Raw genomic sequence first — 254,056 nt, 5'->3', positions numbered from 1 at the left:
CATTTGATGAATGCTGAGTGTCGTGGTGTGGAATGTTTATCGAATCTACCGTAGAAGCATGACTGCTATTTTCAGTTTCTAAAATAATGTAAGTAAAACTTATAACAATTTATGAAACATAAGTAATTCACAGTAATTTCTAAAAATGTAATTTCTAAATTGATCTTTTATCTCGCGCTTTTGACTCAAGAAATGAGAAGGCACCCTTACAATCCTGAAAACGAGAGTCTACCCCCTTAAGCACTACCTTATACATTAATCTGTATAATTTTACCTAGTGTTTCGGTTGATGCAATCCGATGCATGCGTTCAATGACAGAATCTGTTGCAGTATCGTCCGGGTATATTACTACACCTGGAATTTCCTCGACTTCGAGTGATTTGCATCGCTCCGTTGCTAGTCTAGCATTGTTGCTTAATATTCTTAACTTTTCAACATGTGATTCCCATTCCGTTCTATCTATAAATCCTTTTTAAATCAAATAAAGTATATCATTACGTTACTGACAAAACGAATTTCCGATTTGATAAATAAAAAATGAATTAAAAAATGCATTCCTTTTAAGTAAGCGGCACTCTAATGTACGTACTACAACATTATATTTGCTTATTTGTATAAAATCATTATTTACGTAAAATTTGTTCTTACTTTTAGCTGGCGGTGCATTCAGTATATCGTTGTTGTAAAAACAAGGCTTTCCTGATACCAGAACAGCTGAAAATACAGAAAACTACTTTAAACCGAAAATTATGATTATCATATTCGAAGTCCGTACTTACTCTGTATACGCTTCAGCAACAAGCCGTTATTAATATAACATTGTCCTTCCATAGATGCGATAAAGAATTTTACAAGAGTATCTAAATCTGTCTCTATAATTAAATCGATATTTTTATTTGCCGTCCATGTAATAATTAAACCATATTCTTCAACCTAGAATTAATTTAATGATTTATCTAATGACTATATTTCCATATAGATTCTTATGTACGCATATCAAATACCTGTCAGTTATTATTTCACTAGACTTACAATATAAGTGTTAATAAGCTAGAGAACAATTAATACAGTTGGGTTATATCTATGGTTAGTATAGATCAGAGATTTTGTTACATGTAAATTAATGTGTGTACATGCGTACTTAAGCCTTCGAAATCTTATTAACATATGCATCGACAGACTGACTGCTAAAAGAGTCGTCGGTGACCAACACGCAACTTCCTGATACCAGAGGTGGGCATTATTTGGCGAAACAAATATTTCAAATACTATTTAATATTTTAGATTTTATTTTGCACAAAGAAAATAGTACATATTCTAAATAAGATATACAATTTCGAAAATTAAAAAATATTTCTATCTCAACCATTTGATCCGCAAAATAAAATATTTCTATTTTAACAGTCTGAAAAACGAAATAAAATATTTCACTTTTTGCATTGTTATAATACTCTGAGAGACCGCATAAACGTACAGTCTATCTTATCGTTAAGAAACAATTTACGCTCATAAATGTATTGAATTCGAACCGTTATTTTCAGCAATAATATTTTAAATTGAAATTGAAAATTCAAATAAAATACTGTTTTCAAAAATTACTGCCTCAAATAAATTATTTTATTTTCAAAGTTGTACGCGTACTTTTAAATAAATAGGACTATTTATTATTTACTACTTAAAATACTATTTTCCCCAGCTCTGCCTGATACACCTCATATGCCGATTTGCGAAATATTATATACGCAATTGAAAAAGGAACGATGGTAATTACTTACAAAGAGAAACACCAAGTCAATTTCGATGGCCTTGACATACATACATTATCATAGTTAACGTTCGTTCGACAGTAATGGTGTTTCAGAGTTATTTAAATTGAAATATCTCCTGAACTACTAACTTTTCGACATACATGGGTTAGTACTTTTCCATAACGAATGTCCAGCTGCATCGATTGATGTATTAAAAAATACCTCATTCCATTAAAAAAAATATCAATGACCTTGAAATCGTGTAAAAAAAATGACCTTGAAAATTTTTTCCCTTACACCGTTACATGTGGCCCTTCAAACAGTGTAACTTTATCCTAAGAAGTTTTCTTGTGCAACGAAAAGTAACGGAGATATTTAGGTGTTCTGTTTCTTCGGACTCACCCTGTATACATAGAATAATACCCAGAATGCACAATAGCTTCGTTTATATTTCTTAACCCAATATCACGCAGTGATTATACGATAAGCATAGTTACTTCGAACGTTGACCTTGACAATATATCTGAAGGTCGTCGAAATCGTTGAGGTGTGTCTCCTTGTAAACTATTAAAGAAATTTATAAATACCGATAATGAAATATAAGTACAGCACGCATAACTTTATACATATATTATTACTCAATATTTTATCATTACCTGTTCACGATAATAAAGAGTTAAATCAAAAACTAATTTTCCACTGTGCAATTTTATGTTTGTGTATCGGTTCTGTACCATTCCTAAAAATATATCTGTGTTAGATTAGTCGAGCATAGAGAACTATTTATAAATAAGAAACTAGCACGAAAAGGTGAACATTCGTTTTTACACTTCGTTTCGTGCAGAAATGATCGGAGAAGAGAACGATTCTCGTAGCAGTTCTGACAACTGAAAGAGCAACGTGATACATATGTATGTAAGCTGCTTTCAATCCCTGGCTTCAGGAGTTTACTACAACGCGTGTCTCATAAGCGGTGATTCAGAACGAAGGGCGGTCACTCTATATGAGAAAAATAAGTCAAAAGTAATTAGGTTTATTCGTCACTCATTTCTGTTATAAGGGAATTGAGTTTATAATCTGATCGAATGTGCTTGTATGTGAAAGGTACGCTAAAGTCAACAAAATGTCTATCAGTGACATCAACGCGTGTCTGCGGCAAACAAACAGCAAGAATTTTTCAACGAAGTCGTTAAAAAAGAGTTGAAAACATAAAGTAGTCACTTTTTTTAATTATATATGTATAAAGCTGGAGGACTTACGATTAACTTCTACAGCCTTCGCAAGAAGCTGTGACTGAGAAGAGTAATAAGGTTTGAACTTATTGTTAACAGTAAAACTACTGCGAATAATGTATGTATGAACGTGAAAGTGATTGGTTTGCATTTATTTTGAATATGTTTAAACAAATTTTGGAATTCTTTGTGCAGAATCCCGTAGATTTTGACGAGAAAATTCTGGAAATCCAAGTTTCAATCCTAGGAGTTCAGTCGTTCAAAAGTTATGCGTGTTTAAAGTTCAGCGATTTTTATCAGCGCGTGCTTGTAATACCACCTAGCGGCTGCACTGGGCTGTACTCGTTGAATGACGCACGACGCTCACTACATACTAACATGGCGGTGCCCTTTTATCTGTCGAAAACTGTGGAAATCGCTGAACTGTAAACACGCATAACTTTTGAACTACTGAATTCCTAGAATTGAAACCTCAATTTTGGCGTTTTCTCGTCAAAATCCATAGGATTATAATAACAAAAAGTTCAAAATTTGTGGTCCTCTAAACCGAACATTAACCCAACATATGTGTAAAACCCATCACTATGGCGGGTTTAGCAGTTCTAGTGTTAACTATTCTTGCACTAGCACCTGTTTGTGAGATCTGCTATCACAAAACCAAACCCTGAAAGGGAGTATGTCGTGTTCATGAATAACTAGATATACAGAATGTTCGAATAGATAAGATTAACAGATGGTTTTCCATGGTGAATGAATTTGATGGATCCTAAAATTACGATAAAGCACAAGGGAAACATGAGATTTCTATTTTTTTTTTAAATTTCTTCCCTATTCTGCTATTTTATTTCATGCAAATTGTAATGGTCCTTCGTTTATTACAGGGCGAGGCACCTAAGACTCTTTCACCGAAAATATGTCCTTCGTTTTTAGTAATACAAAAAAATTGTTTCAGGCAGAAAATATGTTTGGTTCAGTGGGGCAATTATTCTGGCGGAGAAGTTCTTTTCCTCTCGGTCATATTTTCCGATATTTCAAGGTCATCGTCGTTTTTTAAATTGAACGACGAGTTGTTCTTCAAAAAGCATAACTTAATGTTGTTCCATTAAAAAAAAAACTGACGATGACCTTGAAATATCGGAAAATATGACCAAGAGAAAAAGAAGCTACACCCAACCAAACATTTTCTGCCTGAAACATTTTTTTGTATGCATATTACTAGAAACAATGGAGATATTTTCGATGAAAGTCGTAGGTGCCTCATGCTTATTTTTATTATTATTATTGTATATAATCTTTAACAAAGCCACAAAGAACATTTTGGCAAAGGAAAAAGTTACTTGAAAAAGCCTTGGGAATCACCCCTATCAAGCAAGTGCAACATTTTTGGGACACTCTATGTATATATAAATTAATTTAGTTATAAAGTTTTAGGTGATTTCATGGACACATATAGAAAGTTTAATGAAATAACACGAGCAATGAAATAGTGCATTTGAATAATACGGTAATAATATACCAGAGAATATCAATATGAATAAAGTACCCCTGCCATTTTAATCTCCTTAACAATGAAAACACATTTACAGTATTTATATGTAAAACAGTTTACAGGAATACAGATTACAATAATATGTATATATTGGTAAAATTACAATATGAACTATTATTACCTTTGTAGCCTTTGTTGTAGAAGTAGGTTTAAAACTATCAAGGTCGGCTTCAACAAGGATATATAATTTGTACTCTGGTTGAAATGAACTCCCAGTAGCGTTGGTTGTATGTAAAGGGAAGAATGTTCTTCCATACTGATACGTTAACCAACTTGAGATATCAACTTTTTGCTGGTAAAATAGTAATTCGTTAACCACATAAATGATGATATTAAATGTAGAATACAGGCAATATCTTTGTGTTACTATTTAGTAGTTAATGCATACTTGAGGATATATAGTGCATAACCTCATATCACCGTGATACCACAACAAATCCTCGAGTTTAGCATTGCTTTTATTCGAACATACAGATGAAGTCATAAACTCTTCACACTCACGATCATCGATCGGGGATTTTGATTCTTAAAATAACAAAGAAAATTTTATTATGATTTGCACAGAAAAAGATAAACTGAATATCTAGGTGCACGATATTTAATTTTTAATGAATTACATGGAGGGCTAAATTATTGAAACTTGGCCGCTACCTAACACCTTTTATGGCCATTGGTTTAAAAAGTAACGGCCAAGTTTCAATAATTTAGCACTCCATGTAATTCATTTAAAATTAAATAGCGTTCTTTTAAACTAATTTTTAGAAACGTTTTTTTCAGTATTGCAACAGGTATTTCTAAACTAACGGACTTGGGCGTATTTTGTTCGATCTCGCAACTTTTTACGGCCATAGCAACTTGGCTCCTGTTTACAGGATGTTTTTGTTGAGATCTGTTTTTCCCCTAACCATATGAATATTAAATATGTGTGTAACATTAACGACGATTTAAAATGTGAAACAAAGATAAACACCTGAAATCTTCGTCTGACCTTTCTCTAGAAGCATTAGTGTTAATTCACTTTAGAAAGTGCTTAACGAGTTTAACTACCAAAGTGTGAAACTGTTGAAATATGTTTAAAAATATTACCTTTACAGGAATCAATTACAAGCGGTTTATTATAAAACATGATCGACGGATAAGTGGTTGCATTTCCTTGAAATAGATTACGTATATGAGCCTTTAAAAACAAGATCCGTCTGGATTGAATCGAGGTGGCTATCGCGTACAAGAATGTTAAAATCATTTTGGGAAGAGTGTGCTCTTTTTAGTGATTGCAATATCACTCTGTCATAAATATCTGGAACAGAAAATATTTCATACTTAGTATATATTCTATCTTAGATATTATATTTAGGGGAAGCAGCTCGGATGACCTTGACCTTGACATATGTTGTAACCAACTTGTTTTTGGACACTGTGATACATAATAACACTGCGAAGACAATTGCAGAAAAGTCGTAACATTTACTGCTGTTTTGGCTAGTTTAGCTTCCACATTTGTGAAAAATAAGTTTTATTTTGATTTACAGAGGTGTGTTCTCAGCCCTTTGCACTTGAATGGTGACTATGTCAGGCACCAGCCAAAATTGCTGTATCATTATTTGAAACAGTTCTTAAATTATTCAATTCTTTTGTATTCTATAAATTGCCAAAAATTCAAATGTATGAGAAAACAAGTTCAATTTCATGTGCACAGTATGAAACAGATTAGATAGAATAATATAATCTTTTAGGTTGAAAGATATGTCATGATTTCGAAATTAAAATTGCTTCGAGTCCAAAGGGTTAAAGTGTTATCAAGGTTCGACTGTATTAATTATAAATATGAATAACCAAATTTTTAAAATTATTTTTAAAAATTGTAGCAATATACCATATCAATACATGTATGTATATAATCATAAACATTTCGATTTTATAGAGAAAATAAACTACTTAACTTAATTAACTGGAATTATAGAAATTTTGGACATCCTTTTATCAGAAATACATATTTGTTAAATTAATTACTTAAAAGAATAAACATTTTATTTCGAAACTATATGGATATGTTTGTTGAAATTGAATTAAAATTACAAAGAAATTACATACGAAACTATGGATGTAATAATATGGAGATTATGTCATGTACTTAATATAAACTTTTATAAAAATATGTAATACCAAATTTATTGGAATTTAAGTACAATAACTCTTTACCATCGCACTTAATAAGCAATAACATTGATCATATCGAAACAATTATGTTTAATTACGAACGAACTAATTACAACAATGTTTCATAAATAAATATGCAGATTTGCAACAATCAAATTGACTGTATTTACATACTTAAATATGGAAGAATAACTTGTATTATTATCTAATACTAAATAAATGCTGCAAAAATCCAGTCAGTGAAATTATTATAAACCTTTCTACTTCACCTACATTTTAACTGTCTACAAATAATATTAACTTAAGGATGTAGATGTAAAAGCTAAGTTATTACGTATAAATAGCTACTTCATTTTGAAATTTTTCACCATAAAATACTTACTCAGCGAGTGAAAAACAATTTGAAAAATTATATACATATTGTGTATTTGAAACAAGACTATATGTAAATATATTATGTATGATCTTGTGTGAAATTAAATCTTTTTTCGATGTTTTACACTCTACGAGCAATGTTATGAAGAATGTCTATGAGGAATGTTAGGAATATATACATATATGTAAGTACATCATTTCTCTCGAGCAGAATACTGTGGGAATATTATATATGCATATCGACGTTTATGTCATTAATTATTAGTTAATGTCAAATATGTATTTCACAAAAAATGTGTCAGAGAGAAATAAGATAAATATCCGACGGCTTTGTAGCGCTTATTGCACATCACTGACAATTCAATTTTTGTCTTATTGTTACGTAGAAAACATCCAAATTTTAAATGAGAATAAATTGTCACATACCTACGTTCAAATAGGGACTACACTTTACACTTTACATACGAAGCTAAACACGAAATAATGCACTATCAGTCAATGTTGTTGCCATTTGACACTGTTTGACACCGATAAACTATGACCATTGATGCCATTGATTCAACCATACATCATAGAAAATTTATGCAGAGACGAAACTCCGGTGCTTTTAGAAAATTCAATTCCATTGGGCATACGTATGAAAGAGTGGTGCCGTTGCCCATATATGGTCTAACAATAAGATTACAACCGTTACAACATTCGTGGAGCTAATTTTCAGTAAATTCTTGCCAGAAATTATTTGGATATTATTTATTCCCTGACACATTATATTTACATTTATTGATGAAAAATCAAGAGTATTGGATATTCATTAGAACAGCAAATGATTCGTGCTGCTTTCCCCGTAAGACGTAATGCAAATTCCGGCACGAATTATTTGCTCTTCCTAAACGTCTGTACAGCGCCATTTCATGCAGCGGCAAAACGCTTAAACTGTTAGCCAAATGTTACCGACAGAGAAGTTCTGGCGTCGGTAACAGACGCCATTTAGCGGTAGATTCGGAACTAAATTTGGCTAACAGTTTAAGCGTTTTGCCACTGCATGGAATGGCGCTGTACGGACGTTTAGGAAGAGCAAATAATTCGTGCCGGAATTAACATGTGACCGTGATCCGTTCGTCAGTTTGACATATTGCATATTTTCAAGCTTCTCGAAAAGCTCTATTAAGTCTTATCAATTCCGCAGAATGCCAGCAAATTGATTTTAATTTTATCCAATCGATACCAGTCTTTTATTATTAATGCAGGCGGTAAAGCGTTCGTCTCTCGCGGACTTGCAGATTTTTATGCAAATTCCAATCTGCATAGATGAATTTATCAAATCTATAATGTATGAAGTAGGAATCGTTATCGTCGATGGGAAAACACGCAGTCGGACTCGAATCAAAATACCTTTCATTTTTGTGAATATGCACGCGTCCTTGCATTTTGCAAATTTGTAATAATGTGAGTCGCTTGACATCGCGCGAGCACTATGTTGGTAAACGTAAACGTGGGAAGCACGAATATGTACACGTCGCGTTTGTTCCGCTTTAAAAGTGAGTTTCTCCGCTGATATTTCGAGTGCATCGAAATTCCGTTCTCATCAGCAGGATGCGATCTTGATCATCTAATTTTTGTTTTGTTAAATATTTAGTTAGTCTAGTCAATGAGTGCTCATAAGGGGGGCGTAGAGGGAAATGGAAGGAACACAATTTTTAACTTTGAGACTTTGTTTGGACTAGTTCGGAGGTAAACATACTAAAAGTCCCTACTCCTAGGAGGTGAGCAGGCTACAGGGGGGCACGGAGAAGTCACCTTCTTCGGTTTTCCGCTTATATCTCGAAAACTATGTGTCCTAGCGATAATACCATTCCATATAAAATTAAAGCTGACAAAATGTGCCACAGAATTGTTTCCATTCACTAATTGTGAAAAATAAATTTTTACTTCACGTTTTTTGCTTTACTTGACTAGCTAACTTTTCAGCATAATTAGTGAACTTTGAGCGCGGATATCTCGGAAACTATGCGAGATAGCAAAAAACTGAATGCAGTCAATATTATGGCACATTTTGTCAGCTTTGATTTTGTATGGAGTGGTCTTATCGCTAGGACACATAGTTTCCGAGATATCAGAGCTCAAAGTTCACGAATTGTGAAAAATAAATTTTTGCCTTATTTGACTAGGTAACTCTTCAGCACAATTAGTGAACTTTGAGCGCGGATATCTCGGAAACTATGCGAGATAGCAAAAAACTGAATCCAGTCAATCTTATGTCACATTTTGTCACCTTTAATTTTGTATAGAATGGTCTTATCGCTAGGACGCATAATTTCCGAGATATAAACGGAAAACCGAAAAGGGGGACCTTCTAGATATGTGCATTTGAAGTTGAAATTGAAAAATTGAAGTTGAATTTGAGATATTGATATTGAAACTGAAAAATTGATGTTAGAATTGAAGTTGAAATTGAGAAATTGATGCTGAAACTGAAAAATTGAAGTTGAAATTGAAAAATTGATGTTGGAATTGAAGTTGAAATTAAGAAATTGATGTTGAAACTGAAAAATTGAAGTTGAAATGGAAAAATTGATGTTGGAATATACGTTGAAATTGTAAAATTGATGTTGAAATTGAAAAATTGATGTTGAAATTGAAAAATGGCAGTGGAAACTGAAAAAGTGAAGTTGAGAATGGAGTGTTGAAATTGAAGTTGAAATTGGAGTGTGAAATTGAAGAGTTGAAATTGAAAATGAACTAGAAATTGAAGTGTTGAAATTGAAATTGAAGCAAAAACACTGACTCGAACAAATAATACCAAAGTAAACTTTGAACGCGGATATCTCGGAAAGTATGGGAGTGGTGCTGGGTAATGTGCTTGTGGCACATTTTGTCAGCTTTAATTTTGTATGGAATGATCTTATCGCTAGGACGCATAGTTTCCGAGATATACGCGGGAAAACGGAAAAAGGGCTTTTAGTATGTTTACCTACTCACTACTCTAAACCAGGCGTGGGCACGGGTGGAGCCCCTCAAACGCCTGCTCAATTGAGGCAAAATTGCCCACGCCTGCTCTAAACAAAGACCCAAAGTTAAAAATTGTGTTCCTTCCATTTCCCTCTACAACTATACGTTGACTGGACTAAGTCGATTCGATGCCAATTTGATCTACACTATTAAAGTTTTGTTTAATTAAATATTCAGTCGGATCAATTCGAGCCAATTTGATCTACAGAGAATTTCAGAAAGTTTTAGTAGCTGACACAAGACGTCAATCATCGAACTGAAGAATCAGGATGTTAGCACAGGGGTCTCTCGGATTGCCCTAAATTCGGTTGATCGGAGCAGTTGGATCAGATTCCGGACACAGCGCATAAATATTCCATTCGCATTTCTTTTCTCGGGCAGAGTGCGAAGGTCAGCGTCCCTTTTAGTCTCGGCAGGTGTTCGGATGTTGGCTGTCGAGTAGGGCGACGGTGGGCGTCGACGTCGACGTTGTTTCGACGACAGCGCATCATCATTGAAGCGCGAGACACCGTCGGGTAAGCGTCGAGGGCGCGAGCTTCGAATTTCAAGACTGTCGTGAATTGCACGACAAAACGTGATCACCTTTGCACGCGCTGCATTGCGATCGAGCATCCAGACGCGTCTGCCTCGCTCGTGAACAATCTAGACCGCGACGTAACGCACCTTGATGCATCCACGAAAACGCGGTGAAAAGTTTCGATTTTTCCGCGATTCGATCGCTTTCGATTCTCCGATCGGGACACAGCATTTTTCCATCTGGAGCGTACGTGCAGGATTCGTGCAAAATGTTGGCAGTTTTAACGAAGTGCAGCTGTCCTAATTGACAGATGGATCATTCGCAGTTTCATTTGAAACCGATGCATCAATTCTCCGTGATCGAGTGTTTGCAAATGAAGAATTTCTGTCCGTAGGATTGACGGATACTTTTAATCTCTCTTTTATTTATCGATGTATCCGGGAATCGTTTGCACACGCTGTCAGTGCACGTGGTAACGTGTCCGCATTCGTGTGCAGCTGGTGATCCTTTGCTAAAAGTGTTTCCCCCATGGCCAATCGATTCGAGTGATAGAATTTTCTTGAATTGTTTAACAACCGTGATGCACGGCACGGTAACCGTTTCGAACGACCGTTTCGACGATCGATGGAAGAGAAGTGTCGAATGTTCTTCGGCGGCAGTGCTCGTTGCAAGTGCTGTGAATCCAGTGAACGCGCTATGGGTCGGTTATAATGAACGGTTGTGATGGTGTCCGGAGCAACACGTCGCGTCGGCGACCGTGCTCGAATTTCGTGCGGGGGATTAGCTTGCGGAAATGTGGACTAAGTAAGTGAATTATTGCCATGTACTATTCTGAATCATTTCAAAATAATACTTGACCCTCATCTGTCCCTCATTTCCCGAACTGAACCTGTCCCTCGGCGTGATACCGACACGGTACGGTGGTAAACTTATTTTTCGATGTTTTTTTCAATGAAATTACAATGTTAAGGTTTCACAAAAATCGATACTTCGATGTGCTTCGATCGTACGGAAGAGATTATGAAAAATAGACGAAAGAGATTCAAGTGGTATACGTAACGCCATTATTACGCCTCCGCGCGCTCCGCAGAGAATGTTCCAGGAATTTTAATGCAAACGAGAACGGAATACATATTATGTATCGGCTTCTTCTTCCTTTCTTCGATTCGATTAAGCATTTATACAGGAACGATGATCATTAAACTTCAAAGACCACTGTCCCATTACTTGTCGTAATGCAACCGATAAGAATAACGTTGAGACGCCCTGCTGTTTTAGTAATTCAGGCTTGTTTTCGAAATTTATGTGACGACGGGAGAGTATGGTGTACACTGTGTACAACGTTAATCGTATCGCTAGCTCTCCGATAATATCTGTGTGTAAGAACACACTTTTACGGAACAGTAGAGATATGCTGTAGCTAAAGTAGTATACCTTTAGCGTTGAACCTCCAGCAAACGTGCTTCTTTTCATAAAACAAACAGACGTCGCGTCGTGCAATCCAGAAATTAAATGATTACTTCAAGTTGTTTATGAAACAGCTACAGAATACTGATTTCGACTTTTAAATTGAATATTGTGAAAGACCTGAACGCTTTTTATATTTTCTATAAGGTGACAGGGCTAAATGGGCCAAGCCCCGGGGCGCAAGCCTCTTGCGGGCGGCAATTTTTATTGGTGTTATATTTTTTTGTTATTATTAGTTATTTAGTTATTAGTTATTTTTATTCGAGATCTTTCCACGACAAAAATAACCAAATGAAATAGAAAATATTAATATCTTTTTCAGCACTGAAAAGGGAAAAAAAATAATTTACGGTCTTCTTTGGGACAGAGCAAATTAAATTATTTGAGTATTTTATCCATAGAGTGTGTGTGTGTGACTTATTTAACAACTTAAACACGTGTGATATTATTAATCAATTTGCAAAAGAAACAGCTAGGAAAATAAATATGTAAGTTACTGTTGTTTTTTGTTTGCTATAAAGTCTGTTTTTGTTCATACAGGTTTTTTTATGTTTTTGTTTAGTGTAATGGTAATAAATTGACTTTTTCTAGTTCTGACACTTTTGTATAACTTTGCTGGTCACCTTGCTACCGCTAGCTATCCCGTGTATTTTCTTATGAAGAGGGGCGCATTATTTTTAGTAGCCCACGAGCGCCGAATATCTTACGACGGCCCTGTAAGGTGATCCGTAAAACATCGCATTAAGATGATCCAGATATTACAAGTGGAATATAAGGGCAGTCTGTTGGAATTCGAGCGATTTATAAAATAGATTCTATGGTCGATAAAGCAGGGGGTGTTTCCCATGGTTAGATAAGTGGAGGCGGAATGATATATGGTCAAAGAAGTATCATGAGGCCGGCTTATGGTCAAGTAAGGAAGCAAATAGATAGAAATTCCAGACAAGTGGAAATACGATGGTCTGTAGTCGGCAAGTAGAAAGGGACGATCTGTAGCCAGACAAGTGGAATAGAGATAGCCTCTCTCAGAGACGCGGCGCACAGTGGGACCTTTCGTCCAAATCAGAGACAAAATCAAAGAACTTTCAATAGAAATGAGGTAGAGTGATGAAAATTTTTTTAAACTAAAGCTGAAACATTGCAGAATATAGGAAAAATAGGGAGATTATGGTAAGAACGTTTTTTAACGTTGAGAAAATTCGTTAAACTTGCACAATTCCGAGAAAATTGTGGTTTTTTTCAATACCACGCGCGGAAAAAATTTCTTTTTGAACATGCTGTACTTCATTTCCCGTAGATTTTTTCACGCTGATTTCAAATCTGGTCTCAAAATTTTTCTACGACCTCAGGATATTGCAAAATCGATTTCTTGAAATTCTACACGTTTAACGAATTTTCTCAACGTTAAAAAACGTTCTTACTATAATCTCCCTATTTTTCCCATATTCTGCAAAGTTTCAGCTTTAATTTAAAAAAATATCATCGCTCTACCTCATTTCTATCGAAAGTTCTTTGATTTTGTCTCCGATTTGCGGCGCACAGTGGTCCGATAGCTCGCCAAAACTATTGTAGAGGTTTAATGTTATATTATTATAGGTCGTTGGATTCGTCTTGATACCAGTTAGAATATTACGAAGTAAAAAATATATGTTAATATTTAAAATATTGAGGTGACCTTCATTTTTTATAAAAAAAAGAGATTTTTCTTCAACTTTTTGTATTGAAGTTTGTAGAGAAGTGAATACTGATTAACTTTCGTTGGAAACATTTTTTTTGTCAGATCATCGGAAATATTTGAAAAATCTTGTTAACAATTCTCACAATGCATACTATTGTCTAGAAATCGCGAAAAAGTAACTAAGATTGAATACTTCATAGGAATTATACGAAATCTAGTAATGAGAGGTTTTCGGGGTCTCTGACTGGCGTAGAGAAAACATATACATATGTATATTGTAATTCCAAGCTGCTATGTAAGATTCAAGTGGAACTGCGTATCCAGGCGTCGAATAACCGCGGGCCCGTATTTGTTAATATCCGTCTATAGTTCAAGATTGCGGGAGATTGCAGTTAAAATTTACATGATCTTCTTAGCAAATGTTCAAGCTTTCATATAAAACAAGTCCGATGCTTAGCGGTCTTAAGCGTTTTTCTATAATTCTTTTCAAAGTTTCAAATGCTATTACTAATTTACGCTATTCGTGTATGGACTAAACAATGTTTAAAAATGGTTTAAATATTTGAAATGCGCTTACTAACATATACATATAAAACCATCATTAAAATCTACATATTCTGATATTCGATGATTGAAATCTAAAACGTTTTATTTTACTTTGAATTTTCTAACTTTGTCTTTAGAACGTTGTATCTCATCACAGAATTATCTAAAATGAATAATATTTTGGATTTGGGAGCTTTGAAGGGTTGTTACTTTATAGGAAAAAAATTTGTTTTGTTTTTGGCCACGAAAACAGGGTCTCCAGACCACTGTGCGGCGTGGCAAGCGAAGTGGCAGAGCTCAACGATCAGATAAGTTGTTTTATTCGTGACTGAACATTCTCCGTAAGAGCCTGGCTTGTTCGATTAAAAGAATGTTGTATGTGCAATTAAGACAGAGAAACGATACAGTTATATCATTTTATATGTACATATATGTGTTCCACGTCTTGTAATTCGAAAGGAGCACTGCTGAAGCAGCAATCATGCTCGTCGGAAATGCGCCGGATGTTCAACCGATTATCACGAGTCATTAAAGGGCGGAAAACTTGTAATAATGTTAATATTCGAGCTTCACCGCCCACGCAAATGGCCTCTGGTTATGCCATGGATCGAATGTCTGCTTCTAATCGAGTAATTAGCAGGTTCTATTTCCGCTCGGTTGTTGCGGTAAGCTAAGACGAATAACCTGAAACACAATACACGTGTAATCTTCGTGACGCGAGTCGGTTGAACGGTATCGAAACTCCGTGTCTACGACATGGTACATTCGAAATCCGTAGATTCCCTTCAGTTTGTTACTTCTCGTTGCTATTAGGTCGTTCGGAAAGTCATTTAGTTTTAGCCAAAGGGAAACGGAAAAAAGTTTGCTCGTAGAATTTCGGTTCTTTATTAGCAAAATAATTGAGTTGCACGGCTTCTGACGACTGTATTTCAAATAATATTTACACCGCATAGAAAATGTTGACAAGAACGAACGACCTAATAAATTAGAGATCGATGAAAAATCTGAAGAGAAGAAAGTTGGAATTTGTCGAACAGTGTGATCGATGATTTCGAATAACTTTCTGTTGCAGATCGTGACACGACGAACGCGTAGAAGCGACGGAAGAAGGAGCCGTGGCTCTGGTCAGTGTTCTTTATCGTGGTATCATCGAGAAATTCGATGGTACCATCGAAAACACAGCCTCCGCCATGAACGAGCCAGACCCCTGCCTGCCACTTCTTCTGCCCCCCAGATATCGTCTCCGCGATCTGATTTTGGGCGATTATGCCTTCAACGATGACGGTGAACGGTAAGTGAATGTTTCGTTGGATGATAACTAACAATAAGCCACTGTGGAAGATAGATAGATTGATTTATGGAAGTGACGACATCCCAGAGGACGACACAGTAAATATCTAATAAGATCCTTCGCTGTGTGTAGTCGAGACGACGCGACATTGAGACGTCTTTAGCGAATCTTTAGCGGGGGAGGCGTTCAATGAATTATTCGCAGGGTCGCCGAGAATTGCACAACCACCACTTAAATGGTGGCGTAATCAGATCTCTCAATTGTACAATAATATCTGGATATTACAGAACGCCGCAATCGCTTCACGTTCTATTATTTTGTACTCGTCAAAATGATTCAGGGAAAGAATGAACGTCTACAGTCTACATTATACAGGGTGAGTCCGAAGAAACAGAACACCTAAATATCTCCGTTACTTTTCGCTGTACAAAAAAACTTCTTAGGACAAAGTTACACTGTTTGAAGGGCCACATGTAACGGTGTAAGGGAAAAAATTTTCGGGGTCATTTTTTAATGAGATTTCGTGGTCATCGATATTTTTTTAAATGGAATGAGGTACTTTGTAATACGCCAATCGATGCAACTGGACATTCGTTATAAAAAAGTACTAACCCATGCATGTCGAAAAGTTAGTAGTTCAGGAGATATTTCAATTTAAATAACTCTAAAACACCATTACTGTCGTACTAAGACGTTAGCGTTTACTTACTATGTAGTGTAAATTGAAGAGTTGAAATTGAAATTGAAAAATTGACGTTGAAATTGTAAGATTGAAATTGAAGAGCTGAAAATGAAGTTGAAGAGTTGATATTGAAATTGAGAATTTGATGTTGAAATTGAAATTGAAGAGCTGAAATTAACGAACTGAAATTGAAAAATTGAGGTTGAAATGGAAAAGTAGAAATTGAAGTTAAAATAGAAGAGTTGAAATTGTTGTTGAAATTGAAAAATTGAAGTTGAAAATGAAGTTGAAGAGTTGATGGTGTCTTAGAGTTATTTAAATTGAAATATCTCATGAACTACTAACTTTTCGACATACATAGGTTAGTACTTTTTTATAACGAATGTCCAGCTGCATCGATTGATGTATTAAAAAATACCTCATTCCATTAAAAAAATATCAATGACCTTGAAACCTCGTAAAAAAGATTACCTCGAAAGTTTTTTCCCTTACACCGTTACATGTGGCCCTTCAAACAGTGTAACTTTGTCCGAAGCAGTTTTTTTGTACAACGAAAAGTAACGGAGATATTTAAGTGTTCTGTTTCTTCCACTAGCTGTTATTACAGTTAGTCAATTTTCTCCGCGCACTTTTTCGTAGCTGATAAATTAATTCGTTACACGAACTCATTAAATAATAGTGTAGCGTGTAACATCAGCATCGTAATTCATTAACTGTAATTTTTTTTGCCTACTGCAAACTTTTTCACTAGTCCGTTACATGACTCGTGCTTTCAGAAGATATTATAGCGACACAGTTTTCGCCTGTATTAAGTTGTTAGTAATTCTGCGCCTTTTGCGTGTTGGACAGTTGTGGCAACCCCTATAACGCTAATGCAGAAATTGCACAATGGCTTTCAGGGTGCGGTCATGTGTGTACAATGGAACGTAAGAAGGAAAGGTAGCTCAAGGGTGACTAATTAATCTGCCAATTTCTTTTTACTCTGATTATTGAAAAATAATACATATAGTAACACATATAGGTGGCATCGTTTGTTTAGGTCTATCGACATTTAAAGTCGCATAATTATACAGCTCATGGCGTGTCACGCTTCGACGTTACGTCGCTATAGTCTTCTAGGGGTGGAAGACTGTTCCATTGTTTACTTGCTTGAAAAGGTTCCGCTCCCGGATACGTTTAATCGGCTTATTCCTAGACGCTTCAATTATGCTAAAGTGTGCGCAATCCTGTGATAGAGAATTTAATCACTCCCTTAAAGTGTCGATTGAAAGCTGATTAATTAACAGTTATTGTGCGTCGTCAATCTCGACTCTATATATGTACTAGGTTACCGAATCGATAATCCTAACTTCCTGTCTCCTAAGCAAATCTCACAAGCAATTCCTGAAAATCTGCAAACGAGAACGAGTCGTTAGTACTCGGAGACGTTAAACGTTTAGGGGATCAGCGGTGTTGTAACGGGGATGGTGCTGAATCGTTTTCTTTGAGTGCAGAGTCGCTTGTTTTACGCTCTAATACCTCGCCAGCCTTTGCAAGAAAGAATTGTCTACGTTCTACGCAAATGTACACGCGTTATCTCACGTACGATCTTCCCCAGTTTGTCAGTGAAATATTCGCAATTAGGCGTGTCACAAAGTACGACGACTTCGTGATGCTGCATCGGTTCACATGTGTTCACTGCACTTGGTAATATCATCAGAAATTCATTGATGCAAATGTATGCAAGACCCGTTGTGCGTCGCGTCGCGTCGGTATCCCCGTTCCTGATAAGTAGGCAACGGATTTGATGCATTTATGAGAGAGATCAGTAGTTGCAATACGAAACAGTGGAGATATTAGGAGAACTTGAAAATATTTTCGACTGCTCTTTCGACTGGACCGAAATTCTCAAATGCAATTTGCAGGTAAATTCGTGATTAAATATCTGTGAAGCGTTTTACACGTGGCCAACGCGACCACGTCGAGTCGAGAACGTGTTCGGATTAAAAAACTGACATAGAAAGGCATTGTCTTATTTCGCGCAGAAGCCGAGGGCCACACTTGACACAATTAGTATCGACCAACGTTTCTATTTTTGCTATTTTCTGCTGTTCGACTATTTTTCTGTCAACCTGACAAAATCTTGTACGAGTTGGCAAAGGAGAAGAACTACTTCGATTCCTCAGCTCGGTTCGTCCCGCGATTCTCCGAGAATAATATTTCGAATATAATGTGTATTCTTCGAGGTTTCATTTGGCCTCTTTTGCAGCCTTCACACCAGTATGCTTCTCAATGTTAGTCCAGTCAACGAAAACTTGTAGAGGGAAATGGAAGGGACACAATTTTTAACTTTGCGTCTTTGTTTGGACTAGTGAGGAGATTTGACTAGCTTCAGCACAATTAGTGAACTTTGAGCGCGGATATCTCGGAAACTATGCGAGATAGCGAAAAACTGAATTGAATCAATCTTGTAGCACATGTTCTCAGTTTTAATTTTGTATGGAATGGTCTTACCGCTAGGACGCATAGTTTCCGCAATATACGCGGAAAACCGAAAAAGAGGACCTTCTACGTGCCCCCCTGCACTCCGCCCACCTTCTAGGAGTGGGGACTTTTAGTATGTTTACTTCCTAACTAGTCCAAACAAAGTCCTAAATTAAAAAATTGTGTTCCTCCATTTCTATCTACACCCCCCTTACGAGCATTCATTGACTAGACTATGTCCACTGGGAATTCCGATGCTCCTATTGAATTTTTCTTCTACCGCAATCTAATGGTGTCAGTGTTCCGTAACATTTGAAATATGTGAATAATTTCATCGGACAATAATTAGTTCAGTTAAATCTCGAACGTAAGGTGGATTTCTGTGCGACAAAAGAATGGAAAATGGATTCAGGTCTCTGACCTCTTTATCGATCTCTTTTGCGCGGACTGCGAGATTTTTAGCTAAATGAAAGAAAACGTGGAAGCGCATTCCGTCACAGTATTCGCATCGGTATAAATTGCACATTCCGTTTTATACTGATTCGTACAGAATAATTTCGTAAATGTTAATTGTTGTAAATGAAAAAGCCAGCAGGTCACCAGCTTAATTCTTTGATTAAATCTCAGTGATGTCCTTTGATATACCCGTCAGCCTTCTAGAAATATAATTTTACTTGTTCTTTTAATCTCGACTCTTTCATATCTACGCCTTTATGATCAAGCATATAACGCGGATATTGACTAAAGTGAAATTCATTTATGAACACCCCGTGCACAGAATTAGTGCATAAAATCGCTAAACACACGGCTTGCGATCGAGTGCCGATAATTAGGGGTTGCTGCGATCATGCGCCACCGCTCGAATGGGAATTTTGGTCTCGAGAACACGATATCGATAAGATAAGTTTCTTCCGTTCAATTAGTATTGCCGACAAATATTTCAGAAATATCGAGTACATTTCTGTGAGGCATTACTGCACAAGTTCTTCGCATCGTGTCATTAAAGAAGATAGCTGGAGCTGGAGCTGAAGCTGAAGCAACTTCCTCTCCACGGTTAGTTGCGTTCGCGTCTTTGGCAGGCAGGAAATATAAGTCGGAGGCTTTATATTCATCAACGTATTACCGAAAGGGAGTAACAAACCGAGAACGAGCAGAAATGGTCGCCGGGATTCCGTATCAGCATTGAAATCTTCTGAATAATACATTTGCTTCACGAACATTTTAATATTTCTGGTCATTATCAAGACTTACCCCTTGCACCAAAGGTAAGTCTCTTGAAAAAAATTTTTTACGAGTTACCTCGATGACGGTATAGTGGTAGGGGTGTCTTTCTGTTTTATCGACAATCAACTGCACCCTCTTTCGCGAAGCTTGCAAGCTCATTCGTCAGGAATTCTCGTGCAATGCTACAACAGTTTTCTTCATTTCGGATGCACGTTTTCTAATGTCGCTAGATGTCGTTTCAGGATGATTACTAATTTGTTGCTTATTTGGTGGTATGAACAAAGAGAAACTATATACAAACAAGTTTACTTTATACGCTATCGCGTTATTTATGTGTTACACTTGGTAATTTAATTTATTAAAATGTTTGAAATGTTGCTATGATTAACAGCACCTTTTCCAGTAAAGCAATGCACATAATGGGGCTATACCTGTAATTACGAAGGAAGTTCGTCTGAGATTTATCGGTGACTCGTGACACCGAGTATAAATGAGCTAGCGTGTCTGACCATAAACCACCGCTTCTACTTGCAGGCTGTACGGTTAAACGCATTAATATTTAGAATAGAACGTTTTCTCGCAGCGAAGTTTATTATTTTATTACTACTTCTGCAAATGAATGATCGCGGTATATTTTTCGCGAAACAAGATCCGTCATAGTCGGACAGACAATAATTTTGCTGTTCCACTTGGTACGTTTGAGTGTGATTAATCTTGAAGGAGGCAACGGTGGAACTAAGATTCTTGCTTTATAGTGTTCTATTCCACTCGCTCGAGACAATCGTGTACGTGCTACCCATTGGCTGCTAGTCGCAGTACAGTATCTAACTAACCGTGAATGATTGTATCGTTTAACCTTCTCAGCTTGATTAACGATGCCGTATGACCAAGAGCATTTTGGGTGCTATCAATTTCTTTTCTTAAAGCAGGAGAACCGTTTGTCTCTCTCGTTCTCCCGCAATACCAACTGAAACATTCTCGTCTTGTTGCTAGATGAAAACAATTCACTTAGATACATGTATTCGCGTGATTAATACCCAATTACGTCGGATTTCCTTGTATGCCATGAAATATTTGACCCACGCAACTACACCACCGCAATCATTCCCCATTTACGCAAATAGTACCTCCATTCTATATTGACGCACGCGGCAGCAGGCTAATCCCCCATCGTATGGGGCACACCACGTGGCTTATTGAAACTTCGAGGTTCCCAAAGCGCAAGCTCGTCACGCAAGTTTGGGTTGCGAATCGATGTTGTACTCCAGCTATTCATTCATCCCTGTCCGAAATAACTTCGCATTGCCACGGAATGACATCCTCGTGTAACTTCGGCTCTGGATTCACCGTCTATGTAACACCTCCCAAATATAATATAAAATGAACGAAACGAAACAGCCCCTAAGGGAACTTCTAAATATTCTCTAAAAAAACCATCGGAAACTGAACAACACAAAGCCTCGATCCTCTGATGGAGATCCTCTGTCTGGAGAGCTCTCGATAGACACTCGGGGAAGAAGCTCTCGACGAAGAGCCCTCGGACCGAGAAGACGAGGGTCCAGGAGGCAGCTATGGACCGCCAGGACGAGTCTCCAGGATCCCAGGACCGCCAGGAAGAATCTGACAGGATCCAGCTCTCGAAACACAAGAAGCAATCCTCAGCGCAGCCGCCTTAACAACAGCGGCGCCACGTGCATGTGTGCGCCGCTTTTGCACGGATCCGCTGTCGGCAGAAGCGAGAGAGGAGCCGTGTTAGAGGAATAGGGAGAACTGTCGCGTTGACAGCACAGGAGCGAGAGAAAGAGTGTGGTAGAGGGAGAACGGCGCGGCGAGGGGGAGGGTTAGGGTAGCGCGAGAGAAAGTTGGTACGATGTGCCGCAGTACGGGGTGGCCAGCTGCGAGATAGCTCCTCGCCAGAGTGCAAAACACCAGGACCAGTTACAACCAACGACCAGTTAGGCGACACGTTACACCGAGACCCCCGTTGTTCTCCGCCATTTCCGTCGGCTGGAATACACACGGTCGATTGTCAAACCGTTCGACAGCTGACAGTGCAGTTCAAGGACAGTTCGGTTCCTCGGATTTTCGGGAACGATCGCACCTCGTTCGACATCGTTGTTTGCGTGTGATAGAGTGCGTGGGACGACCACCATACGTGGTTGCACCTGGTGGTGTCAAGGTCTCGGTGAATATTGATTGGTTCATCGGTTTAACCCCTCGGACACCTGAATGACCCTGAGAAACATTTCGAAATTCGGTACAAAAAATCGGATTATCGAGGATACAGAATCTCGAAGGCAGCTGGGGGAAAATCGTCCATCGTAAACCCCGAATACTGAATTGTTTTTTGTTAGATCGACGGTGCTGTTCAGCGAAGAATCGAGTGCTCTGGTAGGGGTGCTTGCCAAGGTGATCAGCCGATTTTGACGTTCGCAGAGATTGAGGATAGCGTCGATGGTTTGGTGTTCGGTGTTCGGTGATAAAGAAGTCGCTATTGTTGACAGAGAAAGTTTGGCAGGAACGATGACAGTTCGATTGTCAGCACTGTCGAAGCCCGCATGATCTCCCGTGCAAGTGGCTGCTCAACTCATCGAGGATAACCAGTAATGTTTCATAGTTATCGACTGTACTGGTCGTTCATTGTTTACACGAGAGTCTACCACGTCGCTTGAAGTGCTCCCCCTTGCCAGACCGCTATCAGGCATCTGATATTTGCCGTGCATGCTTTTTATTGCGAAATCGCGACTCGACATTGACGTCGGCCTTCAGACACGTTTTTAGCTTGCCGCGAGAAAAAGAAAAATTATATGAGCAGATACAATCGGTCGGGAGGATTCGCTGGGATCGATCGCTTTGATGACTGTCACAACGTTCCCAGCAAGCGAAACCGGAGTGCTGGAAGGTTTATTGAGATCGAACGAGGACGATTCGAGTAATCCTTCAACGATCGTGACCTTCGCCGCTTGGTCACCGTGACCTAACCTGGCGTGCTCGGACGCCTGCCGTGACGGGGAACAGTTAGGATTGCTGACAGGAAAAGGTGCTTAAGGCTGCGAGAATTTTAATCGAGGTACTTCGGGAGCTGTGGTTCATCTGTGTATCAACTGGCGACGTTCCCGAAGAATCGTTCTCGACGACGTTCCGGAAGCGTCTCGAAGGAATTAGCTCGAGCATCATGCGTATCGAAGAAAGCGTCGATGAAGAGCAATGAAATTAGTCCGAACAATCATGTGCCTCGAAGATATCAACAATTTCAGCCACGATCATCACGATCCACTTCAATTAGCGCGAGCGAGACACGTCCCTGACGCAATGAACACCGCCGTGAAATAGTGTGTCGATCCCAGAGTGACCTCTCGCTGATACTATGTCTCTATTCGTGAAACTGGTCACCTGACAGTGACATCTAATCAAGCTCCGACCGTTTTTTCCCCAAGTTGAATTTTTGATAAATCGATTCTAGCTTGTACAGCCGAAGTTGTTGAAACCACTGCTGTTCGCTTGGTAGCCGTTTCATTGTTACGTCGATATAAGACTGTTGACTCGTGCGTAATTTTTCAACAGAGAAATAGTTGAATTTTCGAGACATCTTCGTTGTTAGAGGAAGACACCTCAGAGAGGTTTAGACTTGTTCCTGATATACTATATATAGTTTATAGCTGTTGAACGCGATGAGATCGATCTGTACCGGGGGTTTACACGTTCCAGTGCGAAAGAACATTTCGAGGCTCGTCGGCTCTTCACGGTGCATTAGCAAAGCGGACTCGGAAGTCGGTGGTTATTGATTTCACACGCTTCATCGTGTTTCTTTGATTCCTGGTTAACGCTCCGTTGTTGCGCAATGCGATACAAACGCGCGATGCCATGAGAAATACGCTAATTATCCGATCGGATCACTCGAAACGTTGGACCGCTGGATGTTGAATCCTTCAAGGTAGTAAATTGCTGCTACCACGATGCGGAATCCTTCAGAGGTGAATCCTTCCGAGTGAAGAGAGTATAATACCCTGTTACTCGAGGCGACATGTATTAAATTGATGCCTGGAGTGTATCGATTGGAAATTGCATTAGCCTTCGGAGGCAGAAGCAGCAGCTGTCTCGCTACTGATCAGGCTAATCCGAAAAGATCGACGCGATCCGATAAACGTCGCTCTCTTGTAGATCCTGATCGCCTACGGACGACGTTGATCGTCCCATAGTGTAGAAAGAAGAACCAAGTTAATAATTCCCAGGCACGATGGAGCAAAATTGCACAGCGAATCGTCAGTGTGATCGTAAAGGAATGACCAGTGAGACATTTCAGTGTGATGACTGGACGCACCGTGTACCAACGAGGTAATTCGCGATGTGACTCAGCTCGTAGGTCGACGACCTTCGTTGCGCGTGGGTTGAAAGACTCACCTCGGGATAGGACGATTAGAGGATCGGAAGACAACAAAGTGAAGTTTCCACCGAGAAAAAGAGAAGACCGGGCGAACGAGTCGGCGTTTCGTCAGCTGTTCGCCCTGTTCCATCAGCGGAAGCCTCGGGATCCGCAGCAACGGCAAAACGCTGCCTCGTCGGTGCCCTTGCTCGAGATGGGCGCCAGAGCTTGGGACTACGAGGCACTGCCGGAGCTGCACAGTTCGACGGCTGTGACACCGACTTGTACGCCCCCGAATGCCCAACAGAAGGTTCACTCGCCTAGGGTCTACTTCCAGGCGGAGAATATCGCCAGCACTAGGAGGAGGAGCAGCTCTAGGTTGCTGGCTCCGCAATCCTCTTGCAGGAGGCGGAGCAGAAGTATGAGCGCGTGGAGCGACCTGTCCAGGTCGTCCTTCAAACTCGATGAAAGGTAGGTTGTTATTCTTCGTTTGATCCAGCTGGAATGTGCATCCGAGAAGATAGGCTGCATTTTTTCAGGGAACCTACAATGGTCGAAATTTCCATAGTTCCATACTTATTTGTTGGCAATTTTGGTTCACTTATAAAAAGATAAATAGCCTCTAAGTATGTATGTTATATTAAGATGATTACAAAGACATCTGAATAGTTTCAAAATAGAATATCTTCTCATTCAAGTGATAAAGTTAAAAAGTATGATATGTATTTTTTGATGAAGGTTGTGCGAAATTTCTATAGTTCCACTCAATATAATACTTTATTTATCTTACAAAACCTACTCGTTTTATTTAATAATTGCATGTTAATATTGTATATTCCTACCATTTTTCAAAGTAACTTGAAAAACTTGGTTAGTCATGCTCCTAATTAAGGTTTGTAACGTCGATACATCTATACTACTCTACGCTTGTCTTATACTACATTTAAGTTCTGCAACGGTAGCAAATTGTTTTCCATTTGCGTACACCTTGCGAGATAGTATTCCCCAAAGGTTCTCTATGGGGTTAAGGTCCGTAGATCGGGCGGGTCACTGCATTAATTAAATATTTTTCTTTTCAAACCATTCCTTGCTGACTCTTGAAGTATTGACGGCTGTATTACCTTGTTGGAATACATAGTCATCCAAACCCGTTTCTTCCACGAACGGAATGAGAGCGACTTGCAAAAGTTCTGTGTATTTTTCAGAATTCATTTTCATCGATATCCAACACATCGGGGTCTTTGCGGAAAAGCTAAATGCAACCCAAACCATGACACTTCCACCACCAAAATTTCGACTCATGCCAATGTCATGTGGTCTACTCAAATCGTGCCAATAGTACTTAAAACCATCTGGTCCGTCTAAATTAAACTTTTTCTCATCCGAAAAAATTACTTTTTCCCATTCTTCATTCCAAGACATATGAGTTCTAGCAAAAGCGAGTCTTGCTTGTTTATGACAATGCGCTAAAGGCGGTTTTGAATCCTTTTTCGTCCATACGAAGCGCTTACTTTTCTTTAGGATTTGTTGAACGCGTCTTTGAGATACTGAGAGATCGAAATCCGTTTTTATCTGCCGTGCTGTTACATTTTGATTTGATGCAGCACGTGAAATTAACGAAGTTTGCCTTCGACTCAACTTTTTATTTCCACCCTTCGGATGATTTGTGCCTTATAAATCACCAAACTTACAAAATTATTTATAGACATGATGGAATTTGTTTATTTTTAAGGCAATTTGCCTGTTAGAAAGCCCTCCATCTTTATAAGCCTTTATTTTAATCTGCTCCTTCACATTTAATAATTTATTCCGTGGCATGTTAAGAAAAATCGATATAAAAATCGATATAACTTAAAAATATATTTTAACAGTACTCAGTACACAGTTTTGTACACAGTACTCACACTGCTAAAGATAAAGGAATATATCAGCTGGAACTATGGTAATTTCGCTGGAATTTGCAATAAAATATCAAATATAACTGTAATAATCGAAACTAATCGCAACAATCGAAATACCAGTCAAGAAATTTATTGTAACCGAAGAAGTAATCACGCTCAGTCGATAACAATGAAAAGCTCAGTCGATAACGATCAACAACAGGAACATTTATAGTGGACCTACGGAAATTTCGGCCACTGTATCAATGAATTTTCGAGTGAATTTTTTTTAAAATAGATAGGTCAATCAGTTTGGTAATTACCTAGCTCGTTAGCGAATCTCGCGTTTAAAGTTTCCCCCAAGAAGTTTCAGGACACTTGCAAGTGGAGGGTCGATGTAAGAAGTCAATTTGTTATTCCGAGATCACAATGCAAGCTCTGAAAGCTCGAGATAGGCGACTTTCTGCATTTTTTCATTTTCTCTCCAGTCACCGCTAAACTATACAATGCGCCCGGCTTTCAGCAGACGCTCCTCATTACGGAGTCGGTGAATATTTCGTATTGTTGTTCACTGACAATGCCCATCGTCGCCATTATTTTAAAAACGGAATAAAACGTTGCATATTGCAGTCAGTAGATAAGGCAGCAGAGACGATTAATGAAATGATTCTCCACGTTTTGCAACCAACTGAATTTTCATAAATGGATTAATAAATCTCGTAACGCATTTCGCGATAATCTACTTATCTTCAGCGAGATCATTCACCTTGTTTAACGTCCGTTTCCATGTCTAATTGCATCAGACCCTCGGACGCTTCATCTCTCGGCAGACTCGCGAGCTTAACAAATTATGAAACTTCATACTCGGCTCTCTCCATTGGATTATCTCTCTCCGGTGCGGCGCGGCGCGTCTCTGCTGGATTCCTCGAAACAGGAAATCTCGATCTTCGAAGTCGAGAAGTTTGCAACTCTCAAATGTTAAACTGACTTTCTGCGAGTTGATATTGTTCGTCCCTACCGGGAATTCGAAGCGAAATCTGTGGAAATTTTTGGGCCTAGGAAACCATCTTCCAATCGTACAATAAATTAATTATTAGACTTCTTGAGAAAGTTGCTGTTTATAACAATGTTTACCAAGTGCTTCGTGAGTTAGCGACACACAATAACTGCAAGAAGACAAAGTAGAAAACTTATTCGAGTTTTCAAAGGTGCCAACTTCACTGATAAGAATAGCAGTAGACTTCGTGGTAAAAGACCTAAAAGAAAGGAAGATACGATCGTGAATATAAAATTGTAGGTACAATCTAATAACGTTTTAAAAGCTGAAAGTAAAAACAGCTCATTTACACGAGAGCCTGTTTAACAATGTAATATCAGTCGTGGCTGTTTAACCCAGTTTCAAAGTACGTATACGGATATATTGTGTTCCTGAAAATATGTACTTTGCTGTAATTATCTAACGAGATATATTAATATAGTGCCACTAAAAGTGAAGTTACACGAAGATGCGGACGATACAACGTTGTAAACGAAAACTGCTGAACCTAGAGATATGAAATTCTTCAAGGGGAGAAAATGCTATGTCGATTTTTCTTTTTTTCTCGCGGTGCAGGTAGGAAAAGCCGGAAGCTAGATTAATGTGTCGGATAATCAACGCCGCAGGCGAACATGTTACGCATAATGAACATTAACGAGAAAAAATCGGCTCGTGTTCGTACGCGTTCTCCGACTACTGGCGGTTTTTCAAACTCGCGACTTCACTATCGATATATGTACACGAGGTGAATACGAGGGAAAGTGAACTACGACCTGATCAAAAATGCAATTACGTGGAGAGGAATATATAAATAAATTAACACGTCGTTGTTGAACTTGAAAAGTTCTATATGTATGTATACACAATATACACGGTGAGTCCGAAGAAACAGAACACTTAAATATCTCCGTTACTTTTCGTTGTACAAAAAAACTTCTTAGGACAAAGTTACACTGTTTGAAGGACCACATGTAACGGTGTAAGGGAAAAAATTTTCAAGGTCATTTTTTTACAAGATTTCAAGGTCATTGATATTTTTTCAAATGGAATGAGGTATTTTTTAATACATCAATCGATGCAACTGGACATTCGTTATAAAAAAGTACTAACCCATGTATGTCGAAAAGTTAGTAGTTCAGGAGATATTTCTATTTAAATAACTCTAAAACACCATTACTGTCGTACTAAGACGTTACACAAGTAAGTAAACGCTAACATCAATTTCAATTTCAATATCACTTCTTCAACTTCATTTTCAACTTCAATTTTTATATTTCAACTTCAATTTCAACTCTTCAATTTACACCAGCAATTAAACGCTAACGTCTTAGTACTAACTATAATGGTGTTTTAGAGTTATTTAAATTGAAATATCTCCTGAATTACTAACTTTTCGACATACATGGGTTAGTACTTTTTTATAACGAATGTCCATCTGCATCGATTGATATATTAAAAAATACCTCATTCCGTTTAAAAAATATCAATGACCTTGAAATCTCATTAAAAAAAATGACCTCGAAAATTTTTTCCCTTACACCGTTACATGTGGTCCTTCAAACAGTGTAACTTTGTCCTAAGAAGTTTTTTTGTACAACGAAAAGTAACGGAGATATTTAAGTGTTCTGTTTTTCGGACTCACCGTGTATATTTATATGAAACTGGAGCTTATTGGACGGAAAGTCTGATCCCTTGTAGAACCATCCTTCTGAAGTAAGTTTCTGTCAGTTATTTGTTGAGCAACATATAAATATTTCCTCGCAAGTGGCGACCTACATACATGCGCAGTTATAGTACAGTTGGTTGGAAAGAAGTCGTCAAAGTAATGTTGTACTATCGATTAAATCTTGTGGCAAGTAGAAGTCATTGACAGTGCTGCGAGAGTCCTCAACTCCACAAAAAATTAAAAAAAATGAAAAATTTCAATTCCGGACGTGTTACAACTTCTCTTTAACATTTCAATACATGTACGTTCTCAATTTTTGCTGGACCTTGGCATGTTTATTTTTGCAACGCTGTCAGCAATTCTTGTTTAATAGCACATGTCGTCGGCAAACCCTCTGCTTACAAACATTGATAAGAAGCTTACGCGTGTATGTACCTGTCAGATCAGCGGCGGATGCAGGATTAATATTTTCAGTCGAATGCCAAAATCGATGGATGAGGGATGATATTCCAACGGGTAGTACGTTATCTCGCATGATCTTATCTGTAGCACGGCCAACCTGCTGTTGCCGAATTTATGACGAAGATGGAGCCAGGTCAATCGTGATTTTGTCCCTCGATAAGCTCCCGGACAAATTAAACGCTCACGATGATTATATGGGGCTTAACGAGCTCTACCAAAATATTAGAACATCTACGGTAGACTAATTGAACATTAGTGGTGGTTTTGAATGGTGCAGTGGCGCACCCAGGGCCCAGAGGTGGGGCCAGGAGGCCAGGTACTTCCCAAGAAAAAAATGTTTAACTTCCAAAATTCAAATCGCGGAATAGCCCTTGACATATATGTTGGCTAAAAAAGAAGGTCATCACGCAAAACCTAGCGCTGGGTTCAACTCGGCCCCCTCCCCTCCCAAGATTGCATCCTAGGTGCGCCACTGTAATGGTGAATTTAGTCATTTTAAGTATCCAGTATTTCAAAGACTTTGTTCGGTGTAACAGTCAACGCTTTGGCCCTTTCAAGCTTAAACATCGGATTTCCCACAAGGCAGACGGACACAAGTGCTCCCTGTCATGTACGCCGAGCGACAAGACATTAGAGATGCTTTTTCCCGACTGGCCTGGTTGCCCATTTTGTCTCTTGCGTTTCATTGATGTCGATCTGGTAGAAAAGCATTACTCGAGACAGTCGACCACGCGATCTAGTTTTCCAAAAGTGTTTCTCGAAATAGTTTGATTCGCCTCGGACCGTTTTCTAGGATAACGTTGCTACATTACTTCGCCAGGTATTTAATATTATATAAGCTGTCACTATTATTAGGGAAATTTTCCGTAGCATGGAAAGGAGAATAAAAGGGTAAGGTTGAAACGAAAGTGTGCTTATGGGATATAATTTTAGCGTAAAGTTGCCAGGCAAAGAACTTCATTATATACATTAAAGGTGCGCTCTCTTTCTAACTGGAGCAAGATCTCCATAATATATTTATCGATGCTGGCGCAATAGCCTTTTCGATTGCAAGTTCCACAACCAATTGAACTTGTTCAGTAAATCCAACGTGATACATATTAAACTTGCATTACTGGGGACAATTTTTATTTTCCAAGAAAATCCCACAGTCGTACTCACATTAGTGCTTACGTTTGTTTAACGTTGTTACCGTTGAAGAGATGATCGCACTTGCAAGTGCGAATTGCATCATTGTAATTTCCTCGAAACGATTCCCATCATTTTTCCGAGACGCGAGAGGATCCATGTAAAAGGGTACTGTTTACTTTCGCATTAGCCTACTTCGCTTTACTTTAGCTAGCTCCAGCTTGGCCACCGGTTGTGGCGTACAAATTCAACAGGACGATGGTTCAATTTGCTTTCTAACCGAATACAAAGACGCGTCTGTCCCAGTTCGCCCATTTCGCCGATTCATATATCCTTGTCATTCTATTCCGCGGCTTTCGAAACCCGGAAAGATGAACGTGATTACGTTTAATTCGTGACTCCTGTTTCGATTTGTAAATTTTGAAATGCCATGCTGATAGCAGAGAAAACGTTTAATTAGTACCTAAAGTTGAAAAATAATCTTGAAGAAGATCCACATCAGGTTCGAAACGTAGAGTTTCTAATTCATTTGCAAAATTGCTGTGTTTCATCACTGATCGAACCTGTGCGCCGAGATCATCACAATTTGTTTACAAAAATTACGATCGATATGTAATCACATTTAATTTATACCTAAAGTTGAGCTCGGTATTCCAATGTTTGCAAAAAAACTCTATTTTTGTTCATCTGGTCGCGTTGACAGACCATCGAATCGGACGGTCTTTTTAATTGACTTTCTTGTGTTCCTCAGTTTGCAGAGCCGCTGTCGTTATTGGAAAATTGGAAATCGTCTATCTCTTTCCAGGGCCCAGCCAATTAGACTTTAGAAATTACGAAAACGGCGCAGTTCGGAACTCGCTAATTAAACGGTGCCTTTGGCGATCATTCGACAACAATACAGTCGCTTTGCAATTATTCGAAAACTCTCGGCCAGGCAATTATACAATCTATTAACGAACAGCGTGCAGAAACACCTGTAAAAAACGTTAAAAAAAACATCTTCTCACGACTAGATTCACACAGAGATTTCACGTTGACAGTATCGACCATTGTGTAGCACGATCCGTCCAATAATGTATGCCGAGCATCCAGATAAGTCTCGATTAGGAAGGAAATTAATGAGACGAGTCATCGATTAGATTTAACCCGTATTGTCAGTACGTAATTATGCGAGCATCATCGCTGATGAATCGCTGCAGCTATCCACGAAGTACCGAAGCTGATGTCGTTATGTTTCTCGAGCCAACTTTGTGGAAGGTCTATCCAAAAGTTTCATCCGAATTTTTGCGTTTCAGCTTGGTTTGACAATGAGTAGCTGCCCATAAATCAGCCTCGGCCATTAAACGTTGACTGTTCTCTTTAATCTTTTTGTTTACACAGCAGAGTCCCACAATGTAGTGCAGTATACATAATCCTGTCTGTGCATGTCCCGAATAGTAGTTAACGCTGGTGGCTTCGTGCCAAACTTGGCTACAACCCTTTACACATTAATCCACCCACACATGTACATATAATAATTACAAACGCTTCGAATTGTTCGATGTACAGTCACTTGAAAATTCCGACACCGTAGCACCCGCTGCAATTTAACGAAGGAAATAACGAGATTGCTGATCTTTGTGTCAAATAAAAATTTCCTTTATGCTCGATAACGGAAGATTGATTTAACGTGATAATAATAGTCCAGTCAACGAAAAGTTGTAGAGGAAAATGGAAGGAACACAATTTTTAACTTTGGGTCTTTGTTTGGACTAGTTAGGAGGTAAACATATTAAAAGTTCCCACTCCTAGCAGGTGAGCGGGCTGCAGGGGGCACGTAGAAGGTCCCCTTTTTCGGTTTTCCGCTTATATCTCGGAAACTATGTGTCCTAGCGATAAGACCGTTCTATACAAAATTAAAGCTGATAAAATGTGCCACAAGATTGATTCGATTCAGTTTTTCGCTATCTCGCATAGTTTCCGAGATATCCGCGCTCAAAGTTCACTTTGGTATTATTTGTTCGAGTTAGTGTTTTTGCTACAATTTCAATTTCAACTTCAATTTCAACTTCACTTTTTCAGGGTTCCCACTCCCATTTTCCAGTTTCAACATCAATTTCCCAATTCAATTCCAACATCAATTTTTCAAATTCCACTTCCATTTTTCAGTTTCAACATCAATTTTACAATTTCAACTTCACTTTTTCAGTTTCAACATCAATTTTACAATTTCAACTTCACTTTTTCAGTTTCAACATCAATTTCTCAATTTCAACTTCAATTCCAACATCAATTTTTCAGTTTCAACATCAATTTTTCAGTTTCAACATCAATTTGTCAATTTTTCAATTTCAACTTCAATTCCAACATCAATTTTTCAGTTTCAACATCAATTTCTCAATTTCAACTACAATTCCAACATCAATTTTTCAGTTTCAACATCAATTTCTCAATTTTAACATCAATTTTTCAATTTCAACTACACTTTTTCAGTTTCAACATCAATTTCTCAATTTCAACTTCAATTATTCAATTTCAACTTCAATTTTTCAGTTTCAACGTCAATTTCTCAATTTCAACTTTAATTTCTCAATTACAACTTCAATTTTTCAAGTTCAACTTTAATTTTCCAATTTCATCCTCAATTTTCCGATTTTACCTTCAATTTCAAAACTTCATTTTCAACTTCAATTTCAACATTCAAATTTCAACTTCAATTTCAATTTCAACTGTAATTTCAATGTCACTTTTTCAGATTCCACTCCCATTTTCCAGTTTCAACATCAGTTTCTCAATTTCAACTTTAATTTCAACATCACTTCTTCAAGTTCCACTTCGCTTTTTCAATTTCTACTTCAATTCCAACATCAATTTTTCAATTTCAACTTCAATTTTTGAGTTTCAACGTCAATTTCAAGTTTAATTTTTCAATTTCAACTTCAATTTTTCAGTTTCAACACCAATTTCTGAAATTCAACTTCAATTTTTCAATTTCAACTTCAAATGCACGTAGAAGGTCCCCCTTTTCGGTTTTCCGCTTATATCTCGGAAACTATGTATCCTAGCGATAAGACCACTCTATACAAAAGTAAAGCTGACAAAATGTGCCACAAGATTGATTCTAGTCAGTTTTTCGCTATCTCGCATAGTTTCCGAGATATCCGCGCTCAAAGTTCACTAATTGTGCTGAAGAGTTAGCTAGTCAAATAAGGCAAAAAACGTGAGGCAAAAATTTCTTTTTCACAATTAGTGAACTTTGAGCGCGGATATCTCGGAAACTATGCGAGGTAGTGAAAAACTGAATACAATCAATCTTATGGCACGTTTTGCCAGCCTCAATTTTGTGTAGAATAGTCTTATCGCTAGGACGCATAGTTTCCGAGATATAAGCGGAAAACCGAAAAAGGGGTCCTTCTAGGTGCCCCCCTGCACCCCGCTCACCTCTTAGGAGTGGTGACTTTTAGTATGTTTACTTCATAACTAGTCCAAACAAAGTCCCAAAATTAAAAATTGTGTTCCCTCCATTTCCCTCTACTCCCCTCTTACGAGCATTCATTGACTGGACTAATAAGGTTTTTCGTTAACCGCGAGATGCCCGTAAATGTTCGTTGCTCAGAATCGTAGAAGTCGATTTACGAGCTCATAAATAATTTATTATCCACTGCGCCGAACGGCATGTAACAATTACGAGATAGCAATTACGTAACAGGTTTTCTTGGGTCGTTCTCGTTACCCTCGATCCCGTTTTTGTTCCGTTAAGTGCAAGGTCAGGATATGCAGAAGAGAGTTGATCCCTAGCTATTTCGCTTGGACGGACGGCCACCGCGGCGCCGCGTCTCATTCTGGAGGTTCTTTCGTTTTAATCCTCGATTTCAAGTCTGTCAGCCGAATGTGCCCTGAGTTTTTATGCGCCATTCACCGGGGCTTCAATGCGCTTTATTAAGATTAACGACCGCTGTCGTTATGCTGCCGTTGTTTGCACGATTACGCGATTCCCATTCACATTGCCGCGCAACGTTTGTTTAACTATAACGCCACACATACAGGGTGTCCCAAAATTCGTGAACTTCCTGAAAGAGGGTGGTTCCTGAGTCCATTTCAAGCAACATTTTCCTTTGCAAAAATGTTATCCGCGGCTTTGTTTAGGAGTTATGTATTAACGAAAAACACGGACCAATCAGAGCGCGACCTAGACACGAGTTGCCACAGTCGGCCAATAGACAGTTGGCGCGCCGGGCCGACTGTGGCAACTCGCGTCTAGGTCGCGCTCTGATTGGTCCGTGTTTTTCGTTAATACATAACTCCTAAACAAAGCCGCGGATAACATTTTTGCAAAGGAAAATGTTGCTTGAAATGGACTCAGGAACTACCCCTTTCGGGATGTTCACGAATTTTGGGACACTCTGTATTTCTAATTGCAAGACTTTTTTGAACTCTGCTAGAATCATTCAAGAGAAGAAACTGAATGTATAAACAAGACGATTGAAGTTGTTCTAGATTAATGTGTTTTTATTTATGTGTTCCAGGTAAGTGGCAGTCTATCCAAGGGGTAACAACTAATGAGTAAGTGGTTAACTATCGATTAACTGATGGGGATAATAATTTGTCGCTGTGATACAGCAGTGTCTTTACTATGATAACAACCTGTGACGCGCGTATGATCGCAGCAATTACCTGGTGTAGATAGGATCGATTAGATAGGTTCTGTTGTATAATTTTGCTGTGTAAAGTCCATAGTCGATGGTATAAGATTGGCTAAACGGCAAGCTAAGCAACTCTCGATTAATCTTACGCCAGGCATCTATCAATACACGAAGCTATATATAGCGATCTATTTTTTTCGCGAGTGCGTATATTTTCCATTTATTTTATACACACAGATTTTATCCCACGTGTAAAGGAGAGTACGGTGTGACCTAGAAAATGCTACGGTAAACACAAGTGGAAAGAGTATTGATCGCGATGATACAAAGAACAAGTTAAAGGGTTACGTTTTTCGAGAGTGGGACACGTGTTGAAGGAACGTTCGAGAAGACAGGATCTTTCAGACATTTACTATTGGCAATTTGTTCTATGACACCCCGGGCGATAGGATTGTTATTTTCTACCGAGAACTAGGAACAAGGTTCTCCCTTGGAAACGGGAAGCGATTTATCAGCTGATGGAGGTAGCCTTCCCGTTTCCTGCTTTCAAGTTTACTATGCTAACAAAGAAATGATGCTAGAGACGAAGTACCAGAGCTGACTTAACGTTCTTATGTACTTTCTTATACCATTAAGGCTGTGTTATCGATTTAGAGATTGAAGAGGTATTAGAGTGTTTCCTTTTCTTGAATGATAATGACTGAAGGTGGAGAAGATTTCGAAGAAAAATGTGTATCGTATTGAAAAAGATATTCCTGAATTTGAGAATATGTCCTTGCGTCTTGGAGAATGTTATGGAAGGTTTGAAAGATTTTAAATAATTATAGATATTCATTTACAAGACCTAGCATGTGTTAGTGCAGCTATTAGCTCGATATTATCCGCTACTTGTAAGATACTAGAAGTTCTTACAAATATAGAGGATAACACCGATTGCCCAGGTCTCACCACGAGGAGGTTACTGCACGAGAGACCCGGTAAGGGAGTCGGGACACGAATGCAATATTCTTTCTGGCTCCCTTTCTTAAAACGGCGGATTTATACTAAGCTAAGCGGTATGTCGAGTAATTATTGCGGAGCAAAAGGTACAAATCGGAGAAGGAGTCTCCGACCCACGGGGGACCAAAGATGAAGCAGGCATTGGTGACGCAGCCCGACTCCAGCCAGCACCGATACCCGACGTGTCCTCACCAAGAGCGATGGCCAGGAGAAGTGTTCAAACAATATATCCCATTTCTCCACCAACTACTGCCATTAGACAACGCAAAGCGTTGAGGTGAACTCGGGTGCCTGCCCGTAGCATGGCTACACGAGTTAACAGGTCTCAATGAACCACACCCCTCTCTGTATCGACGCCGAATACTCTCTGTCCACCTCTGGTTAGTCCCGGGTCCTCCTGGTCCCGGAGCACGACCGCTTCTGCCGGCCCCCCCGGCCCGACTGACTGACTGAGCGCTCTCGCCGAACTCGGGCGCGCTGCCCGACTCTCCCCACTCCATCGAATATTGATCGATATCGATTGCCGCGCCGCACAGTGGGGTATTTGCCCGATTTCAGCGGTCAAAATTCAATTTTAAAAATTTTACATAAATTGTAAAATTTTTGTGGCTTGAGAGTTAGTTGAAATCTCCCATCATTCATTTTCCCATTCATGTATCCATTAAGCACTGAAATTTGTCGGAAGAAATTATGCGGATTCACCTAAACTTTGGGTCTTTGGTTGGACTAGTGAGGAGGTAAACATACTAAAAGTCCCCATTTCTAGAAAGTGAGCGGGGTGCAGGGGGCTCGTAGAAGGTCCCCTTCTTCGGTTTTCCGCTTATATCTCGGAAACTATGCGTCCTAGCGATAAGATCATTCAATACAATATTAAAGCTGACAAAATGTGCCACAAGATAGATTCGATTCAGTTTTTCGCTATCTCGCATAGTTACCGAGATATCCGCGCTCAAAGTTCACTAATTGTGCTGAAGCTAGTCAAATAAGGCAAAACACGCGAGGCAAAAATTTCTTTTTCACAATTAGTGAACTTTGAGCGCGGATATCTCGGAAACTACGCGAGATAGCGAAAAACTGAATTGAATCAATCTTGTGGCACATTTTGTCAGCTTTAATTTTGTATGAAATGGTATTCTCGCTAGGACACATAGTTTCCGAGATATAAGCGGAAAACCGAATAAGGTGACTTCTACGTGCCCCCCTATAGCCCGCTCACCTCCTAGGAGCAGGGACTTTTAGTATGTTTACCTCCTAACTAGTCCAAACAAAGTCCCAAAGTTAAAAATTGTGTTCCTTCCATTTCCCTCTCCGCCCCTCTTATGAGCATTCATTGACTGGACTACAACAATTATTGATGAATTGATTTATTCTGGTTGTTTAATTTTTATAACAATCCCTTTTGCCAACGATGTCAACAACCCTTGACCATTTGACCGTCTAATTTTTTTAGTAAAAATAGCTAATAGAACTCGAGATACAGGACAACTTTTAAGGTAACTTTTACGCACGATACATTACTTGGAGTATGTAAGATACTCGATTCTCACTAACGTTCCCGTCTCATGGGTTACGTTGCTGTGCTGTGATCTAGTTCGCCAGTTGGTTGTTCTGTTTGTGGGTAGAGTCGGTATTTCAGATTGTCCGACACGAAACAGCATGGGGTGACTGGTCTGCTCCAACATCTCGTCTGCGATACCGCGAACGAGGAGTTCCCAATTGCAAAATGTAACCTTGTCAGCGTTGGTAAAGCAGATACCTGGAGAACGGAAGGAAAAAAGCTTGTTTCGCTTCCCATTGGAGGAACAGCTGGCACTAATCGACTCGCCTTACCGATGGTTGCAGAGTAGGGAGTTGAACGAGAAACTTCCAGCCACCTGGCGCTGCGTGTCCGGTAGAATTTAACGCAGATTCAACTGGCTGCGGATAAAGAAAAACGGAAAGTAACAATTGCCTATTACAACTTTCCGAAAATTTTTTTACAAGAGAATGATTTTTCTCTGAAATGGTTCCAATTCGGTTTTACAAAACCAAATCGATACTCGTACCCCCGCAGCATTACTACTAACGATACCAGGCTTTATTAAAATCGGAAACACACTTTTGTACGGACTCCTTTGAATACGTCGAGTGAAACAAATATTCACAAATTGATTGTTCATTAAGCCGAGTGTTTACACGGAGTCGACTCGACGTAAACGTTAATAATCCCGTATGAAAGTTAATATCCGATATTATTGTGCATCTTCAGCAAATATGCCGAATTTACAACCGTTATTGTGGGGAATAAAGTTACATTTCCAAGCTGTTCTCAAGTTGTTTACGCGCACCGCATATGGGAAATTCTTAACGGATGGATTATACTGTCCAGTTCGGTGTTCGATAATCACGCGGAGACGTTTTATCCACAGTGAAGTAGATCGATCATGGATGCGACAAGAATACACGTAGAATCTTGGAGTTCGTCTTCAAGTACCCTGCACCAGGATATAACCAGGGAAATGAGAAAACCATGAACCGTGTTCTTTCTTCTTGCATAATTTCTTCCTTTTGACTTTGATGGTTCCTCGAACGTTTTACGCCAGAGTGGCTTTTAGTTCAAACATTTCATCGCTATTTATCGATGGAGATGAAAAGAATGCTGATTTTCCATTTTTATTTTAAACGACTATTTTTTCGAGATAAGAAGCCTCTAACAGGACGATAACATAATATGAACCCATAACCCACGGTACCTTGGAACAGAATCATGATATTTGTAATAAATTGCGAAAGAACGTCGTCGAACTGAATTTTATCGCGTTTCTCGTGCTCGATGCTATTTGCCAATCGTTGTCGATGGTGCTCGAGATCATGGCCGTAAAAGCTAACAGGGATTTAATAAATAATCAATAACTGCAACGCTATACAATTCGATACAACGTGACAGTAAAGGAGAAATAAAACGAGAGAGTGCGTGAGGAAATAAAAAGAAGACGGTGGTTAAACGATGTGGCACTCCAGAACCACTGAATATAATTATGCAGTACGAGGAGCTCCTACGAGATGCATTCTTCGCGTACTCTTTTTTATCAGGTGTACAATACATTACAAGAGCCTTTGTAATTATTAGGACTTCCGATTCGCTGAATTTCGCAGACAGCGTTCTTCTATTATCCGATAAAGTCTGCCGTGCAGTTTGAATAACACAATTTAGCTTATCCCCTGAACGCAACAATTCTGGAACGCGGGAAAACAGGTCTAGGAAATTGTATTGAATGAAACGCGCGTTTCTTGGCACTTTGCAAGAACCAGGTGAATCGAAGTAAAATAGCATTGCGGTTTATATTTCATGAAGGATGAAACGCGAGGAAATCAGTCTCGCGTGAATATTATTTATCGCGTACATCGTATCGATATGAAATAACATCGACCGATGTTCGAAAATGAATCACAGACGCCTACAAACAATTTTGTATCAACGCTGAATTCCATTCGTCGGGAGTCATTAAAACCGACTTGCAAGAATCGCGCGTGACGCATGGATTGTGTAAAACAATGAAGACGATCCCTAAATCTTCTAAGCTCGTCCATCCGAGGAAAAACTTTTGGTCAGCACGTAATGGCCCCACCCGGAACCAAACAACTTTTGTTTCGGGTAACTATGTACCTTGGGTCGCACTACCACCAAGTAAATCAAGTTTTATGTACCGTCGATGTCGATACATTAGGTGATTTTGTTGATTCTCTAGCTCAGTGATTATTTTGAAACAAGGTGTGTAGTTTTATAGAATGTTGCGAGATTTTTTAACCGCGAAAGTCATGTGTTTTTTTTTTCATTCTATGTGTGCTACCATATCCGACACAGTTGTCTAAAATTCATTCAGAAGACAATCCTTGAAATTAGTCGCACGGTAGGACAATCGTGGCCGGAATTTGCATTCACTGTCAGACTGAAACGTCAATTTACGTTGCTTTCATTCGCTCACGTTCGCTTGTTGTTGTAGTCCAGTCAACGAAACGTTGTAGAGGGAAATAGAAGGAACACAATTTTTAACTTTAGGTCTTTGTTTGGACTAGTGAGGAGGTAAACATATTAAAAATCCTAGAAGGTGAGCGGGGTGCAGCGGGGCACGTAGAAAGTCCACTTTTTCGGTTTTCCGTGTATATCTTGGAAACTATGCGTCCTAGCGATAAGACTATTCCATACAAAATTAAAGCCGACAAAATTTGCCACAGGATTGATTCGATTCAGTTTTTCGCCATCTCGCATAGTTTCCGAGATATCCGCGCTCAAAGTTCACGAATTGTAAAAAGAAATATTTGTCTTATTTGACTAGCTAACTCTTCAGCACAAATAGTGAACTTTGAGCGCGGATATCTCGGAAACTATGCGAGATAGCGAAAAACTGAATCGAATCTATCTTGTGGCACATTTTGTCAGCTTTAATTTTGTATGAAATGGTATTCTAGCTAGGACACATAGTTTCCGAGATGTAAACGGAAAACCGAAAAAGGTGACTTCTACGTGCCTCCCTGTAGCCCGCTCACCTCCTAGGAATAGGGACTTTTAGTATGTTTACCTCCTAACTAGTCCAAACAAAGTCCCAAAGTTAAAAATTGTGTTCCCTCCATTTCTCCCTCTACTCCCCCCTTATAAGCATTCATTGACTGGACTATTGGTCTTTCACGCAGTGTCAGTATAATCTTCGGTGGGAATGAAACTGAGCTCGTTGCTAACTTTTGCATCATTGTTTTCGATTATTCAAGTAAAATATTTTGTTCTCGAAAATGTTAAGTGTGTTTAAAGCGAAAGGAAAAACAAGGGACGACGACGACGGTGTTTCGAAAGCGACGCAGAAAGTTTGCCGGATGGAAGATCAACGTGGAACGCTCGTGAAAGTAACTTCTGCTAATTCGGGGCTATCGGATTACCACAGAGACGAAGGCTTAGCGTGCATCGATCATATCAAGTAGTCTAGAGCCTGCCTGGGGAATAGAATCACGTGCTTCTCGGGGCAGATGGAACTCTTCTTTCCCGATATACCCGGCGTGGCATCAGAAACGCAATGCTTAAATCGAAAGCGATGGGAATTCCGGTAACTACGTCCGGTGCGAATGCAAAAACTGACCGTGAAAAGTAGTCGACGAGGGAAATTCACGTACTCGGAATCGAATGATAAAAGTTGAACGGCGAGAGACACGCGGTTACACGGAATTGATTCTCGATTACCACCAATTCGAGGTCACTCGGGATGGACTTATCAAGAAGTAACGTTGACTTTCGGGGTGGATCAAATATTCAGGCGGATAGTATCTAAGTATGTAGTCTTTTTTATGTTTGAAAAACCATGAGAAATAATTGTTTCGATATTCCATGCTCTTGAACTCATTCTACAATGTGGAAACATAATCGAATATTCATTAGGGTCACGTACTATTAAATTGAAATCAGCTGACTTTGATACCGGCCGTAGGCTGTCTGACCATTAGATACTAGATACTGATTCTACTTATCTCGAGCGCAAATGCGTGCACATTAGGGTGGACCTTATTTGGTGACCAAAAGGTTTTTTTGGGGCCGCCCCCAGAAATGTGACAAATGTTGAGAAAATGATCTGGAAAAAATTTGGGGCCGATTGGACCATGGGGAAATAGCGCGCAGCGAAATTAAAAATTTTGAATTTTTTAAATCTTGACATAAATAGACGTTATGATATATCGTTGAATTTGTTTTCTTTTTCTCTTTAAAAATCCATAAATAGCATAAACAGTTGTCAATAGAAAAAACATCCCAGACCGTGAAAACTTGAAAAAATGACCTTGAAAAAATTTTTGTTTCTCTGATATTATACTCACCTCCTTACATACTACAACTTTTGTTTGAAGAGTTTTTCCATATATACATAACTGACAGAGATATTAAGGGGCGTAATGTGCATTATTCGGAAGCATACAACTGCGCTATTTCATAGCTATATGCTGCCGAATAATACAAATTACGTCTGGTAAACGAAAAACTAGGATTTTTGAAGCAGATAGCGCCCTAGATCGATTTTTTATCAAGCGTTTTTGACTATTGAAAAACCCCGTATTTGTATTATCGAGAAATGGGAAGGCGAATCCCGCGACCTTAAATTTCGCAAAATAATTTTCGTCAAGTATAACTAAGGTCCACCCTAGTGCACGTCGGATCAACTTACAAACTCCATTCCGAACTGTGGGCGAAAATAAATGATAATAATAAATTTAAGGAACATTGTAGAAAGAACCGAGTGTGTTACATTGTCAAAGCTTGGAAACCGACACTGCAATACCTTTTAAAGTATTGAGGTACAAAGGCACACATTTTTGTAACCGAATCTCAAATAGAATTACATAGAGCAAGCATGGTGGTGCATTGTTAAAATATGTTTCGTCATTTATGCACGAACAGTATGTTGTATGCGAGTAAGAAAAATTAATTTATTTTTATAATATATTCTTATAAAAAATTATATTGTCATTATACATACATATAGAGAAGATAGATTATTGGAATTTTGTTTAAATATATTGTTTAAATAAAATAATTCGCTTTGCAACGTAGGTTATTCACCGCATCAAACATAATGTTAATACTGCCATCAAATGTGATAATCGTGGTTAAAAGTAGATATTGGATTGTAACATTATTATTAGTTATGTACCTTTACACATTATTGCAAACGATATTCCTAGATTAACTATTTACCCTGTAGAGTATTTACTTACCGTGATATCGATATTTCGCAAATGAATCTAAAACTGTTGAATAATTTCTACGTTACTCTAATTGTACATATTTCATTATTTCATAAAACGCGAAGAGTATTTGACGACGGCGGTTTGCAGATTCCCGGAACAAATATATAACAACGCGCAGAAAATTAATTTGATGGTCTTCATGCGAAACCATGGTCGTCGTATGTGCGGGCACGTGTTGATATTCGTCACGTGTTCGTGTCATTTAATAGGTCGCTCTACCTACCGTGAGCGCCGTATAAAACGGGAGCCTAACTTCCCAATTAATTCCGAAAAATTACGTGAGCAACTAATCCCCTGGCGATTTCCACAGACGTTATGAACTTTAATCGATATTGGTAGTGAACGCAAACGTTCAACTTCGATGACGTGTCTCGCGCATCAAATGGTGATAATTAAACTGCGTATCTTTACATTAATCGAGAAGACCAGAAAATAGGAAACTCTTATTAGTACAGTCATTTGGTTCGAAAAGAAGAGGTTACCTGGAAAGTTTTCAAATCTATAAAATTACACATTTTTAAAACTCCCGGAAAACTTTCCAGATAAAACTACCAAATGACTGTACTATACATTTATCTGAATACATTGAAATATCTCGAGAACTATGCATCGGATCAAACAAGTTTGTTTGACCAACCCCCGGGGGTAGGGGTGGGGGAAGATAAAAAACTTAAATGGAAACCCCCATTTTTCATTGCAGATTTGGATTCTCCAGAAAAAAATACACAAATTTGATCTAGGAGTTTTTGCATTTTGGTTCACAGATGGCGCTGTAATGGACAAAAATCAAAATGGAAAAAGTCGTTGAAAATTGGGCAATTGATTTTGAAATAGTTCCCTCTCCCACCCTCAGGAGGTGGGGGTGGGGGGTCAATTATGGTGTTATTGAATAGCATTCATAAAAATATCAAATACGTCTACTTTTATTTTTCTGATCGGATGTGTATTTCTCGAGATATGCCCAATTTTCAACGACTTTTTCCATTTTGATTTTTGTCCATTACAGCGCCATCTGTGAACCAAAATGCAAAAACTCCTAGATCAAATTTGTGTATTTTCTTCTGGAGAATCCAAATCTGCAATGAAAAATGGGAGTTTCCATTTAAGTTTTTTATCTTCCCCCACCCCGACCCCCAGGGGGTGGGGGTGCGGTGTCGAGTTTGGTATCATTGGATGTCCCCCTTCGCGACGAACAACTTTCATTACAAACTTGTTTGATCCGATGCATAGTTCTCGAGATATTTCAATGTCTTCAGATAAAATGGACACTTGGACACCCTGTATTGCATTGTGAGAAAGAGTAGCGACGCGTTGTTGGAGGGGCGGGCTGCGACTGATGCAGAGCGTTCTCGTCGCGAAGCGGAGAGGTGCGACACCGTAGGGCCAGCAGCAGCGTCGCAATCAAGGGAATCGAGACAGGTGGATGAGCATGGCTGACAAATAAGGGACAAAGAAAGAGAAACAGATTGTGGCCGGCAATTGTTTTGGGGCGTCTGCGCCTGGTAGAGAGGACTGCCGAGCGTCGACCAGCAGGAGGCGTCGAAGTCCTCTGGATGCCAGTCGACTCCGAGCCGCGGCGCGGTTGAGATGCGAGCTGTCGTGCTCCTAACACCTCCTTATCACCACGACCTCGTGCACTTTTTATCATTGTTGAACCACCCGATCTACTCGCGACACCCTCATCCATCCTCGTCGTCACGCAGCTCGCCGTTCGCGACCGTAACCGCCCAACCCCTCGAAACCCATCGATCCACCCCGCGTCGATCGAGACCAAAAGAATCCCGACAAATAGAAAATAGTGAAAGTGCTCATCGCCCCCTTTCCTAACCGTCCATTGAATCCTGGATGATTTTCCGAAGGGTCTCCTTGGTGTCAGTGACAAGTTCGAAAGTTTCCATTCGTAAAATAGAAGAAACAAAGATATAGAAGGAACAAAAACGGCAGAAGAGTCGCGCAAGTTTCGATGGCCCCGAGCTGCTCGATCGGCTTGTTCTCTTTGCACCGAAGAGGAGTCTTCGGGATAGGCCTTCGCTGGTTCCAAGGTACCCCGAGGAGTTTCGAGTAGAGAACCCGAAGAACTGCGAGAGGCACCCACGGCTCACCGAGAAACAGATCGACTCTGTTTGTTCGTTATCGGTTGTTGGTTTAGGATTAGCGACCTGCCGAAAGCGGTCTCTTCGAGGATCTCTTCGAGGATCTCTTCGAGGATCGCATCGAGGGTGTCTCCCCCCCATTGAATCGCGGGGAAGAGGTCCCCGGCGTCGCGTACAGAAAAACAGAACTCACGAGAGCAGTGTTTCGAGTCTGTTGCACGATCGGCGCCACCCGTCCACCCTTATATACACCAACGGCTCTATGTACACCGCAGTCCTATGTACAAGGGAGCCTGTGCGTCGCACTATTTCTCAAGAGACTCGCCGAGGACTCGTTCTCTTTATTTTTCTGTTCTCCTTTTTTCAACGAAACTGCGTCAAGAGAAGTTTCGGCGGACAGAGCTTTTCGGACGGTGGACGGCCGACTGGCGGGACACTAATTCACTTATGGTAGTTCGTGTCTTCTAATTGACCCCGGCGAAGGATTCTCCGATAATATCGGCCGGCCCACGGCCCTCTGGGAAATGAAATCGACCGTGGACGCAATCCGATCATCCGCTGGACGTTGCGCGACTACAAATCGCGAAATTATCGAGGATACGTTTACCCGGGGTCATATATACGTATATGTATGTTATATACACGTATGTTTACATACACGTGGCCGTGAAAGTATAGTTTTCTATGTGTCGTTCGGATAGTGCGAATAAGGTCCTTCGTAGAGGAGTCGATTTAGCTAATTCCGCGAGAGAAACGTCTCTCGGCGATGCTTATGGTAGGAAAGCTTTAATTGAAAGTAACACTCCCGAGGAGTATCGCAGGCAGGAATCAATTAAGGGATGACCAGTGATTGATTTCCGTGTCAGTGAACCGAAACATAACGGCGATTTCGTTCCCTGACGACATCATTGACTTCGGATGCTGCCAATCCCGAATGCATCCGCTTAAGATGAGTCCGGCTCGATGCTGTCTCACGTGGTAATTGATTTAATCTCTCTCCCCCACTCTGCCCTACCCCCTCTACTCCCTACCCCTTTAGCCTTTAGCCCTTAGCCCGTCTCTCTCTCTCTTTCTCTCTATTGCACCTGAAAACAACGGGTCTACGGATTTTGATCGAGGACACTTTCGACAGCCGTGAATTGGAACGTTTATTAGCCGGACTGTGTGAAACGTGCGCACCGAACGTAATTACCTTCCTCTTTGTTGGTCGACGTTTTTCGAGGTTATGACGAATATGTTGGCGTTCGTGATGACGTTGACGAAGGGCGGCTAGCGCAATAATTTACAATCCGTGGATTTCATGTAAATTATGTAGATTATTTATTAATCTTTAACACTTTACCCACTGGAAGCCTATTAACAGGATATTCAATAATTGTGCTTCACCAAAAGAAAGCATAGAAATTTTCTTTTACATTGCAATCTTAAATGAAACTATTCGATGACGTTATTGTGGATGATTTGTTAGCTTACAATGAAAATTGCTGTTACTATTGAAAAGGTTCCATTAAAAAGTGTTCAGCCATGTACCATAGATTTTTCAAATTTTTCAAATAATCACCGGTCGATAATGTGTTAACTACTATTGTATAAGGATATGTGTGAAATTACGTCCAACAATTTCGCCGTAAAATTTGATGAAAGTTGAATGCGTGCACACCGCGTGCGATGCTAAAAACAGCCCCCTCGAGGTCGCCTAAAAAAATTCAGCCCAAGGTTATCAATATTTTGTTGGTTATACACACACACACACACACACACACGCGCATTTTAGGTGACATTAAACGCAGTTGAATTTGACATTTTGACATTAACGTGTCCTTGCATCATAAAATATTCTCCACACAATTTTTCGAATTTTCCACGCGTAGAATTTGCAGTTTGCATGTTAGCAATACGTTTGTCGTAGGAAACGGTTACCGTGGAGAACCAGTTACTTTTCACGTGAGAAGTAACGGGGGGAAGAAGGGCACCCTCCAATAGGTTTTTCCGCAATCAATTTCGTAAACAAGATTATGAATTTCATTTCCTTCGAATTGCTCGGGGAAATGGGCCACAGTCCCATAAGCAATTCACGACCGACCGATTCGCATGCATTCGCAACACGCAACACGTAGAGCTCTACGCTGTAAGTTCGCGCGTACCCCATAATTAATACGGCGCAAACTTGCCGTCGAACTTGTTTTATAATTGCCGTTAATTCATTAGGGAAGTTCCGAAGTTAAACAACCCTCACCGATATGTCCTTATTAACGGAGAGGTCAATTTCTTATTAAAATGCTCAGCTTTCCTCTGCAATTTCTGTTATTTTTATTCAGCTTTCCTATTTTGTTTCGAATTGCTTCTCGAGACACATTTTTCCAACGAGACGAATGCAGGATCTTTTTACACCCCGGGACAAAAAGATAGCACACTTTAAAATTAACGTAATAGTTATTTAATATTCAACACCAAGGTTTTATTTTTACACATTCTTGCAAAATATCGCTATAAACAGACACAAATGAAATTGAATTGAATTTCGATAGCACACTTAACTTAAAATTATGTATAACAGTAAATCAACGAATGATAATTAATGCTTACTATTTTGTGGCTCCTCCTTTACATTTAATAACAGCCATCATTCTCTTTGGCAAAGATTTATAGAGTTTTTAATGGTTTTTTGCTCTAATTGCTCCCACTCATCTTGAATACATTTTTTTAATTCGGCAATATCTCCAAATTGTTTGCCATTTCTATATGTATACAGCTCGGGCAAGATTTCCCCAACAATTTTCAATAATGTTGAGGTCGGATGATCTTGCTGGCCAATCTAAAACGCGAATTTTTTCTCGAGAAAAGTACTCTTTTACTACTTTTGCTGTGTGTACTGCGGCATTATCCTGCTGAAAAGTATACTTCTCTCCAGCAATTCTGGTCGCGTACGTGTTTATTTGTTCCTTAATCATTTCCAAATACATTTTGTTATTCATTTTTCCTGTTATAAATTTGATTTCCATTTTACCATAGTACCCGATACCGCACCAAATCATCACACTACCACCTTCCATTTTCCGACGACTAAAAAACTGTTCCTCTTTTCGCATATCGTGAAAATAGTAACTCAGACCATCAGGTCCATCCAAGTTAAACCTCTTTTCATCCGTAAATATTATTCTTCGCCATTTCTTTCGCATATGAATATTCTTTTCCGCAAAGTGTAACCGATTGTTCTTATGTTGCACAGAGTTAACCAAGGCTTTTTCTTTAATTTTCTTCGTTGTATGTATTTGCATTTTTGTAAAATACGTCTCACATTCCTTATATTAGTGTCCACACCAACACTTTGTGCAATTTGCCTTGCAGTCATCTTAGAAATCGACGCTGCTCTTAGTATTGCACGACGTTCCCGGGCGCTTAGACTTTGCGGACGTCCAGAACTCTTCTTTTTACCATAGTTTTCCGGATTTTTCAAGAAATTCATTTTTACTTTTCGACTTCTATTCATAATTTTTGCTGTTTTTGTCACTGAATATTGTTCTTCTTCCAATTTTATTATAGTGTGAATCTCTTTCCGCGACCCATTTTTTATAATATTTCGCCTTTTTTAAACAAATATACAACACGAGATAATATCACGGACTTTATTAACTATATTCCGAGGTTGTTGTTCGCAATTCGCGAGCTTCGGTGTAACTGGAAAGCGTAGATTTACTACACGTGCTATCATTTTGTCCCACTTGCGAACCACAATATTTACGTTTTCATTTCTAGAATTCTGTTGAAGTAAATATTGTCGATGATATTCAGTACATTACATATAGAGGCATGTCAGAATATGTTGACATATTAAAATACTAATTTTCTTCAGTTTATTCTACCATATGAGAAAAAATAGACGATGTGCTATCTTTTTGTCGGGGAGTGTAGGGTCAAATTTCCCAGTTGGAGCAGCCTATTTTTGCCTGCCAACTGAACATAATCAGATTAAAGTGCACTTTACACTCGCGCACTTTTCCATCCGCGTTTTCATCCACAGTCCCGTGATAATTTTCGCGCGTGATAAGTACTCCGAATTAATAATTAAGAATGTTTACGACTCCGTAGAGTTGTTATTCTTCAGCCATGGCTTATTTATATTACCTTGCTTCAATTCACCATTTCCCGCAGAAAGTATTTAGTTTGGACTTCGCGTAATATTCTACAAGAGCAGCTGCAGCTCGAATATACATTTTTCCTTTGCATTTAAGTCACTCTCAGAGTCGTACGGAATTCTTTACCGAGGAATATTCTTCTCCTGCCGCTTGTTAAAATGTCAAAGATTTTTTTGCATATTCTGGAATTTGCAAATCAGTCTGTCCCCGCGAAAGGAAGCGCGTGGCGCGGCACTCTGAGCATCATAGATTTCCATGGAAACGAGGAATTGTTCGTTTAGCTTTTTTCTCTTTATAAATATACAATGTATATCACGCCATCGTATCGAACAGTTCAATTTCTCCATCATTTTTAATTTCGCTTTGCTTCCGAACTCTTCTTCGCGATGAAGAATAACGGAAAGTTCTCCCGTTATGAACTTCAAGATCGAACAAATAAATGATCATTTTGCTCAACTATTTTCACCAAGTTTTGACACTGTGCAAACTGAGGTACTGTATTTTCATGGTTTTCCGAGGTTGCTTAGCTTATTTGGTAAATCGAAGTTCGCCCTCCTCATCGATTTTAATGACGAGGGGTGTCCTGCCATGGGCGTCATTGTGTCAAACTTTTTCTTACCTGCGTTACTTAGCTTTCTGTTCGAATAAGCTGTGCAATTTATTTATTTAATAATCGGACGAAATAACACGGACAGTTTCGTTCAGTTCGCTTCATAAATTTATACTTACGTTTAAGTGGAATTATATTCGAGTATAAATATTATATGCTGCTCGGGTGAGAAAACTCGTCCATTTCGAATCCTGCAAAATGTTTCCTAATTCGACAGATTCATTTCGAATGGTACACACGAGGTTATGAACGAAACGTAGTTTGTCCAATTGAAATATAAAACGAAAGTATCTTTATGCAATTGCGGCTTTCAAAAATTTTCAAAAAATACCTCAGATATATAATCATGAGAATTATTTAGTAGCCTAGCAGACTAAGATTGGTCCAGCGGCCCTACCCACAATTTTTATTGACATATTATGTGGAAAACAATGGTTTTAGGTTGAAAGATAACCGCCTAAAATTTTAAGTCGCTAACCCTTCGTATAACGATGATATGAGGGTAAATAGCTGTATCATTTTTTTCTCGGTTGTTAATTAAGATATTCAGATAAAAAAAAAACGAAAATACTCGAACTTACCTCCTTCATATCATACATTTTTTTCACCATCGTGATCAAATTATTAAGGGTAGAAAAAAATCATTTAATTTTTTAGGGGTGGGAATTGCAAGCAACCCTTCGAGTGACCACTTCCAAAAAATTCAAGAACAATGTTCTGTTGCTTATCTAACATATAAAAAAGTTTCAACATGGTCGGATTGGTGGAACGTAGTTAAATATTGAAAAACAAATAAAATTACGTCATTGTAATGGTATAATGTACAGTGCAGTGTTTCTTATCAGGATATTAAGTCCCTTCTTGATCAAGTATTTCTTTTTAAACGCGACGCATAACATTACATAAGTAGTATATAGTTTTTATATGGGGTTATATTATTTATAATCTAGAAAATAGGTTATTATCGAAAATTCAAAGTGTTTCGTTTATAAAACAGATGCGCTGTATCAAATGGTGATATTTTTAACTTCCGGTCTCGGCCGGAAATATGTGATTGAGACCGGAAGTTACATTTTTCAAAAATGGAACATGGTATTATTTATTACGGATTCGGATTCTATGCGAAAAAACATGAAACTTTTGTCGGAAACATTTTTTCAGGCAATGTCATTTTATGTCCTTTATGTAACCTTCAAAATGAGTCTTGGCGAAATAGTGTTTTCACTTGTTTTCACTTCATTTTCACATGTTTTCAAGAATCAAAGAATCAAGTGATGTAGTGAAAAATTAATGCGAAATAATGGCATCTCGATATTTATGGGGCCGATAGAATGCTTCATCGTGGGAGCAAACATCCTACGAAAAATATCGCCAGCATCGTCTCTCTGTCGGCCGGAGGGAGAGAGAGTCAATTTCTACAACAGCCAATATTTCACGCGATTTATCAGCGTCGAATCTGCTCGAACCGAGGCGACCGATGAAAATTGACGTGAAGTCTGGTTTCTTCTTTTCAGTGGAATAATTCCCGCGTCACTCCGGATTGATGAAACGCGCGAAATACCCCGGGTGACAAATTGAAACACGTCGTTGGGGGTTAATCACCGATCGACAGACAGCTTTCTATAATTAATTCGCCCCGAGCCGACAGTAATTCGAGCCATTCTTCTGGATTGCGTCAAAGATGAACGTTCGTTCACCTTCATCCTCCATCGAGAACGGGATCAGCAATTACTAATGACTAGACAGCGGATTTTATGCATTCACGACAAAAAGGAGTAGGTGTAATTTAAGACAGTGATCTATTTCATTCGAGTTCGTTGCAATTCTTTCAGCTAATGACTGTCAGCGCCATAGAAATCTCACTAGATCAGATTGATCTTCGAAATTTGTAGAAATGAAAGCCAATAAATGTGCGTTTGAAAGTCAGGAGAGATGCATCGAGCTGTTCCATCATAGTTGACCGAGTCAGCTGATTTCTGACGTAATTCGAGTCGCAAGAAATACGAGAGGGAAATATCATGGAAGAGAAATGTGGCAAATATTTCTGCAATTTCATTCCACAAAAAAGTATTAAATTCCTAGGCATTTGTACTCTGTTCCGCCGACACACACGCCCATACATCGTTTATTTTTTTTTTAATCTTCGGGTTATTTATATGTTCGTCCTCTCATCGACGAGTGAACACGATTCACATTGAATTAACAATAGCTATTTAATATTATTACGCAAATCATGGTCAAGGCGTTACGACGATGTCTGCCATTAAACGATTTGATTAATTAATGAATCCGACAGAGGAGGAAATGAATGGCTTGGTCGAAGGACAGCTCGCTATTAATCGTATTTGTTAAATCCGGTTGTGGCGGAGGTTCTGCTTCAATATCGTTTCTGCATGACTCCGTAATTAAAGTTGTCCGAGTTATCCACTTCCATGAATTTTTAATTAACCACCGGGATCAAACGTTGCCATTAATGCATTGTTAAATACAGCGGCGAACGAACATTATTCGCATTATGTGTTTCTTTTTGATTCTGACAGTGTCGAGTTTTTGTTTTCCGATGCGAAGATGCAGATTATTCTCACGCCTACGCGAAAGCATGATCGGAAGGTCCTAATGATTCCCAAAGTAGGCTACAGTAATAATTACACACTGTTAAGTGACTCGTGCACGGAATACTAACGACAGGATTAATGTCTCGTTGGCACAATTAACGAGCACCGACGCGACGCGACGCGGCCTACGGAGCCGGGTCATTTTGACCCACCGTGGAAGTTTCTTCAAAATTTGTCTTCCCAGCGATCCTAAGGACAGTTATTAATTTACACAAATTTTTTGGCACTTCGTGCATCATTTGGTCAACCGTTGACCCACTTTTCCAATGACCACGTGTTTATATTATGCGACGCGACTAAAATATAGCGAGCTGCTAAATATTCTTGCTCAATGCGAGGCGAGATATGGTCAAAGGGTTTTCGAGTTTCTCAAACGGACGAGAAAGAAATTAAAGAGCGCATGAAGTAGGCCATTCGAACGGTATGTCTTGTTGCTCGGGAACACACAGGGACTACTAATTAGATGGATGATCGATAGGACGCCTAATTAACAACTCGAACCGCATAAGGACGCTTTAATTAAATTGCACAAGAAGACAGACAGCTACAACGGAAGCTCGGATTTCCATTTCCGCGTGCTGCCATTACCCGACACTACGAAACGAAACAGATTAAAGAGAACAATGGTCGAGTTACTTTTCACTCGACTCCTGCTTTTACCAAAATGCTGTAACAAAAGAACAGCCAGTGAAGTATTAAACGCAATCCGTCATACTTCACTTCATTCTTTGTGCGAACGTGATACGTGAACTTCTAATTATGGAATTCGAACGCGCTCTTTCTATTTTCCATTCATTATTCTCGAACGGAATACGAAGAAAATAATAATAAAAGCTTTTTTCTCGCTCATCGATGCATCCAGTGAAATTGAATGCAATTTTTTGCCTGAAAGTTAAAACGAAAATTAAAGAAATCAGCGAAGGGTGTTTAATACAGTCAATGAATGCTTATAAGGGGGGCGTAGAGGGAAATGGAAGGAACACAATTTTTAACTTTGGGACTTTGTTTGGACTAGTTAGTAGGTAAACATACTAAAAGTCCCTACTCCTAGCTGAGAGGGCTACAGGGGAGCACCTAGAAGTCACCTTTTTCGGTTTTCCGCTTATATCTCGGAAACTATGTGTCCTAGCGATAATACCGTTCCCTACCAAATTAAAGCTGACAAAATGTGCCACAAGATTGATTCGATTCAGTTTTTCGCTATCTCGCATAGTTTCCGAGATATCAATAGTCAAGTAAGGCAAAAGCCGCGAGGCAAAAATTTCTTTTTCACAATTAGTCAACTTTGAGCACGGATATCTCGAAAACTATGCGTCCTAGCGATAAGACCATTCTATACAATATTAGAGCTGACAAAATGTGCCACAACATTGATTCAATTCAGTTTTTCGCTATCTCGCACAGTTTCCGAGATATCCGCGCTCAAAGTTCACTAATTTTGAAAAAGAAATTTTTGCTTTATTTGAGTAGCTAACTCTTCAGCCCAATTGGAGAACTTTGAGCGCGGATATCTCGGAAACTAAGCGAGATAGAGAAAAACTGAATTCAATCAATGTTGTGGCACATTTTGTCAGCTCTAATATTGTATAGAATGGTCTTATCGCTAGGACGCATAGCTTCCGAGATATCCACGCTCAATGTTCACGAATTGTGCAAAAGAACTCCACAGCACAATTAGAGAGCTTTGAGCGCGGATATCTCGGAAACTATGCGAGATAGCGAAAAACTGAATAGAATCAATCTTATGGTACATATTGTCAGCTTTAATTTTGTATAGAATGGTCTTACCGCTAGGACGCATAGTTTTGAAGATATCCGCGCTTAAAGTTCACGAATTGTGAAAAAGAACTCCACAGCACGATTTGTGAACTTTGAGCGTGGATATCTCGGAAGCTATGCGTCCTAGCGATAAGACCATTCCCTACTAAATTAAAGCTGACAAAATGTGCCACAAGATTGTTTCGATTCAGTTTTTCGCTATCTCGCATAGTTTCCGAGATATCCGCGCTCAAAGTTCACGAATTGTAAAAAGAAATTTTTGCCTTATTTGACTAGCTAACTCTTCAGCACAAATAGTGAACTTTGAGCGCGGATATCTCGGAAACTAAGCGAGATAGCGAAAAACTGAATTCAATCAATCTTGTGGCACATTTGGTCAGCTTTAATTTTGTACTGAATAGTCTTATCGCTAGGACGCATAGTTTCCGAGATATACGCGGGAAACTGAAAAAGGGGATCTTCTACGTGCCCCCTTGCACCCCGCTCACCTTCTAAGAGTGGTGACTTTTAATATGTTTACCTCCTCACTAATACAAACAAAGACTCAAAGTTAAAAATTGTGTTCCTTCCATTTCCCTCTACAACTTTTTGTTGACTGTACTAGTTATTCAAATTCTAGCAAAAGTATGTTGGAATTTTTGCGTCTTCTGCTACCAGTCAGCTAGTATTTTTGATAATAAACCACTGGCTCGCTGCGTTGGACAAGGCAAAAAGGACTTTCAGAAAATCCAGTGCAGCGAATTCACGGTGTCGAGCATTATAGCACACGTTTATGCGTCCTCGAATTTGTGAATTCCTCTAGAACAAAGTTGTTCCGTCTCAGTGACTTAGTCGCCTCCTCTTTGTTCTATTTCGCACGTGCTGACCCGTGTGTTAGCAATAAGTTTATCGTTCGCAAATCGTAATGATGAATTTTCTCAGCCATTGTAAATATTTCACGTAGAAAATCCCCGGGACTAACAAACTTATGGTTAAAATTGTAAAAGCAGTTACGGTGAGCGATCTACGGTATGTTAACTTAAACGCATTTCTCTCGCGACAGTTTTTCGAGTTCGTCGGTGCGATCACTCTTCAATATTCTTTTACGTAACTTGGATAGATTAGAATTGAAAAATGATCAGATTTTCCCGGTGGTCCTTTTTCCATATCGATGGAGAAACTCTTTACAGTTATAAATGAATACAGTTCGAGATGAAACGAGCAAGATTTAAAAACTGATGGAAATACTACATACTTTAAGCTAGCGTTTGGAATGTGTGGAGTAGGATTAAGAGGGATTAAAGTCACAGAAATCTGAACGTTTCAACATGATCTTATCGCAGTGTGTACTTTACGACGCTCGGAACTCGACTTCTTATTTAAACGCAATCGATTGAACCCAACTTTCTGCGAATACCGTTTTTCTCGTTTCATTCTCTGCGTGGATTCCGATCATTTTTCGGTCGCCAGAATGCCATTCTAACTTCAAAACATTACTCAGACATCCAGGATTAACCTCGACAAGCTCGGACTCGCTTCGCGAACGAAGCTAAAGACGAAGCTCGACGAATAAGGTTCTGGAATTATACCGCGTCTGTGGACTTTCAAAAATAAAATCTATATTTTTCATAAAATTCTAATAATAATGTTCACGTCGGGTCGTGCCGTGCCGATGACGAATACGATTCTCTGGAAGACGAAGGAAAAAGCCGTGGCCGCTGGTTCAGGCGTAATCCTTTTTCACTCTGGTTGGTTTCGTAATCGCGTCAGCGGGTACATTAAATAAACTCTTCCCGGGAAGCGTAAGCAAGTCTGTCCTTGATCATACTGGAAGATTGAAATTCTTCTCGTCCCGCAAACTTTCAGGGCCACGCGGCTCGGACATTTAATTTAAGCCGCGGTTCCACTTCGGCTCGTCGTTCCCTCGAAAAAGAAATAAAAATACCACGGCATCTTCTTTTTTACTTCTGTTCCATTTCACAGCCGTTTTACACCTCGGACGCGCGTCCCATCAATCTTCTCCGGCGCGAGTCGAATCTAGGTGAAAATTTTCCAATTTTTCCGCGCGACATACAACAGATCGAACTGGACGTTCGATAACGAGAAGCAGTTTATTACCGACCGGTAATCCGCAGCTTTTAATCGAAGAATAATTCTTCTTCTTCTTCTTTTTCTTTCTTTCTTTCTCTCGCTATCCCATTTTACGATTTCGTTCCGCGCGCGTAAACAGCCGGTGATTGAAAATTTGATTTCGAAACGCGATTAAACATATAGTGGATCCGACCGATCGCTTCCACGTTTAAACAATCCCCTCGCCGCGAATAAATTCGCGGTACGTTCCATAAATTTACCCGCTGTTTTCATTTATGATTTGACGGTCAATTTCATTCGTGGTCGGATTCTGTCTACGCATTCCCCATTTTCGCTTGGGAATAACGCTGTTATAAAAAATTGCAGACATTAAGAAGCAATCGATTCGCTCGTCACTCGCAGGGATCGATCGAACGGGGAAACGATCCATCATAGATTCTGATTTTACGAAACATTTGCAATCCATCAATTTAATCAAACAGCGACCGGCGACCTCGCGAGAACCGGCAACAACAATTTCTTTGCGCAAATTGTTCCTAGTGTTTTTCTCGGAGCGAGTTCGATTAAACGTGGCAAACTGGAATCTAGAAGATAAGGGAGAAGCTCCTCTCCGTTTCTTCGTCCATTGTAGCGGTAGACAGGTTCGTTAAAGATCAAGTTGTAACCGTCGACGACGACGACGACGACAGTCGAGCTTTAATTTAATCTAACACTTTCAAGCCGTCTTCGCTGTGTAGAAGAGAGTCTCGGAAGGAAAGCTCTGCAATTAATGGGATATTCTCTATCTGTACTGTGTCCGATGCGAAATTAGTAAGCAGGTGTCGTTCGCGGCGGTTGCGGAGTAATTACACGAAAGGAGCAGTCCGGGTAGAAGCTGCAAAACAGATCGAATGTCGTAATTACAGCACTATTTGAACTGGATTCTCTGATTGCCTTCTTCCACGGTGGAAACGCCGCGTATCGGGATTTCGAACGATTCTTGAGACCGCGAATGGGATCGCTGCAGCTGTTGCTATCGTTTGTCCCATTATCGTACAGGATAGTGCACCGGAAAAAATTCTTTACTGCCTGCAGGATTACGTTGCAAATTACACTCCGGGACAAAAAGATAGCACACTTTAAAATTAACGTAATATTTATTTATTTAACATTACAACCAAGGTTTTATTTTTACACATTCTTGCAAAATATCGCTATAAACAGACACGAATGAAATTGAATTGAATTTCGCCAGTGTATACAATTTTATTTAAAAAAAAAAGAATTTTTAAGGAAATATGGTGTGACAAAATGATAGCACATTTAACTGAAAATTATGTGTAACAGTAAATCAACGAATGATAATTAATGCTTAATATTTTGTGGCTCCTCCTTTACATGTAACAACAACCATCATTCTCTTTGGCAAAGATTTATAGAGTTTTTAATGGTTTTTTGCTCTAATTGCTCCCACTCATCTTGAATACATTTTTTTAATTTGGCAATATCTCCAAATTGTCTGCCATTTCTATGTATATGTATACAGCTCGGGCAAGATTTCCCCAACAATTTTCAATAATGTTGAGGTCGGATGATCTTGCTGGCCAATCTAAAACGCGAATTTTTTCTCGAGAAAAGTACTCTTTTACTACTTTTGCTGTGTGTACTGCGGCATTATAATGCTGAAAAGTATACTTCTCTCCAGCAATTCTGGTCGCGTACGTGTTTATTTGTTCCTTAATCATTTCCAAATACATTTTGCTATTCATTTTTCCTGTTATAAATTTGATTTCCATTTTACCATAGTACCCGATACCGCACCAAATCATCACACTACCACCTCCCATTTTCCGACGACTCAAAAACTGTTCCTCTTTTCGCATATCGTGAAAATAGTAACTCAGACCATCAGGTCCATCTAAGTTAAACCTCTTTTCATCCGTAAATATTATTCTTCACCATATCTTTCGCATATGAATGTTCTTTTCCACAAAGTTTAACCGATTGTTCTTATGTTGCACAGTTAACCAAGGCTTTTTCTTTAATTTTCTTCGTTGTATGTATTTGCATTTTTGTAAAACACCTCTCACATTCCTTATGTATTAGTGTCTACACCACCACTTTGTGCAATTTGCCCTGCAGTTATCTTAGAAATCGATGCTGCTCTTAGTATTGCACGACGTTCCCGGGCGCTTAGACTTTGCGGACGTCCAGAACTCTTCTTTTTACCATAGTTTTCCGGATTTTTCAAGAAATTCATTATTACTTTTCGACTTCTATTCATAATTTTTGCTGTTTTTGTCACTGAATATTGTTCTTCTTCCAATTTTATTATAGTGTGAATCTCACACGCATTCAATCTCTTTCCGCGACCCATTTTTCATAATATCTCGCCTTTTTTAAACAAATATACAACACGAGATAATATCACGGACTTTATTAACTATGTTCCGAGGTTGTTGTTCGCAATTCGCGAGCTTCGGTGTAACTGGAAAGCGTCGATTTACTACACGTGCTATCATTTTGTCCCACTTGCGAACCACAATATTTACGTTTTCATTTCTAGAGTTCTGTTGAAGTAAATATTGTCGATGATATTCAGTACATTACATATAGAGGCATGTCAGAATATGTTGACATATTAAAATACTAATTTTCTTCGGTTTATTCTACCAAATGAGAAAAAATAGACGATGTGCTATCTTTTTGTCCGGGAGTGTAACTACTGGCAAATTAGAGTTTAGATGGAAGTCAAAATTGCGTGTTGCAGAATGGGCTCTTACAATTTCATTCTCGTCAGCCACGCGAGTGACTGGTCGGCTCCATTACCTTATTGCACAGATCATGGAGTAACATGTCCGCTATTCTAGTTCTCGTCTAAGAGTCTTTATAATCCGAGTGTCGCCTGCAATCCTAGTTCATAGCCAGAGGCACGAGAGAAATGAGACGTTGGATGGAAGCGTGCATAGCCATCCGTCTCCATGATGAGGTATCGGATAACCTGGCAGGTTGGTTCCGGGTTCTAGCAGGCTCTCTTCCATTTTCAAGTCGGAGAAGATATCTCCGAGTGACCTTTTTTTCTCTTAATTGCTCGTCATACGCTAAACAAGAAGATCGATGAGACTTTGATTCCATCTATCTTCTTCGTTCCTCGCGTCGGAAGTAATCTGAACGATGATAAGATTTCTCGATCATGCCGAAATCATTCCAGATTCTTGGAAGAAGGCGTTTTCTTGTTACATAAGTGGCTTTGTGCGTTCAACGATTCAGTTGATTACGGAATCGTCCGGATCATTTCATGTCTGAATGGTTGTTGCTATTGTGGTTCGCCAAGCCAATCAATCAAATGTAATTGCCGTGGTAACGTCGTGATTGTCAATACATTAAATTAGAACTACATACATGTATAGATACACATCATCGCTCGTGGAAGCATGTACAGATATTGCTACAGTGGTCGAAATTTCCATAGTTCCATACTTATTTGTTGGCAATTTTGGTTCACTTATAAAAAGATAAATAGCCTCTAAGTATGTATGTTATATTAAGATGATTACAAAGACATCTGAATAGTTTCAAAATAGAATATCTTCTCATTCAAGTGATAAAGTTAAAAAGTATGATATGTATTTTTTGATGAAGGTTGTGCGAAATTTCTATAGTTCCACTCAATATAATACTTTATTTATCTTACAAAACCTACTCGTTTTATTTAATAATTGTATGTTAATATTGTATATTCCTAGCATTTTTCAAAGTAACTTGAAAAACTCGGTTAGTCATGCTTCTAATTAAGGTTTGCAACGTCGATACATCTATACTAGCCCACGCTTGTGTTATACTACTTGTAAGTTCTGCAACAGTAGCAAATTGTTTTCCATTTGCGTACATCTTTGCGAGATAGTATTTCCCAAAGGTTCTCTATGGGGTTAAGGTCCGTAGATCGGGCGGGCCACTGCATTAATTGAATATTTTTCTTTTCAAACCATTCCTTGCTGACTCTTGAAGTGTTGACGGCTGTATTACCTTGTTCGAATACATAGTCATCCGAACCCATTTCTTCCATGAACGGAATTAGAGCGTCTTCCAAAAGTTCTGTGTATTTTTCAGAATTCTTTTTCAGCGATATCCAACACATCGGGGTCTTTGCGGAGAAGCTAAATGCAACCCAAACCATGACACTTCCACCAGCAAAATTTCGACTCATGGCAATGTCATGTGGTCTCCTCAAATCGTGCCAATAGTACATAAAACCATCTGGTCCGTCTAAATTAAACTTTTTCTCATCCGAAAAAATTACTTTTTCCCATTCTGCATTCCACGACATACGAGTTCTAGCAAAAGCGAGTCTTGCTTGTTTATGACAATGCGTTAAAGGTGGTTTTGAATCCTTTTTCGTCCATACGAAGCGCTTACTTTTCTTTAGGATTTGTTGAACGCGTCTTTGAGGTACTGGGAGATCGAAATCCGTTTTTATCTGCCGTGCTGTTACATTTTGATTTGATGCAGCACGTGAAATTAACGAAGTTTGCCTTCGACTCAACTTTTTATTTCCACCCTTCGGATGATTTGTGCCGTATAAATCACCTAACTTAACAAAATTATTTATAGACATGATGGAATTTGTTTATTTTTAAGGCAATTTGCCTGTTAGAAAGCCCTCCATCTTTATAAGCCTTTATTTTAATCTGTTCTTCCCCACATTTAATAATTTATTCCGTGGCGTGTTAAGAAAAATTGATATAAAAATCGATATAACCTAAAAATATGTTTTAACAGTACTCAGTACACAGTTTTGTACACAGCACTCACACTGCTAAAGATAAAGGAATATATCAGCTGGAACTATGGTAATTTCGCTGGAATTTTCAATAAAATATCAAATATAACTGTAATAATCGAAACTAATCGCAACAATCGAAATACCAATGAAGAAATTTATTGTAACCGAAGAAGTAATCACGCTCAGTCAGTAATAATGGAAAGCTCGGTCGACAACGATCAAAAACAGGAAAATTTTTTCGTGGAACTATGGGAACTTCGACCACTGTGTATGCAGACAATCTCATTTTCTTTCTCATCAGTTTTTCTCTTCTCTTCTCTTCTCGTGTCTTTGATAATTGGAATACGCGTAGTTCGCAGCCGGATTAAGATAAGAGACCACATCGGAAATATTTATTTTGTCAGCAGTGTTGGCATTCCACACGAGAACACAGAATTCGAGGTGTAACAGCGACACGGTGCAAACCCACGATACAAATCAATATGCGCGAAATGCAATTTGAGTTTGTTAAATTTCCACATTTCCTGCAATATTGAAAGTTTCGCGAATTACACGGCATTTCCATTGGCGTAGTCTCCTATCACACAATAATGTTTTGTATTTCAATGAAAATATCACGTGTACACAGCGAGCAAACAGTACAGACTGAATCGTGTGCAATATTCGCGTATCAAGCTTAGCTTATGCGCGGGTGAATAATACAGTCACAAAGAAAAATACCATTATTATTCGAATCCGAAATGAACATTGTGTGCATTCATTTCAAGCTACTTTTTGTTAATATTCTTCAAATCTGTATTAAATTTTCTCTACGTATTATATTGTACGCATATACACTTGATAAAGTGCAAATTACATTTCATAGTTCTGGCGACAGTTCGATGCAGGCATTATGCGATATTGATCTATTCATACTTCGAAAACCGTCTCGAGTACGGCACAAAGGAACATGGTTCGATGCAGCACGAAAAGGAAAATCTACTGGTTCATATACAAGGTGTTCACGAACTTACTATCTACCCATTCTCCTCATAAATGTTTTTTATCATTCGGCCGTGGATCATTGCGCGAGATGAAATTTTTCTAATTCATGATATCTTTATAATAAATAATATCACTTTTACGTTTTCTTCGTACGAGAGAGTGCTGTTCAGTAACTGCACGATTGCTCGGTATGTATGCACCTAGGTGCACGATATGAATGCACAACGTGAATAGATCATCCGTTTCGCCACAATGCGTTGCCATTTGGTGCATTCACTGCATTAAATGTTGTATATTAAACTGGATAGAAATGATACAGTGATACGTTACAAATTATATATATTAGGTGAATCGGAAAGTTCCGTCCGTTTTTTTTTTTACAAAAAGTAGGGCTTTATTTAAGAAACAAAATGAAAAAGTACATTAATCAAAATATTGACGACAGTGCTGACGAAATTGGTTTGAAACGTAATCATTTTATGTTCTAATAAGGATCATTTGCTTTTAACGTTCATACATACGTATTTCGAGAAACGAGCGTCGCTCTCTTTTCCGAAAGAATATACATACGTCGATATAATTTCGAGCATTTCGCGAGCGAAGCATGCCGGTTTCTTTGATCAGAGATTTCCAGATTGGTTTCTGAAATAGGAATTTTGATTGATTCGTACGCCGCCGGTAGACCAACATTTACTTTATTGAAACGTTTGCGGAAAACCGACGAGATATTAGTTGTTAATACAAGCGAAATGCAAATATTTAAATTATCGGAGAATGTCATCTTTCTCTAAATCGTTTAAAAATATCTGACTAACTAAAACATTTTTTTTCTCAATAATTCACACACATCGTTTTTCATTAAGTTTGTAAAGATACAGAAAGAGTTGTGTGTTGTCTTTGTTAACGCTTTACCTACCGGAAACCTATTATGTAATAGGAATTTCAATAATTTTGCTGTATCAAAAGAGAGCATAGAAATTTTCTTTTACATTGCAATCTTAAATGAAACTATTAGATGACGTTATTGAGGGTGTCTTGTTAGTTCATAATGAAAATTGCTGTTACTGTCGATGGTTCCGTTGAAAAGTGTTTAGCCATGAACCATGGATTTTTCCAAATTAAGCAATAATCACCGGTCGGTAATGTGTTAATTTGATGGTTCTCAGGTAATTCAGAACAGATGTTCTCTATGCAAACCGTAAACCTAAGAAACACGACCAGTTTTTCCGGAGAAATGCACCAGTGGAAACGGCAATGCGACTATCTGGTGCGTAGATTCGTCACGATTGCGACTTCATTAACCGAAAAACGAACGCCGCAGACCTCGCTAAATACCACGGTGCTGGTTGTCAGCATCCCTTTGTTACGTTCAAGTGTGCACCTACTTTGACCCAGTCTGCAATTCTCGAACGATCGTCCTCGTGTCGGCGCGCGGCGGCAGCACGAACCCGTTTCCATGCGTCCGACCGTAATTGTGCGTCCACCGATAACACTGTCCAATAAATTTCAACTTTTTTTATGTTTCCTAATTACTGTTGGGTCCTTCTTATAGAGTTATCCGCGCTGATTCCGAATCTGCTTTGAATTTCTTTCCTATACGCACACTTTTTGAGGAACGGCTTCGAAAGAAAACATATTTTTCAACATTAAACAAATATTTTGATGTTATTATAAAAGATGTTGAATTGTTCTTTGCAGCAAAAGATTCTGTAGACTTTCCCGAATACAGTGATATGCAATATTAATACATTATGAATGTTTAAACATGTTTAGACAATGATTCAAGACGGAGAGACACCACTTTTGCACCAATTTTTCAGGATATTTTCCAGTTTATCTCAAAAAATAAGGGTCAACGGAAAATCGAACTATACCACGCGATAGAGCAGACTTTTATCTTGAGAAACCGCCCTTTCAAGTTTACATGGACGACGTTTCTTTTCGAACCAGAAAGCAAAATATCGTCGCCCGACATGAGTTGCCGCCAGTGGCGTTCACCACTACAACGGTCGTTCGCTCGTAACTCGGTTCAAAATCAAAGAACTTTCTATAGAAATTAGGTACAGCGATGAATGTTTTTAAAAATTGAAACTGAAACATTGCAGAATATAGGAAAATAGGGAAATTACGGTACGAACGGTTTTTAACCTTGAGAAAATTCGTTAAACTTGCACAATTTCAAGAAAATTTGGTTTCTCCGTTACCACGGGCGGAAAATTTTTTTTTTAACATGCTATATATCATTTCCCGTAGATTTTTTCACACTGATTTCAAATCTAATCTCAAAATTTGTCTGCCACCTCTGGTCTTTTCAAGAAATCGATTTCTGTGACAAGAAATCATTTCAACGAAAACATTATTTCATTAATTTCTTGTCACAAAAATCGATTTCTTGAAAAACCAGAGATCGTAGACACGTTTTGAGACCAGATTTGAAATTAGCGTGAAAAAATCTACGGGAAATGATATATAGCATGCTGAAAGAAAATTTTTCCGCCCGTGGTAACGGAGAAACCAAATTTTCTTAAAATTGTGCAAGTTTAACGAATTTTCTCAAGGTTAAAAACCGTTCGTACCGTAATATCCCTATTTTTCCCATGTTCTGCAAAGTTTCAGCTTTAATTTAAAAAAAAATTCATCGCACTATCTCATTTTTATCGAAAGTTCTTTGATTTTGAATCGAGTTACGAGCGAGCGACCGTTGTAGTGGTGAACGCCACTGGCGGCAACTCATGTCGGGCGAAGATATTTTGCTTTCTGGTTCGAAAAAAGACGTCGTCCATGTAAACTTGAAAGGGTGGTTTCTCAAGATAAAAGTTTGCTCTATCCCGTGGTATAGTTCGATATTCCGCTGGACCCTTATTTTTTGAGATAAACTGAAAAATATCCTGAAAAATTGGTGCAAAAGTGGTGTCTCTCCGTCTTGAATCATTGTCTGAACATGTTTAAACATTCATAATGTGTTAATATTGGATATCACTGTATTCGGGAAAGTCTACAGAATCTTTTGTTGCAAAGAACAATTCAATCTCTTTTATAATAACATCACAATATTTGTTTAATGTTGAAAAATATGTTTTCTTTCGAAGCCGTTCCTCAAAAAGTGTGCGTATAGGAAAAAAATTAAAAACATATTCGGAATCAGCGCGAAAAACTCTATAAGAAGTACCCAACAGTGGTGTTGGACAGTTTAATCATACCAGCATTACCCCTACCGAAAGGATAGAGTTACCCACCCTTGCCATTACTACGTAATGCCCCTTTCTTAATCTACAAACCCGACGGAACCACCATTAAAGACGAAACATTTTGTCACCAGCCCGCGGATTTTGCTGCACTTAAAAATTCAGTAGATGAGGTTTCTCCCAGTGACCCATTGAATGGGTCTACGAAGAGAGAATCGATAACGGAACTATCCTCCATCGAGTCTAACGAGAGAACATCGACGGAATCTCTGTTCCAGCCAAGCGAAACAGCCGAGGCTGTTTAAATTAAAGAAGAGTCATCATCGTCATCGATCACCGTACCTAGAAACGTTTGCCGAATGCGCAACGCGCGTGGACCAACACGAAGAACATACATATATCACCAAGGGAAACAATGATTAAGAATTTTTACGGAGACGTATATCTCTTGTATCGAATTTATCAATTATCCATTGGGGCCATTTCCGTAGAGAAGACAACCAGTCAATTAATATAGACAGGAAATCGTCAGGAGCAACCAGAGTCAGCATATTTTTGACACGTTTATTGTAAATCGTTTATTCGAGGATATATCGAGAAAGAATTCTCCAACATCGAGGCGACTCTTCCGAAATTTCGATCCCGATCCGTCGCATCGCGTCGCGTCGCGTCGGGGAAAAGAACGTCACCGAAAATAACAAAAATACGAAAAATCCGTTGAAAGTGTTACGTGCGAAATAACAACCGGCAGGTATTGTGCTCAGCCATGTAAAGAACGAACAGTGTGTGTTGTATACTTGTTGCACGAAATGTGTTGAGTGTAAGTTGGTGTTTCCGGAAGTTAATAACGCGCCGAACGCACGCCTGCATGCTGATTATTAATAGAAAGCGTTAGGTGTATGCAAAACTCTGCTTATACTTTTAGCAAAGCTACGGTACTTGATTATGGTGCAGCTCGTGGAAAATCGAAAGCTAAATGGAATAATAATAATATTTGAGCGACAAAGAAATCGCAATTAGAATTAAGCGCGAGCATTCAGAGAGCACAAACGGATATATGACTTTCTGTTATCACGAGCGTAGGTATAAACCATGTGCGAATATGTTTCTCCATGTTCAGCCGTGTTTGCAATAGCGCCCACGCGAGGTAGTATATTCGATCACGTTCGTTCATGCTCGTTCACACGGCGTGAATCTACCTGTGTATGCTGCACTGCGTCGAAACACGTTATAAAAAGGTAATATTGCACTCGTACAACTCTTAGGAGACATTTTAATTTCGTTTCTCTCTTTTAATGTTTGCTGTCGCTTTAATTGCCTTATCTATACATATACATAGTCCAGTCAACGAAAAGTTGTAGAGGGAAATTGAAGGAACACAATTTTTAACTTTGGGTCTTTGTTTGGACTAGTCAGGAGATAAACATATTAAAAGCCACCACTCGTAGGAGGTGAGCAGGGTGCAGAGCACGTAGAAGGTCCACTTTTTCGGTTTTCCACTTATATCTCGGAAACTATGTGTCCTAGCGATAAGACCATTCTATACAAAATTAAAGCTGACGAAATGTGCCACAAGATTGATTCCATTCAGTTTTTCGCTATGTCCCATAGTTTCCGAGATATCCGCGTCAAAGTTCACTTTGGTATTATTTGTTCGAGTTAGTGTTTTTGCTTCAATTTCAATTTCAACACTTCAATTTCTAGTTCACTTACAATTTCAACTCTTCAATTTCAACACTCCAATTTCAACACTCCATTTTCAACTTCACTTTCTCAATTTCCACTTCCATTTTTCAGTTTCAACATCAATTTCTCAATTTCAACATCAATTTTCAATTTCAACTTCAATTTTTCAGTTTCAGCATCAATTTTTCAATTCCAACATTAATTTTTCAGTTTCAACGTCAATTTCTCAATTTTAACTTCAATTCCAACATTAATTTTTCAATTCCAACTTTAATTTTTCAGTTTCTCAATTTCAACTTCAATTTTTCAAGTTCAACTTCAATTTTCCAATTTCAACAATTTTTCGATTTTATCTTCAATTTCATAACTTCGTTTTCAACTTCAATTTCAATTTCAACTTCATTCTTTTCATTGTCAACATCAAGTTCTCAATTTCAACTTCAATTCCAACATCAATTTTTCAAATTTCACTTCACTTTCAACTTCACTTTTTCAATTTCCTCTTCCATTTTTCAGTTTCAACATCAATTTCTCAATTTCAACTTCAATTCCAACATCAATTTTTCCATTCCAACTTCAATTTTTCAGTTTCTCAATTTTAACTTCAATTTTACAAGTTCAACTTCAATTTTCCAATTTCAACCTCAATTTTTTTATTTTATCTTCAATTGCAAAACTTCGTTTTCAAGTTTTCAGTTTTTCAGTTTCAACATCAATTTGTCAAATTCAACTTCAATTTTTCAAGTTCAACTTCAATTTTCCAATTTCAACCTAAATTTTTCGATTTTATCTTCAATTTCAAAACTTCGTTTTCAACTTCAAATTTTCAATTTTTCAGTTTCAGCATCAATTTCTCAAATTCAACTTCAATTTTTCCATTTCAACTTCAAATATGCGTAGAATGTCCCCCTTTCGGTTTTCCGCTTATATCTCGGAAATTATGCGTCCTAGCGATAAGACCATTCTATACAAAATTGAAGGTGACAAAATGTGCCATAAGATTGACTGCATTCAGTTTTTTGCTATCTCGCATAGTTTCGGAGATATCCGCATTCAAAGTTCACTAATTGTGCTGAAGAGTTAGCTAGTCAAATAAGGCAAAAATTTCTTTTTCACAATTAGTTAACTTTGAGCTCGGCTTACTCGCAACCTATGCGAGATAGCGAAAAACTGAATGGAATCAATCTTATAGCACATTTTGTCAGCTTTAATTTTGTATAGAGTGGTTTTATCGCTAGGACACATAGTTTCCATGATATAAGTGGAAAACCGAAAAATGTGACTTCTAGGTGCTCCCCTGTAGCCCTCTCAGCTATGTAGGAGTAGGGACTTTTAGTATGTTTACTTCCTAACTAGTCCAAACAAAGTCCCAAAGTTAGAAATTGTGTTCCTTCCATTTCCCTCTACACCCCCATTATGAGCATTCATTCACTGGACTAACATACAGGGTGTCCCAGCTAACCTGACCACCTTGAATATCTTTGTTGTTTTTAAAGATACGTCAAATGTCTGAAGGACAAAGTTGAATGGTAAAATGGGGCTCATAAGATACCAACAAAATTTTTTTTTCATGTAATTTTTTTATGACATTTCAAGGTCACCTTCATTTTTTTTTAATGGGATGAGGTATTTTTTAATACATCAATCGATGCAGCTGGACATTCGTTATAAAAAAAGTACTAACCTATGCATGTCGAAAAGTTAGTAGTTCAGGAGATATTTCAATTTGAATAGCTCTAAAATACCATTACTGTCGTACTAAGCCGTTAGTGTTTACTTACTTATGTAACGTCTTAGTACGACAGTCATGGTATTTTAGAGTTTTTTAAATTGAAATATCTCCTGAATTACTAACTTTTCGACATACATAGGTTAGTACTTTTTTATAACGAATGTCCAGCTGCATCGATCGATGTATTAAAAAAATACTTCATTCCATTTAAAAAAATGAAGGTGACCTTGAAATCTCGTAAAAAGATTACACGGACAAAAAAAATTTTTTTGGTATCTTATGAGCCCCATTTTACCATTCAACTTTGTCCTTCAGACAGTTGACGAATCTTTAAAAACAACAAAGATATACAAGGTGGTCAAGTTAGCTGGGACACCATGTATAGGACAACGAAACACACAACCTAACCGTTGATTTATCGCAAGTCGGTCGCTGCCTCTCGACTTCGCGAAACTTGTTACCGGTAGATGTGACTTGCATTTTCCAGAATAAATAATTGGCTTCTCGAGGAATCGTAATAAGGCGAAACGCTGTATTCCGTACGATATATTTATCTGAGATCCGTGGAAAATAATCTAGCATTTTCTCTGGGAAAACTGTTTCGATTTTCTCGCAATCGGAAATAAACAACGTAAATAACGAAACGAAAATGACGTTCGACGTATAACCGTGTTTACCTTCGCTGAAAGAAGCAGGAATTAAGTTACTCGTTCAACTACCTAATCCAATGATACTGATCGAAACCGAATTACATATCGAGGCGATCGCGAAAGCAGCTCTCGCCATTGTGTCACCGTTTGTTGTTATACTTTAAAGCGTCAAGTGTAAATACAGATTTTAATTGCTCCGTTCTTAAAGTTGGAACACGCTCGAGTACATTCGCCGTTCGAATTCCCGTACACGCGAGAACAACGTCGCGTGTATAGGGGCTAACGTCCGGCTAGGGAGGCAACGTAGTTAATGACCGGGTCCCTGCATTGCGACATGGAAACCATCGGATTCCTCCCCGCAACTTGTCTGCAGTTGTTCCTCGTCGCAGACGGTTCTTCCAACGGCAACGCATTCGCGTCCGAACTTATCCGAGCGGTAAATCGCTGCGGGGCGTCTTCCAAGATCTTCCCCGGTGTTCTCTTTGTGTAGCTTTTTCTGGCGGGCACCGTGAATCTTCGCGCCTTGAAAAATACCTTTTTAGTCTATTTTTTTTCGAGGGAAAATCGACTACGACACGCTGTCTCATCGTCGTAACAGTCGGTCCACAAAGTCGGTCCGATACAATTGCTGTCCGTGGGATGTCGACTTTCGATCTCCGTGTTGCACGACGCATGCCAGAACTTTCGGGTCTCCCGCGACCGCAATGCGAAATATTCCGACAAAAGTTTACTAGTATTTTCAAGAATTTCGTTCACGGGTTATCTATCTATTTCTAAAGTTTCACGACTAGACTGCGGATCTCTTCAATGAATTTACTGTTTTATATTACATCCATCCATTTTCGTGATAAACAATGACTAGAAATAGAGGAACCCAGAGAAACATTGCAAACGAAATTTCAGTAAGGCGAACGAGATATCAAAATGTGTGGCCAGAGAAAGATGCCAAGAGGTGATTATACAATGACTACAACGGCCGAACAGTCGGAATGACTAAAGTATGAAAGCTAAACACAAACGGTGCCGTTTGTTTGCCATTAAGGGAATTCACGCGCGTACAGTTACGCGAGCACGCCGCGCCGCGCCGTCCGCTGCTTGTTGATATTGTATAATATTGACTCCCCCTCGGAAATGAATTAAATACTCGTTGGACAGTTTTTCGACAGAGAATTTTGAGACGAGCGGTGCGACGCCTGGGTCTTTGGAGGCCCGAGCAACATTCTCCGAGTGTACATCTAAATCAGGCCTGGCCAAACCAAATGGTTCCACGAGCCACTTTGATGACGCGTAACGTTACAGCGGGCCGCACTTTAAGTAAACATGCTTTTAAAAGATGTAATACAAATACAAAATGAATAACACTTTATTGTTATATGTACTATGATTCAATATAATTAACTCTCGAGTCTTAATGAATGAGATATTTGTTTATCCTTTCTTTTACTTAATTTTGGTAAATCTATATTTATGTTCGACGTTGCACATCTTTTGTTAGCTGGTTCTCTAAATTGGTATCAGCTAATGAAGCACGTGATGAACTCTTTGTAAATTTCATCTTCGAAAAAAATGTTTCACGAACATATGTGGATCCAAAAGCAGTTATAACTTACAACTCGTTATGCAAAATACACTCCTCAAAAGAATTAAGGGATCACTCGTGCGAACCCGAAAAATTGCTCCCACTTTACGTGATTATAACTCCGTCAAAAATTGCCGTCTCGATATCGTTAAACAATGGTTTGGAAGCCTGAAACCGCTAGTTTTTTACAAATTTATAGCGAGATAAAGACAACATTGACGGTTAACAAAAATTTGGTGCAACTTTGGAACATCACACGGGCAGCAACAAACTTTTTGGATAAATCGCGTTAATATCATTTGGAAGGGCTATCTTTCCTGTGTAAATTGTGTGGTTGTTGAATATTGTGCGATCTTTTTTATTCGAGTTATTCAACATTGAAGTAATTATGGGCTTTTTAACTTTAACTGGCTCCAGAAAGCGAAAAATTATCGTAGAATCTTGTGCAAAGAAGCAATAGAAAGAGCGTTCCTTTCTCTTCAAAGCACTCCTTTTGTTTTTTCAATTTCATTAACAATTCGATATACCAGGTGTTTCTTAAAGTATGATTAAAAAATTCACAATTTCCATTTTTCCTTTAACTCGCTATATCTCGGCGAGAAATGATCGTAATACCATGATCCGAACGTCAGATTGAAGCAGTGATTCTGCCGATTCGATTGAGTACCCCGTGAACTCGCTGCGATAATTTTTTACCTATATTAGCGGCTGCCTAACATCTCTGAATGCGCCGGCGCACAGTGGAAAATTTGGACCAAACTCGATTCAAAATCAAAGAACTTTCGATAGAAATGAGGTAGAGCGATGAAATTTTTTTTAAATTAAAGCTGAAACTTTGCAGAAATTGGAAAAATTGTGAGATTATGGTACGAACGTTTTTTAACCTTGAGAAAATTCGTTACACATGTAGAATTTCAAGAAAATGTGGTTTCTCCAGTACCACGCGCGGAAAAAAATTTTTTTAACATGCTATACATCAATTTCGTCGATTTTTTCACGCTGATTTCAAATCTGGTCTCAAAATTTGTCTACGACTTCAGGATTTTGCAAGAAATCGATTTTTTGTGAACAAAACTAATGTAATCACTTTATCGTTGAACAGATTTGATAACCCACTTTGAAGCATATTTTCAGAAACACTTGGTATATCGAATTGTTAATGAAATTGAAAAAACAAAAGGAGTGCTTTGAAGAGAGAGAAACGCTCTTTCTATTGCTTTTTTGTACAAGATTCTACGATAATTTTTTCGCTTTCTGGAGCCAGTTAATGTTAAAAAGCCCATATTTACTTCAATGTTGACTAACTCGAATATAAAAGATCGCACAATATTCAACAGCCGCACCATTTACACAGGAAAGATAGCCCTTCGATGTGATATTAACGCGATTTATCAAAAAAATTTGTTGCTCCCCGTGCGATGTTCCAAAGTTGCACCAAATTTTTGTTAACCGTCAATGTTGTCTTTATCTCGCTATAACTTTGTAAAAAAACCAACATAGCAACAATTCGAAACAGAGCATCTGAAACTAGAGGTTTCAGGCTTTCAAACCGTTGTTTAACGACATCGATACGGCAATTTTTGACGGAGTTATGATCACGTAAAGTGGGAGCAATTTTTCGGGTTCGCACAAGTGATCCCTTAATTCTTTTGAGGAGTGTATCTTAAGTTGGAATATCTCTCGGATGTAATATAAGTATTGTAAAAATTAAATTTTGACGTGGACGCAAAAATTTGTTTCATTTCATTGTTGCACTGTAACTCAATTATATCAGAGATATCAAATATAGAACTGGAGTTCGTAGTCGCACTTGCGCATTACATATAACAATGACACTTCGTTTATTTAATATTTTTTGTATACATACAACAAGAAACAAAAGTTTCAATAAAAATATAAAATCGCCTGCCGGGCTGCACAATTCAACATGGCGGGCCACATGCGGCCCGCGGGCCGCTGGTTGGCCAGGCCTGATCGAAATTGAACAGGCTCGTTACATCGGCACGAGAATCGATACGAAATCAAGACAAATAAATGCGTCACTCGTTTGTAAGAGTGACGGGGACAGTCAACATGATAAGTAATTCGTAAACTGGCCATGTCGAGTCGTTTGATCGAACACTGTTTTTTCTGGGGATAGCACGTCCTGGCATAGATCGATAGGCATTCTCTAATCTACGATGGAGAGTTCTGTGGACAAACTTATGTATACATACATGTATGAGCACGGGGTCTCTACTGAAATTTGAGCCCACAAGGGATTGCGATTGGATTGTAATGTTTCCAATCCAATTACGAAAATAAGTGTTCCGATCTTTTCACTGTTCGAGAACGATTTGGTATTTCAAGTTAGAAATATTTTTCGATCGTCGAGCAAACAGAACAGACTGTCGCTAGTGGTTTCTCGAGTCCCGTCGAAAGTTGCTTATTCTGGATGCATCGCATATGCAGATACCGATGCTCGCGGCAGAAAGAAAACTTTACGATACTTCGAGGAGTTCCCGAAGCCTTCGAGTATCCTATAAATCTATATTCAAGTGGCCAATATTAAGCTCGTAACTACCGCCGGGAGAAAAGGTCCTCTGCGAAAGCGTCCCAGCTCGCGCGCGCGCGCGCGCGCGTCTCTAGCTCAGATTTTTCCCCTAAAATTCCGGCTCCTGAAATATTAACACGTTCCGCGAGAAACTCTCCTCGGGAACTCGACTCGCCGACGAAATTTAAAGAATTCGCTGGCAAAGGCTTCCTGTAAAAACCGTCCTGTCGAAGACCCGCACTTGTCGAGCTTCTACGGTTCTTAAGTTTTTGAGATATCGACTTTCGAAACCAGACGTTCCCGCCATGATGTTGGACGCCACGAAAAAATTCATTACGCTCGATAGCGAATAAAATGGTATTAGCAGCAGCACCGTTCCTAAAAAATTTCAAACACGTTTCGCTCGTCCGAGGCGGGCTGCATAATGACTTTTCAAAGTACAAGGGAATACTTTTTTCGGGGAAATTCGTTTCTGGACTGTTCCAGGCCGAGGCGAAAGGATTCCCGAGGGAATCCGGTCGAAACAGAGTTCTTCTCCAGGAAAAACGCTCTCTGCAAACTCTAAATGATGTTGTTTGCATCGAATACGAGTTCCAGCTGTTAGTTTATCCCTGCTGGAAGTACTGGACTTCTTCAACCGACGATATTCTAAAAGTCAGAATTTACTCGAGTTTATTTTTCTAATACGAATTGCTTCATTTCCGAATGAAACGACGACAAATTAGTTGACGTACACAGCGGGTCTTCGTTCACGTTTCAATTTTCGAGAAGCAATATGCCGCGTCCAACATCTCGAACACATCAACAAGGCGAAAGTAGGTTCAACGTATATCACAGCTAAGTCTCCGAAAATTGTCACGTCGCCGCCGCTTCGGGTTCTGAACGTTAATGTATCATCCGACAAGAGAAACGCGGTGGACACGTTCCCCAGGCGTCGTTCCGGATCTAAGGGAAAAGAAAAGATGCTACGCGCTCGGAATACAATCGCCTAAATGACCATCAGTCGTCCCGGCGGAAGGTCAATTTTTCTGCGGAAACTCTCACCGAAAAAATTTGACTCGGTCCACGCCAGAAATGACTCCGATAAAACGGAAACGTGCAAGATTTTATCGCTTTTCACCTCTTATCTGCGAACGTAGGATATTTTATTTAACGAATCGTACTGGCAGCCGTAAGAAACATAACGGATGCAGGTCGAGTTAGGTATTTAGAACAAAACGTTTCTCGAATATTGTAATTCCTGTTACTCGCAGCTCTCCTCCGAGGAACTCGCTCGCCTCGTTGCCGTTTCACTTACTAACAATAAGTTTCAGCTTTCGTGCAGCTTTGACCTAACAGCTAGAAGCTCAACTGAATAATGAATTGCGTGAACAATCGAGGGCCGCGTGCAATTTGTTTTCGAGACTGACACTGCAATTCCTCTTTCCGCGAGGAGGTGATTTACAATTAAAGAAGTTAACGATGAGCAATATTTTCCTAAAATATATTCTGTCCATGTCTTTCAGAAAATTTAGTACTGCGAATCGTCTAGGGTGAAACGGAGCATATTCTACCGTGCTGCACCTTCGTTGTAGATCATTTCGAGTTTGCGGCCATTTAATTAACGTGGCGAGGAATACCGAAGCAGGATTGGCTGATTGCAGTCGGTCATCTTCACTTACGTTTACGAGAGGTTTACCATCTGGTGCCTTCGTGTCGCGCCACCGCTAACTTTACGATGAAAATCAATCGACGACCAATTGCAAGCATACTACGAACCTCGGGGACTCGTAGTCGTGATCAGGGATATTTTCATGGGAAAATAAAATTTTTTCCGCTCCACCTTGTAAAGTCGAACATCTATTTGAAGCAACGTTAATTTAGCGTGTACACACTTTAAAATTAACGTAATATTTATTTATTTAACATTACAACCAAGGTTTTATTGTTACGCATTCTTGCAAAATATCGCTATAAACAGACACAAATGAAATTGAATTGAATTTAGCCAGTGTATACAATTTTATTAAAAAGAAAGAATTTTTAAGGAAATATGGTGTGACAAAATGATAGCACATTTAACTGAAAATTATGTGTAACAGTAAATCAACGAATGATAATTAATGCTTAATATTTTGTGGCCCCTCCTTTACATTTAATAACAGCCATCACTCTCTTTGGCAAAGATTTATAGAGTTTTTCATGGTTTTTTGCTCTAATTGCTCCCACTCATCTTGAATACATTTTTTTCATTCGGCATTATCTCCTAATTGTCTGCCATGTATACAGCTCGGGCAAGATTTCCCCAACAATTTTCAATAATGTTGAGGTCGGATGATCTTGCTGGCCAATCTAAAACGCGAATTTTTTCTCGAGAAAAGTACTCTTTTACTACTTTTGCTGTGTGTACTGCGGCATTATAATGCTGAAAAGTATACTTCTCTCCAGCAATTCTGGTCGCGTACGTGTTTATTTGTTCCTTAATCATTTCCAAATACATTTTGCTATTCATTTTTCCTGTTATAAATTTGATTTTATCATTTTACCATAGTACCCGATACCGCACCAAATCATCACACTACCACCTCCCATTTTCCGACGACTCAAAAACTGTTCCTCTTTTCGCATATCGTGAAAATAGTAACTCAGACCATCAGGTCCCTCCAAGTTAAACCTCTTTTCATCCGTAAATATTATTCTTCGCCATTTCTTTCGCATATGAATATTCTTTTCCGCAAAGTGTAACCGATTGTTCTTATGTTGCACAGAGTTAACCAAGGCTTTTTCTTTAATTTTCTTCGTTGTATGTATTTGCATTTTTGTAAAACACCTCTCACATTCCTTATGTATTAGTGTCTACACCACCACTTTGTGCAATTTGCCCTGCAGTTATCTTAGAAATCGATGCTGCTCTTAGTATTGCACGACGTTCCCGGGCGCTTAGACTTCGCGGACGTCCAGAACTCTTCTTTTTACCATAGTTTTCCGGATTTTTCAAGAAATTCATCTTTACTTTTCGACTTCTATTCATAATTTTTGCTGTTTTTGTCACTGAATATTGTTCTTCTTCCAATTTTATTATAGTGTGAATCTCACACGCGTTCAATCTCTTTCCGCGACCCATTTTTCATAATATCTCGCCTTTTTTAAACAAATATACAACACGAGATAATATCACGGACTTTATTAACTATATTCCGAGGTTGTTGTTCGCAATTCGCCAGCTTCGGTGTAACTGGAAAGCGTAGATTTACTACACGTGCTATCATTTTGTCCCACTTGCGAACCACAATATTTACGTTTTCATTTCTAGAGTTCTGTTGAAGTAAATATTGTCGATGATATTCAGTACATTATATATAGAGGCATGTCAGAATATGTTGACATATTAAAATACTCATTTTCTTCAGTTTATTCTACCAAATGAGAAAAAATAGACGATGTGCTATCTTTTTGTCCGGGAGTGTACACAGACAGTATTTCCATCATTAATTAGAACTGGCAGCTGCTGATAAACAAGTCTCGGAGTATTTTTGAAAAATTTACGAAAGAACATCCGGGATATTTACTCGGATAAATAATGCCTGACCGGGGGCTTCCAGTGAAATAATATTTACGCCTTAAATTAGGGGTAGTCCCGCTGATTATCTTTGATGTAAATCTCTTATATTTACCCCGAGAGTGGCAGCAGCCGCCGACGAGACACGACGTGTCCCGAAAACGTCTTCGGTCGAGTTTGCTCAGCCGCGTACGGTTCGTTGAAACTGTGTATCGCAGAACACGGCTAATCAACTCGGAAGTCAAATATTCCTGCAAACAAACCTCTTTTACGCATACAGGATTCTTCACAATTTTTACACTTGATCAATAATCAATACTACCGGGTAATTGAATTTAGTTTCTTTAAAAATCTATTTTATCGAAAATTTACTTGTTCTCTTAAGTTGTCGTTTGCACGCAGAAATCTCTTTACGTGATTTTCCACCGTTCGTGCAACTTGAATAGATTTCTAAATTTTCCACTTTTTTACTGTTCGATTTCCGACGTTCGATTTAATTCCCTCGTTAAAAGCAATTCGAGGCCGATTCTAAAACTGTTGAAAGTACTATTACTCAAACACGCTGGTAGTGTAAAATTTCGAATTAAATAAATAGAGCAGATTTTTCGTCGTGTTATTCGCGAACAATATTAATCGGAAATACACTCAGTTTCGAAATGTTGACATTTCATCGATATTTCAATTACCGTTCTAATAAATTGTTTAACGTGAAAAGATACGCGCGTTCTCCGGCGGAATAATTAAAGTTTATATAACGAGTAAATATTTCGTTAAACGACTGGCCTAGAAATTAAAGTCTGTCAAATCATCTTGGTGATTAAGAGAGCGGTGCGGTAGAAAATACGAAACAAGTTAACCACAAAAAACAGCAAGCGAGGTTTTCCTCAAGCGAAATCACTTAATCGCTAAGTGCTTTGACCGTGACAAAGAAATTGCTGCAACAGATTTATAAACCGTGAGGCTGGAACATTTCTCTCTGCGAAGAGATTCTTACGCCATGTTGTAAATTGACACCGGGAATCCCTTTATTTTTGCGAGTGCTGTTGTTTTAATTCGTGCTTGAACTGCTCTTTCGCGATAAACCTCGTTTTATCCACTTTGCTGCACCGTTCATTCTTGTGTTTCTTATTTCGTTGTATGTACAGGTTCTATTCGAATTTATTTGCGGTCCTGAACATGTCAAAAAGATTGAACTGCGTTATACGTTTTATACTGTATATTGCAGTTCATCTTCTTGTAATTTCTCCTCTTACCTTTGTCAGCATCTTTCATGTCCTTATATTACACGGTCAGCACCCTCATAAATCGAGAACCTACATCGCTCGAAACTATCCTTCTCCTAGCTGCTAGGTCCATGATATATGTAGGCTCTACATTCTACGATATAGTAGTGGCTCACCCGAAATATACGATCTGAAACTATTGTTCTCATCTCTTCTTCGATTACTGGTTAGAAACCTCTACGAAGCAAAGACAACCCCTCTCGAACTACTTTACATTATCGTCTTCGTTAGCTGCATTCCTTTGAAGGCTAACGAAATTTTTCGATCTAGTTAAACAGCATTTACTGTCCCTTCAAATGCACATTATATGATTCTTGTTTCGTTACAATAATCATATAATAATTGCACATATAATGGTTGAAAGCTGAATTTGAATTTAGATTTAAATATAGTATACATACATATAGCAAGTCGGACTTCGATTTAAATGGGGTTGTGTGAACACTATGTACTTTTTATTTAGGAGTACAAAGCGGAGTCATTTGGAACGTAATTTAAAAATGTATTAATAAATCTTGAAACGGCCTGCACACAGTGAAACAGTTTATATTGTGCTCGCCAATTATTTATAGAACATTCTGACAGACTTCAGCCAGAGAATTGAATGGCACCGTGTCTATTCAAAGCCTCTGGCAAACATTTCAGTTCATAAATGTTCCTCCATGTGTCGGCCATAAACGAATTAGTATACACACAGGTTGAAAGATTGCGTTTCATAGAAATATCGTCAACACGACGGCAACGGCGCGGCGCGCCGCGGCAACTCGAAATATCAGCTGTTGACATGTCATAGGCTGCGCAGCTCGCAGTTTGGATTTCGGTGAGCCGTGATATTATAGAACCGAGTAGAGAATAATCCATATTGTTTGTGATTTTCTACGCTCCTTTGGGTTTACGCCTAGCCGCGATGTTAAAATTTCATGTCCCCTGGTTCCCGTAATTAGAGCATGCCAATATTTCACAATGCCTGACATTGTTCACGGAATTCCTGCACTTTTCAACCTAATTGTTTGCTTTACAGTTTACAGCTTCGGACATGGTATTCATCCATTCTGCCTTTGTCTTTCACTCTTTGTTGCTGCACGATCGTGTTGACTTTGCGACTATACTACACACTACACCGACCACGGCGGCTGCAAGATGTGAAAAGAGAATTAGCGAACGAATCATCTTCGGGTGATTTTCAGATTCTTCTCAGAGACGATTTCTATCGACTAGAAGAAGATGATTCGTTGGCATTGACGATTAGCATATAGTAAGAATTTCCGCTTCCGCTGCACCAATTATCGCACCTCTGATCGAACATACTCGTCCTCCGGAACAGAAATGTCGCTATACTTCTTCCGGCTGCATCACCTGCGCCGTCAGGCGGAGGAAGTACGAAAACAATTAAAGAAAGCGCAGACAAAGGGAATAACCGGTACCTCGGACCTATCGCAACCAACAGCCGGATCAATGCCCTACACCGAGAACGTGCATCAAGGCCCTAGCAAGCTCTTCGAGCGTGTACCTTTGCAGCCTAGCGATTCGCTCGATGAGATCGCTTTCCACATACCCAGGTAACGTTTCTCCGTTCTATACAATGTTGTACATACAGAAAAATATATATATATATTCTCGCATTATTTCCGTAGCACTTCCGTCGCCTCTTAGATAGAACACGTTATTTACAGAGACTCGCAATTAACGCTCAAGTGATCCACATAAATGTATGATTTTAATTGTAGCCACTATTTCTCCCCAGTAAAGTAAACTCGCAGAATTAATTCCCCGAAGGTAACGAAACCGGAAATCATTTCAGTGTCCGTCCGAGTAGTTCCTGCCGCCGCCGCGCGCCGCCTGTAGAAATAAGATGCGAGATGCGCGAGACGTAGTCTGGCAAATTGTGTATCGAGCGAGCAGACTAATGGCTCACGGAAGGACATTCTAATGCCACTTAGCGAGCAGCTATCTTAAGCGGGTCGCAGCACTCGGGATAGGTTGTTGTTCTTATTCATTCACTGGATAATGTCTCCCAATAGAAACGTCATCTTCCGCTGATAAATTATACCGAACCCTCCCTTCGCGCGACGACGCCACAGTGCGGGTTGAAACGCGAAAAACGCGGACTAAAATCATTTCTGAAGCTATTTCTAAGTTTAAATTAATAAAAATGGTACAGTTTTATACATTTTGAGGTGCTGAATTCGAATTAACAATCAGATTTTGTCTAATTCCAAACCCATAAAAGTTATATAAGGTTTTTTGGAAACGGTTTTCTCGAATTGGGACGTACATATTATTAATTGTTTTATTATTAATAATGGTATATTCTTAAGTTATTATATACTAAATTCTGTATAATTTACTTGATGTTAATCGCCGCACCATATCTCGTAGTCATCCTCTTCACTGTTGTCTTCTTCAACGATGTGTAAATTATCTTCTGCTTTCAATAGCTGTAGCACTACTTTTGGCAATTCTGACACTGATTTCCGTGGTATTTGTTGGTGTGATATTACTGGATCGGATGTTGTCAACAGTCTGTAGAATAAATCACGGTTGCTATGGTACCTGGAACTTTTCTGAGTATGTTCTCTTCTGAACTGTTTCTCGTATTTATTTCCAGCTTCCATAGATTCTTCGGAAAGTTGCCCTATAGGAATAATCTCTCATAGCTTTCACTATTTCTGCCCCGTGAATTAGCACTTTATGGACAGAAGGTGGCATGTAGCACCAACTATAGTTTTCTATATATAACTTGGCCGTTTCCTGACAATATGTATCGAAAGCAATATCATTAATTTCGCGACTACTATTTAAAGCAGTTAATATGATGTGCAAGCGAATGATTAATTGTTCATACACGCCAGTTATTTCCGAAAACAATTTTGAATTTCCAAATGCGCGTCTAGCAGTATTGCCGCCATTTGATGTACCATATCTTGGTTTAGGTACGTCCACTCTAATAGGCCCATATTATTCTTAAAATATTCTTATATTTTACGCTTTCGATCTTCTAATAGTTCCTTATTTGAAAATTCCTGTGTTTCACTTTTCTTTGATGTTGCTTTTGCCATTTTTAAAAATCAAGTCGGTATGCAATGTGAAGCACACACTCAAAAAAATGAATGCGACAATGCAATGGCGAAAGGCCAAACTTTAAACTGGTGTAAGATCTCCGGAAAATCGGGTGGAAATATTTTGTCCAAGTTATTCATTTCGGATATGCTGCATTTGCATATTATAACACCGCATGCTCGATGTATTTGCAAGGACATTACAAACTTTATCATCTACCATAGTTGTAGACAAATTTTGAGACCAGATTTGAAATCAGCGTGAAAGAATCTACTGGAAATGATATATAGCATGTTAAAAGAAACAATGTTTTCCGCGCATGGTATTGGAAAAACCACGATTTTCTTGAAATTGTGCAAGTTTGACGAATTTCCTCAGGGTTCAAAAACGTTCGTACCACAATTTCCATAATTATCCCATATTCTGCGAAGTTTCAGCTTTCATTCAAAAAAAATTTCATGGTTCTATCTCATTTCCATGAAAAGTTCTTAGACTTTGACACAGAATTCATCGGTTTGTCCCACTGTGCGGCGCAACCGCACATTCTACATACACATCTGCAGCTATCTGCTGCTGAAACCTTTTTAGTTTTATTGTACACATGTCTACCAATAAAGTGTATAAATTTTAATGCACCAATCGTCATTGTTCGATTTGTAACTCTATTTGAGTACAAAAAATCTTGAAAATTACTCTTTGTTTCATCAATGTTTATAGGTGCTATATACAACAAAAGCAAATCAAATCCATGCTTGTTATTTCCGTCTTGAAACACGCTTTCAGTTAAGTACATGCAAAACATCCTTACTCATACGTGTATTAAGTTATAAAGCACTAAATGAAACGATATTCTAAAAAATTCAAGAGAAGCTAAGCTTATGAATTTTTATTGAATTTCAGCATTTAATTGTGGGATATAGATATGGAATTTTGGAAAATGTCCGTGTTTTTCGCGTTTCAACCCTGTGGCGATCGTTTCTTTGTTATAATAAATGGAAGCTTATGTTATTTTGTTGTTTTTCATTCTTCAATAAGCTTCCAATAAGCCTCTTTTCATTTCCCATCCAGTTTTAACTCCATAAAGTAATATTTTATACTTCTAAATTGTGAATGTTTTCTCTAAAATCCGTATTAATGCCTCCGATCGGAAACATTCTGCCCCACGGGTCGTACTTATTACACACTATAAAATATACGATGCAGAATCTTTTTCCAGTCCAGTAATCTATCGCTAAAAGATGAAAGCTAGCGCACGCGTGTGCTGTCTTTTGGGTTGGTCCACGTCCACGATGGCTCCCGAATTACTCGCGAACAGGATTTTCCCCGTTGTCTCGGGGCAAGATGAAAAGTTCAGAATGATCCCATGGAAGGGTCAAGGGTCAAGATGAAACAACTTAAAGTGGCGAACTGCTCCTCGAGTCGCTCGCACGGCGAAAACGACCTACGGCCCGAGAATATGAATGCAGGCTTCATTAATTCTTGAGTGGGAAATCGTTGCGACGACGACGATTCGTTTTCCGCGAGATTTTTCGCAGAGAGCGGCTAGCCCTGTCTTGTTTCGAGATTAATTGTGCACGCGTGGAGCCCGTATACGTCAGCTTTGAGACCGCCTCTCCCTGTTGTTCGCCTTTCAATGGTAAGCGGGGACCAAAGGGACCCAGCAGGGTTTCATTAACAGCTGACGCGATCTCCAAATTGGACGAACCAAATACGTCTACGCTGTATTACGGCGCGAATTAGAGGATCGTTAAATATTCTTGATCCGTTCCGCTTGCACTCTCTTAAAACCCGTTTGCTATTCGAGTCGAAGAAAAATCAGGCAACGTTGTGTTCATTTTGAAATCTGAGAAACCTCTTGCATCGTTAGGTTGCTCGTTTCAACGATACTATTCCACTAGAAAATGTATGGAACAGTAAAAGACGCTCCCTTTGCCGAGAGTTTTACAAATTCAAACGGTGTCGACAAAGTTGAAACCTTCGCTTCACGATTCAATTCGCCGTGGATCTCAAGATGGAAGCATCTCCTTTCCAACGACCCCGTAAAATTTGATGCATGATTTTTTATCTGCCTTTTAGTGCACTTTCGATAAAGAGCCTGCTGTCGGTGCTAACAATCGGATAGCCTGAGGTGCAGCCGCCGCCGCCGCCGCGCCGCAACAAATTGCACGGTTGTAACATTTGGTAATATTTTAATTTTTATCGTGTAGCGTGTTCTCGAAGCAATGTTCACTTTTATAGAGAATGTAGATTTTTTTTAATGCATATAGTATATATTGTTCTCGACATGATTTACACACTTGCAAACATTTACAAACAAGTTGTGCAGAACAATGAGAGGTTGCTATCTTTGATATTGGCCGGAGTAGATTGGACGAATGAGAACATTTAAATCGGATACGTTGAAATGAAATCCGATAGCCAGGTGCTTTTATAGTCACTCGTTTTGTCCAATCTTCACATTACAATGAACCGTGGCGCTCGTGAGAACTTCTTTAATAAAGACAGTTCTTTCACTTTCCAAAGATAGGAAATTGCGATTAATCCGCCGAGAATACTTTCAACTTTTCTGGAACTGATGCAATTTAACTGCACAGACGTAGCTGTGTGATGTCGAAACGAAGCACTCCGTGGGGATAGTGGGCTCAGGCCAGACGTTGGTATTCGTTCTCATGCTAATTCCGAGCGCCGGATCAAACGTATGGAGTCACAGGCCCGAGGGCACAGGTTTCTAAAATGTTCGGATGCCGGATTTACTGTAAAATTTTCGTTAACCAAGTAAAACACAACTTTTAGAACAGTGCTCGGCGTTGACTCGGTCGCGATAACAAGAATATACTGAACTCGATGCATGTCGGAGCGGTGTCATTACCTGATCGATGGTAGTGTTGAAACGAATCATTGAGACGGGCGCGTAGAACGGCCTACAGTGAACTTTTTACTCTCATTTTTTCGCATTTCATCAACGAGCGAGATCAGGATAATAGGAGCTAATCACGCAATGGTAGAAGACGATGATTTGCAACCGAATCGAAATGTGCCAGCTGGCTTTCTGCTGCTTAGCAAACGATAATGCTCGCAGCGAAAAATCTTCTTAATACACTACGGGACAAAAAGATAGCACACTTTAAAATTAACGTAATATTTATTTACTTAACATTACAACCAAGGTTTTATTTTTACGCATTCTTGCAAAATATCGCTATAAACAGACACAAATGAAATTGAATTGAATTTCGCCAGTGTATACAATTTTATTTAAAAAAAAAAGGATTTTTAAGGAAATATGGTTTGACAAAATGATAACACATTTAACTTAAAATTATGTATAACAGTAAATCAACGAATGATAATTAATGCTTAATATTTTGTGGCCCCTCCTTTACATTTAATAACAGCCATCATTCTCTTTGGCAAAGATTTATAGAGTTTTTCATGGTTTTATGCTCTAATTGCTCCCACTCATCTTGAATACATTTTTTTCATTCGGCATTATCTCCTAATTGTCTGCCATTTCTATATACAGCTCGGGCAAGATTTCCCCAACAATTTTCAATAATGTTGAGGTCGGATGATCTTGCTGGCCAATCTAAAACGCGAATTTTTTCTCGAGAAAAGTACTCTTTTACTACTTTTGCTGTGTGTGCTAATTACCGCGGCGGAGTAAGGGTACCGACTTGTATGTATAGCCAATTCGTCTGCGAATTTCTGCGGTCGTTGGGCTTTCGGTCAAAATATACCTGGAGCCTTTTCAAATACACTGTGGATCCTTCAAATAATTTACTTTTACTGATTGTTTATTTTTAGATTCGTTTTTACAAACATGAAGGTCAATCTGATGAACATTATAAACATTTTGATGGAAACATATCACAGCAATAATAACAAGGAAACACCCAATAACCGGAGAAATTTGCAGGAGAATTGGCTATACATACCAGTCGGTACCCTTACTCCGCCGCGGTAATTAGCACCGCGTCACGCTGGTACCTGCGCCACCTTCTTTAGCTGCTGATAAAACAATAAACGTCATGTAATCCAGTGGTATTGTTTAAAATACTACATACGTTTATACTAAATGCTTATATTTCGATAAAACAAGCCAGAATTCCCCCACACGCCAGGTGCAAGACTATATTCCATTATGCATAATTATTGTTAAATGGCAAAAAAAAAAAGAAAATCCTGAAACATGTATCCCCTATTTTGGATCAAAGATCACGCACCCAAGTTTACATTAAGATTAACTAACAATAAATGAGAGAAACTACAAAAAGAAATCAAATTTTTAATATATTGTTTAAACAAAAAACTTTTGTTAAAATTTCCTTGCGCGACTACATTGCCCATTGAAAAACACACAATTTTAAAAAAAATTCAAATTTTTTCGACCTCTGGTTTCCGAGATATCTCAAAAAGTATGGTTTTGACCCCCAACTTTGAGGGCTGTTTTCACCCCTTCAAAGTGGATGGTTGCCGATAAAAAAAAATACGTGTCAAATATTTTTCAAAGAACTATAAACTCCCAAAGTTTCATCAAAATCCGAATTTCGCATCTGAATATGTTCCCTTGTGAGCCACAGCAACGCGTGGCGGGGGAAAGCTAGTATAACATAGAAAAAGAAATGAGAACGATATACAAATTTGTTGTTCCATCCAGTGACGTAATGGAATTGATCGTCTCGCGTATAATCGACCGTCCTGTTCAAATGAACGCAGACGCTTCCATTTACGGCTTTAATGCAACCCTTTCCGAGTCCTTTGACTGCATGGAAAGTAGCAAATTCACTAAAAGTGCGGTTCAAAAGGGGTGTAAGCTAATTACCGAAGTCCCCGCTTTGTTAAAAAATTTCGAAAAATGTCTGAACACTCGGAAGGGGGATGATGTTTTGCCACGAATTTTTGTTTCACAAATTTTGTCCGGGTGTGCTTCGGAAATCTCAATCTCACGTTGTCCCCGGCGACCCTAAAATCTTGCATCCCCTGAAACCGGAAGACCTCTTGGAACGCAGCGCGCAAAGTGTCCTGAGTCTGCTTTTATCGTAAAGTGGATAAAGGCTATAGCGATCAGAGCCGAAACTGCTACAACTCCGTCGATCCGGCCGCATAGGTGGCAGCCGTCGACGGCCATGCATCCGTCGCGTCGCGTCGTCGACGTAGCCGCGTACGGTGCTGCCTTTTCCCGATAACGTCGGTCGTACGACGAACTAAAGGTCATTCTTGGCCCGTGTAGCCAGGCGAAAAGGTGTTAGGGTACTCGGCCGCTAAGAGTGGCTGCCGTAATTTTCTTCTTGGGAGACGTGGAATCACGAGAACCTCGAAGAAGAGAACTCGAAGGAGTTGAGGGTATCTCGAAGAGTGCGAAGATGAGTCAGATAAAAGAGGAAGGAAAGGGGGGAGACTGCGATCTCCTACGGAGTTGCCTTAACTGCTGAACGAACGTTGAAGAAGGAAGGAGACCGCCGCGCCGCGCCGCGCCGCGCCGTTGCTAACGTTGCCGAAGAAAGATGCTACCCACCCACGCTATCTGGCTTCGCTCTCTTTTAGATACTGCAGACTGCCATTGCTTCGGAAGCTAATGCAGCGGAAGTGGAGTTTCAACTATATTACCCCTAATCGCATCGACGTTCGGCTGTGCTTCAGCGTTGCTGCACGTAATTTCGGCGACAGATTCTCGGCTCGCGAAACCACCGACGAATTTCTCGAGACGTTTTGTCAAAAAGGTACCGCGACGCTTTGCTCTCGTTACTTGCCTGCCTTACTTGCTCCTTTAAATTACTAAACATGTCGGTGTACTCCCTCAAAGGATTCCGGAATAACGACAGCAAGTCAGTCTACGGATATTCGATTTTCTTAATTACCTCAATTAAGGAGCACGACCGATTTTAAATTAGCAATCGATGATGACTCGATTACTCGATTTAAGTCGAACGAGCTTCAATTATCGAATCGTTCCAGATGGATTACACGTAGAATGCAAGAGATTATAGGTTTGGAATATAGGTTGCCTTTGACGTCCGTGTAAGATATCCGGACACGATCGAATCGCAACCTGGAAATCGAAGTCACCGGACCCTCCTATCGTTTTGATGTTTTACGATGAGCTACTGTTTTATGGGTCCCAAAGTCCTCGGCCGTAAAAATTTTCTGCTGAGTACTTCATCTCTTCAATAACAGCTAGCCTGTATGGAATCCTTCGAGACGCGCGCATTCCTTAATAAAACGAAAAGAGAAAGAAACCGAACGGCATCGGCAACGCCAATTTCATCGCGGAATACGTGTTGACTGATTTTTATAGCTTCCGCGATACTCGACGCGAATTTCGAAACCGTTCTCCTCCATCGTTCGCGAGAGATTTCTGACGAAAAAGACAGCAACTTTTACGATTTTGCCTGTCCCAACCGTGAAAATTCTAGGAGAAATGTTGGATTTAGATAAAAATTTTGATAGATTTCAGATAGTCGGTTTTACGGTTCGAGGCAACGAAAGGTCCGATCGAAATAATTTCGACAAGGATCGACCCCACTCCCAGATAAACCGATTTGCAAACTAGAAACAAGCCTGAATTGTTACTGCGCGTATTACGGGACGGGAGAAACTTCATTTCCTACCGAGGAAAACAACAGACGTAAACTGTTCCCTGTTGAAGTGGCAGTACATAGAGAACTTACAATCTCTGCCCGCGATTTATTCCCGTTTCAATATCTCTTCCTTCTTACCCTCCCTTGTTACGTATTCCTGATTTCACCGAGAGAGGGCAGAGACGAGGAATTATTTTTGCCGGAATGCGAGTAGCACTAAACTTTTATACATCTTGCCCGGCAGGAATAAACTTTGAGAGACAACATCGGTTGTTTTTAACCAAACCCCTTCAAGCCAGATGTATCATCATTTTTCGAGAGAGTTTTCCTTTCAGTGTTTTCAGCTGCAGAGAAAACGAATGAGATGTATGTTTTCTGGGTGAACCATTGGTTTTATATTCGGGATAAAACGGTGACATTAGCGACACATAGGGACGAGAGATAATGGCCTGTGAACGGAAAAACACGTCGTCCCCGCAAAAAAATAGTTGAATCTCGGACGGAAGCAAGAAGAAACAAAAGAAAACTGTCCCTCATCGGGAAATGGGACAAAGATTCTCGGATTGGAATCCAATGGTCGTTCTGAATGTGTTTTCCGTGGCCATTTGTCCCCTAAATCCACAGAAAGACGGATTAGGTGTTTAGAATGGCAAGATTGAGCTTAGGTTCATTCGCCGGGGGCGATCAGAAGAACAAAGATCTTGTTCACGTCTCTGCGAGATGTGTAAATAGTTACGCCCCATATTAACCCGTATACGCGAGAGCCGTCGTCGTCTTTATATTAAAAATTGTTGTTCCCGACTTTCTGCGTTCAAATATTTAAAAAAAAAAATAGAATCTAGCGTAACTGTTTAGTCCGGATAGTCGAAGGCTCTACCTTCGTCTAGTGAGAAGCTTCAAAAAATCCTCAAAGGATTAATCTCGAATCTCTCACCTTTGATCGGAAGCGTTTCGTGCACGTTTTCCCGATGTCTGACGTTCGCGACAAGAAGTCGCACGCAACGGGAGCAGGAGCAGGAGGCCTGAGCGTCGTTTTCCTTCTGCACAGGGGCCATGAAAGCAGGACGACCTCGCGCGCGTCCATGGTAGAAGGGCGGGATCGAGGGAGTGGGGAGTTTGAGCGAGCTTGCGCGAAGCTTTCCAGAGGGAAAGGAGTGAGGGAGTCGGAAGTTTGAGGCTGAACCCGCTAGTCGGCGCTGAGCCACGGCACGCGAAGCGCCTTGTGTTCTCTTCGAGAGAGGAGAGCTGCCAGCGCGGCAATCTCTCTCGATGCGGCGGGCTAATGAAACCTCCAGAGGACCACCGAAGTGTTCCTATAAAACACCAGCCATCACCGTCAAGCAACAAAGGAGCCTGAAACCTTGTAAAAAATGCGGTACCTCAAACGGAAGTGCCGTCGCCTCGACCTAACTGACGGAGATCCATGAATCGTGATCCAGAGCCGAGGAACACGAAGAACGCGCTACGATCCTCAAGTTCCATCTGACATGTGAACACGGGTCCTGTAACTATCTTCTCCTTCTTCTTCTTCTTCTTCTTCTTCTTCGTCTTCTTCTTCTTCTTCTTCTTCGTGTTCCATTCTTCGGTTCGTTTCGTTCGGGGGGGGAGGGAGAAGAGCAAGAAGACCTGAAGCGTAGACGACGGGCTGCTGAGATCCTCGATGATGATCGACGAGCTTTCAAGGCGGGACCAACAGACCTGGAGGACGCGTCCTCGGACAAGATAGTGCGGACAGCTTCGAGAAGATCGAGGCTGAGACATGAAGATCGTACGATAGATCCGAGATGCGGGAGCAAGGAAACATATCAAGACGTAACGATTGACTATCACCGGAAGGATTCTCGATCCTCGCGTCGCAGCCCCTCTCTTTCCGTTCTTTTCCTCAACATTCGTGGCCTTGCAACACAGAGCATGTGGCAGATGAGCTCATTCCTTTGTCCCACCGCTGCTATTTCCTAGGACAACTGCTCCTGAAGCCGCCCCCCGGGCCTAAGTGAAAGAGAGAGAGAGAGAGGGAGAGAGAGAGAGATTTCATTAGGGTGTCGACGCGAACGTAGGATTTCGACGCCTCTAGGTCCCCCCAAAGGCAAACAGAAGAACCGAGGGTTTTCCTCCGGAGCTGAAGAATTCTACAGACGGGCGAGGGTTACTCGCCTAACTTCCTAATTACGATATATTATCGAGCGCGCTGGTTGGCGGGTCCAAAATCGTAGAGTATTTTTAATACGCGTTTGTCCACGCGTGCACCGTGTCCAAAGGTGGTTCGCTAAGAGTTAGGCTCTAGTAGAGTTTCGAAAAAAAAGAGAAAAAAAAACGAATCGACGTTCTGTAAACGGGTGATACGGAAGTAACGAGAGGAAGAGAGAGAGAGAGAGGAGATAAACGTGGTCCAAAGTAATAGTGACTTAGAATTCGTTGTCTGTATCGCTACCGTGTGCGTACCTTGTGTAGTGCTTGATATAGTCTTGTAACATATCGTCGATATTTTTTACGGGTTCTGTCGGAGGGTACCCTCGTATGTGTCGGTGCTAGGGTATAGTGTCCGTTTGTCCCGTGAGAACAGTGCAGAACAGTCTCGCGAACTCGAGGAAGCAAGTGTAAATAGTGCTTTTCGGGGTGGAGACTCGACGAAGGTTGCTCGATTCGGTAGCACGTGTTTGTGTGTGATCGAGGCAATGTGTCAAAGGCACTAGCGATGACGACTTCGAGCAGATACAGCAGCTACAACTGTCTTACCAGCTGGGACAGCTACGACAGGATACCAAGGTAGATAGACCCCGATGAATTATCGGGGGCAGGATTCTCCATTATGGGATTAGTTCGTTTTAAGTAAGCGCACGCTTTTAAGCGCAGAATCTATGATTCCCGCCCCCGCGAAGTATCGTATACATACTATCCCGCTCGTTAGGGGCGATGCTTTCTCGGCAACGTATCGGTGAATTATTCAGACGAGTTCTCGGTGCAGCCAGTTTCGCTGAATTCCGAGCAGAACCGCGAGAGTTCGATCGTTTCGAAATTTTATTCGATTTCGCGTGTCCGCCTGATGGCTGCGATTGGAGGAGCAGTTTGCTCCGATGAAAATAGCTGCACAGCTTTTTTTTCTGGCATGTTCTATATTGTTCTCCTGAATGCTACGCCCTCGTGAAAAGGAACATGTTCGGACAATACAAATACTAAGACCCGTAGCACAGCAAATGCAGTTGGTTTTCATCCCGTATTGTCGCGCCAAAATTTAAATGCGTATCGAACAATACAAACCCGCCGATAAATTACAATGTCTGTGGCGGTGTGACAAAAGAACATAATCCCGCAGACTTTGCTTTCTAAACGCAGTCTAAACCGTTCCGTGCGAAGCCATTTTATCTGAACATACACGACATCTCGACTAAATTGAATAATGTACAAAGTCGAAATTGAATATTAATAATAATGAAGAAAACAATTAATGGAGTCGCTCCAAAAAAAAAGAAGAAACTCCGACCGTTTACTTCAGCACGGGCTTGATTACTTCGTCGTGTTTCGTCGCGTTCAAAAGTTGAATTTGAAATAACCGTCACCGACCCGGAACAATTAATCGCCGAGCTCCGCGCAGAAAATCCCGTCGGACCCAAGAACGTAAAATTTTGTTTCTCCGTCCGCGGAGGAATTAACGTCAAATGCAAAGAAGAACGTCGCGTCGTCGCGCGTTCTTCTTTCTTTTTTCTTCTCTTACCCCCGCTGCGCCAGTAATATCGCGACACCGACGCGACGGATTTTAATTACGAACGGGCCCGGTCACTCGTGTTTTATGCACGCGAAAACTTATCTCCGGGAGCGAGCCCCAGCGCGATCGCGTGTTTCCATTACGAATTTCAATACGCGATCGCTTGACCGACGGCGACGAATTCAATTACCAATGATCCGGTTTTTATTGACAACTCTCGTTTCCAATTCTGTTGTTCCCACCGTCCAATTTCGCAGTTGGGTCTTCTTGCGAGGAGAATTCTCGCTGGTCCATCGCGGTGCTCGAGTTATCGCGGATTTTTCGAACAAAAGTGGACTCGATATTTAAAGCTAAAAGAATTCGCTCCTGTCTCGCGCAATTCAGACAGATCATTTTCAGTTATTAGCTTTTCCGCTAAGGAATCGAATGATGTCATTGTTTTATTCTGTTCAAGTGGCCAGTTCAAGGCGTATATGCTCAACCTCGCCACTCCTCGACGCGTTGCCTGTTTAATTAGTAGACTTTGTTGCGAAACAAACATTTTCTCTGCGAGATATTCAAGTATCAGATACAGTCGGTCACGAAAATATTCGGACACCGCTATTAGTTTTGACTATTACAGCCCATACTTCATAAATTCATGGAATAAGAACAAAAAGAAGTTTCACGTATGTTACTATGCAGTGTGTAGTTAACATAAACATAAGAGATATTTATTTACGACTAGAGGGGAGTTGGTGCTCGCTCGCTTCGCGAGTAGGGTTAGTGGTACGCATTTTATTTGGCGTGTGACTCTGCAAGAGTCAATTTGTTCGGCGAATGTTTATAATGTCGATAATGTAAATTTCTATTGTAATATTGATTAAAAGCTGCGACGTTCTATTGAAATATTGATTAAAAGCTACGACGTTCGTTTTGTTGTTGTATTGAAATATGATTCTAAAAGCACTTTTAGTTTTTCCCGAATTTTCCATTTTTCCGTGATACTTTTCCAATTTTTCTTATCCTATAACCTAGTTCGGACTAATACGAACATTTTAAAAAAAGAATTAGCCAAATCGGTCCAGCCGTTCTCAAGTGATGCGCTTACCAACGAACAGCATTTGATTTTTATTTATATAGAAGAAGAAGAAGAAGAAGATAGAAGATAAGTGATTACATAAATAATAAAAGAAAAATGGAAAGTACGCTCATTTTCATGTCACGAAAATATTCGGACACTTGCTGTACTTCTCAAGTTTCCAGGTTCCAGGAACTGACTGAAACAATGTCTGTAAACATATCATTCATATTATGTACAGAATATGTTAGAGATCGCATATTTGTTAGTCTTGCTCAAAATTTGTGCGAAATGGGTCCGAAAAGTGAGAACACGTCGTTTGATATGCGACAATTAGTAATTTTTCATCGGGAAAAGGGGAAATCGATTCGCAAAATTGCAGATTTATTAAATATTAGTAAGAGCACGGTATATGGGATATTATGCGACGTTACAAGAACGAAGATAGAATTGAATCTATCCCTCAAAGCGGACGCAAACCGATCGTCAATACCCGTGATAAACGCTCCATAATTAGGAGAATCAAATGTGATCCTCGGATAAGTGCTCCAAAGTTAGCAGCTGAATTAAATAATGACCGTGGAATATCAGTGCATCCATTTATAAACATCGATTCATGCTTTTTCTTCACTTGTTAGTACTTTTCCTCTCGGCATTCTCGTACACGTGAATCAAATTATAACAAACAGAGAATTTCTGTGAGTTCTAAAACTAATACTTTTAGAACATTCGCAGTTTTCCGTAGTTCTCTGCTCAGAATACAGAGAAACACTAAGTGGACTTTATAGAAACTTCGCACTTGTGTTCTGCACCACGCAGAAAAAAATCAAAACAAACGTAAATAGTAAACATAGCGGTCTATATAGAGTACGCAGTCCCTCTATCCGAGTGTCTACAAGGCACAAGACCAGATACGATAAATCAACACAAAAATGGTGATATTTTTAAAATATCTATGAAAAAGAAGATGATTTTATAGAAATTTCAACCACTGTATAATAATCAAAACTATGTATAGTGTATCTGTGGAGTAGAATGGAATCATAGGAGCGCGAGTCTACCTGGAACAATAAGTTCCACGCGAGATTAAGAAAGAGAAGCGATACTGTCCCTGGTCAGACAGGCGATATAAAATGTGTTCCCAGCGACACAAGTAGAACGAAGTGCACGTGTCCGTGGCGATGTAAGTGAAACAAGTCCTGTCACTGATCCGGCAACTTCATTGTAACTCTCTCTCGATCGGAAAAATGGACCGTGTCGCGTAATATCACATTGGACGCGGACAATGTTATTCGCGGCTCTGGAATTGGATCTGTCCGAAAAGACGTCGAAAAAAATGTAGGTTAATCATGCGCCTGTCGGCAATTTGTCGGCAAGGAAATTTCACGGTTCACAGGCGAATTAATACGAGGAACACTATCGTCTGGCGTTTATCGAATCATGTTTTAAGAGCACCGCCACGTAGCTTCTTTGAAGATAGCCAAGACGCCGTAATAAAATCTCGATGTCCCCGAACTGCGTATCGAGAATGCATCCCGATGCACTAACCTGTTACGGACACGGGGCGAAGTGTAACATAGTTAGAAAGTTACAATTTCGCCATTGTCGGGGATCCGGAATACTAAAATCGGGGACGCGAAGACGAAGGAGACGTGTGACAGTTACCGTTACGTCGATTCACGCGATTTCAACGCCTCGCATTCACAACTGCATAATTTACGTTTACGCTGAATTTTCGAGCAAGAACAAATTCACTCGGTCGCTCGAGCTGTTCGAGAATAATCGAGTTTCCGGAATTTTTTTCCCGCACGCAGGAAAATACTCCCAGCTGGTCTGACCTTTCGAGAAACTTCCGAAGCACGGATAGTTTAGCCCGCGAGATTTATCCTTACCGATACCGTGGACTTTTTAATTATGACGCACGTCTCTTCGTGAACGGCCCTCGAGAAGAGCGACTTAATTATATTAGGGGAAAAACGAATACTCGGTATTGGCATCTGTCCGGAGTGTAACGAACCGTCCCGCGTTCGGGAGAAAGAAACTTTCATAATCCACTCTTTTTCCCGTGCGCGCGAATCAAAGAATTCCTTCGCGATTGTGCCGCGCGTGTTTGATTTTTCTCGAACGAGCGCTACTTCATCGTCCGTGTATAATGTTTAATTGTACGGTCGAATTAGGCTAGTTTACCGCGGGAGCGCCTCGCAAACCCGAGTAATCAAGTTGATATAGCCGACGGAAACGGTCGAATTCGGCTGGCTGGGTTTCCTGCTCCAAGGCAGGCTATCGCAGACGCTACTTGCACTGACGTTGAAGGACAGACACTGATCGAAATGCCGTGTTTCTCCGGGAATACACCTCTAACCTGGCCCCGCGGTATTTCGTTCGAAGTCGATGCACTATCATCCTGCCGCAGCCGCCAATGAAACACCGTCGATTGTTGGGCCAGTGACCGGCGACATGTCGAACGGAATAGTCAATTGATCGTAAAACGCGGCAATCGTCGATCAACCAACTACCGACGAAACGAGTTCGCGTTTAACCAACTGGCTCAATGAAACCGCTTTATATGTATACGGGCACCTGGCACTCGACGCTGTCTAATTGGGCAGAGATTAAGAGGGATTTGTTGAAGCTGTATTATTCGCTCGCAGCCTCCTGGAACTGGTAGCAGCTTACAGCGACTCTCATTAATATATTTGAACGTTAGAACAATTTACTAAACGATGCGTGGAAAAGTTTTTGTCCAAAATTGCAGAGAATAAATAAATCGCTCTGGCTCGTATGCAGATGACAGTATACGAGCCAGAAGACACTGACCTTCGATTAGAAGATGTCAAGCTGACGCCTGGATGGTGACGATGGCTGAGAATAAAAGCGGCAGGCGTCAACTAATCGTGACGTATTGGCTGATTGCGGTGATTGAGAGACCTCGTGCACGTGACCTCAGCTAATCTAGCTCATTGCCAGCACTTGTCATAACTTTGGTGTCTATGGTTTGTTTTCTGATTGTTTGCGAATCTAATATCTAATTTTATAGATGCTTTCGGCGCTACCGTTTCGATCAATTACTAATATAGCAATTTTGCAAAAAATTTACTTCTTTCCTGACGTTTCGGTTCCGTTTTGAACCTTTATCAAAGGTGGAAATTTGCTTTTGGTATAATAACTGTATAATGTAAAAATGAACATTGAGAATTGATGTGTGCCAGTTGCTGGTTTGAAACATACTGTCCGCATACATCCGCATCTTTTATGTTACATTACTTTTTCTCGTAAAACCAACGGTTGTCAAGGAAATTGAGAAAATGTTAATTTTTAACTCATTTTGGCCAAATATCTTCTAAACTACTTATCGCATCGAAAAATGCGTTCAACAAAACCTGTAGATTTTCACATTGCACATCTTTTATGTTATATTACTTCTTCTCTATCTATAAAATTGATAGTCAACATTTGCGATCGATAATTGGAATTATTTTATTCTAATATCTAATGTATACACTACCACGTCTGTTACTGGTCGAGAGAACCGTGAATATTTCATCTGAGCGTCATTCTAACAGCTTTCGACTTCTTTCTTAATCTCGCGCGCACGCAATGGATACATAAATTCATTTCCTCTCTCCTAAGTCGAGTTTAAAGTCCGAACAACGCACGGCCGCCCTCACTCTTCCTATAAAGTAACTAAAAGCTAACTGTTCCCCTGGAAGCCGGAATTTCTTTCGAGAATTTCCCCGTTTTACTGCTGCGACACTCGAAATGTCAAAAGTACAGCAGTAAATGTGCACGAGAAAAGGTCAGTCGACGACAGAAGCAATTACGATGTTTTTTAAAGCTGCGGATACGGGCTGGTGTCCGAAAAAAACCGTCGAATTGAGGGAATCGTAAAGACGATCGGTTTCGTAAGACACGTTTCATAAGTATACAATCGACGGTGCTTGTAACACGAATTTGTTCCAGCACCAGGAGGTGTTGATTCACTGGACAGCCAAACTACTTCGCACTGGAAATAGTTCGAGCCCCCCCCCCGAATTGATTAAAACGGTCACTACCCCTTGTCTAGCATTCCTGGAATGAAATGAATCATTCATCCGACAACATCGGCCGCGGTCTTTCCGACTTTATCGAGGTCACCACTCAACTGCCCCAGGCACCGCATCGGTTCAATTCTAGGCTCCCCTTTTTATAGCTCACCTCTCAATCACCGATTTCTCCGAAGAGAGCTGAACATCGGGAAGTTATATCTTGATCGACACAGCTCGTTTCGCGCGCAGGTGCGAATATCTCGTATCTCCGCCCAATTACACTCCGCGACGATACTACCGGACACAATGCAAAACACATTTCTGTTACGAAAAAGAATTTTCATCCCTCTCGTGTAGCTACACGTGCGCGCGTGCTCCTTTTCGCAACATAGAGATCTTTTCAAATTGTGACGATCTCGGCGCACAGGTTCGATCAGTGATGAAACACAGCAATTTTGCAAATTAATTTTCGGATCGAAACGTAGAGTTTCTAATTAATTTGCAAAATTGCTGTGTTTCATCACTGATCGAACCTGTGCGCCGAGATCATCACAAATTTGATTACCAAAATTACGATCGATAATCACATCTAATTTATAGAAATCTTTTTCTATGTATTGTTGTCTTGGAGAGTTGTCGCCGAGAGCACAGTGTCGTCGGATCAATTCCGATTATAATTCGTCGGCGAACCGTGATTCCGATTGCGCATTAACGACGGTTACGATAACGAGCCGATAAATTGCTTGAAAATATAATTAATAATAGCACTAATGGGATTCCCGAGAATGCCCGGATCGCTTGGACGAGTATTACGGTGCAGAAACCGAAGCAGTTTAAGAATGCGCGTTCCTGTTCAATCATCGAAATTCTGCTTTCGGATTTTATGCATTTATAATGTGAAATTGAATAGAGAATTTAAAACTGTTATATTAAATTATTGTCGATTTGAGAACACTTTTGATGAGAGAGATAATCGATATAATTAGTATTGCTATTACTCTTGATTATCTCCAATTAGAAGGAATATTGCAACATGCTTTTATGAAAACACACTTCTCGTAGTAGTAAACGAAGCAGAGCGTGTTCTCCGTGTATTCTCGTATATTCATTGTTGAGAACCAAGTTGCAAACACTTTTGCTGTTCGTTTCTTGCCTCGGCGAATGCGATAAGAGTGGCGAAACGAACAGCAGAGACGAATCTGCGTTCGAAGGGAACGGTAAAGTGATTCATTCCGACTTTGAGACCGGAAAGCTCGATAAAATCGCCTCACCTGTTGCAAGCACGTAAGTGAAATTATCGCCCGACGGCCAAACCGAGTTTAAACGGGTAAGATTGCTAAGTGATTTTGCATCACGACTTCTATCGGCGGGGAAGCGGTCCGAGGAATACAGGTCGGCTCAAAATCGATCGCACCGATCAATCTCGTAGAACGCGATACGCGCTCGACGAGTTTTTGGCCGTACCTGAATATTTCTTAAAGCACAGCTTAATTGTAATCGTACGTCAAATTGAAAAATTCTTTAATGTTTGAACTTTAATCATTTCGAAGTCCCCCAATAAAAATTCCACAGGCTCAAGGAATTTTCGAAAATATCCGGCCCGACTATGTGCGCCGAAAATCTGACGATTTCGCACGGATATGACGAACGTGTACAAAAGCTTCGGGCACAGGACACGTTCCGGGAGTGGCCGTATCCCCGCGAGCGTAGTTTGAATTATTTTGCATTAAATATGTCGGCAGGTATTCGCGAAGTCGAATTAGTCTTGGTGTCCCGTTCGACTGGGCAAATTTAACTGTCGGTGTAGCGCAAATTGCCAGGCATGGATTATTTAAGCCTGCACCTAAGTGTGCACGGTCCGCAGCGCGTGGTACAAGTCGTAACTGGGATTGTACCTTGATTCATGGACTTCGTTAGGCGAACAAAGCCATTGCACTTGTTGTTTGGCAAGCCATTTCCTTTTGAGAGATGCACTCGAGAGTTACTTCTGTCCCTCGCGTACCTCCACGTCCCAGAAATACTCCTCTGCCGCGCCTGTATGGTTGTAACGGACCTCATTAATTAGAAGGCCCGGCATATCATATCGTGGAACGTTCGTTACCAGTTATGTACTGTGTTCTGCGTAATAAAACGGTTCAATCGTTCTCCAATCGGCCAATACGAACGTTTCAAGCATTCACATTCGCGTTAACGTCTGCGAACAATTTTTAATTCGAGTCGAGTCGCACAGGTTAATTAAACGCGAACTGCACATTCTCTAGAATCGCATTTCGCATAAGCGAATCGAATAAATTCCCACCGAACAGCACTTTCATATCCGATCATTTTTCTCCGAGCTGACGTGCCAGGGTTCATCGATTTTTCGACGCAATTTTGAATTTTCCATGAAATCTAACCTAACCTATAGTAAATTGTATAGTTTATGCTGTAATTTGCATCCTCAAAAGTTCAGCGATACCCACAGGAACACGTTCGAAAATCGTTTTTGACGTAACCCCTTTACATTCTATTTTATTGTTTTTTTCCCCTCCGCCCTATCGATAGTAATTTATCGATTTTTCCGGACAATTCCGAATTTTACTGCAAACTTGCTTATCTCCTTTCTGCAATCGTTCTGAAGCGGCTCCTTTAAATTCAGGGACTTAAAATACCTATCATCATCATCAGGTATCGCACAGTGGGACCTTTCGCCCAAATCGGAGACAAAATCAAAGAACTTTCGATAGGAATGAGGTAGAGCGATGAAATATTTTTTAAATTAAAGCTGAAACTTTGCAGAATATGGGAAAAAATAGGGAGATTATGGTAAGAACGTTTCTTAACGTTGAGAAAATTCGTTAAGCTTGCACAATTTCAAATGTATATCAGCCGAGTATAAAATTGACGAGGGCAAAGGTAATCGCAAAGGTAATTATTCCAGCGACAGAAAAAAAATAGTCGACAAGTTCAACAAGTGGAACGAACTGAATACGCATCCTGATTTGAAATTGCCAGTTAAAAGTTTGGGAAACAACCAACAGGAGACAGGCTATTATTGATTCGGGGGCTGTGCTTTTTGCCAGGCTGATCGGCTGTTCACGAATAAATAACAATAGATCGGCCGGTGTGTACTTTTATAAACAGTCGAATATCGTTTGGCAACGCATTTGCACAGGGATGTTTGCGCTGCTCCGGCGTTGCGTGAAATTTATTTAGGTATTATTGCCTCCGGATTCCAGATGAAAATCATCATTCCCCGATATTTCATATCCCGACCTAAAAAGCAATGAAAACAGATCGCTGGATCCTACATAGTATGATTCGCGGATTTTTGTTTACCTCGCGGCAGAGTCCACTCGGTTCGAGTAGCCTCGCCAAAGCAGTAACCGATATTTCGTATTTTGAGAAACAACGTGTGCTCTAATTATCAGCGGGACGCGTAAACTCTGCGTCGCGGGATAATTAAACCGGTTTTCGAAAGCACTCCGAAGAAATTGATACGCGTCTACTTTCAACAATAACGGTAGAAATTTCATTCTGTCCGGTGAATTATTTCTAGACGCAGTTTATCAATTTAGTACGCGAAATAAATGTGCAATCGAGTGACCAGTGTAACGCGAAGTATAATATACCGACCCATTCGACCGCAAAGATTAATCAACGCAACGCCAGCGCCCAGCTCGCTTTAAACAATCCTTTAAACAAAAACGAACGGTGAAAATACCGATAGGTTTGAGTAATAAATGTATCCCCGAGCGCAACGGTGTCAGAATAAATCTCGCGAGCAGCAAAGTAATATAAGAACAGGGCGTCGCGATAAAAAGAGTCCTTGGTGGAGAATTCCCTCGCACTGTGCGCGGCATCCCGAGTTTATTTCAACAAGATTTTTAAGCTGCAGATATTCTCGCGTCGCGATATTACAGAGCATAAACTATTTCCCGGTTTACGGCGCCTTAAAGTGGCCGACCCCGCGAGCAAACGCCGCGCCATGCCGTTCCCTTGGGGAACTTGTTAGAACATCGGACTGAAGAGCTTTCACCATCTTTGCTAATAATTAAATCTGTGCTATATTATTCGATAAGCCGTGCCGAAAGAAGCGGACGAGAGCATTCTGCGTGTAACAATAGAGCGTTTCTGAAGGAAAAATCTGATATCCCAACATTGCCAGAAGGTACTCGGTTTTCTCAATATAATCTAATCGCCAGGATTCCCCTGAATGGAATCTCTCAAGCTCGATCGGGGACGCATGAAATTCTTCATTTAAGGATTCGAATGGGAATAAGAAGAATTGATGCAGCGAATGAAACGGATATAAAACGTTTTAAAGCGTTTTTGATAGAGTCGGTTCGGCGTTTAAATGTATACATAAATTCGTCATATAGTAAAGGAACCTTACAACTACATTCTTTTGTCTGCCTTCGAGTGCAGTGCCGTAACGAGGGTATGAAGCGCCTGTGGCAAGCGTCCAACTTGCGCCTCCTCATAATCCAATAATGACAAAAAACTAAAAAATTTTAATGTAACAAGTTAAATTTTACTAAATGCAATATATTAAATACTATTAACCTCATCAAAATGAGTTGCCTGTATACATATACAATAACGTATTTGTCAAGGTATTTGTATGAATAAATAATCTACAACCTAAATACGAACAAATTTTTATTCATATTCAATGACGACAAAATAAAAGAAATACAAAACATACAGTGACTGCTACTAATATTCGGACACTCTTAAAAACACCGTAACTTTTCAAATATTGGACTATGCGATTCGAACTTTTTTGGAAAGCTAGAGCAACTAGTTTACTACAGGATATGAAAAGAAATTTGTTCAAAAATTGCATTTGACCGGAATTGTAGAAGAAATACTAAATGTTGCATTTTACAACTTTTTTATGCGGGCCTATATTGAAATTTTGAAAAATATGTTTTGTAGATCTGTGTGGGTTATATGCATTGTGAAAGTTTCATCGAAATCGGTTGATGCGGGAAGAAATGACAGTCATTGAAATATGTAAGAATTCTTAGATTTACTGCTGTTATAGGCCGAAAATCGTGAAGATCTGCAATTTTTACCATGTTTGAACGCTTGTAGCTCATTGCAACGTCGACTGATTTTGACGAAATTTTCGGGATATGTTTAATTGAAACAGATCTACAAAACGTATTTTTCAAATTTTCAATATAGGTCCACATAAAAAAGTTGTAAAATGGATCTTTTAGTATTTTCTCTACAGTTCCGACCAATTTCAATTTCCGAAAAAATTTCTTTTCACATCCTGTAGTGAACTAAGTGCTCCAGCTTCCGAAAAAAGTTTGAATCGTATAGTCCAATATTAAAAAGATTATCGCGTTTTTTAGAGCGTCCGAATATTAATGGGAGTCACTGTGTAGGTATATGTTAGAATAATATAATAAAAACGTAAAACAGCGGTATTCTTTGCTTTGCACCCCAAACCCAGTTGCGCCGGTGGCGGGCGCCTCTTTCGCCACACCCTCGTTACGGCACTGTTCGAGTGTATTGCAATCCGTTTCATTCGAGCGAAAAATCCGCGAGACATTTGAAAAACAAATTATTTATATACGTTATGAATGTCGTAATTAGGCACAATCTACAGTTCGCCGATTAATTAAGTATACTCGAAAGCATCAATAATGCATTTACGCTCGACATCCTCCAATCTGTAATCGATCATTCCGAGACCAGTCGTTATTTATTCACTAAATACCTCTCGAAATCTTATTAAACTTCTTTCGATAAAATTCGAATACCTGTCGGGGTGTTATTTTCTTATTTTAAATTCAATTTATCGAGGACGTCTTGAGTATTTAATTTCCGTTCCAGAGTAAATGATCCGAAAGCAATTAAAAATCTAAGAACTGGAAACACACTTTTAGATTCGAGTAATTTTACATTTTATCGTAACTAATTTATTAGTGTTACGTACGAAACAGAGTAAATATCGAGTGTTGTTTTAGGGTAGGCGCACACTAGACCGCACCTGCACGGCACCAGCACATTCTGTAGCCAAAACTATTGCGCGGTTATTTCCATTTTTCACGTTAGAAACGATAACGACGCGACGATTTGTTAACAACGTTATTGATTGCAGTTTTCATGTTTTATAAAATACGATGTTAATTTATTCGAGTGCTGCGCGTGAACAGGTAAAGACGTAAATCTCAGACGAATATTTGGAAAACTTCTCCTCATCTCTCGTGAGCTCCTTGAAGAGTGTGTGGAACTCGCCCTCAGTTTTTCTGGAGCGTAAGCTCCTGTGTATCCAATAGTTAAATATGTTTTAATGAGGTAGAACGGAGCAAAAAAAAAATCAAATTTGATCAATAAAAGCTTTTACCGCCCTTATCCGAAACTTGGTTTTCAATGTTTGTTGACAGCTCGACGCGATGGGATGAAATACTATATAATTTTACTTGAGGTATTGGGGTATCCTGTAAGTGATGCGCGGTTGCTTCAATTCATTCTTTGATCTGAACTCTTAAATTTCAATACTTCAAGTCAAATTATATAATATTTCATCCCATACCGGGTTATCATGTACATATAATGAAACATTTGATTTGGTGCTTCGGATCGGTTAATGGACAGATTTTATTTTATAATTTATATTTTTAAAAACAACAATTTCACTCGTGTTACAAATTGATCAAAATAAAAATATTTTACTTTTGAAATTAAATATATCCTATTTGAGTTGAACAGGTGGCCCTTAAAGTGTACGCGTTCCCCTTTGAAACTACATAGAAGAAAGTCAAAACGTCGAGTTAAGTCAAGTAAACGTTCAAATAATTCATTATGTTTAATTTTATTGTGTTTTATATATGAGAATACAATATACCTTCAAACTAGTAGGTTATCAAATCATTTCAACGAAAAAATGATTACATTAGTTTTGTTCACAAAAATCGATTTCTTGCAAAATCCTGCGGTCGTAGATAAATTTTGAGACCAGATTTGAAATCAGCATGAAATAATGTACGAGAAATGATGTATAGCATGTTAAAAAGAAATCTTTTCCGTGCGTGGTATTGGGAAAACTAAAATTTTCTTGACATTGTGCAAGTTTAACGAATTTTCTCAAGGTTATAAAACGTTCGTACCATAATCTCCATATTTCGCCCATATTCTTTAAAGTTTCAGTTTTAATTTTTAAAAAATTTCATTGCTCTATCTCATTTCTATCGAAAGTTCTTTGATTTTGTCGCCGATTTCGTCCAAATTGCCTAGTCTAGTGTGCGGTACGGAGGCGTAATGGCGCTGTGAAGTTGCTGTTAGGTGTGCGCACTCCCATTTAAACTAATAGAAGAAAGTCAAAACAGCTGAAGCGGGCGGTCGGCGTGCAGTCGCGGTGCGGTCTAGTGTGCGCCAACCTTTAAAGAAAACGTGGCCGCCCGCGAAACTGCTAATGGACAATAATTCCGCTCCGCTCGAGAGTTCAAGAATCGCATATCTCTCTCCGGTAACCGATCTCGCGGGAATTATTGGTCTCTCGCAAACCGATGCTGTTTCACGATCGGGGGGAATGGCGGGGGTACAGGGGTGTGATAGAGATCCTATAAAAAAGAGGCGGCATCGACCCGTAGCTAGGACCGCGTTGCTGCTATGGTGCTGTTCGTGTCGAATCGAATCATGGCACTCGGGGGAAATAAGTTTTGGCTGATCATATACCAACTTGCGGTTGTCTGTCCTGTCACCTCCAATAAACTGTACCGGCTTCCTCGAAAACTGACTCGGCGAGACTACGGAACCCATCTTATTTCCGCAACATTTTATACCGCAACGCTTATCCCCCAAGAAACTGAAACGCTTCGTTAAAACGATTCATTAATATCGGCAATATTTCTCGTCGCCGCTCCCCGCCGTTCGCGGAGTTATTTAAGACACGCGATGAATTATCGAGCGTGTTCTCAAGCACATCCGGCGATCCGCCCGGAGCCGGATCAGCCGTAGACGAAGAAAAGAAACGGCCGGCAAAACGCTTTATCGATAGGATGCAGTGCACGCTCCCGAGAATTGCTTTTCTAACAGATTAACCGCGTTTCAGTTACGTAACACTGGTCCCGTAAACTCGACGTGACGGATCGACTTCTGCGAAGTGGCTTTTCCTACTCCCACGCGGCGCACGGCGGGGATTCCGCCAACATAAAAGAGAGGAGCCACGTTTCCCAACAAACAGGGAAAAAAAGGAATCGCGGCAAAGAAGTGCTCTCTCGTTCGCTTCGACAATTTAGTGGAGAAATTTAGACGTCGCACGTCACTGGTGCACCCCCTCCCTCCCTCCCTCCCTCCCTCCCTCCCAGGACGTTCGACGAGAAACGTTCCTTTCCTCGTCGGCGACGGCGATGTGGAAAGACCGTTTGATCGGTCGAGAATCTGTCGAGAGGGCTCTTGTCTTCCCACTATCGGCCGATCCATCGGACAGATCACTTCCGGCTACGATTGCACGCGATTTAGCATCCTTGCCGAATTTTCTTCGGCGTCTTCTGCACCCCCCGACCCCGACCGGAGCGATTCAAACTTCGTAGCGACGATTCTACTTTGGTAGCCCAGACCTAATACAAAGCCATGAAAGTTTACAAGAACAAGGACGCCCACGATTACTTTGGAGAAACTAATAAGTTGTGATTGCACGTTAATAGTTCGAGTTCTTTTCTGGAAGGCCTTCCTTGTTCTAGGCGACTGTGGGCCTCGATGCCTCGAATTACCATGGACATCTGATTTGTATTTCTGTGTCAACTATAGCCGATGCTATTTATAGCAACCCATGCACTTACGACGATGTATGGTTGACAATGGCACACATATTAATAGATTGCCTTGATTTATATTTATACGACCTCAAATGTCGTATAAAGCTGGCAGAAATCATGGATCACACATTTCACAGCTATTTAAGAACCGGACAGATTGGCCTGGACAGACAGATGCGATAACGCGGAAACAAGTGTTTACCATTGTTATCAACCGGTGTGTACAGTCCCTAGTATTTCCCTATCTTTCGTTTCCTCTTTGCAAAGGACATTTCCTGACCACTGTATCAGCGGGCGGTGGTCACGAATCGATATTCCCGGCCTCCACTGTATTGTCATCACGTGGCTTTGTAATCGGCAGCTCATTTTAAGCTGACCGCGTTTACAGCTTTACAATTTGATAACACGCTGCATTATGCTACCGTCCATTTAAGTGACCCGTCGGAATTGTCCTCTGTGTGTGTGTGTGTGGGCGTCAATCAATCGCAAGTTGATGTTCATCTTTCGCGAATGGGGAATTGTTGTCTCCAACCACGGAAATAAAGCATTGTTCTCGCTGTAACTCGAATGAAACGCCGTGCTCTAATTTATGGAATTATTCTTTCGAACCTGGAACATTTTAAAGAGTGGTTGCTATTTTATGACGCCAGTTATGGTCATAGGAGGAAATGTTGCACCCACGTCGAAGATCGCCGGATAAAATGTTAATTTGTGGTCGCACCTGTATCCCCAGTTCCTCTCCGGCCACGGAGACTCATAGAAACGGCCGAGGTGGTTCATTCTAAAATTAGTCGGCCGTCTCATCTTTTGTGATGACTCTCATCACTCCGAAAGCTCTTAGCCACACAATATACAGGGTGAGTACGGAGAAACAGAACAGCTAAATATCTTCGTTACTTTTCGTTGTACAAAAAAAACTTCTTAAGACAATGTTACACTGTTTGAAGGGCCACGTGTAACGGTGTAAGAGAAAAAATTGTTGAGGTCATTTTTTTATGAGATTTCAAGGTCATCGATATTTTTTTAATTGGAATGAGGTATTTTTTAATACATCAATCGATGCGTTATAAAAAAACTACTAGCCCATGTATGTCGAAAACTTAGTAATTCAGGAGATATTTCAATTTAAATACCTCTAAAACACCATTACTGTCGTACTAAGTCGTTACACAAGTAAGTAAACGCTAACACCAATTTCAATTTCAATGTCAATTTTTCAATATCAACCTCTTCAACTTCAATTTCAATTTCAACTAGTCAATTTCAACTCTTCAATTTCAATTTTTCCATTCCAACTTTAATTTCAACTTCAATTTTAACTCTCCCATTTCAACTTCACTTTCAACTCTTCCATTTCAACTTCAATTTCTACTCTTTCATTTCAACTTTAATTTTTCAATTTCATTTCGTAAATTTCAACACTTCAATTTCAACGTCAATTTTTCAATTTCATTTCGTTAATATCAACTCTTCAATTTCAACGACAATTTTTCAATTTCAACGACAATTTTTCAATTTCAATATCAACTCTTCAATTACATTTTCAACATCAATTTTTCCATTTCAACTTTAAATTCAACTTCAATTTTAACTCTCCCATTTCAACTTCAATTTCAACTCTTCCATTTCAACTTCAATTTTTCAATTTCACTTCGTTAATTTCAACTCTTCAGTTTCAACGTCAATTTTTCAATTTCAACCCTTCAACTTCAACTTCAACTCTTCAATTTTTTTGGTCTTCGTTAATTTCAAACACTTCAATTTCATTTTCAACGTCAATTTTTCAATAAAATGGAAGAGTTGAAATTGAAGTTGAAGTGGGACAGTTAAAATTGAAGTTGAAATTGTTGTTGATATTAACGAAATGAAATTGAAAAATTGAAGTTGAAATGGAAGAGTAGAAATTGAAGTTGAAATGGAACAGTGGAAATTGAAGTTGAAATGGAAGAGTAGAAATTGAAGTTGAAATGGAAGAATGGAAATTGAAGTTGGAATGGAAGAGCTGAAATTGAAGTTGAAATGGAAGAGTAGAAATTGAAGTTGAAATGGAAGAATGGAAATTGAAGTTGAAATGGAAGAGCTGAAATTGAAGTTGAAATGGAAGAGTTGAAATTGAAGTTGACATTAAAGTTGAAATTGAAAATGAAGTTGAAGAATTGATATTGAAATTGAAAAATTGACATTGAAATTGCAATTGATGTTAGCGTTTACTTACTTGTGTAACGTCTTAGTAAGACAGTAATGGTGTTTTAGAGTTATTTAAATTGAAAAATCTTGTGAACTACTAACTATTCGACATACATAGGTTAGTACTTTTTTATAACGAATGTCCAGCTGCATTGATTGATGTATTAAAAAACATCTCGTTCCATTTAAAAAAATATCGATGATCTTGAAATATCATAAAAAACCTTATACCGTTACATGTGGCACTTCAAACAGTGTAACTTTGTCCTAAGAAGTTTTTTTGTACAACGAAAAGTAACGGATATATTTAAGTGTCCTGTTTCTTCGGACTCACCCTGTATATCCAATATGCAATCAGAAATATTGGCCACGTGTCTTCACGTGTGCATACTCGTACAGCGGAGGCTCGAGCCAAGTTCTTTTTTAGCGGAATTGCTCGATATCATCGCGCGATTAGACTGAATGTAAACCACGCAAACTAGTATAATCTCGTGAGAAAGAAAATTTTTTACCTAGGTCACATTTCACACAGCTCTGTGTCCAGACGCTATCAGAATTTTATCTAACGATTAACCTTATGTTAGTTATCCGCTCCATCGTATTTCATGCATTTATGAGCGACATATTTAAATGCATGCATCCAGAAATAGACGTGTAAGTTGCATGCAACATAGACCACTATCGATTTCGTTGTATTCCATTATCCGAACGTTCACTGTCTACTATTCTCTCGTTTGCCCCATCGATCGCAAACTCCATTCTCCAAGAAATTCGCGTAAGCCATCGGATGCTCCGCTCGAATGATGAAACGTAAAATTTTCACATTGTTCGTTTAATCGCGGTATGCAAATTCGGCTTGAATTCTTTCGTTTCGTTTAAACGGCGCGCCGCGCCGCGGAACTTGCTCCCGCGGAACAGCAGAAACGTATTACCTTAATTACAACGGGACATTAGCATCATTGTGCTACACTTATAATATCCCAACGAGCTCTACCACTCTCTCCCTTCTTCCGTCTCTTTAATTTATTTGAACGACCGGTCGATCGTGCAACCGCACGCAACCTGCGAACACGCGTAATGATGCATAATAACGTGTTTCATTGTCTCTTTTCACCTATTATACATACCTCGTTCTGCTAACTCGTCGCCGCTTCCGCATTCGTTTCCGCATTTCGCGAAGTTACCTTTATTTTATTTTTATATTTCCAAAAATTCGTTTCTTTGGGGACGTAAGTCATTTTTCTCCTCTCATTAGTTCCTTCGTTCTCACTCACATTTTCGTCTACTCTCTATTGTGTTCTTCCTCCCTCAGTTCTCTTTCTATCGCTGCTTCTTACCACCCTCTTTTCCGTATCTATCTCTTTCCGCTCCACCTTTCACAACAGTCTCCTCAGACTCTCCTCCTACTTTGTACTACTGCCTCTTCTCTGCTGCTGTCTTTTTTCTCTTTGTCATTTCCTTTTGTTCATCCCACTGTATTTTTCCCCCTTTGTTTCACACTTCTTGTTACCTCGTGCTTTCCTCTCTCATGCTAATTTAGAAATATCCTGTCCATTTGTCAATATATAACAGTATAAACCCGTTAAAAACTCGCGGCTGTAAACCAGGGACCAATCCGAACCACGCCAGCATGTTCGAATCCCTTATTTGTTCCGGTTCCTCCAATTATGTTCGTTCGTTTCACCGGTTTCCACTGTCACCGGTGTTCAGCCTTTCTCATTGAGCTGCTCCCTGCGCTGAATAGTCGTGCAGATAGAATATCAAAGATAACCCACTGCTATTTCCGTAATTGGGTCTGCACGTGAATGCGATGCGTGCCGGTGGCAAAACGACGTGGCAGAAGGAACAACGGTCTCGGGGAAAAAGGGAAACGGAAGGAACGTGTCAGCGAAAGAATAATTGGAAAGGAACTGAACGCCGCTGCTCCCGATCCTATCGGTGTGGATTTTCGCTATCTTAAAAAGCTCGGCGGGCTCTTTACGAGCGTTCCCCCCCCCCCCCATAAAACAATATAGCAGTATTTTTTTCCAGCATATGTACTGTTTCGATCCAAAATGACGGGGCAACCGTTCGCGGAATACCGCACGTTTTAATGCAAACTCCCGTTTTACGTGTTCCCATTCATTCCTGCCTTTTTAGTAAACAAAGCAACAAGTGGATTACCATACGAATTTAATGCGCACGGCAAACTGGCATTCCGAATTTATGCATACGTATCGGTGGTATTCGAACGCCCCATCGTTGTTTTCTAACGACCTGCAATTTTTTATGGCGCAGCATACAACAAGATACAAATGTTCGTGATTGCTCGGTAATCCTGAAACGCATCAACCTATAAATGGAACGGATAGCGGGCACAATTTTTAAGCTTGTTAGGAGATTATCTGCGAAACTAATGGCTTCGAAACTGAAACTCTATCCTCTCGAATATCGACGCTTCGAATCGGCCGAAACCGAACTTTAAAACACTGAAATCCATATTTCTATAAATATCCGCGCGAACGGCAATATAACGGAGAAACTCTGACATATTGCTGTAAACTGTGATATTTCGCTTGTTAATGTCCGGAATGATTTCGTTGGATTTCGAAGAAGTTGCCGCACAAGTCAACCGTGCGCGATTTCCAGCTGAACAGCTGATCGGTCCTATTTTCTCTTTGACAGCGCGAAGCGTCAAACGAATTATTTATTTCGCGTCTGACTCGAATATCACGATGTACGCAAAATGTGTCCGAGCAAACCAATTTGTACAAAATAGCTTATAATTTCTTTTATAAAGCCGTAATTCCGATAATAAATCAACAAACACGTTCCATTTATCTGTTAAGTCTGTCTGATTTATAGCGTAATTAATTGACCGTTCGATTAATCTGCATTAAGAAAAAGTACATGCATTTTCATCTGCTGCAATCTCCTGGATGCTGTTGGACGCACAACAATTGCAATTACGAGAGAATATGCATCACGGCGTGCATTGTACTTCTGCTTCCTGAAATCTTTATAAAGCAATATTTTAGAGACCTGATGATGCGCGCAATTACGAAGCAAACGTGTCCGTATAGATAGAACTGTAAAAGATATTTTTATATTTCATAGTACTGACTTATTCACCTAGCGAAATGTATTCGCGTCGCGTGAACACGTCCACGCATAATCGATTCCGCAAAGTATTCACGATCGATCGCGGGACGCCGCGCCGCGTCGGTGTCTTCCTCCCCTGGCATCTTTCGAATCCGTCGTCGACGACGACGACATTTCTCGTCATCCCGACGGGGATTCGCTGGCACGTAAAATTTTTACTTCTCGCTCGAATATATAAAATCCGACGGAGGCAATTTGACGGTCGGCTGCCGACTGTTTCCGCCCGTGAATCGAACAAATCGTTTATCCGCCGATGGCGGAACGTGCGAATTCGGTACACGGTTTAATTTAATCATCGGTAGCAGGCGGATAACGGGCACGCGGATATTTTGCGCCGGATCCCCAGCCTCCCTTTGTGTATCCACCCTTTAATTGCGTAACTGAGTCTTGCACCGTTTACATTCGCTGAACGTTCATTTCCGTGGATTAACAATTGCGTTCATTCGTCTCTATTTAGTCGCGAGCCGAAAATCGCCAGACCTGCCAAAAAAAATATATATATATATATTTCTCTTTTATTCCGATTTTATACGATTTTATACGTCGCAGGAACGCCGATATCTCTTCGTATTCTATGAATAGAAACTAGGTACGAGTCAATATAGATAAATAAAAGCCCCCGACCTTGCATCGCATTGACCGATTTATAGTTTCAGGACGTCGCGTCGCGTCTCGTTGTGTGTACACAACTTGTGTAGTACTTCTATTCATATTCTCCTCGTTCCGATTCAGTGGCGATCAAACAAGAATCGTTAAGAATTTTTGATAATCATTTTCTATAACTTGTATCAATATTTAGACCGATGATCAATCAACATGTCCAACGATGACGTGAACTCCAATTGATCAGTAAATTGAGACCTGACGCATTTTACAAACCAACACACAGAGACCACCTTAACCCCTGCGAACAGTAATAGCGAGCGATAGCGATTGATTTGTGAGATACCATTCGTAATGGGCAGCTCGATTTGCGTTTCGTTATCTACGCCGTAGGTATTTTTATGTTATTTTTGTACGTCAGGGCATCTTCTTGTTCGAACGACGAAAAAGAATATGTACAACGACAAACGACGGTGACACTCGGACGTTCCCGTTTAAACGCGCTCCATCCCAATTGTATTAATTACAATGTTTACAACAGAACGAAATCGCCGACTCGATCGTAAAGATACGCTCCGAACAGCGGAGCACGGTGCAGAATCTAATTAGAGAAGTTGCAAATAATTTTCTGGACTAATCGCTTCCTCATAGTACGGGGACTTCTTGGGTTATTTGAGAACAGCGCGCTGGCCAGAATATCGTTTCCTTATCTGATTTTACGAAATAATTATAGCTCGCTCGCCGAACAATGGGTGTGCAAGAAGAAACTTCCGTTGTCAGGGTTAATTGAAATTAACGGAGTTAAATAATGCGATAAGGAGAAAAACCAGATGGTCCGATTTTAATTGTGGGATCATTATCTCCCTTAAAACTCCGACCCAGCATCGTAACGTCTTGTTAAAGAAGAAGTAACAACAAAATGCTCGATATTTTTAACTTTTAGTCCAGTCAACGAAAAGTTGTACAGGAAAATGGAAGGAGCACAATTTTTAACTTTGGGTCTTTGTTTGGACTAGTGAGGAGATGAACATACTAAAAGTCCACACTCCTAGAAGGTGAGCGGGGTGCAGGGGGGCACGCAGAAGTCACCTTTTTCGGTTTTCCGGTTATATCTCGGAAACTATGTGTCCTAGCGATAATATCATTCCATACAAAATTAAAGCTGACAAAATTTGCTATAAGATCGGTTCCATTCAGTTTTTCGCTATCTCGCATAGTTTCCGAGATATCCGCGCTCAAAGTTCACTAATTGTGCTGAAGAGTTAGCTAGTCAAATAAGGCAAAAATTTCTTTTTCACAATTCGTGAACTTTGAGCGCGGATATCTCGGAAACTATGCAAGATAGCGAAAAACTGAATCCAATCTATCTTGTGGCACATTTTGTCAGATTTAATTTTGTATATAATGGTCACATCGCTAGGATGCATAATTTCCGAGATATATGCGGAAAACCGAAAAGGGGGACCTTCTACGTGCATTTGAAGTTGAAACTGAAAAATTGAAGTTGAAATTGAAAAATTAAAGTTGAAATTGAGAAACTGACGTTGAAACTGATAAATTGAAGTAGAAATTGAAAAAGTGAAGTGGATTTTGAAAAAGTGATGTTGCAATTGAAGTTGAAATTGAGAAATTGATATTAAAACTGGAAAATGGGAGTGGAAACTGAAAAAGTGAAGTTGAAATTAAAGTTGAAATTGAAGTTGAAATTGAAGTTTTGAAATTGAAGATAAAATCGAAAAATTGAGGTTGAAATTGGAAAATTAAAGTTAAACTTGAAAAATTGAAACTGAAAAATTGAAGTTGAAATGGAGAAATTGACGTTGAAACTGAAAAATTGAAGTTGAAACTGAAAAATTGAAGTTAAAGTTGAAAATGGAGTGTTGAAATTGAAGTTGAAAATGGAGTGTTGAAATTGAAATTGGAAATGAAGTTTTGAAATTAAAGATAAAATCGAAAAATTGAGGTTGAAATTGGAAAATTGAAAAAGTGAAGTGGAATTTGAAAAAGTGATGTTGAAATTGAAGTTGAGATTGAGAAATTGACGTTGAAACTGGAGAATGGCAGTGGAAACTGAAAAAGTGAAGTTGAAATTAAATTGAAGCAAAAATACTAACTCGAACAAATAATACCAAAGTGAACTTTGAGCGCGGATATCTCGGAAACTATGCTAGATAGCGAATAACTGAATGAAGCCGATCTTATAGCACATTTTGTCAGCTTTAATTTTGTGTGCAATGGTATTATCGCTAGGACACACAGTTTCCGAGATATAAGCGGAAAATCGAAAAAGGTGACTTCTGGTACTTTTAGTATGTTTATCTCCTGACTAGTCCAAACAAAGTTCCAAAGTTAAAAATTGTGTTCCTTCCATTTCCCTCTACGCCCCCCTTATGAGCATTCATTGACTGAACTATTAGATCGACGACAGAAACCACGCGGTACGTGAAAAGCGATAAATAAATGATACGATTCTCTCCTAAATAATAAAGTACTTATTCTACTAAACGCTACGATTAAAATCAGACACCATTCGTCAAGCACGAATCTCGTTGAAGATCATCTGACGAAACGTTTCATCGTTTCTGTGCACAATCGCCGCGGCATTAATACTGAATAAGCTTCGACAAGGTCGCGTATGAAAACAGGTCGGTTGCCACTGTAAATATTTAACAATCACGACACACACGTTCCACATACGTATCCATCTCCGAGGGAATACGAAGAAAACACAGTTCGAAAGACGAACTTTTCTAGCCTCTCGGATACACGAAATTTGGCCAGCTGCAGGTTCGTCGAAATTGCAAGATAGATCGACGGTGCTAAGCATTATCATCCGTCTGCATCAGCGTTCAAATCAGATCTAGATGCACCGTGATATATATATATATATACATAATACGGTTCTCGTACGTATCGTCAACTTTCCCTCAGTCCGGCTGTATGGCTGGCCACATAATGGATTTTCCACTTCAGGAAGGAAATACTCGACCGGCCAGCCGCGGAATTGTGCCTCGTTACTTGAACTCGAAACGCCACTCGGAGCAATCTATATAAATTGAAGGGAATCTTCTCTCTCGCGTTCCTCGTCCACTGTCTTCGTTCCCCTACCTCCCGTCTCCACGTCCACGCCACACGATTTGTTGTTTGCCTCTGTCTTCTCGACCCGAGACCGTGCCCGAACCGATCTATGAATCTTCGGAAACGAGCAGCGAACTTCCACGAACGTGGACGTTCTGTCATCTCTCAACGACGAGAATGGTACGATCTGTATCTACGGATATGTATACATAGAATCGCGGCACGGTTGTTCAATTGAAACAGAGCCCCCGGTTAACGGAAAGTTGTCGCATAGTGGGTCGTTCGTAGCCGATCGATGTTACTGCAGGTAAATGCGATCGACGGTCAAACGAGCCACCAGAGGCGAAACCGGCTGGCCGTGGTTGCAGGTTGCATAATTCATGCAGGTTTGCGATACGATACGAGACAGGATGCGCCTGACGGCGTGGCCCGCGGAACGCTCGAATTTCCTGCCAATATAAAAGCGGTTACGATCGTCAGGTGGCTCGTAAATATCGCCCTGAACCGTTCATGACGCATCGTCTGTCCGGCCGGGTACCTGATTCGGGCTATCAATGAGAAATTGGATGTCAACGCTTCCAGACCCGGACGATATCTGGCGACGCAGCCTGTTTCTCCCGTTTCCGTTTCGTTGAATCCGTTAACTCGCAACTGGAGTGCCTGTAATTCCGCTGTAAATCCGCATCGAAACTTTATTTTCGGTAATACACTCGGTCACGAACATTCAGTTATTCAATTCCACCATTCGCGTGAGAAAGGCGTTGTTAACGTATCATTTTAGAGCTGTTAATTCGAAGCATTATCAGCGGCTCTGCTTATTTGCTCGAGCGCGAACCGGGGCGGGGGACGTATATTTACCAACAAGGTAAATTGGCGAGTCGTTTTGTAGCGTGACACGCTCGACCACATGCAGCGAAAAGAACGAAGAACGTTATTTGCTCCTTCGAGTGGGAAGTTCGATACCGTTTAGGTTATTCATGGGACGTAGCTACGCTGCATTACTACCACGAAAGCCTCCAGTCGAAAAAAATCCATTATCCCACGATTTCGATTTAGTTTTGCATAGGGAATCCTCCTATGAACGGGGCTGTATCGCTCACCCTGCCCGTTCCGTATACTCGATTAGGATTCTGATCGATTTCATGTCATATTTATTCCGGCAATGCTCGAGCAATATTTCTGTGAAAGTGATTACCCGAATGAAATAATCAAATCGGGGTCACTTAATAAATAAATATCGACGCGGTGGTGGCACGTCGAGAAATGTAACGGCGATCGTCGCGTATCGACAGAACGGTTTCACGCGAGCGGCTCATCCTCTGCAGGGAAGAAAACGCGAAATATTCGATACAGTAAATGGGATAAAGAAACACGGACAATAGTGTGAAAAGGATATCGCAGTTGTCGTGAACTGGAACAGCTATCTGGAAACCAGTCGTATCCAGGTTTCACACTACCGATTTCCAAGCGGTTTCTCTCCGGTGCAATGTTCCTGATTCTTTTTCGTACACTGCCAGTGCTGTTTTTATTTTGCTCACTGCTCTGCGAATTTTTCCCCGTATCTCCCACGTACCGGGACTATCATAGTTTCAAATCATCCGCGAAATCCATATACTACATATTCTTATCCTTACACGCGCATCAATTGTACAGGCTCGTTCGAACATCGTCAAGATATTTCTACAATTTCCGTCGTAGGAATACAATTTTGATCTGGCTTTTATTTTGTATAAAATATCCGCAGTCTACCGATGAAACACGCCGGCATTATGTCTGTATCGTCCGATGAAAAAGACCCAGTCTGAATACTCGTTCATGAAAACGCCCTGAAAACGTACTACATAGTCCAGTCAATGAATGCTCGTAAGAGGGATGTAGAGGGAAATGGAAGGAACACAATTTTTAACTTTGGGACTTTGTTTGGACTAGTTAGTTAGTTAGTTTGGAGGTAAACATACTAAAAGTCCCCACTCCTAGTGAGCGGAGTGCAGGGGAGTACCTAGAAGGTCTCGGTTTTTCGGTTTTCCGCTTATATCTCGGAAACTATGCGTCCTAGCGATAAGACTATTCTATACAAAATTAAAGCTGACAAAACGTGCCATAAGATTGATTGTATTCAGTTTTCCGCTATCTCGCGTAGTTTCCGAGATAACCGTGCTCAAAGTTCACTAATTGTGAAAAAGAAATTTTTGCCTCACGGTTTTTGCCTTATTTGAATAGCTAACTCTTCAGCACAATTAGTGAAAGAGCGCGGATATCTCGGAAACTATGCGAGATAGCGAAAAACTGAATACAATCGATCTTATGGCACATTTTGTTACCTTTAATTTTGTATATAATGGTTTTATCGCTAGGACGCATAATTTCCGAGATATAAGCGAAAAACCGAAAAGGGGGACCTTCTACGTGCATTTGATGTTGAACCTGAGAAATTGAAGTTGAAATTGAAAAATTGATGTTGAAATTGAGAAATTGATGTTGAAATTGAAAAATTGATGTTGGAATTGAAGTTGAAATTGAGAAATTGATGTTGAAACTGAAAAATTGAAGTTGAAATTGAAAAATTGATGTTGGAATTGAAGATGAAATTAAGAAATTGATGTTGAAACTGAAAAATTGAAGTTGAAATTGAAAAAGTCGTGTTGGAATTGAAGTAGAAATTGAAAAAGTGAAGTGGAATTTGAAAAAGTGATGTTGAAATTGAGAAATTGATATTGAAACTGGAAAATGGGAGTGGAAACTGAAAAAGTGAAGTTGAAATTGAAGATAAAATCGAAAAATTGAGGTTGAAATTGGAAAATTAAAATTGAACTTGAAAAATACATGTTGAAATTGAGAATTTGATGTTGAAACTGAAAAATTGGAGTTGAAATTGAGAAATTGACGTTGAAATTGAAGTGGAAATTGAAAAAGTGATGTTGAAATTGAAGTTAAAATTGAGAAATTGATGTTGAAAATGAAAAATGTAAGTGGAAACTGAAAAAGTGAAGTTGAAATTGAAATTGAAGCAAAAACACTAACTCGAACAAATAATACCAAAGTGAAGTTTGAGCGCGGATATCTCGGAAACTATGCGAGATAGCGAAAAACTTAATAGAATCAATCTTATAGCACATTTTGTCAGCTTTAATTTTGTGTAGAATAGTCTTATCGCTAGGACACATAGTTCCCGAGATACAAGCAGAAAACCGAAAAAGGGGACCTTTTACGTGCCCCCCTGGACCCCGCCCACCTCCTAGAAGTGGGAATTTTTAATATGTTTACCTCCTAACTAATCCAAACAAAGACCCAAAGTTAGAAAATGTGTTCCGTCCATTTCCCTCTACAACTTTTCGTTGACTGGACTTTACCCTCGTGACAATTGTTAACGGCACGCGGTTACACGATAGTTTTCCTTTCGGAAGGGGGGAGAGAGAGAGAAAGATAGAATGAAGAGGGAAACATGCGTTTCTGTTATCCAGATTCCGCTGTCCCCCGATTCGTAGTGGTAATCCTCGGCTACGTAGAACAGGATGTGCTTCGAGTCGACCTTTCGAGTCAAGACGAACGTCGAGCGGTAGCTTTCGAGCCGTGATATCCCATCTATCTAAGTGGTAGCTTATGCAGCAGTTTGCGTGACGTACTGCACGGCGTTCCTTTACCTCGGGGCATTTGCGACCGTTAGTGCGACGGCTTTACGGGCCGTTAATACCCGACGAATCTTACGTGCACAGGAGAAAGCCGCGTTATTACCGCGACGTTGCACGGAACTTCTATCCCCTGCCCCCCTCGAAGAACGCAGGAATACGGAAAAGTCAGCCATGAACTGGTGCCACCGACATCCCTCGAAAAACTCGACTCTCGTCGAAATGTGTTGCGCAGAATGCGATTTTAAATAGAGTATATGCATCGCATATCCCGGAATCTAAATAGCAGAGCCAGTGAAACGTGAAGCGATAAGATGTGCATGACTTGAGCGTCGACATAGTCGGACCAGATTAAAGTCAATTTATAATGTTCATTCTGCGGACTCGCCTAGTGCCTTGGTAGCATTGTTTATTCAAATCGACTCTAAAAACTCTATTAAAGCGTGCTAATCCAATGGAATTGATTTAAACGATCTCTACAGGGTGTCCCAAAATTCCTGCACATCCCGGAAATGGGAGATTCCTGAGACCATTTCAAGCGACATTTTCCTTTACAAAAATGTTATCCCTGGTTTCGTTTAGGAGTTATTAACGAAAAACCATGGATCAATCAGAGCGCGACCTAGACGCAAGTTGATACAGTCGGCCAATAGACAGTTGGCGCGCCGGGCCGACTATGCCAACTCGCGTCTAGGTCGCGCTCTGATTGGTCCGTGTTTTTCGTTAATAACTCCTAAACAAAGCCGCGGATAACATTTTTGCATAGGAAAATGTTGCTTCAAATCATCTCAGGAACCTCCCATTTCCGGGATGTGCAGGAATTTTGGGACACCCTGTATATCCGTACATATGCGTATGTATTCGCGTGCATATGCACACCGTTTAACCGATTACCCGTGTTCGGTCTCGCCCTGTGTCAGTTTCGAACTCTGTTCGGTATATCGGCGTCTTCGCTTCAGTAATCAGACTTTAAACAAATTTCGACAGGGGGAATTTTCGAATATGCGTGACGTAGCGTGTAAATTCCGCTCTACGATTTACCTGTCGGAAGTTTCACCTACAATGAGAGATAACGGTTTGCTATCGTGGTTACCGTTGCGTGCGTTTGCCGCGGAAGAGATACATCTGCACATTATGTTTCTTGCTGTTACAAAGCGGACGAATTAAATTCGGAATATCATTGGCGATGAATGGACTGCGGATATATTTATGCGGAATATTGTATTTTGCGGAAAGAGCTTTTATTTGCGAAGTAAAGAACGCGCGTGTGAAATCAATGCAAATGCCAATCGACTGCCGCCGCTCTACTGGCATGTGAAATCAACTTCTGAGATGATATTACCCATGACTGATTAATCGGAATTCATTCCGCACGCTCGCTCCCCGCCATGCAACGCAATCTGACCGAAAGTTTGAACACAAAGGAGGACTCGTGCTGCCGCACGAATTCATTCTGCACGTATTGTGTGCAGTTGTTGCAATTGCACATCTAGACCCACCGGTATGTAGAGTGTATAAATCAGGCCTGCCCAACCCAAATGGTTTCACCGTCCGCACTTTAGGTAAACATACTTTTAAAAAATGTAACACAAATACAAAATGAATAAAACTTTATTGTTATACTATGATTCAATATAATTAACTCTCGAGTCATAATGAATGAGATATTTGTTTATCCTTTCTTTTACTTAATTTTGGTAAATCTATATTTATGTTCGACGTTGCACATATTTTGTTAGCTGGTTCTCTAAATTGGCATCTGTTAATGAAGCACGCGATGAACTCTTTGTAAATTCCATCTTCGAAAAAAATGTTTCACAAGTATATGTGGATCCAAGAGCAGTTACAGCTTACAACTCGTTATGCAAAATACACTCCTCAAAAGAATTAAGGGATCACTTGTGCGAACCCGAAAAATTGCTCCCACTTTACGTGATCATAACTCCGTCAAAAATTGCCGTATCGATATCGTTAAACAATGGTGTGAAAGCCTGAAACCTCTAGTTTCAGACGCTCTGTCACAGATTGTTGTTATGTTGGTTTTTAGAAAGTTATAACGAGATGAAGACAACATTGACGGTTAACAAAAAATTTGTGCAACTTTGGTAATATAAGGTTTGGTTTATATATAATATAAATTGTATAATATAAGTATTGTAAATATTAAATTTTGATGTGGACGCAAAAATTTGTTTCATTTCATTGTTGCACTGTAACTCAATTATATCAAAGATATGAAATTATAGAACTGGAGTTCGTAGTCGCACCTGCGCATTATTACAATGACACCTCGTTTATTTAATATTTTTTGTATACATATACAACAAGAAACAAAAGTTTCAATAAAAATATGCGGCTCGCGGGCCGCGGTTTGGCCAGGCCTGGTATAAATGATCGTGCAATAAGTAACGACGCGGTATTAATTCATTAAAGTAGATTGGAACTCTAAGAACATTTTTAATGATAGTATCTTTATGCTATAATTTTAATTACGCCCTGTACACCACACCGTTCTAACAACGAAAGACACACCTACCGCAGGCAAATCGATTTTTATCTCCACGATATAATTGTAATTAGTCTTAAGTGGCGTAGCTAGTTCTGACATTTATGTCTTATCTGAAATGGTAATACGATGTTACATGGACACAGAGTGTTAATTAGACAGCTGTCGAAGTTAGCTCGCCGCAACAGTGTACCATAACGGCGAATATGGTCGCCTAGTGTACAGGCTTTACTACTTAACCGGAACATTTGCATAATTTTCGCGAATTGTCAATTTCAGCTAAGATGACGCTGTACATTGCAAGTTGTAATTAAATAATGCAAATTCGCGACTGCTCTCTTGCGAAACAATAATCCACCGACCATCTAGTATAAAAAGGAACATTGTAAAAATCGTAAAAAATGTTTTCAGTTATAGAAAGGATTCGAATTTTTCAACTAGTTTCGCAGGCACATTTATCCGGAAGAAGCGTCGCGTCGCTCCTTCTTCAAGGTTGAGCCAATTAGAATTATAATATTAGATTTAGACCTTGTTAAGTTTCGTTTGGCGGCTGTCGGTGCATTCGTTTGCGAACAGTGCTCGGGAAACATTTGTGAATGGCGGTTGTTTACGAATAATTGCCAATTCATGTACGAAAACGAAAATTGCACGTGCGTAATTTACATGCTGTTCGCCAATTGTTATGCAATTTCAGTAGAAAGTAGTTTATAATTTTTTGCAATAGTGTATTTCTGTTTTGCGGGATACTAAGTGATCCGGTTGATGTTGTAACGAATTCCAATAGTGTACGGCTTGCCACTTAAAAATATGAAAGTCATATGCTGTTATATTTAGAACACACGGGGAACGTTGTTGCTGTCATAATCTCTCTGGTACACATATGCTAAATTGCTGGGAGGCATGCCATTGTCTATAATAATGCTTGATAACATCAAGATTTACGATTAATATGCCGCATAACTGTGTGACTTTTTTTTAGACCGTCAATTTGTTTCCGGGTAATTCGACGTGTCGTAATCACTAGTCATTCTAATTTCTTTACTAATAAATGAAGTAGACACATTCTCATTTTTAGCAATGTCGATCTAATCCACGAAGCAAAATAAAATATATGATAAAAATAAATTTATCGAATAACCCATCGTATAACTCTATTATTTGCCCATTATTAAAATCCAATTTAATTATGTTTCAAAAATGTTCAGCTCTGCGAGAAGATTAATCTGCTTTATGGCATCGTTGATCCAGGATATCCTTTGACTGGTCAGGCAGAAACGAAGGAAATTTCGCAAATTCGATGTAATTTACTTAATGGAGAAAAATCTGTCAAAATTGAAATTGAACGCGCTGATTCCTCCTTCGTATTTCTCGCACCTTGAAAATCCTGACTGATTTGATTTGTTGCGTACAATTAGCGCAGAGTTTTCGCTGGAAAAATCCTGGAGACGAAAAAGTTTGTTGCGTCGAGATACATGTACAAGAATGTACTAAAAATCCGAGAAAATAGATGTAAGCCTATTCCGAAGGGGATTTTGGGCCAAAACGAAACGAAAAGTTCGGGAACTTCTCTCGGCGGCCGTTTGCCAAGTGCGAAAGTTCCCGCGCAATCATCCGACTGGCTGACAATCATTGCGAGCCAGCACACCGTCCAGTGACCTACCGTAGCGTAGGTCAGGCACTGTCGTGACGTATCTGGGTCAAAGAACCAGTTCAACAACTTGAAACGATCGCGTCCGACAGACCGTCTGTTGACGCCGCCTCGATGACGTCACTCGAACCTATTCTCAACGAAGTCGCGGTGTTATCCGCGTTGCAAAAATAACGGCTAGCCGCTTTATAAACGGCCGTGAAACGATAGCCGTTCAATAGAATCGATTCGACCGACTCGACATAGACGTGGTATGCTCGCGGCGTTATTCCGCTTTTGAACCTTTAAAAAAATAAAACTTTTCCTGCGTTTTACTGTAGAAGAATGGCTTTCCTTTATTTTCCTTTATCGAGCGGTGGCCAAGATCTCTTGATAACGAGAACGGCGCGGCGCGGCGGTCCGCCAAGGGGCTCCCATGCAAATGTTTTATGCAAATGCGATGAACCAATTGTCCCGAACGGCTCTTCAATTCTTTTGACGATCCTGTGATTCGTGATTAGCGGAACGAGGAACAGGCCAAGATCAAATGGAATTGAAGGAGGCACGGTTCCCTCTGGAATCGCTCGTTGCAATATTCAATGAAAGTTGGGCTAGAATTATTTAACGATTCCATATTTTTCCGAATTGGTGCATAAACTGGATGCTAACGTCGCGTCTATGTTTTGCTTTCAGAGTTCGAGTTGAATACTACGTGAATGAAAACACGCTCAAGGAACGACTTCAACTGTATTTCATCAAGAACCAACGTTCCAGTAAGTAATTTTCACTGGAGCAATCCTCAGTTACTATTCGGTGAATCAAACTTTGGTATAAGTCCTCGGGTTTATGGTAATGGCAGAGCAGAATCGAAGCGATCTTATCAAATGATACGTTGATTTAGTCCAGTCAACGAAAAGTTGTAGGGGGAAATGGAAGGAACACAATTTTTAGCTTTGGGTCTTTGTTTGGACTAGTTAGGAGGTAAACATATTAAAAGTTCCCACTCCTAGGAGGTGAGCGGGGTCCAGGGGGGCACGTAGGAGGTCCCCTTTTTCGGTTTTCGTTTTTATCCCGGAAACTATGCGTCCTAGCGATAAGACAATTCTATACAAAATTAAAGGTAACAAAATGTGCCATAAGATTGACTGCATTCAGTTGTTCGCTATCTCGCATAGTTTCCGAGATATCCGCGCTCTTTCACTAATTGTGCTGAAGAGTTAGCTATTCAAATAAGGCAAAAAACGTGAGGCAAAAATTTCTTTTTCACAATTAGTGAACTTTGAGCACGGATATCTCGGAAACTACGCGAGATAGTGGAAAACTGAATACATACAATTAATCTTATGGCACGTTTTGGCAGCTTTAATTTTGTATAGAATAGTCTTATCGCTAGGACGCATAGTTTCCGAGATATAAGCGGAAAACCGAAAAAGGAGACCTTCTAGGTGCTCCCCTGTACACCGCTCACTTCCTAGGAGTAGAGACTTTTAGTATGTTTACTTCCTAACTCAGGCATGCACAGCTCTTTGCTCTCAGAGCAGCTCCCGTGCTCCCAAGTTGCTCCCCGTATGCTCTCAGAGCAGATCGGACGTATGGAAGGGGAACCCACTAAGCGTGACTTGTAAACAAAGCACGAGAGAAGACGAGTGGGAGGGGCGTGGGGAAGTGCAGAGCGCGCCGGAGTGGTCAGACTACAACAACGTAGACGCCGCCCCCACTCTCATACGCTCTTCTTCTCGTCTTCTCTCGTGCTCCGTTTACAATTGGTGGGTTCCCCTTCCATACGTCCAAGCAAGGTCACTGTTCCGACCCCTGCTCAGGAGCAGGGTCGATTGCTCCTGCTCCCAAATCGTCCACCTGTGCATGCCTGCCCTAACTAGTCCGAACAAAGTCCCAAAGTTAAAAATTGTATTCCTCCCATTTCCCTCTACATCCCCCTTACGAGCATTCATTGACTGGACTAGCGTCTATGGCAGCGATATAACAAATTTCTCCGAAAACAGTGTCACAGAGGCACAGAGAGCCGGTCTCCAACCTATCAAACTATTAAATTAATTTCTCCGCGTTCAAGTTCGACGCGAGATTACCGTCTCCCGTGAAACGAGCACTCGATGACTGTCACGAGGAAAGATCGTTTACTCTTTATCGACATCTGCCACTCGGGCCTGATCGCCTCGCTTTTGATCCTAAAAGAGTTCACGGCACCGGAAATTTCTCTCTAAGACACGGTGACTCTCGCTGCATGCCGGTAACGTAATTTCGGGGAAGCCAGTGATATCGTGACATAGACAACCGATGTAGATGTCTGCCGGGAAGACATAATCTTTTGAAGCCGGTGGCACCAGCCGATAACGGATCTCGTGCCGATGACAGACTTCTGTTCTCTTGCGTATCGGCTTTCCGGAACAGCGCGTCCGAAAAATACGAGAAAAGAAACAACAAGGACACGACGAACGTTCGCAACACCGCGATTAAAATGATGTTCGATGTCGATAAACCTTTAATCAATTTAATGCTTTTCGTGGGTGGACTCGGACAGATTTTTTCTACGGAAGACATATTTTTCTTTTGTGTTCCAGGTTTGAGGATTCGGTTGGCGAATCTGTTCTTCAAGCTCCTAACATGTTTCTTATACATATTCAGAGTCATCACCGACAGCGATCCAACCTATGCAGCATGGTGAGTTCAAAAGTATAGAATTCTTTTCTTTTCCCTCTTTAATTTCGTGCCATTTTATCGGAGTCATCCACGGGAAGGCATCGCCGGAAGAATTCCTTCGCAGAACAAAGAGAGCCATTTCCGCTCGCGATTCGAGCCCAACGTTCATGCAAGATTGCGATATTTTGTAGAACGACTATCGCGGGCTGAAAATAAAACCGAGATAAGATTTCGCAGCTGCAACAGCATTGCGCTTCCCTGCCGCAAGTCTCTAAGAACCACAATACTCCTTAAAGGTTCAGATTTCTAGGGATCCACCGCCTATCTATTCCTGTATTCCTGCTCTCGCTTCCCTTTTTTTCATTCCTCCTACTCCTAAGAATTGCACACCGTTGCGTATTATCTTCCGCGCTCACGAATTTACTGGTTCTCCGTGTGCAACATTTTCCCCGGCGTTCCTTGATCTCACGACGTTTAACACAGTGAAACGCAATTTACAAGTTAATTGGCGATAAAATGGCAATTTCCTAACTCGACGACACAAAGGATTAAAAACGATTAGAATGTTCGGGAACAGCTTCTGGACGGTCTGAAAAAATTGGCATTCCCGGGCGCACTTTGCGGGTACATCGTCGGGAAGCTTTTAAAAAATTTCGCGGTGCGCCTCGGTCCTGGAACTTCATCAGCCGCTTTTAAAAATCCTTTCTTCCAGTTATGGTTGCACGCCCGGCAACAAATCCGAGTTCCTCGTGTCTCAGAACCTCACCGAGGAGGAATTCCAAGAGCATCCGACCATCAACTGGGACGCGATTTTATGGGTGAGGAGGCCTCTGGAATTGTGGATCGTCCAAGTGATCCTGGCGATAGTATCGCTGACGGAATCCTTGCTGCTCGCTTATTTAGGCTACAAGGTACGCATTCCTTTGATTCTTGAAGACGTGATCCGATGCACGATCGGTGTGACCTGTCCAGTGAACCACCGAGAAATCAATTATTCCTCGTACTTGGAAGTACTTACACGCGTGATTTTTTCTGTTCAAGTAAGAATGATGAAATTTGTTCGTTCGCTGGACAGGTTAACCCAAATACTCGTTGTGGAAATCATGATTGCTTAATGTACTGTACGAGATAGCTCGTTCCTTTATGCTCCCGAAGAAAAGGAAAGAATAGGAACGTGAAATTTAAATGCTCGCTACTTTTAATTGTGTATCGTTAGTTCTCCTTTGCTTCGGCATCCTCCGGTAGGCAAAATATACGCGCTCCCTTCATCGTAACGAAACTTACTGCCGAGGAATTCTAATTAAAACACGCGAGTTTCATTAACTACGATGGACCTACCATAGTAACGCAAACTTCTCGATGATTCAGTGCTTCTTGCCTTTTCCGATGAATAAACCACAGATTTTTTATGGAATTTCTTTTAGACTCGCGTAGCCCTTTCTCACTGAAACTGTTTCAATTTTCGACAATAAAGAAACGGAATATCTCGTTCGACCACGCTCAGTGTATGTATCTGTTTGTATTTTTAAACGTACCGTAACGTTAAAAGATGTTTAATCACGTCACCATTATCGATTCACTAAATTCACGGAATAAATTGCTCTAATTACACTGTCCAACACCAGATTTGTTCCACAACTACTGTTGAGTGGTTCTTATAGAGTTTTTCGCGCTGAATCCGAATCTGTTTCTAATTTTTTTGCTATACTAATATGATGATATACTACTATTTTACAACTTTAAACAAATATTGTGGTGTTATTGTAAAATATATTGAATTGTTCTTTATAGCAAAAGGTTCTGTAGACTTTCCCGAATACAGCGATATCAAATATTAATACATTATGATTGTTTAAACATGTTTAAACAGTCACTAAAGGCGGAGTGACCCCAGTTTTGCACCAATTTTTGAGGATATTTTTCTATTTATTTCAAAAAATAAGGGTCCAGCGCAAAATCGAACTATACCATGCGATAGAGCAGACTTTTATCTTGAGAAACCCCCCTTTGAAGTTTGAAACGTTGACGTTTCTTTCGAGAACCAGAAAGCAAAATATCTTCGCCCGACATCAGTTGCCGCCAGTGGCGCTCACCGCATTAATCATCGTTTAAACATGTTTAGACAATCATAATGTATTAATATTGGATATCACTGTATTCGGGAAAGTCTACAGAATCTTTTGCTGCAAAGAACAATTCCATATCTTTTACAATAACATCGCAATATTTGTTTAAAGTTGAAAAATATGTTTTTTTTTCAAAGCCATGTTCCTCAAAAACTGTGCGTATAGGGTAAAAATTAAAAACAGATTCGGAATCAGCGCAAAAAACTCTATACGATCCATATACGACCCAACAGTATATTGGGAACATAAAAAAAGTTGAAATTTGTTGGACAGTGTTACCTGGCAACTGAATAGACAATCAACATATTCAATTATGAGAGTGATCAAATATCTTTGGCGACAATGCGTATATATTTATTCCTCTTGTGCCGTCAGCCGTTTCTGCATGAGCGCATTCTTTACTAGCCTAATCGATGTTCTTTCTGTTGGTAAATTAGACAAGGAACGAAAGCGAAAAATCCATGTTCGGATTGTGCATGGAAACAGGTCAGAAAGTTAGTCGGAGTAGAAGCTTTTCCGAGGCTGCAGTCAATTTGGTAGCTTCAGCGAGAAGCTACAGCTTTTGCTTCGGTAGACGAGTCCGGGAATCATAACTCTTTTTCCAGCAAGCAAAAAATTCACGAAATGTGCTTCCAACATTCGAGCAGATTCCCAAAAAATTGTCCTGCGTATTGAAAAACGGACAATACCTTTTTTCCGTAGAATAGATTACAGATATACATTTCGAACAGTAAGTTTAGAGATATTGACAAAACTGCGTGTAGCTCTCTTCCGAAATAAATAATTCAACTACAGATACATCCGACACACTGTTTCCTTCGTTCTTCGTTTTGTTAACGTGCACCTGCAAAAATGTGTCACGACATTTTCCGAATTTCTCCGCTACTTTTTTCCAATGTTTAAAACGCTTCACTGCTTGCTGTTGTGCCACTCTTCGTCGTTCTGCAGTTTCATCGAGAATTATTTACGGTTTCTTCGAACACGGCGGGACATGTGAATTAAACGAGTTTTATATTAACAATAAGATACGGTAAAGTCGGTCGGTCTCTCTCTCTCACTCATTCTCTATTTACAATTAGCACACACGGTATAGAAAACTTGCTAAGAAAATATTAAATGTCACTCTCGAAGGAAGACGAAGCCAATGCAATAAAAACTTATTACAGCAGGTATAATAAAAAAATTTCAGCAAGTTTCGGCGGACTTGTAGGTGGTCACAAAACATGCCGAGTTCTATTCGCGAAACTTTTCCTCATTTCACTCGAAAAGTAAACCTGGAAAATCTCTAAAAGTCTCGCGAGGAAGAAAAGAAGTTCGTCCCTCGGTTCAGCTAAATTACAATCCCATTTCCGGGTACGAGTGTAAGCCGAGAATAAAAAACAGAAACAGAGAAAAATTCATCTGTATGGCAAATTCTAAAATCGATCATTCGTCCAGTCAATGAATGCTCGTAAGAGGGGTGTAGAGGGAAATGGATGGAACACAATTTTTAACTTTGGGACTTTGTTTGGACTAGTTAGGAAGTAAACATACTAAAAGTCCCTACTCCTAGGAGGTGAGCGGGGTGCAGGGGGGCACGTAGAAGGTCCCCTTTTTCGGTTTTCCGTTTGTATCTCGGAAACTATGCGTCCTAGCGATAAGACTATTCTATACGGGTTACCATGGGTTCGTCGACAACACATTTGACCGACACTGTTTTGATCTACAGTAACTTTCGTCGACACTATGTTTTCGTCGACATTGTGGAATCGTCGACAAATAATTTGACCGACACTATGTTTTCATAGACACGGTCAAATTGGCGACGTCTGCTGCTTTCATCGACAGTCCGTGTTTAGCGACAGGTTTGATTCGTATTTGCTACTTTTGACTAATCGTTATTATCACTGTTATGTTCTAGATGCATTTAGTTGCCTGTATAATAAAAAATAAAGAGAAGTACAAAGCATTTCTTCAAATAAACAAACTTTATTAATAGCTACACACAAATGAACAGAAATCATAATATTTCATTTAATTTCAAAGATAATTGTATAAATACATATACATAGTTTGAATGAACAGAACGCATGCTACGTTGTCGACGAAAACATAGTGACGGTCAAATCATTTGTCGATGATTTCACAATGTCGAGGAAAGCATAGTGTCGACGAAAGTTATTGTCGGTCAAATCGTGTCGATCAAAACAGTGTCGGTCAAATGAGTTGTAGGCGAACCCATGGTAACCCATTCTACACAAGATTAAAGCTGACAAACGTGCCATAAGATTGATTCTATTCAGTTTTTCGCTATCTCGCATAGTTTCCGAGATATCCGCGCTCAAACTTCACTAATTGTGAATAAGAAATTTTTGCCTTACGTTTTTTGTCTTATTTGACTAGAAAACTCTTCAGCACAATTAGTGAAATTTGAGCGCGGATATCTCAGAAACTATGCGAGATAGCGAAAAACTGATTGCGATCATTCTTATAGCACATTTTGTCAGCTTTAATTTTGTATAGAATGGTCTTATCGCTAGGAAGGACCCCGCTCACCTCCTAGGAGTGGGGACTTTTAATATGTTTACCTCCTAACTAGTCCAAACAAAGACCCAAAGTTAAAAATTGTGTTCCTTCCATTTCGCTCTACAACTTTTCGTTGACTGGACTACATTTCGTATGTAACCCGATGCAAAAAGAAAAGTGCGACACAGTAATAATTGCACGAGAAGTATCAGGTTCGAACGTTCTTAACATAGCGTTATCGAGTTTGTCGGTTGTTACGACGTGACGAATCAGGTTGCCGGAATGCTCGATTAGCGAATAGCGTGCCAAACACTATAGATCTTATCTGGAATCGCGCGCATAGAAAGCGAGCGGCTCGTTAAAATTTGACACCGTTCAATAACAATTTTACAGTGAACCATCCATTTTCCATGATCCAGTGCGACGGGTTAATTACGAGACGTTTGGGACATTTGACCGATTAAAATGATGGAAACGTTGAAATGGACCGGGAACAGCATAAATCTGCTATCTCCTCGCGATCGCATAGTTTGCCAGAGTTAGTGCTCTCGGCGAGATTACGTCTTTCGATGGTAATTATGTCGAAAGGTCGGGATGAACGATTAAATTTCGCGTATGCGATCCGAATGATCGAGCGATCTCCATAGCCGCATAGCGGATCGGCGAGTTGGCTAACCAGAAAACGGTATGACGTCGAATCGCCGTGTTTGAAGGCTTTCGATACCACTCGAGGATCGCGAAGGAGCATAAACTGAAGGGCTCCGCGGTGAAGTGGGGACTCGAGTTCTCAGAGAATTCGGGTAGCCTCGTCTGGACGCGTACGGTTGAACGCTCGAGCACGCGTGCATGTGAATAAATACACAGGAAATCGGTTACTATGATTCGTGGCGGGTCGTGTGTTTGACCCAGGAAACGCGGAATCCAATCTCGGTTTGCGACTAATGATCGTCGACTGGGTTACAGTGACGGGGACCGACGCGTACTCGTGTATACTCCACCTACACTAGTTTCCTGTTATGTCTTCTTCCGTCATTCTTGATTTACGGAGTATGCTGCCGAGGATTCGACGTCTCACTCGGTTAAAGAGACGAGCGCGTCTCGTGGTTTCGAACTTGTACACATGGCACTCCGCATGAAACACGAGCTTATTCCCTTGAACTACGTTATTTAATAATTCTGTTCGTCAACGTGAACGAACAACACATATAAAAGGAAACAGGGAACATCCTAAACCAATCGCAATGACACCGGATACGTTGCACTAAGAATTCCGTAATTATAATTAACGGAGGTCGACCTAATTGCTGATGCAATTGTCGGCTACGGGAGTAACGAGGTCCCCTTCCTAAAAAAGCAGAAATTTCGTGAATAGGCATTCATCCACTTGCTCATTGTTTTCAATAAACTCTCACGTTAGGAAAACTTCAAAGCCGAGTACGGTCCATATTAAATTTTTAGCTCCTTTCACTAAAATATCCCGGGTCCGCGGAGATTGAATAAATCAACGAATATCCTATTCCCGTGGCATCGTTAATTACTCTTGCTTTATTTGCAGTCTCCGAACCTTTCTCGTTAAATTCGCTCGGAGATAATTGGATTAACATGATTAAAATTAGTATAGAGCATTTAGAGCATCTTGAATTGTGTTTATGTTTTGCAGCGTAGAATCCGCGTTCGGGGAACGAGGCGACATCCGTTAGAACAGGCCTGGCCAACCCGCGGCCCGCTGTAACGTTACGCGTCATCAAAGTGGCCCGTGAAACCATTTGAATTGGCCAGGTCTGACTTAGAACAATGTGATTAGTGTCTCGTAGTACAATGATACACATAGTATTGCACGGCTACCGAATAGAAAGAAACGCAGAAACGAAAATGCAGGACGACTATTTGATCTTTTTCTCAGACTCTTCTAACGCACTTTGTATTTTCTTGAAATTGTCGCTGGGTTTGTTGAGCTGTCTTCGTCATGTTCACAGGGAAACATCTGGCAGCAGCTACTCTCGTTCCACTTCATCTTGGAGCTGGTCAACACGATACCGTTTACCATCACGGTGAGTGATCAACCAATTTTACCTACGCATTGTTAACGAGCGTGCAAGGCACGAGCCGCCAGTCCATTTCTCAGACACTTAAACCATTTCGCCGGCAGCGAAACGTATTTGTATCAGTTCTGTGATTTTCTAAATTCCATTCCACCGAGCTTCGATACGGATCTGAAGGTTTTACGTGCCTTCGGCACGCGACAGAGCCAGAGATTCTTAGATAGAACATTATTCGGTCGAGTCGCGGTGCTAAGCTGTAGGTACTCTGTGTACGCTATACCGATTTCCGTTCTAACAACAAGCATCATTGCCAGCGAGTAGAAAACTTGTTGCTTCCGTTTGCTTTTCGCTTGTGTTACACTGAATGATAGCAATGGCCTCTTATTGCGACAGATAGGAGAGCTCATGCCGCTTGCTCGCGATTTATGATTACTGGGAACCGTGAATCGATTCGTTCCGAATAAAAACAAGTATTTTCTATACATATTGCTCTTCAGAAAGTTGAACGAATTATATTGAACACTGTACAGCATTTTCCTTGGGTGCTTTCATAATTCTGAAAATTGTCGACGACTGGAATATAAAAGGTGTTTTCTTCAGGTTCGTGAGAAATTGTATAAGATTTTGCCGGTGCATCGATCTCTGCTTGTTAACCTCGATCTAGACAGAAATAGGATGTAACGCCATCAGAGAGTTGCGCTCCGAGATTTAATTGGTCCAATCTTATTAGCTTTGTGCCTCTCTCCTCCAATGTTCCGGCAAAATCCCGAAATCCCAAATCTTAGCGTCTCGTAATCGCTTGGAAAACACTTGTACCTCGAGAGGCAAATCAATTTCGCGTAAAGAAACTGCACGTTGCCATTCTAACTTTGAAATCGCACAAATTCCGATTCCGATTGAATTTGTTCGATAACGTTGGCGATAATTGAAGCGAACTTTCGTTTTTGTTTCGCAGCTGCTTTACCCACCGATACGAAATCTCTTCATCCCAGTGTTCCTGAACTGTTGGTTGGCGAAGCATTCCTTGCAGAATATGTTCGTGAGTAATCTACTGATATGAATTAGTGGAAAATTACGACCGTGTGGCCGCCTCTCTACCGTCGCTTGTATTTCTGCCTAGCAGAATGATCTGCACCGAGCCATGCAGAGATCACAATCAGCTCTAAGTCAACAACTGATGATTCTCACAGCTACGTTACTATGCCTTGTCTTCACCAGGTGAGTCTCCGCCAAAATGATTATTTCAGGCATATATAAAATGAAAATCGTAATTCTCGGCTGTTTATCGCGTTAATCGACTTAATTGCGCGGCAGGTAACGCGATTTAACATTCATCAACCAGTAATCATTTTCGTGTTCCATCGCGCAGGACGACTGGGGATTCCGTAATGACAAATTATAATTCTACCGTCGTACTGGTAAACTTTTCTTAACCGTTCCGTTCCGCGCCGGCCTTATTTTCACCCATTATTTAAGTTTGCGGAGAGCCCGTGTTCTATAACTTGCATAGAAGTTACATTACGTTATTCGAATAACGAGGAAAGTTTACCAATTCGAATACGATTTCCATTCACAGATTTGTTTTCCGGATATCGAAACCGGTTTTTCTTCTGTCTAGCTATTAGTCCAGGCAACGAAAAATTGTAGAGGGAAATGGACGGAACACAATTTTTAATTTTGGGTCTTTGTTTGGACTAGTTAGGAGGTAAACATATTAAAAGTTCCCACTCCTAGGAGGTAAGCGGGGTGCAGGGAGCACGCTTTCTCAATTTCCACTTCCATTTTTCAGTTTCAACATCAATTTCTCAATTTCAACTTCAATTCCAACATCAATTTTTCAATTTTTCAGTTTCAACATCAATTTCTCAATTTCCACCTCAATTCCAACATCAATTTTTCCATTTCAACTTCAATTTTTCAGTTTCAACATCAATTTCTCAATTTCCACCTCAATTCCAACATCAATTTTTCCATTTCAACATCAATTTTTCAGTTTCAACATCAATTTCTCAATTTAAACTTCAATTATTTAAGTTCAACTGCAATTTTCCAATTTCAACCTCAATTTTTCGATTTTATCTTCAATTTGAAAACTTCATTTTCAACTTCAATTTTTCACTTTCAACTTCAATTTTTCATTGTCAATATCAATTTTTCAATTTCAACTTCAAGTTTTCAATTTCCACTTCCATTTTTGAGTTTCAACATCAATTTCTCAATTTCAACTTCAATTTCAACATCAATTTTTCAATTTCAACTTCAATTCCAACATCAATTTTTCAATTTCAACTGCAACTTTTCAGTTTCAACATCAATTTCCACCTCAATTCTAACATCAATTTTTCCATTTCAACTTCGATTTTTCAGTTTCAACATCAATTTCTTAATGTCAACTTCAATTTTTCCATTTCAACTTCAATTTTTCAGTATTAACATCAATTTCTCAATTTCAACTTCAATTTTTCAATTTCCACCTCAATTCGAACATCACTTTTTCCATTTCAACTTCAATTTTTCAGTTTCAACATCAATTTCTTAATTTCAACTTCAATTTTTCCATTTCAACTTCAATTTTTCAGTTTCAACATCAATTTTTCAATTTCAACTTCAATTTCAACATCACTTTTTCAAATTCCACTTCACTTTTTCAATTTCTACTTCAATTCCAACATGACCTTTTCAATTTCAACTTCAATTTTTCAGTTTCAACATCAATTCCTCAATTTCAACTTCAATTTTTCAATTTCAACTTCAAATGCACGTAGAAGGTCCCCCTTTTCGGTTTTCCGCTTATATCTCGGAAATTATGCGTCCTAGCGATAAGACCATTCTATACAAAATTAAAGGTGACAAAATGTGCCATAAGATAGACTGCATTCAGTTTTTTGCTATCTCGCATAGTTTCCGAGATATCCGCGCCCAAAGTTCACTAATTGAGGTGAAGAGTTAGCGAGTCAAGTAAGGCAAAACACGTGAGGCAAAAATTTCTTTTTCACAATAAGTGAACTTTGAGCGCGTATATCTCGGAAACTATGCGAGATAGCGAAAAACTGAATCCAATCAATCTTGTGGCACATTTTATCAGCTTTAATTTTGTATAGAATAGTCTTATCGCTAGGACACATAGTTTCCGAGATATAAGCGGAAAAGCGAAAAAAGGGACCGTCTACGCGCCCCCCTGTACACCGCTCACCTCCTAGGAGTAGGGACTTTTAGTATGTTTACTTCCTAACTAGTCCAAACAAAGTCCCAAAGTTAAAAATTGTGTTCCTTCCATTTCCCTCTACACCCCCTTTACGAGCATTCATTGACTGGACTATATGTATTTATATCTGGCTTGGACGCGTCAAGTCTTTCCTGTGCAATTCATTGACACGTTCATTTTCCGATACGTCAACTTTTCTCTAAGGCAATAATGAATTTTCGGAAATTGCCAGAAGCAAAAGTAGAATTGTTTTGCCGTATTAATGGTGTTCCATCTGATCTCGTATGAAATAAACAGCATTACATTCATCAAGCTATATTAAACACTTGAATACGCCGCGCCGCGCCGCCACGTATTGCATACGCAATCCCGTATGCCATAAATACAGAGTGCATACAGTTCTGGCGATTTTGAATTCAATTATAAATTCAAGGTTACAATATATGAAAGCCAGACAAGAACGGTTAAAATTTTTAGCAGTTAAGACGGATATTTTCGTCCAATCCTGTACTTGTATGACGCCATACAACTCCGTTGAGAATAGTGTGTCTGTCATGTCGGGTACCGTGATCGAACATGATTGCGGTCAGCCGATCAGCAATTTCTAAGCTAAAAATATATAATACAATACCGGCGAAACCGACCGGGAAAAAACTACCACCTTATTACTTCTCCCGACATGTGCCGCAAAGTTTGCAACTATGTCACTCCGAGTACAATCGTAACATTGCAAACAATCGATCGTTGGCCGTCTTAGAAGTGGAATGAGCTAGTTTTAATGGGATTTCAAGCTTCAAGGTATCGCCGTATTATTAGACGTGACAAGGAAGAAAGAGGAGAGGATAAAAACAGAATGATGGTTCGAAATGATAGAGAATTAATAGAAATTCATTGATACAAAAGACGTAAAACGTACTTTCGTCCGGCACCGTAACAGGGCAGACAATGTGCGGGAAATCCTCGGACAGTGTCCACCGTGTGAGAAATGACTTCCGAATAATTCCAAGATTGACAACGAGATAGGAGACATCCGGCCGCCCTTGTCGCGACTCCGGTTCGCCTTGACAAGGGCGAGCTTACGGGTTACGCCGTTCTAAAACCACGCCGTAAATAACGAATCACGACGATCGATGGTGATACCAATCCATCTGCGCTAGCCGCCACGATTACTTATTAATGTCTGTCCCACATTACGATCTGGGTCAATCAGCTAAGTTTCACCTTATCCCGTTTCCTCGATCCTCGACTTTTCCACTAACTTCGAGTCGAATCGAACGGTCAGTCGAATCCAAGAAGTATAGAAAATTCGCATTTATAATAACAATATATTCAGGAATCTCAATATACAGCAGAGTTGGGCATTAATCGATATTAAAATTTTAATCATGATTGATTGATTCAATCGATTGATGATGTTAATCGTCAATCGTTGATTAAATGAAGAAATCGTCGAAAAATCGGCGATTGATTCAATCGTTTGATTTAATCGTCAATCGTTGATTAAAGAAAGGAATCATCGGAAAATCGGATGATTTAATCGCCTCACGGTCTATCCATAAATTGCAATAAGGAGGGAGAGAGAGAGAGACAGGGTTGAAGCTCAAAAAAAAAAAATAGCTACCCGTCTACGCTCGACGCGACCGAATCCCCCCGAGGATTTTGCGTCGATAGAGACATTACTGTATTCATTTGAATCTACTATAGTTATTAAACGAAGAAAAAAATTCAGAAGTGTCTTCCGTTCGTTGCAATTGCTGCGGAACATTTTTATTTTGCATAAAGATCCGATTGCATAAGTCTCCTTATATCGTCGTAAAGTAAGATTATCCAGCTTCATTAACTATAATGCCTGGTCTCATAATTTTAACTGGTAGTGCATTTACGTAATCTGGTTTGCGTGGTCCATTCTCTATGTACATGTGTGTGTGTGTGTACATAGAACATCCTGTCTGATGTGATCGATGTTTAACGGTCAGTAAAAAGTTTCAACTTTTCACAATACTTTGACAAAGAGCTTGAATTCTCGGCCATGCATCACGATATCAGTTCTTGTCACACGCTGCTATCTACCTGACCGAATTTTTCATCGAAATAGATATTCCAATGGTTCCGCGGCAACCCTATTCGTCAGATCTGAGTACGCGCGCGACGTTTCCTCTGATCCAAAATTTAAATCAAAGGTCGCTATTTCGAAACCAGGCGAAATCGAAATTGTCGTGACAGACTGAAGGCAGTTCCGCTTGAACATTTCCACCCCGGCAATGTTTCCGAGAATGGGAATAGCATCTGACATGACGTGTGCGTTACTTTCGAAGGAACAGTAAATAATAAATAACTCTGCTGTGCAGACATTGAACAATAATTTAATTCTAGGTGGAGGAGATATTAGAAGAGAAAATATTATTAATGTTATTTGACAAAGGATTCCGGAGATTGATTTCATAGCAAAACATTTTTATCCGCTGGATTCTCCCGGCCAACGAGAACATTGGATCTGCGGACTCCTAACGAAAAGTTCCAGGTGTTCCTTCGTTAACGAAACTTTCGTTTCTCATCCGGACCGAAAGGCCACGGAACTTTTTCAACTATGTGTGTTCGTCGTCGGGGGAGTTCAAGGCAACTGACATTTTGTGTGAACAGTTGAAAATGTCACGCCCAACTAGCTATTCTATAGGAAATTAGATTAATACCGCTGTGTATTTTCTGCGATACTTGTCGACGCGAGCTCGCGTTTAGTTCGAGCTGGCCGAATCCGCAAATCATTTCTCGTATTATTCTCTAATCTAAGTCACTCATAAAGTCTCCGGTCTAACTAAGAAAAACAAATTTCTTTTTAGAAATTCCACTTTATTCATCAACATACTCTCCTGCAAGAGTGATGCATTCATTCCAACGCTCCTCTAACTTATCGATGCCCTTTATGTAATACGATTTGTCTTTGCTCTTAAAATAAGCCTCAGTTTCGGCAATCACTTCTTCATTTCAGCCAAATTTCTTTCTCTGGAGCATCTTTTTTCATGTCTGCAAGAAGCCAGTAGTCGCTGGGGGCCAAATCTGGAGAGTACGGTGGGCGGGGAAGAAATTCAAAGCGTAATTCGTCCAATTTAACCATTGTTTTCATCGACTTGTGACACGGACCATTGTCCTGGTGAAACAGCACTTTTTTCTTTTGCATGCGGGGCCGTTTTTTCTTGATTTCTGCACTCAATCCATCCAATAATGCCATGTATTATTCACTATTGATAGTTTTGCCTTTCTCAAGATAGTCGATGAACAAAATTCCATGCGCGTCCCAAAATACGGATGCAATAATCTTGCCAGCCGACTTTTGAGTTTTTGGTCGCTTTGGACGACTTTCATCGGCTGCTGTCCACCCAGCTGACGATCTTTTTGATTCAGGCGTGTAGTGGTGGAGCCATGTTTCATCCATTGTCACATACCGACGCAAGAAATCCTTTTTATTTCGCTTCAACAGCTTCAAACGGCGCTCTGAATCGTCGACGCGTTGTTGTTTCTGGTCCGGTGTGAGCAAACGCGGCACCCACTTCGAAAGCAACTTGCGCATGCCCTTTTCATGTAAAATTTTAAAGACACTGCCTTCTGATATTTTCAAGGTGTCAGCTATCTCACGCAACTTCATTTTACAGTCTTTTAAAACTATTTTGTGGACATTTTTTATGTTTACCGGAACAACTGCCGATTTTGGGGGACCAGAGCGTTCAGAATCATTGGTGCTTGTACGACCGCGTTTAAATTCAGCATACCAGTCAATAATAGTTGATTTCCCTGGTGCAGAGTCCCCATAATGCTTATCAATCCACCGTTTGGCTTCAACAGTATTTTTCCCCATCAAAAAACAGTGTTTAATCAACGCACGAAATTCCTTTCTATCCATTGTCTTGAAAATTACAAAACTGGGGTCACTAAAACGACTGTAACCTCTAAACTAACGGTCAGAGTGCCATGAAATTTTGACACGTACTGTTTGAAGGTTAGTACTACCCGGAAATCACGTGGGTCTGTCAACAATGTTGCCATATACATATGTGTCAGACCGGTGACTTATTGAGTGTTGTACGAATAAATATTTCCGGTTCGAACCCAATAATTAGCTGTATTGATGAACGATGAATAGGTACCGCGCACGAAAGTCTCTCGCTATTTGCTAGTTAATTTAGTCTTGCGGTCTAGGGTCGCTGTCAATCAAGCGCCGAGTATAATAACTTTCCGGAGGGGTAAAGCGCACGGTAATGAAGCGTAGTGGGAAATGGTTTTCAATTTTGTCTACCGTCGCGTCGCACGCAATACTTCGAGCTTGACATTTCGTTAAGCGTCTCGATTAGCCGTACTGTGAAATTTCTTCCCGGTACGCAAAGTAGAAGGGTTCGGCATTTAGGGTACAGGAAGTCTGTAACGAACCATTATTATAAATGTTGCGTGAAAACGTGATCTGAACGACAGTCAGATAAATTGCGGCGCGGACGGAATGAACGCAATGAAAAAGTTAAACGAATTTGCCAGATTGAAGCCGTAATTTTACAGTACATACCTCTCGTAAAAAATTTCGCAGATTTTCTATGACACAACTGGCATTAATCCCACAAAAAATTATTCCTCCGCGAGTTAAGAAGGCTCGCATTACTCGTACCTCGTACGTCACTTTTAATCCTCTGAAAGCTCCCTTTTTAAATATACGTGTGTCATCATTTTTAGACTTTTTTAATTTCCCAGCGTGTTAACTGTATTGGAATTTTAGTGGATTCCCTTTGCGATGATTGGGGTATCTGTTTGCGAGCTGGAAAAACAATCCACAAAAACCAGGAATTTACCATTTCGTTATAATTTTTCCTGTGAGAAATTTTTTATCAATTTTTTGCTGCTCCTCCGCGCGAGTAAAAACGAAAACGTTACAATTTTCCGTTGCAACTTATTCACGGTTACTCGTTGACGACTGAATTTCGTGTTTTCGAGTTGACTAGTTAAAACAACTGTGTAGAGACTGCGAATTAATATTCTCCCGGCAGTCCCTTCCGATCACGCGTTCAAAAAGTAAATTTAGGGTTCAGGGCATCCTCCGTAAAACCAACAGACTGAAATCCGTTCATTAATCGTGTTCATTCGCGACGATGGCACGTATGTTGACCCGCTCGATCCGTGTTCGTGGATTTTAGTCGACTCTGTCGTGTCCTCTCAGCGTCATCTACCATCCAGCATCGATAACAAGCGAGACACTTGTTGTACAGCAATCAGCAAGCAGCCAATAGTGTATCTCGACCAAGAAAAATTTCACGAATGCGTCGATCATCTTGAACAAACTTTCAGAGATCTTGAAAAAGATCTTTGTTCAGGTTTAGAAAGATTCGCGAGTACCTTATTGTTGACGTACGTGCCGGTTCTCGTGGATTGCACGCGATTTTCGAGTTTGAAGTGGCCAACCTCGCGCGGAATGGGTGATTGCATGCATAATCGGGGCACAGGGATGTTTGTGAATGCCGTTCGTTAGAGTGGATCTATGAACGTGGCGCGCCTTTTCCGCGATTCTTCGTCTCCCGCCGGTACCTCGAAGATGAAAGGATCTCGGGATCCTGTAGCGAACAGCTAATTGTACGATCGGTTTCAACGACTACGACAGGACGACGCATTCAGCTCGACTGCTATACGAGAGAGAGAGAGAGAGAGTCGAATTACCGAGCGCACAGACGCCAACGCCGGTGATTTCAATACCGTAGCCCTCCGGGCGAGCTTTAATCCCGCGGAATACGATTCCAAGCGACAGTTTTCGATTTAATTTTCCAGCGTATGCGGAATCCAACACTTCCAGAGAGCGGGCCACAGGCATTTGAATCTGTTTCAAAGCACCTACTACGTCGTGGTCACGTTCTCGACGGTCGGCTACGGGGACTTCGTGCCTGACATCTGGCCCTCGCAGCTCTACATGGTCATCATGATCTGCGTGGCTCTCATCGTCTTACCAACACAGGTAACTACAAACTTTTGTTCACGTCAGGCGAATTATTCGGAAATCACACTGATCGACATATCTAACTACACTCCCAAAGAAAAGCGTTGGAAAGTTGAAAGAGTGGTTTCTCAAGATAAAAGTCTGCTCTATCGCGTGGTGCAATTCGATTTTCCGCTGGACCCTTAGACCCTTATTTTTTTTTTTTAAATTGAAAAACATCCTCAAAAATGTGTACAAAAGTGATGCCTCTCCGTCTTTAATGATTGTTTAAACATGTTCAAACAATCATAATGTCATAATGTATTACTATTGCACATCACTGGATTCGGGAAAGTCTAGAGGATCTTTTGCTGTAAAGAATAATACAATATCTTTTATAATAACATCATAATATCTGTTCAAAGTCGAAAAACGTGTTTTTTTTTCAAACTCAAATTTCTCAAAAACTGTGCGTGTAGGAGAAAAATTAAGGCCAGATTCGGAATCAGCGCTAAAAACTGTATGGGATACAGCCAACAGTTATATGGAAACATTTTTGTTGTTGGACAGTGTAATTTTCTCTGTCTTTCCCTATATTCGTCAGTTGCCACTTAATTTCCTAATTTTGAACGCCTGTCTCTCGGTGCCTATTTGGTAAAAAAAAAGGATTGACAGTGAAATTTGAAGGAAATTTAATGCTCTTTCCAAAAATGGAAGACAAAAGTTCATAGGACCCACAGTTTTTGAGTAATAGGCGAAAAACTAAAACAAGGTAATAAAAATTGTGGTTGACCGTGGCCAGACCTGCCGACTGGACTATTTTCTTTGTTTTTCTTTTTTTTCACCGCACAGCTCACCTCGCTGCTCCACTATAAATCCACCCTTACGTTAATAACCGTATCGGTTATATGTATATAATGGAAAAACAAACAACCTGCGCGGCGCAACGAAGTCGGCGTGGACACAGCGATTCTAGAGTGGGAGGTTTCGAGTTTCGACGAGCATAATGTCGCGAACAGAGCGCGTCTTCTGCCGGATTAATAAAATTCTAGCGATCATAATAGAAATCTTACGATGAATTTACTTATGCGATTCAGCTGAGTCCTCCTTATCGACGCATCTTATTCTTCTCCTCGTTAACATTATCTCTTCCGGTCTTTGCAAGGCAGTCGCTGAAACGGGATTAATGTCCGTTTTATGATACCCGGGGAAACCCGCCGCGGTCTTCATTCCCGCGCGATACAGTCATTGTTAAGTACGATGTAAAAGTTTTATATCATCAGTAATTCCTAGCCGACGATAAATATTCGCTCGGACGGTGAACGTCGGGAAATAAATGTCAAATACTTCCCCTCTTTTGCGCTCTTCGCGAGGTTTTCGTAGCCCGAGCATTGTGTTACGTATTACAAAAGGGATCGTTAAATCGGTGTTCCGTTAACGCTTAGTCAAAGGTACCAACTATATCGTCGATAATTTCGCGTAACCTTGAATGCGAACCTTTTGTTATGGAAATAAAAGGAAAATTTCGCGAGATCGGATGCGCAACATTTTCTTTACGCTTGCGTTACGTTAGTTTCCTAAATTGAACCACCTAATGGTTCTCGAATCGGAGCGGTATAATTTCTCGGTAATATTCCGGAGGACACTTCTTTCTCGAAAACCAATTAATCCCGGCCACTGACGAACGCGTAATTAAATTGTCCGCGGGGAGATCTCGTAACCCAAATATGCTTCTCCTACTTGTTGCCCGGGAATCATTGACTAATGACAGAGGATGGTACCCGAAGTCAGCCGGAGGTAGGGATGACAGTGATAACTATGCAATTCATCTGTCAAACCTGCCAGCCGCACACGATATACGAATAGTACGCTGACGGAACGTTCTTGAGATGCATACAGGGTAGTCCGGAAACTGTTCCACCGAAAGGGTACCCAGCTGCGATGTAGCTCATCCAGCTAGACCCTCTTTCTCGACTTTGTCGGTTGCTTTTATTTGAGAAATCAAATGTCAACTGTGTGTTTCTCTGATGACAGTTCGAGCAACTGGCTTTCACGTGGATGGAAAGACAGAAGCTGGGCGGTTCTTATTCCTCGCATCGAGCGCAGAGCGAGAAACACGTTGTGGTTTGCTGTACGACGCTGCAAGCGGACACCATCATGGATTTTTTGAACGAGTTTTACGCCCATCCGTTGCTGCAGGTATAGTACTTGCTTCGACCGTGAATTTTGGGCGAAGAGAGACAGACCTCGGTACAAGTCCGGTCGAGGTTTAAAAGAGAAGCGTATGTAGCTCCGGTTCTTGTTAAATTCAGGATTACTACGTGGTACTACTGTCGCCGATGGAACTGGATACCACAATGCGAATGATTTTACAGGTGCCTATCTGGGCACAAAGGGTAATTTATATTCAAGGCTCGTGTCTGAAAGACAACGATTTAATCAGAGCCAGGATGAACGAGGCGGAAGCGTGCTTCGTTCTTGCTGCGAGGAATTATCAGGACAAAACCGCCGCCGACGAGCATACGATACTCAGGTCAGTTAAAAGTCGCTCGTACGTGCCGGTCGAACAGTAGTCCAGTCAATGAATGCTCATAAGGAGGGCGTAGAGGGAAATGGAAGGAACACAATTTATAACTTTGGAACTTTGTTTGGACTAGTTACGAGGTAAACATACTAAAAGTTCCTACTTCTAGAAGGTGAGCGAGCTACAGGGGGGCACGTAAAAGTCACCATTTTCGGTTTTCCGTTTATATCTCGGAAACTATGTGTCCTAGCGATAATACCATTCCATACAAAATTAAAGCTGACAAAATGTGCTACAAGATTGATTGAATTCAGTTTTTCGCTATCTCGCATAGTTTCCGAGATATCCGCGCTCAAAGTTGATTAATTGTGCTGAAGAGTTAGCTAGTCAAACAAGGGAAAAATTTCGTTTTCACAATTGATCCACTTTGAGCGCGGATATCTCGGAAACTATGCGTCCTAGCGATAAGACCATTCCATACAATATTAAAGCTGACAAAATGTGCCACAAGATTGATTCGATTCAGTTTTTCGCTAACTCGCATAGTTTCCGAGATAACCGCGCTCAAAGTTCACTAATTATGAAAAAGAAATTTTTGCCTCACGTTTTCTGCCTGACTTGATTAGCTAATTCTTCAGCACAATTAGTGAAATTTGAGCGCGGATATCTCGGTAACTATGCGAGATGGCGAAAAACTGAATACAATCAATCTTATGGCACATTTTGTCATCTTTAATTTTGTGTAGAATGGTCTTATCGCTAGGACGTATAATTTCCAAGATATAAGCGGAAAACCGAAAAGGGGGAACTTCTACGTGCATTTGAAGTTGAATTTGAAAAATTGAAGTTGAATTTGAGAAATTGATGTTGAAACTGAAAAATTGAAGTTGAAATTGAAAAATTGATGTTGAAATTGAGAAATTGATGTTGAAACTCAAAAATTGAAGTGGAAATTGAAAACTTGAAGTTGAAATTGAAAAATTGATATTGACAATGAAAAATTGAAGATAAAATCGAAAAATTGAGATTGAAATTGGAAAATTGCAGTTGAACTTAAATAATTGAAGTTTAAATTGAGAAATTTATGTTGAAACTGAAAAATTGATGTTGAAATTGAGAAATTGATGTTGAAACTCAAAAATTGAAGTGAAAATTGAAAACTTGAAGTTGAAATTGAAAAATTGATATTGACAACGAAAAATTGAAGTTGAAAATGAAGTTTTGAAATTAAAGATAAAATCGAAAAATTGAGGTTGAGATTGGAAAATTGAAGTTGAACTTAAATAATTGAAGTTTAAATTGAGAAATTGATTTTGAAACTGAAAAATTGAAGTTGAAATTGAAAAATTGATGTTGAAATTGAGAAATTGAAATTTACAATGAAAAATTGAAGTTGAAAGTAAAAAATTGAAATTGAAGTTGAAATTGAAGTTGAAAATGAAGTTTTGAAATTGAAGTTGAAAATGAAGTTTTGAAATTGAAGATAAAATCGAAAAATTGAAGTTGAAATGGAGAAATTGACGTTGAAATTGAAAAATTGAAGTTGAAATTGGAATGTTGAAATTGAAGAGTTGAAATTGAAAGTGAACTAGAAATTGAAGTGTTGAAATTGAAAGTGAACTAGAAATTGAAGTGTTGAAATTGAAATTGAAGCAAAAACACTAACTCGAACAAATAATACCAAAGTGAAGTTTGAACGCAGATATCGCGGAAACTATGGGAGATAGCGAAAAACTGAATAAAATCAATCTTGTGGCACATTTTGCCAGCTTTAATTTTGTATGGAATGGTCTTATCGCTAGGACGCATAGTTTCCGAGATATACGTGAATACCGAAAAAGGGGACCTTTTTAGGAGTGGGGACTTTTAGTATGTTTATCTCCTCACTAAAGACCCAAAGTTAAAAATTGTGTTCCTTCCATTTCCCTCTACAACGTGCGAGATCGTACAGAAAAATTTAATTAATTCTTTTCATCTTCTCATTGAGAAATCATTAAGAGATAAGGTCGTTGAGAAATTGTTTGAGACTCGTTCAATGATAAACGGCAGATCGTGGGCAGTGAAGGACTTCGCGCCGAACGTTCCTCAGTACGTTCAAATCTACCGTCCGGAAAACAAGCTCCACGTGAAGTTCGCTGAGCACGTTGTGTGCGAAGACGAATTCAAATACGCCCTCTTAGCGAACAACTGCACGTGTCCTGGCGCATCCACCTTGGTTACCCTTCTGTTACATACCTCCAGAGGACAGTAAGTTGGCAGAACGAAGAACACAGAGATATTTTCACCATAGAATCTCACGTTCTCCTCATTCGCTAATTAGCAGAACTTTTAAAACAGAGGATTACCGTTGTATTCGCTTTCAGAGAGGGACAACAGTCGCAGGAAGAATGGCACAGACTTTACGGGAAATGTTCTGGGAACGAGATTTATCACATTATTCTAGGGGACTCTCGATTTTTCGGCGAGTACGAGGGTAAATCCTTCACGTACGCGTCGTTTCACAGCCATCGGAAGTACGGGGTAGCGTTGGTTGCGGTCAGGCCAGCAGAACTTCCGGAATTCTACGAGGACACCATCCTCTTAAATCCTGGTAATGACGGTTCGCCGTTTCTTTCGTCCGTTATTTATTATCTAGACTGATTCGCGGTTGACCTTCGACCTGTACGTTTCCCTTACGACAGGTCCGCGTCACATAATGAAGAAAACGGACACCTGCTACTACATGAGCATCACGAAGGAGGAGAATTCAGCGTTCGTGGTGGCGAACAATCAGGCTACGGGTGCCGAAGGAATGCAAGTAGTGATAGAATCGAAAACTGACGGGACAGAGAACGCGAATACTGGCACGCCAGCGAATGCATCGAGCAACCCCGACGCCGCGTTGAATTCTGGGACCAGTGCCGGCACAACAACGACCACAACCACGATCTCCACGAGTTGCACGATCGCCGCCGGTGATGGGAACGGTACAGCAAACACATCCGCTGCCAACGAGCACGATCGCTATTCCAACAATTGTAAAAATGCGCTGAGCGAAACAGCTTGCAGCAGGCAGGAGACGATCTGTACGGGGCCCCGTGGACAGAACGTGAACCACAGGGCCCCACAGGTTATTTTGCAGGTCCTACCTAGCACGCCCACACCACTCGAACGGCACAACATAATCGCATCCGATGTCTACCGTGAGTGTCGCATGCGCCTCGCTTCTCTTCTTTATTTCAATTCTTTCTTTCTTTCTTTCTTTCTTATTTACTTGTATTACTTTGGTTCTGACTATTCTACTAGTCTACTCGTACTTGTATATTCCTTTTTCTTTTACGTATATATACATATACGGTAGATGTAGATACCCTCTTAATAGTCCCATATGATGACGAAGCGACGCGACAGGAGGTCACTTGACCGGATAAGAGGGAATCTGCAGTACATTTATATTTATACATACAGTGGATAACAAAAGTAAGTTAATACTCATATTTTCAATAATGAAATCATGATAACAGTAATATTTATTCACTTATAAAAATAAACAAGTTGATCACATATTTAATGATAATGTTGAAAACAAAATTTATCACGATTATCACAGTGATCTGAAGATTTATCAAAATATTGATCTTACTATACTAAATATACAAAATTTGGTGTGCCAAAAGTAAGTTAAAGCATCGTTTAATAACACTGTCCAACACCAAATTTGTTTCACAATTACATTGTGATGGTGCATTCTTATGGAGTTTTATGTGCTGATTCCGAATCTGCTCTTAATTCTTCTCCTGAATTAATTAATCTGCCCTTAATTCTTCTCCTAAATTTTGTTTTCAACATTACCATTAAATACGTAATCAACCTGTTTATTTTAATAAGTGAATAAATGTTACTGTTATCGTGATTTCATTATTGAAAATATGAGTATTAACTTACTTTTGTTATCCACTGTATATTGCCACTTTATGTTATGTTTTGATAGAGAACTACGTTCTCGCAGCGATCTGTGGGGCATTGGGAATGATCTGTGTCGCGATGATGATGGTGAATAGATGGATACATGTTTTGTCCAATTTTTGGTGTCTTTGGTTGGGTGGTATTGGCTTTTCTACTCGATAGGGAAGGTATTGGCTTTTGTAACATGCGTGTTTCGAGTTCTACATGTTTCTACAAGCTTCCATTATTATAGAATCATGTGCGGAAAGAAATTATATAGATGTTGGTAAAGAGCATTTATCAGGTGAAGAATACTATAAAAGGTTCTTTAACTTCAATGGAAATTGCCTAATATATTATTTGTTTTATTTTCGGATTAGTTTCGATTATTCTGTAAATGCTATACATGAAGAATGTTGAAAATTGTCATGTGCTTGCGTTCGCATGTACAGTCGATTACGCTTGTACCATTATTTTTTTCAACACAAATTAGCTGCGATGGCTTCGAAAGATGAATTTCTATCATTCTGCCTCGGTGGACTGATAAAAAATGATATTCAAAAACAAAAAGAAATAGAGTATACGTTAGTATCGATGATATAAATTCACATACGCTTATTGCTTGTGCACAAATACATCGGACTCGATCGATACAATTTTTCCTGTAAGTTTCCTTTTCAGAAACGTCGAGTCTGACATTTTTATTAGACACGTAGAGTAGAAATATTAAACAGTTAGTGTATTCTACTTTGACTGTAGTATAGAATAAAACGTTCTAGTGAGAAGTATTGCTTTATGGTGTTATACTGTTTGGAAAATTCTAAATTAGAAGTTTGCATTGTGAGAACAATGCTTGACTGTCGTAGATACATATTGTTCTGCGATATTGTCGAGGAGTGTGCCGCAGCCGAGAGATTAAAAATGATTTCCATTCCCATAATATCGAATACATTGTACCTCCGAAGTGATCACTCTCTAACAATCAGACAATAACTATAGTCTCATCGTCGTCCGTAACAAATTGAAACTTTTATAGCAGCTCATCCGGATGCCGGAGGATTCGGCGATTCACGACAGTGTCTGAAAGATGGAGGATCTTCGTCGCAGACGCCGATCACCGGAAATCATTTGGACGTGCCGCGATCTCTCGAACCGAATCCTAATTTACTTAGTCCCGAGGTTCTCACTCAAAGGGGAGGTAAGACGAGCAAATGTAACACATTACAATAATGAAATTGTATTGAAGCAGTACAGACTTGCATTTTCTTTCGCGAATGATTACACACGTGTTTTGATTTGAATTGCATCAGGAATGAGGAGACCGAGCATCCTACCTGTGCCAGACATGCTAACGAGTTCCACGTTGCATCTTTCTGGCCAGGAATTATTAGACCACGAATGCGACGACTCCGAGGATGAAATGGACGACGACGTTCCGTGGAGATCACCGAGCGAAAAGATCGCGTGAGTATTCTGTAAATACAATTCATTTTCCACATCATGTTACATCCAGGCTCGCAACGAATCAATTCAAGGTATTCGAATACCTATAACTGGACACTAAATATTTTCCACGAAATATCTCCAGCTAGAGATTTTTTTACATGTCATACTACAATGGTTGAAATATTTCGTGTCCAGTATAGTAAATGTGGCATCCGTGTCAACGCAAGGAGTCGTCGACGTTAGTGGAGAATATATACATATATTTTTATCCTATTCTATATATATATACATGTACATACTTCGTAAATATGTACGCGATTACGATCCTTCTCTTTGACAGATCTCTTTGGTAGATGTAATGATATACGATCGTGAGATCTTTGAGAGTGAAACGATCTCGCACATTTTCGTGCACTTGCATGGCACGGTCTCTTATGCATCGGACGTGTTTGTGTCAATTTTTTATCGCACCTCTATACAGGGTGAGTCCGAAGAAACAGAACACTTAAATATCTCCGTTACTTTTCGTTGTACAAAAAAACTTCTTAGGACAAAGTTACCCTGTTTGAAGGGCCACATGTAACGGTGTAAGGGAAAAAATTTCTGAGGTTATTTTTTTATGAGATTTAAATGTCATCGATATTTTTTTTAATGGAATGAGGTATTTTTTAATACATCAATCGATGCAACTGGACATTCGCTATAAAAAAGTACTAACCCATGTATGTCGAAAAGTTAGTACTTCACGAGATAAATAACTCTAAAACACTATTACTATCGTACTAACAATAAGACGTTACACAAGTAAATAAACGCTAACATCAATTTCAATTTCAATGTCAATTTTTCAATTTCAACTTCAATTTCAATATCGACTCTTCAACTTCATTATCAACTTCAATTTTTTTCAATTTCAACTCTTCCATTTCAACTTCAATTTCTATTCTTCCGTTTCAACTTCAATTTCTACTCTTCCATTTCCACTTCAATTTTTCAATTTCATTTCGTTAATATCAACTTCAATTTCAATATCAACCCTCCAACTCCAATTTCAACGTCAATTTTTCAATTTCAACTTCAATTTTTCAATTTCAATTCGTTAATTTCAACTCTTCAATTTCAATTTCAACATCAATGTTTCCATTTCAACTTCAATTTCAATATCAACTCTTCAACTTCATTTTCAATTTCAATTTTTCTATTTCAACTTCAATTTCTACTCTCCCATTTCCACTTCAATTTTTCAATTTCAATTCGTTAATTTCAACTCTTCAATTTCAATTTCAACATGAAATTTTCCATTTCAACGTTAATTTCAATATTAACTCTTCAACTTCATTTTCAACATCAATTTTTCCATTTTATTCTATTTCAACTTCAATTTTAACTCTCTCATTCCAACTTCACTTTTTAACTCTTCCATTTCAACTTCAATTTCTACTCTTCCATTTCAACTTTACTTTTTCAATTTCATTTCGTTAATTTCAACTCTTCAATTTCAATTTCAACATCAAATTTTCCATTTCAACTTCAATTTCAATATCAACTGTTCAACTTCATTTTCAACTTCAATTTTTCCATTTTAACTTTAATTTCAACATTAATTTTAACTCTCCCATTTCAACTTCAATTTCAACTCTTCCATTTCAACTTCCATTTCCACTCTTCCATTTCAGCTTCAATTTCTACTCTTCCATTTCAGCTTCAATTTCTACTCTTCCATTTCAATTTCACTTCGTTAATTTCAACACTTCAATTTTAACGTCAATTTTTGAATTTCAACTCTTCAATTTCAATTTTTCAATTTCGATGTCAATTTCAATATCAACCCTTCAACTTTAAAAACTCTTCAATTTCAATTTTTCCATTTCAACTTCAATTTTGCAATTTTAGTTCGTTAATTTCAAATCTTCGAATTCATTTTCAACGTCAATTTTTCAATTTCAAATTCAACTCTTCAATTTACACTAGCAAGTAAATGCTAACGTCTTTGTTAGTGCTAACTATAATGGTGTTTTAGAGTTATTTAAGTTGAAATATCGCCTGAACTACGAACCTTTCGACGTACATGGGTTAGTACTTTTTTATAACGAATGTCCAGCTGCATCGATTGATGTATTAAAAAATACCTCATTCCATTTAAAAAAATATCAATGACCTTGAAATCTTGTAAAAAAATGACCTCAAAAAATTTTTCCCTTACACCGTTACATGTGGCCCTTCAAACAGTGTAACTTTGTCCTAAGAAGTTTTTTTTGTACAACGAAGAGTAACGGCGATATTTAGGTGTTCTGTTTCTTCGGACTCACCCTGTATATATAATATATATATAATATACGTATGCGAACATCACGATATACAGCTGATCGTGCGTATTAATTTGGTATCGTTTATGGTATTATAACCACAACAGGTTCTAGTATACAACCGATCATATATTGGTAAACGATCAAAAATACGCACGATCCTCTTACCTAACGTTTAATCCTAGAAACGATATTCTACAGCTGTGCTGCGAGAACTGTGCACTGTGCACCATGCTCGTCCAGTTTCCTCACACTTTTCTTAAATGTTATACTATAATTCTCTTTGGTACAACACTCGACGTGGCTCAACTTGTAAATTACCAATTTGCAATTGATTATTTTTCTGATCGAAAGCTGGTAGTGGTAAAATTTGCAGTTTGTCGAGAGGTTTTGTCCTTTTTGTGCAAAAGCGCACGAGGAATTCCAATTTGTACGCGTGCTCGAGTAACGTCGAGTGGTCGAAACATCCGTGCGCGATGGTAACAAGAGACAGACAGGGCGAGAAAAAGGGTAAAAAAAGAACGTTTTGAGCGGAGGATCGGCGCCGCTTGTCAATGATACTCCATCATTCACCGCCCAAAATACAATTAAACGGAAGTTTACGTTGATCGTCGCTCTGTCCTGTCTGAATGTCTCTCGATGCCTGTACCACTACTCGGCGTCGATGGTATTGAATCCGCTGCTCGATGCTGTCCTGCCTGACACCCTCTATGTTCTCCATGGATGTTTTCGATGTCTTCCTCCCTGCATCGTCTTTATGCACTGCCGTCTTGACGCACGACCTTTGCCCAGCAGATTCAAAGGGTGAGTTATGTTCTTACGCTTGTTTACCGTCCTTTCAATCCTTCGCAATCGTGAAGCACTAACAATTGTTCAAGTCTCGATATTCAGGCTCATTAACAATAAACAGGAAAATGATCCTGGAGTACATTGATCGAAACGCTTCGCAGTCGAACTACCAAACTGCGAAATCAAAGTCGGTGATTTCGGTGTGAAACGCTGACCTGATCAATCGACGAGCGTAATCAATTGGAACAGTAAGAAGAATTGCTAGAACTTTTGCTCGATCGGCATTTTTAACTTCGCTACAGTTACGGAAAATGAACCCGAAGCTGGACTGTTTGATGGCGGTGAAACTATTTGTGAAAATCGCAACGTTCTCACCCGGTTACGCAGAGATTTTCGCGCAATGCTCAGTACCGCAGGAAACTTTTCCTCGGAATATTATCCGAACTCATAAACGGTATTCCCGGAGGAGATTTCGCGGAAAATCCGAAATATAGCGAGCGAGACGCCATTTTCTCCTCGTATTGAGCTACGGGGACATTTCGAAAAATGTTTTCCGCACAATCTGCGGCGAACAGGAGCCAAATAAACATTCGTCTCTTTCTTTAACAATTGTTTCACGTGATCTATGTTTCGCAATGCAATCGCACAACTGCACATGTTTGTCACTTCCTATATGTAAATAGCACAATTTGCCTACTATGTATAGCGTACATATGTGTCTAATATATTTATTCACTCTTATTTCTCTAGCCAAGAAACAGGGAAAATTTTCTGTGCAGTCCGACTTTTCATAAATTTTGCTAATGCTGACACAACCAACAAGGATATTGTAAATCTGAATTTTCAATTTTATTCTGTGCTGTGTCAAGCTGCAAAGATCAAACAATGCCTCGGAAGACAATATATTATCGTGGATTCTTCACTCCACTTTATTAGCTTCGCTACTCCGTTTGCAATATGTGAAACGAACTATGCACAAAGTATAATACAAGAGAATATAAAGAACCGCGCTTCCATGTATCGCCGTCGTAAAATCTGAACTGGCCTGTCACGAGATTAATACAATTGGGTGCGGTGGATACCCAATTATGCAAACTATATAACAATTTAATACCGCTACAACGTTGTTGCAGAATCGTCAAAGGATTCCCACCCGTTTCGCCATTCGTTGGTGTCTCGCCGACACTGTGTTACCTACTCAAAGAAAAGAAACCTTTATGTTGTCTTCAATTGGCACAGGTAGTTATTCCTCTCTATAAATAATTGATAATACTCGAACGGCGAGCGTACTTGTAAAAAATTCGATATTCTTTCTCTAGGTTTGCCAGCACTGTAGCTACAAAAACGCGAGGGACTATAATTGGCAGAATAAGACTATCATACTGGCTGCTGATTACGCCAGCAATGGAATCTACAACTTTATCATTCCTCTGAGGGCACATTTCAGGTACAACTTTTCAGCATCTCTCTTGTAGAATAAAGGGTCTATCCGGAAAGTAATGCGACCAGATTTAAAAAAAAAATCTATTAAACATATGGGTACAAACCTTTAAATTTCTTCAAAGTAGGATCCTTGGGCGTCGACACAATTTTTTCCAGCGCGATTTCCATGCTTCGTATGCTCCCAGGAAGGCGTTTTTTAGAACCTGTCGTAGTACCCTCGTCACAGCCTCTTTGACGCGTCTTTGAGTGAACTTTGAGCGCGGATATCTCGGAAACTATGCGAGATAGCGAAAAACTAAATCGAATCAATCTTGTGGCACATTTTGTCAGCTTTAATTTTGTATCGAATGGTGTTATCGGTAGGATGCATAGTTTCCGACATATAAGCGGAAAACCGAAAAAGGGGACCACCTTCTACGTGCCCCCCTGCACTCCGCTCACCTCCTAGGAGTAGGGACTTTTCGTATTTTGATCTCCGAACTAGTCCAAACAAAGTCCCAAAGTTAAAAATTGTGTTCCTTCCATTTCCCTCTACACCCTCCTCATGAGCATTCATTGACTGGACTAGTTGTCTTTTAGGTCGAAAACGTCGTTGAATCCTATAATTCTACTGCTGGAGCAGAAACCGAAAATCGCGTTTTTGGACGCGGTGTCCTATTTCCCTCTGGTCTACTGGATGCTGGGATCCATTGACTGTTTGGACGATCTTCTTCGAGCGGGTATCACGCTGGCCGAAAGCGTGGTCGTCGTCAACAAGGAACGCAGCAATTCTGCAGAGGAAGATACACTGGCCGACTGTAACACGATTGTCGCGGTGCAGACAATGTTCAAGTGAGCATTTTCTCAATTTTGAGATGCAGCTTATTCCAGTTAGTATAACGTGTTTCCTATGATTCACAGATTCTTTCCAAGCATAAAGAGCATCACGGAGCTGTCGCAGTCGAGCAACATGCGCTTCATGCAATTCAGGGCGCACGACAAGTACGCTCTTGACCTCAGCAAAATGGAAAAGGTATGTTATAGAAGTCTTGCGAAAATTTAGTCACGAACGATTGCCTTTGGAAACTACAATCTCAATGACAACATTTATAGAGAGAAAAGGAAAGGGGCTCCCACATATCGTACATGTTTCGGCTACCGTTTGCAGCTGGCAGCGTCTTCAGCGCGTCCATGTTGGACACACTTTTGTATCAAGCGTTCGTCAAGGATTACATGATAACATTCGTGAGGTTACTACTGGGCGTGGATCAAGCTCCAGGATCGGGGTTTTTAACATCGGTAAAAAAAGAATTCTTGCTGTTCCAGCTGAACAATAAAGTTAGACACCGGAATCTTTGAATTGCAGATGAAAATAACGAAAGACGACATGTGGATTCGAACGTATGGCCGATTGTACCAGAAACTCTGTTCGACAACGTGCGAAATTCCAATCGGGATTTACAGGACGCAGGACACAACAGTTTCGGACACGTCCCACGTGAGTAAACGATCCCCAACCTAATCGATCAAAGGATAACTAAGTGATTGGTTCGTGTACTATTGTATAAGTGCAGAAAACAACCTTGTATGGTAGCTGTGAGTAGCGCATGGTTGTACTCCCGTCTCTGTTCAACAATATATTATAGTGGCCCTACTTCTACGAAGAGATATTTAAAACGAGTTAGGCTATCGCACCTTGGTGAAACGATGCTCGTAGCACGTCCTTCGATCCTGAATATACATATCTATTTATTCGTGTTGAACCTGCATCGTGCGAAACATTATATACATATTTTTCGATTATCGATCGATCGGTGTTCCGATCGCTGTCTACTTTCGCATAGTTCTCGTCTTTTTGATTATGGTCGCTGTTTGCATTGGCCCCTGTGATCGACGGTGTTTTGAACGTGTTGATTTTTGCTACATACAGGTTCTGATACATGCAGATTGTAGAGATAGCGACTTGTTGAGCAGCAAGCGATTAGAGTATAGAGGAAACTTGCATTTTTATACAGGCCACAGTGAATATTGAAATTGCAGAGAAGGATCTATGTATATATGAAATGTTTTGTGTATAGATCAGGCCGGGGCAACCCGCGACCCGCGGGCCGCATGTGGTCCGCCATGTTAAATTGTCCGGCCCGCCAGGCGATTTTATATTTTTATTGAAACTTTTGTTTCTTGTTGTATGTATACAAAAAATATTAAATAAACGAAGTGTCATTGTTATAATGCGCAAGTGCGACTACAAACTCCAGTTCTATATTTGATATCTTTGATATAATTCAGTTACAGTGCAACAATGAAATGAAACAAATTTTTGCGTCCACGAAAGGATAAACAAATATCTCATTCATTAAGACTCGAGAGTTAATTATATTGAATCATAGTATAACAATAAAGTGTTATTCATTTTGTATTTGTATTACATTTTTTAAAAGCATGTTTACCTAAAGTGCGGCCCGCTGTAACGTTACGCGTCATCAAAGTGGCCCGTGAAATCATTTGGGTTGGCCAGGCCTGGTATAGATCATACTATTGTACATACGTGAACAGTGTTACCAGAAAACAAGAGCTGCGTTCGTTGAAGAATATTTTGCGAAAGATGGTACGCTAATAATTTGTTTTCGAAAAATTTTAGTTTTGTTTTCTGGTTCCGATAGGGTGCCGCGGTCCACCGGTAAGTGACTTCCGACAAAGCCTGTCGCAAATCAGTTGCGAGTGGACGAGCATCGTCACGGCCGCCCTGTACTTATGTTAGACCGCTTACTCCACTGACAATGAGATAGTTATAGCGAACCGATCGGTATGAATCGTAGACGAATAATCAGCAGGTCGTAAATAAAGAAACATACCACAAGCAGTACCGGATCGTGCGAGATCGCGGGCGGCGACGATGGGCTGTCAATAGTAAGCGTAGAATTACTTGTCGTTTTGACAGGGCGACTCCGACGCTGAGAGCGACGCCGGCGTCGGCGTGACGTACAAGGTGCGTCATTCGGCGGCTGCATCGTGCCTTGCGAATTGCGCCACCCGCGACAAGGGTGCTTCAGCCGTGAGTACAGTGTCATCTCCGTTGCCCGGTCGTCACTTTCTCTACTTATTTCCATTGGTCTTACTCACAATTCTATTCTTTGCCTTTTCTCTCTCTCTCTCTCTCTCTCTCTCTCTCTCTCTGTTTTTCTGTCTGCATATATTTTTTTCTCTCTATTTGTACCATATGCGCAACCTCGAGTCTTCTTGTTTTTTACGAGGGTAAGTCAAAACGAAAGGCTTCAGAAGTTTTCGTCACTCGATCGATTGACTTTTCGTCAAACTAAAATACCTGATGAGACAAATACGTTCCAAGAAGGAATAACCGCCTATATCACTGTGATCCAGAACACTCCTAGACGTTCATTACACGTTCATTATTATTTCTCGAGCCAGCACAAACTGAAGCTAAAGCGATCTCGACTATTTCTTCATTCGAGTAGCCAAGCATCTATCTCAAGACCAATTTATCAGGCACCAAACTGTTTGCACAACTACCAACTGTATATATTAATATAAAGCTGGTTTGCCAAGAAATCTTGATCACGCTATTAACATCGATCCTTTCTTCTTTGAATTAGTACTCGGTGAACCTGGGGGACGAAGCAAGGGACAACCACGCCCAGCAGATCGAGAGAGCCGAGATTGCCAACCTGGTGCGTTCCCGAATGGAGTCCCTGAACCTGCCGGTAGGAGACTACGACGACGTGTCCGAGAAACGCAACAGCCTGTCCTACGTGATCATCAATCCCAGCTGCGACCTGAAGCTAGAGGAAGGGGACATAGTGTACCTGGTTCGACCCAGTCCATTCTCAGCGCAGAAGACTTTCGAAAGACACAATTCTCGGCGTAAGAGCAACATCAGCTTCTATTCAGCTCAGCTGGTCTCTCAAATGAGTGCAGCGGTAGCTTCGGCAGGTCTGTCAGGTACTGGGGCTAGTACCCGAAGAGGATCAGCGATCGGACTGCCAAGAGCATCGTTGTTGACCACTACCAAGTCGAACTCGCTCTCGTTACCTGACAGTCCTACGGTAGCTGGCACTTTTCGGGGACGTTCAAACTCTTTGAGAGTGTTCGATGACACTTTGCCGAGACGCAGCAATTCCTTGCGTCAGGGCCAGACTATCAGGAGGAAGAGCAGCGCGGAGTCCATCCAATCGAACCCTACCAATTACAACCCCATCAAGATCGCGCTGAACGACTCCATCGATCTTGAAGTGACTCCACCGGAGGAGGGATCGCAGATCGGTAGTGCCAGCAACGCGGGAATCCTCGACGTTGGTCTGCCGTTCATGTCAGAGCTAACCGCCGCGTTAGGCTCGAATCATGGCAACAACTTAGGCGGCTCTCTGAGCGGCCTCGCCATACAAGGCACAATAGTATGATATAACCTTATGTGGGGACGCAGGCTCTCCGGCGTGGCACGAAACCAGTGGCTGTAGCGTTCCCACATTTAGCGTCATAATCACTAGAAGAGAAGTCGAGCCCTGGACGCGATCATCCCTTAAAACTCTCACGGTATCAAAGTAATTCAGTAAATCATTCTAATGGAAATATTGCTGAGTTCAAACTTATCGCTGGACTGCCGATCTTTATGCATCTATGGGAAACATTAGTAGCTGCACTTTTCAAATGATTCCGCAACATTCATTATTTTCGACTTGCTGAAATTTGTCAGAATGAAACGTGCATTAACTTGCATAAAGATCTGCAATCTGGTCGGCACATCGCTTCCCTCGAACTCATTTAGATCCTGACGAACTTCAGTTTAAGCAACCACATCGTGAGGAAAATTCTTCTTTAAAGATAGATGAGCAATTGTGTTGATCACACATTATAATCGATATGGTAGTCAACGTGTTAAGCGAGGTTGTTGAGATTTTGTTTCTTCGGCAGTTTTGTCTGATTTCTTGCCGAGATTCGAGTGTATACTAAATGTATGACAAAAGATACAAAAATATCCTTTGATTCTTTCAATTCTAGCGCATCGCTCGAATAATTAGCGAAACCGGCAAAATAACTGTGAAAGAATGAATATTTATGCAATCGACGAAATAACCGAAGAATTAATTTGACACAAGATTTCAACCAAACTCTGAAACTCCGATTATAGTTTACATTATTTCTCGCAGACTATCTGCCAGCGACCGAGATGAAATCGGTCGCCGGGTATCGATGACGTTTATCGATCATTTCATTTCAAAGTAACCATTAATTCTTCGCGGTGCGCATAGTGAGCGACGTTCTTAAAACGTTTCGCTCTGAAACAAACGTGTGCAGCGGCCTCGATGGTCCCTCAAAACAAGGTGAAAAAAGAAAACTAATAAAATGACGCATGCTAGAGGTCCAGTAACAAAATTCATCTCTTCGAGACGATTACAACTCTTAGACTAAAATTATGAAACTAGTGACGACGGACAAGAGTCGATTTTGTCCAAACTTTCTTCTAAACTCCACTCCCACTTTAGTGTTGCGTAAAAATTCATTTATTAACGACACGTCCAAGGTTCAGGATATTTTTCTCAGCGACACCCCATATATTATTTGAATGGCAGCATGAAGCGATGAGTTCTTGTCCCTCGTCAAACGTTGAACTTTCTCGATTTAGTTAACGAGAATAGGTAAAGAAACGAGAAACCGTTTTCTTAGTGCAAGCCGCGATTCTCGCGTAGGGTCACATTCCGTCGTTTAACGCGTGATAATTTTATACTAGAACAAATTTACGACGAGATTATATGATGTAATTGCGACTATAAATCTAGAGATACTTAAAATTGACCATTTTGATCATATCACGCGAGAAAGTACGAGAGAAAGAGAGAGAGAGAGAGAAAGAGTGACGCTGATCAAGCTGGAAATCATTATATTTGTGTGTGTGTGCGCGCGCGCGTGTGTGTATGTGTGTAGAATGAAAGGAACCTTAAAAGCGAGTTTTCAAGCCAACGAAACGAGGTTCTAGAACTGAATCGAATGTCCTGATACCGATTCTGAAAAGTCAGGACGCTCTTTCACACGGACAGACAGAAAATTCTCTGTTCACTGTTTAAAAAGATGGCTAGCAAGGATTCTAGAGCGAAGAAGGATTCAAATACTATTTTCTTCTCTTCTATTAGTTTCACACACTTATCGGTATCTTTGATCAGAGATTTTCGAGTACATACACAGTTTCATTGAGAGGATCTCGTTTATTCTTAGCTTTCGGGAGGAACTTTCGACAATCCGTTCAAATCTGTTAGTGAAACGTAAGCGTCGTTAGGGGACTGCATAATTAAAGATACAAATATCTATTTATCGACCTCGAGTCAAAACGCAATCGTTTCTCGACCAATTTACACAACTTTTCCGACCAAACCTCGTCGTATCGAGTATGTACCTGCTTTGATGCTGCTTCCGCTATGCCCAACCGGTTTCGCAATTTCCAATCAATCAATTTCCTTACGTAGATTTTAATCAGATCTGAAATAGTTTGCAGTGAATCAATTCGCATAGTTCGTACTCTGAATACTCCAGTTTTCTTTGATAACTTATCCTTGCCGAATCAACGAAGAGAATGATCCGCGCAAGGTGGCGAGATTAATTTAGTTGAATGCAATCGAACCGAAGAAAGTATTATAGCTGCGATTATTGTTGTGGCGCACAGCGGAGCGAATCAATCGGTCTCCTTCAATCGGAATGATTTACACATTTCTCTTATTCTATTTAGCTTAAGTGCGAACGTGTTTTCGTAGGCAACGAGTCAGTAATCGTTGCTCGACAGCATCAACTCTAAAATAATTCTCTGACAGTTTTCTGCCTCTTTGACTTTTCATATATCCTCATTAACTCTCTGTCTTTCTTACCTTGATTAGAAACGAACGAAAGCCCGTTCCGATTACGATCGTTGTTCACCTTCGTTGACGTTGGGGAATGTTTCTTCGAGAGAATCATGTATTTTCTATATGTATTCAGCTGAGTGTGACTGGATTCATCCCGTATAAATCATGTTCGCTCTCGGAGTGATGGGACAAGCACTAACTTCGAACGAAAACCCTACGATTCAATATAATAATAACAAAATTTCTAACAACAACACCTCTAAACCATCGATCTAATTTCTGAAACATCGTGAATCGTTTTGCTTTAACAAATCAATTTTCGACACCGTTAATATTCTACGAAACGTCAACCAATTCTAACGATCGAAATATATACCGGGTGGTTCACGACAAACAGGCCACCTAAATAGCTCCGTTAGAATTAGAGATAGAAGAAAATGTTAGAGAGAAAAGTTGTACTGTTAAAGGGGGCAAATATGGTGATATAAAAAAATGTTCCGATTGTAGTCGTTTTTAAGGTCTTTTGAAGGTCATCGATGATTTTTAAATAGCACCATATATTTTTAACATCACAGTGTTGTAGCTGATGTCAAGACGGGTACAATGATGTGGTACACTATGACCTTCAAATGACCTTGGACTCATTAATAGATATAATTTGACTACTCTGTTTGATCAACGGAAATTTAATTTCTTCAGCCATTAGGTCTCACAACACGTATACCGTTAACGGAAGGTGATCTCTAAGCGTACACAAACAAGATTATCAACAAACTACTGGTATGTATGCCGAGTCATTTATGGTCACCGAATTATTGCGAGTGTATCAGTTTATCAATAACCGTTTAACGATGCGTTACTCAAACGAGCATAAGACCGATTTTATTTCCATTTATTACGAAAGTCGTCAATGTCTTCGAGGAGCTGTTCGTCATTAAAAAGACCGATTTCCTGGTCGCAGATGTCCATCTCGTTCTACCTATTCAAATTTATTAAAAAAGTTCCGTGAATTAGGCAGTGTAGGACGGAATACGTGTTATGAGACCTAATGGCTGAAGAAATTAAATTTCCGTTGATCAAACAGAGTAGTCAAATTATATCTATTAATGAGTCCAAGGTCATTTGAAGGTCATAGTGTACCACATCATTGTACTCGTCTTGACATCAGCTACAACACTGTGATGTTAAAAATATATGGTGCTATTTAAAAATCATCGATGACCTTCAAAAGACCTTAAAAACGACTACAATCGGAACATTTTTTTATATCACCATATTTGCCCCCTTTAACAGTACAACTTTTCTCTCTAACATTTTCTTCTATCTCTAATCCTAACGTAGCTATTTAGGTGGCCTGTTTGTCGTGAACCACCCGGTATATAAAACACAGAAAAGAGAGAAGAACAGTAACACTACCATACGGACAAACGGGACATAGTTAACGAGATAATGTCAGAAACTGGACTAACGTACGTCGTTCAACGCTATAAATAGGTTAATTGCTATAGGCTCGATCGAAAAACCATGTGACCTGAAATTAAAGAGAGTTGCGTGTTGTTAGGGGGCGTGGTCAATTGCCACTACATTGTGAAAGCAAACTGTTTCGATTCTAACTGTAAGAATTATTGTCCTACGGTTGAGTCGAGCGCGATTGGTCGCCGACGTTCCCTCCACCACTGTCTCTCTCGTCTGTTCGCTTCGCCCACTGTCGCATTCCAAGGAAAATAAGCGAGTGACGCGGTATGACAACAACGAACTGGAAACCGCCAATCGAACTCGACTCGACTCTAACCGGAAATAAGTCTATCGTCAAGCAGTCGCGTTAACATTTGTATAAATAATTAGTGACGACGCGAACCTGGCGACGGACACTGAAATTTTCTATTAAACTAACAGAAATCGAGCAATTGGGCTAAACGTGTCGTAATATATCACTGTGTTGTCAATGAGGATTAATGTACGCTAATATTTAAGGGAACCCCGGCGAGTATGGGTCAGAAAAGAAAAGAAAACAGTTGCATCGACTCGGCGTAATTGATCGCAGAAAATCTTTTCTTGTAATATGTATGTATAGCCAATCGGAAAGAGTTTGACAGCGATACTGCCGAGGCTTGCGATCATGAGATACTGTTCTCTTGGAATTATAGCGAATCTCAAGTCCAATTTTTCATTACTCCGAAATATGTCTCTTTATGTACAAAGTTGGAACTTCATGTTGGTTAAACTGTGTTGCTTTCTTTTTATTTTTATCTTGTTTTCGAACAAAAGTGGCAAACGAATAAAAGCATCGGATCAGTCCGTAAGTTGACGCGTACAATTAATTATACAATGAACATCGCTGTAGGGTATCGGTGCCATCTCTATTAAACCGAAATCAAATAGTATATTTTCATGATATCCTCGGGCAAAAAACGAACATGACAATACTACTTATTTTTTGCAAAGAAAAGAAATTTCTATCGAAAAATCTATGCAGAAACTTACGGACTAATCTGATAATACGCCGTAAGAGAGTAGAATTCAGCGAACTACAAGATAGCGGATTACATGTATAACACTGCGACAGTCTTTCAAGTAGAAAATTCTCATACGAATTACGTTAATTCGCGCAAGTAAATTAATACTTCCTTTACGTTTGGAACTTTAATTGTGCATCAAATATGGGCAATCAATAGATTATGATTATGTTATGAAAGCAACAGAATCAAAGAATTGATTGCAACAGCTGCGGATTTTATCAAATTCAAAATCAAACCTTCGCCAAAATTTGACTTGAACGTGTTGACAGAACATGTTGCACGAACACTTGATTGGAAATGGAATGTGCAAGTACGCGACAGAAATTGCTTTCCGTTTGCCAAAAGTCGATGAGATCGGAAGCGAGATCGTTCGGTTCGTTTCGATTAGCCAGTAAGATTAATCCTCGACCACGAAAAGAACTACGAACGGCCGTATTTAATGTAAAACAATAAGAACAGAAAAACAGAGAGAGAATGTACCTATATCTATTCTATGTCATGGCATATTATCACGGGACGCGTGCATGTAACATTTATTATAAATAAATTATTACAAAGTGGAGAGTCGATTTTATCCATGTGTTACCTGGAAATTTACCATCGGTAGCTCCTCATAATACTGAGGCTTGTGACGTTGCAAAACGACCCGCATCGAAGCATCTATCGCACGTCACGATTTCAAATCCATATTAATCGTCACGACACAAGAGTAAATTGAAATTAATAGGGAATAAATAATTCAACTTGAATATTTATTAATTATTCATTAATGGTTTGAAATAAAATGTTGAACAACACCGTTTAATTTGAAAAATAATTTGTACTCACGCTCGCGTCCTCTCCTGCTTCAAGAAAATCCGCCATGATGCTACGTCACGATTCGATTCTCGAAAGCATCGATTTCGCTACCAAGATGCTCTTTCAAACGACTGATCCTTTTCCCGCGGAATCTGTAACAGAAAGAACAAATTCATTACTTACAATTGACAAAATGTCAGAAACTGAATAAGAATTAATAGTAAATAAACAATTCAATTTGAACGTAAAATCGAAATTAATTTTGACGATAATTAACAGACGACAAGAATTCAATGCCAATTGGTCGTCACGACACAAGAGTGAATTATCGCGAGAAGGCAACACGATTCGAACATTAAATAAGGTTAGACTTTACCTCCGGAAACCAGAAATTGTTGCCTCTTTGTTACGTAATCCTGTAAATTTTGGCGACAGCCTGTCAGTGGTTCAAAATGCGTGTTTGATAGGTAGAATTTGTTTTTTTAACTTCCCGATTTTATAGGGAAGTTATTGTAATGACCCCGAAAATCGAAAATCGATTTTTTAGCAGATCTTCACGTTTCATGGTCATTGCAGTCATTCTAGACTATTTTAAGCAAAATGTTCGTATGTGTGTGTGTGTGTGTGTGTGTGTGTGTGTGTGTGTGTGTGTGCGTATGTCTGTTTCTATGGTATCAAATTTTTCGTTAACGTTTTCTGAAAAAGTAACAACGCGATCAGAATGATGAATGATGCAATCGATGTGCCCCGTCGTAACTTAGAGCTGATTAGATTTTGGTCCATATTGGTCAAGTAGTTTTTTAGATTTTTAGTTTTTTTCGAACGGAGTTGATTCTACAATGCAATTTATACGAGAGAATGGAAAGTTTCCACCGAAGAAACAAACGTAATTACACAAAAAAATTTTTTTTTCATTTTTCTTAAATTAAAAAAAATTTTTTTAATTTAAAAAAAAATTTTTTTTTTGTACCTTACGCTAATGTTTCCGCTTACAATAATCGAAAATTATCCCAATGCAAGAGTGAGTTAATCATCTCTACTCCCGAGAATACATTTTCAAAGAATATCGATGAAAGTACAAAAAAAATTTATATTACAATCTTTAAAAAAACAATCAGTTCAAAACGAATTATTAACTGAGATTAAATTGAAAATTAATATAAACAATATGATAATTATTAATAACATTAATGTTGAAAACGGATTGGTTAATGGAGCACACATGCGGAATATTAAAATTTATTACTTTTCAAGAAAATACTAAAATTCCGTCTATATTGTGGTTAGATTTTCAATTGGCCAGAGTAGGAGTGAAAGTAAGAACTCGTTATCGTGATTATATGAAAAATGCAAATATTCATCAAAATTTGCCACCAATAATAAAAATATCGAATCAAGTAAATATGTCGAGTGAGGAAAAATATCAAATCACACGTAGTCAATTTCCAGTGGTTCCTGCTGAAGCGATTACGATTCATAAAAGTCAGGGACAAACATACGAGAAAAGTATGTTTGAATTTTAAAACATCAGAAAAACGAACTTTACACATGTTGTATGTAGCACTGAGCAGAGTTTCAAAATTGAGCGGTTTATATATTTTGGGACAATTTAAATTAACAGTATCGCAGAAAACCAAGGTCAATACTGCTAACCCGGATAATGAGGAGTCGTATCGTTTGCGAAAAACTATAATAATTAAGACAATTTATTTTGCAACATCAGTACGCTATAACAAGGAACCAAGCGAGCAACGAGTCTACGATGTTCGTTTAAGGCGACGCCATATAGCAAACATCTTGATAAGTAGAAAACTATTGAATTTCCCTGAAAACGTATAATCTTCTTAAAACGTACTAAAAATAATGATAATAATATACTGCAACTAACGAATCGGGAAGTTCTTTGTGTGGCTCGTGGAGAGTCACACACCAAATCAAAAAAACATTAATAGCTATAGGTACTACTAGCCATGCGTACCACTAACCCTTTCGCAAGAGCAGTCCTATCCGCGAGCTCGCGAAGCGAGCGAGCAAAAACAACCCTACTCGCGAGCGAGCGAAGCGAGCGAGCAACAATAACCCTCTAGTTTTATCTTATTTTACGTCGCTTTTGTGAACTCCTATTCAGGAGTTATTTCGCGACGGGACCTATAGTTTTTATAAGGAAAACTTGCCCGAGCTTGTAGTGCCATCTAGCGGCACCGCTCGGTAAGCGGTGTGCGACGGCACAGACTAAACTCGTCGGTGTCAAATTTGCCCAATTCAAGCCTGTCTACTGTCTACATTTCAAATGGTACAGAAGTATTTAAAAACTGCCCAACTCTGCCTGGCTGACTGGGGTAATGTTTATAACAATTCCTTTTTTAATTTCTTAACAATTAATTTATATTTGATTTGATTTTTTTTATAAAAACTTGAAAATACTTTATTTTTATTTAAATGGATGAAATTGATTTGCGAAAGGGTGAAATTCATTTGCAGAAGGGTGAATTTAAAGTGCAAAACCTGTGCACTGTGCACAGACTAATTGTAAGTCTGTGACCCGTATATTTCCTCTCTGTTGCTCGCCATATAGCGCCAATTAATGCAGCGGCGAAACGCCCAAACTGTTAGCCGGTTAACAGAAAACTTACCGATAACATAAAGTACATACTCTTATTTTCGTACCGCGTCCGCATGTTCTGTTCGCGGAACAGCACCTGTTGCTTTAGGCAGGAACAGGAACCAACTGACAATACGAAGTTAGCGAAGTCACCCGAGCGTAAAATCACTACTTCAACGCACTGTCTTTTCTCCCTTTGCTACGTATCGATCAAAACGACATAGATGGACATATGTGAGCATTGCAAAATTATAACGAATCATATACGAGGTGTGTTAAAAAAAAATAACGGGAATCTTGTAATTTCGCTTTTATATTTAGATTAAATTATATATTTATTTAGACACACGCGAACGGTGTCATTACTATATATGTATATATTTAATGCTTAACCATTTATTCAAATAATAATAGTATAGATGAGCCCACATCTATATAAATATATTATAAACCTATATATAAACATCTAATAATATATAAGATTAATACATATATCCATATAATTATGAAAAATTAATTTTATATGGAAATTTTATTGAAAATTAAATTTATTAATTATTAAATGAATTTTTTAAATTTAAATTTTATTTGAGGAGTAAATATGTAATTTATATTGAATTTATTATTATAATGAAATTAATATGAAAATTTTAGTATTTAATATTATTTGATAAAATTAAATTTAAAATATTATAAATTTTATATAGAATTAATAGTATTTATGGGTTAATATTATAAATTTTATGTAAAATTAATATTAATTGAGGAATTAATAGATTTTATATAGAATTAATAATATTTGAGGGTTAATAGTAATAATATAGAGGGTAACATAAAACTCAATGTAGGTTTTGTACTCCAAATTCACACTTTTGTAAATCAATTTCAACCTTTCGCAAATTAAATTCAACCTTCTGCAAACCAATTTCACCCATTGAGAATATTTGAAATTAATTATTTATTTATTCAGATTGAATTATATGTTTATTTATTCTAAATAATATGTTCATTTTTAAAATTGATTAGTCACACAGTTTTCATATATTAGAAAGTTAATGAATTGGTAATTACTTTTTCAAATAAGTGTTTGTTTTTTGCAATAAATAAAATTATGAATTTCTTAACTATTCATTTACATTTGATTTGACGTATTTCTTTTACAAAAACTTACTTAAAAATTATTCATTTGAATCATTTGAATAATTACAGAAATATGTATATGGCTAATGGACGAAACACGATCCAAATCCCACTGTCAATAAAAAAATCGAGCAGCAACATGTTCGATTTTCGTCGACAGGATGCTGCATTGTGTATCCACTGGTGCGAATCGACGTGACACCAATCGGAATTGGAAGAGCTGTGATAAATGGAGACCGTCGCGTCGCTCATTGTCAGTGGAGAACGGGAAGAAATGTTGGTTCAAGAAATTTACATTGCTTTTAACCTGCTAACTGAGAAAGGCGAGGCAACCCATTTATTGGACTTTGAAGGTGAATATTCTGTGCACTACGGTTGTCTGAAACCATATTTCACTTGCTCAACAATTAGATGCGTAAGAGGTCTACATTTTTGTGGCGTATGAAAATTTTCAAAAAATGCTGGAATATAAAATTCAACAGAATTTAGTAAGATTTTTATTTATTTTGGATCTACAAAGGCTGTTTGCATGAAAAATAGTATCTTATCGCGTGACACTTTCTCAAAATTTGTTAATAAAAGTTGAAGATGCATAAACATCTGCAGCCTAATTATAACAGTCATTAATAGACTGAATTCTATGCATTTATGACAAAAATACTCCTGTGGAATCGGTAAAAAATAATCGATGTCATCTGGGTTCAAAATTGGTCATTGCTATTGAGTTTAGTTATGAAGTGAAAGAAAGATGTTCTGATCAGTATATTATTATAAAAGTGCGCTACAATATTTACCAAGCAAATGAATTTAGTACGATTTTTATTTATTTTGGTTCTACAAATGCTATTACCAATGAGAATAGAATTTTATTTGACACCACGTTCTTAAAATTTGTCTAGAAAAATTGAAAATTGCTTGAACATCCACAGTCTAGTTATTGCTATTGAGTTTAGTTGTTGAGTGAAAAATAGATGATCTATCAGTATGTCATATTATAAATGTAATTGTTTGTATATAGCCAAATGAATATGGCTTTGATCGTCCTGTGACCATCTTTTCGGCGTTATGGAGCCCCGTGCGTCGCGCTCCGCAACAGACTCCCGATCCGAAGGATCGCGAATCTATCGCGATCACCTACGGTCTCCCCTCCCGCCGGGTTTTTGCACTACACCCCACCTCCGAGCATCGTTTCACCGTTTCCCTCTCTCCTTGTGTTGATGCACGGTGCAGGGGAGAAAGACACGCCGCCTTCTGGCCGGCTCGTAGTTGCTCGAAAACCTCTCTTACCTGTGCCGTGCGTTCGGTTTACACTTCGACGAGCTTCCGATCCGTCCGGTACCGCGATCATCCGCTGGATCGTGCTTTCGTCACCGATCCCACCAACCACTTAGGGTACCACGTGCTCCGGTACCTGGACCCGGAAGTCTTCCTCGTTCGCCAACCCGGAATCGATTCATGCGATCGATCGAGACACGCTCGAAAACGCGCGGGCTCCTGCCTCGATCGGAACATGTTTTGATCCTGCATTGGGATCCACGTGCTTGCCTCTCAGGAAACGATCTACAAGCTATTCAACTTCCGGACTTGAAATCTCAGACTTGAAATCCCGGATTTAGACACCCAGCAGAGAGTTAGACACCCAAGGGACTTAGACCTAGGCTGATCGCGGACATAGTGATTCGGAGATCCTTCTAGCGGGCCCTCGCGCGCGCGCCTGCTCGATCGGAACATGTTTTGATACTGCGTGGGATCCACCGGCGCCCTGGGATCTACACGCTTGCCTCTCGGGAACGATCTACAAGCTACTCAACTTCCGGACTTCAAATCCCAGACTTGAAATTCTGGATTTAGATTTCCAGCATGCAGTTAGACCTAAGGGACTTGGCTAGACCTAGACTGATCATAGATATATTCTGTGATTCGGAGATCCTTCTCGACAATTTGATAGTGCCGGTTATTTAACCATTGAAATAAACAATTACTGGATCGATACAAACTCCTAACAAGTTTCTTCGTCTTCGCCGAGTGGCCTCTCTTATCTAGACTCAGGCTGATCATAGACATGGTGGTTCGGAGATCCTTCTAGACAATTTGATAGTGCCTGTTATTTAACCATTGAAATAAACAATTACTGGATCGGTACAAACTCCCAACAAGCTTCATCGTCTCCGCCGAGTGGCCTCTCTTATCTAGACCCAGGTTGATCATAGACATGATGGTTCGGAGATCCTTCTAGACAACTCGATCGTTGATGAGATAAACAATTACTGGATCGATACAAACTCCCAACAAGCTTCATCGCCTCTGTGTTGGATGTCCCCTTTCCTCAGTTCGGAAATCCGCAGAGCCAATCGCGAGGAAAGAGGTTGCAGGAGGAAGTGGAGCTCGCGGTTAGCCCGGATTACGGTAAAGCAACTCGGTAATCGGTTCGCTCCTAATCACCCGTCAGCGATCCTACGAAAGCTTCTTCTGGCCCGCGATCACCGGCGGCCAGTTCGAAATTGGAAATCCCAGGAGCCGGATGGCCAAGTTTGGCCGGCACCGCGAGACTCCGTTTCTAGACAACCGGCCACGAAAGTGTAATTCAAACTGCGATTGACTAATCCCGGCCTGCGGCTGGAGCATCGCACCGCAGAGATCTTATCCGCAACGATCCAGCACACCGCACACCGGTGCAGTGGCTTCCTTTAAACCGCAAATAAATTACCACCACGGCCAGATCGAGCGAAAATATCGTTTGATGAAATCTGCCTCGGCGACGCTCCCCGGGGCAAATTGCCGGCCTTCCATGGGCTCCGCAGCCTGTCAACCCGGCGAGAATCATCGAAAGGATCAACAGGTTTGCTCCTCCTCCGGACTCCTCGATCAGCTGAGCTATCTCGACAGGAAACGGCTGGGCAACTCGAATCAACGGTTGCCGGAAGATTATCGACTCTTCGAGTGTTCTTGATCAACGTCGATCTAGCAGACGTAGATCACTTGTCGCCGAAAGTTCGCTGTGTGAAAGTGAGCGAGTGATTTTGTAGTTTCTGGATCGCGCAAATGGGATTGAGTTTGGATCAGAGATCCAGATAATAATGGTTTAACAATCAAAATAATTGTGCTGGTTACATAAATCGTACCGAAGGGTGTTCTGTGGTTGATCTAGATCGATCTGAGATCGTTAAAAATCGTGTTAATCCGATTCAAGAATTCCAAGTTTCATGAATTATTGAACAATTCATTGGGAAAGGAGAAGTTTTGGATTCATTGCCAATTAACTTTGTGCTGCTAGTTTTAGCTACCATTCACAATTACGGCAGAGTATACACGCATGTAATGTGTTGTTTTTATAAAACATTTTTAATCTTTTGATTATGGCTTTTTTCGGGATATTGACTATCAATTACACTCGATCTTACTAATAGACAGTGACAGTTATGGAACGAACCGGTGTCAAATTTCTTATTTTGCAATTATTTAGATTATAAAGACGAGTTTCCTTATTCTAAAGATATCTAAACAAATTCAATATTTTAATGAAGTGATGAATGACTACAAACACTTTCTTGAAATGCCATCTTGAAATTCTTTGAAACATTCCAGTAAATATTAACAATTAATTACATTCAATCCTGATAGACATTCCACAATTATTCAAATTGAAAAAAATGTTTGAAATTAACCATTTTCTCTTCAATTCAAAAATTGTGGAGTATTTAAATCAATATAGTATTGTTGTTCGGATAAAGTGAAAAATACTTTTATAAAATCTCGTATCGAATGTTCAGAATTATGAAATATTCAAGGAACATTTCCAACGAAATTGATTGCTATAGCGATAAGCTTTTTACTGCACATTCCCTACCAGACTGACAATCCTTCAACACTAATAAACATTTTCAAAATAAGCAACATTTCAATGTTCATAAAACATTTTCCTCAAAACTGGTTGCAATATTACAAGCCTTCTAGACTAGTAACCCTTCAACCTTAATAAGAATTTCCAAAATCAATCACTCCACAATGCTAAAAAATTGGCAAGCAGTGAAATCTGCCATCAAATGTAGCTAAAAATTTTTCCACAAATTTGGTTGCAATATCGACAACCCCTCTAGACCGGCAACCTTTCAACTCTTTAACTCTAATAATTATTTTCATTTGATTGATTGGTAAGCAATAAAACCTGTCATCGAATGTCCATAAAACATTTTGGACAAAACTGGTTGCTATATTGACAAGCCTTCTAGACTAGCAACCCTTCAATTCTTCAACCCCTAATAAACATTTTAAAAATAAGCAACATTACACTGCTAAACAATGTTTACAAATTGTTCGCAGTATTTACAAACCATTTAGACTGGCAACCCCTCAACGCTTCAACCTTTCAACCCTAATAATCATTTTCAAAATAAACCCCTCCACAATACTGAAAAATTGGTAAACAACGAAGCCTGTCATCGGATGTTCATAAAACATTTTGGACGAACCTGGTTGCAACATTGACAATCTTTCTGGCAACCTTTCAACCCTGCAACTCTTCAACCCCAATAATCATTTTCAAAATAAAACTCTCACAGTTCTGAAGAATTGGTAAACAACGAAGCCTGTCATCGGATGTTCATAAAACATTTTGGACGAACCTGGTTGCAACATTGACAATCTTTCTGGCAACCTTTCAACCCTGCAACTCTTCAACCCCAATAATCATTTTCAAAATGAAACTCACAATTCTAAAAAATTGGTAAACAACGAAGCCTGTCATCGAATGTTCATAAAACATTTTGGACGAACCTGGTTGCAACATTGGCAATCTTTTTGGCAACCTTTCAACCCTTCAACTCTTCAACCCCAATCATCATTTTCAAAATAAAACTCTCACAGTTCTGAAGAATTGGTAAACAACGAAGCCTGTCATCGGATGTTCATAAAACATTTTGGACGAACCTGGTTGCAACATTGACAATCTTTCTGGCAACCTTTCAACCCTGCAACTCTTCAACCCCAATAATCATTTTCAAAATGAAACTCACAATTCTAAAAAATTGGTAAACAACGAAGCCTGTCATCGAATGTTCGTAAAACATTTTGGTCGAACCTGGTTGCAACATTGACAATCTTTCTGGCAACCTTTCAACCCTACAACTCTTCAACCCCAATAATCATTTTCAAAATGAAACTCACAATTCTAAAAAATTGGTAAACAACGAAGCCTGTCATCGAATGTTCGTAAAACATTTTGGACGAACCTGGTTGCAACATTGACAATCTTTCTGGCAACCTTTCAACCCATCAACTCTTCAACCCCAATAATCATTTTCAAAATAAAACTCACAATTCTAAAAAATTGGTAAACAACGAAGCCTGTCATCGGATGTTCATAAAACATTTTGGACAAACCCGGTTACCAAATGGCTCCAGCTCTGCACCCCTAACGAACCGGAAAACAGTCAAGCCTATTTGAAGTACTGCGCGAACGGAGACTGGAAAACGCGCATAATTTCGGAACGTCATCGTCGGTATCGCGGACACATGACTCAAGAAGAAAGTGGTTGTTCAAGGCCCGAGTTATCTTGACATAATCGCGGCCGCCGCGATTCCCAACACATAATTTTCTCGTGTGGATAGAACAGTGAATCGGGAATCGGGGCCGAAGTTCTCTCGAGCGCGTCCAGCCGGCTGAGAAGTTTCGTCGATTGTCTTCCTGAAGATCTGCTGGCCGAGTGATTCATCGAGGCCGCCGGTTGAGCGGGTCAGGGACGCTGATTCTGCGGCTTCAGGTCGGTGCACGTCCAACCTGGATTTCTGCACGATTTAACGTGTCGGGGCTTCGGAGACGGAGAGGGGAACGTGCGGAGGGTCGTCTGCTCCGCAGAATTATTTACGCGACCCGGCGAGAAAGTCGTCGCGATAAAGAACGGTGTCCGGTTCTCGTATTTATCGAGCGGGGGGCTCCTCCAGCCTCCTCATTGTCTGGATTAGGTCCTCGCGTGTGCTGGTGGAATTCTCGATTCCACTAAATTTCTAAGTCGACGAGGAAAGTGAGAATACAAGTGTGTACGCGCGCGCGCGCGCGTGTGTGTGTGTGTGTCCGTGCGTCCTTCCCGCAGTGTGTCCTGTGCGCCCTGTGTGTGCCTCTGTGTTAAGTGGACCGTTCGTCGAAGTGGAAAGGGAATACACAGGAAGAACAGAACGGGGTAACTGACCGGAGGAACTAGGGAACACGCCAGTGGTGAGTACCCGAGAGATGAACTCGATTTGATGCTGGCCTTTTCGGGAGGTTCTTCTTGACATGGACCTTCAGGTCCCACAAGTCTTCAGAGTACCGCCGTAATATCGTTATGGTGTTTGTATCTCATCGTGATTGTTAATGTGTAAAAATATTGGGATTATCATAAATTCGGCAATTTTAATTCTGAAATGTAATTAAAAAATTCTGAAATAATTCACTGTTGTGTGCGCCATTAGTGCCATTAGTTGTGCTATTCAAAAATATTATATAAGGTACTTGAGCTAATTTGGGTTAATTGGGCAGACCCTCAAACAGTGTTAGCCTATGGGGCCCCAAAATTAGGAAATTATAAATTACATAAAAATTGTTGGTGCTCGAGTTAATTTGGTTCAGTTGGGTAGGGCCCCGAACAGTGATGGTCCAGTGTCCCAAAAAATTAGGAAAAAGGTAAATGAAACAAACATTTCTGGTACTGGAGCTAACTTGGATAGCAAAACACCGACAATTGATTTTAGAGCAACAAATAGAATGTGTAGAACAATGCGTCGACAAACTGCTGAACCGTGGGCGACATAAAAAGAATTCCAGTGCCGGAGGTGTTAAAATGCGGGAGTGGTAGTAATTATTTGAATCGTGTTCCACGATGTCCAGCCATATTTCTAATTAATAACGTTGTAACAGAGATTTCCGATAGCACTCGTCCCGTGGCGAATCCATTTTTCCAGTTCGGTTCGGTGCGATCCGGATAACGATCCCCCTAATCATGGTTACTTTCTCGCCATTCCTGGTTCTGCTACACGTGACTCGATCGAATCGCGAAAAGAGAAGATCGCGAGCGCGCTGCTCCGGGGTTCGTTTAATTGCCAAGTTAATCTCCTAACGAAGCGGGTCTGCCAGTTCCCGCAGTTAGTCAACGACAACCTACCCCCTCTTCTCACGAATGCAGATAATGTTACACTTTTCATCGTGACGGCACGGTTCCACTTCGTTTCCTTTTCGTTCGCTTTTGCTTCCCCGATCCTCGAATTATGTCACGATCGACTGAAGCTAACTGTCTTCCTTTCGACGTTGATCGAGAAATGGCGGTCAGAAAGGAGGACAATTTCTCCGCGTGACGTGCCATCAGGTTGTCGCATACGAAATGCCCGATTTTGAACAGTAACAAATAAACGCAACCTGTTTTTCTAAATGAAACTTGCTGATCAAACTGCCTGAATGTTTCTAGTCTAGTACAGGATGAACCACGGAATGTGGATTTTATGCATTCCCGACAAAAATGAGTAGGTGTAGGAGACCATAGCTCCTCAACTACTGATCCCACAGGATCGAAACTTCGGTCTGCATCCGCGCCGGGTACAAATCTACTGGATTACATACCGAATACATTATAATTCGTAGGAGAAAGTTACTAATTTTGAGTCTGGTAGAGCAGCGGTTTCCAACCTTTATGCTACTATGCCTCCCTAAAAAAAATTTTTTTCCGCGCCTCCCTATCTTCTAATCGATATAATAATATAGACACGTTTTAAAATATTGAAAATTACAATTAACAAAATAATAACAAGGTTTTGCTATAACAATAGGAACATGCATATTTATTTTTACATTAAATTACTAATCAAACTACATCTAATGCATCAAAATTTAATGCGAGTGTTGTTGTTTATTGGCACAAAGTTTATCGAATCTTGGGGACAATGTGGAGAGTGCCACTCGTAACTCTTTTTCGGCTATTAACCTGGTTCGATATTTGGTTTTCATTGCAGCCAGTGCCGAAAAGCTTGTTTTGCATAAATAAGACGTTACAAACGGTAGAAGCACATGCATTGCTTTTGCAATATACAAAGATTCATACTCTCCACTAATATTCACCCAAAATTGAATTATGGTTTCACTTTGAAACTTTTGTTTCAGTGAGCTGTCGCATGATAATTCTATCAATTTTTCCTTTTCGATGGTTGTCAGCTGAAATTCGTCTTCTTGATCGTCGATAAATGGATTCTGTATGCACAAAACCTTTGAGAAATCGAGGTCTTTGAAATAATTTGAAAAATGCACCACTGAACCATCCAAGTGTTCGATTAAAAGATTTTTGTTCGCTTCGATATTGGCTGTGTCCCAGAAATCTTTTGAAAGTGACAACATATCCAACTCATTCTTTTGTAAATTTGATTTCCATAACTCCAGCTTTTTAATGAAAGCTTTTACTTTGTCTTTTTGAACAAGCGGATGCATTTGTGATCCCTGCATTGATTTATTTAAACCGCTCAATTTTTCAAAAATTTCAACCAAATAGGCAAGTTTAACAATAAAATTATCGTTTGTCCACAAATGTGCCTCTTCATGGTGGTTTTCTTTGAGAAAGGTTGCTGTTTCTTCTTTGAGCTGAAACACCCTTTGAATCACTTTTGTACGAGATAGCCAGCGAACTTCGCAATAATACTGAAGTGAGGTATAATTAGCTCCCCCATATCAACACACAGCTTTGCAAACAACCTAGCTCTCAAAACACTGTTCTTAATGTAGTTTATAATTTTTATAACTTTCGTAAAAATGTTGTTCAGTTCCTCGCTCATATGTTTTGACACTATAGCTGCTCTGTGAAGCATACAGTGCGTCTAGATAACATGTGGTGCTTTCTTTTTGGCCAATGCAATTATTCCACGTTATTTCGTTTTTGTCAAAAAAACTGTCTATTATATTAAACATCTGAATGGATGTGGTCTTCCCAGGAATGGGTTTGCAAAATAATATATCTTCTAATATATATTTTCCGCAACATATATCGAACGTGTGCAATTAAATGGGCATCTTTAGCTATATCAGTTGTCTCATCTACTTGAATGGAGAATTTCGAAGTACGCAGCCGAGAAACTAATTGATCGCAAATATTTTCAGATATATCATTAATTCTTCTTCCAACTGTATTATCAGCAAGCGGAATTTGTCGCAACTGTTTTGCATACGATTCGCCGAACAGAAACGGAGCGTTTGCAAAGGCGTCATTTTTAAAATCTTCAGCTGCGGATAATCTTTTAATAGGGATTAAATGAATGTATAAAACTGTAAGAAAAGTAAAAATTAACAGTACTTCACTGAATTTGTACTGTTACGTTACGACATGAAGTTTATTTATTTTTAGATATTATGGTATGAACATTAATTTTTTATTAAAAATTTTGGCGCCTCACCGGTTGGAAACCGCTGCGGTAGAGTAAAGTTTACCCCTACGATCTTTTGAAAAAAAGAATAAAGAATTATGACAATTTCTTGCCAACCCGATAGATTCGAAAAATCCAAGAATATTGTAATGTTGTTTCTAACGTAACATTTTTATTGTATTCCTGGTTTCCACAATCAATGCAGAATATTTATATTTTGCATGAAAATCAGTTTGTTACATATACCGTAACATCTCTGCCTGTATCTATAGCGTTATAAATTGCTTTCCAGTTCTTCTTCTTTTTCGTATTCTTCTTCTTCTGCTCCTTCTTCGGCGCGCCGGTCAAAGAATCCCCGCTTGTTGCGCTCGCCGTGGCTCGATCCGATCGATTCTGCGATTGCGACAGGTGACGGACCAGCGTTGCTGAAGGGACACCCGAGATCTACGATCGCAGACCTGGCTAGATAAAGATTTCTCGCTGACCAGTGGCTGCGGTAACGACAGGCCGCTTCTTCCACGCTACGGAACGTTTCACGCAGCCGAGTATAACTGATGGATCGGCGTTGATTGCTCAACTCGAGGTTTATTAACTTCTTCCCGCAACTTCGTTAGAACGGGATCCGCGCAATTAAGCTTGCTCCCCAACCGAGAAAACGCTTCGTGATTTTCTGTGGCTAAGATCTCTCCGTTTCTATTCCCCTATCAGATTACATACACTGATTCTGTCGAAGGGAGAGTAGTGGCCCAATTTGTTTCAAATGCTACGGGACAACAAAAGAATTATTATCAAGCCTGCTAAAAAATGCTTCTTATTGGATTAAATATATTGTTTAGTTTTATAGTTACCCATACGGTACGCACTTACCCCACCGTGATAGTACGGACTTGCCCCGTGTAGTAATACTTACGGGGCAAGATCATCTTAGTGTTTTTCTCAATAAATTAAAAAAAATGCAGTAAAAACGGTTTATTTAATGTAAACTCACATCAATATTTGTTGTATTTACCTAAAATAACAACACAGAATATATTAATAACTTGTAAACTATTGCACGTTCAGGCTAACCTCAAAGTTGCACGTGTACCTTGCACGTGACTGTTTGTCATTGGTTGATTTAAGCGAAGAAAACACCTTTATAGCTGGGCGACATCTATGTAGAATAGTTCATATTACCTTACACTACATTAATAAATACAAGCTAGAGAAATTTCGGTCATATTGTAATAAAAATAACCAATTAACTTATTTGCCCCGTAGACGAACTTACCCCACTCCACCTTACTTTATTTAAATAGATTTTACCAGCTGATCTTTATCGCTTTTCTCTCCAAGGGAGAGAGCAGTCTTTTGCCATCGAGAGATGGCAGATGCATGCGAAAGTCCGCGTTTTATGACCGTTGCTGAGGCGTTAAAGTCCGAGACGTTTCACCGCTTAAAAGTAACCGACGATAATCCAATAAATCCCGTAAATCTTGGAGATGTAGTGGCCACGAACTTTCGCGCAGCATCAATTCGCCGTAATAAAAGCAGTGAAACGCGCAGAAAGTATTCCGCTTCATTCGATTCGATTAAAATGAACCTTTGAACAATATTAGATACGTGAATGCATTTCGGGGACAAAATTAAGTGGAGACACTTTAAAAACAAAAAACTTTTTTAGAATTGCACCGAACAACTTGAACTTTTACGACGTATTGTTTTTTGATCGATAGTCGTGCGTAATGTTTGTGAAATGACTTCACAAAAGTCCAGCTGATCGTGTTTGCTTACTTTCCATCGGGTCTTATATGTACAGAAATTTCAAGTACGCTACACGGACTCTGTGATTCTGAGTAAAACGTTTCGCAAGCTCCTCGTGGCTGGTCCGATATGGGACACGGTTGATCAACATGGATGACAGAAAAAGAAAAGCGGTGATTGTCCGCACGTCATTTCCTTTTGTGAAACTGTGCGTGTATTTTCGCGATAGGCTCGGCCGATTGTTGAACAGTTCATTTTTCAATTTTAATAAAAATTTCGTAGCTTCGTTTTCGCACGATTCAATTTTATAAAATTATACATTCATAGGACAGAGCTTACATTTTTATAGTAAAAATGTATATGTATTTTTATTAATTTATTTAAGGAATATTTGTTAAATATATCCCCTTTCACACATCTAATAAATATTTATTAAATTTATTCATTCATTTAATTTGGGTTTATGGCAAATAAGAATACATAGATCAAATGCAGAACAGTAAAAACATTTGAAGTATTTAAAAATACCGTTGTAAAGAGACAAATTCAATTATTACTATTTTGAGAATCCTACAGATAAAATACTATTTTAGTTATTATTTTGAAAATACTACCAAATCAAATATTTTATTTTCAAGAGTGGACGTATGATTTCAATTAAAATATTTACTAGCTGAAATAGTGTTTCACCCAGGTCTGTATGAATGGTACTATGAATGCCGTTGAGCACACAGGACTTAGGCGAGCCGGACTAGAGAAACCGGAAGCGCTATCGAATTCCGAGGGTACATCGGGCGAATTTGCATCCTCTGTTAAGACCAGTGATCCTCGGGAAATTCAGTACCGTTAGCATCGTGCGAACTAGAGATAAAGATAAAAGCCTTGGTACCAAGGGAACCGGTGACGGGATTAAATCAAAGCTTGCAATCATTGCATCAGCAGTACCTTGCTTCCTTTAGGGCGCGTTGGGAAGATGGCGTTTTTGTCCTCGAGAATGCGATTGTTTGCTGGTCCTTATCCAAATGAACTGTCAAAATAAAATATTTATTAGCTTGATCATTTGTCTGGTATACAGGGTGAGTCCGAAGAAAAAGAACACTTAAATATCTCCGTTACTCTTCGTTGTATAAAAAAACTTTTTAGGACAAAGTTACACTGTTTGAAGGGCCACATGTAACGGTGTAAGGGAAACAATTTTCGAGGTCATTTTTTTATTAGATTTCAAGGTCATCGATATTTTATAAACGGAATGAGGTATTTTTTAATACATCAATCGATGCAACTGGACATTCGTTATAAAAAAGTACTAACCTATGTATGTCGAAAAGTTAGTAGTTCACGAGATATTTCAATTTAAATAACTAAAACACCATTACTGTCGTACTAAGATGTTACACAAATAAGTAAACGCTAACATCAATTTCAATTTCAATGTTAATTTTTCAATATCAACTCTTCAACTTCATTTTCAACTTCAATTTTTCAATTGCAACTTTAATTTCAACTCTTCCATTTCAACTTCAATTTCAACTCTTCCATTTCAACTTCAATTTCTACTTTTCCATTTCAATTTCAACTCTTCAAATTCAACGTCGATTTTTCTATTTCAACTTCAATTTCCACTTTAATTTTTCAATTTCAACTCTTCAATTTCAACGTCAATTTCAATATCAACCCTTCAACTTCAATTTTTACTCTTCCATTTCAACTTCAATTTCAACTCTTCAATTTCAACGTCAATTTCAATATCAACCCTTCAACTTCAACTTCAATTTTTCAATTTCAATTTACACTAACAACTAAACGCTAAACGAAGTTTTTTTGTACAACGAAAACTAACGGAGATATTTAGGTGTTCTGTTTCTTCGGACTCACCCTGTATATTGCAATCATGATTAAATTAGGCCATAATCAACATTCAATTCTGAAAAGATCTAATTTTTAACTTTCATGCAATGTATACAAATTGTTCATATTTTTTCATTTTTAAAAAATAAAATACCTACATTTTACAAATTTAAAACAAGAGAAAATACCTATTTTACATATTTAAAAAAAGAAAATACCTATTTTGAATATTTAAAAAAAATAAAATCCTTATTGTACATTTTGAAAAATATATAAAATAACTGTTTTACATATTTTAAAAAAAGAATTTTTATTTTGCAAACACTATGCATCGATCACTTACTTGGTCCACGTTATTGGTTCCAGCAGGCTTGGTCTCGGTGTTTGCTCTTCACACTCTTAATTTGAACAGAACAGCATAAATATGAAGACGTTAAGTACAGGAGAATAATTTGCGTATTATATAACATAGTAGTTTCGTCTCACCATTTTCCTTTCGTATCCATTCAACATCAGCGCATGCATAATGTATGCATCCCGTAAACGCGTGAGTGTACATTGTAACTGTGTGCAAGTCACTATTATTTCGTGTATGTGCAACGTGATCACAGTACACTCGAGATGCTCACTATTCGCGCGATACGCATCGCTGCTTCTCTTTGTATGCATTGAAGAAATCCAAATTTATGGCCAGTTAATTCAATCGCTATTATAATCATTGCTTACTCTACCATGAAACGCGTGTTGCAATTAACTTTCTATTTTTAATTCAATAATATAAGACAATGAATTCTTCATTTGTTCGTATGATACTTACAATGAAATTAATTAAAAATATAGTAAAGCCTTGATCTAAGAAAACGGGATCTTCACGATCTAAGAAAATTGCTTCTCCCCTCCACTGCGGGGCATACTTAAACTTAAAAATTGTATGCATTCATTTTAAGTCACTAGAGCCATGTAAATATTCATTTAATTTCTTAATAATTGTAACAGGATTCGAAAAAATGATGCAACTATATTTTTAAATTATTTAAATGTTTTTACTGTTTTGTTAAAAATGAATAAAATTCGTAATCTACTCGTCATACATTTTATAAAATTTGTTGTTCCGATGTTTTAAATTTATTTATACAAATCATGAAAGATTAGAATCACTTACCGATTCTTTTCAGCTTAAAGACATACCATCAATTGATTCCAAATTTTTGGCCCGTAGCCGGTAGCGTAACACGTACAATGTATTCGACATTTATTTATTTAAAAATCGTGACCACGTTCAGCTTTAATTTTGAATCATCGCAAAGACACTAAGTACTGCGCAATCCGACTGTTCCACAGAAACTGATTGTTAAAGAACCATTCGAATCGAACGAGCGTGCCTCTACTAAATCCCCACCCTGTTTGAGGGTGTGTTTACCCCTTGGAGGGTGGACAGACACGTCGGTAACGTTCCAATAATCAATACCATACTCGTCGATTTATAACTCGAGAACATTAAAAAACATTTTAGTAGTCCACTTTTTAAAAGAACTTTTATAACCCCAAAAATGAATTCACGAAATAGATGGAAGTATAAATTAATTTTTTTGGTCGCCAAGGTATCTCTAGTCGATAAGCTTCATTTTTATCATCGGTCGATGAAAGAACCCCCACGAGGAATCTGGAATTTTTATATTTCATTTTTCGAGCGCATCGATTCCAGCGTTTTGCTTAAATTGATTTTTGTTTTTCACAATATTTCTAATAAAACTATGTTTTGATTTCATACCGTTTGTCTAATTTCTAATGATTCAGAGTTTTATTTATTTTACAGGGATTTTTTAAATAAACATTTTCAAAAATTTTAGTTCCATGGATCTATACAAAATCTTGAATATTACTTCTCAATATTATTAAACTTTTCTATAAAAGTACTATTTTAAAATATTTCAATGAAATTTTTAATATTACCCCTCAATAATATTAAATTTTCCTATGAAAATAATATTTTAAAATATTTCAATGAAATCTCTCTTTAATATATGACCCCTCAATATTATTAAACTTTTCTATGAATATAATATTTTAAAATATTTCAATGAAATTTTTAATATTACCCCTCAATAATATTAAATTGTCCTATGAAAATAATATTTTAAAATATTTCAATGAAATCTTTAATATGACCATCAATATTATTAAACTTTTCTATGAATACAATATTTTAAAATGTTTCAATGAAATTTTTAATATTACCCCTCAATAATATTAGATTTTCCTATGAAAATTATTATTTTAAAGTATCTCAATGAAATCTTTAATATGACCATCAATATTATTAAACTTTTCTATGAATACAATATTTACAAGTATTTCAATGAAATTTTTAATATTACCCCTCAATAATATTTAAAATTTTCCTATGAAAATAATATTTTAAAGTATCTCAATGAAATCTTTAATATGACCATCAATATTATTAAACTTTTCTATGAATACAATATTTACAAGTATTTCAATGATATTTTTAACATCACCCTCAATAATATTCAACTTTTAAGATATCTGTTCCACGAGTATATCTTTTAACAAACATTTTCACAAAAATTCCACAGAAATAGATATTTTGTTGACCGAAACGTACAGCTTCGCCTGATCGGTGGCTAACCAATACGCCCCGCGTCTGTGCGGCTACCATAATAGCACCTTCACTCATCGAGAGTTCAAAAATCTGGAAAAAATGCGCGTTGGCGCTATAGTCATATATTTACAGGTTGCACTAATTCTCGTCGGATGAGAATGATTCCGAGAATCGATTTATGGGATCGACCGATATTTAGCGGAAAGCACGTGTGCAATTTCCCGCGCGCGGCACATCCGGGCGAACGATTAGTGTCGTCCCGAGGTGCGCACAATTTTCTCAACGAATAGCCGTTTTGCGATAAGCTGTGTATCGTGCTTGTCCGTCAACGATCTATCATCGGTACACGTCTCCCCCTTTACCATTTCCCGGCGGCCTGTCTTTCCCTCCTATTACAGATATATCAGCGCGTATTGATTATGCCAGCGGTGTGTAGGTCCGAGCGACGTGTTATTATCGATCGGCGATAGAGGTGTGGGTGGAACGTGGACGTTCCAGTTTTCCCGACCCGTATTACCTGTTTCTTTTCTTCCCGTGAAAATTTCTTCCGGATTCCAGCTGTAGCATACTTGCTACTCCCACCGCATACGGTATCTTGCGAATGGCTGCGAATACAATTCTGCTTCCGGTAACGGTTCCAATAAATCGTATTCTGGCACAATTTCTGTACTTCTATCCGCTTTTTTGGATTTGTAATTCAGCCATATTTCTAAATCTGTATATACTTTCGTGAGATATACAATTTATTAATAATAAGATACAAATCTATAAAACTATTCTTCCGATATCATTATCGATTATCGATTATCCGAACTAATTGGGGGCGGGTTCGGAAAATCGAATTGTTCGGATAATAGAACAGTTTTAAAATTACTTGTTAAATACGAAAGTACTAAGGTAATTAGAAATGTGATATATGTACATATCTTATATCACCTTATACATAGGTACATAGGTACATACATAACCTTAATAAGATAATTAAAGGAAGAATGAAATTTTGATATGGCTCCTGCGTCTGGCAATCAATGCAAACATTTTTTATTTTGCATAAATATCCTCAGGCTAGTTATGAGCGACTCAAATAAACTTCTCGAAATTGTTGTATTGTACTAATCCTATTCCACACCTGAGAATGATACATCAAGTATCATAAAACCCCAATTTAAACACCCTAATACCTTAATTTCTTTGTAGCGCGATCGACCGTCCAAGGGGGAACCCCCTAGTAGTGGGGATAAAAAAGTCACATCATCCGCATACCCGAAAGTCACATCAATCGCGGGAACACAGTATACTGGATTAAAAATATCAAGTACTGAAGGTGCGGCTGCACACCATTTCTAAATACTGAATAATTTACATTACCCCTAATCAGTGTTGGGCAAATTTTATTTGAAATAATAAATAATTAAATAATAAATAAACGTGTGATTTTCTGCTATAGCAACCTTTTCAGGTATACCGCCAGTGGTCGGGCTCGTCCGGAAGGCTGATTGATGAATGAAAATACAATTTAATTTATGATTTGCTAATACAAATAATCATTTCAAATTGTATTTGTAAATAACAATTAACTTTATTATTCTAAATAAATTCATTTAGAGACTTGCTCAAATAATAGATAATTATTTTTCCGTTTTATTTGAATATCCAAATAACAAATAACTTGTTATTTAAATCATTATTTAAATAAATTTATTTATTGCCCAACACACACTGCCCCTAATAATTACCTCCAATTAGCTAGGACATCAAGGTAACGTCTGTAACACAACGTGAATCAAGAAGCACCCTTGTTACCATCCCAAGGGAAAAACTACAAACCAAAAATAAAATGATCTCTATACCCGATCCGTTCACCCCATTCAGGTAAACAACACCCCCGGAAAGAGGCTGCGATTCTCTCTCGGACGATTGAACCCCTCGAGGATCGCAAGTCGAAGGATAGGAACTCCTCGAGCGAACATCGCGTGGACAATCCTTAAAGAGGTCGACCCTTCTCCCCGAGCCCCTCTCTCTGATTGCAAACAATTTTGCAACAGCGAGACGCGCGACAAATTACCGTAAGCGTCGTCGGTCCGAAGCATGGGGTTACCGGGAGGGTTGAAAGAGAGGGAGAGAGAGAGAGAGAGAGAGAGAGAGGGGGGGTAGGAAAAGAGGGTAAAAATGAGGAAGTTGTTCCCCGTATGGTGAAGAGGGGAGGGGGGAGAGGGAGGGGAGGCTGTCGCGTACAGGGGATTCGCGGATCGGCGAGGTGTAGTTGGAGGGGGTGGCTCGACACGAAAAAAGGGGCGCAGCCGCGGCGAACGGCGAACGGCGAACGGCCACCCCCGCGGGCACATTTGCTGGCGCGCCGCCTCGCCAGTCCCGGTCAGTCGTCTGCGGCCGAAAGTCGTGTCGCAGCAGGGAGATGAGGGCGGAAAGAAAAACAAGTGAGAACTCGCGGCCCGACAGGTGAGCGAACAGGGAGAGAGAAAGAGGGGAACCACCGGAGAAACGTCCACGGTAAGACGACGTCGGGGAATAGGGAAGACAACGCGATATAAGGTCGAGTTAAGGTCGATTCATATATTATCCGGTTCAGAAATACACCCGTCCCTCTATCTACCCGGAGTATCGTTCCACGTGGATTCGTCTCACGCGATTTTCTCATTCGCGTAGTCCGAAAGTAAAGATGCTGGTACATGTAGGTGTTACAAATACGTATTTATCTGAAAAATAGCTGAATAAAAACAAATTATGAGGATCCAGAAAATGAAAGTAAACTCTATTCAATTCAAAATAATGAAACTTCTTTTTAATTGGTATTAATTGTAAACTAACGTTATACATTATATGTATATTTTTATAAATGCATCATCTTCATCCCTTGAAATATTATATTTCGAAGTTGACGTGTCATTTCCACTTTTCAAATTTCTAGGAAAATATATTTTCTGGCATAGTAAATTGTGCTGTAATTTAGCGCGTAACAATGGTGTATATTATTGCAGATTATTGACCCCTCGTGTTATAATATCGAGTCAGACTCGTGGTGAACACTTCGAACGGACTCTGATGAATATGTATGTTATATTTATTCATGTAGAAATACGTAAAATAAACAAAAAAAGAAAAAATTAATTTTTCTTTCGTCCTGGTAAATTATAAACGTCGAAAAAGCTCTAATTATCACATTATTATGCGATAATGTTTTACTTCAATCGTAAAGAACTCGCCCTCGATAGCGTGAAATAATTTCGTTCGGGATTATTGTGTGAAAGACGATTTCTGAAACAGCATAATTATTAAAAAAAAAGGTTATTAACAGGCTTCCGGTAAAGTGCTAAATGGGGATATTTATACACGGTGTTCGTTTCCAACACAGATTTTGTACTCAAAATTCACCCTGCAATTCAAATTCACCCTTCTGTGAATCAAGTTCTCCTACAAATGTGTTTCCCTAAATCATAACCCCCTAAAATTTCATAAGATTTACGTGAAAATTGTAAAAAAAATTCAAGTATAGTGACGGAGCATTACAATAATTTTTAATGTTTCGAATAATGACGGTGACGATAGAGTCTGCCGAGAAAATGACGTCACGACCTCCTCAGTGTCACGTGTTCTAATGTGTACCTTGCAGAAAAACAAGCACGTATTAATTTTTGTTTCTCCATACTTTGTTATCTCAAATACACTCGATTATAATGTTGAGAAATTGATGACACTGATATGAAAGAGAACGTGTTCGTATCGAGGTTAGTGGAATGAGGCAGGCAGAACGGAAACATAAAAGCAGGAAATTATAGAGTACGGAAGCGAGAAGAGGTTTCAGGGGTGGGGTATTGATTCATAAATCGGGTACCGTATGTATACATGTACCAGGTTTAGGCATTATCGAAAAATTAAAATATTTAAAGAAGATACAGAAAAATTAGCATATCTAAAATTAATAACATTAGTTCAGTTCTTTCTATAACTTCTTCTTGGGGTGAAATTTTATTTCTTACTATATTTAAACGATGTAATTGAAATGCGAAATTCTCCAACTAAAATATTATTTGAAAGTTAGGGAGGATAATAGCCCTCGAAAATTATCCGAAACAAGCTTCTTGACTTCTCATGACTAGACCGCGGATCTTTATGCAAAATAAAAATTGTTTGCACATATTGCAAGACGCAAGAGCCACAAATAGAAACATTATATTTTTTAAAATTATTCTATTAAGCTGAGACTGATACAGTGATGTGCTTAAATCTTTTTAATACGTTCATTGCTTTATGTTGCAAGTACCCATTTTTGACATAAATGCATAAAATCCGCAGTCTACTTACAGCGAACCACGAAAGTATTTGAACTTCAAAACACAGTATAACTTTTTTATGATTGGACCAAACGACCTGACTCTTTTCGAGCAATCGGAAAAATTGATTTACCAAATTACATGCAAGAAAGATTTTGAAAAAATTGAGACTACTAAGACAATTACATGAGAAAATAAAACAGGCACCATTTGTAACTTTTTTGTCAGAGCTTGTAGTGAAAATTTAACACACGTTGAAAATTTCATCAAAATCAAAAATTATAACTTTTGGGTATGTTAATCGATTTTGATGAAATTTTCAGCATGTGTATAGCTAACATAGATCCACAAAACGTATACTTTACATTTTCATTAAGAGCCCAAATAAAAAGTTTTAAAAATGTTTCTTTTATTTTTGCATGCAAATCGTATTTGTTTTATGTTTAAAAATTGTAAATTATTGCTTGTAAATTCCAATTTCTGGAGAATCTTTTTCGCAGATCACTTAGTGAACCCATGCTTCTAATTGCTTACAAAACATCAGGTCGTTCGGTACAATTATAAAAAAGTTATACTGTTCCAAAGTGCGTCCAAATACTTTTATGGTTTACTGAATGGAGAGCGCCTCGCGATTGTTTAGATTTAGATAGAGGCACGGAGAAAGGGACGTTGTGGAAAGGGAAAGGGGGAAAGGGAAGGTTGCAGGAGAGGCTCGAGGCTCGAGGGCCCCATCGCATCGGTACCGTGGTTTCCGTGGAACTGGACGGAACCGAGCGGAACCGAACGGTACGCCGCACACGGAGGAACGACACAATGCGACCGGTACCGAAGTCTCACGATGGGGCCCGTCCGGTTTTTCGTGTTCAGTTCGTGTGCCGAGCTCGGCCCGTGCACCGTTTCTCATTTCGTTTCGCGTTCCCCACGCAGAAATCCGCGAACCGTCCCCCCATCGCACTTCAGGATATTTTTAAGTTGCGATCGCCGCGACCGCGGACCGGAAGTAGCTCGAACACGCCACTTCGACTTCCAAACCGGTTAACCGTCGATCGAGTTTCGTCTGTGTGAACTTCCACCTCGATTTTCGACTCTCTCGCCGTTCTTTGACTTCTTCTTAGACCCATTCGGACCTGTTCGCGATGGTGGAATGCCCGGTGCTGAAGTTTTGGAGTTTTCTTTGACTTTTTGACACGTTCTTCGATTTATTTGGTGCTCGTTCGTCTTCGTCGTGATATCGTCTGTGAAAATTGATATTGTTTCTGGCACAGGTGCTAGTTTTCCGTTGGTTTTGTGGTTTTAGTGGGCTGAAAAGGAAAATCAATAATTTTGTTATTTGAATTCGACTTTTAAAATTAATAATTTCATAATCTAAATTAGGCGTTTAAAATTAATAATTATATAATCCACACTGTGTGTGTGAAATTTCTCGAAATACGTTCGATCGAGCAATTTTTCTTTGGTTTTTCAACTTTTCAGGGAGTATTGAATATTCGACTTCTGACCTTGTTTTTTTTCATATATAGTTCTAGGCGATTCTTATCGTTCATTTTATTTGGCGGTTGTTCAGCTTCTTCGTAAAATTGGAGCGAATATTATTCTCCACGATATTTTCAGTGGTCACGTGAATCGCGCGATTGAATTTGCAAATAGTAAGAATTTTAATTCATCTCAGGATTTCTTTAATTGAAGAAATACTCTAGAAAGTTTCATTTCAAGGTTCGACAGTTTGCTGCATATTTTTTATTTCACTTGAAAATTTCAAGCATTCTTTTGTTTTATTATTATTTCATTGGAAAGACATTTTTCCACGATGAGGTTGTATTTGCGGACGATAGTGATTCAAATTGTTAAAATGGAAGTGCATTTGTTGTGAATAAAGGCGTTCGGATCGCGCGGTATACACACACACATACCCACGTGGTGCGAAAACGTCGAGTTTCATGTGATAGTTCGCTCTTTTTCACAGTTAATATAATATAATATACTCTTAATTATGCAGGGAATAGTTGCTACAAAAACGAGGTTGATTATAATAATGATATTTAATTAAACTTCATGTCTGTGGAATGAACTCCTATCTACTGTATTTCTATTTTGACTATTTTCTTGTCACTCGCACATACATTTGCAATTCTACCTCGTTTACTGTAATTTCACAACCTATTTGTACCTCTGCAAAGATAAAGAGATAAAGAAACTGAGAGGTTAACGCGACTTGAAACTTTTTCTTCACATTTTTCAACCGTATTACAACAAAAAAACTCTTCTCACCTACAGTGACGGACAAAAGATTGTTCAAAATTGAAATTTCTGTATACATATTCAAATGTTGATAACATTCATCTAATCTGGGGCATTCTCGACAGGCCATTCTCGACAGGCCATTGTTTTGTTTATCAGTCTGTTTTCACGTAACGCGTTAACAATTCATTTTGTTCGACACGCGCAGCGGACGATAGTAAGTTTAAACATTTTTCGTTCTAATAATACTAACATCAGACCTTGGAAAATTCGACTTGAAATGAAAAGAAACAATGGCCACTTTAAATTATTTATTTCATAAATTAAAATAATATCGATCAATTTTAAATAACAGCGATATCAAATAATGTGTCATCTCTTTATTTCAAATTTAACAAGAGGAATAATTTTGAAAATAAACCTGAAACCTAATAATCAGGTCACAATAATATAATCTTGAAGAACAGCTCCATACAATTATCACAAATAACTATTCAAAATCATTGTAAAATAACAATTTTTTAGTTATTTGAAATAACATTTACAAAATTTTTGAAACCTAATAACCAGGTCACATGATATAATTTTGAAGAACAGCTCCATACAATTATCACAAATAACTATTCAAAATCATTGTAAAATAACCCCTTTTTTTTACAACACGTTATTTGAAATAACATTTACAAAATGTTTTAATATAAAAGTTGTCATCACAAAAATGTAGAATGAAACTTACTTCTGTCCACTCGGTTTGTTTACTCGCTTCATTGTTTTAAATAAATTACTTAAACATTTACGAAAAATGCATTGCCGCTTCAAAATAGAATTTCAGTTGTTAAAAATTGCGACAGTTATAACGCGTACGTTACAAATATTTGAACTTTCTTTTGTCCGCCACTGTATCGTCATCTGCTGACGCTATAAATTCTCCGCACAACGACGGGGCCTCCTTCTACGCCAGCTGAACCAATCCATTTTCTTCGTCCGTTCTCGCGTATTGTATTTTCGCCGATCCTCGCCGATAATTCCTACAATGCTTATTCGGCAACGATATCGCGTAACTCGTGCCGTTCCGTTTCGGTTTATCTTCGGTGCGATCGTAGCAAAACTTTCCGGACAAGTTGACGAGAAAGGAAAAAGGACACCTTGCACATTAATGTACAAGTGGAATGTTTTGCAATCGAAGACAGTTTAACTCGAAAATAAAACGCTTCTCTTCCTAGCTAGAATAATTCCATTCTATACGATTTTTTCCATTTTATAAAATTTATATTCCATTATATTCTATTTTATTAAATGTTTAGTAATTGGTTATATATCAAAACATATTTAATAATGTAAACAAAATTTTGAATAATGGTACAGCCATTTTTAGTAGAGTAAAACAAGTATAGATGCAGAGTTAAAATTATACCGCGATTAGAGTGTCATTTTAATCACAAAAATGCCACAAATAAACTGGTGAAAGCTCCTTAAAAATAAATATAAAGAAATTTTGTAATTGGATTAGTAGTGGTTCACAACGATATACCGAACCCCGTATCAGATTTCGCGGCATGTTTACACTATACGCCGCACAGTGGGTAAATTTGACCTAACTCGATTCAAAATCAAAGAACTTTCGATAGAAATGAGGTAGAGCGATGAATTTTTTTTAAAATTAAAGCTGAAACAATGCAGAATATGGGAAAAATAGGGAGATTACGGTATAAACGGTTTTTAACCTTGAGAAAATTCGTTGAACTTGCACAATTTCAATAAAATGTGGTTTCTCCGTTACCACGGGCGGAAAAAATTTCTTTTTAACATGCTATATATCATTTCCCGTAGATTTTTTCACGCTAATTTCAAATCTGGTCTCAAAATTATGTCTACGACCTCTGGTTTTTTCAAGAAATCGATTTTTGTGACAAGAAATTAATGAAATCATGTTTTCATTGAAATGATTTCTCTTCTTTAAGTAAAAGTGGGTTTAAAATCCACTTGGAGAAAAGCCAGTTTATTCGAAATTTTTGCCCAACTCTGCTTTGTTATATTTGTTGGAAGTTCTGAGAAAGGCATGTGCACGTGAATAAGTTTGTTTACAATATTTGTAATAGAAATCGCAGCTGTCGTACTTCCGTGACGTCAGCCACGAATAGTGGGACGCCATGAGGCGCGACGGTCTCGCGCGATCATTGCAGGAAGCAAAGTGTTTATAGCTTGAGGAGAAAATGTTTTTGTAAACTGTACCGCGAACCGATTCTTATCGTTCGCTCTCCGATATAAATGACCTCATTTTTGCGACTGATTTTCCACTCGCGTGATAATCCCACCGATTGCGATCCGATCGAATCTTGCCAAGTGATCGAGTGTAACCTGAAAAATTGGAAAAAGTGTTGTTAAACGAAGTAAACACATTTTTTTTCGCATGCAAAAGGATACTGTAAAAAAGATATTTTGTTCAGGGAACATTCAGCAACATTCTAGCTTCCTTTCCATATTTTTTTGTTACATAAAATTACAAGAATGGAAAATTGGGGTTGTTGTTAAACGAAGTAAACACATTTTTTTCGCATCTAAGGATACTGTAAAAAAGATATTTTGTTTAGGGAACATTCAGCAACATTCTAGCTTCCTTTCCATATTTTTTTGTTACATAAAATTACAAGAATGGAAAATTGGGGTTGTTGTTAAACGAAGTAAACACATTTTTTTCGCATCTAAGGATACTGTGAAAAAGATATTTTGTTTAGGGAACATTCAGCAACATTCTAGCTTCCTTTCCATATCTTTTTTGTTACATAAAATTACAAAATCGCGGAGTTGCGAAACATTTATGTAACTGGTAGCTTGCGCCCAGGTAAAAGTGACGGGAATATAAAAAATAAAAAGTTGTTGCAGAAGAGTGGATTAGCTTCAATGTAGCGTGCGTAAGAATTTAAGAATAGACTGCGGATTCTCATGCAAGATAATAATTGGCTGCATCGAAGTTGCAACAAACAGAAATCAAGTAGAACTGTTTTTAAAAATGTTAATGGATTGGAAATAGTACATCGATTAATAGAGAATCGTATAAAAAAAATGGATAAAATCCGCAGTCTACATATTATTAACCCTTAGCACTCGAATATTGACTCTGGGAGAGAGAGAGAGAGAGAGAGAGAGAGGTGCCATTAAAAATTGCTGTTCCATAATTCAAAATATAGCTTATATAATTAAATATACCTGTGTCTAATCAATAGACTGCGGAGTTTATGCATTTATGACAAAAATGAGTGGGTGTAATTTATAATAGCAAAAATATTAGAAAAATTTAAACGTACTATCATATTATTCTCAACCTGCTAAACATAATAGGGAAGAAAACAAATTTCTAATTCACTCCAGTTTGTTGAAATTCAAGTAAGAAATTTTTATTTTGCATAAAGATCCGCAGTTTACTAATCAATTACTACACAATTAGGTATTGTGCGAGGTATTATACCAATTTCGTAGTACCAAATCCATGAAATTTAAAAAATCATAGGGAATGGAAATATTTATTAATTATCGAAATTACAAAGATGCTTCCATTAGAAATTATTCATTCGAGCACATGTTATAAAAATTGCAAACAATTAAAATAAATTCAGTTTTGTGATTTTTATGAAACAATGTATAGCAGTCGAATTTTGTGCTCGGTACGGTTAGCGTTCATTTTCGAGTTGAAATAACTCCGAGTGCAAAGGGTTAAAGAATAGCTTTATACGAGAGTCCAGAGTCGCCAGATTAGGATTGGTCTCCCCACTCTGCCTTCCCCTTCTACGACGCCTTCCCCTTCCGTCAGTGGCCAGGTCACGTGACGCGTTCCGCCTCTGTCGTGCATGTGTCACAACGTCACGTGACTACTCCGTCAGAGAGAGTACCTTTCTCCCCTGAATTCGAGTCAGTTCCCCTGATCGGACGACTCTGCGCGAGTCACGTGTTTTGTGTAAACAGTAGGTCAGCGTGAGAGACAAAGGAACACGTATTGTAGGTACAAGCTTTGATGTTCGAACGAAGGTAAAGTAAACGAAGATCAAGGACACCGGGAAGGTTCTGGCGGGTCTTGGCACTGGAAGAATTCACAGATGTGTAGTGTATAATCGTGGATCTTGCAATGCCATCACTTGCTGGATACCGATTCATCGTGAACATCTTTTCTGATAATTATGTCGCCAATTGATTCGGTCATTTTCAACACCTTATTTATTATCAATTGACAACGGATCTTTATGCAAAATAAGAATTTTCCACCTGAATCGCGACGAACTGAAGTGAAATAAAAATTTATTTCCCTTTTCAATATGCTCGACAGACTGAAAATATTTAAAGTTCATCTAAGGTTCCTTACTGTTCTAAATTATACTTACTCAATTTTGTCACAAATGCATAAAATCCGCTGTTTAATTGTCACAAAGTGAGGAGTTCAAGCATTTATAAGTTCGTTCACTGTGACAAGGGAAGGACCCCAAGTGTCCTACTTCGATTTTGATAATTTTTTGTGAGACGATGGTATATGTATCCCTAATTATGTATGCAAAATATTAGGTGTAGTTACTGAATAGTTTCAAAGATATAAACGATTAAAGTTTGATACGATTCGTATCCAACAAGGTATGAAACTTTAATTGTTTATATCTTTGAAACTATTGAGTAACTACACCTAATATTTTGCATACATAATTAGGGATCCATGTACCATCGTCTCGCAAAGAATTATCAAAATCGAAGTCGGACACTTGGGGTTCTTCCCTTGTAAGTAGTTTTTAATTTTATTCAATCATTGTTACTAGAATTCGTACGATTGCACAACTAAGTCGTTATAATTAGAACTTATAGCCAGAAGTTGTAGTGTTTCTTCATCTTAATTGTGATTTTTTCCTTTTTCTACAGGGTGCTCCAAAAATGTTGCATTTCCTTGGAAGGGGTGATTCTTGAGTACAAATAAAGTACTCGGGTAAAATAAGTACAGCATTTTTGGGACACCCTGTATACAGAGACCAGTCTGGGGAGCAGTTGGAGTATACTTTGTTTAATTGCAGAAAATCATAACGCCTGCAGACAGCGCTAATCGGCTAGAGGTACGACACAAGGTTTACAAAGTGTGTGCGTATACAATGTATATACAATAAAAATGAACATAATAACGTGATAATGTATAATACATGAACACAATGAAGCGAACAATATATGTATAATAAATCAAATGAAACAAGCAATAAAGATACACTTAAATGTTTCTCTCATCGACGACTTATTTCTTTGATTGTTCAGAATTTTGTGTTTTTGTTGCGTTAATTGAATGCGTGTTAAAAAAATTTGTAACAATTCATGATTGAAGTAAGAAAATATATGTCAATTTTCTATAAATTTGCAGTCCATGAAAAATGATATGAATAATACAATTATATAAATAATATAATTATAAAATTTTGTACCAAACCTTGATGTAGAGGAGGCGAATTATATTGAATTTTAGATTTACCATCAACCGGACGAGAGGGAGACTGCAAAAATACAAAAATATTAACACATCTGTATATCTTTTTATATTAAAAAGTTAAACAAATCACATGCGAAATATACTTTATAAGAATATGATATAGCTATTGTCTTACAAATATCTCCTGTGTATCATGACTAGACTGCGGATTTTATGCATTTATGACAAAAATGGGTACATGTAATTTAAAGTAATGGACATGTTAAAAATATTTAAAAACATCAATATATTATATATTAGTTTCAGCTTCATAGAATAATTAAAACAAAAATACAATTTTTATTTGACTCCTGTGTCCTGCAATCAATGCAAACTTTTTTTATTTTGCATAAAGATCCGCAGTCTAATCATGACACAATGAAAACACTTCCACATGACATATTGAAAAATATAATATATGTAACACTAATCGGACAAGCATATTGTAACAATAAATAAATAAATATTGAAACAAGACTACAATATTATTTCGTTTCCCCTGCTCTCATAAATAAAAGGTGATCAGATTATAAAATATGAATTCTGAATAATTAAGATTTATTAGAGACTATTTATAGATTTATCTAATAAATTGTATAATTCATTAATTATGGAAGTGGTGAGGTCCATTCATGATCTAAAAAAATATTGGTGTAGTTAATTCTCATAGAATAATTAAGATAATATTTTTATTAAATATCTCACACAAAGAAGACGACTCAGTTCACTGTCAACTAAGGAAAAATATATAGTATCTGTTATATTATTTTCAATTTGGTAAACACATTGAGAAAGAAAAGAATAGGAAGAAAGATAAATTTCTATTTCACTCGAGTTTGTTGCAATTCAGGTAGAAAAGTACTTTGCATAAAAATCCGCTGGCTACTCACAAGATAATAAAATAATGTACATCTATAGTAATTAATATAACTACATAAAATATATTATATTATATATGTATAGTAATATAAATATATATGTATGTATAGCAAACACTTTTCTGTGAACTTTAGTGGAATAGAAATAAAGTTTTTCCAGAATATTTATTATATATGATTGGACAGCGAATTTTATGCATTTAAAACAAAAATGAGTAGGTGTAACTTGGAAAAGTAAAAACATTAGACGAATTTAAAAGTACTGTTGTAGTATTTTCCACCTATTATACAGGGTGTCCCAAAATTCCTGAACATCCCGGAAATGGGAGGTTCCTGAGACCATTTGAAGCGATATTTTTCTTTGCAAAAATGTTATCCGCGGCTTTGTTTAGGAGTTATTAACGAAAAACACGAACCAATCAGAGCGCGACCTAGAGGCGAGTTGCCACAGTCGGCCAATCGACAGTTAGCGCGCCGGGCCGACTATGCCAACTCGTTTCTAGATCGCGCTCTGATTGGTCCGTGGTTTTTCGTTAATAACTCCTAAACAAAGCCGCAGATAACATTTTTGCAAAGGAAAATGTCGCTTCAAATGGTCTCAGCAACTCATTTCCGGGATGTTCAGGAATTTTGGGACACCCTGTATACATTAAGAAGAAAAATAAATTTTTATATCATTCCAGTTTGTGTTGCAATTCAGGTAGAAAGTTTTTATTTTGCATAAAGATCCGCTGTCTAATTATGATAATGTATATTCAGAAAAAAACATTTTTTGCAAATCGGTTTGTCAACATTTAGAAGTGTATATCCTCTGAATTTACGTAACAGTCGAAACGCATTTCCAGACGATGATGGCAGGCCAATATCAAGGTTACGATCGCCGTTCCTGTTTTCCACAATGGAACGGTATACTGGTGGTGCTCCAGTGAACAATGAAAGGAAGAACCGGCGGCAGTGAGCACCTTGGAACGTGCCACGTAGAATTTCATTATGAACCCACATTTTCTGAGGGACGCACACCTGCCGTAGATAAGGAGCCCCTATCGCGACAGGTTGCAAATGCGAGAGGTCTGCCCGGTGAAATTAACGTTTCTTTTTTGTGCCTCGACTTTGCTACGCCGGATTAAATGTCACGCGACTCCTCCGAGCAGCTCCGGGAGGATAAGGGAGCGAGACAGCTGCGAGATCCTGTTCCGGTTCTGAAAACGTTTTTACTCTCTTTTACTATTGTTATTATACTAGACTGCGAGTTTTATGCGTTCGTCAGGGAAATTATTTAGCCGTCACGCAGTAGCTCACAAAAATCACATTTTCGTTAGCTTATTTCAAATGAAACGTGCCTTAACATTTTGTATGGAATGTAGATATTATAACTTTCTAGTTATGTTATGGGTTAAAAGATAAAAGTTATGGGACTTGGACAGAAATTTACGTTGTTAAAACTTAACCAAACTCTACATATATGCATCCAGTACTAAAGGACCAAACGAAATTAATGCAAGATATTGGAAAAAATACACATATGCACCAATTACGTCCTGTGATCTTGAAAGGACAATTCCAGTGTACAAATTAATCTTCAGCGAGAAAAGACATCAACTTACCGTTGACAATATGGAAAAAATTATAGTTACATATTGTAATGCAAATTACAGCAAACAATAAATGAAAATACAGTATACATTGTATAATTAAAAACTAAGATATAGTATATACATATGATAGTTTTATTTTAAATTCTCGTGTAAAAAAATTAATTTCTCCACATTTGTTGCCAATAGCTTGGTTCTTTTGATGGTAACAATATTTCCAGTTGTTGAAAACAGCCTTTCGCTAGTTGTTTGTGTACTTGGTATAGCGATGTAACGTTTTGCAGCAACTGATAATATGGGATATCTTTCTGAATTTTCCTTCCATCATTTTATAATATTCTTAGAGATCCCGAACACATTCACGGCATTCCCGGACATTTTCGGGAATTCCCGTACCGTCTCGCACACCTCTAATAATAACTATAGTATTATATAATATATATAATATATATATATATAATAATAACTATATTGTATGTATAATAACTATAGTATAGTATATTGTATTTATAATAACTATAGTATAGTATATTGTATTTATAATAACTATAGTATAGCATATTGTATTTATAATAACTATGGTATAGTATATTGTATTTATAATAACTATAGTATAGTATATTGTATTATATAATAACTATAGTATAGTATATTGTATAATAACTATAGTATACAGTATATTGTATAATAACTATAGTATACAGTATATTGTATAATAACTATAGTATACAGTATATTGTATAATAACTATAGTATACAGTATATTGTATAATAACTATAGTATACAGTATAGTATAGAATAGTGTACATATATTGTATATAGTATACAGAGTATAGTATAGAATAGTATACTGTATAGTGTACTGTATACATGTTTTACAATTAATTGAGGATATTGAGTTGCACACTTACCAGTATCTGTGTCAGTGCGGCACAAAGGAATGTACGCCCACAATAAGACGTTAACTAATTAAGTCACAGCTGTAGTAAAAGTTAAACGTTTTACGATACCCTACTCCACTTAGTTATTTAACCGTGTTAACACCATCAAGGATACCGGTCGCGTATGGGAACACTTAATTGTAGTTTGATGCTCAATATTGATCAAGTTCAATGAACACATGCACACGCCCATCGACAAAAGTTGGAAAAGCAAAGAGATTAAAAACAAACGGAAAAACAAAGTTTTGGAAAAACAAAGGAATTACATCAATGAAGACAACGGAAAAAATAGGTTAAGCTAATTTGCATTAATACGTGTGCAAGTGTGAACGTATTTACGTTATTTAATAAAATCAAATTATTTAACAAAAATATTTGTTAACCCATCTCGGTGAGTATGTATAAAACTGCTGATGAGTTTTTAATAGAAAAATCGTTGATACTAATAACCGATGAATTGGAGGTGGGAAGGTCGATTACTGTATTTCAATGCGACCTATATAAAGAAACCCGCAAATTAAACAATATAAGATTTCAAATATAGTCTACATCGTAGGGCAAGTAAGTTACGATCATAATGCATTATATACAGGGTGTCCCAAAGATGTTTCACTATGCATCCATACAGCGGAAGCTATAGTGTGGATTGTGGACGCATTCGTGAGTTCAGCAAAAGCTGCCAGCAGGGACTGTGGGCGCATATAAAAAATTATTCCGTCCTCGGTGATCGCAACTGATTACAGTGTTCCACAGCCGAAGGGTTAATGGGGACATGGTCACTAGTAGAGACCAGTACCCTAAGCTTCGTTCTGAAAAATGGGACTACATCAAATCGCAGGAGGCTAAATCCCAAGCGAACATGTTAGGCGTGATTAGGAGGGTGATTCGTTGGATGTCCCTGCCACAGGGTTCATAGGAACGGGCTCACTAATAGGGACCAGTACCCTAAGTTTCGTTCAGAAGAATCACACTGTATCCAATCGTGGTTGGCTAAATCCAAACCGAACAAGTTAAGCGTGATTAGGAGAGTGGTTCGTTGGATGTCCCTCCCACAGGGTTCATAGGAACAGGCTCACTAATAGGGACCAGTACCCTAAGTTTCGTTCCGAAGAATCACACTGTATCCAATCTTGGTTGGCTAAATCCAAACCGATCTGGTTAAGTGTGATTAGGAGGGTGGTTCGTTGGATGTCCCAGCCACAGGGTTCATAGGAACGGGCTCACTAATAGGGACCAGTACCCTGAGATTCGTTCAGAAGAATCACACTGTATCCAATCGTGGTTGGCTAAATCCAAACCGAACTGGTTAAGTGTGATTAGGAGGGTGGTTCGTTGGATGTCCCTACCACAGGGTTCATAGGAGCATGCTCACTAGTAGAGACCAGTAGCCTAAGTATCGTTCTGAAAAATGGGACTACATCAAATCACAGGAGGCTAAATCCCAAGCGAACGAGTTAAGCGTGATGAGGAGAGTGGTTCGTTGGATATCCCTCCCACAGGGTTCATAGGAACAGGCTCACTAATAGGGACCAGTACCCTAAGTTTCGTTCCGAAGAATCACACTGTATCCAATCTTGGTTGGCTAAATCCAAACCGATCTGGTTAAGTGTGATTAGGAGGGTGGTTCGTTGGATGTCCCAGCCACAGGGTTCATAGGAACAGGCTCACTAGTAGAGACCAGTACCCTAAGTTTCGTTCTGAAAAATGGGACTACATCAAATCGCAGGAGGCAAATCACAAGGGTAAAGCGTGATTAGGCGAACGAAAAATTTCTCCAGAACGATTTCCTCGTGCTGGTGGAGTACGCAAGAACGTTCAGGTCGAATTGCAGGGATCGTCGGGAATAGCAGCGCAGGCCGCGATACCGGCATGGCACGGCAGCATCGACGATGGAATCGGAAGTCGGTGCCGTGCCGGGCTATTTATCGACCCCGTTGCCATGCCAGCCCCACGTGTACACAAGAACACCACCCGCCACCATTATGGATCACGCTGCTCGGCCAGACCGTGCACCTATCGTTGCACGCCACCACCTGCGTTCGCTGTGCGTCGCCGCGTGCCCGCGTGCATCTACCAAATTACGCCGCCAGTGTATATAGATATGCACGCCCGTGATCCACGGATCGATCCGGGAGGAATGATTCGCGATGCGCCTTCACCCACCTTAGGGTTAGGGCGACCGTGGGGTGCAGTGGCCGGCTTTGCTAATCTCCGTGCAAAACATCTCGTCATTGCCGGGGTGCAACGAGTAGCGACACTGAACCAATCAAACCATTTTTTGGAAAAATCTCTGCAGCGGAACCTTTCCAATGAATTCGCGCATCAGCTACGTGTATCGCCACTTCAAAATTCCAGCATTCGACAAAAATGTTTCAGACGACAGTTATAGAAATTCCTTTTTGTCGATCGTAGCTTACCGAATGAACTTTTCATTAATGTTTTCGGCGCATGGGTTCGATCAAATTTTAACTAACAAGCAATTTTGCAAATTTTTAAATCATTCTCAACGTTTCGATCCGGATATTAGTCCAGTTAATGAATGCTCATAAGGGGGGCGTAGAGGGAAATGGAAGGAACACAATTTTTAACTTTGGGACTTTGTTTGGAATAGTTAAGAGGTAAACATACTAAAAGTCCCTACTCCTAGAAGGTGAGCGAGCTACAGGGGGGCACGTAAAAGTCACCATTTTCGGTTTTCCGCTTATATCTCGGAAAGTATGTGTCCTAGCGATAAGACCATTCAATACAAAATTAAAGCTGAGAACATATGCTACAAGATTGATTGAATTCAGTTTTTCGCTATCTCGCATAGTTTTCGAGATATCCGCGCTCAAAGTTCACTAATTGTGCTTTTGCCGTACTTGACTAGCTAACTCTTCAGCAGAATTAGTGAACTTTGAGCGCGGATATCTCGGAAACTATGCGAGATAGCGAAAAACTGAATCCAATCAATCCTGTGGCACATTTTGTCAACTTTAATTTTGTATGGAATGGTCTCATCGCTAGGATGCATAGTTTCCGAGATATACGCGGAAATCGAAAAAAGGGACCTTTTACGTGCCTCCCTGCACCCCGCTCACCTTCTAGGAATGCGGACTTTTACCTTTAATGATAAAAGATAAAAGAAAGGGACCATTTCCCTTTACAACTTTTCGTTGACTGGACTATATGGATCCTTTTCAAGAGAAATCGCGTCTGTAAAAAACCGTGTATTATAATGTATGCGTAACTGAATACTTATACAGTTGTAGACAGTTATAGAATACAGAAGACCAGCGGCGGAAGCGAGTGATATTTATTACAAGACTGCAGAGATCTTCATGAAAAATAAAAAAATTATAAACAATATAAATGTGTTAATATATAAATAATTTCTTCTTTCTACATTTAGAAATATATTATACATATATTGTTTGCATTAATTGCAAGAAACAGGAGCCAAGTAGAAATTGGTTTTATTGAACATTTAAAAAAATTGAAAATAATTGAATAATAGCCTCACATTTTTCTAACGTCAATTTTGTGTTTGATTATTGTCACAGCTGCGTAAAATCCGCAGTTTAATTATAACGGAAATAAATAATGTATATGAATTGTGAGCGAAGACGCGCGAATGTATGGGCGCAGTCAGAAAGAAAAATGGAGGTGGCGTTAATATAAATACGTCAAAGTCGTGGCTGGCTTTAATTCGAAGCTCTCCACTCGTTAACGGACAAATGTGACAAGCTGGACGAGGTCAGGGAAGAGTCGTTTTACATTCAGAAAAGCGACCGGTTCGTTGGCCGCCATTGTGGTATTGCCTTTCATGCGGCTTTTCTGTGTGGAATGAATGAGAAACCAGAATGTGAACGCGCGCCCACGAAATAAAAAGGAAACGATATTAATGGATGTGAAAAAGGTCAGCTGATGATGCTTGAGATTATGGATCTATTTTTAAAGCTCCTTTCAGGACTATTCTTTTCATTTCTGCTTAAAAACTCCATTGGTTGCGATGAAGGATTGAGAAATTCAATTATTTCAATAGATCCTCCGCTATCGATCATCCAGTTGACAGTTGTTGTCTAAATGTTGAAGAAAAACAGCAATTTATATGTACATAATAGTATCTACGAAATCTAAGAAACAGCACGGTCCCGAGGGTTTCTCTTAGATCGAGGCTTGTATAGAAATAAATGTGAAACTACACAAGAACCATGCAAATTTTAATGTGCGCTTTTATTTTCTAATGAAATTACTTGGGTTACGTAAAACTCGCACACGAATTTCAGCGGCGTTGTCCGTCCTGTAACCGATCGATCATTTGTCCAGCGATAGTTTTAACTGTTTCGTGTCCCGAGTGGCTGTCCTTAACCTCCTCCCACGTGCAGAGACACGCGACGAACTTGTTCTATCTGTTGGTTCGCGCGAATTTTTGATGACCGCGACAGCGCCGCAGATGTACATCGTTTCTTCGTTTCTCTCTGCCCTGTAATTGTGATCGCGTTACGTAGATCTGATAAGGGGAAAACGATGGAAAGGGTTTCTGGGAACGTTTGTCCAACAACTGGCGCGGCGAGATCAATCGATGAACGCGCGACCAATTTCAGACACGTTCGTAGTTCACACTTATGGAAGAGAAAAATATCATTTTCCTTCCTCCTTCGATCAAAACTTTTGGAACAAAAAACTCAGTTTCGAAACTGCTACAGAACTTTCTCCATTTAAGGCGTTCCGACCGCCCACGCCTTTGCATTTTCACCGACAAGTTTTGTTACACCCTCCCCTCCCCACCCCCCGGAGTTCTAACGTTCGTACACACCCGTTGTATTAGGTGCGCAATATAATCCTGGAAATAAACACGCGATGCACGAACACGATTTTATGCATAAACTTTCGTGTCCAGATGAAGTAAACGATATTTTTTACGATTTTTCTCGGAGTTTTTCCTTTTTTTTCCGCTGGTCGGTCGTTAGTTATTCATTGCCGGGAATGTATGGGCGCATTTGTTACAAACGCTCATGTTTCGGAGAATATTTATTTAGATTTGAATATGTTCTTTAAAAGATTATACATATAGTATAGTATATGTATAATATGTAGTGTATAGCATAGTATAGTATATGTATAGATATTTTTATGAATGGACCATACGACTTCAACTTCTCCGTAAGGCTAGAAGAATTAATTAAGTAAATGACGTCTGAAAAATATGTTGGGGGGTATATTTTAAATAGTAAAAATTTATTTCTAAGATTTTTTTAGCTTGGCCAATAACGACAATTTAAATGGTGCGTTTGGTCAACTTGTATAAATTATATATGCTCCGAAAATTACATTGGAATTGGTTAATTTGTTTACGAGTTCTCCTTTAAAAATTGCATCCACTTGAAAATATCGTATCCTAACCCTTAAATTGTTGTAATTTGTTCACTGTTTTAAATTTCACCCACTGACTGTTTCTGTAAATGCATAAAATCCACAGTCTAGTAATTACAACGCTGCTACGCACGTCTCGCCAGGTAGCAGCGTGTGAATTTTCGAAAACGTCTGCGGGCGCAGGTAGAAAACTAGGATCGGAATAGAAATGACGCAAGAGACCAACCGCACAAAAGCAGGTGGGTCCATAATTCCGCTTGCACCTGATGCTCTCTGCTTCCGTCTCGTGGCACACCAACCGTAAATTTACGATTCTGTCTGTCCGAGGCGTGACCGACTGCTCGAAATGTCTTTTGGCCAACTGTATACATATACAGGCTGCCTTGGACAATTAAAAATAATCGTCCTCGATATTATTTATCCTTGACCCTAACTTCAAGACCCTGCCAGCACAAAACGTACCTCGGACAGAGAATTTTCGCCTTCAAAGGGCGGACATTTTTTACAACTATACAGGGTGGTCCACCTAAATGTAGCCATTTAAATATGTCCTTTATTTGTGACGACTAGACGCTGCGGATCTTTATGCAAAATAAAAAATGTATGCGCCGATTCAAAGACACAGAGGCTAAATAAAAATTTATTTTTTGTTTTGATTACTTTATTAAACTGAAACTAATACGTTGACGTTCTTAAATTTTTTAAACATGTCCGCTGCTTTAAACTTTACGTTCCAATTTTTGTTATAAATCCATAAAATCCGCAGTCTAGTGATGACATAACAAATGTTTTTAATGCAATGCAAATGGTATCACAAGGTGAATATTCCTTTATATTCATTCGTATACGACACGATGAACTTGAAGGTCATTTCAAGGTTGTAAATGGAATTATACTGTGCGCATAATGCACTTACCATTGCAACGCTTAGAATTGCAACAACTGTTTAGGTTAGGTTAGCACTAACTGTGCAGCTACCACTTCAGATGCAATTACGCTTTTTAATTAGTTAAATGGGTGATCTGTATCATGCATGGGAAATGTGTATTATTTCCTGTGTGCTACTGTAAATATTAATTTTTATAATACGGGACTGCAGTCGGCGTCATCCCGTAAATGGAATTGTAAATACACAATATGCATATTGATATCGATATCAATTTTTAATATTTCATTAACTGTAATGTACCATCGATACGCTTGTTAATAATCCGAATTATTTACCATTGAAAAATTGACTTGCTTATTCTTGAACGAAGTTCAATTACATTGTGTTTGCATTATTTTTAATCATAGATTATTAGAGTTATATATCAACCAGTGTTTCTATATACATATATTATAAAGTTGATGAAATAAAATTGTACAAATTCATTCAGGGAAAAATATTTATTGTCACTTACATACAAAGAATGTATAATCATGCGAACAACAGCTGATCGAAGTAGAAGAAAAATGGTCTTATTTTTACCATTTTTGGAGAATGTTTTTTCAAGTTCTGAGATTCTAAAAAAATATAAGAATGATTGACAATGTTGTTTGAGATTGTGTTTGACTTCCTTACAAATTTATTAAGTGCAAAATATTCGTTTTTCGTATTCGAATCTCATCGGCAAAGAATACCGCGGTGGTTTAAAATTCGATTACAAGATTTGCCGCATACAACAACAACTCGGCAAGCTAATATAAGCGTGGTAAAAAAAGAAATACGAGGTGGCGTTGTGTTTTCGCCGTAATTTTCTGCCGTCGAGCTCGTTAAGTAAATATTCGGGCAGCATTCCGCGAGTAGCGCATCGATAAAATAACGTAACTGAGGGCAAAATTATTTAATCGCGCGTTATTCAAGGCCTCCCGGGCACGGAAAGTCCTCCGAGGGCCGCGTGTTTCGTGTAATCGCGATCGCGCTCGCCGGAAATGTTTCGGATTTCGTGCCTCGGCTTGCTTCTGGAATTATTAATCACCCTTTGGCGTGTATTACGGCATCGTGGCTCTATTGTTCGACCGACGGAACCACCGGCTAAAAAGAAAACAAGAAAAGGATAACGCTGGCTGAACCTGGAAGCGGAGTCTGAATGAACTGCGCGACCACGCGGCCGTACTTCCGGTTTATTCGCCTCTGTCTCCTCCTCCTTCTACCCATCCCCTTTCTCCTCCTCACCCTTTCTCTCTTCCTCTGTGGTTCCCTCTCGACGTCGTGTCGCCTCTCTTCTACTACCACTACTTTCCTCCTGATCGTTTCTGCTGCCTACACTCCAGAACTGGCCAGGCAGGATTTAACGCGATTAACGAGAGAGAGCGGGATGATAGTTGAACTTGAGGAATCACCGTTGAACTAGTTTTTCCATCAAATGCTCAACAGTGTCTACCGGGTCATGGAGCAACGGAGTAAACGAATCAGTTATTAATAGATTGCGGATTTTTTACGCGTTTATGAGGAAAATGGATAGTTGCAATTTAAAACAGTGGACAGATTTAAAATAATTTAAGAACATCAATGTATTAATTGTAGCTTTTATGAACATTACACTGTCCAACAGCCAAAAAGGATTTCGATTCTCACTACGCAATTCTTATAGAGTTTTTTGCGCCGATTCCGAAACTGTCCTTAATTTTTCTCCTAGACGCACAGTTCTTGAGAAATTTGGGTTTGAAAAAATGACATATCTTTCAACTTTGAACAAATATTGTGATGTTGTTATAAAAAATATTGAATTGATCTTTACAGGAAAAGATTCCCTAGACTTTCCCGAATACAGTGATATCCAATATTAATACATTATGATTGTTTAAACATGTTTAAACGATCACTACAGACGGAGAGACACCACTTTTGCACCAATTTTTGACGATATTTTTGAATTTATCTCAAAAAATAAGGGTCCAGCAGAAAATCGAACTATACTACGCGATAGAGCAGACTTTTATCTTGAGAAACCACCCTTTTAAGTTGGAAACGTCGACGTTTTTATCGAACCAGAAAGCAAAATATCATCGCCCGACATGACGGCGTTTGCCGCGGTCAAAATCAAAGAATTTTCGATAGAAATGAGGTAGAGCGATGAATTTTTTTTTAAATTAAAGCTGAAACTTTGCAGAATATGGGAAAAATAGGGAGATTACGTTACGAACGGTTTTTAACCTTGAGAAAATTCGTTGAACTTGAACAATTTCAAGAAAATGAGGTTTCTCTGTTACCACGTGCGGACAAATTTTTTTTTTAACATGCTGTATATTATTTCCCGTACATTTTTTCACGCTGATTTCAAATCTGGCCTCAAAATTTGACTACAACCTCTGGTTTTTTCAAGAAATCGATTTTTGTGACAAGAAATTAATTAAATCATGTTTTCGTTGAAATGATTTCTTGTCACAAAAATCGATTTCTTGATCTATTTAATGATCGTTTAAACATGTTTAAACAATCATAATGTATTAATATTGGATATCACTGTATTCGGGAAAGTCCGAGGAATCTTTTGCTGTAAAGATCAATTCAATATCTTTTATAATAACATCACAATATTTGTTCAAATTTGAAAGATATGTCATTCTTTCAAACTCAAATTTCTCAAAAATGTGCGTCCAGGAGAAAAATTAAGGACAGATTCGGAATCAGCGCAAAAAACTCTATAAGAATTGCATAATGAGAATCGAAATTCCAAAAAAAAGTTGAAATTTGTTGGACCGTGTTATTGAAGAATGAAAGAAATTATTACTTGGCCTTTGCCTGTTGCAGTTGGTGCAAACGATTTTTATTTTGCGTAAAGTTATTATCCCAACAAGATTGATTTTATTTAGACTTTGTGCAGCTCCTATTGTAATATGTGCTCCACTAAAGATATCTATACAATCATTTCTTATGAAATTATTTTTATTATATCAATAATCTTAAAGTAAAGTTTTTTTTCATTTATTAATTTACGTCGCTTTTTTTTAAACTGCTGTGGTCATTTTGCGAGAGGACCTACAGTTTTTATAAGGTGGGTTCTGAACCACCATGGGCACCACAGTTTAAAATGTAAAATAAAGCGATGATAGGTTTAGTGTTACATTGCTTGCCTACTATGCTCTAATTGTAACTCGTATCCATGCAATCTATGAGGTGAGAAAGTGCTGCGTATTTGTTGTTTAAATTTTTATCGCGATTGTAGCATTTTGTTCCCTTATATTTTCGCAGTGCCGTGTTGTAAGGGGGTTGAATAACTGCGAGAGTTAACCGTAAATGGAATGCGGTAGAACCTCCGGTGAAGAGGCAACAAATTCCTCTCCAATTATTATTTCCTTGCAATTTAATATAAAAACCGTGGAACAACGATGCACACCGCCCATCCCGTGATCTATAAATAGAATCGAACGCCGCCTCTTTAATCGGGCGCAGAGATCTAGATGATTTCGCGTTTCCTCCATTCACACTGGCATACCTTGTAATTGAGTAAATCGATTCGCATCCTGAGGCATAAATAAATTGCCACGGAACCTCCCTCTATCTTCCTACTTTTCTCCCCTCGTTCTCTCCGGTTCCCTTTCTATTCTCTCTCTCTCTCTTTCTCTTTCTCCCCCCCACCTTCTCTCTGCCATTCTCATTTGCGTGTAGTGTACACACGAAACTCTTGGAACGCGCGCGCCACAATTCCGGCGGCATACAAAATGATTGATGGACTTTTTCGTTGGCGGTTTCTCGGTAAAGGCGTATCGATTCGCCACTCATCCTTATGTATTTATTCCCGTGCGTTCACGCATGCAACCCGAGCAGAATTTACATAAACGCGGCTGTATATAGCTGTGCCAGAGTGTTGTCCCCTGCCGCCACCGGGCGCCCGAGCCGGACGCGTTCGCCAGGGTGTCGGAGAAAAATGTTTCCGTAATTGAACTCGGTGCCACTTACGGAAACGTACAGCTGGTAAACTCCTCTAAACCGAGCGTTGTAACACGTCCATTATCCGAACAACTTAAGGGGAATGACGGTCACATGATCGTCACTTTATTTACAATATAGTAAAAAATTTAATTTTGTATTCGTCTAAGTCAGGCATGGCCAACGCGCGGCCCGCCGTGTTAAATTGTGCGGCCCGCCGGGCGACTTTATATTTCTATTGAAACTTTTGTTTCTCGTTGTATGTATACAAAAATATTAAGTAAATGAAAATTACATGTGGCCCTTCTCAAACAGTGTAACTTTGTCCTACGAAGTTTTTTTCTACAACGAAACGTAACGGAGATATTTAGGTGTTCTGTTTCTTCGGACTCACCCTGTATTTATTTCTACTTATTTCTCACGGATTCTACAAGAGCATAATTTGTTAACGGATAATCATGAATTTTTTGGGGGCCGTGACCCCACTGGAAGGGAGGACAGTGGCGTTCGGTTTGAGATCTTCACTCTACCCAGTTAATCTAGGAATGGTCACTGCGGTGGAGTCAGCGGGTATTCCCGTCTTCCGGGCACCCGGTGGGTGGGGAGCCCCGCACATCTCCGTCCCTCCCCCTGGGGAGGGCGGGGAATCCCTAATGAGTAGACTGCGGATTTGATGCATTTATGACAGTAATGAGTGCGTACAATTTAAAACAGTGGTGGTATTAAAAAGATTTATGCCCCCCAGTGTATTAGTTTCACCATAACAAGATAATCAAAAGAGGAATGAAATTTTTATTTGGCTCCTGTGTCTTGAAATCAATACAAACATTTTTTATTTTGCATAGAGATCCGCAGTCTACTAATGACTGATTAGCACCACGTTCAAGAGAAAGGTTCAACGCGATTTCGATACAACACAGAAGAAGAAGAAGGAAGAAATGATTATATTTGACTGTAACACTATTTGTCGAAGCTCCGCCCCTTTTACTTTGCATAGAGATCCGCAGTCTACTAATGAGTGATTAGCACCACGTTCAAGAGAAAGGATCAACGCGATTTCGATACAACACAGAAGAAGAAGAAGAAGAAGGAAGAAATGATTATATTTGACTGTAACACTATTTGTCGAAGCTCCGCCCCTTTTATTTTGCATAGAGATCCGCAGTCTACTAATGAGTGATTAGCACCACGTTCAAGAGAAAGGTTCAACGCGATTTCGATACAACACAGAAGAAGAAGAAGGAAGAAATGATTATATTTGACTGTAACACTATTTGTCGAAGCTCCGCCCCTTTTATTTTGCATAGAGATCCGCAGTCTACTAATGAGTGATTAGCACCACGTTCAAGAGAAAGGTTCAACGCAATTTCGATACAACACAGAAGAAGAAGAAGGAAGAAATGTTATTTGTTATTATAATGTTTATAATATTTTAATGTTATTATAATAATTATAATGTTATTATATTTGACTGTAACACTATTTGTCGAAGCCCCGCCCCTTAGAATATTCCTAACCCGAAACGAGGAAGTCATCGGATGTTCTAAGAGTCACTGTATTTTGCATAGAGATTCCCACTAGTCTATTCATAAAAGTTTGCTGCAGGTTGACCAACTTGGCAAGATGCGGAAGAGGGTACACGCAGAAAACGCAAATTTGATGGGCGGGGTGCTCGTAAGCCCGTACGCAAGCCGTGCGGCCGATAAATGAACGAGCGAAAGCAGCCCGAAGCTCGTCACGTTTCCAGGAACATTTCGTCACGATCGATACGACCTGCCATTACTGCTGGTAGATAGGCTCTACTACCTTGTTCCACCTTCTCTGTTCGTGCCACGGCTCTTCCACTCGAGCCTCTCACTCGCGAGCCGCGCAGTAATAAGGGTTGTACCGCGGTGTAACGCCGCGGCATACGTTCAAATCACAAGGAGAACGATTTTCACCCTCGTTTCCGGCCGGGTAGTTCCTCAACTATCGCCACAAAACACCCCCTCTACTCTCCTCGGATTTATGCTTTATAATTTACCAGTTTTTACACCCGTGAGATCATCGGAGATTCGCCCTGACCGCATCAACCCCTTCAACACTGGTAATAAGTGTATTATCGAGGTAAGTACTCCGGGTGCTCCAATTCTTAGGCCACTCGAAAGAAGAACCTGTACATGCAGGTTTCGAAATGAACAGGTACCCTCCTCAAAAAACATTTTTTAAATCTATGCACCTCGTTCAAGAAATTTTTTTTCGTCAACCGATTTCGATGAGATTTTCAGTATGTGTATAACTAACACAGATCTACAAAACATATATCTCAAATTTTCACATTAAGGGCCCAAATAAAAAAGTTTTAAAAAATGCCTTTTTTATTTTCGCACGTAACCTTGTAAGTTATAATTTTTGGAAAATTTTCTTTGCAATGCTTCTAATTGTTTACAAAACATAAGGTGGTTTGGTACAATTATAAAAATGTGTTTTAAAGGACGTACGAACACTTTTGAGGGCCACTGTATGTGTTCTACTCTACTAGATTGTATGGTGGGACAGTAAAAAAATAGGCATTCATTAATGATAAAAATAGAAAGAAACAGTTGGTATATTTATGGAACTAGATCTATGTAGAATCGATAGACTATAGAAACATGTGTACGGATAGAAGAGGATAATTCTCACGATTTCAGCGTTGACATTCTTTTCAAGTTATGACATTACATCACTAGAAAAATTTCTAACACTTACAAACTGACTTTTTGGTATATTCACAGCGTGACAGCGGACGTTTATGCATTTATGACAAAAATTTCAATTTTTCAATTTCAATTCGTTAATTTCTACTCTTCAATTTCAATTTCAACATCAAATGTTCCATTTCAACTTTAATTTCAACTTCAATTTCAACTCCTCCATTTCAACTTCAATTTCTACTCTTCCATTTCAACTTCAATTTTTCAATTTCAATTCGTTAATTTCAACTCTTCAGTTTCAATTTCAACATCAATGTTTCCATTTCAACTTCAATTTCAATTTCAACTTTAATTTCCACTTCAATTTTAACTCTCCCATTTCAACTTCAATTTCAAGTCTTCCATTTCAACTTCAATTTTTCAATTTCATTTCGTTAATTTGAACTTTTCTATTTCAATTCCAACGTCAATTTTTCAATTTCAACGTCAATTTTTCAATTTCAACTTCAATTGCAATATCAAGCATTGAACTTCCATTTTTCAATTTCAACTCTTCAATTTCAATTTGTTAATTTCAACTCTTCAAGTTTAATTTCTACGTCAATTTTTCAATTTCAATTTTAACTTTCCAACTTCAATTTTTCAATTTCAACTTCTATTTTAACTTCAATTTCAACTCTTCAATTTACACTAGTAAGTAGACGCTAACGTCTTAGTACGACAGTAATGGTGTTTCAGAGTAGAACATTAAATTTTAACAAGTTGAATGTGACTGCTTGTGAAGTGTCATTTTAAATTTTAAAGTAATTGTAGTTTGTAAAATATTTTTCACTGTAAAGAAACAGCGTTTTTTAATAACATAAAATAATACTTCTTAATGGAAGACCCTGTGCTATTCCATCGAATGCGCTCACGTTTCGTCGTTATAGTTCAACTATAGAGTCGTTGAACCCACCTTCTTTCATTCTATCGCTCCGTAAGAAAATTACATTATGTGTATGATTTAAAATATTTAGGCGACCCTGAAGAGTCAGTTTAAGTCATTCACTGAGCATTTGTACACCGGCAAGCTTTAATGTTGTTCTGTATTATCTTTCATCACTCTCGAAGGGTAGAGAATACACCATATAAATGTAATACATAATATAATTCAATATAAACAAATATAGTAAAATAAAAATGAACAAAGATTTCAGCAAAGCAGAGTTACATTAACTATGTAAGAAAACACAAATTATATTTTCAATCCCAATTGTCGAAGGATGAATTCATTTGCTACAACAACGGAACACAGAATAAGGGTATACTGAAGTCTAGTAGCATTGAGCATGCTCGGTAAGAAAGTTGGACTATTTATAAAAGTAGGGGGTATGGCATACACACAGGCATGTTAAATAATCAAGTGTACAAACGTCAGTTGGATGCGTGATTTCAGTTTGCCATTCGAATAAAATTACGTCATCTGACAAGAACGATGGTGGAGAAAACAATGTTTCGATTGGAATTTCTATAGATATTAATGTTAATAACGTTAGGGGTAAACTTTGCTTTACCGGACACAAAATTTGTGCCTTTCTCTTATAAATTATGATGTACTTGGTATGTAGTCCAGTAGATTTGGCCCGAGGCAGCTGCAGATCGAAGTTTCGATCCTGTACGATCAACGGTTCAGGACTTATGCTTGATTAAAATTGAGCAATCTGCAGTGTTTTTGACAGGTAAGGACATCGCCATATTGGTTCGTAGTGACGACCTCGACCCCCTCGACCTAATCACGAACCAGCTAATTAATTATTCTGCTCGGTAAGAGGCTCTCGACTACACGTCACTAAAAACCAATATGGCGGCGCCCTAACCTGTCAAAAACACTGCAGATTGCTCAACTTTAAGCAAGCATATCTCCTGACCCATTGATCCTACAGGATCGAAATATCATACATCATAGTTTATAGGAGAAAGGCATAAATTTTGAGTCCGGTAAAGGTTTTTCAAATTCATTTAATCTGGGGCATCCTCGCCACGCTGTTACACTTTCCGGCGAGTAAACCCTGCTACAGGAGGGAAAACGGAGTCTTATTTAAACTTCTAAATGATATAATTTTAAGTTTCGTGTATTGTGAATATTTTTTCGATTTTGCCCGATAGTTGCTCTTCACGAGGGCAAGGTTTGGCATAGATCTGAAATTGCTACTGGATCTTCACGCAAAATAAAAATTGTCTCCATCGATTGCAAGAAATAGATACTAAATGGAATGTTATTTCTTCCCTTAACGATTTTAATACAGAAATCAAAATTTTTCAACAATTTTGTATTTCAACTTTTGCTATAAATGCATATAAGGTCCGCGGTCTACTTATTACCAATTCTTTTAGTGTCGTGTTGATCTTATCTTCGATAAATACAAGTTGAGGGGGGTACGCGATGGATCCGGCATTTGTCGCAACTTTGAATAATATAATAGAATTCTTCGGGGGGTGGTCCGAAGCAAGTACCGATTTTCGTTCTCCGTAACCCCCGCCGGTGCAAACGCCACCCCCTAAACGAAGTCTCGTGCAAACCGACTCCTGTACATACGTATGCGAGCAAACTATTGATCCGTGAGTAGTCACGCGATTCCCTCGTACAACGCCACTCAAGCCTTTCTTGTGCCTTTTTCCTACCACCCCCTTACTCGCGCTACCCTCAGCGGCGCCCCCTTGGAAACCTCCTCGTTTTGTGCGGAGCCGAATGCTCGGACTTGTTCGCCAGTTGCCTTCCTTGGCGGTCAACCCCTGTCATTCCGTGATCTACCCTTGTCGCCTCGGCAGCATTCGAACGATCCTCAAGAACAGTCCTGACTACACAAAAATCGATCTCGCCAACTTCAAGATACACCTAGATATCAGCCGTTTTAGCCAAACGCGGTGTAAGTCAACAATTGTCTGTTTGGTTCAACACCAATTTAATCGCCGCTCAATAAAACAATTGTAGTATAATTTTAGTGTGTTTTGTACTGAACTTTGATTTCATTCTGTATTATTCAATGATTAACTTTGAAGTAATACCAGTATAGTTCAGTCAACGAAAAGTTGTAGAGGGAAATGGAAGGAACACAATTTTTAACTTTGGGTCTTCGTTGGGACTAGTTAGGAGGTAAACATATTAAAAGTCCCCACTTCTAGGAGGTGAGCGGAGTGTAGGGGGCACGTATAAGGTCCCCTTTTTCGGTTTTCCGCGTATATCTCGGAAACTATGTGTCCTAGCGATAAGACCATTCTATGCAAAATTGAAGCTGACAAAATGTAACACAAGATTGATTCTAATCAGTTTTTCGCTATCTCGCATAGTTTCCGAGATATCCGCGCTCAAAGTTCACTAATTGTGCTGAAGGGTTAGCTAGTCAAATAAGGCAAAAATTTCTTTTTCACAATTAGTGAACTTTGAACGCAGATATCTCGGAAACTATGCGAGATAGCGAAAAACTGAATAGAATCAATCTTATGGCACGTTCTGTCAGCTTTAATTTTGTATAGAATGGTCTTATCGCTAGGGCGCATAGTTTCCGAGATATAAGCGGAAGACCGAAAAAAGGGACCTTCTCCGTGCCCCCCTGTACATCGCTCACCTCCTAGGAGTTGGGACTTTTAGTATGTTTACTTCTTAACTAGTCCAAACAAAGTCCCAAAATTAAAAATTGTGTTCCTTTCATTTCCCTCTACACCCCCCTTACGAGCATTCATAGACTGGACCAGCATTAGAAAATACTGTTTTGAAGTAGCCAAACTTCGCCCTCGCGAAGGGCATGTTGGTCGCACAAAGAGCGGACCTAACCCGAAAGAAAATATCGGGCAAAGTCGAAAGATGATTGAAATACACGAACCTTAAAATCATACAATCTAGAAGTTTGAATAATATGCATCTATCGGTGCTTGCGAGCTTCCCATCAATTGTTCCCACTGACGAATCACGCCGCGAGCCGGCATCCTAGTTCCAAGGAGAAAATGTTCCGGGTCGGAGCGACCCCCGCGCTCTTCTATCCAATTAAGCTCCTCAAACAGGAAGTATCGCGAGGTGTGGACAGAATGCAATATCGGGCCAGCAATATAACCTCGCCCTTTTATTCCATTTCGCTGAGCTGCGTGGCTGCTAGGCCTCACCTCTTTCGTTAGGGGGGCATCCTAGGGGAGGCAGAAAAAAGAACCAGCGGTTCTGACGGTTTCACCGATTTGCCCAACGCCATCATCACCTACCGCCACCCCTTCACTCACCCCATTCTACCCTCCCCTGCGTCTACACCCCCGCTTTATCACCTGCCATCGGCTATCTCGAGCTTTATACCCACCTACGGGAGCGCCTCGGTTAGGTCTTATCGATAATGGTCCTATTTTTGGAATCTCCGCCCATTCTTCGCGTGACCTACCTCTTCAGCCCCTGCCGCCCCTCCTTCACCCCCATGTCAAGTCTAAAGTCAGGAGCTACCGCGACGTTGGTCATCGAGAAAGAAATCTGCTTGGACCAAGCGTTTGGTTCATCTTTCGGCCTGTGCTAGGTAGAGGTGTGCGAGACGCTACGGGACTTCCTGAAAATGTCCGGGAATCCCGTGGATGTGTTCGGGATCTCTTAAAATGCTCGGATTCGAAAACGTGTCTTGTTTTCTTGAATATGACCATAGTGTTCGATTTATCTAAATAAAATATCAAGTTTCATTTTACTTGATAATTTATAACTAGACAGCGGATGTTTATGCAAATGCTTATTTTTATTGAAAGTAGGTAAAGTTATGGGACTTGGACAGAAATTTACGTTGTTAAAACTTAACCAAACTCTATATGCATCCGCTACTGAAGGACCAAACGAAATTAATGCAAGATATTGGAAAAAATACACATATGCACCAATTACGTACTGTGATCTTGAAAGGGCAATTCCAGTGTACAAATTAATCTTCAGCGAGAAAAGACATCAACTTACCCGTGACAATATGTAAGAAATTATAGTTCCATATTGTAATGCAAATTACAGCAAACGATAAATGAAAATACAGTATACATTGTATAATTAAAAACTAAGATATAGTATATACATAGTTTTATTTTAAATTCTCGTGTAAAAAAATTAATTTCTCTACATTTGTTGCCAATAGCTTGGTTCTTTTGATGGTAACAATATTTCTAGTTGTTGAAAACAGCCTTTCGCTAGTTGTTTGTGTACTTGGTATAGCGATGTAACGTTTTGCAGCAACTGATAATATAGGATGTCTCTCTGAATTTTCCTTCCACCATTTTACAATATTCTCAGAGATCCCGAACACGTTCACATTTTCGGGAATTCCCGTACCGTCTCGCACACCTCTATTGCTAGTACAAATGCATAGGTGCCCGACCTACGCCATAAAGAAAATTACTAAATGAAAGGATACGCTTTCGGCTGCTATGAAGACTTTTCTATACCGCGTTGATTTCGGAAGATATAAAACGGACTGGAGAATTGCTGCCATTATGAGACACGTTAGCTTCGACGGAAGTTAACGACAACTCCTTTGACAACGGAACAAATCGGGAAACTCGACGTGGCGGACAAGTTGGCGTAATAATAAACGAGCGACGCACACGTCGAACAACAAACCTTAGAGGGAACGTGGACGTAATCGAACAAAAAATAGAGCAGTTTACGGCGAAGTATGCAGGTTCTTGTCCGGCAATTGAGTTCGAGTTAAATCGCCGGCGAAGAGTGCCCCTTAACATTTAACGCGTGTATGCCTCCAGTACCTAGACCACCATTCGTACGATCCGCTTATGCTTTATACCCTAGGAGAAATGGTGGCTCGCAGACTGGTCACCACGTGGTCGCTTTTTCTAAAAAGTGGTGGAATAAAAAAATATATAGAAAAAACTTTTTAAAAACCACGCTTATATTAAATTGCACTAGAAAGGAGAAAATAATTTTTTTATACATCAGCAACAATAAATAAAAGCGTTGATGCGCTAAACTGTATTTATGCAATCTCCGTGGGCGCTACACGCTTTTATGTATTGTTTTGAATGTATTTATAAAAAAATTATTTTCTCCTTTTTAGTGCAATTTAATATAAGCGTGATTTTTAAAAAGTTTTTTTATATATTTTTTTATTTTCTACTTTTTAGTCTTTACATATCTTGTAATCGATTTTAATTACCACTTCAACCAGTAAATTCAACCATCTTTTGTAAAAGGAATAATATTGTGTCATGGCGGCTGCAAATCGAAGTTTCCATTCTGTAGGATCAATCGTTCAGGAGTTATTGCAGTGTTTTTGACAGGTAAGGGCGTCGCCATATCGTTTTGTAGTGACGACCGCGAGCCGCTTACCGAGTAGAATCGCCGGTCCTTGTCGCCATCCACCCCGACCTGATCCTAACCAACTCAGTAAGTAAACTGAGGTCCTACGATGCGAAGTGGGCCAGTGGAGTGGTGATGAGTCGGAGTGGGAACACGTAGTGGAGTAGGTAAGCGCTGGCGCGCGGAGTGGGGATCGCTGGCCGCGATGACGTACTACCCAGCGTCGCGTGAGGAGGTGTAATGGTTAAATTTTTAATACTTTATATCTCCTAAACGCATAGTCTTTTTTTTTAAATTTGTTTCTTAATATTGCATTGTTACCCAGTTCCGAGCTATGTTTAAAGTTTCAAGTCTCTAGCTCATCGGGAAGTGGTTTAAAATTCGATTACAAGATTTGACGCATAAAACAACGACACGGCAAGCTAATATAAGCGTGGTAATAATCCACGAATTAGTCACGTGACTGGGCCGTGGAAGGGTAAGGTAGAGTGGGGACACAAGTCTTAATCTGACGGCTCCGGCTTCAACGCTGTGGAAAAACTGATCGCAATTCCGTTCCGCAGTGACCGATCCACGTGATAGCGAGTAATTTTCGAGCGATTGCGAACGAACTGTCTAGCACGTGAGTGCACGTAACTCGTTAGTATTATTCTTACAACTCGGTTTTACGATCCCCCCCCCACCGCGTAATACTGGTTTGCATGTCCACGAAGAAACAGTTTATTGCTGGCGGAGTGTAATCGGCCAGCGGAAAGCGTATACGCGGAGAGCGTACTACGGAAACAGTTTTCAGGCGGCCGAGTCCTGTCATTAGGTCCGCCTATATAAAATCGAGTTACTTTTCTATCAGCACTTTCTTTCGTGTCGCATGATGATGACTCGCGTGCACGAACACGAACACATCGCCGTTACTGGTCACTCCGAAAGGCCGTTCTTACGGTTTACTTTCTCGCAACCGAGGGAGATGGGGACACGTTGAACGCCGCTCGAATATAATAGCAGCCCCTCCGAGCACAACCGCCAAGCGGATTTATGGAAATTTCATAGTAACCGGTAGCTATTACTTCGATTAGATTCCATTTATCGGGGCGGCAGTGGCCTTGCCAGCACGCCCAATGTCATTCATGAAACCTTCTCGTACAGTAGTAACTGTTATCGTTATCAATAGTAAATGTTAGGTAATACTGTTTTCTTTCGGTAGAAGACGACCATGTCTTTCTCGCAACAAGGAAAATAGTAGTGTATTAGGGTGAACTTTACTTTACCGGAGTCAAAATTTGTGCCTTTCTCCCATGAATTATGATGTATTTGGTATGTAATCCAGTAGATTTATACCCGGAGAACCTGCAGATCGAAGTTTCGATCCTGTAGGATCAATGGTTCAGAAGTTATGCTTGCTTAAAGTTGAGCAATCTGCAGTGTTTTTGACAAGTAAGGGCGCCGCCATATTGGTTTGTAGTGACAGTCGGGCGCAGCTTTAGTTCAGTCAATGAATGCTCATAAGGAGGGCGTAGAGGGAAATGGAAGGAACACAATTTTTAACTTTAGGACTTTGTTTGTACCAGTTAGGAGGTAAACATACTAAAAGTCCCTACTCCTAGGAGGTGAGCGGGCAACAGAGGGCACGTAGAAGTCACCTTTTTCGGTTTTCCGCTTATATCTCGGAAACTATGTGTCCTAGCTATAATACTATTTCATACAAACTTAAAGCTGACAAAATGTGCTATAAGATTGATTCCATTCAGTTTTTCGCTATCTCGCATAGTTTCCGAGATATCCGCGCTCAAACTTCACTAATCGTGAAGAAGAAATTTCCTCATGTGACTAGCTAACTCTTCAGCACAACTAGTGAACTTTGAGCGCGGATATCTCGGAAACCATGCGAGATAGCGAAAAACAGAATTGAATCAATCTTATGGCACATTTTGTCAGCTTTAGTTTCGTATAGAATGGTCTTATCGCTAGGATGCATAGTTTCCGAGATATCCGCGTTCAAAGTTCACTAATTGTATGGAAGAAATTTTTGCCTTACGTTTTTTGCCTTACACGACTAGCTTCAGCACAATTAGTGAACTTTGAGCGCAGATATCTGGGAAAGTATGCGAGATAGCGAAAAAATGAAACCAATCTATCTAGTGGCACATTTTGTCAGTTTTAATTTTGTATGGAATGGTCTTATCGCTAGGACGCATAGTTTCCGAGATATCCGCGCTCAAACTTCACTAATCGTGAAAAAGAAATTTTTGCCTTACTTGACTAGCTAACTGTTCAGCACAATTAGTGAACTTTGAGCGCGGATATCTCGGAAACTATGCGAGATAGCGAAAAACTTATTATAATGAATCTTGTGGCACATTTTGTCAGCTTTAATTTCGTATGGAATGGTCTTATCGCTAGGACGCATAGTTTCCTAGATATACGCGGAAAACCGAAAAAGGGGACCTTCTAAGTGCCCCCTTGCACCCCGCTCACCTCCTAGAAGTGGGGACTTTTAATATGTTTACCTCCTAACTAGTCCCAACGAAGACCCAAAGTTAAAAATTGTGTTCCTTCCATTTCCCTCTACAACTTTCCGTTTACTGGACTAATTACCGAGTTGTCTGGTGATTCTGCTCGGTAAGTGGCTCGCGATCGTCACTAGAAGCCAATATGGCGGCGCCCTTTCTTCCGGCGACCTGTCAATAACACTGCAGATTGCTCAAATTTAAGCGAGCATAACTCCTGAACCATTGATCCTACAGGATCGATTAGCGAGTAAAGTATGAACATTCAGAGAAATTTTTTAATATTCCTTAGAGGAACATTAACAAATTCTTGAAAGAATACAGAAGGGTTAAAAATTCGTACTGCACGGTTCACGTACCACGTGTGCTCGTGTATTTTAGTACAGGTTCAAAACCGCGATCGCTAGTTCTTACGTAGAAATCCGGACATCACTGATCGAGCAACCGGATATTAGACAAGGGGTTGGTAACTGTTCTCGTATTCAGAAACCACTCCGGAGAGCGAGCGTTCGCCAGCCGATCGTCGAAACCGTCTCGCCGGGCGAAGCAAACGCGAGCGTAGGATTACGTGGCGAGCGTCTAAAAAGCCGCAGGCCCGTGTTCCCTCATTTTTTATTGTCATTGCGGGGGACCAAACCGCCGCGGCGCCGATAAAAGTCGAGCAGCCCGGATCCGTTTGTTCGGTCGGAAAAGCACCGGCACGCTTAATGATATTCTCGTGACCCGAGGCTGGTTAACGGAGGGCCCTCCGGTTTGCTTATCGATCCGTGAACCGAGTCACGCCAACCGACCAACCGCCACGAACGGTCTCCCGAGCTAAGGCTAACTTGAACTTCTTTCCCCCTACTCGCGATACCGAACACCCCCGCGATCAAGAGGACTCTGATTTAACTCCGCAACACTCGAACTCGAAGATCCTAGCCGATCCGATGTATTCGTGTACCTGCACACCTACGTAGCAGTAGTGTATATGTATTTTATTTCGGCCTCGCGGCCAAGAAATTCGACTTGGTTTACAGTTTTTTTTCTCTATGTCACCATCCCTCCATTCTTCCACGCATCCATTCATATCCCATGCCACACCCTATGGCTTATTGTCTATAGTTGGTGTTAATCTATCCTAAACCTCTTCCTCTCTCTCTCCTTTTGATTATTTCTTTCCTTTCTCAAGACCTGTGAAAAAAATACTAAACTAGCGGGACGGGAACGGGGCTAGAGGAACGCAAAGGCAATCTGAATGGTCGGGCTTCTTTTCCCGTTCCCGTCCCGCTAGTTTACACTCTTTCTCTGGACAGTACACCCAGAAGGGGTAGTGTGGGACTTGGGGGAAACAGATGTTCGGTTTCTCCAATACCCACTAAAAATCTTCTAGTGCCCCAGAGTTTTTGCACATCTCCTAAACTGTGTTATAATCCGGGCTAGTGCCACTCCTGTTCTTGGCACTTCTAATAAACCTATAGACTGTAACAGCATTTCTTGATCGAAACGTTTTATAAGAAGTCGCGTTCTAGAATCGGACATGTCAAAGTCCAGTCAATGAATGCCTATAAGGAGAGTGTATAAGGAAAATGGAAGGAATGCAATTTTTAACTTTGGGACTTTGTTTGGACTAGTTAGGTAGCGGGGTGTAGGGGGGCACGTAGAAGGTACCCTTTTTCGGTTTTCCGCTCATATCTCGGAAACTATGCGTACTAGCGATAAGACCATTCCATATAAAATTAAAGCTGACAAAATGTGCCATAAGATTGATTCTATTCAGTTTTTCGCTATCTCGCATAGTTTCCGAGATATCAGCGCTCAATCGAGATATCAGCTTTGTACCTCAAAGTGATATCCAATAAACTTGTAGATCGTAATAATACTTGATCAAAACGCTTCATAACATTTGCACTCCGATCATATGCAACAAATGAATAGTTCGTGTTTAAACAAATAGTCCAGTCAATGAATGCTCATCAAAATTAAAGCTGACAAAATGTGCCATAAGATTGATTCTATTCAGTTTTTCGCTATCTCGCATAGTTTCCGAGATATCAGCTCTCAAAGTTTACTAATTCTGAAAAAGAAATTTTTGCCTCGCGTTTTTTTCTTTATTTGACTAGCTAACACTCTTCAGCACAATTAGTGAACTTTCAGCGCGGATATCTCGGAAACTATGCGAGATAGCGAAAAACTGAATCGAATCAATCTTGTGGCACATTTTGTCAGCTTTAATTTTGTATAGAAAGGTCTTATCGCTAGGACGCATTATTTCCGACATATAAGCGGAAAACCGAAAAGAGGGACCTTCTACGTGCATTTGAAGTTGAAATGGAAAAATTGAAGTTGAATTTGAGAAATTGATGTTGAAACTGAAAAATGGAAGTGGAAATTGAAAAAGTGAAGTTGAAAGTTAAGTGGAATTTGAAAAATTGATGTTGAAATTGAGAAATTGATGGTGAAACTGAAAAATTGATGTTGGAATTGAAGTTGAAATTGAGAAATTGAAGTTGAAAGTGAAAAATGGAAGTTGAAATTGAAAATGTGAGGTTGAAAGCGAAGTGGAATTTGAAAAATTTATGTTGAAATTTTGAAGTTGAAATTGAGAAATTGATGTTGAAACTGAAAAATTGATGTTGAAACTGAAAAAGTGAAGTTGAAAATGGAGTGTTGAAATTGAAGAGTTGAAATTGAAAGTGAACTAGAAATTGAAGCAAAAACACTAACTTGAACAAATAATACCAAAGTGAACTTTGAACGCGGATATCTCGGAAACTATGGGAGATAGTGAAAAACTGAATTCAATCAATCTTGTGGCACATTTTGTCAGCTTTAATTTTGTATAGAAAGGTCTTATCGCTAGGACGCATTATTTCCGAGATATAAGCGGAAAAGCGAAAAAGGGGTCCTTCTACGTGCCCCCCTGTACCTCGCTCACCTCCTAGGAGTGGGGACTTTTCATATGTTTATCTCCTAATTAGTCCAAAAAACACCCAAAGTTAAAAATTGTGTTCCTCCCATTTCCTTCTGCAACTTTTGGTTGACTGGACTATATGCAACAACCTAATAAATCGGCGGTGTCTGCCGCTATCAGCACGTGGGCGTCACGCGTCGTAAAATCTCCGGGCAGATGAACGTTCTCTCCCTTTGGTAGCACGATAACCCGCGCAGGATAAGGAATAAAGAATAGCGAGAGAAGGCCGGGGGAATTACGCAGGACCGCAACGAAATTATCCAAGCCGCAGACGTTCTTAATGCCACTCAGAACAACGCGGCGGAAACTGGACGGCATCATCGGGGGCGAAACGGCCATTACGTGCCAGCTGTTTCTGCCCCCTGCGTTCTCTCCCCCTGTGTATCTGGCCTCAACGCGTGCATAGTGGCGATGGCAGAGCGCAACAACGATTAGGCGTGCTCCTTCCTTATCTTCTCAACTTCCTGCCCAGTTTTTCATCCTAGTCTCATTCTCCTGCCGGGAGAACGCTGAATGGGCCCTAGGGGTTCGTTCATTAAATCGCATGACTGGGTGTTTTGATATTTCAGGGGTTACATTAGAGTCGTCGTGGCGAATCCGGGAAAGTCATTGGATAAAGAAAAACAGTTCGGTGATTATAGCCGATTCCTCGCTGATTTTCACGAGCTTGAAACATGTTGTCAAGGCCATCATTGTAAACAACTTTTCTCTATGGGGTTAGCGAAGCTCGCCTTTAGCTTTCGAGATATTTGTGAGGAACTGTTAGATCCACTAAAGCCAACTCCGCCATTTTAAACGACATTTTTACTACATTTTTGAGACACCCAATATAGCGACCACAACAAATTAGGATTTTTAGAAACAATTCGCAATTTTTTTGGACAAATTTTAAGAGAGAGAAACTCGGATCAGAGGAAATCTTATTTTCCGTGGTGGTAGCCTTTGTAAATCTGAAATAAATGAAAATCGTTCTAAATTCTGTCGTATTTTGTGTCCTAGCGTATTCTGAAAATTTTCAAAAGCCATAATTCGTCAAGAGTCTGACTCGATATCGTATCAATGTCATAATTAATTTAATAATACGATTATTAATCGGTTCTCAAGCTAAAATAAATGTAAAATCATGTGCTCGCTTGTAATCTCTGTCTCAATAGACACACAATAATTAAAAAAAAGATGGATAACGTGGTTCAGTTTAGCTCCTGAACGTACGTTTGATATAAACATTAAAAGCAATAAATTCTGCAAGAAACAAAAGCAGGAGGGAATAGTTTCGGCCGATCCAGTCGTTCTAGTGTTAGACCGCCCACGCAAGGGTGGCCATCCGCATTGCGGTCCCCGAAAAAGAGGACCGAGAAAGAAGCGAAGAAACGGAGGAATTTCAATCGGTCGGGACGGCGAAGTATTCGTCGAAAAGCCAGCGGTCTATAGTCCCGAGAAGATAATTAGCTAGATCTTCGGCCGGGGTTCCGTCGTCGTCGGCGATGACTTCGGCGGTAGGCATCGCGGTGCCCCGTCGCCGCAGTGCTGGCGCAGCGCCCTGACCTCAAAACATCGCCACGGATCGATAGAAAACTTTCTTTCTACCCTTTCTGTTGCGTTCTCCAGCCGGACTTCGCGGTAGGCCGAGAAGCTACCGCAAGAAAACGAATATTACACTAATTGTAAGACCCTCGGGAAACTTGTTCACGCCGCCGCACAGCGTACGAGCATACAGGGTGTTCGAGTATAGGCGGGAGGAAATTTACGGGGTGGTTCTCCATCGCAATATATGGCGATAACGAAGAACAAACAAGTTGCGAATTCACCAACAAAACGTTGCCAGATTTGTCCTCGACTCCACCTTCCTCTTCCACGACGCCTTCTCGGCTATTCTCCCACGGCTCGGTCCCGTGACGCGTTTTGTCACGTGACTAATCTGGTAATATGCAGGTAACCGTATTGGTTATATTCCTGAAATCATTTGAAGCAACTTTTTCCTTTACGAAAATTTTCTCCGAGGCTTCGTTTTCGAGTCATTAGCGAAAAACACGGACCAGTCCCGTTGACTCCGCCCACCGCGCTCTGATTGGTCCGTGTTTATCTTTAATAAATCCTTAACGACGCCGCGGACGCCATTTCTGCAAAGGAAAATGTTGCTTCAAATGATCTCAGGAATGTATAACTGAATTAAAATTGCAAATAGATCCTGAAGGATCAGCTTTGTACCTCAAAGTGATATCCAATAAACTTGTAGATCGTAATAATACTTGATCAAAACGCTTCATAACATTTGCACTCCGATCATATGCAACAAATGAATAGTTCGTGTTTAAACAAATAGTCCAGTCAATGAATGCTCGTAAGAGGGGTGTAGAGGGAAATGGAAGGAACACAATTTTTAACTTTGGGACTTTGTTTGGACTAGTTGGGAGTTTAACGTTGGGACTTTGTTTGGACTAGTTGGGAGGTAGACATACTAAAAGTCCCTACTCCTAGAAGGTGAGCAGGCTATAGGGGGGCGCGTAGAAGTCACCTTTTTCCGTTTTCCGCTTATATCTCGGAAACTATGCGTCCTAGCGATAATACCATTCGATACAAAATTAAAGCTGACAAAATGTGCTATAAGATTGATTGCATTCAGTTTTTCGCTATCTCGTATAGTTTCCGAGATATCTGAGCTCAAAGTTCACTAATTGTGGTGAAATTTGCCTTACTTGACTATTGGTGATAGCGAAAATCTGAATTGAATCAATCTTGTGGCTCATTTTGTCAGCTTTAATTTTGTATGGAATGGTCTTATCGCTAGGACGCATAGTTTCCGAGATATCCGCGCTAAAAGTTCACTAATTGTGAAAAAGAAATTTTTGCCTTATTTGACTAGCTAACTGTTCAGCACAATTAGTGAACTTTGAGCGCGAATATCTCGGAAATTATGCGAGATAGCGAAAAACTGAATCTAATCAATCTTGTGGCACATTTTATCAGCTTTAATTTTGTATGGAATGGTCTTATCGCTAGGACGCATAGTTTCCTAGATATACCTAGACTTTTAATATGTTTACCTCCGCACTAGTCAAAACAAAGACCCAAAGTTAAAAATTGTGTTCCTTCCATTTCCCTCTACATACTACTTTTCGTTGACTGGACTAAAAAGTATTCTAGTGTTTAGAAAACGTGTTGGTGTCACATTCAAGAACACGTATTCAAAAAAATTTCAATTGCTTTCGTGTCTTCCGACGGAAGAGGACGGTAGTCGCGCGTCATGATCGAGAGTGCAGCTCTCCCGGCTTCAAGGTCGCCAGGCACTTGTTCGAGGATCATCGACCCAGCTCACCGTTCGAATTTCTCACGGTGTTCGCGTCGAATGGATCGCTTGAAAACGCAAACGACCAGGTGTCTCTAAACCAACCGTGATTTTTCTTCTGGCTCCCCTGCGCCGGGCCGAGTTGCAAGGTCCGCTATCTAAACACGGCCTCCGCGTTTTTCGCAACGAGGTGTTCGCATGGGTCACGGAGTCCTGTCAGGATACACGGAGCCGAGGCAGAGCACTCAAGTTTATTGCTGGCCAAGACTTCCTGCTGCTTTACGAGCTGCCGATATAGTGGATCGTTAGGGGAACACTAGTCGAATTTTTCTTATTTCACTTTCTAGTTTTTTTTTTCGACCCGATCTTGCTTTACTTTGCCGAAGAATTATGTGACAGTTATGACTGCAGCATTTTATCGCGGAGACGCGCTGGCGGAACCCTTGGAGTTAATGACTTTATCGTATACTGCTGGATCTCGATTATCCGAACCAAACAGGGAAACGTGAGAATCTCTTTTTGTAATTAGTTACAATGCTAGATTTAAATCGATTTTTACAATAAGCAATGTTGCAGATATGGATCAACATAGATCGTGCTATTTAAATTTTAAGACTTGACTCCCCACTCCACTTTCCCCTTCTTCCGCCACAGAACGCCATGTCACGTGACTCATCCGGTACTGGCAGAGAGAGGGGGTAACCACAATGTTTCCCCTCAATTCGAGTCAATTCCCCTCGTCTGGCGAACCGATTTACATAATTAATTTTTTATGTGTACAAAATTGCTTCTATGTGGTTATAGTTTTTTTAAATATTCGCAACCAGCGTTTGTGTCAGTCACTATTTAATAAGTTTGGTATCAGTAAAAATATGGAACGTAATATTATTATAAAAAATAATATATTATTGTTTTTAATTTCTCTTGAACTTTTCACTATTTTCAATTATGCCTACCCATTTCTGCCACAGCAATTTAATTATTACAAAAAATGATTTCCCTGAAGATTATGCCGCGTGTTACTCTATTACATAACATTCTATAATATTAAATAACCATTCTATATTCACAAGCTAATCTAAAATGAAAATCGAGACTGATGGTATTATGGTTTCAGCCTGGTTTTCTCGTTAACACGATCCAGATAAATACAGCAGATCAATTTTACTCTTATTACAAGTTTCACTACATTTTATTTATTCAGTCACTTATATAATTGTACTAGACTGCGGATTTTATGCATTTATGACAAAAATGGGTAAGCAGTATTTAAAGCAGTGAACATATTAAAAAGGTTTGAAGACATCAGCGTATTGGTTTCAGCTTAATCGGATAATTAAAAGAAGAAAGACATTTTTATTCCACTCCGGTGTTTTAAGTGGCAGGTCTTCCTGTAAAATCAAAATTTCCCACCTCAATTGTGAAAAACGGGTGTCGAGTAGAACTTTAATTACATTCTTTATAAAAGGTTTTACAACATATCAATAATTTTAAATTCTTTATTATTTATTAAGTATTTGTTGCTTTGTATTCTACCCACTGTCATAAACGCAATTCCATGAGTCACTGTATGTAGAAAAATGAACACGGAAAACGCAATTGTAGTGAACCGTATAGTAAAAATAGGATGGAAACGTGTGCCTAACGAAAATAGTTAAAGCACAGTCTAACTTATAAATACGCTTGAACCGCAGCGAATGCCGCCGTTCGCTACGGCAAATCGATTCACGGGGACGGTTCCCGTCGCCATTCTTGAATTAGTTTACTAATTCACCGTCGGTTACGTTCGCCAGGTACCACAAATCGACGTTACTTTACCTGCGCGCACGAAACGAATGTCAGCGATGTACGCTCGTTTTATTGCGAGCCGGCAAACGAGAGAGGAATGACTTCCTTCTAGTTTACGAGGTGCCAATGTATATATAGCGCCTCGATAAATCCATAGAAACGCTATACCTCTTTCAACCATTGTCCGATAGCTTTTGTTCTATTGACGCAACTAATGCCATTAATTATTCTCCCCTGTGATTCAGAATCTCGCCTGGAAGATACATACTTTGCACAATATAATATTTTAAGATGTGGCCACCGCACTATTTGAATTATGTATCAAGCAATTAAATTTTGTATATTGGGACAATTTTTAGATAAAGATAAAAATTTCCCCCTCCCCGCCAAGGTTTTGGTATTCACTATATACGTTATTCTATTTGCAGTGTCCCCAAATCAAGACTTGTGTCCTCACTCCACCTTTCAGATTAGTCACGCGACGCGACGTTGTGAAGGAAAAATTGCAACTTTTCTCATTTTTTAAAAATGAAACTTCTACCCTCGCGTTCGTTTCGTTCTTCTGATTAAAATGACACCAAACACGATACAGTTACAATTATAATTACTCCTGTAATAAACGATTACAGTTTCGGAGTTCATGTTCACACAGTCGCATCTCTACGATAACTGTGAAGTCTGAAATTATGATCTTAACTATGTCGTGTTTGGTGTCAATGTAATCAGAATAAACAAGACGGTAATGGTGGTAATGATGCTATATGATGGTAAAAGTTTCATAAAAAGAATCACAAATTAGAAAAATTGATTCGTCGTGTTTCGATCGTGTTTACCGCTCGACTGGTTCCAGGGGGACGCACCATTGGCGGAGATAAAATTTGTACAGTTACGGTAGAGATGTTTGCGACAGTTACGAAGATAACGCTGAATCGAATTCTGGAAGAGTTCCTCGAACAACGATCGCTAAATAAGATAGGTTCAAGGAAGCAGTCTTAATAATGTTTCGAAATGACAACGATCGGCCGTCCATCTTCATCGAATTTCATAACGAAGAAAAATCCACGTAGAAGGCACGCCGGATCAATATTGCTTTATGCCGGCGTACGGCGACACCGGTGCTTGTATGCTCGTTTTATTACGGCGTGTACACACGGGAAAGGTACGACTTCCTCTTGGTTTACGAGGTGTCGATATCGCGACCCGTGTAAACGTATATAAAGCGAGTTTACTCTGGTCTCGCGTACGTCGTACTCCCTGGGGAATGTTCCCGATCCTGCTACGATCGAATGTCCTGTCGTACTGCAGCAAGGAAAGTGAAAAGAAAGGACACTTATCGCTCGACCTTTACCTGTACCCTTAACCTTTCGCGGCCGGGTATCAGGGCTGATTCGACGTCGCTATGGCGGCTTCAGGTTCCGGTCTAGATCTCTAAAAAAATCATACTTTATTTTTACATTTTAACAATTACGTAAAACTTTAAGCATTTGGCATTCGGCACAATAATAAAAAAGTAAACTAGAAATAGATTATTTTTAATACAAAATTTTGTATGCTTCAGAGATCGAGTACAACATTTTTGGGATACCCTGTAGAAAGTATTTTAATAATTCCTAAAACATTCCTGTGCTAAAGAAATATTGATTTCGAGACTGAAAGTTTATTGATATGTTTTGTCCAATGTGTCCCAAGCAATACTTTTTTCCATCTATTCTGAACATAACTTATAATGTGAGATTACTTTCTAAAAAATATTCCAGGCTTCATATTTTAAATAAATATCATTATCTTAGGTTCGAATGAAAGTTCATTTTTAATTAAAATTCAAAGACAAAAATTAGGTATATGTTTATTCAATATAACATGATCAGAATGGAAAATATATTTTTTTATGAAACTTTTACCATCGTGTCCGTCTCGTTTTCCTGATTACAGTGACACCAAATACGACACAGTTACAATTAGAATTACTCCTGCAATAAACGATTGAAGTTTCAGACTTCACAGTTATGGTAGAGATACGACTGTGTAAACATGAACTCCGAAACTGTAATCGTGTATTACAGGAGTAATTATAATTGTAACTGTGTCGTGTTTGGTGTCATTTTAATCAGAAAAACGAGACGAACGCGACGGTAAAAGTTTCATTAGAAAAATCGAAAATTAGGAAAGTTGCAATCTTTGCTTCACAACGTCACGTGACTAATCCGGCATTCCAAAGGGCGCTCATTTCTTTTTTGAAAATCTGGACCATTTCCCCAGTGGGCGTAATTGAAAGTCTAATTTCTAGAAGTTGGTTGATCCACTCTTGCCTGGGTACCCGCAATTTATCATTCCCGTATCCGCATTATAGTCACGGAGTGATTCATTGAAGATTTAAAATTTTGGCTCGCCGCCTCGCTATGATTTAACCCAAACAGGTAGTAGCGGCGCGGTATACTTTTTAACCGGGCTATACACACTACGATACCGTGGAATAAAATCACGCGGAGTCTACTGACAGCTTCTCGGCGAGATTTATGTCCTGAAAATTGGCACCGAGTCCCCGCCGGGAAGTTACTGCTCGGGCTGCTTTTCGAGTGACTGATATTTCACTTGCGTACGACACGGCGAACTCGCGACGCAGTGTCAGCAACTTTCGAAAGCCGCGTTCCTGTTATCATAAAAGGAAATTCATTGTCTTTTAAATTGCTGCGACTGGCTGTCCTTTGAATTATGGACGCGGACTGCGACTGCTCGGCGAAATGTCCCGTCCTCGGAAGACGAATGAAATCTTACCGCTTATTGCTCGGCGGTGTTGCGGAAAATACATTACTCCGCAAAATTAAATGCACACTGAATTATAACCACACTTTTTACACGATTTTTTAAAAATATTCTATTGTATTTTAACACTAAACACTGTACTTACGCATTTTAACACTGTTGTTGATTTCAGTGATCTTGATATAGTATACAGTTACGAGCAAAACTGATCACACAATAATATGAAGAACAATAGTAAAAATTGATTTTTACGACTTTTTTAGCTGCGACAATAACGAAAATTTTCCATTTCAACTTCAATTTTAACTCTTCCATTTCAACTTCAATTTCAACTCTTCCATTTCAACTTCAATTTCAATATCGACACTTCAACTTCATTTTCAACTTCAATTTTTCAATTTCAACTTCAATTTCAACTATTCCATTTCAATTTCAATCCCTACTCTTCCATTTCAATTTCAATTCCAACTCTTCCATTTCAACTTCAATTTTTCAATTTCATTTAGTTAATTTCAACTCTTCAATTTCAACATCAATTTTTCAATTTCAACTTCAATTCGTTAATTTCAACTCTCCCATTTCAAATTCAATTTCAACTCTTTCATTTCAACTTCAATTTCTACTCTTCCGTGTCAACTTCAATTTTTCAATTTCACTAATTCGTTAATTTCAATTCTTCATTTTCAACGTCAATTTTTCAATTTCAATTCAACTTCAATTTACACACACACACACGCTAGCAAGTAAACGCTATCGTCTTAGTACGACAGTAATGGTGTTTTAGAGTTATTTAAATTAAAATATCTCCTGAACTACTAACTTTTCGACATACATGGGTTAGTACTTTTTTATAACGAATGTGCAGCTGCATCCATTGATGTATTAAAAAATACCTCATTCCATTTGAAAAAATATCAATGACCTTGAAATCTTGTAAAAAGATGACCTTGAAAATTTTTTCCCTTACACCGTTACATGTGGCCCTTCAAACAGTGTAACTTTGTCCTAAGAAGTTGTTTTGTACAACGAAAAGTAACGGAGATATTTAGGTGTTCTGTTTCTTCGGACTCACCCTTTATGCGCTCCGAAAATTTCATTGAAATCGGTTAATTGGTTTAAGAGTTATAAACGATCAAAAGTGGTAAAAATCGCAATTTTTCAAGATTTTCGGCTTTTTTACCAATTTTCATCGTTTATAACTCGTAAACCAATTAACCAATTTCAATGAAATTTTCAGAGCCTGTATAATTTATACATTGTATAAATACGCATCTTTTAAATCTTCGTTCGAATGTAAACAATCTTTTACTGTTTTATATTTCGACCAAGCAATTTCGTCATAAATGCATAAAGATCCGCAGTCTACTTACTAAAGTCTTCGGTAGTAGCAGAAAGAATATCATATTCGGGGGCACCAGGAGCGTGACTGGGCGTTCGCGAACCCGGGCAAACCAGTTGCTCGAGTGAACGCGATTCCGCGAGAACGTTCTCCTCGTGGGCAAATAATCTTTTTTCAAACATGGCTTCCGGTGTAGGATGAACGGCACAAGCTATTACGTCGACCGATGAACTTTGAAAGTGCAGCGATGTCCGTCGTAAACTCCGTCGCCTTTATCACGCTTGGAATCCCGGTGTCTGAGGGTGGTGCTTTTGTTCGTAATTAAGAGTAATTAGACGTCGTGCCACCGGTGTAACTCGCTAGGTGCGAGCGTATAATTACCTGCAAAAAGGCACCTGGAATGCCCGAGCTTAATAAAGCATGTCATTATCTCTCTCTCTCTCTCTTTCTCTCTCTCGTCTTCTCTTTCTCTCGAACAAACCGTCTTCCTGTCGTGACCTTTTTCTATCTCACGCGCGCTCACTCTTTTATTTCCGCTATGGACGTAGATACGCGCGCACCTAAGACGTCTCGACAGCCCTTACCCTCCCAACAACACCGCGTTCCTTTTTCGTTCCAAGGATCGTTAGGTCCAGTTCTGACATTAACGAGCCCCGCTTTCTTCCCGAGCCGAACGAGTTTAGCGGAAGAGATCGATCGATTGTCCCGAGACAAACGCCGGACAGGAAATTTTAATTATTTCTGCGGACTCCCTGTAAACAGGCAGATGAACCCCCACCTCTGAAACCAGGGACTTGGTCCTTGGAATACGGGTTACTCTCGGTTGGTCGACAACTCATTTCGCCGACACAGCTTTCATCGACGATTTGACCGTGTTTGTGTCGGTAAAACCGTGTCGACGAAGACATTTGTCGACGATTTGACCGTGTTGATAAAAACATAGTGTCGACGAAAGTTTCTGTCGGTCAAATCGTCGATGAAAACAGTGTCGGCGAAATGAGTTGTCGACCAACCGAGGGTAACCCTAGGAATACAAGGATGGGGCTCCCCGAACCTCACCTACAGCTTAAAAAAGTTTTCACATTTGTCTTGTTCCATTGATGCCTCTTCAAATTCCTTGAAATTTGCTTTGTTTATAAAAAATTCGTCCTTGAGGAGGTTAAATGAAATAATCGCGATTCCTGTGAAAGTAGGTACTCGATTCGTTAGAAAATCGCCATCTCTCTGTAGCTACTTCTAAAGGCTAGTTCATTTACGTGGACACACAACTGCCGCAGCAATCGATCACTGCAAACAGTAAGAGACGAGACGGAAACTTTAATTCGGGAAGACTGAATATAAAGAACCGGATTAATTTCATTAAAAGGAAGCGGGAGACAGAGGGAGAGTGAGAGAGATAGGGAGAGTATCCTTAACGCTGACAGAGTAATGATAACGAAAACCAGGAAAATGAAGATTAAAAGTCACGTCATGTTGCTGGTTCTCCGTAATGGCGGTTACGTGGCGAACAACCTCGGTTTCCCTGCCGTCTGGTTTCGTTACTTTGGTACGGGCCGTGGATTGGCCCGTCACTTAAATGCCAACGAACCCTCGAGACTGTCACGAGCACCCCTGAGCAGCCCTATTCTCCAGCAGCGGGACGAATTGATAGAAAGGGTAAGTTATGACAATCCGTGGAAATGCCAGTGTCTCGACGTATCTTCAATACGTTCAATTAGTCGAGAATTCGTGGAAGAGGAAATAATATTTTTTCCATCTCGAGTCGTATCAATAAATAAATACATAAATATAAATATTGATGAGATAATTTATTCAACCCCCTCCTCCAATCCGCAGGAGTTTGGTGGGGAGGAGCAAGAGGATGTGGTTTGTCAATGTAGTCTTCAAGATTTGCAAAGGGTGAAATTAATCAGAAATTTTTTAAACATGTCAACTATTTCACAACATAAAGACGTTAGTTTCTAACAAACACACCTTATATGTTTCTTCCTTTTTACAACGACAGTTTCACAGTAACAGTCAACATTTCATCTCCACCACTGGATTTAACGAATGTAGAGGTTTCTGTGTACTTGTTTCAATCTTCGCAAGTAATCCAATTGAAAATATCATACAGGTTATTCACAAGTCGATTCCCATCAAAGTTTGCACATTAATAGATCCATAAATCTAACATGGATTTCGTGCAGTAACTTTACGCTTGGCTCCAAAGCCAAGAAACAGAGGAAGTCAAAATCTATTGGACCGTAACTTTCGAGAAAAGAAGACATCGACCATAAAATGACCAAAAATGGTGCTTTATACACAGCATGATTTTGTGAACCTCATTTATTTATTTATCGCATCGTTTGTTTTTAGATTCGAATCAAATTCTAATTGAGAATTTATTGTTATACATTGGCTATGAAATGGTGTTCTGCGAGATTTTGAATGTGTAGTGTGTGTGGAAAATACTACAAAATTTTTTAGGCTATAATCTTAAATAAGTGCTCCATCTTAAATAAGTGACTCACGCTTACGCACCGGAGAGCTCTCGTGCGAACGCGAGTTAATCGAACATAATCATCATGCGTCGATAATACTTCCAATTAATTAATCAACATGGAAATGTTTCTACAACTTGCATGAAATTTACTGAGTATGGTAAACTTTACTTACCCGGAATCAAAATTTGTGTCTTTCTCCCATAAATTATGATGTATTTGGTATGTAATCCAGTAGATTTGTACCCAGAGAATCTGCAGATCGAAGTTTCAATCCTGTAGGATCAATGGTTCAGAAGTTATGCTTGCTTAAAGTTGTGCATTTTTCAGTGTTTTTGACAGGTAAGGGCCCGCCATATTGGTTTGTAGTGACGACCGCGAGACGCTTACCCTCCCTCTCCCCGACCTAATCGCCAACCAACTACCATCTAGCGGCTCTGCTCTATATGGCGGCGCCTTGACCTGTCGAAAACAATGAAAAATGCTCAACTTTAAGCAACCATAACTCCTGAACCATTGATCCTACAGGATCGAAACTTCGATGCAGCCGTCCCGGCTACAAATCTACTGGATTACATACCAAATACATGATTGGTCCATGTTTTTCTTCAATAACTCCTGAACGAAGCCGCGGAGAACATTTCCGCAAAGGGAAGGAATACCTTAAATAACTTCAGGAATGAAACTGTCAACATTTTATTGTAAACGTACGTTCACGTTGAAAGGCACTACACGGGTGTGCTGGTTCCTGCTTCTTTTTTGTAATACATATTGAAAGTATAATTGAGCAAATCACGGACGGTTAAACGGATTGAAAACGCCTGCATTTCAATTAAATTCTTTTTTCGCGGTTTTCACTCTGTAAGGGAAAAAAAGCCGCGCATGCATAGACTCATTTACATGCTCCGCTTTAACGTAACGAACTGCATCGCGTGCACATGGTCCGCCTATGCACCTTCTTGGAACCTGGTTGGACGAGTGCACGCTAATACGGCTCCCGTAATTCCTGGAATAAATATTCCTTGCTGTTACTACTAACCTTCCTACATTTTCTGAGAAGTTCTATGCTGACATCGGATCGCGATAACCGGAGTATCCGTGGGTTGCAAATTCGATAGTTCCAGGATCGATACGCTGAAGATTACAATGCGGATCCGCTTATTTTTGGGAACGTTAGGCCGTTTCCGGCCTCGAGACTATATCTCGGCTGTTCCGCATGCATCTAGTTCAAACATCAATATTCGATACTCCTCTGTTCCAAATATTCGAAGATATTTTCTGCCCGATAGCAAATAATCCTGTTTCTTTAATTACAGTTTAGTTTAACCATCTGTCAAGAGAAAATAACTGGTAGACTTTACTTTACCGTACTCAAAATTTGTGCCTTTCCGCAGATCGAAGTTTCGATCCTGTAGGATCAATGGTTCAGGAGTTATGCTTGCTTAAAGTTGACCGATTTCCAGTGTTTTTCACAGGTTTCAGAAATCGCTCAACATTAAACGCTTATAACTTTTGAACCATTAATGCTCCAGGGTCGAAACTCGGATTTCTGCTGAACATTATATAGACATTTATAAATGTACTGGATAACATAGGGAAAAGTTTGAAAAAACACTGCCGATTGCTCAAGTTTAAGCAAGCATAACTCCTGAACCATTGATCCTACAGGATCGAAACTTCGATCTGCAGCCGCCCCGGGTACAAATCTACTGTATTACATACCAAATACATCATAATGTATTTGAAAAAGACAGAAATTTTTAATTCACTGACATGTATGCTACTTGGTAGAATGTTCATGAATTTTTTCGTAACGTTATGTTCAGCAGAATAGAAGAAATCAATTTGGGTCTGTAACTACCCTTGTGATAGAGGTACCGACTTGAAACTTGTCACAGAGGGTTTTCTTTGAGCTGTGACCAAAAGTCAATTTGGTTTGGGGGACATTTCACCATCTTATCCTTATGCCCTTATCCTGCCTATCGCACTCGCTTTAATAATCGGTCAACAATCTCTTATCAGAGGTCACGGAACTCGTTGAAACGAGCGAACAGTTAACGATCCACCCCCCCCCCCGCCCCGCCGATAACGATTTCTCTTCCGCAACGTCGCGCAATTTCCTTCGTCCGGAATGTCCAGAAACACTTCCTTAAATTCCCGCTGTAAAACGAGCCCGATACGGCATACAGTGGGCGAGAAACCGATCTTTTTGGACAAAAATCTGCCGACAACTCAGTTTTTCATCGATTCAATTGGAATTTTTTTTTAAATGTTCGTGAATTTTAATAAAATTGTTTCTTTTTTTTATTTCTTTTACAGTTTAAAATCGTGCGGTTTAGCTGGGACATGCAAATTTATGGTATGGGCGGATGAAGTATCGGAGTTATTGGGTTCTGTAGATAAGGATTCTTCATTTCTTGTGACAGTTAACGATTTTCGCGGAGCACGTCATCAAAGTATAGTCCTTCACGAACATTTTAAGGAAAATTCCAATTGCATCGATGAAAAACTGAGTTGTCGGCAGATCTTTGTCCAAAAAGATCGGTGATGCGGCGCACAGTGAGCTAAACCGACGAAATCTGTGTCAAAATCAAAGAACTTTCGATAGAAATGAGATAGAGCGACGAAATTTTTTAAAAATAAAAGCTGAAACTTCGCAGAATATGGGATAATTATGGAGATTGTGGTGCGAACGTTTTTTAACCTTGAAAGAATTCGTTAAAGTTGCACAACTTCAAGAAAATTGTGGTCTTTCCAACACCACGCGCGGAAAATTTTTTTTTTAAACATGCTATACATCATTTCCCGTAGATTTTCTCACGCCGATTTCAAATCTGGTTTCAAAATTTGTCTACGACCTCAGGATATTGCAAAATCGATTTCTTGAAATTCTACGTGTTTAACGAATTTTCTCAAGGTTAAAAAACGTTCGTACAGTAATCTCCCTATTTTTCGCATATTCTGCAAAGTTTCAGCTTTAATTTAAAAAAAATTTCATCGCTCCACCTCATTTCTATCGAAAGTTGTTTGATTTTGTCTCCGATTTGGACGAAAGGTCCCACTGTGCGGCGCTGCGCGGCGTAGCGCCAACATAGATGGCGGTCCGGTTGTTTCACGTGGTAAAACTTGATAAGTGAGCGAAACGAAAAGAGGGTTGGCGCGACGAGAGCTCGCCTGGGCAGAGAGATCCTCTTCGCAGATAGAGCAGCTCGTAATAACGCACAGGCCTCTCTCGCGCAGTCCGTGTGGCAGGTTGTTATTGCCGCTTATTATTTATCCATCGTGGGCGGCTCGCAAACCGTCGTTCCGCGTCGTGCCGGGCTGGGCCGAGCTGTTTACACGCGGTCTCGAGAAAAGGGACGCGGAGGAACGTTAATTATTATTGTCGCGCGCGGGTGGACAGTCCGAGACCGAACGGCGTACTTTCGTATCGGACGGTCGCGTTCTGTCTGTTGACACGTGCCCGTGATAACAGCCCGGGGAAAGGTACACGACGTCCTGATACCGGACACCAGGCTGACAAAGAATTTTTCCTGCAATCGATAACGAGGCCCGTTGCTTCCGGAGCGTCGTGGCAACCGGTGTTTTGAGCCCGCGCCGCCCAACGGTTCAACCCCGTTTCAACCCCATGACGCTCTTCGACCGACCCGAACGTGTGCCGTGTCGAATCGCGCCACCCCCGCCCCCCCTCCCGCCACCCAACCTTCACGCACGTTTGATTAATGGCGCGCCGGGAGTCGTTCTCCACGAAATTTTAACCTTTCCGATCGGTTCAGGAAAGGTGAATGGGGTCTGCATACAAACCGAGAGAAATGCTGCCGCCTTATACCACTTCCTTCTCTTCAACCCTTCGACTTTCTGCGCTTCCTATAGACGCACGTTCCTCACAAGGCAACTCCGGTGACTAATGCACGTCCATTTTGCCGCAAACTTCCACAAGTTTTCGCTGGACCTTTTTTTTCTCGCTCTCTAATGTCCTTGAGGACAGTCAGAGCCCCGCCCAGTAGTGCGTTATAATTAGTTGGGGCCTCGGGCAAAGTTGAATTTCGGGGCCCCTAACCCCAACTAAATAACTTTATGAGAGAAACGTAGAATTTCGATCTTTTGGATCTTGGTTTGTGTTGGGGCCCGGGCATTTGCCCAAGTTGCTCCTGACTGCCTCTTTTCCCGGACTCACATCCACTCCTGTTCTTTTCCAAAAAGTTTTCGTTACATCTAGCTAACAATTTAGCTGTATTTTATTTGTTTACTGTCAGGTAGAGATCAACCCTTGTATTCTTCTGGATAAGTGCCTATAAATCGCAAACGGCAATAGATATCCAAAAATTGGTTGAAGTGAAAGTTATATCTCATCGTTCAGCCCGCAATTGTGTGTAAATTTTTTTGGAAAAATCATTTTCGAAATTTTTATTCCCCTTCTTTTCTTTTATTTTCATCTTGTGTCCGTTTTCATTTGCGAGCACGAAATGTGTACCAAGAAATCATAATCGAGCAGACCACGTGCTACATTAGAAAAACTGAGAGAACATTAAACATGTAATTTATATCGAGGAAGACGGCTACGTAGGAAGAGAAAGTGACAGCGAGCGGAAGCAAAAAACTAAATGGACTCTACTGTACCACATTTAAAAGTAGTTGCGTACCGGTAATCGTAATTTATTAGTGTTTTAACACCCCGTACAAAACATCATTGCATCTATTATCCCGCGGAGCGCCATTTACATAACGTTCGGCTCGGTGAAATAGAACGGCGGCGAAGGAGAGAGAGAGAGAGAGAGAGAGAGAGAGAGAGAGAGAGAGAGAGAGAGAGAGAGGAGGGAGGAAGAATTTCGCTAAATCGCTTTAATGCACTCGGTCGCGATTCCGCTATGGTTGCAGCGGCTGATTTCGCAATGGACACGGTGACTCACAGTGCTCTGGCGTTGAAAACGAAATGAGAAAATTCTCTCTTCTACAAAAGAGAGCTTGATCGCGACCGGACCGACTGCATGAGCTCGTCCACTATACAGGGTGTTCACGCTAACCAGCGCATTTCTAGCAAATTGTAAACATTAGAAAAAAATTATACCTCTTGCAAGCAACGTCACGGTGTCTGTAATTTTTTTTTTAGAAACGAAGGTTACCCTCAATTTTTCAAATGGAATGCTATGAATTTGTTTATACCATATGAAAGAGTTTTATGTCATTTTTTGGAAATGAGGTGACCTTCAATTTTTCAAATGGTATGTATTTTTTTATGCGAATTGTGTGCCAAAAAAGAATTCATTCATATACGACATAATGGCCTTCAAGGTAATCCAGGGTCAGTAATGGAAGAAATATTTATAATATCCCAAAAAAATATTTGTTCAATATAATTATTTCTAATACGTCCTCCAAAAAATCGTTTTTCAAATAGTTTTGTATTTACAGCTGCAAAATAAAATGAATTTTGAAGTAAAAGAATCTGTTTTAATTCATTATTGCAAATGTGGTTATTTGCCATATTATTTCAAATGAAATGTGTCCAATCCTACGGTCTATTTACAGTATAGTGGAGCTAGTTATACAAGAACATATGTATGTATGTAACTGTCGGTTAAACATGCTGCCATTATTTAAAAAAATTTTTTAAAAGTTCTTAGAAATCAAGTTTACTTTTCTTTATATGTATAAGTACCATTACTTAAAACGACCTCAAAGAACATATTGTAGAAATGAAAAATGAAAAATGTCACAATATAAGGTATAAACATTTTAGTTGATGCGTCTGAAATATTTATATTTCCTTATTGTGAGTGAGCACCATTATTTCCATCGGTTTAGACAGCAACTGGGAATTTTGTGATTGACAGTGTACTAAAGGCTTGTTTCCATGACATTATAGATAACGACGATCTAGAAATGTAAACCACTTTAACTATTATATTATCTTCTGTCCGATAATATTATCTTGGCACCACTTTACGATGTTATCTTATGACCGATCACTATTGTTTTTCTACCCCGCTGAAAAATTACAAAAGAACAATTAAGACGGTCTAGTTCTCAGGCACAGAAATGTGAATAATACGCTGAAAGCCAAAGTGACTAGTATGTATCTCCTACAGAAACAAGAGTACCTTCAGTAACGTCTCAAATAAACAACGAACTAACAAGATCTTCTAACAGGGGGGAACCCCGGTGATTGATACACGTTGATTTTGACGAGGCCTTGCCGAAGTGTACAGTAGACCTACCTAAGAATTTAGCCGATTTCGTTTATCCCTGTTTTCTTCTTCAAGGGAGAAATCATCCCTTCTATCCGAACCACCCACGTAAGTGCTTATAAATCACAAACGACAAAAGGTATCAACAAGTGGTTGAACAAAATCTTTTCTTTCCTTTGACTCGAGAAAGGGTTAACCCTTTGGACTCGAAGTAATTTTAATTCGGAAATCAAGACATTTCTTTCAACTCAGATCATTTTATTCCATTTTTATTAGGGTAAACTTTATCCCAACAAAACATCCTGCAAACAGGACCGAAGTTCCTATGGCCGTAAAAAGTTGTGAGATCAAAGAAAATACGGCCAAGTTCGTTAGTTTAGAAATACCTCTTGCAATACTGAAAAAAGCATTTGTAAAAATTAGTTTAAAAGAACGTTATTTAATTTTTAGTGAATTACATGGAGTGCTAAATTATTTAAACTGGGAATATGACGTGAAATAGTCATCAAGGCTAACGAGGAATGAACGTTTTCCGAAAAAGTGTTGATTTCTTATTACGCTGTAGAAAAATATAACAGGACAAATTGGAGAAGAAGCTAAGGAAATAAATATAATGCCTTATTAATTTTTGAATCCGTAATCACGACAATTTATCATGCGGATTAGGCAGATCAGATCCTCAGCATCTCAAGGATTAATTACAGATAATTACCAAATGCTGCTCTGTCGGCGGAATCGTCACAGTCGGAGCGGGTTCAAGAAGCTCCGAGTGCGTCCATTGTTTCGCCGGGACGCATTGTTGTTGCGCGTGGGTTCCGCGGCAATTTCCTTCTAATTGCATTAAGCATGGCAGTCCTAATGAAAACGAAAAAGAAGGGAAAAAAGGAACGTGATTTGTTACCGCGCTCGGCACGCAACGTTTAGAGACGTTTAATTGCACCTGGAAACGTCTGGGATTGTTCTCCGTATTTCGTATGATTCATGACCATCCGCGGCCAGGCGATGTTTGTAGAATCTGGCGATTGTCTCTTTAGCCCCTTAACCCCTTGCCCTACAATATCGGGTCACACCCTTGAAGATGATCCCGAATAGAGTCTAATTATATATTATTAACCCTTTGCAGTCCGAATTATTTTTCAATTTTCTTGCCAACAACTCCATACGATTTTGAGTGTTTCATTCGAAATTTATTTTAAAGGACATCTCCTCGACTGCTACTTATTTTAAACAATTTTGTTTACAAAAATGGGTGGGTACAATTAAAAATAGAATAAAAATAAAGAGAAATTAGAAGCATGAATTTACTATTCTGAACGTATTAAAACGATTAAGGGATGAAAGAATTTTTTACCTGGCCCCTCCTTCTTAAAATTAATGCACAGAATCTTTATTTTGCATGAAGATCCGCAGTCTACTAATTATATTAAACATAGTTCTCAATTGTGATTTATATTTGTCGAACTATTATTTGTTTTTAATATAATTAAAAATATAATTAAAAATTGGATTCTTTTGAGATGTTAGAAAAATTAATCTACTATATGATGCGAAGAAGAAATTTAGAAAAATTGTGGAAATAAAAAAGGCACTTTTACACATACAAAACGCATATTTTAAATTTTCACTACGAGTTATTGTTTTTTCGAAATCTTTTTTGCACATCATTTTGTAAACCAATGCTTCTACTTGCTCACAAAAAATCAGGTTATTTGGTAGAATTTTTAAAAAGTTATAGTCTTTTTCAGAGTGTCCAGATACTTTTTACACAGGCTGTACGTATCTTCACGTCGAGCAATTTTCGTTTTAGCATGATTGCTGTCAGGGTCACATAATCATGATTTGAAGTGTAACATGAAAAAATTATGAAAAATTAACATACGACCTTCCGACGAGTTAACACTTTTTTACATATAGTTTTTAATGGCAGTGTGACAACGATCCATTGTGTATTCAGGTGTTATGACATTTCTCGAGGGAGTTGGCGATAGTGAACGTGTTAAACTGCAATGCAGCAGTTGCCACGTGTTATACATATTATGATAATGGTATTCAATGAGGTTGCGAAACACCTGACACACAGGAAGTTCACAAATGTTGAATGAGTTCTGAAATAACAATCGTGAATGTTCTAGAAATTCTGAAACTGTCTGAAACAGTGACGTTCAATTACACTGTCCAACAGCCAAAAAGTATTTCGATTCCCACTGTACGATTCTTATAGAGTTTTTCGCACTGATTCCAAATCTGTCCTTAATTTTTCTCCTAAACATACAGTTTTTGAGAAAATTGAATTTAAAAAAAGACATATTTTTCAACTTTGAACAAATATTGTGATGTTATTATAAAAGATATTGAATTGTTCTTTACAGCAAAAGATTCTGTAGACTTTCCCGGATACAGTGATATCCAATATTAATACATTATGATTGTTTAAACAAATAACTCTAACGCTAACTCTTCAGCACAATTAGTGAACTATGAGCGCGGATATCTCGGAAACTATGCGAGATAGCGAAAAACTGAATTCAATCAATCTTGTAGCACATTTTGTCAGCTTTAATTTTGTATGGAATCGTATTATCGCTAGGACGCATAGTTTCCGAGATATATGCGGAAAACCTAAAAAGGGGACCTTCTACATGCCCCCCTGCACCCCGCTCACCTCCTAGGGGTGGGGACTTTTAGTATGTTTACCTCCTCGTTAGTCCAAACAAAGACCCAATGTTAAAAATTGTGTTCCTTCCATTTCTCTTTACAACTTTTCGTTGACTGTAGTAACACCAAATACATCATAATTTACAGGATAAAGGTACTTTTGAGTCCGGTAAAGTAAAGGGCGACCAAAAGTTTTTGTACAAGACCTACTTGAGTTTATTAAGGAAACCAAATTGATAAATAAAACAATGTAAAGCTGTAAAATAAGAAGCAATTGATGTGACTATTAATGTCATTAATGGTTTGTTGTTCCAGATACCTAGGAGAAATGGGACTAGCAGAAAGAGAAGCAGAAATGCAGGAGTTAGATACACCACGATCCGGTAGATCGCGAGATCTTTTCGGCGTGCAGCTGGAGGTAAATCAACAAATCCTATCACAATTATTTAAACAATCTCACTTTTACAAGTAAAGGAAATATTCTTCTTTCAACTGTAGAAACAGCCTAGTACATTTAAGGTAGTAAGTAATATATTAAAATAAAATGATCTATACAGGGTGTCCCAAAACTGTTGTCCCAAAAACGACATATAACATTTTCGGGACACCCTGTACACCTTTCTCGTGAGAGTGAAAAATTCGTGAGAAGTACGTCGAGTTTCATAATGACAGTGTAAACGATCTTCGATCTGGCCGTGTTCTAGATCCCATCTAAAGGATCACCAGCGGAGAAAGGTGAGGCCCGATCGATCGAACAAGGAAAAGAGTTCAATGGACAGACTTTCCTTCGCTGTTTCGGTATCAGGTAGCCGTTTAGTTTGCGCTAGTAGGACCGACACCGGTTTTCTCGGTCGCACCTCTCACTGGCCTATACCTGCGCCATTCGCAAAAGTAGCTATTGAATTCGCAGCCTGCACCTTGTTCGGTGAACGGGTTATCGAGTCACAATCGAACTTGTTTTTGACCTCGACAAGGATACTGTCGATCGATTCGCGTCCGACGCCACTTTAAGACACAATTGCTGATCGGGAGCTGAAAGATTGTTGACCATTCAAATTGAAAAATTATCAGCTGCGCACACTGATTATAGTTGACGTGATTGACAGGATATGTAGATGGTGGTTATGCAATCGGTATGTCTTGCAAAATTTCCGTTGGGGGCAGTGGTGGGACCGTTAGTTTTGGGGCCTTGGGCTAACGCTGCTTGGGGCCTTTACTAAGTCGTTCATTTATCTTATTTTAATTTTTTTATCGCGAAGGGGCCCCTGCAGGCCATGAAGCCCATATCTAAATCCGCCACTGTGGAAGACATGATGATTATATTTTTTTGACATTGCACTAACCTTGAGAAACTGTGGAGATTATAATCGAACAACTTTTGGGGACATAACACTGTAACTAACATAATTCCAATTATCGATCGTAAATGTTGACTATCAAATTTATAGATGCTTTGGGCGCTACCGTTTCGATCAATTACTAATATAGCAATTTTGCAAAAGATTTACTTCTTTCCTGACGTTTCGGTTCCGTTTTGAACCTTTATCAAAGCTTCTAAACCGTTTAGACACGTTCCCACCTTTGATAAAGGTTCAAAACGGAACCGAAACGTCAGGAAAGAAGTAAATTTTTTGCAAAATTGCTATATTAGTAATTGATCGAAACGGTAGAGCCGGAAGCATCTATAAATTTGATACTGTAACTAACCTTTTACCTGTAACCTGTAACCTTTTACGAGGCAAAAAATTCGAGTAATAGTTTCACTTTCAGCCTCCTCCGACCGATTTTTTAGTATCGGCGATTGTTTTAGAAAGGTTTCTCCTTTTACCCGCCGCGCCGCGCCGGTCCAGAAATGAAAACGGATCGCCGCGCCGGCCAGCAAACTTTATAGTCACGCATTGGTGGGCGACGACCATTTTTTCAGTTCGCGCGGTACCGGACACCTGCGATATTTATTCCAATCTCATTACCAATCCTTCCGCAAAGGTTTCATTTTCGTCATTGCACGCTTGAACGAACGGGAAAATCATTTCACAATGTTTCACCTTTCTCGTGACTGCGTAACTACGTCAAACCTGTTATTGGCAGTGTTAACCCCTTGCCCTGCACTATTGTGCGTCAGTGATGAAGATCCTGAACAGAGTCTAACAAATATGTTATCAATAGACAACGGATTTTATGCATTTATGACAAAAATAAGGGTAATTTAAAATAGTAGAAATATTAAAAGAATTTAATAATACTGTTATATTATTTTCAAACATAGTAAGAAAGAAGATAAATATCTATTTCACTTTACAATAAAAAAAAATCTATTTCACTCCAGATTGTTGCAATTCAGTTAGAAAATTTGTATTTTGCATAAAGATCCACTGTCTAGTTATTAATTTCGAGATTTATTTTTTAGTTAAAAACAAATATTAGTTCCACAAATATAAATTACGACAAAGATTTGAGAGATATATTTCCTATAATTGGTAAACAAAATTGTTTAAAATGAGTAGCAGTACAGGAACTGTCCTTTGAATAAATTTCAAATAGAACGCTTAAAATAATTGTTGGCAGGAAAATTGAAAAATAATTCTGAGTGCAAAGGGTTAAGGCTTTGCCCGCCCCCCACTCTACTTTCCTCTTCTCCGACGCTATTCCCCCACGCTTCCGCCACGGTCACGTGAGGAGTTCCGTCTCTGTCGTCACAATGTCATATGACTAATCCGATACTGGCCGAGAGAGGGGGTGAGTTTTTACCCTAAATTCGAGTAAATTCCCCCGATCTGGCGGCTGTGACTGTGCGTCGCGTCGTCGCGTCGCTTCGTTGAGAATGCGGCCAGTTTAACGCGTCGACGACGACTTTTATAACAAAAGTGCGCTGACAAATATGGTCGTGTTCTTCAAACAAGTAATTGCAAAATCGACTTGGTCCAGTTGACGCTGTGTAAACCGACCGAGACGATTCGTATCTCGGCCGTTTTCGGCCGATTTAATGAACTCGTGACTCGGTGTTACGGCGCGTTTGCATTTGGCCGATTAAAACGACGAACGACACATGCATATAGTCAATGATCGGTGACCCAGGACCGGTGCCCGCATCGACGAAACATTAACCCGTGCCGTTTATAATGAGTCGGCCGCGGGATAATTAGGCTCGTGTCATATTGCCAAGCAATTAATAAACCCTCGTCAGTAATTACGATAGAAGCGCAGGGAGCATTCCGAGCGACTCTCTATCTTCTCGTTCGATCAATTTACATTAGAACAGCAGCGACCTGGCCATTATAACATCTGTTTGTTCGATAATTCATGAACCTCGCGTCGGAACGGTCTTCTTCCAGCCGTGTACTCGTTACTTTCTACTTATTCGAGGGCCCCCGCTCGTGGTCACTATACAGGGTGTCCCAAAATTCCTTCAACAGCCGGACACGGGAGGTTCCTCAGATCATTTGAAGCAACATTTTCCTTTGCGAAAATCGCGTCCGCGGCTCTGTTAAGGAAAAACACGCGGCTTTATTAACGAAAAACACGACTCTGTCAACACGCGCTCTGATTGGTCCGTGTTTTTCGTTAATAACTCCTAAACAATGCCGCGGATAACATTTTTGCAAAGGAAAATGTTGCTTCTAATGATCTCAGGAACCTCTCATTTCCGGCTGTTGAAGGAATTTTGGGACACCCTGTATTGTCCTCGCTCGGGGTATACACTTGGCTAGTACACACTATTTAAGGGTTATTAGTAGGACTGCGGATTTTATGCATTTATGACAAGAATGGACATATATTTGCATTGATTGCTGGACACAGGAGCCAAATAAAAATTGTATTCTTCTTTTAATTGTCCTATTCAGCTGAAACTAATACATTGATGTCCTTAAATATTCTGAACAAGTCCACTGCTTTAAATTGTACGTACCCATTTTTGTCATAAATGCATAAAATCCGCAGTCTACTTATATAATCGTTATTTGATCAGACAGAACAATCGATATAATTTACAATAAAAATTTGCTATGTTGTTCCAGTAGATCTGACCTTGGAAGGTTAGCGCAACGCTGTTTTCACTTCAAACTTATTTCTATTGCAATCGATTTACGACACGATAATGTGTAGAACAAATTGACACGTATAAGAGATTCATGATATAGCTTTGGTTCGTGTTGGGCAATCCTACGTACAAGAAACTTCATTGTTTTTTCATTGAACCGAAGGAAAACGGAAACAACGCTCCAATGGCGCGGAAACCACAACCATAATTGCCCGAGACAACTCGAAATCGAACTTCGACGCCGATTTCCTGGATAATAATTTTAATAGCGGCGTTTATAATAATGCTCGTTGCGTTTAGCGTAAAAGTGAAAACAGACCGTGGAACCATGGAAGCATGACCGGATAATGATGCGACCGATACGCGGTTGCACCGACGAAATGAATTACGCAGTCCGTCCGGCAGTTCTTTTTCCGTCACCAACACGTTTTCCAGTGCTCGATTATTATAAAAAGTGGCACAAAAAATCAGCGGGACTTGAAAACTTAATTTATCAGCGAATAGTCAATTCCATGCCAAATCCCGGCCAAAACCATGCGAAATCCCTGCCAAAACCGTGCCAGAACCATGACAGAACTTGCCCTCGTGAAGAGCGTTGCACTCAGAGTTGGGCAAAAATTTTTATTTCAATAAAATGGAATTAGGAGGTTCCTGAAACCATTTGAAGCAACATTTTCCTTTGCAAAAATGGCGTCCGCGGCTTTGTTAAGGTGTTATTAACGACTAAACACGGACCAATCAGAGGGCGACCTAGACGCGTGTTGGCACAGTCGTGTTTTTCGTTAATAACTCCTTAACAAAGCCGCGGACGCCATTTCTGCAAAGGAAAATGTTGCTTCAAATGATCTCAGGAACCTCCCATTTCCGGATGTCGAAGGAATTTTTAGACACCCTGTATAGCAAATATATATCTAAGAATATTAATTACTCTTAATGACCTTCAGCTATATATTTTAATTCTGCCATTGCACTAATGGCTACATTTCATAAAAGTAGTAATGTGTCATTTTATGAATTGTATCTGCCATCTAATAGTCCAGTCAATGAATGTTGATAAGGGGGGTGTAGAGGGAAATGGAAGCAACACAATTTTTAACTTTGGGACTCTGTTTGGACTATCGCATACACGTCTTCATCCCATTTGTCCAGGGCTACGTTCTAATCTACCTCGGACTAGCGTGTACCGAACGAATATTCCGCCGAATGAACGTAAATTTTAATAAAGGTAGAATCATGGCGTAATGCCGCTACATTCTACAATACGACTCCATTAACCGAATAGACTGACGCGATGTATGACCTTGAGAGAAAAAAAAAAGAAGAAAAACGCCCGAGTCACGTGATGAAATTTCAGTGATTCGTGCGTAACGTAGGGTTTACCGTAATTTAAACTAGGAACGAACTGTGTGATATCGTGTCGTTTGTTGTAGTTGCCATTGGCATTGGCTATATAAGCCACGTAAATTTACTGTAACATCAAATTTTCACGTGGCGGGCGGATCGAAGAGCTGTTATCAGGGCTTCGATAACCTGGCTGCTATCGATAGCTCGGTGGTTAACTCTCGGATAGCGGCGAACGTCAATAATCATCCACGATGATTAGGTTCCATTATTCAAAAGACGGGTGACATGATACTATTCAGACGAGAAAGTTTACCTTCCTCTTGTTGATTGAGTTTCATCAGTGGACTACGGATTTTAGCCATTTATTACAGAAATTAGTAGATCGTACAGTCAGTCTCATAATTAATGGCACACACTTCGGTTTGATCAGTGGATTGCGGATTTGATGCATTTGTAGCAAAATTGAGTAGATGAAATTCGAAATTGTTGAAAAACCCTCTGTTAAAATCCATTAAGGGAAGAAATAACATAACAATTTATTTATTTTATTATTATGCATAGAAGATCCGCAGTGATGAATTAAAAAATTCGAAACCCGTCCTTTCCGCGCAGTTGTAATCGTAATTATATCGTGGTTGGTGCAATTTTAATTAGAAAGGCGGGACGATTGCGGTGGTAAACGTTTCGCAACAAAAAATAGGGGAAAAAATATAAAACTTGCAATCTTTTGTTTCGTTTTTATTAGTATGAATCTGGTCCCAACGGGGACTCCTCTCGAATGGTGACGATGCCACAGTTACGGCAAAGATGCCGACCTTCGCGACAGTTACGGAGAGAATACCATAAATGCAACTCTAGAATAATATTTTCCAATTTGATCGGGGCAATGGGTGCCAATTACTCCCGCAGACGAAACGTGATGAAAAAGATCCCCCTCGTTATTACCGCGATCGAAGTTATTCCCGATGCTCCGCGGATGCTTCCGTTTCTGGCTAACGACAGAATCTCGATTGTCGATGCGGTTACGACGACAAGGTACAAGCGAGACGAACGAAATTATCCGCGATGAAAGGAGTAAACCGTGAAACGCCGAGGCCGGGGCCCCGCGCGTTCTGCAAAAACCGATCGGCACCGACGAACAATATAAAAATTCTTGTTTCGCGTTGGTTCTCCGGACGATCGTTTGCACGTGGACTCGTGCGAGTCCATTTGTTTTTGCACGGCGCGCTGCAAATGCGCGAAAAAGCGATGCGCGACTAAACGACGCGGGGGAATACTGCATAAGCACGCTCATCGACGGTGACCAATCCGATTCGAGTCGGTGTGTCGGGAATATCATAGTCCTTTCCAGCACGTCATAAATAATTATACTGTTGCTTTCATTTTTACACCGTTCCGAAGTATTAATATACTCGTTGCACTCGCGTGGCCGCAGAAAATGACTTAATCGCATACAGTATTATAATTCCTTTGAAAAATTGAATTTCGAAAAAGCCTTTCGTCTTTTCAAATTCTACGTTCTAAGCTGTTTGAATAACTTGAATAGTCCAGTCAACGAAAAGTTGTAAAGTGAAATGAAAGGAACACAATTTTTAACTTTGGGTCTTTGTTTGACTACTAGTTAGGAGGTGAACATACTAAAAGTCCCCACTTCCGCTTATATCTCGGAAACTATGCGTCCTAGCGATAAAACTATTCTGTATAAAATTAAAGTTGACAAAATGTGCAGTAAGATTGACTCCATTCAGTTTTTCGCTATCTCTCATAGTTTCCGAGATATCCGCGCTCAAAGTTCACGAATCTTGCTGAAGAGCAATTAGTAATTGTAAAAAACGGGTTTTTTAAAAAAATGTTAAATAATTCTTAATGGAACATCCCGTATCGAAGCGATCAAGCTTTGTTGTTACGTTCAAATTGTTATTCTTGTATTAATGGAAGAATGCAGCCTCGTGACAATCAAATCAATCAACTCGGTAAAATTTGTAGCATGTTGACCTAGCCCGAACACTTTCTATTATTCTTTCGGGTGAGACACGTTCGGGGGAAGATCGGAAAGAGGAAAAACATATTTCTCGCCGAGCTCGCTAATACCATCACCGGACAGCTGATTGACGTTACGCGGGTATGCAGTTTATTAAATATGTAATTCATCGCATGCGGCGATGGGGGAACAACAGCTTTCCTTCGGCTAACAAGGACGGCCGATTACGACAGACAGGATAATACCTCACCACTTCGTAATCGACTCGGTATCGCGGCCACATATCTTTAATACGCGGAGTCAGCGGACAATTACGGAAAGTTACATTTCGTCAGACATCCGGAACAACCGAGTTGTGGTTCCGTGTTTACCTTTCCATTGGCGAAGAATTGCTATACCAACCGCCCGAAAAGAACACCCAACTATAAACTTTGTGCACCAACAAATTTATATTTCTCACTAATAAATGAGTGAAGATAATAACGAACAAATGGGACACTTAACTAAACATTAGGCTCCCGACCTACCCCACTCGACCGGCCCAGGCCTTTTCTTTTTTTTTTTTAGTTTAAGGACGTGTGGAAAAAATATATTTGCGTACACCCCCCGGGGGGGGGGGGGTAGCGTGAGACTCGGGGGAAACAGGTTTTCGGTTACACCAGGGTTGAGGAAAAATGTTTATCTAAATAAAATTTTTGCCCAACTCTGGGTTTCCCTAATACTCACTAAAAAACCTCCCTAAAAAGATTCCTCCCTTCTGGTTTATTACGCGAGCTGGCTCCACTCATGTTCTCACTATCAAAGAATGAATGATTCCAATCTCTAAAGTATGTCCCAACGAAAGAATAACCCCGTTTCGCGCAGCTTAGAAGATGGTGGGGGCGCAGCGAGCCTATCATCTCTCACTGCACTACCCACTCCGCACTTTCTTGAACCAATTAGGGCAGAGATGCGCAAAGACGAACGAAAATTGGTCTTCCCGCGGAGTTACTCTCTCGTGGGATATATTTCAACCACCAATTTGCATAATCCGGGAATAATAAGTCATATAATCGTAGGAAGTTCAGCGGTGTTGGTCAATTATAGAGAGTATTCGCATACAGACTGGATCGCAGATCAGAGCGCGTTGGCGTCTTGCGCTCGCTCCCCTATCTTCTGAAATATATCTATTCGAGTTCTTCCACGTATAACATCATGTGTCCATTCGCGTGCACATACGCCACGGTGCTACACCGTACACACGTACAGGCTCAGAGAAAACACGGTGCACTACCAGTACGATAAAGCACGGAACGAGATCGTTATCGGACGAAACAGGAAAGGAAGTTTTGCACTGGCTACGCTCGGTGATCTCCTCTTGAACCTTCATTAATTAACTCTCTTCCTCCCTTCTATCTTCAGATACAATAACCTTATCTGTTCCTTTAAATTAAGTGTTACGGAACACAGTAGGCGCTATCCGAAGTTTCGCGAATCCCGTGTTGCAAAGGGTCCTTCAAAAAAACGTGCCCACCTGTTTTTTCTTTTAAATGAAATGTAAAGTATTTGGAATTTTTCCAAAAGATTATAATTCGTGCCACCGTACCAAAAGAATACAAACTTTTTTATCCGCTATTTATCCCTAAAAAGGAGAACTGTTAAAAAACATCATGACATGTGTAAAAAGATAATAAATGTCGGCACTATCAGCGCCCTATCAATTCGAACATTCAACTTTTCAATGACTTCAGGGGCCCCTAACCCCAGCTGAATAACTTAAATTTGGATCTTGGATCATGGTTTGTGTTCGGGGCCCCCTTTTGCTTGGGGCCCAGGGCATTTGCCCAAGTTGCCCATAGGGTAATGCGCCACTGGTTTCACGAATTGCAACTCCCATGTTGTTGGTTAGGCCGTTGTGTGTAGCTTGTTAGCATAAACTTCTCGAAAATCCCACAAAAAATCGAATTAAATTTTTTAATCTTTTCGGCGCAACGGTTCGATCGTTTATTACGAATTATAAAGCAACTTTGCTAATTGTCAAACAAAATCAACGTTTCGATCCTAGTTTGGATCTTTTTCAAGATTTATTTGAATCGCGTCTGTAAATTAAACAACATCCTGTAAACAGAAGCCAAGTTCCTATTGGCCGTAAAAGGTTGTGAGATCAAACAAAATACGGCCAAATTCGTTAGCTTAGAAATACCTCTTGCAATACTGAAAAAAAGCGTTTGCAAAAGTTAGTTCAAAAGAACGCTATTTAATTTTTAATGAATTACATGGAGTGCTAAATTATTTAAACTTGGCCGTTACTTTTGAAACCAATGGCCATAAAAGGTATACTGGTTGTTGGTATATGATCATTCGAGATTTATGGCTGGTAAAATGCCGATTACCGCTAAGGAAGAGAGCTGCATTAATTCCGATTAGTAGTTTTTGGTAAATTTTGGAAAAGTATTTCCATACACGAAATATAAGAATAGATCTAACATTACATGTTTTGGCGACATGATTGTAAGGGGTCTTTTAGAGGTCTGTTACCATTATCTGGTCACGCCCAATGTCACCGACGAGATACTTTTTCTCAGCTATCCGTTGTCGATGAAAAGAGGACGCTGTAATCGGTCGGTAAAATATCCAGTCGGTAAAACAGTCTCAGGATATGGAGGTGATATGGATGCTCATAACGTGTTATCACGTGTTATGTCAATCTCGTCGGTGGTTATGTCTACTTTTATACTTTGTATTTATTCTTATTATTAAATTAGAAAGAAAATTTGCAAGTATATCGTTTGTTGGAAATGTTGGTCACTTGTGAACGTAAACTTAATCGAACGAATATCTTATTCCGAAGAAATTGAAAGTGTCTTTCTGTTTTACTTTGTTATAAAACTTCTTTCAAGAACCAAATTGTACATCGAAATCTTAAATACTGGTGAAACAACACATTCTTTATTACTTATGTATTTAGATTATTTGTTGCCTTTGGAAATAAGATATCCAACGAGTTAATATCTAACCTATTGTTATTATACAGTTAATAATCTAACCTAAATATTCGAAAATCTTTTGTTACAGGTTACCTCTCTGCTTTTGGAAGGGGAACGCCGAAAATTAGCAGTTCTTCAAAGGGAATTGCAAGTTGCACTTGCGGAAGGAGGCAGTGTCAAAGTGAAGGAGAAACAAAAGCTAGAGTTGCTCCATGCTATATCGTAAGTATTGTATTGTATTGTATTACTATAGTACCATGATCATTTATTAAAAGCAATCTAAGAATACTGTTATTTTTGTAATACATGAAAAATATGCGAAATCTCTTGGTTTAGAAAGAAGAATTTGAGATAGTCAATATACAGGGTGGACCATATAAATGGGAATTCAGAAAATCTTTCGTATTTACGGTCCTATGAGAAAATTCGTCCAGACGAAATTACACTATTTTAAGGGGCAACTCTAATGGTAGTACAAAAAATTTTTTAGCTACAGCACAAGGTCCTCTAAGGAAAGTAACGAGTTTATTAATGCGTTGTTACATGAAACGCTCAAAATTATTGGCCCCTCTTGCCTGCAAAGATCAATCCTGTTCAAGGAACTGTGTTGAACTAATTAGATCCAGGACGAATCATTTTTATTCTAACATTTACGTATCACTTTTCCGAATATGTTCCACGGTTGTAAAAAATGCACGAGAGAGACGAACAATGGTGGAAAAGGGAGAGGAAGAAAA

The 254,056-nt window shown here is 39.4% G+C and overlaps 2 protein-coding genes and 2 long non-coding RNA genes across 24 annotated transcripts in view; 1 reads left to right on the top strand and 3 right to left on the bottom strand.

Annotated features, from left to right (window-relative positions):
• Hcs (holocarboxylase synthetase-like protein) overlaps positions 1-7,648 on the bottom strand; it is a 12,719-nt gene extending 5,071 nt beyond the window's left edge. Inside the window, exons 1-8 of one of the 4 annotated variants that reach the window (XM_076432332.1) lie at positions 7,489-7,648; positions 5,617-5,827; positions 4,919-5,055; positions 4,652-4,822; positions 781-934; positions 650-715; positions 275-469; positions 1-78 (exon numbers count right to left, since the gene is read on the bottom strand). The exon at positions 1-78 is cut by the window's left edge and continues 217 nt beyond it. In XM_076432332.1, coding sequence (XP_076288447.1) covers positions 1-78; positions 275-469; positions 650-715; positions 781-934; positions 4,652-4,822; positions 4,919-5,055; positions 5,617-5,773 — 958 coding nt within the window. In that variant the 5' untranslated portion in view covers positions 5,774-5,827; positions 7,489-7,648. The other 3 variants (XM_076432335.1, XM_076432334.1, XM_076432333.1) reach the window with 3 other exon arrangements.
• A 2,921-nt stretch (positions 7,649-10,569) lies between these two features.
• Slo2 (slowpoke 2) lies at positions 10,570-162,859 on the top strand. Of its 13 annotated transcripts, none has more exons than XM_076432633.1 (24): positions 10,570-11,392; positions 15,352-15,570; positions 122,736-122,815; positions 124,622-124,721; positions 125,413-125,611; positions 131,308-131,382; positions 132,329-132,412; positions 132,497-132,591; positions 140,375-140,558; positions 142,554-142,718; positions 142,832-143,052; positions 145,093-145,290; positions 145,407-145,633; positions 145,725-146,225; positions 148,004-148,165; positions 148,278-148,431; positions 152,642-152,747; positions 152,828-152,955; positions 153,531-153,782; positions 153,852-153,963; positions 154,044-154,229; positions 154,297-154,428; positions 155,872-155,985; positions 156,545-162,859. In XM_076432633.1, the coding sequence occupies exons 2-24, from the start codon at positions 15,470-15,472 to the stop codon at positions 157,346-157,348; spliced, it is 4,380 nt and encodes a 1,459-aa protein (XP_076288748.1). In that variant the 5' UTR covers positions 10,570-11,392; positions 15,352-15,469; the 3' UTR covers positions 157,349-162,859. The 13 variants fall into 13 exon arrangements, with proteins under 13 accessions (XP_076288748.1, XP_076288747.1, XP_076288746.1 ...); XM_076432632.1 differs by having other exon boundaries at positions 132,494-132,591; XM_076432623.1 differs by lacking the exons at positions 10,570-11,392; positions 15,352-15,570 and adding exons at positions 21,198-24,773; positions 151,515-151,523.
• On the bottom strand, positions 161,786-163,360 carry LOC143213095 (uncharacterized). The gene is made up of 2 exons (XR_013009867.1): positions 163,126-163,360; positions 161,786-162,957 (listed from the first exon to the last, which is right to left on the bottom strand). It is a non-coding gene; the product is annotated as an uncharacterized LOC143213095 (long non-coding RNA).
• Positions 163,361-174,565: 11,205 nt separating this feature from the next.
• LOC143213090 (uncharacterized) lies at positions 174,566-181,175 on the bottom strand. 6 transcript variants are annotated; one of them, XR_013009866.1, is made up of 6 exons: positions 180,963-181,175; positions 180,618-180,719; positions 180,287-180,457; positions 180,144-180,198; positions 178,898-178,979; positions 174,566-178,813 (listed from the first exon to the last, which is right to left on the bottom strand). It is a non-coding gene; the product is annotated as an uncharacterized LOC143213090 (long non-coding RNA). The 6 variants fall into 6 exon arrangements; XR_013009862.1 differs by having other exon boundaries at positions 174,566-176,972; positions 177,077-178,813; positions 180,287-181,175; XR_013009863.1 differs by having other exon boundaries at positions 180,618-181,175.
• Positions 181,176-254,056: the final 72,881 nt, after the last annotated feature.

This window comes from Lasioglossum baleicum, chromosome 10 (genome assembly GCF_051020765.1).
Source record: "Lasioglossum baleicum chromosome 10, iyLasBale1, whole genome shotgun sequence".
NCBI classification, from domain to species: domain Eukaryota; kingdom Metazoa; phylum Arthropoda; class Insecta; order Hymenoptera; family Halictidae; genus Lasioglossum; species Lasioglossum baleicum.
This window is presented reverse-complemented; position numbering and strand designations above follow the sequence as displayed.

Coding starts and splice junctions, on each gene's coding strand:
- Slo2 (XM_076432623.1), top strand. CDS start 24,247: ATGACTGGACGCACCGTGTACCAACGAGGTAATTCGCGATGTGACTCA. Junction 143,053..145,092: donor GACGAGCATACGATACTCAG/GTCAGTTAAAAG, acceptor GATAAACGGCAG/ATCGTGGGCAGTGAAGGACT. Junction 153,783..153,851: donor GCGGTGCAGACAATGTTCAA/GTGAGCATTTTC, acceptor TATGATTCACAG/ATTCTTTCCAAGCATAAAGA.